Source organism: Colias croceus, chromosome 10, assembly GCF_905220415.1.
Source record: "Colias croceus chromosome 10, ilColCroc2.1".
NCBI lineage: Eukaryota > Metazoa > Arthropoda > Insecta > Lepidoptera > Pieridae > Colias > Colias croceus.
In genome coordinates this window covers 1,598,677-1,821,836 of record NC_059546.1, presented here as the reverse complement: position 1 = coordinate 1,821,836, position 223,160 = coordinate 1,598,677, and the positions used below count along the sequence as shown (strand labels likewise).

At 35.3% G+C, this 223,160-nt stretch overlaps 16 protein-coding genes and 3 long non-coding RNA genes across 33 annotated transcripts; 10 read left to right on the top strand and 9 right to left on the bottom strand.

Annotated features, from left to right (window-relative positions):
- The first annotated feature begins 484 nt into the window (after positions 1-484).
- On the top strand, positions 485-3,408 carry LOC123694947 (peroxisomal membrane protein 11C-like). Its single transcript, XM_045640594.1, has 4 exons — positions 485-767; positions 1,170-1,334; positions 1,916-2,103; positions 2,955-3,408. The coding sequence occupies exons 1-4, from the start codon at positions 708-710 to the stop codon at positions 3,229-3,231; spliced, it is 690 nt and encodes a 229-aa protein (XP_045496550.1). The 5' UTR covers positions 485-707; the 3' UTR covers positions 3,232-3,408.
- Positions 3,409-6,095: 2,687 nt separating this feature from the next.
- Positions 6,096-8,616, top strand: LOC123695181 (peroxisomal membrane protein 11C-like). The gene is made up of 4 exons (XM_045640940.1): positions 6,096-6,152; positions 7,008-7,172; positions 7,848-8,032; positions 8,257-8,616. The coding sequence occupies exons 1-4, from the start codon at positions 6,096-6,098 to the stop codon at positions 8,510-8,512; spliced, it is 663 nt and encodes a 220-aa protein (XP_045496896.1). The 3' UTR covers positions 8,513-8,616.
- Positions 8,617-9,353: 737 nt separating this feature from the next.
- Positions 9,354-46,873, bottom strand: LOC123694908. Of its 2 annotated transcripts, XM_045640528.1 has the most exons (39): positions 46,696-46,873; positions 45,274-46,034; positions 41,497-41,779; positions 40,719-40,924; positions 39,962-40,101; positions 39,542-39,687; positions 37,813-38,000; positions 36,664-36,827; positions 36,127-36,272; positions 35,328-35,463; positions 34,561-34,711; positions 33,743-33,962; positions 33,293-33,420; positions 32,810-32,938; positions 32,058-32,208; positions 31,328-31,516; positions 30,048-30,190; positions 23,215-23,553; positions 22,881-22,974; positions 22,199-22,344; positions 21,662-21,772; positions 21,097-21,241; positions 20,798-20,850; positions 19,664-19,750; positions 18,707-18,830; positions 17,639-17,833; positions 17,064-17,189; positions 16,530-16,691; positions 15,945-16,113; positions 15,363-15,524; positions 14,862-15,043; positions 14,375-14,539; positions 13,693-13,820; positions 12,757-12,935; positions 12,077-12,174; positions 11,676-11,802; positions 10,868-11,051; positions 10,197-10,487; positions 9,354-9,703 (listed from the first exon to the last, which is right to left on the bottom strand). In XM_045640528.1, exons 1-39 carry the CDS (start codon positions 46,726-46,728, stop codon positions 9,475-9,477), a joined length of 6,810 nt encoding a protein of 2,269 aa, XP_045496484.1. In that variant the 5' UTR covers positions 46,729-46,873; the 3' UTR covers positions 9,354-9,474. The 2 variants fall into 2 exon arrangements, with proteins under 2 accessions (XP_045496484.1, XP_045496485.1); XM_045640529.1 differs by lacking the exon at positions 16,530-16,691.
- Positions 46,874-46,991: 118 nt separating this feature from the next.
- LOC123694955 lies at positions 46,992-47,773 on the top strand. Its single transcript, XR_006751881.1, has 2 exons — positions 46,992-47,297; positions 47,677-47,773. It is a non-coding gene; the product is annotated as an uncharacterized LOC123694955 (long non-coding RNA).
- A 389-nt stretch (positions 47,774-48,162) lies between these two features.
- Positions 48,163-48,894, top strand: LOC123694956. Its single transcript, XR_006751882.1, has 2 exons — positions 48,163-48,472; positions 48,858-48,894. It is a non-coding gene; the product is annotated as an uncharacterized LOC123694956 (long non-coding RNA).
- Positions 48,895-49,685: 791 nt separating this feature from the next.
- On the bottom strand, positions 49,686-52,007 carry LOC123694940. The gene is made up of 2 exons (XM_045640582.1): positions 51,433-52,007; positions 49,686-50,239 (listed from the first exon to the last, which is right to left on the bottom strand). Exons 1-2 carry the CDS (start codon positions 51,886-51,888, stop codon positions 49,769-49,771), a joined length of 927 nt encoding a protein of 308 aa, XP_045496538.1. The 5' UTR covers positions 51,889-52,007; the 3' UTR covers positions 49,686-49,768.
- Positions 52,008-54,962: 2,955 nt separating this feature from the next.
- LOC123694938 (lipid storage droplets surface-binding protein 2) lies at positions 54,963-62,524 on the top strand. Of its 5 annotated transcripts, none has more exons than XM_045640573.1 (6): positions 54,963-55,133; positions 55,573-55,693; positions 57,335-57,567; positions 60,986-61,190; positions 61,537-61,717; positions 61,813-62,050. In XM_045640573.1, the coding sequence occupies exons 2-6, from the start codon at positions 55,573-55,575 to the stop codon at positions 62,018-62,020; spliced, it is 948 nt and encodes a 315-aa protein (XP_045496529.1). In that variant the 5' UTR covers positions 54,963-55,133; the 3' UTR covers positions 62,021-62,050. The 5 variants fall into 5 exon arrangements, with proteins under 5 accessions (XP_045496529.1, XP_045496532.1, XP_045496531.1 ...); XM_045640576.1 differs by lacking the exon at positions 61,813-62,050 and adding an exon at positions 62,097-62,524 and having other exon boundaries at positions 54,967-55,133; positions 61,537-61,671; XM_045640575.1 differs by having other exon boundaries at positions 54,967-55,133; positions 61,004-61,190; positions 61,813-62,035.
- Positions 62,525-62,547: 23 nt separating this feature from the next.
- On the bottom strand, positions 62,548-71,890 carry LOC123694950 (AP-1 complex subunit sigma-2). 3 transcript variants are annotated; one of them, XM_045640600.1, is made up of 5 exons: positions 71,764-71,890; positions 71,349-71,527; positions 70,679-70,787; positions 69,957-70,094; positions 62,548-63,401 (listed from the first exon to the last, which is right to left on the bottom strand). In XM_045640600.1, exons 2-5 carry the CDS (start codon positions 71,525-71,527, stop codon positions 63,357-63,359), a joined length of 471 nt encoding a protein of 156 aa, XP_045496556.1. In that variant the 5' UTR covers positions 71,764-71,890; the 3' UTR covers positions 62,548-63,356. The 3 variants fall into 3 exon arrangements, with proteins under 3 accessions (XP_045496556.1, XP_045496554.1, XP_045496555.1); XM_045640598.1 differs by having other exon boundaries at positions 71,666-71,888; XM_045640599.1 differs by lacking the exon at positions 62,548-63,401 and adding an exon at positions 64,481-64,988 and having other exon boundaries at positions 71,666-71,889.
- Positions 71,891-72,350: 460 nt separating this feature from the next.
- LOC123694933 (F-box only protein 9) lies at positions 72,351-82,175 on the top strand. Of its 3 annotated transcripts, none has more exons than XR_006751877.1 (11): positions 72,351-72,495; positions 72,572-72,712; positions 73,164-73,298; positions 74,294-74,444; positions 75,087-75,235; positions 75,890-76,053; positions 78,059-78,253; positions 78,949-79,084; positions 79,418-79,534; positions 79,872-80,112; positions 81,996-82,175. XR_006751877.1 is itself a non-coding variant. In XM_045640565.1 (11 exons), exons 1-10 carry the CDS (start codon positions 72,493-72,495, stop codon positions 80,058-80,060), a joined length of 1,380 nt encoding a protein of 459 aa, XP_045496521.1. In that variant the 5' UTR covers positions 72,351-72,492; the 3' UTR covers positions 80,061-80,082; positions 81,996-82,175. The 3 variants fall into 3 exon arrangements, 1 of the variants encoding a protein (XP_045496521.1); XR_006751878.1 differs by having other exon boundaries at positions 79,872-80,142; XM_045640565.1 differs by having other exon boundaries at positions 79,872-80,082.
- A 6,174-nt stretch (positions 82,176-88,349) lies between these two features.
- On the bottom strand, positions 88,350-127,251 carry LOC123694912 (diacylglycerol kinase theta). Of its 3 annotated transcripts, XM_045640532.1 has the most exons (18): positions 127,021-127,251; positions 107,083-107,162; positions 105,045-105,147; positions 103,835-104,046; positions 103,019-103,187; positions 101,163-101,306; positions 100,403-100,655; positions 99,608-99,807; positions 98,167-98,379; positions 97,714-97,848; positions 97,185-97,359; positions 96,280-96,428; positions 95,396-95,578; positions 93,679-93,826; positions 92,397-92,552; positions 91,232-91,388; positions 90,283-90,390; positions 88,350-88,548 (listed from the first exon to the last, which is right to left on the bottom strand). In XM_045640532.1, exons 1-18 carry the CDS (start codon positions 127,145-127,147, stop codon positions 88,489-88,491), a joined length of 2,772 nt encoding a protein of 923 aa, XP_045496488.1. In that variant the 5' UTR covers positions 127,148-127,251; the 3' UTR covers positions 88,350-88,488. The 3 variants fall into 3 exon arrangements, with proteins under 3 accessions (XP_045496488.1, XP_045496489.1, XP_045496490.1); XM_045640533.1 differs by lacking the exons at positions 88,350-88,548; positions 90,283-90,390; positions 91,232-91,388 and adding an exon at positions 91,734-91,818; XM_045640534.1 differs by lacking the exons at positions 88,350-88,548; positions 90,283-90,390; positions 91,232-91,388; positions 92,397-92,552; positions 93,679-93,826 and adding an exon at positions 94,749-95,370 and having other exon boundaries at positions 95,445-95,578.
- An 8,252-nt stretch (positions 127,252-135,503) lies between these two features.
- Positions 135,504-144,806, top strand: LOC123694923 (xylulose kinase). Of its 2 annotated transcripts, none has more exons than XM_045640553.1 (11): positions 135,504-135,658; positions 136,032-136,114; positions 136,541-136,688; positions 137,461-137,637; positions 138,395-138,628; positions 138,962-139,118; positions 140,689-140,946; positions 142,195-142,362; positions 142,623-142,720; positions 143,226-143,310; positions 144,176-144,806. In XM_045640553.1, the coding sequence occupies exons 1-11, from the start codon at positions 135,602-135,604 to the stop codon at positions 144,289-144,291; spliced, it is 1,581 nt and encodes a 526-aa protein (XP_045496509.1). In that variant the 5' UTR covers positions 135,504-135,601; the 3' UTR covers positions 144,292-144,806. The 2 variants fall into 2 exon arrangements, with proteins under 2 accessions (XP_045496509.1, XP_045496510.1); XM_045640554.1 differs by having other exon boundaries at positions 135,611-135,740.
- Positions 144,807-148,730: 3,924 nt separating this feature from the next.
- LOC123694916 (splicing factor 3A subunit 1) lies at positions 148,731-155,056 on the bottom strand. The gene is made up of 7 exons (XM_045640540.1): positions 154,800-155,056; positions 154,084-154,248; positions 151,548-152,653; positions 150,971-151,162; positions 150,375-150,776; positions 149,578-149,733; positions 148,731-148,922 (listed from the first exon to the last, which is right to left on the bottom strand). The coding sequence occupies exons 1-7, from the start codon at positions 154,912-154,914 to the stop codon at positions 148,821-148,823; spliced, it is 2,238 nt and encodes a 745-aa protein (XP_045496496.1). The 5' UTR covers positions 154,915-155,056; the 3' UTR covers positions 148,731-148,820.
- Positions 155,057-155,299: 243 nt separating this feature from the next.
- On the bottom strand, positions 155,300-155,924 carry LOC123694959. The gene is made up of 2 exons (XR_006751885.1): positions 155,861-155,924; positions 155,300-155,556 (listed from the first exon to the last, which is right to left on the bottom strand). It is a non-coding gene; the product is annotated as an uncharacterized LOC123694959 (long non-coding RNA).
- Positions 155,925-156,314: 390 nt separating this feature from the next.
- Positions 156,315-167,425, bottom strand: LOC123694934 (lipid storage droplets surface-binding protein 1). Of its 3 annotated transcripts, none has more exons than XM_045640567.1 (9): positions 165,666-165,871; positions 164,713-164,828; positions 164,175-164,360; positions 163,639-163,819; positions 159,207-159,394; positions 158,634-158,815; positions 157,361-157,427; positions 157,015-157,113; positions 156,315-156,700 (listed from the first exon to the last, which is right to left on the bottom strand). In XM_045640567.1, the coding sequence occupies exons 1-9, from the start codon at positions 165,793-165,795 to the stop codon at positions 156,593-156,595; spliced, it is 1,257 nt and encodes a 418-aa protein (XP_045496523.1). In that variant the 5' UTR covers positions 165,796-165,871; the 3' UTR covers positions 156,315-156,592. The 3 variants fall into 3 exon arrangements, with proteins under 3 accessions (XP_045496523.1, XP_045496524.1, XP_045496525.1); XM_045640568.1 differs by having other exon boundaries at positions 156,317-156,700; positions 159,207-159,382; XM_045640569.1 differs by lacking the exon at positions 165,666-165,871 and adding an exon at positions 167,329-167,425 and having other exon boundaries at positions 156,319-156,700.
- Positions 167,426-171,606: 4,181 nt separating this feature from the next.
- LOC123694953 (cadherin-23-like) lies at positions 171,607-193,997 on the top strand. Its single transcript, XM_045640603.1, has 35 exons — positions 171,607-171,682; positions 172,461-172,551; positions 172,872-172,946; positions 173,213-173,371; positions 173,712-173,820; positions 174,197-174,344; positions 174,711-174,947; positions 175,293-175,491; positions 175,804-176,096; positions 176,344-176,517; positions 177,099-177,292; positions 177,613-177,730; positions 178,093-178,194; positions 178,801-178,970; positions 179,492-179,667; positions 179,885-180,059; positions 182,580-182,772; positions 183,165-183,306; positions 184,035-184,226; positions 184,785-184,906; positions 185,342-185,572; positions 185,939-186,064; positions 186,662-186,782; positions 187,133-187,230; positions 187,514-187,646; positions 188,361-188,459; positions 188,663-188,832; positions 189,387-189,485; positions 189,854-190,046; positions 190,753-190,862; positions 191,040-191,197; positions 191,882-192,088; positions 192,634-192,798; positions 193,123-193,231; positions 193,799-193,997. Exons 1-35 carry the CDS (start codon positions 171,662-171,664, stop codon positions 193,892-193,894), a joined length of 5,205 nt encoding a protein of 1,734 aa, XP_045496559.1. The 5' UTR covers positions 171,607-171,661; the 3' UTR covers positions 193,895-193,997.
- A 285-nt stretch (positions 193,998-194,282) lies between these two features.
- On the top strand, positions 194,283-201,006 carry LOC123695180 (potassium/sodium hyperpolarization-activated cyclic nucleotide-gated channel 2-like). Its single transcript, XM_045640939.1, has 13 exons — positions 194,283-194,316; positions 194,684-194,879; positions 195,181-195,411; positions 196,187-196,361; positions 196,733-196,847; positions 197,366-197,482; positions 197,572-197,670; positions 197,788-197,861; positions 198,182-198,299; positions 198,608-198,831; positions 199,870-199,997; positions 200,244-200,496; positions 200,968-201,006. The coding sequence occupies exons 1-12, from the start codon at positions 194,283-194,285 to the stop codon at positions 200,404-200,406; spliced, it is 1,674 nt and encodes a 557-aa protein (XP_045496895.1). The 3' UTR covers positions 200,407-200,496; positions 200,968-201,006.
- A 1,368-nt stretch (positions 201,007-202,374) lies between these two features.
- On the bottom strand, positions 202,375-202,904 carry LOC123694952 (transmembrane protein 258). Its single transcript, XM_045640602.1, has 2 exons — positions 202,792-202,904; positions 202,375-202,720 (listed from the first exon to the last, which is right to left on the bottom strand). The coding sequence occupies exons 1-2, from the start codon at positions 202,795-202,797 to the stop codon at positions 202,481-202,483; spliced, it is 246 nt and encodes an 81-aa protein (XP_045496558.1). The 5' UTR covers positions 202,798-202,904; the 3' UTR covers positions 202,375-202,480.
- A 2,615-nt stretch (positions 202,905-205,519) lies between these two features.
- On the top strand, positions 205,520-210,954 carry LOC123694911. The gene is made up of 3 exons (XM_045640531.1): positions 205,520-206,758; positions 208,012-208,248; positions 208,822-210,954. Exons 1-3 carry the CDS (start codon positions 205,696-205,698, stop codon positions 210,855-210,857), a joined length of 3,336 nt encoding a protein of 1,111 aa, XP_045496487.1. The 5' UTR covers positions 205,520-205,695; the 3' UTR covers positions 210,858-210,954.
- Positions 210,955-210,982: 28 nt separating this feature from the next.
- LOC123694948 lies at positions 210,983-212,249 on the bottom strand. Its single transcript, XM_045640595.1, has 2 exons — positions 211,956-212,249; positions 210,983-211,547 (listed from the first exon to the last, which is right to left on the bottom strand). Exons 1-2 carry the CDS (start codon positions 212,185-212,187, stop codon positions 211,183-211,185), a joined length of 597 nt encoding a protein of 198 aa, XP_045496551.1. The 5' UTR covers positions 212,188-212,249; the 3' UTR covers positions 210,983-211,182.
- Between the last annotated feature and the right edge of the window lie 10,911 nt (positions 212,250-223,160).

Here is a 223,160-nt window from a genome sequence, read left to right as displayed (position 1 = left end):
TGATTTTTAATGTATTTTTCTTACTTTTTATTTACGGTAATAAATTATATGCACATTTGTAGTCTATTAAAAACGTCGTGTCAGTGCTACATCATGCTGACCTCGGTCCTCGATGCTGACACTGACTGATTTTTGATTGACGAATGTCAAAAATGTCATTACCTACGCAAAGGCTTCAGTGTGCCTAGTGCGAGTTTTCATCGAGTACGAAACGTTACTATCGCGTTTGCGTCACAGCCGAATTAGTATGGGAAATCGAACAGCGCCCCTAGCGGACGTATGGGGAAGCTTTGATTCCCCATACAAATTTCGCTGTGACGCAGACGCGATAGTAACGTTTCGTACTCGATGAAAACTCGCACTAGGCACACTGGCTTCTGGCTTATTTACATTTTTTTAATTTGTATTTGGTGAATGTTGCGGTCGGTTAGGTATATTACTTGCTCTGTGTGTGTCTCAACTCTCAACATGCTCTCAACTGACGACATCGCGTAACGTTTGATTGGTTCAATTAGAATGTCGTTCAAGTTGAACTAATAATTGAACTCGCGCACCTTTCGAATTCAAGGTCTCGCTTCCACCGTTCCACGTGGAGTATGGGAAAATGTTTTATTTATCAAACAGAAGGTCTTATCAATAGACGTGTGTGCGATTTTTCAGGCGATACGTTATCAGTGAATTGATATATCAAATCATTTGTTTTAAAAATGTCGACTGTGTTAGAAGATGTGTGCGAACTCTTAGATAGTTACAATGGAAGAGACAAGGTAAAGTATGCGGATATCTTTACTTGTTCACCCTTGATATTTGCAAATTAAACTGGAAATAGTTGTCCCATAGTTCAAACTAGTATCTGCGATATTTAAAGATAATTAAATGTATGCAACATCTTTACAATTTAAGTTATTCATGTATATTTAATAATTATATTTTGTAGCGACTACTGAATATTTTTCTGAACATATTTTTATTACACACATTAATCAAGGAAAAAAGTTGTGACCCAGTATGTAAATTAATAAGATAAAATATATAATCATTGATCACTAATTAGTAATTACCTTTGCTCATTACCTATTTAATAAGGAACTAATTACAAATTTAAAACTTAAGGTAATCTAAGCATAAAGAACTTTATATTTAAAGTTTGTATTTCTTTTAAATTTCAGGTTGTCCGTCTAGCATGTTACACATTCAAGTTATATGGGTGCATCAAAGGAGACAAGCCATGGCAAACTGCTGGCTCTCGCCTCTCCAATGCAAGGATGATGTTAAGGCTGTTTGATGATATCCCTATGATGAGACACACTTATAACTATGGCTTTGGAAAACATGTAAGTAATAAGTTAAAAAACTTAAAGTTAAAATCTAGTATTTTTTTTTTATGGTATAATTAACATAATATTATTATTTTAAATTTAAGTCTAGTATTATTTTGTTAAATGATGGAATTCCTGTATAATTATTGTAAATTTAAATTTATATTACAAAAGCAAACATTTACTATCAATAAAATAATGCTTTATCACTTAATTGTTTTAACCGTGTAACTACATATTTGCGTAAAACGTGGTAGGGTAAGTCGGCGTATTACTGTATATTCCTTCTTTGCTTCTTATTCATCATTATAAATCAAAAATTTCCCTCCATTATTTAATAAGTCTAGTCTTATTACAAGAGAGTATTTATTAAACTCCATAAAAAGAAGAGAAACAGAATCATACAGGTCCATATTACATTGACTTTCATTCATTTGCAAATCCTATAAATAACTGTCTGATATTAAAATTTTATTACTTATATTTAATATTTAAATTTTTATTTATAAATTATGTAACCTTTACCCCTAATAATGATAGCATCATGTTGCAATTACACCTTTGACATCGATAAAAATGATAAAAATTTATTACAGGAGTCATCGAAAATAGCAGCCACTCTCGGGGTGTTAGCAAATTGTGTGGACCAAATGTTCCTCCCAGTGGAGAAAGCATGTTGGTTACATGATGTGGGGATTCTGAAGCTGACTCCCGATGTAGCGAATAAATTAGAGGTGTTCAGCACGGCTCTGTGGGCTGCTAGCTTGTATATTTCACTTATACAGTAAGTAATTTAATAAGAAATTTTTAATAAGTATATTTTGAAATTTTTTTTATGGATTACTTAGGTGAGATTGTAGATGGCATGGCAGTATAAGGTGAAGGTTCGGTTGGTTTGGATCCTCCCTTCTGTACTTTAAAATTGCATTTAATGCTAAACATGAAATAATGTATATGTTTTTAGCGTGGTAGTAAAAAGAATACCTAGTGCATTACATTATGAAGTGTGTAATAAAAACGATTATGTGAATGCATGATTAAATTCAAAAATTATCTTGTATTTAAAACGATAATATCAGTATACATTCAGTTTTTTTAAGGTTACATTATCTTCTAATTAGCATTTTTGTATATGATTATTTCATAATAGTTAGATAATTTTTTTATTACTAAAAACCAATTCATAAAATTCTGCAGTTTTGCATTATATCTATTAAGTATAAACTTTATTCTAAATAAGCCAGAATGAATAACTGTGTTCATAATAATTTGTTAATATTTATAAATGCGGTTTTATAATTGACATGTAATAAACGACTACCTTCAATCATGCTCAAATTTGTCCAAAGCAAAAGTCTGCCTACCCGTGTATGAGTTTTTTAATGTGTTATAAATCCTGCAATAGACTTTGAACATTACTGCCTTGAAATAAGGTTCTAATTTCAATAAAATATGGTACCAATTTTACAATGCCATTCGGACGTTTTTTGACGACATTATATTTGGCGATTGTGAGCAGTTGTTTATAGTATATCAATAGGTTAATTGTTAGGAAACATCTGTTGTACTATCTGATACTTTTTTTATTCTTAAAAATATTATTCAATTATCTGTAAATATTAAACATTATTTCAGAAACTTCCGTTCCTTCCGACACCTCTGGTGGTCTCGGGATTGCCTCCAAAGTACGGAAGACGTCAGCGAAGCGATGCGGAAAGTTGACATTCGTCTAGCCTTACAAATAATTACAGCTGGGAAGTTATTCTTGGATATAACCCATGCGGTTAGCTGCTTACCTGCTGGATGGTTGTGGGGAGAGAAAATCGGTTCGACTAAAGTAGCAGCCATTGCTACCACCTCTTCTGTGATCGGTATCGCGATGTATTTCGCGAGGAAACGACTGCTCAAATAAATAATCAAATAAAATAGTGAAAGTGACTGTGATTTGTGAAGTGTTAATAATGGTTCTTGCCAGAAAGTGGGGGTTATGACATCTGAGATTTAATTGTTTACCAATTCATGGCAGTAACAGGGTTGAGTATTTGCGCACACAAATTTTATTTTGTAAATAGTTTGTGTTTATGTATTTGTGTCAGAGACGATAAACTGATAATAAAACTCTCTCTCTTTAAATAATTTGAAATTGTATAAATGTTTGAACTTTTTCGAAAAAAAAGGAATTAATCTGAAAAAGGTATTATGAGGTTGTAATATTTATAAATATTATATTTATTTGTATTTGTTTTACAATACTTTTAAATGTCGAAATTATTTTTATAATGGACAAATGTTATTGATTTGTATGATTATAGATTAAAAAACGCTTTTCATATAACAAACTCTAGTCTGAATCATTTTCAGCATTGAAACTATTAATAAACTAGACTCATAATCGACTATTAAAACGTCTCAATAGAGCATTAATTTAATGGAACACTTTATTATGTTGATAGTTGTACAGAGTAGTCTCCACTCATCCGCAAATTTTTAACTTTTTTTGTCAAGGTGCACAAGTTTATTAATGTTAACACTATTGAATTAGAATAAGTGAATTGTAAAATTCTTTTGAAAAATATATGTCTCTAAACCTTAACGCTTATTAAAAATGCCTGTCGTAGGCAGAGTTTCGCTTTGGACAATTTTTTTTAAGTGATTGTGAGTCTAGTTTTTTATTATTTGTCAATTTTTTAAAGAATATACATGTTGATAGTGATTCAGGTTTGGGATCGTTAGGCATAGTAATCTGCTATGCCTAACGATCTGCTGCAGGATAGGAAAAATTAGGATATTGAAAAAGTTCGAGCGGAAATCAAGTTATTATTTAGATGAAATTATCTATATATTAAAAGTCTTACTACATAATTATAATCCTTCCATTATCTTATCTTCCAGTAATATACAAAGTATAGAAAAAGGCTTTTTACAAACGCGTAATCAAATATTCGATATAAGGAAGAATGTGGCTTAAACTTAAGGTAATTGTATATTATAAATTGTAATGCGGGTTCTATATATTATATAGATGTTTTACCTTATTATATCACAATATGATGACATGCAAAATATATTATGTTCCTTATTACGTGTTGTGTATTTACCATGGTACAAAATTGTATATAATATTTATTCCTAAAAGCTTAATGTATTTAAAAGTACCTGTATGAAACTAATTTTAAATAAATTTTTATAATTATTATTTTTTGTGTTTAAATTGCTATAACTCTATGCGGTGTATGAATGTGCATTTTTCTAGAATACCTTTTTTACTTATAAATAAGTTACCCTGAATAAGATGAAAATTTAATTTTTGTTATAATTTTTTTACATTTTCACAAAATATAAATTACTAGCTTTCCGCCTGCGGCTTCGCCCGCGTTTTCAAAGAAAAACCTGCATAGTTCCCGTTCCCGTGGGATTTTCTGGATAAAACCTAGCCTATATTACTCGTGGATAATGTAGCTTTCGAATGGTGAAAGAATTTTTAAAATCGGTCCAGTAGTTTATGAGCCTATTCATTACAATCAAACAAACAAAGTTTTCCTTTTTATAATATTAGTGTAGATAATAAAATAACTATTATCTTGAATATCCAAATAAAATCCAATTGTATTTCACATCAGTTTCAATAATTAATTTGACTTTTTTCACATGTATTCAAATGTTTTTATGTATTTCATAATATTTTGACGATATCTACTATCACAGAAATGTTTAAAACCTTGGGTTAGCCGTTAAAATAAATGCAATTACCTTTTAACATTACTTTACTTTTTAACATTAACGTTAGCCAAGCTTATGGAAGTGTTTTTTTTTAAACCGGAAATAGAATTGAGAATGTGCGACCTTACTTCTAAGGAGGTGTAAGTAATATTTATTTATGGTAGATAACTTCAGGGTCACCTCTCTATAAGAGGTCAATAAAAGTCGTATATAACGTGCATTTATTTGCACATACTAGGCGGAAAATTAAACCAACATTTATTCATGAATATGTTCTTCATTATAACTTCAAATACCAATGTATCAGAACAGAGGAATTAATTTGAAAACATTAATAATTAGGCTTAGTTACTAAAATACAATCGAAATAGCAAAGGCAGTAGGTATACCTATTGGCCCTTATTTAAGTTAAGGCTTAAGGGTGCTTTTAAAAATTTAATGTGCGAGGATGTGTACCGAGGACGAGGAATGTGTTTGTAAAGAACCAATAATATCGCTTCATTTAGTTTCAGCGTTTGAACTTTGAAGCGATACTATTGGGTAGGTATTAACAAACACATTCCTTGCTACACATCCTCCCACATTATTGGTAGAAAAGCGCCCTAAACATTTCCTTGAAAATACTGAGCCGATTTTAATGGAATCTTGATGTTGCCTCAGTTGGAGAATCAAGAAAGTGTATTACAGTAAATAATAACTTCAACACGAATATGAGGAACCAACTAATAAATTTGAAAAGTTGCTTGAACGTCTAATATTCAGTACCTTTAAGAAAATAAAAATATATAATAATATAGAGATCATACAACAAAATGATATTGATTCCTTCTTTATATCACATAATACACCTAGGTACTGCAGAGTGCTCTACCGCGACCGGTGGCAAAATTTAATTAATCCCATATCATCTAACAAATAACTATACGTCGATATAATGAAATCCTAATAAAGCATATCGCGAATTATTTATGAATTTTTATCAAAAATTTCGGCTATCGGCTATTATCTAATCAATTTGGTTAGAGTTATATTCGTTCAGTGTATCGTGTTGCCGCCATGGATTTGGTCAACGAGCTATGTGATCTGCTGCAGTCACATGCGAGTCGGGATAAAGTAAGTGACTACCTAAGATAATCCATACTAATATTATAAATGCGAAAGTAACTCTGTCTGTCTGTCTGTTACTCAATCACGCCTAAACTACTGAACCAATTTTCATGAAATTTGGTATGGAGATATTTTGATACCCGAGAAAGGACATAGGCTACTTTTTATCCCGGGAAAATGACGCAATATCGGTTTTTCTTTGGCTGCGCGGGCGAAGCCGCGGGCGGAAACTAGTATCTTCATATATTAGGTTTTGATTTACAGAACGTACTGTATTGAAGTTCCGAATTTGAGTACATAACCTACTTCAATTTATCAATGAATACTTTGTTGATATATTACAAACTACAGTCTAGAGATTAGTCTAATACTGTATTAGCATAACATTTCAATCCGAGCTTAGCCGAAAGGTCAAAACTCAAAAGTAAAAGCTTTCAACCGCGGATTCGCTTGCATGTTCAAAGGAAATTCCTAACTACCTATAAGGCACAAAAATCATACCATAAAGTCGCTCCGTTACTATGTGAAAGAAAGACAAATAAACAAACATTTGTACATAAAAATTATTTGCAAACACTTGACTGCGTTAAAGTTGTTCAAATGTTATTGTTATTTTGACTTCTCATAAACGGCTTGACCGATTTGAATGAAACTTATGATGTCTTTGAGAATGGTTTATTCGAACGCGCAGTAGGCCAGTCTTATGCATAAATAAAGTAATATTTTGTGAGATTCAAAAGCATACCTAGTCTGTGTTTTGCTCGAGAAGGGAAATGTACTTAGGTACCTACTTAAGCAATATTGAGCATATTTTATATACCTATATAAATATCATTTGCAATACTAATTTATAACCATCAGGTAGTAGGCCTAACATGCTACACCCTGAAGCTATGGGGCTCCACTTCCAACAAACAGAGCCTGCTAACCGCGAGCGCTCGGCTTGCGTCCGCGCGGGCAACTCTGCGGCTCTTTGACGACCCCGCCGCTATTAAAGTTCTTCAAACTTATGGACTTGGGAGACATGTAAGTATGTATAAGTATGGATGTATGATTTGGTAAAATAATGAGCAGTTTTCATAGTGACATTTTCAGAGACTTGAAAGAATGTCGATTCGTCGCATAAATCAAAATACTACATAACCGATTCATAATAACATGGTATGAAGAATTCTAAATGTTGGTACGTAGCCTGTAGGTAAGTACCTACAGGCTACGTACCAACATTTAGAATTCTTCTTCTTCTTCATCTTTTATCCATACATTATTCAATTCTCCTAACCAAGATTAAGTTTTATAAATATTCGAATTATCTAAGATGATAATTATTTCTAGTACCTATTATTTCTAGTGGATGATAGAAATCCGGAAGTGTGACGATTCTATAGTTTGAGATCAATCGACAGCTTATCGTTCACTTATCTCAGTTATTATTTATTTTTTTAATGCTCTTGTCTTGAATCTTATCAATACAACGGTAGGAACATAATGTTCAGTGTTATTTGGTACTTCAAAAAATTTCGAATCATCTAAAGTCTAAATAAAATGTTTCAGGACATTAGCTCAGTAATCAGTTGGTCGTTTCAACTCACGTATGAAATGTATATGCTCTAATTTTAAGCTAGGTTTATATTATTTAACATAATATGTAGGTACGCAACGTAAATAGACACTAAAGGTATCTTATTTATATGATACTAGGAAGGTCCATGGTGGGGAGCTCTAGGAGTGACCAACAGCATCTTCACGTTGGCGTATCTACAAGCTGAGAAGCTAATGTGGCTGGTGGACACAGGTGTTCTGAAGATCAAAGAAGAATATGCTACGAATATTCGGACAGCGCATAAGCTGTTTTGGTCACTGTCTGCTTTTGTTGGGTTTTTAAGGTAATTTTTTTGATTTGAAATATCTATAAAGATTCTCTATTCTGGCAACGATTTTTACTCGGGTACTCAGAATAAGCTCAATAAGCTAACATAAGTTAGCTCAAAGGTTAGCTTTAAGATACAAGTAATTATTTTATAAATGCTATATTAGCGTGAATTTACCTTGCAATGAATCGAACCATAATCACTTTAAACCTTGGTTTATATATCAAAAATGTTGCCAGATCAATTCGCACTCTCCACATAGCGGCGCAAAATCTAAAGACGAAGCGAACAAAATGTGCCCCAGCGCGTTTCACACAAGCAACTCTTACGAGCACCAAGTTTGTACTGGACATCATACATATAGTTAACTGGTTACCGAAAGGCTATTTGTGGGGAAGTGCCATGAAGACGTCTCATGCTGCAGCGGTGGCCACTGCTTCTGGGGTTATGGCGTTTGTTATACATTATAATGGGAAGAGGTTGCTTCCTCGGTAGAAATTTAATGTAATTGTCTGATTAATTGTGTATTCCTATGTAAATACACCTAAATTGAGAGTAAGTAAGAAAAGTTCAAAGCGCGTCGAAATATGTGAGCTAACTTAAAGCTAATGATCGCAGAAGTTTTTCTGTTTCAGAGGTTGCGTTTATTATTACCTATTTATTTTATTAAGGTTAATTGTCTATAATAATTAATAAAAATTAAAGTTTTGATTACTTGTATATTACTTAGGCTGGTTGCAGAGCTTGACCGGCCGTCATGCGTACCGTCGGTCCTGACGATACGCATCAACAACAATTGTATGACTATGGCACTAATGCGCATGACAATACGCGTGCGTATGGTCGGTCTAGCTATGAACGGTTTTATGAATTTCCATACATATGACAAGCGCGACTGACGTACGCACTGATGGTCGGTCAAGCTCTGCAACCAGCCTTATACGTAACATAATGTAATGGTTATTGGTTATATCTAATACTATCTAATCTAATATATTCTGTTTACTTAGATATAGTTTCTTAAGATTTAAGATAAAATACTTCATGTTGTATAAACTGGTATTTATAAGATTTATTCTTTCCTTGTTGTATATAAAATCTTTATATTTATTTGTATTGCTTAACTTAGCGAACGATGTGTTCGATTCCTTATTAAGTTATTTGGAGTTTTAATAATAAGTTAGCCAAATATACCGTCATATATAATAGAATTCTAGTCATGAATTGTGTGAAATAAAACACTGAATTACAAAATATATTTTATTTATCTCAAAACCATCCTCTTAAACATATAAAAATCAGTCAACATAATATAAAATTTAACACAAACATACGATATGCCTTTTGCAATGAAAAAAAAACAATATGCTAAAAATTAACAAAAAATTTATATAAATTCGAGACGAAAACTATTATAGTAGGAATATACAATAAAAAAATTACCAGGAAAAAACAAATTAATTATATTTATCAGCCATTTCCAACTCTTCTTTGAAATAAACTTCTTTCCCTGGATACAACTTATTTGCTAAACGCACTAATTTCTTTAAATCCGGCGTTTTGGCCCACGTGATGACGTCACCGGGATTCGAACCCAGGACTGCGCTTATAGCTGTCTCATAACTACGCATTATACTTTCGGAGGGAGATAGTATACATTGTGCGAAACGGCAGAGTGCGCGATGCCTGAAAAAAATAGATGATTTAGAGTGTAAGTTACATTTTATAGATTACCTACGTATCAAACACGTACAAATTATTTTCAATCATTACATATTATTTTCCAAATCCCAACTATTATTTAAAATTCGAAAGTAATTATGTCTATCTGTTTACGCCTCAACCACTGAACTGGTTTTTATGAAATTCACAAGACACACAGTTAGTTTGAAACCTGAAAATAACATTGGATACTCGGAAATCCTACGGGAACAGGAACTATGCGGGTTTTCCTTTGAAAGAAAGGAAAGCTTACTACATAGTATAAAACAAAGTCGCTTTCTCTGTCCCTATGTCCCTTTTTATGCTTAAATCTTTAAAACTATGCAACGGATTTTGATGCGGTTTTTTTAATAGATAGATTGATTCAAGGGGAAGGTTTTAGTATATAATTTATTCGGTTTTAGTCAAAGCAGGCGTAGCCGCGGGTGGTAAGCTAGTATGAAATAAAAAGAATCACCTGTTCGTAGGCGCAGGAGTAGACGCCTGTAATGCTACTACTTGTAACAACGACCGTTTAGTGTCAGCAGCCCACTTATTGATCAACTCCCTCGCAACTCCCCCATACTCCCTTTCCTCTCCACTACTAGTCCCTTCCACTAAACCAGTCTCTCTTATCTCTTCTATGTCACTCCTTTCCACGCCTTCTAAGTCTCTTGAGTCTATCTTTTCTTTGCCTTCCCCATTTTTGTGTAATGCTAAACGACACGCTACGCATATCCATAACGCGACGATTTCTTCGTTTTCAGCACTGAAATAGATAAAACTATGAACATTAAAGTATTGTAAAAATGTTATATAATAAATTTTCTTAACACTGAGTGACTTGTTATCCATACTAATATTATAAATGTGAAAGTAACTCTGTCTGTCTGTCTATAACTCAATCACGCCTTAACTACTGAACCAATTTGCATGAAATTTGGTATAGAGATATTTTGATACCCGAGAAAGGACATAGGCTACTTTTTACCCCGGGACATAGGATAGGTTTTATTGCGGAAATCCCACGGGAACGGGAACTATGCGGGTTTTTCTTTGACTGCGCGGGCGATGCCGCGGGTGGAAAGCTAGTAGATAATAAAATTTAAGTTATAACAAATCTTTTTCATAGTATAAGAATAGACTCACAAGTGAATCTCCACATTGTTCAACGCCAGCATTGTATCCAGTAACCGCTCGGGCGTGTGCCTGCCGCGTGTCGCCCGCAGCAGGCCGTACGCGGCGTGCAAACCGCCGCGTTTTACACACACGCTCGATTCCCACCACGCGCTGGATGACCAACGTGTCTCTAGTTCTGACCAGCCTGTTGTATCTGCTTAAAGACAAGGAATATAATAAAAAAAGAATTATCGAAATCGGTTCAGCCGTTCTCGAGTTATGGAATTACAACGAAAAGTGGCATTGATTTTTATATATTAGATTGCACGAAAATATAGACGTAACACATTAAATGAAAATAAAAGAAAATCAAATACATATAAATAAATAAATAAAATAAAATATGAAGCACTTAAATGTTATCCAAGTTAATTTTTTATAATAGGAAATGTACTATCAATGTCTCGTTCGTACAATATAAACAAATGTGACGATTAAAATGAGTAGTAATTTAGAAAGCTTAGCAAAATTTGACATTAACTCGAATTCTGGAAAGTCTCGTGTAACCCAATACCGCCTCCTATGTGACCGCCTCCTTGGTACAGTGGTTGACGCGTGAGCGTAGAACCGTGGGGTCCTGGGTTCAATTCCCAGTGGAGACGAAGAAAAAAAATGTCTCGGTCTGGCAGGACACAGAAGGCTGATCACCTACTTGTCCCTAAATAAAATCGATCAGTGAAACAGATGTATAATGCATCTGTCCCTTACCCCACTAAGCGACATGGGACTTCACTTTTTTGTGTAACCCAAAGGCCAAAAAAAACAAAAAACATCTTACTAGTCTCAAGATGTGCTTTAGCCAACCGGTCAGCGAGCGGCAGAAAGTAGTCCAACGCTGTGAGTGTGGCCAGTGCGCTCAGACTGGCTTTCAGCACGTGTGGTGACGTCATCCATTCCAGGTATACCTGATGATGTACAGGTTGCACTTAGTTTTATTCCAGTTTTTTTTCTGGATTATAAGCTATGTGAAAGATATTTTTGGCGAAAAAAATTTGATATTTTTTAATTTGTTAATATTTAAAAAAATATACAAGTCACCTAGTTGGATACAGAGAACCGTTTGAAAATAACGTTTAAAAAAAGTACAATGGCTTTCTTCTAGATTCTTCTTCTTTTTAGATCTTTTTTTTTTTCTTTTTGCATTTATGTTATATTATTATTTTTAGCTAAAATACTCACAGGCAGAACTATTTTAGCAGCGGGCTCCATACACAATACTACAACAGTTCGACTCAAGATATCTTCCAATTGCCCTTCTTCATTCTCTATGTGAGGAACTGTAATAATTTAGAATGAATTAAAACACATTATTAATCAGGAGTTCGTTCTTTTAGTTAAAAATTTCGTCTTGTATTAGGGCACTGTAATATTTCTGAAAACTATAAACTAAAAAAATATGGAGTATCCTTCTCTAGTATATTTCTAGGAATTTCCGATAGCTATAGAGGTAGTAACCGCTCGAGTGTTCGGTGCGCTCCATTGGATTATTTTTATATATTTTTTATTTATTTAACTCTTTAATGTAGCATAAAGGAAATTTTGTTACAATTATAACCTATAGCCTTCCTCGATAAATGGGCTATCTAACACCGAAATATTTTTTTTAAATCGGACCAGTAGTTCCCGAGATTAGCGCGTTCAAACTTCTTTTTTTATTGCCTGATTGGAAGCGCTTGACCACGATCTCGCCTGAAGGTAAGCTGAGATGTGGCCTAAGATGGAGCGCGCTTCCCTAGAATGTACCTGTTCACTCTTTTCTTGAAGACCTCCATGTTGTACTCGTCGGGGGAAATAAACAAACAAATTCTTCAGCTTTATAATATTAGTGTAGAAGTATATAGATTAGGCTGCCTTATCACCTAGGTCCGCTACAACCCGCAGCAAGCACTGTACAAAGGGCCGCAAGTGCGCGTGTAAGGGCGGCGCCACACCGGCCCGCAGCGCGCTCGACACGCCGCTGCAGCGCGCCGAGTGTGAACCGCCCTTATTTTGTAGCGAGTTTGGGTACACGCGGAGTTGGGCCGCTGATAGTGCTATGCTGGAAGGGTACAATAGAACATTTAAATATACTATCGTTGATTTTATTTCTAAACTAGCTTCCGCCCACGACTTCGTACGTGCATCCCCGTTTTTCCCCGTTCCCGCAAGAATTTCGGGAAATCCTTTCTTAGGGGACGCCTACGTTATGACATCTGCCTGCATGCCAAATTTCAGCCCGATACGTCCAGTGGTTTGGGCTGTGCGTTGATAGATCACTATATCAGTCACCTTTGAGTTTTATATATATAGACTAGCTTACCGCCCGCGGCTTCGTCCGCTTTCTCTAAATCCTAATAAATTATATACTAAAACCTTCCTCTTGAATCACTCTATCTATTAAAAAAAAACCGCATCAAAATCCGTTGCGTAGTTTTAAAGATTTAAGCATACAAAGGAACATAAGGACATAGGGACAGAGAAAACGACTTTGTTTTATACTATGTAGTGATAAGAGTGATGTTCACTGTGGAGTTAGGAATGATGATGTCGGAAAGTTGTATATATTTGATTCAGAGCAAGGCTTCGCTATATATACGTAGAGAAAGAAGAAGTCTATTTATGGAGTTAAAAACGAGAGATTTTCTAGGACTTGTTTGACAGATTTTTCTTTTCATACCGAATATCGAAATGATTGTATACCAAATGCAAATAAACAAAAACATATCGATAAATAAATATAAAATTGTTTCAAAAAAGAAGGATGAACACAAATATAAATAATGAGTCACCATAAATTGTTATTAAAAAATTCTCACCAAAAATGCGGCAGTTCATGGTACGGCATGGCGGGGTTGAAATGCTGCTGGAAGTACTGGTCCAGCAGCTGCTCCAACCCGCTGAGGGGTAACCTCCACCATGGCAACATGCACGCTTGGGCTAGACACTAGAAGTAGACGAAAATGATCTTTATTGCTTGGATATAAAGTTTAATTTTCTTTGCTCATAATTAAAGTTATAACGAGCGAAAAGGAAATCTGTTGCTTGGTTTAATTTTCTTTGCACATAATTAATGTCATAACGAGCGAAAATGAACTCTGTTGCTTAGACGTAAGGTTTAATTTTCTTTTAATAGAGGTTACGATAAGATTAGCGAAAGTGAACTCTATTGCTTAAAAATAAGGTTCAACTTTCTTTGCGCATAATTAAGGTTATAACGAGCGAAAGTGAACTCTGTTGCTTGGATATAAGGTTTAATGTTTCTGTTGAATTGAAGTTCGATTTTGGTCATTGTTTCGTTCATAACATATTCATAGTTTATTATTTTACGGATGGGTTATGTGTTTTTATCTGTTTGTTTGTGTTGCCGCGTGGTTGATTTGGCTGTTGGATTCAATTATGATATCATTTAAAATTAATGCCACCTGTGTATCAATGATCAAAACGCGTCATTTGTAAAAAAATAATAAATATCGCTAGACTGTTCAATATATAACCTACCTCTTGCGAAAACTGCATGTTGTTAGACGTGAACAACGCGAAGAGATTGGCCAACGTTGGCGCCAAGTGTTGGTCCAACACGCCATGCAGCCAAGTGTCAGTGAGCGTGTGATTTAGTGTCACACTACACCATGATGTTATCTCTCTGTCTGATAAAGTGCTTATCTGGAAATAAACAATATTTCAATCATTTTTATGTTTGATTTTTTACAATAAAGAATGTTGAAATGCGAGTCACAAACGCAATTACATTTGTATTTAATTCACAAAATGTAAATATCAATATTTTTTAGATTCTACTGTTTATTAACGAACTTTTACAATTCGTTATTACCGCAACCGACTGAACTCTACTGTGTTCCTTTGAGCTTTCAGCGGCGCTAATGAAAGCGGATCCGCTTCACGTTCTAAGTGTTGCGGACTGGCAACGCCGCTCGCCGCAAAACCTCCTCACGTGTGCGGCGTTGCCTGTCCCATCTGTCTGTACCTGCACGGCCAGCGGCAGACAGGGCGCGCTGCACCACTGGCGCCGCCAGTGCGAGCGGGACAGAGCACACAGCAGCGCCGACATCTGTACGCGTGCCTCTTGCGAACCGGCAACGCCGCTCACCGATAGATACGTCTCTATCGACCAGCGCCATACTTCGCTGAGCAACGGTTCTGCGCTTCCTGAAGTGGGGAAAGATTGTTTTATATGAATTTATATAAATTATATAATTTGTTTGCATAAGTTATCAAAATTGGTGAGGAAATGAAAAAAATTGCATAAATTGCTGTGAGAAAATACCACGAACGATGGTCAGAAAAAACCCTGAAAATAGGTTTAGAACTTTTTTTTATATTAATAAAAAAAAAATTAAAATACACCTAAAGCAATCTTCTTGAAAATCATCTAGAAAAAAGTGAACAAAAAATTATGTAAGTATTTTTTTTTTGTTCATACCCCTTAAAATTCCATCTATATCCATACCCCGTCTTCCAAACTCACCAGGACAGTCCTCCATAACCTGTTGGATGCAGGCCACGAACCTCTCCAGCATGGTGGTGTAGACCTCGTCCTCACACGTGGAGGGCAGCAGGGGCGGGAGGGACTGGGGTAAGATCCAGGGTGACCAGGATTCCAACATGGCCGACCAGGCGTATAGAGTTACTGAAATCATAATTTTATATTGCCATCTTTTGGGAAAATCTCCTTTCCTTATTTCAACGCACACAGAAAATACTCAAAATTCTTCTCCAGGTTTAAACATACCAATTCATTGAAATCTGTTCAGCCATTCTGACGAACATACAATACACAAATAGACAAACTCTATTAATGGATGATATTTTTAACTACACTACAATTATATTTTCACACTTCTACATCGAACAACCCTAGAAACATTTTTGGTATAATTTAGAAAACTTAAAACTGTACAATTTTCCCATAGAAACAGAAGTTATCAATTGATACGATATTATTACTATTCATCTCACAAATGGAATTTACCAATATTAATTAAAACATTTTCAACAAATCATCACATCTATTTTTTTGTCTAGTCCAAGAGGTATTTGCGTAAATTACCTCTCTCAGGCGCATAGCTCATATCCACAGCGGCGGCTACAAAGGCCTGTAATAAAGCCGCCAACACATCGGCCATATGTGTAGCGTAGTGGGGGAACATGTCCCTATTGGAGGAAGTCTTTCTAGCTTCCCACCAGATAACGCCTAGCTCACGGAGGAGGTGACCGATCTGGGAATAAGAGAAATAGGTTTAAAGCAAATTTTTAATTAGTACTTGAATAACAAAGAAGTTTTTGATGAACAATCGAAATATGTTACTGAAATTTTTAAGCTTAACAAAAAATAAAATAAAAGATAACATGTTTATGGAATAACAAATTTGAAACTTGTTTCCTCATCATTCCGATAAGTTTCATCAGAATTATAAAAATAATTTTATCAAACTTTCATTTTAACCGATTTAAAAAATGGAGTTCAATTCGATTGCATTGTTTTGTATTTTGTTACTTCAGAACTTTCAATTAGAGTGAACGGATTTTGATAATTCTTTTTATTTAAAAGCTAGTACTGTCCATTTAAATTTAGTTTAGCTCTGACAATTTTAAGTTTTGCAAAAAAAATATTTCATATTAATTAACTACTCACTTGATCAAACGTCAACTCGTTCGCTCTATTCCTCACTACGCTCGCTGCGCAGGCGCAGTACACCGGCGGCAGCGTACAGTGCGCCGCGCGACGCGCAGTGCCGCACACGTGCGCGCTCACTTCGCGCGCTGTTACTAGTGCGGACGATTGTACGCCTAATAACTGAGTGTAAAGAATTTGCATGAAAATGCCTTATCCAATATATAAATAAAACAAAAAATATATATCCAATGTCAGTTTTTTAATTGGAAATTATTTCTTGGTATGTTATAAAGTTAAACAATTTTAGATCTATCCACTGGAAGAGATAAAACACGCTTCAATAAATCGGGATACTTTGCCCCAACTTAGGATATCAAACATTAAACTATTTGGAAGAAAGTTATCCCCAAAATAAAATTCTACTATTAATGATTTCAACTGACTAGAGAAAACATGTATTTTGCTAATTTTTAACAAAATATTTCTAAAATTGTTCAAAACGTTTTTTTTTTTTTTTAAATACAACATCCTATCTTAACAAAACAAACTCACTTCAATAAGAACGTGATGCTGTTCGTCGGGCTTCGCCCCCCACCTCTGCGCAGCGCCCGTTATCGCCTCCAACACTTGCAGTCGCTGGGAGGTGTCCGCGGCTTGTGACCAGCGTGACATGTCGAACTAAAAAATATATAACCATTAATACATTTCAATCCTAGAAAATTGAATCTGAGAATATAACAAAAAATTATTTATTTTTAGTTAAACAAATCTTTATAACCTAACTATTAAGAAAAATCTGAATTAAGTATTGTCACGATAGTTAAAAGGAGCCCCTAAATCAACAGCACTAAATCCTGAATCATTATCAAATTTTAAATTATTTTTATCCCAGAAACTTTCACAAGTTTTCCGAATATTTACAAATCTTACTTTCAATTTTTAAGCTATTGCATAGCTTCTATCGCGGGCCTTGAGCGCGGGAACCGAATCGAGAAATTCCGTAACGAAAAAACCTCACGCTCCCCACGGGGACGGGCGGAGGTGTGACTTGAAGGCATAGCATGCAATAGCTTTACCGCCAATAAAAGCGAAAGTCTTCCAAAAAAAAAAGTCCACCACATACTTACTTTAGACAAATAGCTGAACATCGCGTTTGAGGGTAGTTTGGTTTTACACACAGCTTCATACACATCAGCCCAGTTGTGAAGCGGCAAGCGATTGGGATAGATCAGAGCTCCACATAGCATTTGTTGAGTTGGATCACCCTTACTCCAACGGGATAGTACTTCCACTGTACGGGAACTGTCGTGGCATATCCATTTCTGGAAGTTTAGTAAAAATAGGGGTTTGTTAAAATAAATTTTAAATATACTAAGTTTCGCGGGTTTTCCTGCGTTTAAGTATTTGAAAATTATTTGTTAATCACTTGTGTGAAGCCTAGTCTTTAAGCGGCAAGCGAATGGGAGAGATCAGAGCTCCGCATAGCATTTTTTTTGGGTTGACAATTGCTCCAAAGGGATAGGAAGGCATACATCATCTTTTGTGTATATCCTACACTAGCTACTCCACGCGGTTTCACCCCCGTGGCTCCACTCCTGTTGGTCGTAGCGTGATGATATATAGCCTATAACCTTCCTCGATAAATTAGCTATATAACGCCGAAAGAATTTTTCAAGTAGTTCCTGAGATTAGCGCGTTCAAACAAACAAACAAACAAACTTTTCAGCTTTATAATATTAGCTTTAGATATTTTATTTTGCTTTTGTGGTAAAGCAAAGTGTATGTCCATAGACATTTTGGTAAATCCTAAAATGATTACAGAATACCTTGGAATTATTTAACATCTGTGCACTATTGTACTAATAATTTTCAAGAATGAACATAGCAACTTTAACTTTTTGGTTCTATTTGAAAAATAGATTCATACAAAAATGTCAATGTTAGTCAATCTTTTGTGATCGTATTAGAACATTATAATCAAATCACTACATAGTATAAAACAAAGTCGCTTTCTCTGTCCCTATTTCCCTATGTCCCTTTGTATGCGGTTTTTTTTATAGATAGAGTGATTCAAGAGGAAGGTTTTAGTATATAATTTATTAGGTTTTAGACGAAGCGGGCGAAGCCGCAGGCGGTAAGCTAGTATATTATAAAACAAATTCTGGTTTTATTTTCTTTCTAAATCTAATTCTTACCTCAGCCAGATCTGTAACAAGATTGGTCAGCAGATCTTTCGCGTGCGAACACGTGTGAACGAGAGGGATGTATCGCCACACTCTTTCGCACACGTTTACCGCTGTATCCGCGTTTCGAGTTTGTCTGTATCACACATTTACAAAATAAATAAATTAAAATTCAATTGGAAATATTCTGCCAATTGCGTAACGTGGTAAGGTTTTAAATTACATACAGGATGTCCCACTGTTGGTATACTAAGCTCAAAAGAGGTTATAGTTTTGCATACGCTGAGTACGTAAAAAATACATATAAAATTCCAGACGCATATTATTTTCAAATAGATGAATTCTTAAAACTCTATGTGTACACCCATAACAACCCGCCCAACTTTGCCACCAGCACGTGAGCTATCGTTTAAGATTGTTTTCATAGACAAAATGCTCATATTAGAGAAGTGGTATATGCTGGCTGCGCGAAGCTAGAAAAGAAAACATGGATTTTCAGGAAAAATTTAGCAAAAAATTTTTGACGTAATTTTGTTGTTTAAGTATTTTTTATGTGATCAGTGTATGCAAAACTACAAGTCCCTTTGTCAACAGTAAATTGTTTAAGTAATAGCCGAAATGCAAACTAGTAATAATCCTAGTCTTGTGCCTAGGCCTTTTTGTCATGTCGCGGAAGAATTCTAACAAATACCCGCGGCCCCCTCATTAAAGCGGCTCGACGGAACACAGTGGGGTTTTAGTCGGTAAGAATCCGACATAACCAACGGCTCCTTCCCCGGGGGCCGTGGGTATCTTTGGAAGATTTCCCCACTATAAAAAAAAAAATAATAAAAAAAGGCCTTTTTGTCATTCTATTGTTACTTACTTACTATTAAATTACGAATTGTTATGTAATATGACCCCTACGAATAATAAAATAATCTTAAAATATTAGTTTAAGTTTAAATAAACAATAAAATGTTAACTGACCTCGCACACGTGAGCAAGGCGGCCGCAGTGCGTGCGAAGTGCGGTCTGGCGCGGCACAGGCGCCGCACGCCCGCACGAGACCCACGTCTGTACACACATATATCATAGTTCAGGATACATCGCCCATTTTTGCAAGTGACTACTATCAAGCTAATTTTCCGTTTGTAGCTTTATTTTGATGAGACGCCCAATAATTTCGTGTACGAAACTCTCGATTGTGGTAGCTAACAGAGATAACAAGGATAAAATTTTTTGTTTTGATGGTTCTCAAATATTTATTACTAACTGAATTTTTTTTTGTTCAATCTCAAGATAATTACCTAAATTATTCGAAAAAATATTTGTCCTACAAAATCTATGGTTGGTTCAAAGAGTCCCCCTTTCCAAAGTGTATCGATGACGAGGTCATCATAAATGATTACTAACAAGCTGATTTTTTTGTTTTCACTTAGTTAATGTTTATATAATTCAACAGACATATTGTCCTACAAATTGCGTAATAAATATTTGAGAACCATCAAGTCAAAAATTTTTATCCTTGTTATCTCTGTTAGCTACCACAATCGAGAGTTTCGTACACGAAATTATTGGGTGTCTCATCAAAATAAAGCTACAAACGGAAAATCAGCTTAATAGTAGTCACTTGCAAAAATGGGCGATGTATCCTGAACTATCATGATTATTATGGAAAAAAGGTTCCTAGATATTATACACGTATACTAGAAATAATGTAGTGCGATCCCTACTAATATTACAAATGCAAAAGTAACTCTGTCTGTCTGTTGCGCTTTCCCGCTTAAACCTCTCAACCGATTTTTATGAAATTTGGCACAGATAATCTTTAGACCCTGAGAAAGAACATAGGCTACCTTTTATTGCGAAATATGTACCACGGGCGAAGCCGGGGCGGACAGCTAGTTGTATATAAGGTTCAGAGGTTTATGGAGGATTTTTAACGGATTTTAAACGCGATTCATTCATTATATTATTTTCCCGACGTTTAGCACACTTTGCAGAGAGCGTGGTCACGGGGAGACTAAATTTGCTTCGCGTTGAGAGGATCGATACGCGTTGTTACTTTGATAACCTTTATTTTGATGAGCTAATTTTGAGAAAAAAGTATAATATACTAACCTATTTTCTTGTATTTCACGCTCAACTCCGGTTGATATGCACCACTCGTCTTCCTGAAAAGGACATCACTTTATTATATGTGACAAATCACTTTATTATATTTGTTGTATATATGCGTTATGAAACAAATAAACTATTTTTATTTATCTATTTCTACTTATTATTTTACAAATTAATGCATGGTATTGTGTTTATCAAAGCAAGTTACAATTTGGGCCAGTTTTGTTTTAGAACAAGCAAAAAACGTGTACAATAAAAATGTATTAGAATAAATTGGTCGTTCAAGCCAGAATACTGACCGCAATCCGTATAGTGATGGGTCGACAGTTCTGCGGACATGACTTCTTGACTGGCGGCAACGGCCTGCGCACGCGCAGCTTGCTCACTAGCTCCCATAACTTACTGTCTAGTTGGGAAATACGAGAAACTTCTGATGTCCATTCCCTGGTGATATTAAAATAATTTTTTTTGGCTCAAAAACGAAAACACAAGGAATATACAGATATAATTTGCAAGTACATACATTTTTTTATAGCAATTAGTAACTAAATTTCAAGAGGATTCCCTACAATTATTTTATTAGAAATTTATAATTTAACTAAATGTCATAAATACGGAATGTTTTAAAAATACGTACAAGTCATTAACAAGAATTATAACTTTTTTAACACGTTTTTATTAGCTTTACCTGTATGTTTGTATGTAAACGACTCGTTTTTGACCCACTTTTTAAACTTATGGGAATCAAATTTTTCGAAATCGATGACACCTTATGTAACGAATTTAATTCTATCTTTATTTATTTTTTATTCAATCGATATATTATTAGAGACTAATATATAAAAATTAAGCTTCTAAACTCACCGTGCAAAATCGACAACGTCACCCAATCTCTGATCGATTGACTTCAAGACAGCGCGCGAGTCCATAAAGTTAACATCTTCAACCAGTGATTTGACAACTAACTTTTTTCTCCTGAAATAGTTACAAAAAATGTTTTAGTGAACATATTCATTGAGACAATTAAACGAAAAATTTCTTAAGCCACAGCTAAAATTAAATTCGAACTGGCATCATCAATCATGGTTTTTTAAACAGGGTTATCCTAATGTTAAATCCTTACTTTAAAATTAGATGCATGATTGTGTATAAGTAGTAGTAGTAGTTGATTTATTTTTAATAATAAGATGGAATTGATAAATGAACTACAAAGGTGGCCAATTTTTGAATGAGTTACATAGGACCTTTTGGCTTCTATTACCTGATAAGTTAACATGTATATAGAAAACCTATCTAACCTATCTATCACGATATCATATAAAAGAAGTTGGTTAAAAGTACAAGGAAACTACTTCTAAATAAAGTATAATATCCTTATTCTAAATTTAAATATAAATTCACCTGCGATGTGTCCTATCGCTTATTTCTCGTATAGCTTGCAGCGCCATCTCGTGGTGAGTTAGTGGAACTCGCACTGGACAGGGGACTGATTTTCGAGTTTTTTCTATATATTGTGGTACTGACGCTGACCACGCTGATGATAATACCTGGTTGTTTGTATAAAAGGAATCATAATATAATTAATGAATGAATAAAAGCAATGAAAAATTCTAAATTGTAAACAATATAGGAAAAAAATTAAAAAAAAACTTTATTATTTGGATATTATCATCGTAAACTAGCAAAAGGCAAAAGCGAGTATTTCTACAGCTTGTGTTATTCAAAGTATCATCAAAGTCTGTTCAGCGGTTATCCCGTGAAAGAGTAACAAACATTCATACATTCTTAAAAAAAATGTGTGTAGGTATGTACTAGTGTACACCTTATTTTTAAAAAAATAATTTACTATATGCAACTTTACAGAAATACGTCGAGTCACGCGTGGTAGGGATAAGAAAAAGATGGCGCGTAACGGAAAAATGTCACGCGTAACGAAAAAATGTTACACTAAATTTTTTTCCAACCCCGATAAAGAAACTTCACTTCAAACCAAAAAACACTTCAAAACATTTTTGAAATTAGTTTTTTATTCATACTTTGCGAATGCTCCTATCAAGAAATTACATTAAAATTAACAAATTACCTTTTCAGGTATAAACCTAGATATATCGGCATGGTGGGGCCAGGCTCGAACTTTATCACCTTCTTCCAACCAACGGGAATACTCTCGTAGCAACCTATAAAACGTAATTAATTTATTAAAAAAAAACAATATACATATGTATAACATATTGCAAAAAAGAGCGTGTGTGCCGAGCACACGTGTCAGAAGTGAAACTTATTTAGCAACATTCAATGATACCAAATCGTCGCCTTACTCCATGACGTGACGGTATTGCCATGACGCGAATTTTACTCTCAAACCGCCTAAAGAAGCTTCACTTCAAAAATATAAATAAAAAAAAAATTCATGGTACCTCTCTGCTGCAACGTGATAAGCCACTAAACCAGGATTATCATCAACAGCAACCTCATGTACTTCACCAATATTTTCTTCATCATCATTCGAATCATCACTCGATTGTTCCACCATATCGATAATCGATAATTGCGGGAACATATCAGACGTGGGACTCTTCTCGATTGTTCTAATCGATGTATCGGGTGAATCGATACTATGTTTGTGTTTCAATGCTTCTATTTCGTTGTGATGGTGTGATATTGCGTCTTGGAGGCGTTTTTTTAATTGTCCTAGTGTTCGCGATTTGATTATTCCACTGAAGAATAAAGGTCCAACTGGTGGTGTTGCTTCGTTGCTAAAACATATTTACTTTTATTAGCTATCCTATTCATTCAATTTATTAAACACGTTTTTCACGAAAAGCGGTTTTGAAAAATTAAATTTATATTGGATTAAGTTCGGTTCGAAAAAGGTTCGGTTAATTTTAGATTTTGAAGTAAATATACTAGGGTCTTTATATTTTTTGAAGTGAAACTCCTTTAGGTGCGTTGAGAGGCAATACGTTACTCTATGGAGCCAAAGAAGTTTCACTTCTTACACGTGTGCTCGGCACACACGCTCTTTTTAAACCGACTTCAAAAAAAGGAGGAGGTTCTCAATTCGTATATTTTTTTACACTTGTAACGCGCTGTACTTGACGTTCAATCGTAACCCGGGGTGGGCCCCTTCTCCGCCCCCCCCGCCTCGGCACCGCGCACCCCGCTCGCCCTAGCAGCGGCGCGGGCCGCAACAGTCGGCCATGATTCGTGCTAACGTTTACCTATGCGTCGCGCAGCAGCGCGTACGCCGTTAATTGTATTTTGATAATGTATAAGAAATGTAAGAAAATGTTATAATTTTTATGTGTTAATGTATCTTAATAACATGTGTGTTAAAGTAAATAAAGTACTTTCAACCTTCAATGTTATAAGTGGCGCTCCAACTCGCGGCCGCGAACCAGTTTAAACAAGTTTGTGCCGGTCGACCGTTAACGGTTTTCGCTTTCTTTGTTCCTGTGTTCCCGTTCTCTGGAACCTACGTAAAGAGTGAAGATGCCTCCACGTAAAGTACGAACGGACACAAAGGCAAGTGACGCTGACGCGCAGTCCAGCTCGGATGAAGATACCAACAGACCTTCGCCAGTGCTCATGTCTGGTGACCAGCTGACTTCATTTCTTACCGCCTTCGCGAAGACTCAGGCGGAAGCAAATCGGCAGCTCGTCGAATCCCTCATGGCATCGCACGCGGCAGGTGGGTTTTCCGCGCCGACGCCCTCACCGACACCGTCGTCGACTAACAAAACAGGGAACATGTCCAAGTGTACGGCACGCTTCGATGGTTCTAACCGTGACCCGGAAGTCGTAGAAGCCTTCATCGACTCCGTCGAGATGTACAAAGAGTGTGCAGTGGTTACCGATGACCTTGCGCTTCGTGGTCTCCCGATGCTGCTCCATGGTGAGGCTGCAGTATGGTGGAGAGGGATCCGGACGGAAGTGTCCTCGTGGTCCGAAGCCGTCAGACGATTACGAAGTATGTATGGTACTCCGTGTCCGGCTCATAAGCTATATCGGAAGATATTCGCTAACGAACAAAGTGAAGAACTCGCGGACTCCTTCATCATAAGCAACTAGGAATGATACTTCGTCTCGCTAAACCATTTAAACAACCGTCCACTTATAAATTATTATATTATGCTTTTGTTCGCAGTATTTTGGAATTTTCATCTACTGTATGGAGCCCTTATTACAATGTCCACATTACTCGTATAGAAAAAATTCAAAATAAATTTCTAAAAGCTTTAGAATATCGGACTGGAAATACCTTTATCAATTATGAAACTACTTCTAAAAAACATAATATAAGTTTACTGGAAAAGCGTCGTCTATTCTTGGACCAGATGTTTCTTTATAAGATCATGCATTGCATAACTGATTCAGGCTTGCTATTAGAAAAAATAAAATTAAGAGTTCCCAGAATTTCCTCACGTTGCAGATATACATTTGAGGTCACTCCCTGTAACACAAATTACGCCAAGAATGCCTTTTTAAAAAGAGCAGCCAAATTTTATAATGATGAATTATTAGACATAGATATTTTTCAATGTTCGTGTAACAGTTTTAGACATCAATTAAGAAATATAATTTTATAATGTACCTATCTAATGTATAACTTATGTATAATTTAAATTATTTAGTTTTTCTTAGTTTGTAATAAAATGTGGGCTCTATTTATTATTTTAAGATTAAGATTAGTAGTTAGTTCATTTGCGTGAGGCTCGTTTTCTTTTTTATATGTTGTCTTTCTTTTTAATAATAGAACATGTTGTGTGGTCATAGTTAATTTTAGAACTTTGTTATATTAAGTAATTCATGTATGACTGTTGTGTTCTTATAAAAATAAAAATAAAATAAAAAAAAATAAAATAAAATCATACGTATACGAGGCATGATTGCTAAGTTTCCTTACGTATTACCCGAAGAAGCTAAGATAGATATGATATACGGATTATTACATAAACGTATTCGCAAGCGATTACCTCGAGGTATGGTTAGCAGTATTGAGTCGCTAATCGACAAAGCCCGAGATATAGAAGAATCCATTACGGAAAGTTCCAGTGCAAGTACTTCATCGCAGCCGGCGCCGGCGGGAACGACGCGCGAGCGGCACGTGCGGGAGGCCGGTACGCGGCCGCCGCGCGCCGCCGCCGCCGCCGCCGCTTCGTGCGTCAATTTGGCGGGAAACGGTGTGACGTCCCCGTCGCTCAGTGGTACTCAGCAGTCGATCGCGAGTTCGCAGGTTCAATCCGTACGTAATAATATGTGTAACGAAGTGCAAAGTGTCGCTAAAAATAATACCGCGAGTGAAACAAAGTTATTCTGTGCGTATTGCAAAGGTCGAGGTCATACGCGTGATTTGTGTCCAAAGAAAGACTATAAAGTATCGTCTTCTAATAATAATAAGTCTAGCCTTGTTTGTTATGGTTGTGGTGAAAAAGGGTATGTACGAACAAATTGTCCAACATGTAAAAATAACGTATCGAGTTTAAATTGTAATGTTCACAGTTGTAATGTAAACAGTTGTTGTAATGTTAATAGTTCAAATGAACCACAACCTTTACGTAATGTATTTTATTCAATAACTACGACACAAGATTGTTTTAATGTTTGTAGTACGTCGAATAATACCATCGCGCAAGACCGCCCTATTTTAAATATTGAGATTTTAGGTTATTGTGGTTTAGCGCTTATAGATACTGCCGCCCGGCGTAGTATCGCGGGTTCATCGCTATATGCATTATTGTTACGTTTAAATGTTAAATTTAAATCACAGGCTATGTCAATTAGATTGGCTGATGGTAGTATTCGTACGAAAACTGTATTGTTAACATGTGTTAATGTGAATTGTATGTCTTTGTGTATTCCTGTTGAATTTGTTGTGTTTCCCGATGCGTCAAACAATGAAACGTTATTAGGGATAGATTTCATTAGTAAATCTAAGTTAGTTTTGAATTTTGATTCCATGACATGGTATACAGCTGATCGGCCTCAGTTCGTTCACCCCCTACTGACGGAGAGTTCTCGTGAGGTGGTGGATTGCGCCTCTCTCAACCTACTGAGGGAAGATGAGGGCGCGCTGTTGACTGAGGAGGAGCGTGGGGGTTTGCAGAATCTCTTATGTGAGTACTCAGATATTTTCGATATAGTCGGAGAGCCGACTCCATTTGCGGAACATCACATCGATACCGGCGACCATCCGCCTATTGCTTCGCCCCCGTATCGCGTTACGCCTGCCAAGAAGGAGGTCATGCGCGCCGAGTTAGACAAGATGTTGGCGGAGGACGTGATCGAGGAATGTGAATCCGCCTGGGCAGCACCATGTGTCTTGGTACCAAAACGTAATGGTACGTATAGGTTTTGTGTCGATTACCGAAAGTTGAACGCGGTCACTAAGACGGATGCATACCCCATGCCGCGTATTGACGAGCTCTTACAGTCGACCAAGAAGGGTTGTGTAATGAGTTCCCTGGATCTTCGCAGTGGTTACTGGCAGGTGAGTACCGCCGATCGTGACAAAACGGCGTTCGTCACGCCTTTCGGTATGTACCGCTTCAAACGTATGCCGTTTGGCCTTAAGAATTCGCCAGCGACGTTTCAGAGGCTTATAGATCGTTTCCGATCAGGGTCTACTCTTGGCGGTAAGACTATTTTAGGTTATTTGGATGATCTTTTGGTGATTTCGGAAGACCTGGAGTCCCACCTATCAGATCTGCGTGCTGTATTTGAGCGTCTCCGTGTGTTCAAGCTTCGAGCCAACCGAGAGAAGTGTGTGTTTGCCAGAGACCGACTCAAATACCTTGGGCACGTGATATCTCATGATGGTATATCACCAGACCAAGAGAAGGTAAGTGCTGTTATAGAAATGAAGGAACCGACAAACCTGCAGCAACTTCGCACCTTTCTCCAAACCTGCTCATGGTTCCGCAAGTTTATCCCAGAGTTCGCCAAGGTGGCTGAACCACTTACTCGCTTAACAAAAAAGTCTCAGGCGTGGGTATGGAGTTTGGAACAAGGTAAGTCTTTTGAAACTCTTAAGAAACTCCTGACCACGGCCCCTATTCCTGTTCAAGCGGATTATACGAAACCATTCGTATTGCGGACTGACGCCAGTAATTATGCACTCGGCGCAGCCTTACTCCAGGGGGAGTCACCGAATCAGGAACATCCAATTGAATATGCCAGCCGTCTGCTCACTCCGGCCGAGCAGAATTATTCCACCACGGAGAGGGAGGCTCTCGCAGTGGTGTGGGCAGTAGAACGATTCCGAGGTTACATCGATGGTCACCAGGTTAACGTGATAACAGATCACCAACCTTTGAAATGGCTCTTCACTCTCAAGTCCCCAAGTGGCAGATTAGTGCGTTGGGCCTTGAAGTTGCAATCTTTCGACCTGCGTATCGACTATGCCCCAGGTAAGGTTAATGTACTTGCCGATACGCCCAGCCGTCCCGTGACATCAGATGGTCCTGTTGTTGTTGATGTACCGCGCTGGAATGCAACCTCCACCCGTGATGCGCAGTTAGCCGATCCGGAAGTTGCAAAAATCATCCAAGACCTTGAAGGTAAGGATGAACTTAATATAAATCGCTGGTCTGAGAGAGGTTATCTCCTGAATCAAGGTGTTCTGTATCGGTATGTACCTGATACTGATTCCGAGGAGCCTCAACTCGTCGTACCGGAGAGCCTGCGGAAAGAAGTCATGATAGAATGTCATGACTCGCCTACCGCCGCTCATGGTGGTATTGATAGAACAATACACCGTATCTCGCAACGTTTCTATTTTCCTGGGATGAGACGGTTTGTAACCGAGTACCTGAAGACCTGCACCGAGTGTCAACGCTACAAGCCATCAACACTCAAACCAGCCGGTTTGCTTCAAACTCCTGTCCCGTCTCAAAGGTTTGAAACTATCGCAACTGATCTTTTTGGTCCGTTGCCTAAAGGACCCCAAGGTGAGAGATGGATCCTCATAGTGGAGGACACCGCTAGTAAGTGGGTGGAAGTCTTTGCTCTCACCGAAGCCACAGCAGAGATGTGTGCTAAAACTCTGGTCAATGAGGTATTTATGAGATTTGGTCTTCCTAGACGGATGATTTCTGATAACGGAGTGCAATTTGTGGCAGATGTTATGCAGAAGGCGATGTTTATTCTAGGTGTCAAACAAAGTCTGGTGCCACTGTATCATCCCGAGGCGAATCCCGTTGAGCGGAAAAATAGGGATCTAAAGGCTCAGCTCGCCATCTTAAAGGAAGGTCGTCATCAAACTTGGCCAGAGGTACTACCGTTTGTACGGTTTGCTTTCAATAGTTCAGTTACTAAGTCTACAGATCATACTCCAGCTTACCTGACTTTCGGTCGTGAGCTACGGTCACCCATTACGGCTCAGGCAGACCTAAGAGCAGTGGTGGAATCCGAGAACTTTGTTCCCCAAATTACGCCTTACCTGCTCAAGCTCGCAGATAGCGTCTCGGCAGCCAAGGAGACTATAGAGCGGCAACAAGATGCCCGTAAGACATATGCCGATAAGGGTCGGATGTCTATCCATGAATTCCTGGAAGGAGACTTAGTCCTAATGCGGACCCACACGCTTAGTAACGCCGCAAAGGGAGTCACTTCGAAGTTTAATCCAAAGCGAGATGGACCGTACGTCGTCTCTAAAAAGGTGAGTCCCACTACCTACCTCCTAGCTCATGATAAGACAGGAGAAATCGTCGGTAAGTATCATGTGTCAGACTTGCGTCCTTACCATGCTAGGGAGGGTGAATGTCCTGAGCCGATTATTCCTAAACGTAATAGAGGTCGTCCACGGAAGGTGACTTAACTGCAGCGCGCTTGTCCTTTTTGTTTGACCTCTCGGGAGACCCTTCCCTGGTCAAAAGGGGGAGTGTGTAACGCGCTGTACTTGACGTTCAATCGTAACCCGGGGTGGGCCCCTTCTCCGCCCCCCCCGCCTCGGCACCGCGCACCCCGCTCGCCCTAGCAGCGGCGCGGGCCGCAACAGTCGGCCATGATTCGTGCTAACGTTTACCTATGCGTCGCGCAGCAGCGCGTACGCCGTTAATTGTATTTTGATAATGTATAAGAAATGTAAGAAAATGTTATAATTTTTATGTGTTAATGTATCTTAATAACATGTGTGTTAAAGTAAATAAAGTACTTTCAACCTTCAATGTTATACACTCATATTAATTATTTGTTTAAAAAATAGATTTCTAAAAATTTATATACTTTTTCATAATACTTAAGGGCTTACTTATTAGGCGGTCGTTGCAAATAGAGATGAAAGAACAATCTCCACAAGGTGAGATGTGCTGGGTTTGTGTATGGCGCATACAGTACTGCGGCGGCTGTTTTGTGAATCACTAGATCGTCTGATGTTATTGAACTACCTGCTTGCTGAAATGGAAAAGGTTGGTGTAAAATTGAATATTTCCCGACCAGTAATATAATATAGCACTAGCTGCGCGCCGCGGTTTCACTCTGTTCTGCTCCTGTTGATCTTAGCGTGTTGATATATAGCCTTCCTCGATAAATGGGCTATCAAACACCGTAAGAAAATCGGACCAGTAGTTCCTGAGATTAGCGCGTTCAAACAAATTAATATACTCAGCTTTATAATATTATAAAATAATAGTATAGATTTGACTTTCAACGTAAGTCTAACGTATTTCAATTTTGATACTGATAATAAATACATCTGTTCTGAAATATTAGTGGCATTTATTCTGAAAGTACAATTACTATTTTTAAAATTAATACTTTAGAAAATAACACAAAAATCAACTAGAAAAAATTTGCTTTATAACAGAGTGTTAAATCAACGACTACGGAAAAAAAGTCAAAATCAAATTTTTAAGAGGCATTTTGTTAGAACTTTTTTGCGGTTTTTTATTTTGGAATGATTACTACCAACTACTTTGAAGTTACTCGTTCCCCAATGAGTTCAATATGGGGGTCTTCAAGAGGAGAGTGAACAGGTTCTAGGGAAGCACGCTCCATCTTAGGCCACATCTCAGTTTACCATTAGGCGAGATCGTGGCCAAGCGCTCCCCTATCGCAGCATTAAAAAAAAATGTGTACGTGTACTAGTATACACACGTAAGAAGTGAAACTTCTTTATAACCTTATTTTTCAAAAAATAATTTACTACATAATTATATGCAACTTTACAGAAATACGTCGAATCACGCGTGGAAGATATATGATATATTATGTATAAGTTAGATATAAGTTACATATTATGTAATATTGACATGATTTTAAAAGAGCAACTATGGAGTTTCTTGCCGATTCTTCTCCATAGATACTGCTTTCCGAATCGGTGGTAAATGTTAAAAATACTTATGTAATGACGATTCGAAAGTGCTACTAAATAGTAGTCTAATTGAATAAATGAATGTTTGAGTTTGAGTTTGAGTTTGAAGGGATAAGAAAAAGACGGCGCGTAACGAAAAAATGTTTCACTAAATTTTTTTCCAACCCCGATAAAGAAGTTCTACTTAAAAAAAAAAACTACTAACTACTACTAACTACCTTGAGGGCGTGGTCCACGTGCACCCTCCCCCCCTCCCCCCTCTGTGCGTGCAGCAAGTGCAGCAACCTCGCACTGAGCCCACTCGCCAGCTCGCCGCTCAGAGCCCGACGTAATACACTCTCGCACACTTGCGGCGCTGTGTTCGAGTTGCGCACGCATTCGTCTATGTGACGTTTGCTGTTTTTGTCCTGAATACAACAATAATCCATACTAATATTATAAATGCGAAAGTAACTCTGTCTGTCTGTCTGTTACTCAATCACGCCTAAACTACTGAACCAATTTGCATGAAATTTGGTATAGAGATATTTTGATACCCGAGAAAGGACATAAGCTACTTTTTACCCCAGGAGGCTACTCGGGAAAATGACGCAATCCCGAAAATCCCACGGGAACGGGAACTATGCGGGTTTTTCTTTGACTGCGCGGACGAAGCCGCAGGCGGAAAGCTAGTATTATATATAATTAAAAGTCATATTTTTAAAGTAAGTTTTATATTAAAAGTCTAGGAACTATTTTTGTGTAGAAAAAGTGATTATAACATGTAAATATATGTATAGTAAAGTCAAAATGGTAACACTAGGGCATCGTGTACCTAAATATTTGTAACATTTCTTTCTTTTTGTTAAAATTTTTTAATAATTCAATCCATTTGAAAATTCTTTTCAAAATTTCTATGAAGTTATAAATCATGAAATCAAAACGAAAAATATACATAATTTACCCTACCTGTAAAAGCACAGCAACATATCGGTCAAGCGTGTCCCAATCGCGCGTAGCTCGTACGGCTACATCCAAAATGGCGCGACTCGAACCCGAGACCGGCCACAGTGCGTGCATCCACGCTGTTAGTAGCGCTGAACGGTATTCTACATGTGATCTGTATGTATTTTAGGGACAATAAGTAATGGACTCGAAGGACCAACATAATTTAATTGGAAAATTTGATGTATAATTCGCGTACAGACCCGAGACAGATCAGAGTGCGTGAAAGCACGCTGTTAATAGCGCTGAACCTTAGTTTACTTGTAATTAATTCTGTATTTTAGATATAGACTCGAAGGACCAAAAACTTTAATGTATATGACTCTTTGTGTTCTTTAAACATTAATACCTAATCCATACTAATATTATAAATGCGAAAGTAACTCTGTCTGTCTGTCTGTCTGTTACTCAATCACGCCTAAACTACTGAACCAATTTTCATGAAATTTGGTATGGAGATATTTTGATACCCGAGAAAGGACATAGGCTACTTTTTATTGCGAAATATGTACCACGGGCGAAGCCGGGGCGGATCGCTAGTTTGAAGATAAAATAATGAAGAAATAGTTTGCAAATAGTCATTTATTGGTATGAATTTATGTTTTTTTCCAATGACCAACAACTTTCATATCAAAGAAGAGACTACACATCAAATATATGTTAACAAAACATCTTTTCAGCTTAAAAATTCAAAATATTCATAATTTAAAACTCACTTCATATCATCCAACTGTTGCAAGACGACCCTCTGCAATAACTCAAAACCGCTCAACCCGCCGCGACCTAACGCTCGCTGTACTAGATTCGGTCCCCAGTTAAGTATGGCTGTTATTGCTTCTGCAAACCTAAGGTGCATAAAAAATGAGTTAGTTTTGGTACATATTATTGTCAGAAATTTTATTTGGAGATTATTTTGCAAAGGTTATGGAAAAATATTTGATGTGGAACTATTGTAAGACATTTTTACGCTAGAATTACTGACGATATGTTATTGGATATGATAAAGTATTAACATCAGATCTATTTGTATCTATAGGCTATAAATCCCATTAAGGATACAGAAAAAGAAAAGAGTTTCTAAAACTTTGGAAAACGAACAGACAAAATAACCCTCGGTATGACATTTTTTAAAGGATCGAAAAACTTTTTTTTACCAAATATTTTGAAGCGTTTTATATCTAAATAAAAAAGAAACTCACCGGGGTGTGAGCGAAATGGACTCGGGCGAGCTGGCCAGCACAGTGACCAGCCGGCACAGGCAGTGCACAGCTTCCACCGGCCGCGATGCTGACAAGCGATATAGCGCATCTGCTGCTGGTCCACACGCCTAAAATAGTGACATATGTGACCACACAAAAGGTGATATTAATGGAAATTTGAACTCTATATAGTTTGAAATAAATAAAAATTTTCATTCAAAGGCAACCCGTCCGAAAATAAGGAAATACTTAACTTATAAACTTAAAAAATGACTCATCATCTGATTTGTAAGAAGTGTCATGACATACAGGGACACTTCTTAAAAATAAATAAGAATTTATGTTAGAATCACACGAATAGGCAATATTTACCTTCATAATCACTTGATAATTACACAAAAAACATATAGAATTATCCAGATATTTTAATAAAATCCTTAAATAACTCACCAACGGAACACAGTGCCCCCAATCAGTGGCCAATATAGCATACATTGCCCCTAACAAGCTCTCCGGGGGCTTATCCAACGCTGGGGCATCCAGGGGCAAGTGCCAATGTGACCGGTGCAGGTGCAGGGACTTCATTATGCCCCATGCCCACTCGGGGGCTTCGGGGACGAAGTTGTACAGCCACCAGCCGATGAAGAGCTGGCTTTCTAGTGATACGGCACTGTATCAAAGTAATTTCAGATTAAAATAAAAAAAAATGTTGTGTGGTTTTATGAAACCACGGTAAAAGTGAAACTTTTTTTCACAAACACATTTAACTAAAAATTATCGTATTTGTACGATAATTATCGTACGTATCGTGCGTCACGCGACATGCGCTACACAGACCAACAAGTTTGAGACGATGTAATAAAAGTTTCACTTTAAAAATAAATAAAATGGCAAAATATCGTGGACGATAACTTAAAGAAATCTATCTTTGACCAATTGCAATTACAAAAAATGTTTACGAATTTTATTGTTTCCATGCCAAAAACACGCAATATTTTACGCTGGATCAACAGAGACAGGTAATACCTTGTCAATAACGTAATGAACGTAATATAGTAATTAAATTCATTCAGTAGTTTTGGAGTTTATTTAAGTTTTCATTGTAAAAAGGAACTATTGTTATTCGGAAATTATTGAAGCATATGGAAATTAGCGCCGTGTTACTTCGAAAAAAAAAACAGTTTAATACTTTTTTAGTGCTGTTTGTAGCCTCCTAACGTTACTCAATAATTATTAATCACTAAAAATAATACATGGTAATATCTAACCTGTGCGGCGTATAATCCAAGTCCAATAACAGGTATTGTATCAACTGCGGACATCGTTCCATCCAATCGTCCAAAACGGATCGAATTTCGCCCGTACTTGGGCGCCATTTTGTTACGCATAAGTGTTGCACTAGTGACGCGTCTGATTCTCCTTGAAAATGGGGATTTATTATTATTTTTGTAACGATAAAAGTGCATAAATCTTTGGAAATTAAGTAAATAAAAAATAACTAACTTTAACATAAATAAAATACAAGAATAAATATTATCTTAACAGCACGTGCTTAATATTTTGAAGTGAAACTTCTTCAGGCGCGTTAAGAGTAAAATTTCAAGGTCGCGTCATGGAAATACCGTCATGTCACTGAGTAAAGCAACGATTTCGGTGTTTTTGAATCTTGCCAAAGAAGTTTCACTTCTGACACGTGAGCTCGGCACACACGCTCTTATATCTCTTGCCAATTGTACAGAATCTGGTAAGTTAGCGTTAGGCTAAATCCTAAGTATTGCGAGCTAAATCTTTAAAAAAAATGTGTGCGTGTACTAGTGTACACACGTAAGAAGTGAAACTTCTTTATGAGCTTATTTTTCAAAAAATAATTTCCTATATGCAACTTTACAGAAATACGTCGAATCACGCGTGGTAAGGATAAGAAAAAGATATCGCGTAACGAAAAAATGTTGCACTAAATTTTTTTCCGACCCCGATAAAGAAGTTTCCCCTAAAAAAAATATCATTTCTATAAATTTCATTTATTTATACATACCATGTGTAATATCAGCAAATATGTGAAAAGCAATTGTATGTAAATATGGATGTACTTCCAATAGCCTCGCTAATTCAGTGCGCGCTGACTCTATACATCCACACTTCATTGTAGAAGACTTGTGTTTTATACCACTCTGGAAACGCAAAAAAACAAATTTTATTACTAATTGTAATGGTTAAGGAAAAAAATTAAGATGACGATAAAATAATATGTACTTTCAATTATTCAAGATTAAAGACAATTAATTCCACACTCGAGACAAGCACATAATAACATTATCAATTTATTAAATAGTCACACAAAAAAAAATGTGTGCGTGTACTAGTGTACACACGTAAGAAGTGAAATTTCTTTATGACCTTATTTTTCAAAAAAATTGTTTGTCTGTAAAGTCAGTTTACTGACGATAGTTGAACGTGACAACGTCCAATTGTGCTTCTTTGTCGCTCGTTCCGCGCTCTCGCTCGCACTTCAAGCCTTACACGGAACGCCTCAGATGAGTCAGAGCGAGGTAACGCCGCATGAGTCATGTTTTTTCGTGCGTGCAGCCGGCTTTATCGAATTATAAGACGTTGTCACGTCAAAATAATTTACTATATGCAACTTTACAGAAATACGTCAAATCACACGTGGTAGGGATAAGAAAAAGATGGCGCGTAACGGAAAAATGTCACGCGTAACGAAAAAATGTTACACTAATTTTTTCCAAGCCTGATAAAGAAGTTACACTTCAAATATTTAAAGTTTAATCAATGTCATTAATATTTTTCTTTTATCCAAGCAAAATGCACCCTACCTGAAACAAAAAGTCAAGCACGTGTCTGGCGAGCTCATGATCGCACTGTCTATCTATCGCGGCTTGTGTGACGATGCGCACGCGCACATCACACGGTAGTACTGGCATTTCGATACCTAGCGCTTCTATGTGTTGGGGCGTTTTGTCTGAAAAGGTTGTTAATTTCAATAAAATATGGCAGAAGAAGCGGGTTCGAATCCCGCCTCGTGATCGAATTTTTTTTATTCCTTAAAAATTTATATCAATAAATATTCAAGGTTTGCAATTAAAAATAACTATGTAAGTTTTATACGGATTTAAAAAAATAATTTGTTTAATTAATAATATCAAAAAGGAATGCTTCGGCATAAGTTTAGGGCAGGCGAAACAAAAACTTTTTCTGTGATATCGGGTACATGTATTTTATAGGCTGTTCTAATGCATGTTTTTTTTTAAACAACTTTATTTTGTAAATCGACAATAGATATATTTTTTTTATTTTTTTCTGAAAGTACTTCCAAGAAAAGAAGATATTCTGATGCAGAATACAAAACTCACCATGCAAGTTCTGGAAGGCCAAACAATATTCTCTAGCCGTATCCTCTGTGAGCAAAGAGGCGGGCAGTCTGTGTAACTCCTCCCCCATTATGGACACACCGGCCGCGAAACACGCTTCTAGCTCTGACAGTATGCTGGCTTCCAAGTCCTTGCTGTATGTGGGACTGCAAAATAGAAAAAATAAAAGACTTGAGAGGTGTCAAGGGGCACCAGGATGGAATGAAGTTCCTCTATGAGAGAGATAGAGACAGACAGAGAAACCCGCCGCTAGCTTACAACAATAGCGAAAAGTGTATTTACAACTTTTTGTATAAATTTTTTTCGTCTAGCCCCGTTTCGCAGCGCGTGATAAGGAACTTCGTTCCAAAAAGATTTTAAAATGTTTGTATTTTTTTTTTTAAGAACACACGGATACGCAAGATCAACCCTGAGTGTTTATGTAGAGCTAATACTTAGACTGCTTATTTCAACTTATCTATAACGTGTGTGGTTATGTAGAGCGTGCTATGAACTGCACGTAGAGTACAATACTATAGAGCGTTTATGTAGAGCTTACGCAAGACACCTAGAGAATGAATGTAGAGCGTATTAAGGCCTTAATAGGGGCTAGCGACCTTGCTAGGTGATTTAAAAAAGGCGGGATCGGGGGACCGGCCGCGGCGCGAATCTACCGTAGTAAAAGTAGGTATAAAAATTATTAAAAAGATATTTGGATATGGAATCAAAATTTAAAACAACCATGCCCTGTGTTTCAATTTCATAAACACACCGTAAAAACACTACAATAATTGACGTTATATTGACTTAGCGTTTTGGTTTAAAGTCCAATAATCGACCTCAGTTCATGATTTTTTTCCAAAAAACCTGATTGTAAAATAAACAAATTAAAACAACTATGCCCTTTAAATCTTCATATTCGAAACTTTAATATACATTTTTTTTAGATATGTACATTAAGAATCTAAGAAGAAAAACGGTTATATCTAGAGTTAATTTTCGGTAACTCAGGCCCCGGAATCACAGACACAATAGAAAATCTATTGTGTCGTGGACCGATCGGGCCGCTTGGGGCTCAATGGGTTATAAGGGAATTCTACCCGATTCAGGCCTTAAAGGTAGAGTTGACATGTATAGCAGCCGCACACTCACCTGGAGCGCAGATGCAGCGCGGCGAGCGCCCGCAGCGCGCTCCCCGCCAGCCCGCGCATGCGCACTCGCAGCCGCGCGTACCGCTCCGGCGCGCAGCACACGTGCAGCAGCGCGCGCACACCGCAGCACGCTTTGCGCACACCATGCCCACCAGTAGCATCGCCCCATGAGCTACTATCGCTTAAATCCTGTGTCAAATAAAATGGGTGCGTGTACTAGTGTACACACGTAAGAAGTGAAACTTCTTTATGACCTTATTCTTCAAAAAATAATTTACTATGTATATGCCACTTTACAGAAATACGTCAAATCACGCGTGGTAGGGATAAGAAAAAGATGGCGTTACGGAAAAATGTCACGCGTAACGAAAAAATGTTACACTAATTTTTTTTCAAATCCCGATAAAAAAGTTTCACTTCAAAAAAGAAATCGCTATTAAGCGACCACTGCCGTTCGTCCAAAATGATTATCACACTGCCACGCACGACGCAGTGTAGCGCGTCAATGCGTAATAGAACATTGCTTGAAAGTGTCTCCGTTTGTATAGAAAACACGCACAGTCAAACACCAATCATAATCCACGCACGTTAATTCAAATCACACGCCTACAAGTGGAAAAACATGTGCACAGGCACGAAGGTGCGGACGAGACGCAGCTACGATACACAGAGCACCGCAGTGCCTAAGAGCTTTGAATAAAATTAGTCATGTCATGAAAACACAAACGCAACTATTCGCGTCAGTTGACAAGCAAAATGCTGCGTGATGCGTGTTAGCATGATAATCGCCTTAATATGCAGCGTGTTTACGATCTACCTTCATTTTTTAATTATTTTTTGTCCACACGAATATTTAATAATTATATATTAACAACTAGCTTTCCACCCGCGGCTTCACCCACGCAATCAAAGAAAAACCCGCATAGTTCCCGTTCCCGTGGGATTTCCGGGATAAAACCTATCCTATGTCCCGGGGTAATATGTAGCCTATGTCCTTTCTCGGGTATCAAAATATCTATATACCAAATTTCATGCAAATTGGTTCAGTAGTTAAGGCGTGATTGAGTAACAGACAGACAGACAGAGTTACTTTCGCATTTATAATATTAGTATAAAGTTAATCTCATTATCATGGTCCTTTAGCATATTATTTTTCTTTTCAGATCTCACAATTATTGATATATGTATATCAGTAGTCAGTATATAAAATAGCCTTATGATTTGTTCCATTTAGACTATCATTAATATATAGAACGAAAAGGATAGGGCCTAGAATGCTGCCCTGTGGAACGCCACATTTTGAATATTTGTAATTAGAGTTATAAGTTACAACTTTATTCATTTCACTAATGTTAGAAAATATAAATCACAACACATTGCTGTCTATTATATAGATAAGAAGCTGACCAATTAAATGCTGGACCTCTTATACCAGAATTTTCTAACTTTTTCAGTAAACATTGGTGAGATACAAAATCAAATGCTTTTGTTAAGTCAAAGAAAAGTCCTGTTATTTTATTTTTATTGATACTATGCTGCCTCAGAGCGAACTAAAATGGCGTCACCGTCGTAATATCGTAAGATCGGAAATTCTTTCGGTGCGTTCGTTCGAATTTGCAGATATTTGCGATGCAATGCGAATTCGCGGTTATGTGTGGGAGCCCTAAGCCACCGAGAAAAAAACGCATTTTCAACCTAATAAAAAAACTTTAAAAATCACCATAACTTACCGCTCTCATAAACAGCACGATCCTCGCCACCAGATCCCTGAGCGGCAAAGCGTTGATCAACATGAGCAGGTCCCTCTCCCTGAGCCTCCCCTCCCCCACCGCTCCACCATCCCCCTTAATGTCCACTTCCTCCCATGCGTCTAAATCTTGACAAAAGAATAATATACATATCTACAAGTTGTTATAGTATAAGGCAACATTAATATTTATGTCTGTTTAACAAATTAATATTATGATTTAGATTTCAAAATGCGAGCACACCGAAGGAACGTTACCAATAATTGGTAATTCTAATAAATTTTTTAGTTGTTAAAGTAATGGTAATTGTTACGAAAATGGTGGTTTCGTTGAGAGAAAGATTGATTCTTTTGAAACTGTTCATAATAATCAATTAAATGATTTCTCATAATAATGCCTTACCCTCAGTACACTCCGTGGCATTATCTAGCGAAGGTCTAGAGAGCAGAACGTCTAGTAGGGCTACAAGCGTGGCCGCAGAGCTTGTGTCACTCACGCGCATGCGTATTACTCGCCCCGCCCATTGGACCGAGCGGCTCTGTCTGAAAAAATATACTTCCATTTATTTTTTATTTCATACTAGCGGTCCGCCCCGGCTTCGCCCGTGGTACATATTAACGTTTTCTCTACATAAGAACCATCCTCGTACTTCAAGGAATATAATAAAAAAAGAATTATCGAAATCGGTTCAGCCGTTCTCGAGTTACGCGCTTACCAACACATTTTGGGATTCATTTTTATATTATAAAGATTACTCGGAGATAATTTTATCTTATAAATAAATCTTTAAATGATACTTTTAAAGTGAAAATAAATCCATAATATTTCCTAGGGCCATAGCCATAAGCCACTTATTGTCAGAAAAAAATTTATACATCACAAAGGGACAAAAAACCAATAAAAATTGCCTGGAAGAGATCACTCTTTAGTGATAAGGCCGCCCTCTGTGCTAGTTTAGCTATAAGTTTTAGTTTTATGTAATTTGTATAACTAGCATAGTAAAGTGTTATAGATAAATAAATAAATAAAATAAAAAATGGGAAATTCGTGTCTTATTTTTAATGTTATAATCCATAAGATTTTTTAATCTACAAAACAAAAAAAATCTACAAGTCAACTTTCAAAAGCAACATCTATCGAACAAATAACCCATAATCACCTAAACAGATGATGCACAACAAAAAGCAGCTGCCGCAGATCGCGCTCGTCCACCAACGCATCAGCGAGCACAGCGGCCCAGCGCTGCAGCGCTTCAGGGTACACGCTGACGCCGTCGCTGAGGCGCAGCGCTTGAAGGATCAGCGTCAGCGCTTCGCGGATCTCGCTTTTGTTGCTTTTTATCGTTTCCGATATTAGCTCTTCTATCTGGAAAATTTTAAAGTCAAGGAAGCTAGTTTTAAACGAGTTTTGCTAATGTATAAACATTATGTAAATATTACAAGATTTTGAGAAAATAACAGAATGAAATAGGAAAAAATATATTACCTACTGTAAAGAGAAATCACTACATAGTATAAAACAAATCGCTTTTTCTGTCCCAATATCCCTTTGTATGCTTAAATCTTTAAAACTACGCAACGGATGATGATGCGGTTTTTTTTAATCGATAGAGTGAGTCAAGAGGAAGGTTTTAGTATATATAATTTATTAGGTTTTCAGACAAAGCGGGCGAAGCCGCGGGTGGTAAGCTAGTAATATTATAAATTTTAATTAGGACTTCACAGAGCATTCATCAAAAGAAAATGTTGTTCTCATGTACACCAAATGAAACCATCTCCGCCTCCAAGATCTACGCCATCTAGTGAGTAAAAGATGTATTACTTTTTGTGACTGTACATAGTGAAGAGGCCGTTCATTTGTTCTTCCATACATTATGTTAACGCACTTACGCGGAAAAATTATTTGTTTTACCCTAGATAATTAAAATCTGTATATACCCGAAAATGTGCCAACAAAGCAGCATGTTGGTGATGACAATAACATTCTTGTACATTACGTAAGAGCCCTTCAAGGCGTAACTTAGCAACAGGGAGTCTGTCCTTCTGCAGCTCAGCATGATCATACACAGCACGAAGATCTACATTGGCGCCACACGGACACTTCTCTGATATTGTTATACTCTTCTTTTCTATTCTCCACAATAGTTCTCTTCTCTTCTCTTCTTCGGTGAATCCACAGTTTATTGTTATCCTCTCTCGCTCTAAAGCTGATAGCGATGATCTGTTGTATAAAGAAATGTATTGATTGTTTGTATTGTTTATTAGGAAAATTGAAATTGTTTCATAGTATTTACAATTCTTAACCCAAAATCGTCGCATTACTTCATGACGTGATGCTATTGCCATAACGCGACCTTGAAATTTTACGATCAACGTGCCTAGAGAAGTTTCACTTCAAAAATATCATATTTGATAATGGTCAAAACTGCTATTGTTATTATTCAAAGATATCTTGTTTATATTTATAAATTTAAAAACAAACTAAATTATACAATACTAGCTGTTGCCCGCGACTTCGTCCGCGATTAGGTCGTTTTTCGTCATTCGTTGTTTAAAAAAAATACGTGACACTTTATTTTAAAATTTTCTTAATTATTGTCTCTTATAAAATTTAACTACATTAAAATTGAACACTCTGATAAGAAAATCTTAAAATCTGAAGAAAACATGAATGTGGTTTAAATTCTACATTACTTAGTATCAAATAAATTAAATGTAGATTAACAGTTTGAGCACACCATTATAGAATATGTACCTAAGTATTAAATTACGTTAGTTTACATAGTAACTTTACTAAAAACACGATGACTATCTTTCGCGCTCGATACCACAAACTAAGCATGTTTGTGGTACGTGGCCCGCGTCACTTGACCCCCATCTGGATCCATGATGATGATTCCATCCTGAAGATGATTCTGAAGATGATCCAGGATGATTCCATCCTGAAGATGATTTCTTTTGCCTGGAAGAAATCACCGTCGCCTAACAAATATAATGTGTTTTCTTATAAAACCGTTACATAATTTATTTTATCTACTTAAATAATGAAAATGATATATTTATAAAATATAAAACATATTATTTAAAATGATTAAAAATAAATAAATGAAGCAACTACGATTCAAAGAAAACATCTTTTTCAGTGTGAAAATGCTCTAAGCAATCCTGGATGATGAACTGTATATCATGTACCTACTCTGATCCCAGTACGGTCGGTACGTCGATAGCCATAACGATAAATATTATAATCAGATAACCGCAAAGTCAAAATAAAAACATTACTTGTAAAGTTGTGAGTGCAAAATTTACGTTTCATTTGGCAATAACATTTTTTTCGGTACTAAAACGTAGTAGTTTGATATGTGGTTGGCTGCCCCTCCTCTCCTTCCTGAAAAATATCCTCCAAAATTTCCCGAGATACTTCCAATGATTGAACCATTGGACGTTGGACATTAACTTCAGTCAAAAATTGACGAAGCGGATGATTACTAATTTCCACTTAATCCTCGCTGCTACTGTCTTTATCATCAAATCATCAATTTTCAAGTGGTGTAGTAAAAATATCAGCAGAAATCGTCTTCCAAAGGCGATATAATTTTATTAGCATTGAATAAAAAAATCAAAAGTTAACTGTAAATCTATAAAAAAAGCTACTTACAAATAAAATTTTATCAAAAACTTCTGTTCCCAATGCACCTAAAAATAATAAAAGAATCATTCATTTCATTTCATTTCAATAAATACCTGTAAGTAACAACTTACCTTTTGTGGGAACGCATGATGGTGAAAATTCACAAAACACGAAGATTGCATTTGATATTTTTGGTTTTATGCCATTCAATTGCTTTATAAATATCACTACATAGTATAAAACAAAGTCGCTTTCTCTGTCCCTATGTCCCTTTGTATGCTTAAATCTTTAAAACTTCGCAACAGATTTTGATGCGGTTTTTTTAATAGATAGACTGATTCAAGAGGAAGGTTTTAGTATATAATTTATTAGGTTTTAGACAAAGTGGACGAAGCTTTAAAACTTCGCAACAGATTTTGATGCGGTTTTTTTAATAGATAAGACTGATTCAAGAGGAAGGTTTTAGTATATAAATTATTAGGTTTTAGACAAAGCGGACGAAGCCGCGGGCGGTAAGCTAGTAAATTTATAAAACACGAATATTTTTAAAATTGTAACTAATGAACACAACAATATATTATTATACTCTTTGGAACACAATCATTAGATTAACTGTAGATAATGGTGTCTATTTTTACTTAAAATAATAAACATCTACCCTCACTTAAAAAAAAATGTAGTTTATCATTCACACGAAATATATCTTATAGGGAACGGAAGATATGGGTTAAAGAGTTAAATAAATAAATAACATAATTATTACATTTAAATTATTAATTTTTAACATTGTGTTCAGTAGTGTTAACATGTAAATTGATTTGATTTTTACGAAATCTCATAGATGGCGGTGTTACAAAATTAACATTATACAACTTACATTCTTTAAACTATATTTCTCTTCCCAAGTTACTTAAATGGCATAATTTTTATAGTGTCAATCTAGATATTGCCAAACAACATTTATATATGCGTCATTTGATTATTAATTTCCAATAGATAACGTGTAAATTGATTTGATTTTTATAACATTTAATAGATGGCGCTGTTTCTAATTTGTCTTTATACTACTAAATTCATTAAACTGTTTCTCTGCCCAAATTACGTAAATGACATAGTTTTTATTTTGTAAAGCTAGATAATAGCATGGCTTACTCGAAACCAACATTTAAACATGAGTCTTTAGATTGTACGCTGTCGTAATACACGGAATACGTAAGAAAAATAAAGGTTCACAGCTCCTCCCCCGTAGATGATAGCTTGATAATATGTAGCCTATAGCCTCACCCGACCTGTTAGTAATATTCATGCAAAATTTGAAGTCAATCTATGCAGTACTTTTCGAGATTAGCTCGGACAAACATACAGACAAACAGACAAACAGACAAAAATTCTAAAAACTATGTTTTTGGCTTCTATATCGATTATAGATCACGGCCCAGGTATTCTTTTAAAAAAATATTCAATGTACAGTTTTGACTTTCCTACGATTTTATTATATATTATACAATTATACAATATGATAAGTGAAATAAGTGAGTCACTTTGTTATTTTGCAACAATTACCATCAATTAGCAACCTACAGTTTCAATTGTTTAGTAATTAAATTCAATATTTTAGGTATGAATATGAAATAATATGTTTATATTTTATTGTAATATATATATTGTATAATAAAATATTATGTTGATGCATTTTATATATTATGTAGTTCTGGTGGACTATATTTCAATCTCTGTAAGTATCTGGGGATTTAACACAGGACCTCTTACATATTTAATATTTTAATGCATCACACTTTATTTATTTACCCAGGGCAAATATTTATGTGATGATTATAGATGTTTGCTCTGTGTCTGGGTGTTTATCTATATTAAGTATTTATGTAAAATTATATATGTATGTTTATCAGCCATCTTGTTTCCATAACACAAGCGATAGCTTAGTATGGGATAAGTATGTGTGTGAAAATTGTCCCGAAATTTTTTTTTTTTTACAAGTATAAATTTATAAATATCGTCCATAAAGAAATACATTAAAAAAACAAATGAATAGTGATTAGTAATTGCTTATATGTTATACTCACCTAAATGTAGACAGTAGATCAACTAAAGGATGTTCTGGTCCACTCAATGGTCCAGTTTCAACATCCATTTCAGCTTTATCACTCATTGCTTTTACCTCAGCCATTTCTCTCCCTCCAAATATCCTTATTGCCTCTTCTAGAGGCATACATGCTATTTTAGCCTTTTTCACTTTAACTTGATCAACATATGATTCTGTTATTTGTGCTGTGTGTTTTATTTCTGCTATGTCAAGTAAGGGGGCAGAAGGAACTGTGTTTTCTTCAACATTTTCATTTTGAATATAATTTTTGTTAATTTCTATGGGTTGCTCTTTCACATTAAGTATTTCTTGATTTGGTATTTGTATTCTTTGCAATCTATTATTTAATTCATGATATGTATTTCCTATTTCATCAAAACCTAATTCTGTGGTAGTTTTGACATTAAAATTAGGTAAAGCTTTAGTTGTATTGCTACTGTCTTCAATGCTTATCTCTTTTTCAACTTCAATTGTATTTTCACAAATTTCTTCTTTAGCTAAATTTGAATCTATATTTTCTAACAAATTTATTTCTACACTTAATGTTTTTTCTTTATCACTTGTTTCAGGCGTAACATTGTCATCTGGTTTTGATTCAATTAAATCATCCTGTATTGTGCTTGAAATTTCTAGTAAACTAGTCTCTATATCTATATTAATTTCATCTGTAGCTTCTCTGAAACATGTGTCAATGTTTTGCTCTTGAGATGCTTTTGCATTTTTCAATTTTGATTTCTTTTTCTGAAATAATAATAAGATGTGGTTGCTTGAAAAATGAGTGATTTCTCACAACACATGGACTTTTCTCTACATGATCCCAATTTAATTTATTATTTAAATCCATACTAATATTATAAATGCGAAGTCTGTTACTCAATCACGCCTAAACTACTGAACCAATTTCATGAAATTTTGGTGAGGAGATATTTTGATACCCGAGAAAGGACATAGGCTACTTTTTAAGTTTTTATCCCGGGAAAATAACGCAATCCCGGAAATCCCACGGGAACGGGAACTATGCGGGTTTTTCTTTGACTGCGCGGGCGAAGCCGCGGGCGGAAACCTAATATGTAATATTTACATGATATCTAATCTATTTTTTTAACTCATAATTTTAAACATTTTAAAAGCAGTTAAAAGTTAATGTTGTACTAATTCTGATTATTTAGCTTATTTCTACATTACTTCGCATGAAAATAATCAATTAGTTTCATAATAACAAGTACTCACAAGCAATATTCAATAGCACTGATAGATCTCTAAATAAAGAATCTAAGTATCTCTTAAAATATTTTCTTCCTAAATTTAGTCTAAATTTGTATCTTATTATATTTCAAGTAGCGGATTCTACGCATTATAATAATAAGTGTTAATATAAAAACAAAGAACGAATTATAAATACCTCTTTTCGTTGCTCTTTTACTAAGGTCGCCATTGTATTCCACTCTATTAAAACAATAAATTGAAACAATTACAATAATAATAACTTATTGCTAACGCCAGGAAATGTTTGTTAAAATTTTCTACGTAAAACAAAACCATTTTCTCAAGTAACCACAAGTAACTTTGTTTTATTTTGATGAAACATCTGATTTTCAAACTTCAAAAATTAAATGTCAATATTATGTCAAAGTTATGTCAACAGTCAAAGTATACTTTGGGTTGCAATTAAAAATATAAAAGTAAGTCGTATGTACAGTGCGACATAAAAGAGATGAAATTAATTAATTTGGAACTAATTTTTTTTCATTATCTGGCAACCCTGAATTATCAATGCAGCTGTCAAGTTGAATAAAAATTTGTTGTTTATTTGGTGAAGTTGAGATAAAATTGTTATTTTAAACAAGAAATTTACTAAAAAAGGAGAAATCATTAAAAAGGTTAAACGTAGCGGTGTCCGTGATGCCATATATAAAGTTTTCATTCGGTGTTTCTCATAATTTCAAGCTGAAAAACGAGAAAAATATTTGGAAAACGTTTACAGACGTACAGCAGATTATACCGGTGAGATTCTATTTATTTTTGCTCAGTACTACGTAAAATAGAATATTCCATTAGTGACGAGTGTTTAATATACGTATCTATGGCGATTATTACGTTTTTGAAATTTAATTTGAGGTTATTTGTATGTAAACAAAAACTAGTTTTTATAGTGCGACCAGCACAATTTGAGTCAAGAAGTTATATCCAATCCAACCAGCCTTAAATAGTATAGTGATAACTATTTTCATACAGCTGAATCCTTACTTGCTACTTACTAGAGTGGACGCAGGGATCCAAAGTGAGTCTTGGCCTCCGACATAAAAAAAAATAGTTTTAAGCTACTAAATAAATATGTTAAATGTACTATTTGATTTTATTCATCTTAATTCGTTTGTTATAGGGGTTTCTGAAAGCACAGTACGCAGGATAGTGGAGCAAGGGAGTAAAAATGAAGGAGAATATCTACAAAAAATAAATAAAAATATGTAGTTTTCAAATCACCTTGTTTTTTTTACCTGACGGACCCAGAAGGAGCGTAATGTGCCTAAAGGTTTGAGCTGTATGTATGTATGTTGGTTTGTTCGTATGTTTGATTCTATGTGCGCCTCTGCAGTCTAAATGGCTTGACCGATTTCTATAAACTAATTCCAAATACATTTAAGTAAAATTTGACCTAGGTAGGTCATTTAAAATACTAATGTATTTTTGTCTTAAATTTACACGATGATGAATGAAACAACTTTAAATCGCGGTATTTATTACTTTTTATTTTTTTGATTTTTATTCTATAGTATCAAGATTGCTTGCGTCGCAGTATCAGTGTTGCTATATGAGCGACGGTGGCGCCCTCATTTTTTGTCATCTCTTTTGTGTCGCACTGTATGTACAGTGCGACATAAAAGAGATGAAATTAATTAATTTGGAACTAATTTTTTTTCATTATCTGGCAACCCTGAATTATCAATGCAGCTGTCAAGTTGAATAAAAATTTGTTGTTTATTTGGTGAAGTTGAGATAAAATTGTTATTTTAAACAAGAAATTTACTAAAAAAAAGGAGAAATCATGAAAAAGGTTAAACGTAGCGGTGTCCGTGATGCCATATATAAAGTTTTCATTCGGTGTTTCTCATAATTTCAAGCTGAAAAACGAGAAAAATATTTGGAAAACGTTTACAGACGTACAGCAGATTATACCGGTGAGATTCTATTTATTTTTGCTCAGTACTACGTAAAATAGAATATTCCATTAGTGACGAGTGTTTAATGTACGTATCTATGGCGATTATTACGTTTTTGAAATTTAATTTGAGGTTATTTGTATGTAAACAAAAACTAGTTTTTATAGTGCGACCAGCACAGTTTGAGTCAAGAAGTTATATCCAATCCAACCAGCCTTAAATAGTATAGTGATAACTATTTTCATACAGCTATCTATGAATCCTTACTTGCTACTTACTAGAGTGGACGCAGGGATCCAAAGTGAGTCTTGGCCTCCGACATAAAAAAAAATAGTTTTAAGCTACTAAATAAATATGTTAAATGTACTATTTGATTTTATTCATCTTAATTCGTTTGTTATAGGGGTTTCTGAAAGCACAGTACGCAGGATAGTGGAGCATGGGAGTAAAAATGAAGGAGAATATCTACAAAAAATAAATAAAATTAAGTAGTTTTCAAATCACCTTGTTTTTTTTACCTGACGGACCCAAAAGGAGCGTAATGTGTTTGAGCCTTAGGTTTGAGCTGTATGTATGTATGTTTGTTTGTTCGTATGTTTGATTCTATGTGCGCCTCTGCAGTCTAAATGGCTTGACCGATTTCTATAAACTAATTCCAAATACATTTAAGTAAAATTTGACCTAGGTAGGTCATTTAAAATACTAATGTATTTTTGTCTTAAATTTACACGATGATGAATGAAACAACTTTAAATCGCGGTATTTATTACTTTTTATTTTTTTGATTTTTATTCTATAGTATCAAGATTGCTTGCGTCGCAGTATCAGTGTTGCTATATGAGCGACGGTGGCGCCCTCATTTTTTGTCATCTCTTTTGTGTCGCACTGTACTAGCTTTCCACCTGCGGCCTCGCCCGCGTTTTCAAAGAAAAACCCGCATAGTTCCCGTTCCCGTGAGATTTCCGGGATAAAACCTAGCCTATGTTGCTCAGTGAAGATGCAGCTAATGGTGAAAGAATTTTTGAAATCGGTCCAGTAGTTTATGCGTGAAAACTATACATACATACATATTTACAAACCTTTCCTCTTTATAATATTAGTACAGTTTTATATTAATTATCAGAGAAAAAAAGTTCTTGTATCAAATTTTAATAATTATTAATTTTTGAATGAGTTCTCTCCATGGAACATGGATATGTGCTGATTAAAATGGGTTATTAAAACAAAAAAATAATCCAAAAACACTAAAACTTGTATAATATTGTGTTTATTATATACAATTTTTAACACTGTAGTGAATTAAAGTATGTACTTTCAAGTAGCATTTTGTTCCTGATACATTGAATTCTCTTCATCAAACTGGTTATTACCCGTTGGGGTAATAATGAAAACGGGAGATTTTATCTTCCTTGGGGGGCCTGGTGATATAGAATCTGAGTAATTCACATGCGATGATTCCATTTTCGCGTTAAATATTAAGTTATCTATTTCGTGCATAACAACATCTCGTTGATGCTCGTCCAGCCTTCTTAATTTTTTCGCAAGTAATTGACAATATAAATCACATTCATCTAGCTCTTGTCTATCAAAGTTATAACTTTGTTCATGTGAACTATCGTTTATTGCTTTCTTTGCGTTTCGATTTATTTGATGTTGATGCTTCAGTATTGGTTTTCTTAGTGGTGGTTTATGCTGCTTCACAGTACCCTGTCGTTCGGAAGTCGATGGGTTTGATATTGTTTGTAACGGGTCGCCCGTCTGACTCGTATTGTATGTGTCATAGAACTGAAACAAAGATACATTTGAAAAATAAATATATTTTATAATTCCGTTAGTTCATCTTAAGCATATACAAACACAAATATGTATAACTAGCTTCCGTCCGCGACTCCGACCGCGCGGAAAAATTAAGATTAAATTTTTTTCTACGTATTTTTCCGGGATAAAAAGTATCCTATTTTATGCACAGGATAATAAGGTATAATTATACCAAGTTTCATCGAAATCGAACCTTTAGTTTTCACGTGATGCCTTCACATACAGACAGACAGACAAAAAATTTTTTAATCACATATTTGGGTTTGGTATCGATCCAGTAACACCCCCTGCTATTTATTTTTTCAATATTTTCAATGTACAGAATTGACCCTTCTACAGATTTATTATATGTATAGATTTCTAATAAAGCTAGGTTTGCTTCTAGTATAAAATAATATGCTAATACTTAATAGGTATCAAAATCGTTATAGTCCCACTCTTAGGTCCCACTATACAGAATTACATGATCTAGATTCTAGACAGACTTGTACAAGACTTGTACCGAGAATGTGTGCACGCAACCGATAAGCATAATGTATCGACTCGTCGCAAATATGATCGACTTCTATTCACTCAGTTTACACATTAGTATTAGTGACAAGCACTAAGCTCTTAGTTACTACTTACTAATCCCGTGTAAACCAGGCATTACACAGGTCACTCATTTTCCTGCGAACTCCGTACAATGAAATACTAATGAAATACGAATATTGTATTAATCTGTGGTATTAATCTATACCAAGAAGCTTATATTATCATACATCATATTATTATGTCCAGACTCCAAGTAGAGTAGATCTGTGCTCCAGAGCATAATTTAAACACAGTAGACAATATTATAATGAATCATAGGAATTATAGGATTTTATTGCATTAACAATCGCGCTATTTCTTACAAAGACCAATTATTGAACTATTAATAAATAAATAACACATAACAGGTGTATATTATGATAAAGTTCTAAATCTAAAGTATAATATAATATCAAATATGGTTTAAATTGTCTATTATATTTTCCACGTTTTACCGTACCTACCCATTAAATAAAATGATATGTATTACCTTGTAAATACCTTAATTAATTAGGCTCAACATCTAAATAATAAAATAGTAGTGATTTAAACTTTTCTATAGGTATAACAATTATTTAAATACTTGCCTCTGTTTCACTTTGATGTGTGCTATCACACTCATATCTCTCGCCAAGAAAACTCTCCATTGCCGAAAACGGAAACCACGAAGTCCGGTAGTCGGGATTCTTTCTCTTTCTCTTAATATGGATCCGAAACCCCGTCATCAAAGACTCTTTTTTCTTTTTTAAGTCAACAACAGTACATTCTATACTCATGTTTTCTCGTATACGTTCCCATGCATAGGAAACTTCATTTCTGTTTTTATGTGAAGTATGTTTTGGATCCCATAAGACTTCTTCATTCTTGTAAAGTTCCACAAATTCCAAAATGTGGTCATTTGACCAAAACATTACAAAATATGTTGGACAATTAACTCTCAACGCCAATACACAACAACGAGCGGAGTGCGACCAAAGCTCTCCCTTTGTAGCGACAGCGAGACTGCCATCGCCCATCGGCAATGATCGGCATTCGGCGGCCATCGGCCTTGTCACCGCCACGTGACGTCACTGCGTGCTTTGAGCGTCGATTGTGGCGTCGACCAATGGCTTGCTCGCAATCCCAAGCCATTAGCCAACCTTTGTTTACGATTGCGTTGGCCTCGTTCACAACACAAAATATGCTAAGAGCAATAATTATTAACCTAATATGCGATTGATTCGCCAAGTCGTTTTGACAAACATTAATAATTATGCATGCACTTTCAAAACAAAATAGACAAAATTAGATAATCTCATATTATTAGTATTTACTAAATGGTATTCAATATTCGTACTTAATAATCGGCCGCTTATCGGCCGTATCACGTGTAATTAATTTAATATATGAATTCTGAAACACTAACTTTGTTTTAATTATTAAAGTGAAACTTTTATTACAATATCGTCTCAAACTTTTTGGTCTGTGTAGCGCATGTCGCGTGACGCACGATACGTAGTACGTACGATAATTATCGTACAAATACGATAATTTTTAGCTAAATGTCTATAGTGTGAAAAAAAGTTTCACTTTTACCGTGGTGTCATTAGATTAGGTACCTTGTATTATTATCGATAAATAGCGCGATGACTATAGCTATGTGTTTAAAAATATGTTATTTGGATTTTCAAAGCTGGTTACTCACGTTTAACAATACTTATGAAGTACCTATACAGGGTGTCCCACTTTTGGTATACTAAGCACGAAGGGACTTGTAGTTTTGCATACACTGATCACGTAAAAAATACTTAAACAACAAAATAACATCAAAAGTTTGCTAGTTATTAGGGCACTTACGATTCAATAATTCTGATTACAATGATTTTCTGGCGAAGATCTGCATGCGCATTATTTCATCATAATTTTGGAGTACTGTATATAGTAGGTACCTATATACCTATATTCACATACCTAAAACCATTTTGGTAAATCGTTTGAAATAGATTTAATCATCTAAGTAACTAGGTATGTATTTCTCTATAGAAAGCAAAATACCGTGGTCCATGAACTGAATTTGAACTTTTACCGCAATTTAGATATTCTCAATGATTAAGTAGGTACAATAATTACCTATTATATTATTAATAGGTACCTACTTATTGTTAAAAATTGTTGTTATAATTAGTTTTTACAAGCTTTTTGATTTGAAATTAAAAAAAGGTACAGTCTACCTAATTTTATTTTGTAAGGTCTTTTTGATGAAAAAAAAAATACTTAGATTTTTGGAAAACAGAAAAATATACTATCTATAAAGTACTGGCCACTGAGCAAAGAGCGAATACTTAACTGAAAAAGTTAAAAATGTTGTGTGGTTTTATGACAGTTAATCGTTTGATTTAGTGGGACAGAATATAGTAAGTATTTCCGTTTTAATAATTATTATTACTGTACTTTGCCCTTTACATTCTATTGCATCATTGTAACCACAAAAAGAGTGATTCTATTATTTCCTCATTAGTCATTATGTAGGTATGTTTTGAAATACTCCGTCTGTATATCCATTATCCGATACTATCAGTTGACAGTTTACACACATATTAATATTATGTAATATGAAAGTTTCCTGAAAAGGACAGAAAAATATATTAGTTATGATGGTCCATAGTTAGAACTTAGAGTAGGTAGACATAATAGCACATTTTACTAATTATTTAATTAGGTACAACATAGTTTCTTCAGTTTACGGCTCTATATTTTGAAGTGAAACGTCTAGGCTACGCGTTGAGAGCAAGGTTGAGAGAATGTCAAGGTGGCGTCATGGCAATACCGTCACGTCATGGACTAAGGCAACGATATTGGTATTTTTTAATCTTGCCAAAGAAGTTTCACTTCTGATACGTGTGCTCGGCACACGCTCTTTTTTATTATTTACAAGCTGTGCCCTCGACTTCATCTGAGCATAAATTTATAAAGAATTTTATTTTGGTGTAGATAACTATTGTGTACAATTCCATATCCATAATATGCATTTGGCAAAAGAGGGTTATTTCAATTATTATACTAAATAATCGAATCGGAGCGTCTGTTTATGCTTTTACAGTCAGTTATTTTTTTTATTTGTAACAAAAGATGATGTACCTACATTGTACATGATGTAATGTAGGTCAGAAAATAAGTACATACACACATGAACCTGTGCATGAACCACATGAACAATTAGTAGGTAGTGTACGTTGTGTAGAATGTAGATGTAGCTCACATGTAGCTATACGATAATACGGCCTTAGCGAATGATGAGTTGGTGAACGATATTATGTAGGAACTACGTGACTAAAATCTCGTTCATAATTCTGTAAATGTTGCCAAAGTAGGAATTAAAAAAGACAAGCTTTTTATTGTACTAACTACCTACTATTATTAATTCTATGTACTAGTATTCTACCTATTTAAAAATGCGATGGGTAAAAATGTTTATTACAAATACTTATATATCACAATTATTGGTAAGCGGTACCATTGGCACACAGAACTATGATTTTATTTTAATACGAAAAGTCGTAATACGACGTTCAATTTGTTGTACTAAATAAATAAATGAAGTAATTTTCATCCCGCATAATTACAATATGTTATGCACAGATTTATAAAACAAAAGGGAAAAGTCTAATAATGGCAATTCATTGCATGTATGACAGATCATTGGATAAGAATTTGCAACATTAATCCTGACTAGCACTGAGAGCTATGCTAAAAATATAAATGAGTTCAAATAGTTTAGTGTTTCAAAATTAAAATACTGTACGAATTATAATGACTGTATTTGATAATTTGTAATTTCTTTACTATCATCGGGTACTACTCAAGCTCTGTATTAATTTGTACCTTAAAATAATTTACAGTTTAAACCTATTTATATATTATGTAAATGAATTAAAATATCGGTACTTTTAAATTATTAATTTAAGTCATTCGAATGTCCAATAAATTAAAATACCTATAGCCTAGAAACAGAAATCTAGAATATACGAAAATGTATCGCTCCAGCTGGTTGATGACCTCTAGAACTCATAATCTAACCAACCAATGATGATTCAGCGTTCACAGTTCATTCACGATTCACGAACTTTCATGACTTTTCATTTCATTTCATTCAGTTTAAGTGTGTTCATTTGCGAATAAAGTTGTGTTCTTTAAAAACATTTCTGTTATTTAATTTTATTATTCCACAAAGTTTTAATATATTTGCGAGTTCTTAAACGACATCCTTAAACTATTTTATCTTTTACAACAATAATTATAATATAACGAGGTAAGTTATTTTGTTACTTCAATGTGACCCCCCTTGTACATTCTTTCTGAATCTTTCCGGTAATTTTCTAACTATTCATGGACATAACATTTTGTTGAACTTGTTTCAAATCTAATTATGTTTCGTACTGCAACAATATAATTGCATTAAAATGGACGTCGTGATCTGTATAACCGATGTGTTTTTCATAATTACCCTCGATTAAATTATTTATTATAATCGATTCAGTTCATTTCATAGTAGCATTGAACATCCACCATTTTATATAATTATTAAATTATCATCCTTTCTTTTTACTAGCAATTGTATGTTCTTTTTCAATTATTGCATACAATATCAAATACTACCATCATTTGGCATACACTATATACACATTACCTATGTGATTACCTACTTAGTAATATTCTGAATGATTCGTAAATAATTTTTAAATGTACAGATGGCGACAGAAGTAAGCACCCCTTCGCTGGGACAGTTGCAGTCAGTGCAAAAGGTCATGGCATTACCCACAGTGGGGGCAGCAGTTGGTCAAGTTGGTGCATTATATAGCAGAGTCAAAGGTAATTTAAATTTAAATATCTACACTAATATTATAAAGCTGAAGAGTTTGTTTGTTTGAATGCGCTAATCTCAAGAACTACTGGTCTGATTTGAAAAATTCTTTCAGTGTTAGATAGCCCATCTATCGAGGAAGGCTATAGGCTATATTTCACCTAGCTAAGACCAACAGGAGCGCAGCAATGCGGGTGAAACCGTGGAGCACAGCTAGTTTATACTTTATAATATAGTTTGTGCCTATGTGTGTTATAAATTAGATTATCATAATTTGTAGTTGTGCATTGGTAATTTTTGCTATCAATTTATATTTTTAACTAGGCTAATGATGCTAGAATGTTCCATTGAGATGATTCAATGTAATTTATTTTTAGACTACCTGCATTTATCTGAAGCTAATAAATAGTGTATGGTTTTAGAAATTTCTCATTGCTAATTGCTAATGAACAAAATATACTCTTGTCACACCCCGGACACTCCATACAAAATTATCGTTTTGACAGTCACACTGTAGAGACTGCAAATGTGTGTGTTAACGCTTTATGGTTGGCACATTTGTGACTAGCGTAAAAAAAAATTCGCGTTTTTCTGATGAAATACATCCGTAAACAGCACAATATCTAACCATTTTCTACAAAAAACGATAATCACAAATCCAAAATAATAAAATTACTTTAAGTCAAATTGATTAATGTTGTCAATCTTCGTTGCGGATCGTCCTTGCAGACAAATACGGACCATTTTCAGGCTGATCGTGCGGGGTGAGGTAAGTGTTTAATTTTGGTGGGAGGTGGAGACGGAGAGTGTCCGTTCTGTAGCGTTTGACTACTATTATCCAAAGAGTAGAGTAATACATACGGAAACTATTATGTATTCTGTGCTCTTGTGAAATATAGTTAACAGTTAAATAAGTATAAAGTTGTTAATAGCAAGATTTTCATTACAAACAAATGAAAGTGTTTTTAAAGTGTGAAATAAATGAATTTTATTTATTTACTAGCGGTCCGCCCCGGCTTCGCCCGTGGTACTATTTATGTTTTCTCTACATAAGAACCATCCTCGTACTTCAAGGAATATTACAAAAAAAAAATTAACAAAATTGGTTCAGCCGTTCTCGAGTTATGCGCTTACCAACATATTTTGCGATTCATTTTTATATTATAGATTATATATTATTTATTTAAAGTACTACTATTTGTGTGTGGTTTCATCCGGTTAGTCCTTTAGACTATTGGTTGTAGCATAATCTCATGTAGCCTATAAACCTTATACATAATCATTTTTAACCGACTTCAAAAAAAAGGAGGAGGTTATCAATTCGGCCGGTATGTTTTTTTTTTTTTTTTTTTTTTTTATGTATGTACACCGATTACTCCGAGGTTTCTGAACCGATTTACGTGATTCTTTTTTTGTTCGATGCGGGATGGTGTCGAATTGGTCCCATAAAAATTTTATTCGGATAGGCCCAGTAGTTTTTATTTTATGAGCATTTTTGTCTGTAGGTATTTGTAAATTTTGCAAGTGCAAGTTTGAAGTCGGTTGTTTTTAACGCAGTTATCACTTGTTCAAACCACTAGTTCCCAAAGTATGCATGTTTATCTAAACAAACTCAACAGTTTAGATTCTAACATGCAATCTGTCTCCAGGGGCACATTCGCTGCTAGACTGGGCACTATCCACCGCAGAAGCAAGTGTGACCCTCGCGGCTAACACAGCAGCTCCCTTCGTAGCTGCACCACTCGCAGCCGGTGACGCGAGAGTAGCAGCAGCTTTGGATCAGCTGGAGAAGCGAGTGCCCATCGTCACTGAGCAGCCAAAAGTTATTGTAGAGACTACAAAACAAGCAGTGCTGTCAAGGATTACTCCACAGTTGAATAAGGTTGGTATCTATATTGTGCTGTTAAATTCACACATTTATTTATGAAATAAGACTTCCAGAAGTGTTTACAAATCATTGTAACATAGATTAATGTTTACTATTTACCATCAGTTCGGAAAGTAAAATGATAATATCATCTTTATTTAGTCAAGAACTCAGACAAAGTATTATGGAAAATATGGTAAAATTTAGCTTTGCTTATGAGTTGGTGTGACATGGATAGATTTTTATGCGATAAACATGACCTTAATTAAAATAAAATGTTTATTATTGAAATACAGTAGAAGTAAACTCACAAGTCAAGTCACTTAAAATGGGTATGCTCTAATTGCAAAATTAATCATGATGATTGCATGTATAAAATATTAATGCATTATTGCTGATAGCAAAGTTAATAATTGAAAAGAAATGTAGGTAATCAACAAATGTAGTTCAAAATAAAAAAAAAAAACATTGCATCTAAAAGGAAAATTGTGCAAAAAATTTAGTTTAGATTTCCAGCCACAACTTACTTAGTTCAAATATACATTATGTGAGGCCCCTGAATATGTTATTTAGAATATGCTATTTTATCAAAATTCATCAAAATCCGTTCAACTTTACATCTAGAAAATGTCGAACACAAAGTACAAACTAACAAATTACTACCTACTTTCACCTTCTGTATTAGGAATTAGGATACATGTATGAGTAACCACATGTTCCTTACACAGCATATTTAAATTAGCTTACCTACATAATAATGTACATAATATACTATTTAATAAATTTAGATTTTACCTACAGTCCAAAGTCCACTAGGCTTCTGATGCAAGCAATAATTCAAGTTGTGCAACTTGTTTTTGGCGCATTATAATATACCTAGAAGTGTAAACAAGTTTACCATTTACCTGCCTAATATGGAAATGATATTTACCTACATTCTTTTTATTTATAATTCATACAGAATAAACAGGTATATTACTAGAACAATGGTTTTAAAATTACAAGGTAGTGCGTATATACTATATATATATATTTAGTATTTACGTCATGAGATATATAACAGAAATCGAGAAAAACGTACACTACAGTATTTTTATCATCGGACTTCGGAGATTATAACGAAATTTGAAAGTTATTTTTGTTGATTGTAACTACCTACCTACAGTTGGTGATTTTCATTTTTAGATAAAAAAAATATCTGTGTGACGATATTATATAGTCGTAAGTATGTATATTATATTGTAGACGTTTATTTCTAAAAGCAAAAACATAATAGGTAGGTAGGTAATAGGTATGTACTGAATAAGTAAAATAAACATTTTATGTATAAACTTTTTTCACCATAACAGGTCATAAGAGAGACAAAAATAGAACTCCTATATTTATATTTCAAAAGAGGAAAGTTAAAATATAATGTCCATAGAAATTAACATAGAGTCGATCAGAAGAAAATAATAAAAGTGCTTACGTATGCATCCCGATATTTTTTTTATTTGCTGTTAATATCTTTAATTCGTCAGAGCCTATTTAGATTTTACGGGACTTTCACAGCAGCTGGCGAGTCTTTAGTAGGAGTTGGTACAATTTACAAAATACATTGTAGACTTGATTCGTATTGTATAAAATTACCATAAGTTTTCATATTATGCTTTAGCATTTAGTACCTGAAGAATGGCCCATACCGTTTCGCTACATATCGTCTTGGTTGCACGACATCGTTTTTTTATATTTTTTTTAGTAGGTAGGTATTAGAGACTAGTCATACCTTGAAACAATTTTACTATGTATATTTTTGAGCAATATATGGTTTATTATTTATTTATTTATTTTATTCTTTATTGTACATAATATACCAACATAAATAAGCTAAACTATAATTAAATACAATAAAAACACACGGCAAATACGTACTAAAAGGCGGCCTTATTGCTCAAAAGCAATCTCTTCCAGGCAACCCTGATATATACTATGGTTATACTGTTAATGTTAATGAGCATTATGCAAACGAATATACCAAAAACGACCGTTTCCAGTTTAGAAGTGATTCACGTCTTATTTAAAACAAAATATCAACAACTAGCACAGATCTAATTTCCACATTCAAAGGTCACGATAAAAAAGTAAAGTCAATAGGATGCATATTATCAGTATTTTTTCAAACTGTTTTATTTGATTAGATACATAGTACAGTTATACAATGGAAGTGATAAGGGCGCACATTGACCCGGATCGGTGGAACCTTCGAAATATCAGCCCTTTGTGTCCTTTAATATTCAGGGTCTCCCCATAGAAAAATAATACCTATAGACAAATACATATATATCAAGAAACCAATGAAATCTACGCTAATATTATAGAGAGGAAATATATATATTTGCTCTTTTTTGTTTGTATTGAATAAAATGCTCCAAAAGTACCGATTTTAATGATTTTTGACACTAATAAAAAAATGAAACTACCTTATTAAGAAGTAACATAAGCTATATTTTGTTTTTTGGTTCAGCCCGGGCGGATCCTATCCGCATAGTCCAATATAAATATTGTCTATTGATACAGGCAATAAAAATCATAATTATGTATTTGAGGTACATTGTAGTTATTAAAAACGTCTGCGGTTTTATCGATTCGTAATCGTAATAATCGTGTTTTGAATAAACGCAACGTAACAATTTATCACAATGATATCAAACCTTTCTAGAACAAACATAAAAGTAAAACCACAAGTAAAACATTGAATTGTAAGTTCCATTTTATAATTATTCTTAGTATTACAATTTACTTGTACCTTAAACCTTAACTTGTTAGTTTAACATTAATTTGTTAGTTGACCTTTAATTTGAAATTGTACTCATTACATCCTGCCAAGGACAAATTCACGTTTACATTTTTTATAAAAACAACTATTTAAATTGTTTTGCGCAGTTTCTGTTCTTGGTTCGCCGATTAACATTAATTAACGCATAAATTCTACAAATTAACATTATTTACTAACACACTTATGGACACTAAATCTATAATAACGGATCTAAACAATTACATGTCTTATTAGATTTTACAAAACATTCCCTGTTCAAAATATATTTTCCGATGGTAAGAAGGCCTCTAAATTGCCGAGATTTTTTTAATAGTATTGTTGTCTTGATGCATGAGAAAAACCAGTACCAAAAATGGGCATTCTCCTTTTCTAATTAATTATACCTACATAGCTTATGAAAATCGCAAATTTATCCGAAATGACTAAAAAGTAGTTTTTAACCTTCCTTATAAATTGATCAGAGAGAACCCCAAACTAAAGAAACTAGCATCCTTACAACATTATCCCATACTATCATAACACTGACCTAACTAGTCCTTAGAACTAACACTTCTATTGACTTAACCTACCTTTCCCCTAACAAAGTATTAACAATTTACACATACCAATAATTTAAAGGTAAATGTCACCAACCAGGTGTATGGAGCGCGTGATGCGGCCGAACAGCGCGTCAAGTCACTCAAAGAGTTGACCTGGGTGAAGGCAAATGCTCTATTGTCTACGGCATATGGCCAGAAAGCAGTGCAGGGTGTGGACAGTGGAGCAGTGTATGCTATGAGACTGCTCGATCATTATTTACCACCTGCAGTTGATGAAACTCCTGGTAAGAACCTAACTTTATGTTTTTCAAGGAGTATTATCATTTTTTTTTGTAATACAAAGATTTTCTTCAATTGTTAGATTATTGTTCAAAACTAAAACACTCATTTTTAACCGACTTCATTCTCAATATACACAAAAAACATGGTATTTTTTCCGTTAATTCTCAAAATTTTTGTAAAACAACATAAGATGCTGTGTCTAAACTTATTCCATTTCCTAATTGACCAAATTAATTTCCACCATTCCAAATTTCTCGAATAGTTGACCACCATTCCAACAAAAAGGGAAATTAATAAATAAAAGCGTCTAAAAAACATCGAAGAGTGCAATCTAACGATTACTTCCAGCTGGCACCGAAGTGGTGGCCTTCGAGAACGACCCCACACTGCACACGGTGCAAACGGTGCGGCGACTCGGCGCTGTTGCAGCGCGCCGGGTGTGGGCCAACCTTGCTGCGAGAGTCACACAGCTGAGAGCTAATGGTGAGTGGGATATATTGAAAGATCTTCCTAATCTTAAGCCTTGTTTCCACTTGAGCATGCTCAGGCGAATGAGCGGCTCATTTGGCCGAGCCGCTCAAGTGGAGACGCCTGAGCATGCTCGGGCCCGCTCATTCGCCTGAGCATGCTCAAGTGGAAATCAGGCTTTAGGCATAGGACATGTCTATGTCAAAATTTGACAGTCTTATTTTTGTTAGAGCATTTTCATGTCCTTGCAAAATTTACTCTATTACTTATGTACCACTATAGGTTAGTTGCCTACATGGTGATGACTAAATTGGTATTTTATACTGTTAAATTAATAGTTTTACAGAGGTGTCACAAATGTTAGCAAAGTAAAGTCTTGTATCCCAAATATCCATTTGGACATTTTACTTACAAATTTCCAATATTCACAAACATTACAGGCATAGAACTGGACGTGCGTCGCTACATAATGGCTCTGCTAGCAGCGATACACCTCGCCAAAGTGACAGGCGAACAGCACTTCAGGGAACAACTCATGGACGAGAAGAAACAGCAAAAGTCTGCGGAACCCGCCAAAAATGTCCCCCCCACTAAAAACGAAACACCCACCGCCCCCCCTACTGCAGAAATTGTAAAATCATCCCCCGAAGCAAAATCAGAGGGAGACCAATGATTCTTATAATCTTTTCTTATTATTTAATAATTATTATTATTTAAGTGTAACCACAATGAAGATATTATACTTATCTACATTGTTTTGGTGATATTTTATTATAATGGAAAATGTATTCATATATTATGATGAGACTGATCAGTCTTTGTATGCCTTTATATGTGATCTTTGAAATATAAGCTTTCTTATTTAAAAGGTTCGTTTCAATGAAAATCCCATTTTAAAATAAGTATTTAATAATACCGATATTTCATACATTACTTATTCTATATTTGTTTCACAACAGAATTCATTTAACAATAAGATAAAATGTTGTTCGTTATTATACATAACATAATATAGTTTGGATATTTTTTTTTATTATTGGCATTTATTACTTGACACTCGTTGATAATACTTTATGAATAATAGCAGCACAAGAATATTTTATTACACAAAATATTTTAAAAGCTGCCATTTAAAACTGAATTATTATTCGATCGTAAATAACAATAAGTAAGAATTTAAATGCTTAATTTACATACGTCCAAGATTAAAACTTTATCAATATCAATAATTTTAATGTATTACCTACTAAATTTGTTAAAGTAATACTCGTTATGAATTTCATTTGATAAAAATAATCCATCAAAAGCGATTCTTAATTACCTAAAAGATAAGATTAAAAACTAACTGCGCAGTAAAAATTATATAGAAACCATCTTTTTACATTTTATGTCTGCATTATAATATTTGTAATAGATACTTAACGTTTTCTGACTCCCTTATATACATGTAAAATAACCGTGCCAAAAACAAATGAAACCGTGCCTTTAACATTTTAAGTACATTGATTTAAAAGAAACCATACGCTTAATATTGTGCTCAACAACCTACCTAAGAAATTAAGCCAATCACAAAAAGAATAAACACTAACAGCTTAAACATAATAATAGTAATAGATATATTGATTTCTAACAAATTACTGCAGGAGATAACCTAATAGTTCTTTTCGAGCTGCGGCTGCTGTTGCGTGGTCTCCGTAGATTTATCCAAGCCCGTGGTCCTCGAAGAAGCCCTGCGGAGTCTCCTCCTGGAACAAGTGTCATCACTGAGCCAGTGTCGCTCGTGGCCGTGTTAAACCGAGCCATCGCTTTTCGGCGGGAAACGCCGTTTCGTGTTCGATTTTTAAATACAATACAGATAACATATTATGACATATAGACCAATGTGAATCACTAGCTTTCTAGAAGAGTCTCAAAATGTTGGTAGGTAATTAATTTCGTCATAAGGACTTAACACTATAAATTTGATCAATTGATTGTTATAATACTAATTTATTATCTGTGATAAGTATAGCGTCACAACCAAAGTCAACTTATAATAATTGAATCAGCTTCATAATCAATATGTAAGTACCTAACTTTTAATAAGGTCATTGACATGTCCTGAGTGGGTACTTTTGTTATAATATTAAAATATTGTCCCAGACCCATCTATATGCTGATATGGAAATATTCGTACACAATGAGTACCTAACCAAGAAATTATAGATATGGGTACCTAGAATTAATAAATGATTTTCACTATTCTGAAGATTTGAGTGAGTTGCAGGTATAAAATCACATCTCTAAAATATTGAGTGGATTGAGAAGAAATGTACCTCCTTTATTGTTGAACTAATAACTATAGGCATGTACTTATAGGTATTTTATATAGAAATAAAAAATCTTTAATTTTAATATTATGAGTGTTGAAAAATTTAAAATACAAATGAATATTTCATATGTTTTTATTATTTAATGAATAAGTATAAAAGATAGAAGTACTATAATAGTTGTTACATTACAATAGTATCAGTTAATTGGAATTTCGCACTAATACTTACTTTAATTTAATACTTAACATTTTCTATGTAATAGAGAGAGAGAGACAGAGAGAAAATATAAATGAATATTAACGAACTTCATAAAAATACAAATCAATTGTCATCAAATTTTATTCAAATTCAAAATTCAAATTATATTTATTTGCAAGAATGTAGTACAAATAAGTATAATTTATGTAATAATAATTAGAAAGAAATACTATATGTAAAGAAGAAAATATAAATTCGATGCATTACATAACACAAAATACATAATTAAAACTAATAAAATAAAATCATCTTTAGAAATTAACGTTAAAAATAAATCTATGCGAATGTCAAACAAAACAATAAAACTAAAATTAAATAAATTCTTCTAAACTGTCCTCTAGAGATAAATTTTAATGGTCCGCTTTGGCTAATTAATACGTTATGAATGTGATGTTTGGAATATATTTTTATAATCAAATGACTAAAAATTTATTGCTCACTACAAAAACTTCAGAGACCTTTTGCACCAATTACACTTAAAAAGGGCAAACTTGCATGCTAACTTTCACAAAATAGATACCATGTATCTGACCTCTAAACATTAAAACCCTTCTAGATTTTGTCATACTTACGCATGTCCTTACAAAATGGTCACATTAACATTGTACCTATTTCAAACACAACCCGCACACTGTATTTCACATTTATAATTATTTTAGCGTCCTTAAACCATGAAGAGTTTCTCTAGCTGACTCCCTGAGGCGCGTAGGTCAGACCTCAGAGCAGACCGACTTCGCGGAGGGCATCGTCCACCGTCTCGTCCTATCAAATACCACCCAACCAGATTTTGCTTGTAATTTCTTATATTTCACGTTTTTAGAGCAAATTTTTAAATGTTGTTAAGGATGGAATAGATATTATTTAGTATGATTAATTAGTACTCTATTATCAATGCCAGTGGTGAAATCTATACATATATTAATAAAGGACATTGTAATTTTAATGAGTCAATAATAAAATTAATGTAGGCATTTAAACATGCTTCCTTCACCACAAGTTAGTTGAATGCAATGCATTGCACATTAATTGTATTAGCTTATAATCTGAAGCGTGAGCTTTAAAGATGTATGAAATTTATACTAGTAATATTTTTAAAGTTATTATTAAAACCCAAAAGCTCATGCTTAGTTAAGGTTAGGAGCAGGATCATGCAAGAAAAGACGTTTAGTTCTCAACAATATATTTATGACAACCCATTACAATAAATGCAACATCCATGGTTAATAGTTGGGTCATTGTTTTACCTTTACCAAGAGCCATGCATGATTATAAAAGCGAACGAATTAATGGATATATAAAAGAACTTTTATGAAAATATAATATATAAATAATAAACATACAGAAAGCTGTTATCCCTTTGGTGACATTTACCAGTTACGAAATATGCTTTAAAAAATAGAACAAAGGTATAACAATGTCCACAATACAATATGATAAAACTAAGCTACACAAAATATACCAAGCGCTCGGCCATACACTAAGAACTCGACGCTGAATCTTAACAATACTTTAACATTATATAAATACAATCAATCTAAGACAGAAAGCTCTCCCAAATACATCAGAATACAATAATTAGTATATATAAGCTCGATTATAACCTGAATGTGTTAGAATACTATATACCAAGAAGATATCGAAATGAATTAGAACGTAATAACTTAAAACTAACAATATGAGTTTATTAATAAAATTCTAGATAAATGACCAGTTCTACTATGTGTTATGTGGTATATGTATTGAAGTAGATACAAGTATTATTGAATTATATTGCATTTCTAATATTATTCGCTAAGAAAAATGTACTATAATTTATTTCTAAATAAGTGCAACATTGTAGTGTGTGAACTGCTATGAGACTAGTTTGATTATTATTTTATTCTTAAGGTACAATTCCGAGACGGGCCGCAGACCGCAAACTGCAACAGCAAACTGCAAGCGACAACACTTGTTTCTATGAACATCTATAGCTATGTCCACACTGTGCCTTTTTTCGTTCATCAAGGGCATGCGTCACAGCGCAGTCAACAGCGCACGCAACGCATGCCCTTGACGCATGCGTTTTTGACAGTTGAAAGCACAGCGCGCCCTGCTAAAGACGTTTCCCGCGTCTGGTGGATTTCTGTGCCACAAAGCGTTCAACAACAAGATGGTGTAACCAATTTCAAAAGTCTATCGAATTTTTTTTCAGACATATTGTGTAAAATTTTTAAAAAGAATATTTTTATCTTCTCGTAGTTCTCTCATAATCACATTACTTCGATTATCGTAATAGCCTCGTATCCAATACTTTCGCTTGGTTCTTTTTTTTCTGGAATTTCTTATGACCAAGTAAGCAGCACATATTCCACTAAGTAAAATGTTGTCGTCACACATGTTTCCACAAGCTGACAAACTACGAATGAACTAGGTAAATGACTATGGCGTTGCGTTCGTTAACGCTTTCAATATTGAATTCAATATTGAAAGCGACAAACGAAAGTTGAATAGAAAGATGAAGACGAAACTTGAAGATGAAAGTGCATAGTGTGGACATAGCTTATGAATCGCTGTGCGTTGCGGCTGCAGGCAGCAGTGTCGCCGCGCTTAGAATCAATTTCATAGATGTTCATAGAAACAAGTGGTGTCGCTTGCAGTTTGCTGTTGCAGTTTGCGGTCTGCGGCCCGTCTTGGACTTGTACCTTTATTGAAACTCTGTATTATGAAGGAAAGCTGAGTAAATAAGATGAAATAGATTCATGCGATTTTTAATAAGCTATGACATCTTGTGTAATTTAAGTTTTATATGTAAGATAATATTTTAAAGCCCAATGCATGCACGAGTTAAGCCAAAGCCTTTATATAAACGCTTTTTTCCAAATCATATTGAACAATGAACATATGATAAGTTGCACTGAATGACAACATTCCATGTCTAAACGGGGATTTGTTAACGATCAGATAAATGATTTTTATGTTTTTATGAACTTAAATTGTATTGGAGTAACACCAGACTAAGGCAAGGTTTTAGAACAATATGACTTTTGTAACTATACCTCTATACATGTTTTTCATTCATCGTAAATATTCGTGAACTTATTTGCCTATTCCGTATGGAGGCATTGTCTATTAATTATTATTGAATGTATTATATTTAAGTTACATGAATATTTAATAGGTAGTCTTGCTCTTATCTTAATTTTATTCCAATATAGATAGGGAGGCGAGGTAGCTAAATGGCGTAATTCAACGGCGTCGTCGAGACTTATCAAAATCGAAAGAGAAAATAATTTCGAAAAGAAAAGCTTCTATGGTAAAAACCATTTTAGCGGTGGGTTTGGCGTGTACGGATTTTCAAAAATGTAAAAAAAAACAGTTACTTGGGCATTCTCGAGCGCGTCAGATATTCATACTACGTATGCCCCAAGTGCCTCTGACAACAACGGTATACTAATCTGCCGGTTTGCGTGGTGGAGCTAGGCATATAAATTCGTCAAAAATGCACAAAAAAAAAATTTACTCGAGCGCGTCAGATTTTCGGAAGGGGTGTTAATTAGGCCCCAAGAAAGCTCCCCTTAAAAAAACTGACGATTACGGCATGACGATAAGTTACGATGAATTTTTGAAAATGCAGAAAAAAAAAGTCCTTTTGAAATACTCGGGCGCGTCAGATTTTCATAGGGGAGGTTTATCTAGGTATCCTGAAAGCATATTTTCTTAATCTGATAAAAATGTTGGTGGGTTCTCTTAATCTGACCGAAAAAGGATTGTGGGTTTCTTTTTTTTAATCATCGTTATTTCATATCAATTTTTCTTACCACCCTCAGTTTTCGAGATATACTCAAAAAACCGGGAGTTTGAGTTTTTATGATGCTTCAAGTAAAAAAAAATTAAACTTTGGACAAAAATGAAAAGAGACCTTTTTTTGTAGAATAAAATTACCTTTTTTGTTTATTTAAACTTTTTTTTTTTTGAAAAAGTAAAGTTCGCGACTTATATGCTGCAACGCGTTTTTCGGAAGACGAAATGGCTCCTCCAGACTTCCGGTCATGCGGAAACCGGCAGATTTTGTGTTTTTAGTAAGTTTTAGATTATATTCTTCAAAATAAAAAAATAAAAAATCGCGCTCGAGAATGCCGGGTCAACGTTTTTTTTTTACAAGTTCGCGACCCTATAACTCGGCGGCGTCAAGGACTTATGGTCAGATTAATTAAATTTAGTCTTAAAACACTAAAATCAACCCCCAATATCTTAATCTGACGCGCTCGAGTATTTCAGACTATCGATTTTTTTTTACTAATCTGATCGTCTATCCTAGGCGCGCGTCACTACATATAGAGCTAAATAGTGAAAAAGTTTGTTCTATTAGGTCTACGGTATCTCTCATATCTTAAACTGCCACGCTCGAGTATTGCAGAAAATTCCCCTCTTCGCCTCCCTATCTAATAGAATCATTTTAAAACATAACCATAAACTTTGATGAAGCATAAACAATCACGATTTCCAAGGCATTTATCTGAGCATTAAAACTACAGGCCTAAATTAAAAAAGCGTTTATAACCTTCACAGTTGAGTCAATATTCAGTGCCACAGTCCGTCGATTAAATCCTGACCACCATCGGAGCATGCATACACCACAGAAAATGGGGAAAAATTAGCCGAGTGCAGTGCGATAGAGAGAAACTAACTTTAGGGCTGCTTTTTATATTGTATACTTGAAATAACTCTATGTGTTGTATTTACAGATTGTTTAAGTGAAGTCAGTTGTGTTATAAAACAACTTTTAACTACAATTTTAAAGAGTTGAAGCCAAAGTGTTGTGTATTTACTGTTTTAGAGTGTTATGTGGACTATTCAATGTTTGGGTATCAAATTTCTTCTCGATTTAACATATTTTTGGAAAAACACATTATAGTGATACATTATATTATAAAACTCCTAAAGGCAGTGCTCCTACTATAATTAAACGTCTACAAGGCACTACGGAGGCCACTCATCAATCACAATGGTCCACATTTTATAAATATCAATATTATCCTAAAGCAAATTTAATAAACAAGTCGCAGATATGTATTGACTAGAGATATGATCAGAAATGTTAATGGATATACCAATTTCACATTATAGCCCTATTTCTTTATAATATTACTACTAAATCATTTATTTTTGTTCAAATTGATATGATTCACACCAAGATATGTTGAAAGTGTAAGAGAATTCGTGAAATTGTATCATATATTTACTAGTTAACTAGTCTATAGAACTAAATTTTGGTATTCCATATTATTAATTATTGTTATCAGTATCACTAATATTACAAATTAATACAAATATAAAACACTGGCTAGTTAAAGACACCTTTGGTCCTAACATCTAAAGGGCAACCTACCGATACTTAATTGTAAATTTATAAATCTTCGTTTTGATCACTAAGAGCTAGCGCGCAAGCGCAACTTTTGTCTCCGCAACTATTTTGTCTCTCCCATCAACTCTATGGGCTAATAAAAAAGTCTCCCGGGAGTTGCATCGTTACGTGCGCGCACTTTCTTACTAGCCCATAGAGTTGATGGGAGAGACAAAATAGTTGCGGAGACAAAAGTTGCTCTTGCGCGCTAGCTCTTAGTAATCAGGTTGAAGTCTGAGCAAAATATACCAAACTAATATTAATATGAACATTGAATACAATAGAAGAGTCCGGAAAGGCAGCATAAAAAAGAGATATTAGACAAGTTCATTATCCTGACTACTGACCTCCTGGAGCAGATCCTGTGCAGCGATGGCCTTCAAGACGTTCTTCTTGCTGGTCTCCTGCAATTCACCACCGAGTACCAACTCGTCCAGGATGAAGTACGCTTTTTCAAAGTTGAAAATTATATCTAATTCGCAAACCTGAAAATTTTTGGTACATTTGTTAGAAAAATATTAAACCTATGCTTATTAAAGATTTGGACCTACAATACAACTATAATTTATATAATAATAATGTATTTTATATTTTTTTTTCATAAAGGAAGTTTTTATCATAAACTTTACATGTTGGAAGCAGTATGAGTGAGATTTTATGTAGTTAAATTGAAATAGTGTTAAAACAAACTACTAATATATGTATAAATTTGTAAAGAATATAAAAAATTCGATCACGAGGCGGGACTCGAACCCGCATCCTTTCGCGCCATTCCGGGGCGGATGCCTAACCAACTCAGCCACTCGTGACCCGCCAGAGCAATCGAATTTGTTCTATTCTTTCAGTTTTATGTGTCTTAAGGGACACACCGCGCACTATCTATTGAGATGATTAACAACCATCTCAACCAATACTACTAATATATGACGCTAAGTTTCTTTCGGTTTTTAAATAGTTTTTTAAATTTAATAATTCAACTTGTTAGTATATTATTAATAGTGCTTGCACATTATGAAGATACATTTTGGACCTTTTTAAGTAATGAGCCGTAATAAATTTAATTACTTACACTGCCAAAATACTTGTCAAGTAGCTCAACATATCTATGAATGAGTTCCAAAGTGAGAAGCTCATTGTCTTCTTGTTCCATAGCACAGCAGAAGTATAATGATGCATATCTGAAATAATAAAAGAGCAGTTATACAGGGTGTCCCACCGTCGGTATTCTAAGCTCAATGGAGGTAATAGTTTTGCATACGCTGAGCACGTAAAAAATACTTTATAAAATTCCAGATGCAATAGTAGCTATAATATTATCAGAAAAACATTATTTATTGTGCCTTTTAGGTACAAGATTTATAACACTTGAAATAGTTGAGAAATTAAAGATCTAAATGTATAATACTCAAGTAAAATCAAACACTAGAAAGTACTTGAAAGTGTTAAACAAACTACTAAATAAGTATGAGGCCACGTTTCTCTCAGTTTTTAAAGTATTTTTAAATGTAATAAAAAGTAATTAAGTGATTCAGTTATTAGTTAAATTACCACTCAATAATTAAATAAAAATTATTAATGATAAAGAGCACTATGTGGCTATGACTCATTAAAATATATTTTTACTAGTGAATATGTTATTGTTTAATTGAAACATATTAAGTTGCATAGAATAATTAAAGAATACGTTCTTAAAACTAAATTAAAACAACAAATTTAAGATCATAAAATGAGTGCCACACCTTTTGTAAACAACCTTAACATCCTTCCATTCCAAGAAGGAACACATCTTTGGCTTTCTGGCTAAAACAGTGGTAATCAATTCTCTGGTGATTTTCTTCTTCAGCTTGTCTGGATGAGCCACATACCATTTCTGCAGTCGTAATTTGCCTTGTCGGCTAAATAGAAGCATAAACTGCATCTGCAAACATTAAATAAGCAATTTTTCGTAAATATTATTTAATGGCAAAGTAGAGATTAAAAGTTTAGTTATTTGAACATAAATATACGGAGGATACAGTATTTATGATTAATTATCTCCAAAAACATGATTACTTACCATTGTGGATAAGTAATAATTGTTTCAAAATATACGGAAATGTTTATACAAACTTCTTTCAATTGGCTTTCATGTTATAAAAATGTTTTGAAGTTTACCGTAGATAGTTCTTGGAGTAATTTGGTGTTTTTGCTTGTTGCCTGTTGGCAATTTTTACTTTGTAATTTCTTTTTTGACGACGGATGGACGATGGATCATTGGGCAATAGACTAAAGACGTGCCCAATTTGACGGATATCAAATGACAGCTGATGTTGTCAAATATAGATAATGTAATAAAAAAATGGTAAAGACAATAGATTTTTCTTGTTCTATTTTTATTTTCAGTTAAAAGAAAATTAAAAAAAATGAAGATAGAAAATTTGTTTTACTTCAAAAATGTGTCTCTAAGCCAATATATGAATCGAACGAGTAATTTTGTATAGTAGTTAAAATATTTAATTCTCCAGAATTCCTTACATAGTTACTATACTCTTTGCTCCAGAAGCTGGGGCAACCGGTCCTGTGAACAGGTTGGTCTTTATTTTGGCTTCGATTGATACTGTGGATTGATATATATATAGGTAATCGTAATATCGTCATTGTGATCGTCTAAATTAAAATCAGTTCATTATCTTAGATTTGTCATCAATTTGGCAAATGACAAAATATATTTGCGATTTGCGATGAGCGATCAATCTCAAACGTCAAATCTGCAATGAACTGTCAAACGTCATAAAAATATTGATATTTTCACAAAATTTTAATTAATTCTCCAAATAAAAAAGATAAACAGTTAATGATCATAAATTTAGTTTTGAAAACTACGATTTGCACAGAACAAGTAAAATGGTATGACCATAAAACCATAGGTTACGTATGTTTATAAACAAGCACCAATGTTATATTTTGTTGCCTTATGTTACAGGCTTCAGCATCAGGCTCAGGAGCAGCCGGTTCAAGTGACTGCGAGGGAGAGGAGCAGGATGACTCGTCTTCTTCTTTTTCCAATGACTTGGCGGAAGTCAACAATAGCTTGAGACAAATCAGCATTGATAATAAAACTGAGGTATGTATGTTCAAAAGGCTATAGAATATTAATGAGTTAATTTTGGCATATGGCGGTTATGTAATAATAATCTAATTTGTATGTTACATTAGAATATAAATGATTATTTTATGTAAAAAAAAATAAAAATTGTTCAGCGCTTGTGAATAAAGAATGTCCAACAAACCAACAACCTTCAAACATTAAAGTCCATTTCCATAATATTCATAACATCAGTTCTGTTAGAGGGTCCAGATAATAAATAGTATTTTTGAAAAGACCATTTTTCATTTCTTTTAAAGGAACTTGAAATGCAATTGTTATGATTAGAATATAGAAAACTAGAAAGTTTAATCAATGTTTAGAAAATTATGTAATGAAATAAAGATTTGCTTCTCACTAGTGTTAATTCTTATAAGATCACTATTTGTAAAATATAATAACACTAAAATATGAAATTAATAATTTTTAGAATAAACCTTATGAGGATGAGTTGTCTGCATTCCGACAACAGTGGCAGCGTGAGTTGGAAGCTACTCCTTCTCCGCAGCGGGAGCCAAAAAAACCAGTACAAGTTGAGGACGTTCCACAAACAGATGAAGAGAAGGTAATTATTATTTAATTTTATTTTTGACGACGCGGTTGGCGCAGTGGTAAAGTAACTGCTTACTGAGCCGACGGTCCCGGGTTCGATCCCCGGTCAAGGCAAATATTTGTGTGATGAACTCAATTATTTGCTCTTGGGTCTGGGTGTTATTATCTATATATGTATTTATTAAATATTATATTTATCGTCGCCTAGTACCCACAACACAAGCCTTAATTGAGCTTACTGTGGGACTAGGTCGATTTGTGTAATAATGTCCTATAATATTTATTTATTTATTTTCATTTAATTCTTTATTGAACACACAAAAGAAATAGAGATGCATAAAAAACAGATAAGAGAAAATATGTACAAACGGTGGCCTTATCGCTAGGTAGCAATCTTTTCAAGGCTGCCATAAGTAATGCATCTATGGTTCTTTGATATATAATTAAAAAAAACATTGTCATCAGAGAAAGGCTCAAATGAGTGCAGCATAAGCCAGCTGTTGACCTAAATAAAAAAATATTTGGATTAACATTTCTTACACACATTAGTTGTTTGTGATTTACAGTTTTGAAAAATAACTGATCAATTTACCTGATTTTGTCTATGAATATCCATTACTGCGCGTCCACACACTCGACGAGTGGTATGGGAAGTAACGAGGAAAGTAGGCAGAGACATATTGTGGACACGTTACTCGTCATGCCTCTCGTCGTGCTCATCGTCCTGCTCACTGCTCCATATTTTGTCGGTATTTGCGCGCGAGTCAAAGGACCGGCAATACGAGTGCGAAATGAGGAGCGTCGCGATTAATCGCGCGAGTAGAGCAGTGTGTGGCCAGAGGGCAATGTCGCGGCGAATAACGGCAGCACGATGAGCAGAGCGATCTTAGACTTGTTTGTTGACAAATAGTTTCCATTCATTTGATTTTTTTTTACATTATTTATATAGCTTCCATACTTTAAATTTTAAATTTGACTCATTAATAAAATTTTATTTATTCCTTCCAGGCTAAAGACCTGTTCCTGCGTGGTGTGGAGATGGAGCGCGGTGGGAAGCTATATGAAGCTATACAGCACTATAAACGAGCTATACAAATCCTGCCTGATGTGGAAAGCAGGCTTTATGATGGGAGTGACATGAGGATGGACACTCCTGTAGGTGTGTAAAATATACTAAGATCAAGTTTTTTACACAATGAGGTCTCTGAGTGTAAAGTAAAGGTTTGGACTTTGGACATACTATTTTTGTACAAACTGAATTTCTATTACTAGGTCTAATTTTAACATTTTCTCGACTTCTCTAGCCTGGGCTAGAACTAAAATTTACTATGTGTTGAGTGAAAATTAGAGTGTTACTAAATATGTTTGATTGAAGATTAACGTTTGAAATTTAAAATGTATTTTGTCTATTATCTTTTAGTATAAGTAGTTTCACTATGCACAATGTGCTCACTAATTTAGGAATTTCACTGCAAATGTTTTTTTTAGTAAATAGTTTTTAAGCCTGTTTGAGTCAATTCCAGGTTGTGAACAAAAAAAAAAATGTTCTTATTTTTAAGTTTTTTGGCTCTTATACTGACACATTTGTTTTTTCAATGTGGTGCGCTATTTAGTTGTGATTTCTTTGTATTTTATTAAAGTAAAGATTTGTTATAAGAGTTCTATCCTAATTATTAAATTTAAATCATGGAACCTGAATAAAAAGATGTCTTTGAATAGTTGTATTTGTTAGCAGAATATTGATGTATGGCAATCATGTAATTTATTTATTAATTTAATAACGAAATTATCTTAATTGCAGAGGAATCTGAAACTGAAGAAATATGCAACAATAATGAGGAGGACAGTGATGATGACTATGACGCAGTGGAGGGAGAGGATCTCCATGCTCGGCTGCAGCGAATTGTGGCAAGAAAAGGGTATTTGTGTCAGCCGCAATTTCCTACTAAGGTAAGGACTTTCGTTAATATGCAATGTGATGAATTTCTGTTTATGTGTAATGCTGTATCTTTGTTTATTTTAATTAGGTATTGTGTTTATTGCTCAAAGCAACATTTGTTTCACTTATTTGTTGTTGGACATAAATGATTATTGTTTGTATAAATTAATATTTCTGCCTGCATGAAATAAATCTTTTGTTTCAATTTGGAGTTTAAACTCAGTTTTAAATGTAAATAGAATATGTATGTAGAAACACTGCTTAGTTTTTTTTTATAAAGTTTACGGAAATGTAGACTTTGAGCAAAAGAGCATATACAGGGTGTAATATTATGATTGGACAGTTTTGGTAAGTTACATGTGTGAACTACAAAGAAATTTTATGTGTGACTAGCTTACCGCCCGCGGCTTCGCCCGTTTTCACTAAAACGATTTGAGATTGACTGCACATGGTGTGCGAATTTTATTATAATCACTACTTAGTGATAAGACCGCCAAGTTAATTGTACTCTGTTTTTAGATGTAATTAATTCCATGGTTTCCTATTTGTACAATTAATTAAGTGTAAAATAAATAATCGGTTATGTGGTTTAGGAGTCCATTGAGGACAAACATTGTGACTCGAGGATTTTATATTAAGATTAAATATTTGGTATCGTTATACAGGGTGGTCACATCTCGTGGCTGCCATACGAGGTGGTGCAGCTGATACTGCGGTGGGTGGTGAGCGCGGATCTAGACGCGGGCTCGCTGGAGCGCGTGGCGGGCGTGTGCCGCGGGCTGTACGTGTGCGCGCGCGAGCCGGACGTGTGGCGGGCCGTGTGCGTGCGGTGAGTGATACAGGGTGTTCACATAGCGCGGCTGCAGTGGGCCGTGTGCCGCGGGCTGTACGTGTGCGCGCGCGAGCCGGACGTGTGGCGGGCCGTGTGCGTGCGGTGAGTGATACAGGGTGTTCACATAGCGCGGCTGCAGTGGGCCGTGTGCCGCGGGCTGTACGTGTGCGCGCGCGAGCCGGACGTGTGGCGGGCCGTGTGCGTGCGGTGAGTGATACAGGGTGTTCACATAGCGCGGCTGCAGTGGGCCGTGTGCCGCGGGCTGTACGTGTGCGCGCGCGAGCCGGACGTGTGGCGGGCCGTGTGCGTGCGGTGAGTGATACAGGGTGTTCACATAGCGCGGCTGCAGTGGGCCGTGTGCCGCGGGCTGTACGTGTGCGCGCGCGAGCCGGACGTGTGGCGGGCCGTGTGCGTGCGGTGAGTGATACAGGGTGTTCACATAGCGCGGCTGCAGTGGGCCGTGTGCCGCGGGCTGTACGTGTGCGCGCGCGAGCCGGACGTGTGGCGGGCCGTGTGCGTGCGGTGAGTGATACAGGGTGTTCACATAGCGCGGCTGCAGTGGGCCGTGTGCCGCGGGCTGTACGTGTGCGCGCGCGAGCCGGACGTGTGGCGGGCCGTGTGCGTGCGGTGAGTGATACAGGGTGTTCACATAGCGCGGCTGCAGTGGGCCGTGTGCCGCGGGCTGTACGTGTGCGCGCGCGAGCCGGACGTGTGGCGGGCCGTGTGCGTGCGGTGAGTGATACAGGGTGTTCACATAGCGCGGCTGCAGTGGGCCGTGTGCCGCGGGCTGTACGTGTGCGCGCGCGAGCCGGACGTGTGGCGGGCCGTGTGCGTGCGGTGAGTGATACAGGGTGTTCACATAGCGCGGCTGCAGTGGGCCGTGTGCCGCGGGCTGTACGTGTGCGCGCGCGAGCCGGACGTGTGGCGGGCCGTGTGCGTGCGGTGAGTGATACAGGGTGTTCACATAGCGCGGCTGCAGTGGGCCGTGTGCCGCGGGCTGTACGTGTGCGCGCGCGAGCCGGACGTGTGGCGGGCCGTGTGCGTGCGGTGAGTGATACAGGGTGTTCACATAGCGCGGCTGCAGTGGGCCGTGTGCCGCGGGCTGTACGTGTGCGCGCGCGAGCCGGACGTGTGGCGGGCCGTGTGCGTGCGGTGAGTGATACAGGGTGTTCACATAGCGCGGCTGCAGTGGGCCGTGTGCCGCGGGCTGTACGTGTGCGCGCGCGAGCCGGACGTGTGGCGGGCCGTGTGCGTGCGGTGAGTGATACAGGGTGTTCACATAGCGCGGCTGCAGTGGGCCGTGTGCCGCGGGCTGTACGTGTGCGCGCGCGAGCCGGACGTGTGGCGGGCCGTGTGCGTGCGGTGAGTGATACAGGGTGTGCTAAATTTCGAAAAAAAAAAGTTGGTAAAAAATTTTTTTTTTACAATAAGGGCTGCAGTTTATTTTTGTTCGTTTGTCAAAATAAAGTAAAATGCATTAATTTTTTTTGCAACAAGGGCAGTTTTTTTGTTCGTTTGTCAAAATAAAGTAAAATGTATGTATTTTAAAAATGTATTTTCCTATTCTTTTAATTCTATTTTTGACACCAATTTTTGTGAAGATAAATGTCTTTTGAAATTCAAGTCACCATCTTTTGTAGATGGTTTAAAACGCAATATTATATAGTAAATGTGTAAAGTTGTTTCAAGTTTGGATCGATCCATCTAGCATCACATCACAAAATAAAGCATGAAGCTTTATTTTTTACTAGCTGTGCTCGGCGGTTTCACCCGCATTGCTCCGCTCCTGCTGGTCTTAGCGTGATGATATATAGTCTCTAGCCTGCCTCGATAAATGGGCTCTCTAACACCGAAATAATTTTTCAAATTGGACCAGTAGTTACTGAGATTAGTGCGTTCAAACAAACAAACAATTAAACTAAGAAATAAACTCTTCAGCTTTATAATACATATTAGTAAAGATTACACCCTAATTTAAAAAAAAAAAAACAAAAAATTGCAGCACCTGGGGCATAGAATGCGGCACCCCACGTACCCACGGGTTCCCAAACTGGCGGCAGATGTTCATAGACCGGCCCCGGCTCAACCTGAACGGGTGCTACATCAGCAAGACGACGTACCTGCGCCACGGGGAGAACAGCTTCCAGGACCAGTTCTATCGGCCCTGGTACCTGGTGGACTATTATCGGTACCTGAGGTGAGATTTTGACGAATAACTAATGCTTTTGGCTTTATGTAAGAGCAGTAAACAAGATAGTTTTGGTAGAATATACTTTGAATAAAAATGAAAATATAATCAGAAAGAAAAAGTGAAATAAGTATGTAGTACAGTTAAGTAGGATATATTATGTGCAATGTATTTGTTTTAAATAGAAATATTTTAAAAAATACTGAAAAAATTACCATTCATCAGTCATTGGTTAAAATATGGCACTACTAGATTTCCGCCCGCGGCTTCGCCCGCGTTTGCAAAGGAAAACCCGCATAGTTCCCGTTCCCGTGGGATTTCCGGGATAAAAACTATCCTATGTGTTAATCCAAGTTACCCTCTATATGTGTGCTAAATTTCATTGTAATCGGTTCAGGAGTTTTTACGTGAAAGAGTAACAAACATCCATACAAACTTTCGCATTTATAATATTGGTAGGATATATCTTCAAAATGAATTTAATATATGTATACAGAAAAGTTTACTGGCTAGCTTTTCTATCCTACAAATTGAATTTGCATTGTGAGATAGGTCCCCACTTGGATCAGGATAATTAAAAAAAAACCATGAACATTAAAAAGTTCTGCACGGGTGGAGCCGAGTGAAGCAGCTCGGCATACAATAATCTATTCATAAACTAATTATGAATTAAACAAAAATCTCATATTTAATATTTATTTCAGGTTTTTCCCAGAAGGTTTAGTGCTATCCTGGACTACTGCAGATGAACCGGCCCAGTGTGTTGGACACCTAAAGTACAGAACTCCTAAACATTCGCTGGGCATCGTCGCGGGGCATTATAGGCTTGTGGGTGATAAGGTAGCAAAATAAATCGATATATATGTTATGAAGCTGTTATTTCCGGGTTTCTTAATAGGGATAAAGGTAGGCCAGATGGTATCCCAAGCTGTTATTAAAATTCCATCAATTCATTACGGTTTTTCTTACTTTCTAAAAATTACCATAACCTGAATTTATTCATAATTTTAATTAATTTATTAAATTAATTTTAATTTATTAAACTCAAACATTTTCCAGCGAACTCATGTTTTTTTAAACTACCCCCAAATATTTATGATTTTTTCCATATCTTTATTCATACCATTAGAACCTTGTTCTTTTATTTTTAGTAAATCCAAAGCGATGTTCCAGGTGGTGGTAGTTATAAAGAAGACAAACAGCGGTAAGAAAGTGAATCAGCCAACTTACTCGAGGTTCAAGTCGCGACGGAAGGAGGCACCTGACGTGCACGAACAGATATTTCATATGGTAACATTTTATGTTTTAACTGATTATAATATTTTGACGGTTGCTCTTGGGAATATTGTATTTTGCATGTTTGCCCATTTCAAGATCTTAATCAATTTGTGTATATGTATAAAAATGAAACAAAAAAAAAAACTAATTAAAAATGTTTATTGTCTCCAAAACTACACACAACAATAATTAACATTTAACATTAACATCATTTCAAATGTGATTATTATTCAAATAAAACATGGACACCCAGTGCCTTGGCCACTTATAACGCGCACAAGCAAAAAAAACAATGTCTACATTTTTCCAAGCATTCTCGTTCGAAATTTAAAATAGTTCCCATGTGCAGGAGTTCGAGTTGCGCAGCGCGCGTTCCCGTCGCAACGCGGTGCTGTCGTGGCTGCACTACGCGGTGCGTGCGCGGGCGCAGTGGAGCACGCTGGAGCTGGCGGCCGGCAAGTTCCCGCCGCTGTGCTTCAGCCGCGTGCGCAACTACACCGCCGAGAGCGACGCGCCGCTGTGCTCGCGCGCCTGCTGACTGTGCTGCACTACGTTCTACAGTGAGTGTGGCCGCTGCACTACGTTCTACAGTGAGTGTGGCCGCTGCACTACGTTCTAAAGTGAGTGTGGCCGCTGCACTACGTTCTAAAGTGAGTGTGGCCGCTGCACTACGTTCTACAGTGAGTGTGGCCGCTGCACTACGTTCTACAGTGAGTGTGGCCGCTGCACTACGTTCTAAAGTGAGTGTGGCCGCTGCACTACGTTCTACAGTGAGTGTGGACGCTGCACTACGTTCTAAAGTGAGTGTGGCCGCTGCACTACGTTCTACAGTGAGTATGGCCGCTGCACTACGTTCTAAAGTGAGTGTGGCCGCTGCACTACGTTCTACAGTGAGTGTGGACGCTGCACTACGTTCTGCAGTGAGTGTGGCCGCTGCGCTACGTTCTATAGTGAGTGTGGCCGCTGCACTACGTTCTACAGTGAGTGTGGCCGCTGCACTACGTTCTATAGTGAGTGTGGCCGCTGCACTACGTTCTGCAGTGAGTGTGGCCGCTGCGCTACGTTCTACAGTGAGTGTGGCCGCTGCACTACGTTCTAAAGTGAGTGTTGTTGCTGCATTACGTTCTACAGTGAGTGTGGTTGCTGCACTACGTTCTACAGTGAGTGTGGCCGCTGCACTACGTTCTACAGTGGGTGTGGCCGCTGCACTACGTTCTATAGTGAGTGTGGCCGCTGCACTACGTTCTGCAGTGAGTGTGGCCGCTGCGCTACGTTCTACAATGAGTGTGGCCGCTGCACTACGTTCTAAAGTGAGTGTGGTTGCTGCATTACGTTCTACAGTGAGTGTGGCCGCTGCGCTACGTTCTACAATGAGTGTGGCCGCTGCACTACGTTCTAAAGTGAGTGTGGTTGCTGCACTACGTTCTACAGTGAGTGTGGCCGCTGCTTCTGCAGTGAGTGTGGCCGCTGCGCTACGTACTACAATGAGTGTGGCCGCTGCACTACGTTCTAAAGTGAGTGTGGTTGCTGCACTACGTTCTACAGTGAGTGTGGCCGCTGCACTACGTTCTAAAGTGAGTGTGGTTGCTGCATTACGTTCTACAGTGAGTGTGGCCGCTGCACTACGTTCTAAAGTGAGTGTGGCCGCTGCACTACGTTCGACAGTGAGTGTGGCCGCTGCATTACGTTCTACAGTGAGTGTGGTTGCTGCACTACGTTCTACAGTGAGTGTGGCCGCTGCACTACGTTCTACAGTGAGTGTGGACGCTGAACTACGTTCTAAAGTGAGTGTGGCCGCTGCACTACGTTCTAAAGTGAGTGTGGTTGTTGCATTACGTTCTACAGTGAGTGTGGTTGCTGCACTACGTTCTACAGTGAGTGTGGCCGCTGCACTACGTTCTACAGTGAGTGTGGCCGCTGCACTACGTTCTAAAGTGAGTGTGGTTGCTGCATTACGTTCTACAGTGAGTGTGGCCGCTGCACTACGTTCTAAAGTGAGTGTGGTTGCTGCATTACGTTCTACAGTGAGTGTGGTTGCTGCACTACGTTCTACAGTGAGTGTGGCCGCTGCACTGTGTACTACAGTGAGTGTGGCCGCTGCACTACGTTCGACAGTGAGTGTGGCCGCTGCATTACGTTCTACAGTGAGTGTGGTTGCTGCATTACGTTCTACAGTGAGTATGGCCGCTGCACTACGTTCTTAAGTGAGTGTGGTTGCTGCACTACGTTCTACAGTGAGTGTGGCCGCTGCACTACGTTCTACAGTGAGTGTGGCCGCTGCACTACGTTCTACAGTGAGTGTGGGTTACCCTTCTTTTAAAATCGAATGGTTTATACAATCCTACAGTATCATTACACCAATTTTAATTAAAAGATATGATATTTGATCGATTTCCATAAGTTATTTCGCAATTTATATGGAAATTTCTATTTTTTTACAACAAGTAAATATTGTTTTTTCTTTCTATTACAGATAACGCTTTTCTACCTGCAGCACCCATGCGAATTCCTTTATGGTTGTAATTTATAATTTAAGTGTATTTGCAATATTGTTTTGTAAAAGAAATGCTATTTTTGTGATGTGTAAATAATAAATTATAGATATGCCAGTGCAAAATAAATTTGGAAATAAAAAATAATGTTGCACAAAATATATTGTAGTTTTATTTTACACTAGATTTCCGCCCTCGACTTCGCCCGCGCAGTCAAAGAAAAACCCGCATAGTTCCCGTTCCCGTGGGATTTCCGGGATTGCGTCATTTTCCCGGGATAAAAAGTAGCCTATGTCCTTTCTCGGGTATCAAAATATCTCCATACCAAATTTCATGAAAATTGGTTCAGTAGTTTAGGCGTGATTGAGTAACAGACAGACAGACAGACAGAGTTACTTTCGCATTTATAATATTAGTATGGATTTATTTAAATGTCTCTACAACACCTATAGCCTCCAATTTCATCATTCCGAATTTATAGCATATAAAAATACTTCATAAGAAATAACATTTTGTTATCTACAGCGCGGTGATTGAAAATCATAAATTTTATAAGCCACAAACATTTCTAAATGTTTTATTTTTTTATTTAAGTCATCATGCATGCATTCCTCTATTCACTGTGCTAGAAAAGTCAACATAATATTTTTAGAAATTAGAGGAAATATAAAATATCCTTTGATTCTCTCGATGTTGCGTACTTATGTAAAAGGATCGTGTGATCATTATGGCTTCTAAGGTGTGCTACCTTGACGGGCGTTTTGCATAACAAAAGTTGATGTGGAGCTCGTTGGCACTTTACAGTGTCTACACATTAGAGTCTTACTCAATTCACTTTACAGCATAATCTATCAATATGTTAAAAAAAGAATCTGGTTTTAGTTACGCATACTCAAAAGTTTGGCAGAACAGATTTTACCGATTATTGAATTTTGCTCCTCTTGATTGAACAAGTAAATTTTTTAAATATTACAATAAAAGTACCCGGGTGTAGCCGGGGTGAGACGGAATATTACTGTTTTTGCCAATATAAAGCATCACTTATTAGTTAGTCATGACTGATGACTCTACTCATGAAGTCGAATTTATATTGTATAAAGGAAATATTAACGAAAAGTCGTTGGTGTGGATGAGGGCCCGCACCCGACCCGCGCTTCGTCTTCTTTAGCATCGTGAAAGAGTAACAAACATCCATATATACAAACTTTCGCATTTATAATATTAGTAGGATAAGTAATTAGGTAGGTACATTATATTTTCTTATTGTAAGGTAATTATTTTTATCTTTATCTTTTAGTTGAAGTATTATCTTATATCATAAACTCTTTTCGCTCGCTGACTCGCGTTGAGTACGGACGTGTTTACGTGAATCTTATAATTTAATAAAAAAGTGTCAAGCCATTTAAAATCTTAATCAAATAGAATATGGTGTAATTTCCGTCAACGAACTGTGAACAAAAATATAAGTGTAGTGAGCAAGACGGACTGCGTAAACTGCATCTTTCTTTGTCTTGCTGTCTCCGTGCGATACATCACCGCAGTAAAGCTCAGCGCATACCGCAAAGCGAAGCGATAATTAATATCGTGTGCTATATTTTGCGTTATCCTATTACTAAGTTTACTGAATTCTACGAAAATGAGTATTTTACGTTCACCAAAAAGTACCTTGAGTATCGCGGGTAGCAGCTCTCAGCCAAATTTATCTACTTTTAAAGAAGCAGAATATGAACAAAAAAATGTATCAATCCGAAAGAGAAAAATGCCTGAAGATGAATTTGCATCTCAATTTAAAGATTTTAAAATGGAAATGCTTGATATATTGAATAACTTTGGCAAATTGCAAACAGATAGTATTCAGTCAATTAAAAATGATATTTCATCTATTAAAGACCAACTTACAGATATCAAAACGACAACAGACGGACTAGCTCTTGAAAACCAATACCTGAAAATCCAAATAGAGAATTTAACGAGTAATGTGGGTGATACCCAACAGAAAGTAACTAAATTGGAAAATGACGTTCGTCTTCTACAAAATTTTCAAGCGTCATCCATAAATACAGAAGGTTCAAATTTAATGGGATCTTCGACTAACATTATAAATGAAGTACAAGATAGATTGGAACGCAGTAAAAACATAATAATTGTTGGAATTACGGAATCAAAGATGGAAGATATGCAGAAGAAGAAAGAGCTTGATAGATGCGAAGTGATGAAAATTATATCTCAAATAAATCCACAGTGTCCTGAACCAGTAAAAATCTTTCGCCTAGGAAAATTTGATGAAAATAAACTACGTCCTATAAAGGTCTGTTTTTCTTCACAAGAGATTGCAAAATCTATACTGATAAAAAAATCAATAATTAAAGATGGTAAAATTAAAATCTATTGGGACCAGACACCAATCCAGAAACAATATATGATAAATGTGCAAGAAGAACTGCGATTGCGTACAGAAAATGGAGAAAAAAATCTAATCATCAAATACATTAAAGGAATACCCACAATTTTAAAAAACTTTCCAAAAAACTAAATACGAATGAAAATCCAGTAAATTCCGAGATTAAAAATAATAACATCACATACAAACTCTGTCAAAATTACGACGACATTATAGTTCGCACCAAATCCATAAAGTTTCTTTACGCCAATGTCAGAAGTATAGTAAAAACAGGTAAAATAGATGAATTAAGATGTATTGTGGAATCTTTCCAAGCTGTTGTTCATTTGATAGTGCTGACGGAGACATGGATTAAGGATGAAGACCAGGCGAAAAGATTACAATTACCCGGATATACGCACTACTATAATTACAGAACTAAACTGAGAGGAGGAGGAGTCTCTATTTATATTCATGATAGCCTAAAACATGAATTTCTTGAGGAACAGTTTGAAGATGGTAATCATTTTCTATGGGTACATCTGAACTCACTTTCCCTAGATATTGGAGTTATATACAAACAGCCAGCAGCAAACACTCAAAAATTTCTTGAAAATTTTAGTCAACATCTAACGAAAAGAAAACGTGTAATTTTATTTGGTGATTTTAACCTAAATTTACTGAGCATCGACCAATCAATAAAAGAATACAAACTAATATTAAAAGAAAATAATATGAAAATACTAAATAAAATTAGTATTGAATACTGTACGCGAGATATGTCATCTTCAAAGTCCATCCTGGATCATGTTCTTACTAATCTACACAGTGACACCTTTCAGCTTTCTATTATTGAATCTTCACTTTCTGACCATAAACAAATATATTTGGAATTGAATAGACACAAACGAGAGGCTTTAAAACGAGTTCAATACCAATCAATCAATTACACAAGCTTATATGAAACTATCAAAAACATATTTTCGAAAGAAGAATTCCTTGATTACAAGCAATTTGAAACGGCTCTGACAGCCGCTATTAACAATAATAAAATAACAAAAACAAAAATTTTAAACCCACCAAGTAAAGACTGGATAAATAAAGATCTGATTGAGAGTATAAATCACAGAAACCAACTGTGGTACAACCTGAAACAAACTCCTGATGACGAACGACTGAAAGAAGTTTTTGTTAAACAAAGAAATCTCGTATTCAGCAAAATTCAATCGGCGAAACGTCAATTCTATATTAAAAGTTTTAGCAATTGTCAGAGTGATCCTGCAAAAATGTGGCAGTTGATTTATAAATTATGTAATAATAAGGTTAAAGACTCGGTGATTACGAAACTTTCAACGAACTCTGGGCAAATAACTAACGTCAATGAAATTTGTGAATATTTTAACAATTATTTTTCCACCGTAGGCATTCAACTAGCCAACGACATTCCTAAAGAATTTCATAGAAACATTAAAATAATACTTAAAAGCCCCTCAAATTCTGCAAATAACTTGTCTAAAATAGAACCAACAAATGAAAATGAAGTTTTAAAAATAATAAACAGACTCCGTAAAAATACTGCTATAGGTGTGGATGGAATAAGTATTCGGGTAATAAAAAATATAAAAGATTTATTAGCGAATAACTTGGTGAAAATAATAAATAAATGCCTAAGAGAAGGTTATTTTCCGGACTCCCTCAAAGTAGCCTCAGTAATTCCCATTCATAAATCTGGCTCTAAACTAGATCCCAGTAATTACCGACCAATATCAGTACTACCAGCTTTGTCAAAAATATTTGAAAAAATTTTGCACTCTCGATTAAACGGTTTTCTCACGTCTACCAAATTTTTCTTTAATAAACAATACGGATTCAGAGAAAAATCTAATACTATTGCAGCAACGGTGGATCTTATCACTAATGTCAGACTCAACATAGACCGTAGAAAGGTAGCTCTTGGAGTATTCGTCGATCTTAAGAAAGCTTTCGATACAGTAAGCCACGAAATTTTACTACTGAAATTAAGAAATGCGGGAATAACCGGAGTAGCTTATGACATATTTAGATCATACCTTAAAAATCGGTATCAAGTCGTAAAAATTAATGATCACTATAGCAAAAAAAGACCTATTAGCTGTGGCGTGCCTCAAGGCTCCCTTTTGGGCCCCCTATTTTTCCTTATCTATATTAATAACGTTCACGAAATAGGATTAACCGGAGATATTACTCTATATGCTGACGACACATGCTTGTTCTACTATGGTAATTCTATTGATATTGTAGTAAATCAAGCCCAAAAAGATCTTAACATACTAAACAGATGGTTTCAATCAAATTTACTGACGATAAACGCCTCCAAAACCAATTACATCATTTTTACCGCAAAAAATAAGAAAATAGGCTCCTACAATCCATTGTCCATAAACGGAGAAACGATAAAAAAAGTAAACGAAGAAAAATATCTCGGTCTCCTTCTCGATAAGCAACTCACGTGGAAAGCCCACATCGAAAAAGTACGTAAAAAACTTACTTCGTTGATAGGCGTGCTACGACCTATTGCTCGTTGTCTACCACAAAAAGTGCGGTATTCAATTTATAATAGCCTAGTCAAGTCGCATATTGACTATCTAATTGAGGTTTGGGGTTCAGGATCAACAACAAATTTGAAAAAATTGCAAATAACACAAAATAAAATAATAAAAACTTTATTTCAATATAAATCTCGAACACCCACGTCCCTCATATACAAAAAAACTCGGCTCATGAATCTGGCTCAAACTTATCAATTTTATATATGTATGTTAATAAAAAAAATCTTGACTAAAAATGTTCATTCTCTAATTAACTTTTCCACCAATATACAACACACAAACCGTATGACTCGGCGCGCAAACAATATAGCCCTGCCCTGTACCAGGACAAGTTACGGGAAAAAGAGTATCTTATTCGAAGGAGTTCAATTGTATAATAAATTGCCTAAAAATATTAAAGACGCCAAATCGATATCTAATTTCAAGAAATTGCTAAAGAAACATCTTTTAAACTAAATATTATAGTAAAAAATAAATAAATAATATATAAATAAATATAAATAATAAACATAAATAAAACCAATAAATTTTACTTTTACTATTAAAATACATATTATATATTTAGTAAAAACAAAGTGTTAACAAAAATGTAACTAATTTTATATCTCATGAAAATAGCATATCTTTACCTAGAACACAAGCCTTATATCTTTAGAATGTCGTTGGGGTAGTCTGAAATTATGTTTATAAAAATTACCGCCCATTTTTTTGTTATTTCTTGTTGTATTCAATTGTGTGATTCTATTTGTGTTAACAAACTACTTACTACGTACAACGATAAGCGAGCAAACATGTTTATAATTTTTATTATTATTTCTCTGTAAGTGATTCAAATGTAATCTTTTTGAGAAATAAATGTCTTAAACCGTATAAACTTGGATAAATAGCGACATAATATTATGATATAGTGGTTTACATTGGGAATCGAACCCAGTATCTATTTATTATGATCTATCATGTTTTATGTGTTAAAAATTAAAATATCCCTCAGTTATTTTGAAATTCAACTAACTCATCATATACCCAGGGGGCCCAGGCCGTAAACAAAAACACGAATCCATATTTAAATGTTTATTATACATCCGATCTAGAAATGAAACAACGTCTAATGACTATAAATTTATTTTTCAATTATAAGTTATATATTATTTGCGTATTTACATATCCAACGTCTACGGCTACTCGGGACGGGTCCCGGCGAGCGTCTCGGCGGCCTTGAGCCCGAGGCCGCTAGATGAGGCGCTCGCTGAGCCAGATTCAGGAGTCCGGGGGCTGCGGGGGCGGCGGGGGCTGCGGGGCGCGCGGGGGCTGCGCCTGCGGCGGGGGCGGGGGCTGCGGGGGCGCGGCGGGGGCTGCGGGGGGCGCGGCGCCGGGGGCGGCGGGGGGCGCGGGGGGCGCGGCGCCGGGCGCGGCGGGCAGCGCCGGCTCCGTGCTGCGGCGCCGCATCTTGGCGCGCTTCTTCAGCATGGTGGCCTGCGGGAGGCGCGCCGCTGAGCCGGGCCGGCGTCACGGGCCCGCCGCGGGGCCCGCGCCCGACCCGCGCTTCGTCTTCTTTAGCATCGTCGCCTGTCACACACACCCGCTCAGCGATGCGCACGCAGGACTTCGCGCGTCTACGCCACGCCTCCGATGCGCAAACGCACTCCACTTTAATACGTTACTTTGGGAAATTATTTATTTTTGTTATTTTTCTTGTAGTGTGAAATTAATTATTGTATATTTGACTGAGTTTAGAAAGTTTCTTTAAAGTTGAGATGCGTTTGCACAATCGGAATACCATTTGGAACGAGATGTTTAATCTATTTGACTATTTAGCCGTTGGTTCTAATTTTAAGGTAACTTATTTAAAGAGCAGTCTTCTTCAAAAATAATTTTAAAATATCTCATCCAATTAGAAGTGTAAAGTTAGACGTAGACGACGCAAAGTCCCGTGCTCGGTAATACAGCCAATCAAAGTCGAGAGTACAGTAATTTTGTAACGTATACCAATGAGCGACGACCGCGTTTTCACTGAGCATACACAAACAACGCACGATCAAAGCGAGTCCTTTGAGCAGCGCCGACACGGGGCTGTGACCAGCGACGTGAATTAAACCACATAATACATTCATCTATTTTTACTGAAACCTGATTAAAATTTCAATGCTCCACGATCTTGACTCTACTTTGATCACCTTTTTTTTCAATTTTACATGAACTGTATGTACTCGTATTATGTGCTTTAAATCAAATAAACGATACAAGTTATATTTTTATAATGAGGTGTACTAAAAAGGCCGCGTGTGTCGCGGTGCTCCAAAAATGTCGATGAAATTATGTTACTATAAGCAAATGACTTATCATAATGGGGACATTTTCACGTTTGGACAAAGATATTAAGATGGCAAAAATTGCAAGTCCCCTGTGTTACAGTAACATAAACAAATTGGGAAGCATTTCGGCGCTGCCTCGACAGTGAAAACGCGAGCGCAGCGTTGTCTCGTGCAAGCGGTTTGTCTCTGGGTAGAACATTGACCATAGACACAAAACCATCGACAAGCATACCAACAAACGTTTTAGCACGTGTCCGCTCGTGTGAAAAGACAGATTCTGATAAAGGTCAGTCAGCAGAACTATTTCAGAAAATGCCTCGATTGGTACAAGACAAGCGAGCATGCATCCGGGCGTGGCGTGTGATCAAAAGCAATAGCTTCACCATAAAAAACACTTTAACGTGCTTAAAATTAAGTGAAATTGAAATTTAAAGTTAGATCTGTATAGTCAAAGGTGTATATGGTGAAACTACTTTACGAAGAAAGACAGTGAAGACACAGTATCCTAATTAAGTGATTTTAGATCTCTATCTTGACATCAGATGATAAGAAGTGGAAATATGGACAGTATATTTTTTAGATACAAAAGTAATATTTAAAGTATTGATTTCGATAAACAGTAAATAAGTTAGTAAATACAAAAGCCTTGGGGCAAAAGGGTTAATAGTTAGTAGTAGGTGGAAGTAGTGAGTAGTTAGAAAAGACAAAATGCCTTCAGGCATATTTATTTACTATGAACACGAAATTCTAACTCTAGTTCCACATAGAACTCCGAACTAAATGATCTTACCATAGAAAGGCAGAAGTCGACCTAAATGGTCCTAATAAAATATAATGTATTTATAGTAAGACATAAGTCAGAACTAGAATGTTCTAATCCTAGTAAAAAATCAGAAGTCAGAACTAAAATGATCCTACTAAAAATGTCCTGTAAACAATTCGTGCAACACGTAAGCCAGGCGTGTTATATGTGAGGACTGTGTGTTACCTTAAGCGCGGACTTGAGCACGACAACTTCGCTGGGCGCGGCCACCCAGGGCTCGCCGTCCACTTGCACCGGGATCTCGCTCTTCAGGTTGATCTTTATGTGCCCGCCCTGGAACATACATTGGCTATCGAGCGCAGCACAATACGACTTGTTGTTTTTTTATTTTTTTTAAGCTATTGCATAGCTTCTATCGCGGGCCTTGAGCGCGGGGACCGAATCGAGAAATTCCGTAACGAAAAAACCTCACGCTCCCCACTCCGATGGGCTCGGAGGTGTGACTTGAAGGCAAAGCATGCAATAGCTTTACCGCGGCAGTCCCAGAGTGCCACACGTCTTTTTTATTTTTCTTTATTGGAAAATATACAGAGACAAAGACTCTTTATCGGGGTTGGAAAAAAATTTAGTGTAACATTTTTTCGTTACGTGTGACATGTTTCCGTTACGCGCCATCTTTTTCTTATCCCTATCACGCGTGATTCGACGTATTTCATATTGCATAATGTAATATTATATTTAAAGTTGCATATTGTAATATTATATTTGAAAAATAAGGCCATAAAGAAGTTTCACTTCTTACGTGTGTAAACTAGTACACGCACACATTTTTTTGTTATTCATTGTAACCTATTTGAAGAATATGAGTGCAGATTAAATATCGCGGATAGCATACTGTTTTCATGTTAAATTTGTAGTATGGTAATTTAGAAAACATCATCTTTAGTGTGTAGCACACAGCAGCGTAATAAAGTGGTGTGAAATAAACCACGTGTTTATCCCTAACGTAGCCTATAGATATACCTTTTTGCCTAAGATGAAACCCACGGCTCCTTCCCCGGGATCCGTGGGTTATGTCGGATTCCTACTGACTAAAACCCCACCGTGTACCAACGCGCTGCTTTAGACGGGTTGCGAGATCACCCGACCCTATAGACCCTGACCCTAAGTATACCTGTGCGATCCGCATGGCCCCGCGCAGACCGGACTGTATCTGTCCGAGATGCACGACGCCGGTGACGCCGACCACCTCCAGCATGCCGTCCCAGTGGTTGGGCTTGTTGAACTGGTCGTCCTTCTCCGGGCCCCACGGGTTCGCGCCGGAGCCCCAGCTGCAAAATGCTGCTGTTAGGGTTTGCTAACAATGATTATTGGTAAGACCCGCTCAGGGCCCCACGGGTTCGCGCCGGAGCCCCAGCTGCAAAATGCTGCTGTTAGGGTTTGCTAACAATGATTATTGGTAAGACCCGCTCAGGGCCCCACGGGCTCGCGCCGGAGCCCCAGCTGCAAAATGCTGCCGTTAGGGTTTGCTAACAATGATTATTGGTAAGACCCGCTCAGGGCCCCACGGGTTCGCGCCGGAGCCCCAGCTGCAAAATGCTGCTGTTAGGGTTTGCTAACAATGATTATTGGTAAGACCCGCTCAGGGCCCCACGGGTTCGCGCCGGAGCCCCAGCTGCAAAATGCTGCTGTTAGGGTTTGCTAACAATGATTATTGGTAAGACCCGCTCAGGGCCCCACGGGTTCGCGCCGGAGCCCCAGCTGGAATTATGCTGATTTTAGAGCTCTGCTAAAGTATAGTGTAAGTGATGTTTGAAAAGACCCGCTCAGGGTAGGGTAAGATGGAGTGTTCTTGTCAAGTAAATAATGCTATGCTACCGATTTGGTCGCGAAAATCTCGTTAGCTATTTCTTCCGGACCTAAAATTAATAAAATGATTAAATACAGCATATTATTAAGTATGGCTAAAGTTTTAAGCTATTGCATAGCTTCTATCGCGGGCCTTGAGCGCGGGGACCGAATCCAGACATTCCGTAACGAAAAACCTCACGCTCCCCCCTCCGACTGACCCGGAGGTGTGGCTTCAAGGCATAGCATGCAATAGCTTTACCGCGGCAGTCCCCGAGTGCCACACGTCTTTTTTTTAGTCTCCTGCTTGCTTGAAAATTTCGCAAATAACAGCAAAATTATTTTGATGAAATGAACTCAAATACGTCTGCAACACCAATTTTTCACATATTTGTTTGACCAACTTACGTACCACCGCCCTACAATCTACCTTTTTAATTTCTAACCAAATCACAAAAACTTGGCCTATACCTAAAAATCTTGGCTTATACCTAAGAATGTTCAGGATGATAATGCCCTCGACAGCGGGCAGGTCGACGGGCTTGCCGTCCACCTCCAGCTTGACCGCCTTGTGCAGGTCCTTGCACATCTTGCGACCCACCATCTTTCGGAGACCCATCTTCACGTACACGCCCTTGTTGCGTAACCTGATAGAATAGTTTTTATTATAGGGAAAGTTATTGTGGTGGAGCTCCACTTTTGTAGATTTTTAACAATAGATAGATACTTAAATTGGTGATTCTCTCTGAAAAATTCTGGAGAAACCAAAGAAAGGAAAGTAAGAAATGCAGATTTTTTTCCAAAAAGTGAATTGATTGATCATAAAAATAACTGCGTTAAAAACAACCGACTTCAAAAACGGAAAAGTAAGAAATAAAAAAGATTTGGTATTATTAATTACTACATATTATTTAGATGTGCTATTTACTAAAAAGGTTTGATGTCGGTGCACGGGCTTAATACTAAGTGCTTAGTGTTTGGCACCGACTTCAAACCTATTTAATAAATAGCACATAAAAATAATATGTAGTAATTAATAATATCAAATCTTTTTTATTTCTTACTTTTCCGTTTTTGAAGTCGGTTGTTTTTAACGCAGTTATTTTTATTTAATACTTTTTAGTGTATTTTTCAACACGAATCAAACGAGCCCAAACTCGATAAAGTTGAGTCAATATAATATTACTGAGTTCCTATGGTCACCTTCCGATTCCATCATCAGATCAGCTCCATGTCATGATAATGTTTCATCGCTATCCAATTTACATTCGTATACAAAATTTCAGCTCAATCGGTTACCGGGAAGTGAATCAAATTTACTTGCTACATTGAAATTAAGTCATCGAGTACAGACAAAAATGCTCATAAAATAAAAACTACTAGGCCTAGCCGAATAAAATTTTTATGGGACCAATTCGACACAATCCCGCATCGAACAAAAAAAGAATCACGTAAATCGGTTCAGAAACCTCGGAGTAATCGGTGTACATACATAAAAAAAAAAAAAATATACCGGCCGAATTGATAACCTCCTCCTTTTTTTTGAAGTCGGTTAAAAACTAGCCACATTTCTGGAAAAATTTAGAGTAACCACTCGAAGAGAAAAAAATAAAGGCAGATTTTTTTTTGGAATGTAAAATGTTTTCATCAAAATTTTTCAATTAAACCTAGTACTTACATAATTCATTGCAAATAAACAATCTGTATCATTTATAATTCTTAAAATATGTCAGAAAATAAAAGAAACAATATTAGTCATAATAGATTTCTTACCTGCTATTAAACTTATTAGGATTCTCCTCCCTCGCGTTGTGGAAGTCGAGACAGAGATCAGCGTCGATGCCAATACCGAAATAGTTGTTCATGACCAGGATCTGGGAGTTGTCCTCGCTCTGGGAGCCGAGCCCCGCGCACGTGAATACTGCGGATTTTATATCTCTATAGTGTTTTTCCAGCTGGGTTACGAAGTAAATCAATTTTTAATTCTCTTTCAAAAGAAATTTAATGCAGTTAACTGCAAACTGTAGAAACTGTAGTAAGCGCATAAGTACAGAAAAAGAGAAGAAAATAAGTTTATTGCAATGATGTCCTTTCATTATGCTTTCATATTTAATTAAGCTCAGAATAAAATATAACCTTAATTACGTCATGAACATCTATAATAATATGCAACAATATAAAATTTAGACAGTTTGATGTTGGTTTAATGTTCTAAGGATTGATGTTTATACTTTTCTTATTATTATTTCTATTGGTCAACGAGTCACGCGTGAGCGTAGAACCGAGGGCTCCTGGGTTCGATTCCCGGTGGAGACGAAAAAAAAATGTCTCAGTTTGGCAGGACACAGAAGGCTGATCACCTACTTGTCCCTAAAGAAAAATCGATCAGTGAAACAGATGTATGCATCTGCTTCTTAGCCTACTCGGGGACACAGGACTTGCAATTTTTATTTATTTCATTCATTCATTCATTCATTCTTACCCATCAACATTTATTGTCATGTTTGTTACCTCCCCCCCCCACTTACCGGGCTGCAGCTGCTTGGTGAGCTCCTTGGGCTCGTCCTGCTTGCTGTCCTCCGGGTGGAACATCCCCACTTACCGGGCTGCAGCTGCTTGGTGAGCTCCTTGGGCTCGTCCTGCTTGCTGTCCTCCGGGTGGAACATCGCCACTTACCGGGCTGCAGCTGCTTGGTGAGCTCCTTGGGCTCGTCCTGCTTGCTGTCCTCCGGGTGGAACATCCCCACTTACCGGGCTGCAGCTGCTTGGTGAGCTCCTTGGGCTCGTCTTGCTTGCTGTCCTCCGGGTGGAACATCCCCACTTACCGGGCTGCAGCTGCTTGGTGAGCTCCTTGGGCTCGTCCTGCTTGCTGTCCTCCGGGTGGAACATCCCCACTTACCGGGCTGCAGCTGCTTGGTGAGCTCCTTGGGCTCGTCCTGCTTGCTGTCCTCCGGGTGGAACATCCCCACTTACCGGGCTGCAGCTGCTTGGTGAGCTCCTTGGGCTCGTCCTGCTTGCTGTCCTCCGGGTGGAACATCCCCACTTACCGGGCTGCAGCTGCTTGGTGAGCTCCTTGGGCTCGTCCTGCTTGCTGTCCTCCGGGTGGAACATCCCCACTTACCGGGCTGCAGCTGCTTGGTGAGCTCCTTGGGCTCGTCCTGCTTGCTGTCCTCCGGGTGGAACATCCCCACTTACCGGGCTGCAGCTGCTTGGTGAGCTCCTTGGGCTCGTCCTGCTTGCTGTCCTCCGGGTGGAACATCCCCACTTACCGGGCTGCAGCTGCTTGGTGAGCTCCTTGGGCTCGTCCTGCTTGCTGTCCTCCGGGTGGAACATCCCCACTTACCGGGCTGCAGCTGCTTGGTGAGCTCCTTGGGCTCGTCCTGCTTGCTGTCCTCCGGGTGGAACATCCCCACTTACCGGGCTGCAGCTGCTTGGTGAGCTCCTTGGGCTCGTCCTGCTTGCTGTCCTCCGGGTGGAACATCCCCACTTACCGGGCTGCAGCTGCTTGGTGAGCTCCTTGGGCTCGTCCTGCTTGCTGTCCTCCGGGTGGAAGACCACGGTCCAGCGGTCGAGGCGGATCTCCTCCGCGTCGATGACGTCACGCAGCAGGGACAGCGGGTCCTCGCAGCCCGTGTAGCCCGAGCCCCAGCGCAGCACGCGGGCTAGGTCGTTGCCTGCCAACGGGAGATATTGGTTTGTTATTACATCTACCTGTCCTATGATATTGCTTACTTTTAAATCTAGATGTCTTTTGTTATGAGGTCGTGCTGTGTTTGATGTGAAAATTCTTGAACTAACTGTATTATGATATGAAATATGATATGATAAGGTGCATTAGGATAATACTGAATGACGGAGTAAATGCAATAATCTACACTAATATTATAAAGAGGAAAACTTTGTTTGTTTGTTTCTTTGATTGTAATTAATAGGCTCATAAACTACTGGACTGATTTTAAAAATTCTTTCACCATTCGAAAGCTACATTCTCCACGAGTAATATAGGTTTTATCCCGGAAATTCCACGGGAACGGCAACTATGCGAGTTTTTCTTTGAAACCGCGAGCGGAGCCACCGGCGGAAAGCTAGTGTTAAATAAATACGTAACTTAATTGATTAAACAAATATGCAAGCTATTATTATTAAACCCATTTATTTTATGTGATAGCTTCACGACACTCGCATTAAAATGACGCTCTGAAGTGGCATTCACAATTTTCCGAATTACAAGAAATGCACTATACTTATCTATTGCATATATTTATACATTTTTTTATACATTTTTATGAACATCCAACCTTGTATTTCAGTCACATTTAACTTATTCTATCAATACATTTTGTAACATATATCAATACTACAAAGCATTACTCACCAGTCCCAAGCGGAACAATAGCACACGGCGGGTTGGAGCACTGCGAGTCCTGGCCCACGTTGTCGAGGCACTGCAGCACCCAGCCGATGGTGCCGTCACCACCACACACCAGGATCTTGTAGTTGGGGATGTGACGGAATACGTATAACCTTTGAGAGAAGGAAATCGAATAAGACGGTGGAATTTTTAGGGTAGGATTGCGAAAAGTGCTGAAAATTTGTAGTATGTACGTGTGTCTTGATGAATTTTATATTTTGTAAGTTCTAAAGAGAAATAAACATTTCGAAATATCGTGTGTAGTGTTTTCTTATTATTTGTAAATTATATAATACCATTAATGTAATATAAAAATAAAATAGGCCCCAGGACACTTACTTGAGGTACACCACTCTGGTTATACATGTGTATTCAGATTTGTACGTTACTTTCTCAGTTATATTATTAGTCCGAGTAATGATTACGCTTTGTTTCATATTTATAAGTAGGTAAAATCTGAACCAATTTTACAAAAGTCATCTTTTTTTAAATAATTATTCATAGGATACTTAATCGAAGGCTTTTAACATGTCTATGTTACTTATTTAATTGAAAATTATGGATTTAAGTTGTTTGTTAAGTTAGATTAGAATAATGATTTATTATAAGATCAGATTAGAATAATGTTAAAATGCACAAGTGACTTCTTATGGAAGCTTTAATTGATTAATCGACTTAATTAAAAAAAAAATGTTATATCAACAACCAATAACTCAAATGAACAGACATTTAATGGTAGATTTATGGTCAACTTTAAATCTTAAATAATGCGAGTAATGTATTGTATTCAGATTAAACAGGCCTTTTAGCAATTTTTTACCTTTAGAAAAACACAATCAAAATCTGAATTGTTGTTCATGTCAACTCACCCAGGCAAAGGGCCGCCGTTCTCCAGATCGAACACCTGGTAGGGGTTGAGGAGCTTGCGGAAGGAGGAGATCAGCTCGAGCCCTTGGCAGCCCCCGGACTTGACGTTCACGAACACCAGCAGCGGCTTCACGTCCGAGGGCACCATCGCGGGTTCGATGCTTGGGAGTAGCATAACTGTGTAGGGAGAATTGATGTGTAAAAAGTGTTCAGGTTTTGGAAAGTGTTATTTTTTATGAAGCAACAATATTGTGGTATTAATTTCAAGGTCGAGTCATGGCAAGATCGTCACGTCATGGAGTAAGGCGACGAATTTTGGTATGTTTGAATCATTTATGACAAGTGTGCTCGGCATACACGCTCTTTTTTATTTCAATTGAAAATATTTAACGAAATGAATGTAAAAATAAAATGTCATTTTTTTAAATTAAGAATTTTTGCCAACAAACAATCTTATGACATCATCAATCATCACCTTTACCATGTTGAAAGTGATCGCATGTATTTTATGTTTTCTATCTAGTGACGTACCTAATAAATGTTTATCTTCATATTTAGCCTCTCTTAGCGCATAGAGTGCGCGCACAGCCTTACTTGCGTCTTCATACGTGATCACCATTGATCCGTACTCGTAATAGATCGGTCCGATTGATGTGAACTTGTTATCTGCAAGAAACATACATGTTATCGAACAAAGTTTTACATTTGATTATGGGCTTTCAATATTTTCCCCTGTAAAACAGTTTCTACCTTTGAGCCAAATACTAGTTTTAAAATTTTATTCTATATTATTTTCTGCTCAGTAGCTCGTAAAAAAAACAAAATATTTTTTTCCCCGCCCAAAACAAATGCCCAATAATTTTCTCCCTTAGAACCTAAAACCCCATTGCCAAACTTCTTAGCTTTGAAGTAGTTGCATGTACCATTTGCCCAGCCACTTATGGCCACTTATGCCATATAAGCCAGTTATGGTCTGGCACTCACCAGCGCCCAGGAACTCCACCAGTATCGTCTCGTAGTTCCGCTCGGACAGGCCGGCGGGCAGCGAGGCCACGAACAGCGCGAGCGTGGGCCCGTGCGGGTCGCGGCGCGGCTGCAGGTAGAAGCGGGCGAGTTCCATGCGCCGGACCGAGTCGCGGGCCAAGCGGACTAGAATGCGCCACGGACGCTCGTCCTCTTCTAACACGCGTTCTGATACTAGAGATATAGGTTAAAGTTTTGAAAGAGTCTAGAAGAGTCAGTCTAACATAAACTTTGGATAGCTTATGTTAACGATAATAGTAAAGGATAGAGGAGTCGCGAGCCAATCGGAATAAAAAGTACCAGGGTCGTTCGTCCTCTTCTAGCACGCGTTCTGATACTAGAGGGAGGAGTAGATTGTGAAACAGTCTTAAATGTTAGAACTCCTAACTATTGTCACTAACAGAAGCTAGTGACAATAGTTAGGATAGAGGAGTCGCGGGTCAAGCGGACTAATATGCGCCAGGGACGCTGCTCGTCTTCTTCTAACACGCGTTCGGACACTAGGGGGATGAGGCAATACATATTGTCAAACAATTAACTAACTTAAATGTATCGGACAGATCCTGTTAGCGACAATTTTCCAATTGGACTAAAATGCGCCAGGGACGCTCGTCTTCTTCTTGCACGCGTTCTGATATTAGAGATATGGATTAAGGTTTAGAAACGGTCTAAAATGTATCGGAAAAATTCTGTTAGCGTCAATAGTTAGCGGACTAAAAAGTAACAGGGTCTTTCATCCTCTTCTAACACGCGTTCTGATATTAGAGGGATGAGGCAGTAAAACAGTCTTCAATGTATCTGACAGTTTCTATTAGCGACAATAGCAAGAATAGGGAAGTCGCGGGCCAATCGGACTAATATGCGCCAGGGTCGTTCGTCCACTTCTAGCACGCGTTTTGATACTAGAGAGATGAGGCAAGATTGTGAAACAGTCTTAAATGTATCGAACAGATTCTGTTAGGGATGGGTGTAGGTTTAGAAACGGTCTAGAATGATTTGAACAGATTCTGTTAACGATAATAGTAAAGGATAGAGGAGTCGCGGGCTAATCGGACTAAAATGCGCCAAGGACGCTCATTCACTTCTAACACGTCTTAAATGTAACGGACAGCTCCTGTTAGCGACACTAGTTAGGGTAGAATAACTTTTGTGAATTCTGGAAAGTTATGAAAAGTATTGTAACTGGTGCAAAACATATTTTGAACTATTCTGATAAGTTTTTGAAATTTGAAGAAGTTCTGAGTTTTATTTATTTTAAGAAAACATAACATTGAAATAACCTACACCTAAAGAAAAAAACATTCATAAAGACAGAAAGTACAAAACCTCATAAATACAAATCCACTTTTGTCATTCATTATTTTAAAAGTGCGGAAAACACCGCAAGCTATCAGGAACTAACCTCCTCGATCAAGCAAGATCTCCGAGCACCGATAGTCCTGCGTGGCCCTAGCTGGATCGAGGCCGAACCGCTCCAAGGCATACGCCATGAGGTCAGCTACTGAGTCTTCTCCCGAGCAGGTGACGGTGACGAACGCATCTCCCGCACCAGCAACTCGGCCCGGGTACACGCGGACCTCACCACCACCTGTTTCTGGCTCCCTAGAGTAAGGTAAGGGGCAAGTTAGCCTATTTTTCTTACTGCTTATTATATAGGAGAAAAACCAGTAATATAACTTATTTTAGGGACGAAGAGCATTATAAAGTTGAGGCTATGAACTATAGCCAAGAACGTAAAAAGTTCGTTCGTTCGTTACAGACTTTCAGGACGTGACCTTTCAATAAAAAGTGCCAAGAACAAATTAAAGCGGATTTTTTAGAGAATAAATCTTTCCTGGAAATACCCGTTTTATTTTCTCTAAAAGCAGCATTAAGGGATCTTCAATTCTTCAGTAAATTCTATATATGCACTTTTGACCACTTGTCCTATCGCAAAAATAAAGATATTTGTTCAAATATCCTGTTAAACGATACTCACTTGAAGCGTAGTAATAAAGCTAGTTTCTTATTCGGCAAGCGGGTAACTCTTGCTAACGGTGTAGGATCTTTCAACGGCGGTTCTTCCCCTGCGGCTGCAAGTGCATCCGTTAGTTCGAACTGTTCCGGATTCCGCGCCACGTGGAAGGCACAAAGAACCACGAGCTCACTTTTGCTCTAGTCTGGTAAAAATGACGCTACCAAGCTGTTTCATACTCACTTGAAGCGTAGGAATAAAGCTGGTCTCTTATTCGGCAAGCGGGTCACTCTTGCTAACGGTGTAGGATCTTTCAACGGCGGTTCTTCCCCTGCAAGTGCATCTGTCAGCTCAAATTGTTCTGGGTCCCGTGCCACGTGGAAGGCACGAAGGGCTGCAGCAACAAGCTCATGCTCGCTCCAGTTGCGGCCCACTACTACTGGCCGGTACAAGCGACGAGACCACGCTGCTTCTCCGTCGTACACTTTTACGACCTCTGTTGATTGAAATAGTGAAAGGTCAGGACTATGGACCTGTCCTGTCCTAGTACCATTAGAGTCATTTTACGGCCTCTATCTATCAAAATAATTTCAAGATATTACTGATTTTTCATCATTTTGATGATGACTTGTTTGGGCTGCGGAATAGTTATGGACCAACTTTTGGAATTCATTAATATTTATCTAGATGCAATATTATCTATATCTATTTACAATAAAACAGTAACCTCTAACCAGACCATTTCTGTATATTAAATATATAAATAAATACTATTTTCGATACAATTTGGCAGTTGTAAAACCCCCAAAACAGTGGTTAAAAAATTATATAATAATTATTTTCAGTCTGTATCTATCAACTGAGAATTTTTTTATCGACATAGAAAGGACATAGGCAAATCTTTAAAAAATTTATGGCAAGTGAATTTTGTTACAGACATAGGAAAAATAATTAAGAAAAATTTCTCGAGTATGAATTAGTTATTCTTTTCACGTCCACATACCTTCATCTCGATCATCTGGTGTTCGATCTCTATGTTGTTTATGGTCAGGTCTATGGTCCTGGTCGGCGGGCGCCCCCGTGGAGCCGCCGCCGGAGCCCGAGCGGCCCTCGCAGCCCGAGCTGAACTCCTCGCTCACGCTTCGAGCTGCAACACCCAGAACTTTGCTTTCGCCCCCCAACACCCCGAATAAGATCGCCTAGATCAAAAAGGTGTCCCTTTTGGTCCTCAAATTAGTAAAGCGTAAGTCTGTCATATTGATTGAGGAAAACATCAATTTTGGCATGGAAAGATTGCACTAACAAACTATTATTCAAATAAAATTTGAAATATGTAAGCACATTTGTGTCGCTTCACCCTGTTTTGTGACCAATATAAGTAAACATATTGGTGGAACAGGTGCCTTCTAAAATAAACGTCCATCTAGTTTCTATAAAATCCCCTAAAAACCCATGCTTACATGCTACTCTCTTCATGTCCTTCTATGATTCTACTGAACATTAAAAGCCGAAAGACTTTTATTAACTACATTTAACTCGTGTGTTTATCAAGGCTTTAGGTTTTATTTATATAATAGTTTTATGTCGATTTAGAACACCGAAATCTAGTGTGTTATTGCTAAATTGAGTCAGTACAAAAATAGCAACACAGTTAGTCATATTGAACACATACAACACCGAAATGTTAACAGCAATGCACATGTGTGTGTGTTACCTTTGCAGTTGGGATACAGAGTACCCTGACCCGTACGCGCCGTGCCAAAATAATTCAAAAATGTAAAGTGGTTCTACTAGTTATAGAGTCTAGTGAATTGAGGATTGTCGAAACGTGATCATGGAAGTAGGAAGTGAGCTAAATAGATATATAGTTCACTATGATGTGTCAGAAGTACTAATTGTTCATTTTATTTCAATTTAAATTGCACGATCTTTACTTTATTTTTCAAATTAAGTAGAATTGTAATTCACAAGGCATGTATTGTATTGAAATGGATTATGACCATGTTATGTGTTAAGGAAAGCTCTAGCGGCATGCAGTCTAGGACAAGTATGAGGCAACAAGGAACTAAAGCTGATAGAGCAAAACATGCAGAGGCGACATCTTTAGCTGGCTCCTTGGGAAAATCCTTTTGTTCAAAACCATTACTTTTAGGTTATAGTTTACTAGAAGCCTCGTATCTATGATAAACTTTTCTTTAGCAATGAAGCTGAATCAACAGGGCGAAAAGATGCTGACTGTTGGTACCAACTCTGTGTGTTGCAGACTTGGTAAGGCAGGTTAAAATGTTCTTGCTCGAGGAGCATCAACAAATTTCAACAATTGTTTACCATGAATATGAGGCTTGCACTAACTGGTTAAGTCACACGTCACAGGTAAAACATTTGACTTTGGCTTATAAATGTCTAGTTATTTTAAGTGCATTGCCACAGAGTTTCATTCTCTACGTCCCATCATCATCAGCGTCATCAGCTATTTGAAAATGGACAACAGGACAATTTATTTGAGAAAATACCACAATATTGGCAAAAATGTCAGATATTAGTCAGTATTGTTATCACAAAGCAAAGTTAATTTACAATATTAACAATTTAGCTAGTAAAAGTTGTCGGATTCCCAAGGGCAAGAGCTCACACGGCAAGGCAAGTGGGTACCTCGTGAGTAGGGCGGCGAGGCGTTGTGGTGCGGGCTGCAGGCGGCCGGCAGCAGGCGGCGCGCCAGCCGCGCCAGCCGGCCCCGCGCCCAGCGCCGCGCTGCCCAACACAACCTCACCTCACGCTTTACCCTCATCATCATCTCGGCCTATATCTGTCACTGCTGGACATAGGCCGCTTTACCCTCGTCATTAATCAGACACTTACGGCAGCCGAAGTCGCGCTGCGAGGGCGGCGGGCGCACGTGCACGCCGATGATGGCCTCCATCGGCACCTCCGTGCGCGGGATCGACACGGCCGCCGGCGGCAGGAAGATCGGCTGCAGCGTGCCGAAGTTGCACTCCTCGGGGAGCAGCGCGCGGCATCCGGCGTGGCACTGCGCGTAATAGTGTCGGTCAAACACTTGCCAGACTTACGATGTACATACGTAATTCATTGTCTTAGTAATTAACACTTTGGTATTTATAATGTTGTAAATTCATTGTTTCCTGTGTTTGTTGTCAACTTTAATTCAAAAACCCTGACCAATAATAAGTATATACTTTTTTATGAGCAATAGGTCAGCGCTTGGCCACGATCTCGCCTGAAGTGAAGATGTGGTCTAAGATGGAACGTGCTTCCCTATATTCACCCTAGTTTTGAAGACTTAGAATACTTTAGCCGTACTATCCATATCGTCACTTTCTATCCTGCTGGTAAGTGAAGATGCGACCTAAAATGGAACGCGCTTTTTTTGAAGGCTAGGAAGGTATGTTCACCCTAGTCTTGAAGACCAGGATAACACTGACAAAATAATAAATATGCGTAACAAAAACAAGATGGAGTAACTATCTAAAGTAATTTTCCGATTTTCAAAAATTCGTAACTCAAAAACTAAAAGTTTCCTCGGTATGAAATTTCATATTTAGGATCCATAAGACAATAGCTAACCATAAAAAAATTGACGACTCTCAACTCCACGCCCTATAATGTACAGTTTAGCATCAACGTGTATGTCTGTAAGTCAACTGTGAGGGCACTCACCGTGCTGCCGCACCACTCGCAGCGGTAGCCGGTGAGGCACTCGGCGGACCAGCAGGCGCGCCGGCACGCCGCACACTTGGAGTTGGCGGGCAGGTTGCCCTCGCGCCAGTGGTGCACGTGCCGCGGCTCGCTGCCCGCGCAGTACGTCGCGTTCTCCTTGCAGTCCGCCGCCGCGAAGTCCACGCATTCTCCGTGGACGTAGTACTCGCATACTGCAGTTATATGCTTCGTGAGAGATACAGTTCGAATAGAACTTAATGGCGGTTCGCAAGTTAGGTGCAGGTGCGAGTGCGGGTACGCACAGGTCCCTTAACGTCCCGTTCCCGTCCCGGGACTAGAAGAGCTAAACGCGAGTTTTATAATGCTTTAAAGTATACAATTAACTGCAGTAATCATATACTTTAAAGCAGAACTGAACAGTAGTTCAGCTAGCTCTTGTAGTCCTCTTAATACCTAAAATTGTTTTCTGCACATCGGATCGTACGATGTTCCGAGCCGCCATTAAGTTTGAAACATACTGTAGCACAGAATACTTAACGTACATAATACTTCCAGAGCAAATACACACATGTACCATAGAGTAAGTTATATACTAAGTGATAATCACTAGCTGTATATGTTAATTAGATGTGAATGAATTTAACCATTACATGTAGATAACCATTATAATATGTATGTATAGCTTTTTGTTTTTTTAAGTAAGGATTGTTTATAGGTTTTGTAAATAATTTGGAAACTACAAATAAACAGTGCGATATATCATTAGTGAAACATGACGTATACAATAACGTTTTAAATTTAACTAATCATGGGGAATTAAAAGAATTTTCATAACTACATTCAATTATGTATTTTATAATAATATCTAAGTAGGTACTTATAGCATGAAAATAAAAATATTCAAGCAATCTAGTTAGCAATACGTGTGCGTAATCGTTAAATATTACATGATAGTTCTCCTTTTCATGCGGGCGATATGTAGAGGTCGGTTTTCTATAAAAGATATATTAAACAACGATTCGTAAAAAAGAATAATAACAAAAATATATAAAGGAAAAAATAAATAAACAATGAAAATTGTGTAGGATTATGCTAGAAAGTCAAGGGCAAAAAATATAAATCTCAAATTTTGCTAAAACTTCTAAGATATAAAATATATTAAAAAAACTAGTTTAATATATAACTATAATAAATTTAAAGCTATACTCACTCATACAATGTAGTGCTGGCAATTCATCGAGCCGTTTCCGACACACCGTACAGAACTTGCGCTTGTGGTGCGTCGGCTCTGACCAGCAGTGAGCCACCGGGTTCTGTATAAAAATTAAAAACATTATTATAACAATTAGTATAAGTGAAGAAAATATAGAAATCAATCCATACTATAATATTATAAATGCGTAAGTAACTCTGTCTGTCTGTTACTCAATCACGCCTAAACTACCAAAACAATTTTCATGAAATTTGTTATGGAGATATTTTGATACCCGAGAAAGGACATAGGCTACATTTTATCTCGGGAAAATGACGCAATCCCGGAAATGCCACGGGAACTCCTGTTCCCGTGCGTACTATGCGGGTTTTTCTTTGACTGCGCGGGCAGAAACTTAAGTTAACTAAGTATAGTATATAATTAGGATATTGTTGAGCTATTGTGAATGTAGAGTTCTCATGGGTGTCCAACCGATTCCCGCTGTCGAAAACTACGCAACGTATTTGGATGCGTATTTATAATAGAATCATGGATTGTGTGTGTTGTGCGTTCACTTATTTAAGAAATTGTGTATGTATCTTATTAAAAGATTGTTATGTAAACTATGTGTATGTGTTAATTTCAAGTTGCGAACAATTTAAAAAAGATACAATGGTTCTCGTCGAAGAATTCAAGACATAATTAATTTTGTTATGTTTTAGACAAAGTTTGAGAAAAAACTAGAGCTATATATAGAGGTCTATATTCATTAATATTACTTGCACTTTCATTGAATAAATACGACTATACTTTATAACCTACCTATGGTAACTGAAGAACTTTGTTAAAAAAGTCAGAGTATTTTGCTCTCTCATTGCGAGTGGTTTTTAAATTAATTTATACACTAATAAAAATACCTAAAAGAGTTATCTTTTCGATCAATTAGCTGAAGCATTAACCCTAATATAAATATAACATTAGCATTATTAATGTTTCCATGTCCACCAACAGTCTGCTATCCCTGGAGTGCGTGTTATTCGAAGAGCTATCAATTACATGATGGTTGGTTGAGCATGTGCGGGTATAACAAGGGAATCGTGGCACGCGAACTAATTTTTATGTCGTAAAGCTTTGTGTCTAATTATATTATACTGTTTTTAAATTATTATAAGTTATTGTGTTCTATTATCATTTATAATGTACCTAACTAGTTAATTATAGAGAATAATAAAATTAAAATATAATTTGTTAATAAAACTGAAGTAGATTATATTTTCGTAAAATTGTAATTTGTCGTAAGTACGTAAGTAAATACACAACCAAACGTGCTTAACAGTTTCTCTCCATTTTATCGAAAATATATATTTTTGTAGAAAATGGATCAAGAAATATTATATGAAATACACCTATCCTCTATTCAAAAAAGCAGAGATTTCAAAATTTAAGCTGTTTTTAACCGACTGCAGAAAAAAGGAGGAGGTTATCAATTCGGCCGGTATATTTTTTTTTTTTTATGTATGTACACCGATTACTCCGAGGTTTCTGAACCGATTTACGTGATTCTTTTTTTGTTCGATGCGGGATGGTGTCGAATTGGTCCCATAAAAATTTTATTCGGATAGGCCCAGTAGTTTTTATTTTATGAGCATTTTTGTCTGTAGGTATTTGTAAATTTTGCAAGTGCAAGTTTGAAGTCGGTTGTTTTTAACGCAGTTATCACTTGTTTCTTTTTTTTTTTGTTAGTTGTTGTACGTGTTATTCTTTGTGAACAAACAATTGTCTATATCTATAATAGTATCAAGCAAATACATTGTAAACTAGCTGTTACCCGCAGCTTCGTTTGCGTGAAAAAAATATAAATTTTCATGGTATAAGTTTTCATCCCCTATTTTACCCCTTTAGGGGATGAATTTTCTAAAATTTCCTTTCTTAGGGGACGCCTACGTTATGACATCTACCTGCATGCCAAATTTCAGTGTCCGGTGGTTTGGGCTGTTCGTTGATAGATCACTATATCAGTCACCTTTGGGTTTTATATATATAAATTAAACGTTACCTTGATGAGGCTCGGCGCCACCCCACAGCACGGCGTCACCACTTGCCCCACGCATCGCTCGTGCACTATGAAGTTGCACACTGAAACATACATTGGGGACATTAGTATGGTATTTAGAATAATGGACAATGGTGTAGGGATAATGGAGGGAATATTTTGAGTAAACATATGTTTGTACGAAGTCAAAAAACGTTTAAACGCTACTTTTATTCATTTTATAATACACTAGCTTCCGCCCGCGACTCCGTCTGCGCGGAAAAATTAAGATTTATTTTTTTCTACGTATTTTTCCGTGATAAAAAGTATCCTATTTTATGCCCAGGATAATAAGGTATAATTATACCAAGTTTCATCGAAATCGAACCGTTACTTTTCACGTGATGCCTGAACATACAGACAGACAGACAGACAAAAAATTTTTTAATCACATATTTGGGTTTGGTATCGATCCAGTAACACCCCCTGCTATTTATTTTTTCAATATTTTCAATTTACAGAATTGACCCTTCTACAGATTTATTATATGTATAGATAAGTAGATTTCAAAGGTAATCGATTGAACTGTTTACTATTAAAGATGAATAATTTAAATTAAGGAAAAATAAATTTAATTACCTAGTTACTACTAAGAGAGATTTTAAAACTTATTATAATGTTTTAAAAAAGGATGGTTCTTAAAATATAATGTTCACGTAATTAAATAATATATTATAGTTTAGTTATATTTAGAAACAGGGTTAGGTATTAAGGATGTGTCTCGTAACCGTTTCAGATTAGTAAGCGGGAGTTAGGACTTGCGTAGGTTGCTATTTCGTAGCATTTCGTAGACTCTAGGAAAGATAGAGGTTGAGTACATTTATTAGACTGTATATTATCTATACTAATATTATAAAGCTGAAGAGTTTGTTTGTTTGTTTGAACGCGCTAATCTCAGGAACTGCTGGTCCGATATCAAAAAGTCTTTCGGTGTTAGATAGCCCATTTATCGAGGAAGGATATAGGCTATATCATCACGCTAAGACCAACAGGAGCGGAGCAATGTGGGTAAAACCGCAGGGCACAGCTAGTATTAAATAAACCCTATAGAAGTTTAATTACTTAAATAAATTATTACATTTCCAGTTAATCAGATGATGGCAAAAAATGTAAACGAGTTTAAAAAAATAAAAACCTCTGTAAATACAGTACAAAACAACAAAAGCAAAACCTAATCAAGAGAAATACACACATAATTTACAGTTACATCTTAATCGAGGGCATAGACAAGATGAGCGCACAAATAAGAGGTGGGTAGTGCGCGGTCATCCCGGAGCTGAGATCAATAGCGGCGCGCATGCCCCGGCCCCAGCCAGTGATCACGCTCGCAATCATTCCATCCAACTAATCGACATTTATTAGCCCCTTGTACAAAGATAGAAGCAACTTTGGAAATTGGAATTGTCTATGGTATATTTTTTTAACTGTTTTTTAAATTAACCTTGAACTTCGAATGGGATCGAGTTATTATTGAATGTTATGTATTGTTGCATCAATAACATTATCAGAGATATTACTTGATGTGTAAGAAAAAATATATTTTTGTTCAGAGACGAATCTCGACTAATCTAGGATGTTGTTTCGACGCGACAGTTGATAAAGCTTCTCTTTTTAAGACTCGGGCTTCCAAAGGCACTGTTAAGTTTTTTATTTATTCACAAAAGCGAATTAAAAATGCAATTTTCTACATTTTTTACTTGTATTTTATATTAATTTTCTTTTCCTATAAGACGTTGAGCGATAAACACATACAGAATTGAAGCGTATTCATTTATAGCAAAAGTGCTATTATGGTCCAAAGTGGTAAGCTCATTGGGAAGCAGAAGCTGATATACAAAACATATAAGTTTGAAGACATCATATGAAAGACAACGTGGTCGGGGTGTGTACATTTTTTTCCATGTACCTGGATTAAAAAAATGTAGGTATTTAATTGTCGGAAATATGGTTATTTGTCTTTCTTCATGCTTTGTTATCGATATAGTGAAATTACCTATGTTACCACATGCAACGTTACGCGACTGTGCAAATAATAAAAGAAAAATATCTTGACAGAGCTTTTGCTTTATTTAGACAAATCAACACTATTTTGAGAGCCACTAATGTGGCGATTAGAAATTAGTCATCACTACATAGTATAAAACAAAGTCGCTTTCTCTGTCCCTATGTCCCTTAGTATGCTTAAATCTTTCAAACAACACAACGGATTTTGATGCGGTTTTTTAAAATAGATACGAGTGATTCTCTGAGTGATCTGATGAGTGAGTGAGTGATGACAAAGCGGGCGAAGCCGCGGGCGGTAAGCTAGTTAATAATATATTGGAGTTATAACTTCTTCTATCACAAAAATTATGTTACAAAATCTAAAGTTATAAACCTATTACAGATTTTATACTGTACAGATATAAAAGAGCTTTTTCACGATTTTTAACAGTACGGATCGAAGAAACTAGTCAAACAATGTACCTGCGAACTAAATATTCCTAAATTAAAATACATTAAAAACAATATATATGGTAATTATCTTATCACATCTTCAGTTGGTTGCCTGGAAGAAAACCACTTATAAGTGATAAGGCCGCCATCTGTGCTGTGTCTATTTTAGCATAAGTTTTCTTTCTGTATTTTTTTTGTTGGCAGTACAATAAAGTATTTAAATAAATAAATAATTATCAAACAATAGACGTAGGTAATTGATTCTTTAATAATTTTGTATTTTTTTTTTATGGTATAAGAAGGCAAACGAGCCGACACCTTGCCTGATGGTAAGCTAAGTGCGCCGCCCATAGACTACCGTAACTGGGTTACGGGTGTTGCCTACTGGTAAGGGATTTGGAAGGAGTTAGGTAGAAGGGGCGAGGATGGGAGGGAATGAGGATAGGGAAGGAGAGGATGGGTAGGGGATGGGAAGGGATGTGGGCCTCCGGACCCCTCACTCACCGTACGGAACGCGACAGTAAACTGTCACTATGGCGCCGATATTCTGTGAGGGTGTGGTACCTTCCCCGGTGCAAGCGTGGCCCAATTCGTGCCGAAGCATGCTCGACTCCCACTTTTAATTCACGAGTAGGAATGATGGGAATGTCCGAATTACTGAAACTCAATGAATTTTGAGGAACCATTCGCAGCCTAGATTCCGATACATTCCAAATAGTGCACCTGAATTCAATGCAACTAAAACAGTTTAATTCATTTTGTCAATACGATGTTTGATGTCTCTACTTTTTACTTACTCTATACTATGGCTCTATGACAACGAATGTCTAGGTAGATTATATTATGTTGAGTATCATTTTTACACTTTTAGGATTAGTTTCACTACTTGCTAATAGACACCCTTTTTGATATTTTTTGACAAATATTTTAATTCATTTGTTTGTATTTAAACTGAGATAGATAAGCTAAACAGAACATATTCAGAAGTTGTAAAATCGGCTCATAATCATCATAACACTTCTGAATGAAATGTTTCAAATGAGTTTGTGACATTGTATTAAAATTAAGTGATGACGTAATTTTCACACAGAGATAAAGCAGACAATAAGACATTATAAATGACGTAGCACTCACGTAGCACTAATGAAAATTTTATAAAAAATTTGAAGGTCGCACTTATTTATATTTATATCACATAGGGTAATTGCGCCAGTTCGCGTCCACTTAGTGCAGTTGGAAAGTTTGAAGGAGAAAATAAAAATGTTCCAGAACAAATTTCAACGCAAAATTTATGTAACGTGTTCATTACATAGTCTATTTTAAGATTTACTTTCAATTGTCTTGGAAATATCATGTGGTTTTTATTTATCTAGACAAATAGCAGAATTAGGCGTTTTACCCAGTTCGCGTCCAAAAATTCCAGTTTGCGTCCACCTGTGGACCAGTTCGCGTCCACCAGCTTAGAAAAGGAATTAAGAGTGTATTGGGTGATTTTTTATCAGATAAATGCAAATAAAAATTAGATTTTAATAAATTATTTATTTACGAATATAGTTATTTAATAAAAACCGGTCAAATGTGAGTGGGACTCGCACACCGAGGGTTCCGTATTAACCTGTTTTTTTTCATTTGTTTTAACTGCAAATGATTATTTTTTCAATGTTTCCCTTATTTGTGCTATAAGACGTTGCTTCGTACCAAACTTCAAGTGTCTGTGTTCATCTAAAGTACCCTGTAGGTTTTAGATTCCCTTGCGAATGTCGAAATTTGCGAAAATTTGCAGCATAAACGGCTGTATCTTTTGATTACTTTGGCTTATAAGTTTGATTTTTTCACTGCTTCAAGGGACCGTAGACTTGAGTATTCAATATAAATTTCAGCTTTATACCTCCACGCGTTACTGAGAAAAAGGGTCTTGACAGAAAGACAGACCGGCAGACGGACATACAGGATATCAAAGTGATCCTACAAGGATTCCGGTTTTTCCTTTTGAGGTTCGGAACCCTAAAATCAACATTCACTGTAAGGAAACTGGAAAAACTTATTTATATTTATCTTCTCATTATTATTAGAACTAAAAAATTAAAAATTAACAAAAAATAAAGTTACGTTATGTAAATAAATAATAATCAGTTCTGTTAAGATTACCTACCTACCCTATTTTTTAGTTTCTATTAAATTTATTTTTTGTTTATACTATTATTTTCTTAACCACAGACTTATTGACTCTCATTCTCAAAGACACTAGTCTGATTCTTAGAATACTCATTTTAAAATGAAAAAATAGCATAAAAATTATTTTATGTGAAAATTAAATTGTATGAAAATTTAAGTTATCAACTTGTAGTCTTAGTCAAAAATTTACAATCTATTTTAAATACATATTTTAACAAACAATTCATTGCTACGTAATGAAAAACAACGTGGACGCAATATGTTCTATTGTCATGCACTATAGGTATAGTTTGCGCCCACCGTGGACGCAAAATGGAAGTTGTACAAATTCGGTGTAGTAATTCGCGTCCACCTTATTTTAGCTATTAATTGTAAAAGAAATAAGCTGATTTATAATCCATACTATTCCATGTTTTGTTAGCAAAGTAAAGAAACAGTTACATATTCAAAAATTGACATTTAACAATAAGATACTTACCGTCAAACGCGACGCTGCGCACTATTTTTTTCTCAAAATCCCGCGCGTTTTAGCTCTTTCGTTTAATAGCCAAAATTAAATATTTTTTTTAAATAGGATAGGCGGTGCGCAGGCTTTTTTTGAATATGTGTGCATGTCTCTTATATATTGAGGTATTATCGGAAATTTTTCTTAGTACAATTTTACTTAAAGTATACTTATTTTCGTGAATTTTCTAAAAGATATCCGCAAAATGGACGCGAATAGGCATGTGGACGCGAACAGGCGCAATGACCCTATTTATTATTGAAACTGACCGTTTAAATATTCATCCAATATTTTGATTATGTTTCAATTCATGTTTTACATAGGTATAACAGCTGGCTAATCATTTTTATTTTCAACTGTTAATAATTCGAAAAATAAATAATAACAACTAAGTAGGTAATGAACTGCTTTGTATTGCAACAAATTAATACCTATTTATACGGTTGATACTTTATTCTTCTCTTGTTTTTCTTCAATTTAACAAAACAAAACTACGAAAACTAATCCCTACTCTAGATTCTTTAAATTAGCTGTAATATTTAATAGCCGAAATGCGATAATGTAGATTACAAGATAAACAGTAAAAATGTATGCAACTTGCAAGACCTTCGCACTATAATGTCTTAATTAACTTCGATTTTGATATGCAATTTCCTTAAATACCTACGTTACTATTCGATAATAGATGACAACTCACACTTATGTGAACACAGCACCCACCCGCCCCTCCGTAGCGCCGAACAAAATATCGTAGACACTTGAGAAACTAAACTTTCACAGGACATTGTCAATATTTGCACATATCAAACACTGCTTTATTTCCACAAAAACACGACCAAAATAGAAACGATATATAGCAACACTATGTTTATTTTTCGCGCCCTTTTACATCCGTCTCAAAACAAAACAAATGGCGCTATTTTTACCCGCTTGTCAATAAAGACGAGGTTCTTCACGCGGAAGGGCACCGGCGGACGGATCAAGGAAACGTATTAGCGGTGTTCTGACGTTCATACGTCACGAATCGCGATATATTTAAATAGCCTCGGGGCGGGGCCGAGCGGTAACAGACGCCATCGCAGTCCGCGCGGCACCACCTCCTCGATGCTGCCATTTTAAAAATAATAAAAAATCACCACACTTCTCCTTGACAAATCCATTTATCCGGTAATAGTATTACAGGTTTATGACACACGTAACGTAGCACCCCTGCCAAAGTAAACAGATGGAAATAGTCTGAGGGCATTAGCCTATTTGATGATCATCGACGCTCGATGTTTTGAAATGTTAAGTAGTGGAAAAGGTTGAGGTTGTATATTTGCGGGATCTGTGCTTTTGATGACGAGGCGTATTTATTTCAGGATGTCACAACGCGTGCACTCTAAAGCAAATACAAACGCGGACTACAGACGACTTGTCAGGCGGGCGGGGAGATGCTCACGCGCATCGTGTACGCCTCATTCTAATTTCTGTAGTTTGTTTTGATTTTTTTAGTCAGTACTCTGGCGTATCAGGTGCGATTACTATTCCAGGAAAAGCGTCCATATATTAATAAGTAATCGCTTTTTATCCTTTCTTGAAAACGTCATTAACTCAAGCAAATCTAATAAATCCTTCATTTTTAAAAACACTTAATTTTTCATCCTATGACTTTTCCGAATTATTAAATCACGACTATTGTATTTAAATAGATACCACGATAATTAATTGATATTTAATTTTTTTTTCTTACATAACATCATTTTTTTTCTTATCCTCCAATCCTTCAACTTCCCCTTATTTTAAATTGAAAACAGTCCGCTCTACAGAATGTCTATTATTACCACCAAAAGCGTAAACTCCAATGAACTTTATCTCTCTTAATAGCTCATAACCATTACCATCAGCGAAATCATTACTCATATAAAATGTACAAGCTTTGCTATATTCGTATCCACAAATTATGCCAGAATACTTTTAGGTATTTTAATTAAACAAATTAATTATTTTAATTCAAATAAAAAGCTTTAAGAAGTAGGTAATAGCGAAATAAAATGCGTAATATGGGAACTGAAAATATTTGGAGAGTCATGCATGATGAATATTGAATGTTTGAACTTTTACTTCCGAGAGTAAAAAAATAGAGTAAATTTTCTTACCAAAAAAATTACTGAGCACTGTATAGGAATAATACTCTAACTCATATTATTTATAATATTACTTAAGGCCAGCCTGACTTCAAAAATACCTTTAATTTTCTAAACTTTAAACATTGTAATCATAGATTCTCACAATCCTATAAACTCTATATCAGCGCGTCATAAACATCGTGGATTTCTTCACAAGTGTATACGGATATGAACTTGATGGTGTGTGAAAATAAGTCTAATTAAGGCAATGATTCAGCAGCTCTAAATAGAGCGGTTAAATATAGGCCGGCAACACGTGAGCCGTGCCCTTATCGAGATGTTATGAATGTCTTCGCTTTTAAGTTTACGAAATTGTTAAGGTTTTATAAGTGTTTTTGTAGATGATGGGATTTTTATAAATGTGAAAGTTTTTGGAATGGATGTGTGGTACGTCTCTGTAATAGATTGAATATTTCTTGATTGAGATTGTAGTTTCATCTTAACTAACTATTTGTTCGTTATTTACACGGTCCTGCAGCCAACTTTTTTGGAAAGAAACGTGCAGATATTTAAATCTCTGTTGATGATATGCGAATGATGGATTTGCTTAAATTAAACACTAAAGTAAATTTTACATCTTTTATTGATTTGTTCCAAATAAAATGTAGAGATAATATATTATATTGAGAAACTATTAATAAATGGTTGATGACCGCGAACCGTGAACATGAATAAAGTTTTCAATAAATTGATTCAATTTGCATTATCTACTAACAAAACAATATTGGAAATTGGGCAACCATATTGAATAGGTATATATATTAGGACATGGAAAGAAGCATAAGAGAATTTTTATTTACACAGAAGGATATTATAAGATTTTTAGAGCATCATTGCACATTGCAGCAGCACATTGCTTTTATTTTTTAATCAATAATCTAGATGAAGGTTTTCTTAAATCTTAATGTAAGAAATTTGTCGCAAATCAGCAAATATTTCCCTCCGATTTTTGTTGTAGCGCATGCATTTATACTTAATTATTAACTTTAGAAACATTATTTTAATACGCAAATATATTTCACCATTCGTCGAGAAACATACGTTGCACCTTAATTGGCACGTTTTATTTACCAAATAATTAGGTCAACATGCTAGTGTTATTTTATAAACTCAAATTTTGTTATAAAATTAATTGTATGTTAATTTTCCTGCAATATTAAACCTACGTACCTAAATAAATATATACTTTTTTCAAACATACCTCATTACCTATATCATAGGTAGGTAATTCCGTAAACTACGAAAGTTAGCTACGATAATTTATAATTATAATCTATTTATAACAACATTATCAAATGCAATATGACCATACTTATCCACATAATATCTAATTTACAATGTAATAATACAAATAATTTTTCCATCCGAAAATCCAGAATATTTTTTCGAACGTGCGGCCTTCGGAGGAGTGCGGGCGGCGGGGGGGCGGCAGAGGTCGGCATTGACGTCACGAGCTCCAGCCAATCGCGCGCTGTACGAATTTTTTGACAACCGCGCTTTTATCCCGGTGGCGTAATGGCGTTTAGGAATAGGGAATGTTTAACGTGAGGCTACACGAAATGTTAGTAGCTTGCTTATAAATTATTCTTATTAATTTTAGCTTCTTGATGATTGTGGAATTGTGGATGTCTGTAGTTATTATTATTTATTAAATTGTGTCTCAGCTAATTTGATAACCTATAAGTATGTCGACTTAATTATTCCGTAAAATTATTTTTCTATGGTATCTAGGACGAACGTAATTCTACCAAACAATCTATTAGCTTTTCTTACAAATATCAGGTAAATTTATGTTAGAAAATATAGGAACTGGAGAGCATCGTGCTATTTATTGAATGATAATATTTTTTGATTCAATGAATCTATGATAAAATGAATCAAATAAACCATAAATTAGCTTTTAACTCTACAATTGAAGACCCGCATTTATTCTTGGGGTCGATTAACGAAGAACTACTGTAAATTATCATAAAATTGATACACTTTACAGTTAACACATTAATAGTTTATCAAATTATGAATTCTGTTTAATAGAATTATATTCACATTGCCTTTTATGCAGTTCGATTGAACTTATTAATAAAATTATAGGTACCATAACTTCACATAACTTAGGTAAATATGAAATTGTCAACCATTCTTCTCGCTTCCAATGAAAAAAATTGTGTGCGTGTACTAGTGTACACTGTACACACGTAAGAAGTGAAACTTATTTATGACCTTATTTTTCAATAAATAATTTACTATATGCATTATGCAACTTTACAGAAATACGTCGAATCACGCGTGGTAGGTAATAAGAAAAAGAAAAAGATGGCGCGTAACGAAAAAATGTCACGGGTAACGAAAATTTGTTAGGTACACTAAATTTTTTTTCCAACCCCGCTAAAGAAGTTTCACTTCAAAATTAACTAAAAGTGAGTTACAGTCTTGTTGAGTAGTTTTAACAAGAGAACGTTTGTTTCAAAGAACTATAGGTAAAGTCGTAACCTAGCTCATTGTTAATATCTACAAAAAGCTCCCCAATTGGCATTAATTTGTACCTTTAAAAAAATCACTTAAAACTATTGCAATACGATCAAACGGATATAGGAAGTATACGCACTCGAAATCACGTCAATAGGTAGTTAATAAAATAAGTGGAACATTAAACTATCGAGCAACATCAAAAGTGTCGAGCCGGAACTGCTAGGACACCTGCTTGAGTACAAACTAAATATAGATAACAAAGGAGGGGCCGGCGCAGGCTGCCTTGTGTTTTTGGTGAAACACTTTAATGTTCAGTTTTTTTTTTAAGTTTTTCGTGATATTTTATAGTTTGGGTGAACTAGATGTATAGATTTTGAGCTTCACTAAAATTCGAACGTATTACAATGTACGTAAATTCTTAAGTTGTATTGTTAAATGTATTGGCATATTGCATAATTTTATAATTCCACATATTATAATAGTGATAATCCATACTAATATTATAAATGCGAAAGTAACTCTGTCTGTCTGTCTGTTACTCAATCACGCCTAAACTACTGAACCAATTTGCATGAAATTTGGTATGGAGATATTTTGATACCCGAGAAAGGACAAAGGCTACCTTTTATTGCGAAATATGTACCACGGGCGAAGCCGGGGCGGACCACTACATTTAAAATGTCTACGGGATTTCATCGAATGTTATTTGGATTAAGAGCAAATTTCCTAATGATTTACTTTTTATCATAAACTCATTATAAAAAATATATTTTATTACTAGGTATTTCAATAATTCTAGTGCTTTACAGTATAAACAGATACAAGACTAATACAAAACGCAATGTGTTTTGTCTACAATGTCTACGCAAAGTGCTACGTGGACCTTGCTACGCCGTAGCGGACTTCGAGATAAGTTGGTCGCGTGAATTGTTATTAGTTAATTTTTTCACAGAAAATAAAACATTCCATTAAAAACTATAAACACAGAGAACAGAAAACCAGAACATAAATTTCGACACACTTGAAGATTTTCAAATGCAACAAGCTTATACTGACTACTTAATAAAACGAATACCAATTGTATTTAAGCAATTGTGTCAATTTAAAATTTAATTAATCAATAGTTATAATAGTTTATTCATTATGCGACTCAATATTAAAATAAGTACAAATAATAAAAATTCTCCACATTCTTTTATAGAGAACTTTGTAAGTCTTTAAATTTGTATGTTGTAATATCATACGAAAACTATACATAAAATAACGCTCTTTTACTTATCGTAGGTAATAAGTTAAATAGGTAGGTAGTATTCCGCATATATATATATATCCTACTAATATTATAAATGCAAAAGTTTGTATGGATGTATGGATGTTTGTTACTCTTTCACGTAAAAACTACTGAACCGATTACTATGAAATTTGGCACACATATAGAGGGTAACTTGGATTAACACATAGGATAGTTTTTATCCCGGAAATCCCACGGGAACGGGAACTATGCGGGTTTTCCTTTGCAAACGCGGGCGAAGATCTAGTACTTACATATATTTTTTTTAATAGGTAATGACCTATTTGTATGAAAAATCTATAGCTATTCGTGTCTATGAAATGAAAAATAAACTTTCATACCATCACATATTTATAACTAACTAGATTTCCGCCCGCGGCTTCGCCCGAGTTTTCAAAAGAAACCCCGCATAGTTCCCGTTTCCGTGGGATTTCCGGGAAACCTATCCTATGTGTTAATCCAGGTCACCCTCTATATGTGAGCTAAATTTCATTGTAATTGGTTCAGTAGTATTTGTGTGAAAGAGTAACAAACACACACACATTTTCACAAACTTTAGCATTTATAATATTAGTAAGATAGGAGTTAGGACATTTCGCGGACTTATCCTAATTTTCCATCTCCTATCACAGCAGTTTATCTGAACATGCACAGCTGCAAAATTTCGGTGCGGCAACACTGCGCGTTAAAAGGAGAATTACGCATTTATTTCTGTCAGTGTACAGAAATACAGACTATTATTTTAGCTCTACTTGATATAAATAGAGTCATTGTAAATATGTTTTGACCTATATTTACTGCCAAATTCTAGTTCACAACGATTTTCGGTAAAACTAATAATATTCTGTATGTTTTTGTCTTGTTTGTAGAGTGGATTGTCTTGTAGACACTTTTGGTATCATAGGAAAGTTCTTAAAATGTCTTTTTCATTTAAATAAGTCAAGGCTAATTAAGAAATCTTTTAATTGTCAATATTTTCCATTTTAATGAATGTTGTATAAAATACTAGATTTCCGCCCGCAGCTTCGCCCGCGTTTGCAAAGGAAAACCCGCATAGTTCCCGTTCCCGTGGGATTTCCGGGATAAAAACTATCCTATGTGTTAAGCCAAGTTACCCCCTATATGTGTGCTAAATTTCATTGTAGGGTAAACGCAGGTATTAACGACCCCTCTAAGGCAATTTCAAAATCAACCATCTTTTTTAAGTATACTGGTTCTTCTAAAGATTTATAATTTCATTTTATATGCTAGTGTTATGTATAAAAAATGTATTTATTGAAGCAAATACATTCTAATAAAGGATTATCTTGTAAAAAATAATTTACAATGTGACTTAGTCGATTGTTGCTATTACCGACCCATAAAAACGGCTGTGAAGCTATTAACGATTTTTATGCAGCTATTCCCGATCGTATGTGAGAGGAAGCCTTTTTCCAGCAATGGAATGTATAGAAGCTAGTGATGATGATGATTACCGATCTTAATAAAATGAAATAAAAATGCAAATATATTCGTATTTTTTTATTGTAGTTATTTTTAATAAAACAAATGAGTACTTTTTAGTAATGAACTAAATAATTACAAACTTTTAAATTAATCAACATAATACTATTAATATATGTACATATATTAAATTAAGGATTTCAAACTCTAGGATATTTCGTTATGCTATTTGATTGATTGCTTCGGCGAGTTGTGTTTTACTGAATACTTTTCGCCGCTTTCGTGGCTCCATATTTCTGGAAAAAATATACCTAATTATATGTTTTATGTTAATAGAACCTAAAAAAAATATAATTTTTAATAGGCACCTATTATGTCATAAAAGTAATAAAAATATATTTGCACGCTCAATTACGAGCGGAATGTTTAAGGATCAATATTATCTGTATATACAAACATCTTTATTCTACATTCTGCAAATAAAGCAATTTGAATTTGAATTTGTAGATGAGAAACTAAACAATCTATATTCGATCGGTAATAGCTTCCTATAGTTGCTATTGCCGACCCACATGGGTCGGTATTAAAGTATGTAAGTATAAACCTAAATTGTATTACCGACCCATAAAAAAATGGTTATTTTAATTCATTTGACCATCAGACTATAAAATAGATTATAATTGATTAATGTCATACAAAATATGAACAAATGCATATTGTTTAAACAAAAAAAAACAATGATTTACTACTGTAACTATTCGATAGGGATCCTCGAAAATATCATAACTTTGTATAAATTGACAACGCTAAAAGACACAACACTAGACAAAAAAGTTTAGTCGCTAATAGATTTTTATGAAGACTCATAGCTTAGATTTAAACTGGTCCATAAGACCACTTGTGTTAGTGTGATATAATAACATAAAAGAAAATAAAACAAAAAGTTACGTTGCTGCCATTGCCGACTTACGGGTCGTTGATACCTGCCACGACTTAAACTGGTGAAGCTAACACCGTCCCATTTTAATTTTAAGTTTTATCGTTTCAAATTACTTTTTATTAATAAAATGTTGTAAGAAATGAAAAGTTGACACTTAAATGCATTGACATTTAGTAATATAAATTAAAGTATAGATGTCATTTGTTTGTAAATGTCTTAAAAAGATACTCACAGTACTTACCCGAAGGAACAACGGAACAGTACGACACGTCCTGCTTCCACGCTACCCCGCAGCAACTTACGCATTTTAACTCTTTTTTGCTCAGTTACTCACTCTAACGTTAAAGTATACGATGCTCAATTAATACATTCGTGTATAACTTTGCCTACCTATAGCTAGAATAGTTCTGGAAACGTTTAAATTTCGAATTACTTTTATAGGTCGGTAATACCTTCAGATTTTCGATGGGTCGTTGATAGCTGCGTTTACCTTAATCGGTTCTGTAGTTTTTACGTGAAAGAGTAACAAACATCCATACATCCATACTTACAAACTTTCGCCTTTATAATATATAAGATATTGGTTCATAAAGACAAAATAACGAGCTACTACAGAAAAAAAAATTAAATTTCATAAAACTAAAAGTAGAAAGAAAACCATCTGCGACTCTACAGTTCCTTATATTATTTATATTTTTAACAACAAATATTTGGCAATTTAGTTAATTGAAAGTTTCAACTAATTAACTAGTTACTACATTGATTGTTTCCTAATTCCTAATGTATCTAATTTCTATACTTGGAGGAAAGTACATTATAATTATTGTCACTTAAATAAACCAAATAATTATATACGTATAAACCGACAACAATTGCCCTTTAAATCGATAAAAGAGATTATTACCTTTGTAATGCCAATAGAAAGAAATAATTTGTAAGGTTAGTCATGTCGGGGCGTACACTGCATTTATAATGCAACGTGGAGCCAACATGCTTACGTGTCTATAAGTACTGGACTGTTGTGTGTTTACATTTACACTACTTAATAAGAGGGACCTCTAATTGGTTTGTCCAGCTTTTAAATTGACGCTTTTTAATTTGACAGATGTTTTATAATAGGTTTGTTAAGAAAACTATTAAGCTAACATTATTTAAGAACTAAATGATACCGTAACAGTTTAAAAAAGTGAATTGCAATTTCAATCATAATCGGGTAATTCCACGAAAATTAACAACAAAAACATATTCAAAGAAATATGTATCTAAACAAAATTCCAAATCTTTCCTCAAAGCATATGTTTATATGTTCACTCATTCAGTTCATTATAAATTATAATCATTTTCATTATGACAGTAGGTATCTAATTTAGCTCAGGAATATCCTCAATTTTCTATTATGACCGTACCTAATTTAGCACAGAAATATCCTATTATACAGATTCTCTAGTTTTTCCATGAAGCTTTTAAGATTTAAACTTTCCTAGCAGAAGAGTGTTTGTCGTATTATTATGTAGTTACTATTTATATTTTGACCGAAAAATTGCATTACATAATTGGAAGAAGAATGGCCTCATTTTAAGTTTTACAAACTTTCTTTTGTTAATTAACATTCAAAACACAATTGGCGCAATATTGGTTAATAACCTTTGATAGATGTCATTGCCTCTAACTGTTGATGATCATCAATACATCATTAAAATACTGTAATCAAATTGATTTTACCCCAAAGGTTTCTGATTTTCTTTTATTCATGATCAAAGTACCTACCAACACATACTCTCACTTATAATAAACGTAAATACACGACGGAATAAAACCAATCATTATCATAAATATTAAATACCCATTACCTACTCCATCTCTCAAAATTATATCTTAAAGTAGACCCCTTTGGCATTTATATTTTGGCAATTTTAAGATCTACAAAGATAACCTATGCAATTTTAAACATACAATTTTCTCTGTCATTGATCAATTATATGCTTTACGCGTTGCACGTAGCGTTATAGTTTTCATATTTTTCATGTATGGCTAATGATTCTGACCCCTCCCATAGACCAGAGGGGAGGGGTACACCATTGACGCGCGTCTGCTTTCAATGGCATAGGAAGTAGGTCACCATCGTGACGTCAGCAGTGGCCTACATAGAGACCCGGGCCCGCGCGGATTACTTGCAAGGGACTCTAAATATAGAGGAAGGATTACAGCCTGATTACAAGATTTTAAACAGTTTAAGTGACATGCTTCAGCCTGGGAAGTTGATGTTTTAAAATTGCAACAGAAATTCTAAAATAACGAATGCATAGAGAGTGCGAGTTGACGATTGGTTGTGAGAAAAAATCGACTTTGTACAGCGTTTAAAAAAAATTAATAGGTACTTATGAAAATTGTAATGTTTGCTTTGTGCGTTTGATGTTTATTTGAAAATAAGGAATAATTAATTAATTTTGATACTTCCACGAAAATGTACGGCCACGTAGTGAAGTTAAAACAACTTGACAACGTCAATAAAAATGGAAAAATATCCAATTAAATTGAATAACATTTAAAATAAAAATATATTAATCAGTACCTACCATATCTATTAATATATTAATCTAGAGCTATATATAGGTTGACAGTCCATTAGTTTAATTATCAGCTTTCCTAAGGGAAATATGATTGATATAAATAAAACAAATTACTTTTATAGAAACTTTTTTAACTAACACTCAGTTAATTGTTCCATATCGCCATTTAAATTATTCTAATCTATTCTAATGAATGACAAGTCTAGACAATTTTGTGTTTTAATTTTTTTTTTTTAACTATAGGACAGCCATTTTATTCCTTAATTTGTCCAAGATATAGATAAATAAGACTGAAGGAAATTCGCTCTTTATTAATTATTAAGTATTAATCTTGTAGTTGCATGAATGAGAATAGTTTATACAATCAAAAAAAATGTGTGCGTGTACTAGTGTACACACGTAAGAAGTGACTACTACTTTATGACCTTATTTTTCAAAAAATAATTTACTATTATATGCAACTTTACAGAAATACGTCGAATCACGCGTGATAAGAAAAAGATGGCGCGTAACGGAAAAATGTTACACGTAATTTTTTTCCAACCCCGATAAAGAAGTTTCACTTCAAAAACACTAAATTAATAACTCTGTAAAACTGCATAACTTTTCGTTGGTAGATATAATTCAAGATCTCTAATTGAAGAGCCGAAAATAGTTTAATACAAACACTCTTTAAACGGAATAAAAATCATGGTACGACGAACCTTTCTAGTTTTTATTTACCTATATTTATGATATAGGTACAGATTGAAAATTTTTATTTGTTATGATTTTAAAGTTGTTCATTAAAATCTATATTTTTGAACCATATTTGGTAGATGAAATCGTGCCGAAAATTTGGCTAATCCAATTAATATTCTTCAGCAAAATCGCCAATATTCGAAACACATCAAACGAAATTAATAATCTTTCAGTCTTAATATTAAATCCCTAAATTGAAATTCAATAATTGATTTTCGTATTTTATTTTTAAAACCTTTTATTGTTATATCTCCAAACAGGAACTGCATTATTCAAAAGTATCAATAATATCCCAATGTTTTCTATTATGTTATGAAAGGCCTACTGCTGTAAAAACAACGTAAATTTCAGCCCCTTATCTGTCGATTCAAGAAAACCGTTACATTATGTCAAATTGAATAGAACGTCACAATGCTACCCACACACGCTTATCAACCAACGCCGCTCTAGTTCGCTCTATTGTGTTCCATTGTCTATGCGCCGCTTTGTCGGCGTGACGTTGATGTAGGAAGTGGCATAATGAATATTATTGTTACCCCCAGCGAGTCTACGCCCACCTGTGTCCGATGAAAAATTCCATTGATAAATAGAAAGCATGTGTCATGCACATGAAGACAGGTTGCGCTTTGTAACGTAAAGGAAACAAACAAGTTTTCTAGATACTTTTGTGTTATAGAACTATAGAAGCTGTTTTGAGCTAAACTTGTCTATGGTCTCGTTACATATTGAATCGCAAAGTGGTGATATTTAAAAGGTACAATTCTGTAAAGCATTCTGGAAAAATTCAAACTTTTTTGGAAAAGATCATATTCAAAACAAATAATCATCTATATCAATTTGTTTAGCAATGATTCAAAAGCACATCAAACGAAATTAATAATCTCTTGAAAATTTAATCGAGAAATGCAAAATTAAGTTTAAGCTTTAAAAGCTCCGGATGTGAGGTATTTGTTGTATTTTTGTAAGTTTACGTAAAGCAGGCTAAATTTTTTATTTATTGTGATAAAAAATGTCGTAAAAACTTGGAATTAAACATTATAACATCATGTTACAAGTTACTTGTAAAAAGTAAAAATAAGGCGAGTGCTACGAAAAGTGCTACGACTTTTATTTAATCATTGATTAGTTTAACCAAATGATTAAACTGGCATATTAGATACAATGTTTTACATAGAAAGGTCACGTCTAGGATTCTGTATATATTTTTCATATTCTGTATCAAATAATAAGTTTTTACGATTCAATACAGTTTCTGCTTAAAATACGAGTGCTTGAATACTATGATAAGATCGACAATGTTAATAAAACTGAGTTAATATTATTCTTATTCCGCCATTATTATGAAATTGTTGATTGAATTGTAGAGTTTTGAGAATGTAAAGAATTCAGAAAATACATATAAAATCTATATAAAAACCCATATTTGGTTTAATGATTTTGGTTTAAATTCAACAACAAGGAAGGAAAATATGGCATATTTCAGACCAGGAAAATTGCATTGATATTTATGAATACAATTATCTTATGTCAATGGATAGTAATTGCGTATTATAAAATATTCATGAAGTTATTTTGGTTCGTTTGATTTTCTCTTATAAATTTTCCATAATTTGACGAAGAAAGATGGATGGAATAATATTATGGTTATAATAATATGACTGATACCATCGCGAAGAACACTTAAGTTTGAAATTCGGTTGTTTTTCTGAAAAGAAAATATGGAAGTAATATTCTCGAATAAACTTTTATAGATTAAAGTTATTTAACATTATAGTATATATTAATAATTAGTATATATTAATTATTTATATATTAGTACATATATGCATTGACTACGAATTTATAAAAATATCAATAAAATAAATAGACTACGTGCGTTGTACAAGATTTGGTTTTTGTAGCATCGAGCAAAATTCGTGTACCATACATTCAACAATTTCATTTCAGGACAATTTTCACACACGGCGCGATCTAATCCCATGCTAAGCTTTTCGCTAATGTTATCAATATCGTAAAAGATCTTTTAGATTTATAATTTATTCATCTACATAATATTACTTTTTATTAAACAGTCTGCTTCAATTAATATAATGTTGGTCAAATGGGATGTTACTTAGTTATTCATACTATCTCGGAATGAGAGCTGATTTAACAAATTTTGTTTTTTAAATTTCGTACATTCAGGTTATTTATTTTATTTATATACCATCATATTAAACTTGGATTCGTGGTGTTCATGAATTCGGAGGTTTAAAGTTAACTTACGATCAAAAAATCTAAACCGTAGCCGTAGCCCGTAGGTATGAACGCGCTTTTTATCTGCTATATTGATTTCTCTCCATTTCTTTAGATTATCATTTATTTGTAATTATTTTATATATGCCTAAATAGGAAATGTTACGAATTAAGATTAATTAAATACTAATCATAGTTTATGTTTGCAATATTTCGTACGTTCTAATTTCTTACATTTGGTTCTCTTCAGTGCGTCACAGGCGCCGAAGATTTTAGAATGCTTGGGCAATTTTATTTCTTGCTAACACACACAAATTACAAAAAATACAAATACAAATTACAAGTGGGTACATATTCTTTTAAAAAGGTAGAATAGTGAAATAAGTCATAGTTAGATTATCAATAAAAACAAACACATCATTATTTAGAAAAACTTCCGTGGAACAAGCAGATTAACACGATGGTCCCTTCGTAGGCAAACGTTTGAGGAAATTTCACCTGAATGGGAGATTTTCATAAATTCAATGTCAAACGTAGAAAGCATCGCAAATCTGACCTTCATCGGGTCCATGTAAAGTTAACGGTGACTTACCAAACAGAAGGCTAGCTCGCGCCGGGCGGGGTGCGCCCCCGCCCCGCGCCGCTTGGAAAAAAACCTCATACAAAACAGACCGATCGATATCTCACAAGCTTCGCCAACACCATCTTTTCTGCTCCCGGCTTGACCTAGAGGATGACGGGAGAGACCAGGAGAGAGCGTGGCTCGGCCGGCGGGGTTAAGGTCGAGCTTGTGCACTTGGAACTGGAAGATGGCGGGTTCGGGCTCGAGCTGGTGGCGGAGGGATGAAGGGGTGAGACACGCCCGGGTTGCATAACTGGTCGTGCTTCGCGCGCGGGCGTATCGACGCGCGCGGGGCGCATGCGCGTACCTTCGCAGCCGTAGCCCTGCCCGATGAGCCCCCAGAGCAGATCGGAGCAGTGGTGGCAGTAGGTCGGCTTGTGGAAGGTCTTCTTGGCGAAGGAGTGGGTGCGTTGGGGCGCGCCGGCCTGCGCCATGGCGGGCGCGCGGGCCGGGCCGGTGCGGCGCGCTACTCATGCCGCGGCGCCAAGGGGCGCGCCGCGCTCTCCGAGCGGCTGTCGCGGCCCACCATCGCGGCGCGTCTGCCGCCCGCGCCCGTCCCTCCCCGCGCACGCGCTCGCCCGCCCCGCGCCCCGCACCGCACACCCCGCGCCGCGCCCGCCGCGCCGCGCACCACTCCGCGCACGCAACACGTGTGACCTAAGGATGACGTCCTGCTGCCCACATCGATCGATGCTTGTTTGTTGGGGATACAACTTCAATTATGTTTCATTTCATCCCGTGCGAAAATATACATTTTTGTAAATTTCAAATTATTAAGTCTCTGTGATCATGGAAATTTTCAGGTATCCACAACATACTCAATCAAGCTGTAAGATTTCAGTTAGCTGTATCGCACAGCTTTACATGATTGTCCTAAAAATCTGAAACGTAAATTATCATATTTTTCCGGATTTTCGTTGCTAACACATCACTTTTATCCAATTCAAATCCAATTTTCTTGAAGAAGAATAAAACGATGAATTGATCGTTAAAAATCCTTGTCTACAACTACTGCGTACTATGTATACTGTGACTATTCTTGACTTGAGGATGATTGCTCTTATTAGAAATTGATTGTATTTGTTACAAGGAAATGAAGGAACGCACAATAAAACTGAAACATCATGTGTCTGCCTCTATGTAATATATCTTTAATGAGTACCTAATATGACCAATGAATTATAGTATTAAAATTCAACCTGAAACCCTACATAAATGGGCTACACAAAGAAGCGACAACCAAAACCATATTTCAATACTTATAACTTATAAATACTGAAAACAATCGAAACCACACGCAACAACTAGTAAAAAATAATAACCAAAGACGCCTGCACAAGATCACTTACAACCGCGCGTGCGTAGAGCGCCACCAATCGAAACACGGATTGTTTACAATATGAACCGCGCAGCATCCCAGAGGCGCGACCGACCGACGTACACCATATCTTTGTATAATAATATATTATATGAATAGTACTGGGGTGCGATTGGACTGAAAAACATCGCACTTCGTATGAATTACAGGTTTTAACGCAAGCTACTTCCTTTTTATCGTAGTACTGTTATGCGAAAGTTTGTAAGGTCGGGTGGATGTTTGCTTGTTTTTAACGCAAATAATACGATTATAGGAATAATTTGTTGAATTACATATACATTTTAATCTGAAATAGAAAATAGGCTCTTATGCAGATATTAGTGTAATTTTTACAAAAACGAGCTAAAGCTCTTAATTTATTGTTTTAATAATAATTAATCAGTATAGGTAATTAGGTACACACCGTGCATAAGTATCAACACTTTTATATGTTTCTTTATCGAAAGGCTCTGCATTCAGGCTTTAAATCGTTTATTATGTTTAGGTACTATTAACAACGTGAGTCCGTAGCTTCTGTCGCGTAGCACCTACAGAAAAGTATTTAGAATATGGTCTCTGGCAAAAAAAACATTGTCCACCCCATTTTTCTTGTACCACAAACGAAAACACATATTTTTGAATATTCTATAACATCTATTCAAATATAAATTGAAAAAGTTTGTTTGTTTGTTTATTTTTTGAGCTCAGTAATCTCTAATTTCGTTCTGAATCCTTTCTTTTATTTCGTTGATTTTTTTTTCTACTGATTACCTATCTATGATTACAATGAAAAAGTTGCAAAAATGAGATAAAATATTTAAGAACAGTTGCGTGAGTCCACTAGTTCATTAATACGTAGCTAAAATTATTATGAAGTAGTACGGCTAGGTAGCGCAACAAATTGCTGTTTGTCTGTAAGTATGTCCGACCTAAACTCAAAAAGTACAACATGGATTTACTTAAAATGGATTGCACATTAGACGTTTCCGTAAGATGACATGATTCAACCACCGCTATCGTAAGCGAATAAGAAAACAACTGAAATAAATTGTGGCTAATTAGCCTCATTTCGACTTGCCACTATATAATTAGTGACGTTTAGTGTAAATCGGTTGAATTATGACGGTAGTTGGAGAAATGTCAAAAAAGTAGCGACGCTCTTTTGAGGTACCTAATATCATAAATTGAAATATCGAATTGAATTTCGGTATACTTACCTTAAGTCTTAGCCTTAAGGTATACTGTATATACTTATTAACAAATAGAACGCATGCGTCTATATAAATTTTATGATAAACAATATTTTTAAGATAAATCGGATTTCGCAATGTAGAAATTTATACGCGCAAAAATAATTTCAAGTGATGTCACATTCTCAGATTGCCAGTACCGCAAACGCTCGCGGGGTCGCACGGTTGCCGCACGGAGCGTTTTGTATGAAAAAAGAGGATCGTCCGTGCGTCGTACGTCTCACACCGCTTCGGGGCCGCGATCGCGCTGTGAATTTATAACTATACATATTCAGGTCCTAGTTATTATTATACGCCAACCGACACGGCCGCGGCATATGCATTTACTATGTCCATGCTATAACTGATGACATTATCACAATCATAAATTAAAAAAATAACCCTATTTCTATTTTGTGTAGTTCAACCCACACTCCTGAAAAAATATTTAATGACAACTTAGTTTATGAGCATGATCAAATACAAAAAAAAATCATTAAATCGAAAATATATTAGGTACTAGCTTCCGCCCGCGACTCCGTCCGCGCGGATGTCGGTCTTCGCGTGGATGGTTAATTTCTCCATTTTGAGTACCTAACTCAAAAAGTAGCGACGCAAAAAGTAATGACATCTTATAAATATCTATTGGACCCAAATACGGCTAGGCTTATAATAATACGCAACATGTGTTCGCGGTTCTACAGAACAACGTCTATGGATAAAACTGAAAAATTAAGATAAATTTTTTCTACGTATTTTTCCAGGATAAAAAGTATCCTATTTTACGCCCAGGATAATAAGGTATAATTATACCAAGTTTCATCGAAATCGAACCGTTAGTTTTCACGTGATGCCTTCACATACAGACAGACAGACAGACAGACAGACAAAAATTTTTTTAATCACATATTTGGGTTTGGTATCGATCCAGTAACACCCCCTGGTATTTATTTTTTCAATATTTTCAATGTACAGAATTGACCCTTCTACAGATTTATTATATGTATAGATTATAAGTCTATTTTTTGAAACAATATAATACCTAAGTGAATTATTCTATTCGTAGCTACCCTCAATTCAGTGCTACGAAAGTTTTAATTCTTTAACAATCCTACTAATATTATAAATGCGAAAGTTTGTATGGATGTTTGTTACTCTTTCACGTAAAAACCATTGAACCGATTACAACGAAATTTAGCACACATATAGAGGGTAACTTGGATTAACACATAGGATAGTTTTTATCCCGGAAATCCCACGGGAACGGGAACTATGCGGGTTTTCCTTTGCAAACGCGGGCGAAGCCGCGGGCGGAAATCTAGTCTATTATAATCTTACTTACCAGATCCTTCCCGTTACAGCTTCAGCACAGTGACATTTTTACACATAACCAAGTTACAGAACGTATAAAATCTTCTCTAGCGTTAATGAGTAACAAGTTTGAAGGGAAGTTATAAATAGAGGTGTAGAGCGGGCGAGTGAGTTTCCAGCCGATTAGCCTTAGTACCCTCTGGGTTAATCGAGGTTACATGCTTGCTGGTCAGCACTTGCAGGTACCGTACGGATTTAGGACTAACCTGAGTTTAAATAAAATTATAGTACTATATTATAGGCTGTATAGCGGAATTCAAGTGAAAGGTTTAAGTATATTGATAACTAGCGGTCCGCCCCGGCTTCGCCCGAGGTACAAATTTACGTTTTCTCTACATAACAACCATCCTCGTACTTCAAGGAATATAATAAAAAAATAATTATCGAAATCCACCCGTTCACGCGTGATTACTAGCTTTCTGCCGGCGGCTTCGCCCGCGGTTTAAAAAAAAACTCGCATAGTTCCCGTTCCCGTGGAACCTACTTATCCTATATTACTCGTGAATAATGTAGCTTTCGAATGGTGAAAGAATTTTTAAAATCGGTCCAGTAGTTTATGAGCCTATATTCATTACAATCAAACAAACAAACAAAGTTTTCCTCCTCTTTATAAAATTAGTGTAGATATAGATTAATTAATTGACGGTAATAATTGTAGAAAATGTTAAAACGAAGGTAGCTCCTAGAGCTTCCTGGCTAGCTACCTTTGCTCCCGGTTATATCCGTATTTTTGGCTCCTTTAAGTTTTAACGTGATGATAGATCAAGTCTGTTAAAGCCTCGATATGAGATACTTAACACTTAACCATTATTCAAATCGGACTAGAAATTCCTGACATTAGCGCCTTCAAGCAAACAAGCTCTTCAACTTTGAATAAATAATGAGTCTTTTTTCGCTTTTTAATTAAGGCAAGAACATTAATTGTCTATAATAGTCTATAGTCTATAGGTACCATCTAGTCTTAACGGGTCACTTACAACGTACGAATGTTTGTACGTAGGTAATATAAGGATGTAAGTATTTATGTATTAATGGAATAAATGTCGTCCTACAGTTGCATATGCATGGGAATGTAGGTAAGTAACCGGCATAAAGTCTTCATCGCACCTTTTACTAAGCTTCCGCGTCGACTACTGTCAGAAATATATAAGTTTTATTCGCAATGTATTGTAAGTAGGATGTTAAACTGTATAAATATGTTAAATGAAAGTAGTCACATACCTCCTATATCCTATAATATCTTACGCTGTAATCCACCATGCTGGGCAAGCGAGTGAGGCGATGATATTGCACATGTCGTTTTACTTTGTTTCCTTAGAAATTACCTACCTACAATGTTTTCCTTAAAAAATTTCTCGTCAATAGATTCCTGCAAAAGATCATAGATTTGTAGTGTGGAAATGAATAAATGAGAATTAGAAAATATCATTTAAGAGGTATGATTTAATCTATTCTAAATCAGAGATGTAACGGAGCTTCGATTCCGGTTCCGTTAAGTCGGAACTTCCGATTATTATTACACTTTCGGTTCCGACTTCGGTTCCGATACTTTTGTATCGGATGTTAATCGGAGGTCGAACGAAACAAAGCGGGCGGCGCGCGACGGCCTGTGCCGAACAGGTTCATACATGTCGCGCGGGGAATCCCCCGACCCCCACTACGTGCACTCTAACATCAATTATTTTTTCACTTGTTATTATTTGTTACGCCCAAGACACGTTTATAGGTTATAGATAATTGTTTTTATTTTTGCGGCTTATTATCAATGAAAGTGATCTGTTTTTGTGTTACTTTTGGAGTCTATTTTGATTTAATTTGCTTTAGCTATTGTTCATTTATTGTAATGTCACCAAATGTAACACGCTACTTTGGGTTTTAATTTTAATTAAACTTTAAATTCATTAATTTTATCTTTTGTTCATTTGGAATTATGCCAATTTTTTTTCACAGTTGTTTTTTATTTTATAGAAATAAAAAATAAAAATGAAAAGAATTGACTATAAATCATGTTTTATTTGTCCTTAAACAAACTGACCCTGCCTCCGATTTCGATTCCGATTTCGATTCCGATTCCGATAAACCAAATTTGAAAACTCCGATTCCGATTTCGGTTCCGATAAAAGTACCTCCGTTACATCCCTGATTCTAATAGTATAAAGCTAAAGAGTTTTGTTTGAACGCGCTAATCTCAGGAACTATGTACTGGTCCGATTTGAAAAATTATTTCGGTGTTAGATAGCCCATTTATCGAGGAAGGCTAGGCTATAGCCTATAGATAATATATCATCACGCTAAGACCAACAGGAGCGGAGCCACGCGGGTAAAACCGCGGAGCGCAGCTAGTATTTAGGTTTTAGTTTTATATAGGTATTCTATGATTAATAAAGAATTAGGTACCTTTATTGTAGTACAAAATTTTAAATAAGGAGTTTATTGTCGACATTTAAAATTTTTGTTACGCAATTGAACTTATTTATCGGGAAGGAAGGAATGTGTAGCTCTTAAAACAAACCGAAAGCCTTAGATTAAGGATTGGTCTCCGCGCGCGCTAAGACTAGATACCGCCGGCGTACTCGAAAAATGCGGCAACTAAAAGTACGCCGAAATCGGCGTACCCGAGCCAGTCGTGTCAGTTATACATCCTTCCTCTATGGTCGTGTCACAAGCATTGTGTGGAGAGGGCGTACCGATAGTTTCTAAAGATTTTGGACAAAACCTGAAGTAAAATGCCTGTTTGTGCCATAAAACTGATTAAAAAAATTACAACAAATAATAAGAAAGACACTGGGATCACGTACCATCAGAAATAATCGTATTATTCGATATTTCACCTGTACTTTGAAAATGTTGTTTACGAAAATACGACGCCATTTAGTGTTGCCGTACTGCATATCCCAAAAACACACTTTTAATTTGAACTTATTTTATTCATAATGTTTTTTTTTCAATACTATTACTAACGCATATTATAAAAAAATGATAATAACAATAATTTATTTCTGTTTAACCTTGTTTAACTGACTCATATAATAAATGTTATTTTTTTATTACCGCTTTTTTACTTTTAAAAAACCTTTGTGATAGTATAGTGGCATCGCAAGTGGATTTGAGTCACATGTTCATGGGTTCGATTCCCGGCAAGGCCAAAATGAAATAAAAATATTTTTCAAACTTCTTTCCAAGATAGCCCATTTCCCATTTATGGGGTAAAATTTATGTAGCTGGCAGTACAATTCTTCACACACACTAGCATCCTTACAAATTGCCTTACACACACTACAGAACTGAGTTGCCGCACTCACGGAGCTATTGTTTTTAGGTGGAGCGGTATCTAGTCGCAGCGCGCGCGCGGAGACCAATCCTTAATCTAAGCCGAAAGCACACCGAAAGCTATATTAGGAGTATAAGGTCGATTTTTTATGTAACCTATTATGTATACCTTGTTCAATAAATGATTTTAATTTTAATTTTCTTGTATCCTATTTCGCAGTACCGTGGCAACCGCAGCCATCGAAAAAAAAAGTTCTCAAAATGATACAAAATATACAGAATACCTAATAGCAAAGGCAAAGGTATAGTATTTCAAGTGAATACTAACTAACTACTAATAATAATTATTGAAATATAATTTGTAATTACATAATAATAAAATAATAGTACGACATAAACTTACAATGAATCCGAGTAGGTATATTATTTTATAAATAAGTGTATGTTACTGTGTAAGTATAGTGCGTAGGTACCATTTATTTCCCAAAAAAACACTTTCCTATTTAAGATAATAATATAATATGCAATGGGGACACACATTTGATTCTCATTTCTCACATTAAATCAATATTAAAATGTAACCAAATTAAAAAAAAATCCTGCACTAACTAGGTATTCTGTTCTTATTTTAAACTTTTAGAACAGAAAAAACGTTCTCTTTTTTTCGTCTGTCTTTTGTTTTTTTTAATACCCATTGTATAGCGCCTTTGCAAAATGTACATTTTTATTATCCTAATAGGTATAACAAACTGCAAAATTTGCCTATCATGATTTCTAAGGGAAACACATTATGATTTTTTATATATTTTACATGCGTTAAATTCTTACCAACACATTTTATAACATGTCTCATGTTTAATAGATATGCGTATCCGAACAACAAAATTATGCAAAATCGTCAGATCGAAAAATGACATTATTAAAATGACTACTTTTAAATTATTATACTATTGCAAAGGTCAAGATCAACCACGCCCACATTTGATCTATAGTAAATTTTAGTGTATTAATTAGAATCTACTACTACATATTCACACTACTACTGTACTTCACACATAATAATTATTATTATTATTGTTGAGAGATTTGAATAATAATTATTATGGCTCTAGTAGCAACTAGTTTCTATAAGACTTGCAAGGTATTGTTGCGATACCTTGCAAGTCATAACGGGTGACCTATCTTAATTTAAATTCAACTTTTAATATTCAAATTGATGATTAGTTTCGTATTGCTAAATGGTAATTTTTATTAGCTACAGCTACATTGAACTTGTTTGGTGTGTTAAATACGGAGTAGACCTATCCAATCGAGGCTTTTTGAGCATATAACAGAAAATTTTGTGCTTATAAATAAATTACATTTCTCTCTATCATATATTGAGAATTAATATTTTATTTATATGAACAATAATTATGATTATCGTCATAGGTTATCGCTGTTAAAAAAAGATAAATGTGACCTTGGTACCACTTTATCAAACAACACAAAATTTATACGATTAAATGCTTATTACAGTATGTTATAAAGTTTAAGAAAGATATCGTGTAATCACGCCTACTATTGTATTTTGATGAATGGTATTCCGTCACGAAACCGCGATCGTTGTGCCGGTATTTCAGAACGTACCAGCGCAATAGCCGCGCTGTCAAAATCAAACAATGATCGAAGAAAGCCAATCTAAAACTTTTTTGGGATTTGATTTTAGTACTCAGAGGGTATGTGTAATGTGGAAAACATAATATTTCAAACGTAATTAACATGGTGCTTTGTAAATAATAGCGCAATTTTTGATACCTTGTAAGTGTTTTATTTATTTAATTAATTAATTCGTCATTCAATGGTGATCTAATTAGAAAGGTACAGTTTGCAGGCGGAAAGTGATATTCAAGTGTGATACATTTACCTTTTAAATTCTAAATCTTTTAGTGTTTTATGAACATTTCTTACTATTTATCGAATTGTTCATATAAAATTTGTTTTAAGTTTAAAAGTCGTGAGCGCATTGACGCAAAAGTTTACGACAACAACTTGAAATTGAGTGTTTTTTTGAGTGACTGTGTAAATATGATTTAAATATTGTGCTTGTAGCTAAAGGCTGTGATAATTGGTGAGGATTATGAAGTGCGACAAGAAGCAGATGTGGAATTCGATGTTGATCTCCCTGAATTCAGGTACCTACCTAAGTTTTCGGAGTTAGTACCTACTTATTTATAAATAATTATTAAATTAAATTAAACAAAAAATATTTCTTTTTTTTTTGTTGGGTTTAGAGGCAGAAAGTCAGTTCATTTTTACCCCTTTTGGATAATAATTCACTAAAATAAATATTTACTAATTCTCATCTGACCTTGTCTTGTATATCCACTATAAATCACGTCATCTGTCTTTTGTATTGTCCACCTTTATTATATAAATAAGAGTTTAACTTGCAATTAAAACAATGCATGAGATATAACAGTTACGATAAACATAGAAAATTACATTAAAATTGGTTTGTCCTCATATACTTTGACTATCACACTTATTTTTAAGAACAAAATTATGTTTGATTTGTACAATTAACAAAGAAAAAAACTAATGAAATATCTCACCCCCAGGACATCAGGGGGTGTGGTGCGAGGAGAGCGTGGTGAGGTGACAGCACCCCCGCTGCTATGGGTGAAGGCGTTGGACATGGTGATGGACAGATTGATAGTGGAGGGAGTGGATTTCTCTACTGTTGAAGCTTTGTCTGGAGCAGCACAGGTTTGAAATTGTTCTTATAATTTCTGGTAAAATTTGTGGACATGGTTAGGGTTAATTATCGTGAAAGTACAGAGATAAGGGTTTCAGTTCAATGCCCAGTGCAGACACAAAACAAATTACCACTTTTATACAAAAAATGTTGCAGATAATATTTTTTGAAAGTGTGTATATTTTTATCAGTCTTTTTAAATGAATTTATTAATTATAGACAAATATATTAATTAATATTTTATTGCTGTAAAATTTAAATTTTGTTGAGAATTTTTGAGAACACATTACCTTGACTCAATCACTACAGTTTGATTAATTGCTAATGTTTCTTCCTATTTCCTGTAGTAATTTTTTATAGGATTGGCATGATCAATTTGAACAAATTTAATCAATCTTTTATCATTTAAATATGTTTATTATTACAATAATATTGGTATTTCCTATTTAGATTTTCACTATTAGTTATAGCGACAAGAACAGTAATAATGGTAATACCTTAAAAATAATATAGTAAAGCTGATAACCTCTCTAAATTAGAGACTCCTTACCTTGACTCTACTGAGTAAACTTTAATCTCTCTTTTTTAAGCTATTGCATAGCTTCTATCGCGGGCCTTGAGCGCGGGGACCGAATCGAGAAATTCCGTAACGAAAAAACCTCAAGCTCCCCACTCCGACGGGCTTGGAGGTGTGGCTTGAAGGCACGCTATGCAATAGCTTTACCACGGCAGTCCCCGAGTGACACACGTCTTTTTATTTTATTAATAACCTACATATTCCAGCAACATGGCTCAGTATGGTGGGCAAAAGGTTCAGAAGAGCGACTACAGTCACTATCACCAGATGACTTCCTGCACACGCAGCTGGCGACTACCTTCATGGCCGATTCTCCGGTGTGGATGGATTCCAGCACTACAGTGGATTGTAGAGCACTAGAAGAGGCTGTTGGTGGACCTGAGGTATGTAACCAATAGTAATGCTTCAAATTTCAAACTAAATGAAGCAATATGATTGGTTATTTACAAACACATTCCTCGCTACACATCCGCACACATTAATCATTATTGGTAGAAAAGCACCCTAAAACTAAAAAAAACAGGCATTGGTGTCAGAATCCATACATATAAGTGAACTAAGCTACAAAAAAAAATTGCAACTCACATTTTGATTTAAATTTTGTGTAAGTATGACAAAGAAAAATAAAATATAAACCATTACTGATATGTTAAAAGCATTTTATAAGTAATTCAAAAATTTTGCATTACTAGTGTTATTAAGATTGCATTACATTTTTGTTGCTTGAAACAAACTTTGTTTTCATTTTATGAAAGTAACTTTTTCAAGAGATTTAACATTTAATAATAAATCATAGTAATTGCTTTAACAGAATTTCATTTACGAAATTACGACTTAAGATGCCACAATAATGAACACTTTCTAAATTATTTCATTATTTTCAATTTCTTGTTGCAAACAAACAATTTTAACATGCAATTCAATTAATCACAATCAGATATATGCACATAATATATGCGATAGTTCTTAAAAAAATCGCACATTAAAATACATATTATGTTACTTAAATATATCAAGGAATTTACAAAGAGAAAGCAAGTTCTCACTCTTGAACGTGAAGACCCACTTCGGGTTTGCTACACCCAGTCGTTCAGTACTATTAATCAACCAAACAATGTCTTAAATAACAAAATTTTCCAGGAATTAGCCAAAATAACAGGCTCCCGGGCATACGAGCGCTTCACGGGTGCGCAAATACGCAAAATGCACAGAACGAGACCTCGCACCTACGCGGCTACAGAGAGAATATCACTAGTTTCTTCCTTCGCTTGTTCCTTGTTCTTGGGGAAAATTGCACCCATTGACTTGTCGGATGGGTCCGGAATGAATCTCTTGGATATTCACACTATGGAGTGGTGTGAAAAGGCTTTGAAGGTATTAAATCATTTGTATGTTTCTTTAAGTAAATGATAAGTATATTTGGCCACTACTCTGCACATTTCATTATAAAATGTATGCATTTTTGAAGAAAATTCCTTTTTCAAATATTATTTTTAGAGAGATTTGGAAATATTTGCAATTTCTTTATATTAATATAATGTGAAATCTAACCAAAGCGCACTTAATAACGGAAATATCTTAAGAAACTCAAAAAATTCAGAATGACATTAAATTAGAATTGAAGAATGTCTTTGAAGAGAATCTTGTCTTGAATTGAACAGTGAAACAAAGTCTGGGTAAATCTAATATCCAATGTAAATATTTCAGGCATGTGGTGACGAAAAGCTCATCACCAAGCTCGGGTCTCCTGTACCCAGCGCCACAGTAGTGGGGAACATTTCCACATACTTTGTGAAGAGGTACGGGTTCAAACCCGACTGTAAGGTTGTTGCATTTACGGGTGATAACTGCTCAGCGCTGGCAGGTATGTTATTTAGCTTTTACTAGATTTTTTCAAATTGAACATCTATACTTATACTTAAATAGTTACTTATAATATTATAAAGAGGATAGGTTTGTAATTATGTATGTATGTATGGTTTTCACGCATAAACTACTGGACCGATTTCAAAAATTCTTTCACCATTAGAAAGCTGCATCTTCACTGAGCAACATAGGCTAGGTTTTATACCGGAAATCCCCCGGGAACGGTAACTATGGTTTTTCTTTGAAAACGCGAGCGAGGCCGCAGGCGGATAGCTAGTATTTTATAGTTTTTTTTTTTTTCAAATAAGTTAGGAAAGGTGAAAAATATTTTTTTTTAGTATAAAGAAAGTTTCTTAAATAATTACATGTGGAAGAAAGAAATAAAACCGAAACTTTACAAGCTATTTTCTTTTTTAATTATGTACTTCTGTGGCTTCTCTTATTTGTAATCTGATTTATAACATTAGAAGGATGCACCAAGTTGTTTGTGAAACTCCAGTAAGAAGCTAATTGAATTAAAAATAATCAAGTTTCATTATTAAGGCAATTATAAAACTAGCCTTGATTCAGGTAAAAATAAAAACATAGAAAATGAGTTAAATCTATACTAATATTACAAAGCTGTAGAGTTTGTTTGCTTGAACGCGCTAATCGCAGGACCCATGGGTCCAATTTGAAAAATTATCTCACTGTTAGATAGTCCATTTATCAAGGAACATATCACGCCAAGACCAAAAGGAGCGAAGCAATGCGGGTAAAACCGCGGAGCACAGCTAGTTATATTATTAGCAACGTTAAATACAAGAAGAATTAAATAATAAACTATATGATCCGCAAACAAAGCTCATTTATATCTATAACTAGCTGTTCCCCGCGGTTTCACCCGCATTGCTCCGCTCCTGTTGGTCTTAGCGTGATGATATATAGCCTATAGCCTTCCTCGATAAATGGGCTATCTAACACCAAAAGAATTTTTAAAATCGGACCAGTAGTTCCCGAGATTATAGCGCATTCAAACAAACAAACAAACTCTTCAGCTTTATAATATTAGTGTAGATGGCAGATAATCATTATCACAAAGCAATGCCGAGTCATTTTGCAATCTTAAGTTGATCACTTACTGCTTATACAAGTTAAGATAAGACGTAAGAGGATAATATGTTATCTACTTGACACTTATCTGTGTGTTATCAGTGATGTGTGAGTAATTCAAATACCGAATTGTTATTTTTTAATCCATATAATTAATGTGACTTTTTTATTAATGAGGCACCGTTTTTTTACTGATATTTTTTTTACGTTTTGTTGTAATCATATTTAATCCATTTATTAAACAACTAGCCTACCGCCCGCGGCTTCGCCCGCTTTGTCTCAATCCTAATAAATTATACACGAAAACCTTCCTATAGTATTAAAAAAAACCGCATCAAAATCCATTGCATAGTTTTAAAAATTAAAGCATCATAGGGACAGAGAAAGCGACTTTGTTTTATACTATGTAGTGATATGGCTTTTACTCATAAATGTTTCATCTGAATCCTTAATACTTATGTTTGTCACAATTGTAGGGCTCCGCCTGCGCTCCGGCTGGGTAGGACTCAGTCTCGGAACAAGTGATACCCTCCTCCTCGGGCTCCAAGAAGCCAAGGCCCCACCAGCTGGTCACATCCTCGTGGGCCCTACAGAGGCCCCGTATATGGCCCTGCTGTGCTTTGCCAACGGGTCCCTAACTAGACAAAACCATAGGGATAGACTTGTAGGCCCTAGCTGGGATGCGTTTAATGAATTATTGAGGGCCACGGTTAGGGGCAATATGGGGTATATGGGTGAGTTTATTTTGATTTATTAAGACTGATAACTAGATATATTATGTTTTTAAACAGACTTTTCAATAGGTTATCTTTTTTTTTCACAAATAATGTTGCTGATAATTTTTCTTACAAGTTTTTGGATTCATCTGTTTTCTCTAATTTTTATTTCCCCTAATGTGTGCTTTATAAAATGAGTTTAAACTAAGTACAGCTTTTTAACTGATATTTATAAAAAATAATAGATATTGAAAAGTGTGAATATGGTGTATTTGACCACCCTTAATGAACCATATCATACTTATCAACTTTCACAATTTGTTCATGAAAAACTATTTATACAATATTACATTATACTGTTTTTATACAATACTTTAATTCATAATATTTTTGTTGTGTATTATTTGACCTGTGACACAAAAATGATAAGATAGGTATTACTCAAGTGTTCATAACAAATGAAGTAGTAATCTTATAGAATTAATATTATGAAGTTTTAGATTAAAGAAGTATACAAGTTTTCTTGTATGAATAAAAAAATAAAACTAAAATTTGATATAATTATATAACCAATATACATAATAAATACAGTAGCTTAATTATATACTTACATTTCTGAAAAGGTATCCTTTTAACTCCAATTTGGTATCGATGTTTGCGAAGTCTTGCATCCATTTATACAGGGTGTCCCACTGTTGGTATACTAAGCTCAATGGAGGTTATAGTTTTGCATACGCTGAGTACGTAAAAAATACTTATAAAATTCCAGACACATTTTTTTTTTTTCAAATAGATGAAAAATTCTTAAAACTCTATGTGTAAACTGTACACCCATAACAAGCAACCCGCCCAACTTTGCCATCAGCACGTGAGCTATCGTTTAAGATTATGTTTTCATAGACAAAATGCTCACATTAGAGAAGCGGTATATGCCGGCTGCGCGAAGTTAGAGAAGAAAACATGGATTTTCAAAAATTTAGCAAAAATTTTTGACGTAATCAGTGTATGCAAAACTACAAGTCCCTTCGCGCTTAGTATACCAATAGTGGGACACCCTGTATATGTTACTAGAATCTAACTTTTAAATTATACATTTCATAATTTATAATTCCTTCTACAGGTACATTTCATAATCTGCTTCTTTACTATGTACTTCTAAAAAAAAACTAATAGTTTTCAATTAAATACAATTTCTAAACAAACATTCTGTCTAATATTTCGTATATACACACGTTACATTAACTAATTTATAACTCCCATCTACAGGTATATACTACGACACAGCAGAAATAGTGCCCCGAGCAGCGTCTGGGCAGTGGACGTGGGGGGGCAGCGCGGGGCGGGGAGCTTCGCCCCAGTTCGAGGCGAGAGCCCTGCTCGAGGGGCAAGCGCTCGCGAGACGTGCGCACGCGGAGGACATGGGGTTCGCGCTTGGTGAGATCATTTGGATGACATATCCATGAAGGAAAATTGTATTATTTCGCCATTTAACATACACACGCCATTTCATAACATGTCAAGAATTTGTAATCAGACATTTTGTTGTATTTCATTCGTATTTTTAACTACACAGAAATAGGAATTCCCAGAGACAGGAATACATAGGAAATGTAAACTGATACAAACTTATTCAGTAATGTTTCATCTAATACATATTTAATGATTATAATAAATTTCATTTTTCTACAATTTAGATAAATCTTCCCGCGTAGTGGCTACAGGCGGCGCGTCGGTGAACAAGGAACTGTTGCAGATATTTGCCGACGTGTTCAACACACCTGTATATGTGCAGGTACATATTTAAATTTAATATATTGTCACCAAGTTGCATTAAAAACCTATTTAAAAGTTAAGTGGTACGTATCTAACATCCTAGATGTTACATCAAAAGTTTCTTTAATTACTCTTGATATAAAATATGTACTTTATAACCTTACTAGCATTCCACGTGCGGCTTCGCCCGCTTTATAGAAAACTTAACAAATTATCTACTAAACCTTCAAGAACCACTTTATCTATTGTTAAAAGACTCATCAAAACGCGTTGCGTAATTTATAAGGTACACAGTTGTTTGTTTTAAGCTATTGCATAGCTTCTATCGCGGGCCTTGAGCGCGGGGACCGAATCCAGAAATTGCGTAACGAAAAACCTCACGCTCCGTACTTCGACAGGCACGGAGGTGTGGCTTGAAGGCATGCTATGCAATTGCTTTATCGCGGCAGTCCCCGAGTGCCACACGTATTTTTTTTTTATATAGTGATTATGAGAGCCATTTTTATTGATTTTTTTATTTGCAGGAACAACACGCGAACGCGGCCTTATTAGGTGCTGCCATTCGAGCGGCTGAGGTGTGGGGCAAAGTTACTGGAGTTAAACTTACTGGTGAGTTACTAATAATAAATGAAACGCTTGATTGACAGACAAGAACTAAACTTTATTTAAAAAAACGAACATACCTAAGCCTTACACACTTCTCGCTAGATGTCGCTACTAGTTCGTAATGCGTGATATTGTCGATACAAAATTGACATAAAATAACAGTTACTAATAATATACTTAACTAGCTTCCGCCCACGACTTTGTACGTGCATCCCTGTTTTTCCCCGTTCCCGTAACGTAAGAATATTGGGAAATCCTTTCTTAGGGGACGCCTACGTTATGACATCTACCTGCATGCCAAATTTCAGCCCGATACGTCCAGTGATTTGGGCTGTGCGTTGATAGATCACTATATCAGTCACCTTTGAGTTTTATATATATAGATTATATCGATTTATGTGATTTCTGATTTATTTTGAAAAGACACCAGAATTTTAGTTATATAGCGATGAAATGCAATTCAAAATCTTATAAAAGTACTAGCTTACCGCCCGCGGCTTCGCCCGCTTTCTCTAAAACGATGAGATTTAAACTATTCTATCTCTCAAGTTAGATCGAACTGCACATGGTGTGCGAATTTTATTATAATCGGGTGGTTTAGGTGTCCATTGAGGACAAACATTGTGACACGAGATTTATATATATTAAGATGATATAGCTAATAGCTATTGAACCAATCTAAATTAGAGATATTTAACATGAAAAGAAACTGTGTCATGAATATTCATCCCATATTATTTAAAAATTATTAATCAATTCATCTTTCTATCTCTCTTATTATATTGATATCTCCCTTAGTATCCACAAAATCTACAAAATATTTAACCCATGCGCATACGCATATAATTTTAAAACTTTTATTTCCCAGGATCTGAACCAACCATAGCGCCAGTGGCGACACCGTACGCGGATTCAGAAGCAATCTACACTCCAATGTTGAAGAGATATAGAGAATATATAGAAACCATTCCGAAACTACAGTAGCATTCCGATATTTGTGGTCGTGACGATATTTTGTTAACCGATACGATGTCGTGACGATCTTTAACAGCAAAACTTTGATGTTTCAGTAAAAATAATAGTTTAGTGTTTTAATGTTTTACGAAGCAAGAGAGGGGTTTTTGACAGACCATTAATATAAATTAAAGCTTTTAACGGATTTTAAACGCGATTTATTCATTATATTATTGTCCCGACGTTTCGCACACTGCAGCGAGCGAGCGAGGACACGGGGAGACTCGATAATGTTAATTAATTTCTAAATATATAATACTTGCATAAAATCAAACACTAAAAATAACAGACCATTCATATTTTATACAGGGTGTCCCACTGTTGGTATACTAAGCGCGAAGGGACTTGTAATTTTGCCTATAGTGATCACACAAAAAATACTTTGTAAAAAATAAAAAAATTTTGCTAAATTTTTCCTGAAAATCCATGTTTTCTTCTCTAGCTTCGCGCAGCCGGCATATACCAAGTGGTATATGCCGGCTAATAATGAAAAAAAACGATAGCTCACGTGCTGGTTTCAAAGTTGGGCGGGTTGCTTGTTGCTTTTTGAAAAAAAACTGCGGCTGGAATTTTTTAAGTATTTTTTACGTACTCAGTGTATGCAAAACTATAACCTCCTTTGAGCTTAGTATACCAACTGTGGGACAACCTGTATAGATAAAATATACATTTTTTTTTTATTTATCAAGAGGCAAATGTGACTTAGATCTTTGGTCTATGATAAAAAGACACAAATATTCAATTTCAATAGTTTGATCGTTTGTTTTTATATTTTGTATAGACAAAGAAACATTCCAGCTTTTAATTTTGTTATGGCCAAGCCAAACATGCAATTTTCATATTTTCTCTTTCTATCATTTATAATCTTGACTCACGAGAGCGAGACAGATATATTTCAGACAGCTTTTCCATAAGCAAAAGTGAAATTCTGTATACATGCAAAATAATATTCCTTCTCGCTCTAGTAAAAGTATTTATATGCGATAGAAAGAGAAAAAACTATGAAAATGACTTCACATTTTAAAATAATTTTAGTATTAAACGAGAAGCTAAGCTTTTTTGTTATTTTAAATAATTTTGCAAGCACTCACTCATTATTGCTGTTTTATTATATTAAGGAAAATTGAATCATTCCTATATTTATTTTTTTGTTTTTATATACTATTGTTACTAATATATTCTCATTGTAACGAATGTGATCCTTTTGAATAAGATATTACCACAATTATACATCAAAGTATGTTTTTATTGGCTTTTTTACACATTTTGTTAATATTTTTTAATAAAATTTACATTTATCAAGCAATAAGGTGCCTTAGTTTGTAGAAAATTCGAAAGAAATTCCTAAAGATGTTCAATTTTAGATATTTTTAATAGTAAATTCCGTGTGAGCACATATCATAGATTTAACATTTGTCCACATTGTAATGCATTCCGTATTCATATTCCATGCTTGTTGTTTTATATGTTAATAAAAAATTCATACAATTTGGTGTTTTATTTCTTTATTTCCTCCTTTACTAGTACTAGTATTGAATTATATTATCTGTTTTAAAACTTCTAATAGTATATTATTTCTTTGGAAAAAAGTATTACAATGAATTAGTGAGTCGGTTTTAGTTTAGAACATGTTTAGAACTACAAAATCTAAATCTAAGTATAACAATAAAAAATTGGAGTGTCTGTTTTTTAATATCAAAATAACCGCTTCTTATTAAAAGCGTATGGATGTAAACACGGTACATATATCAAAATAGTCATTTTTACAATTTTTGTTTGTCTGCCTGTTCCGGCTTCCGGCGGGTTCCTAATCTCTGGAACGGCTGGACCGGGACGGGACTTTCACTGAGAGATAGCTGAGGTTATAAGGAGTAATTTAGGTTATTTTGAATTCTGATATTCCCATGGGATAAATAGGAAAATAAATGTTTTGTGGTTTTATGAAACCACGGTAAAAGTGAAACTTTTTTTCACACTACTTATAGACATTTAACTAAAAATTATCGTATTTGTACGATAATAAATAATAATTATCGTACGTTTCGTGCGTCACGCGACATGCGCTACACAGACCAAAAAGTTTGAGACGATGTAATAAAAGTTTCACTTTAAAAACTCAATTACGCGGGTGAAATTACATACAGACGCAGCGCAGCTAGAATTATCTATACATATAATAAATCTGTAGAAGGGTCAATTCTGTACATTGAAAATATTGAAAAAATAAATAACAGGGGGTGTTACTGGATCGATACCAAACCCAAATATGTGTTTAAAAAAATTTTTGTCTGTCTGTCTGTATGTGAAGACATCACGTGAAAACTACCCGTTCGATTTCGATGAAACTTGGTATAATTATACCTTATTATCCTGGGCGTAAAATAGGATACTTTTTATCCTGGAAAAATACGTAGAAAAAAATTTATCTTAATTTTTCAGTTATCCATAGACGTTGTTCTATAGAACCGCGAACACACGTTGCGTCTTAGATTATGGATTGGTCTCCGCGCGCGCGCTTCGACTAGATACCGCTCCACCTAAAAACAATAGCTCCGTGAGTGCGGCAACTCAGTTCTGTAGTGTGTGTAAGGCGATTTGTAAGGACGCTAGTGTGTGTGTGAAGAATTGTACTGCCAGCTACATAAATTTTACCCCATAAATGGGAAATGGGCTATCTTGGAAAGAAGTTTGAAAAATATTTTTATTTCATTTTGGCCTTGCCGGGAATCGAACCCATGAACATGTGACTCAAATCCACTTGCGATGCCACTATACTATCACAAAGGTTTTTTAAAAGTAAAAAAGCGGTAATAAAAAAAAAACATATATATGAGTCAGTTAAACAAGGTTAAACAGAAATAAATTATTGTTATTATCATTTTTTTTATAATATGCGTTAGTAATAGTATTGAAAAAAAAACATTATGAATAAAAGAAGTTCAAATTAAAAGTGTGTTTTTGGGATATGCAGTACGGCAACACTAAATGGCGTCGTATTTTCGTAAACAACATTTTCAAAGTACAGGTGAAATATTGAATAATTTGATTATTCCTGAGGGTACGTAATCCCAGTGTCTTTCTTATTATTTGTTGTATTTTTTCGCGGGCCGGAGTCGCGGGCGGAAGCTAGTAATACATATTATAATGCATCATGCATGACAAAAATAAATCAATAATTTCTCATTTCTCATTAATTCGATAATTTATCTCGTCCACATCAATCTTTTGTTGCAACTCACAGTCACACAGTATCTACTATATTAAATAACATTAACATGTAGGTAAACTTCGACTATGGAAATTGTATTTTTTTTCATTCATGATACAGTATAAAACTAAAAAATGGATTAGAAAAATGACACACGGATTTCGTCCCAGGTTGGGGGGAAATCCGTGCGTCATGTGGTCTTGGAACAAGCAAACAATTCGCGCGATGAGAGAAGTTTTTGAAATTTTTTCATCGCGTATTTGCCTTCTAGGATCAAACTAACATTTCTTCACAGTTCACTTTTGTTATTTTTTAGATTTGAACCTTTTGCAATAGAGTTTTTAAAGAAGACTGCGACATGTCGTCTACGTTCGCATTTGCTCGGTAATTCGCTCGTTGATTTTGAAATTAGGATGTTAAAAACGGCGATTACTCGATGTTGTTACAAATGAATGCTCTAGTTTCTAGTGTTTGAGCATGCTAAAATTTTGAAACGTCGAATGCTCGATGTTCTATATGGTGTTAATGTTCAACTATATTAGACATGTTTATCAAAATCGGTTCTGCCTTAGGGGCCAGGGTTCTGCTATGAAATTGTGTTTGAATTTAGATTGGGTATGGGCACAGCAGGGCACAGTATGGGTGTTGAATTTTGAAATAAATCTACACGAATATTTTGAAGTAATTATTGTGATTTAAAGATAGACAAGGGAAAGGAGAGTTTCTTAGTTTTTAGCACTTTTTTGAGCATTTTCAAAGTGGAAACATTAGAACACATATTATTTAAACTGAAGTAGAAGCGGTATGTGCAAACCATGTGCAAACAAACTAGCAGTAAAGCCGTTCCGCGTTATACAAAGATGGAATCATTAGCCGAAAAGAGTTAGCAACGTGATCGAGTGTTTTTACGCGTATGTCGCATCTACCTCAGTTTATATAATACTAGCGGTCCGCCCCGGCTTCGCGCATGTTACATATTTCGCAATAAAAAGTAGCCTATGTCCTTTCTCGGGTATTAAAATGTCTCCACACCAAATTTAATGCAAATTGGTTCAGTAGTTTAGGCGTGATTGAGTAACAGACAGACAAGAGTTACTTTCGCATTTATAATATTAGTATGGATGTATTCTAAGGGGTTTTTTTAACATCCTGTCTTAAAAAATCATGCCTTACGAACGGTACGCTTTAAAATAAAACACCATTAATTATCTATCATTTATTGTTTATAATCGTCACAATATAACACCACTAGCGTCAATTAATACCACTTGTCCAAGTGGTAAATTTAATGTTATTTCTTCCTTCCGCCTCTCTCCTTGACCTGCAGCTGTATGACGGCGCCGGGCGGCACGTTGTAGTACGCCAGTGAATTCGTGTCTTTGAAGAATAAGCCCTGGAAGACATTTTTAATGTTAATGCGTGAAAAATACACAATAATAAGTAATACACAGTAATTAGTACTAGAGCAGAATATCAATAACAAGCAGTGTCAGTGGAAATCTTTTCAAAAATAAAAATAAAATATTTTTTATACGTGTAACGTGGCCTTAAATCAGATATAAGAATATTTCTGTATGTTCAACATAAAAAAACCAAATTGCTATGCAATACGAGTGCTTTAAAGACCCCAAAAAATTGGTAGTAATTTTTTTTATTCGTTCGTCTGTTTGTATACACGTCAATCGCGTAAAGATAAGGGTAATTTTTATAAAAATTTTATATGGGATACACCACTATTACGTTGAACTAAAAGGTTAAACAAAAATGAGCAACTATTAAAATGTTTATGAACATGAGGTGTTGTTGTATAGCTTTTTTATAATGAAGTAGTGATTTCTAAATCGATTTTTTAAGTGAAACTTCTTTAGACGCGTCAAGTAAAATTTCTGACACGTGTGTGTATACACGCTCTTTTTTAACAATGAAATAGTGTGTTTTTGTTCTAAAATAAATGATGAGATATACTGAAATACAAAATTTTGTTGCTCACAGCAATGCCGCGTAATAATATTCTATCTATGCGCATATTACGTCATATTATATATCACCTCGTAGTGCAGCTTCTGCTTAGCGGTGGGCATGTTGGTAGCGCGCTGCAGGCTCAGCTTGAGGTCTGAAGCTGGTGCGGCCAGAGACACGCTCAGCGCCACGCAGCGCCCGTCCAGCCGCCACTCGTTGCGCTCGGGGAGCTGTGGTAGCGACACCTGGGGGAAAAAAAATAGAGAATTCCAAATTTGAAATGAGAATGTTGTTCGAAATTCGATTTTGAAATGGGAATGGTTTGTTCGAATTTCGTATGCTTGTTAATGATGTTGAAAACGTGTTCACATTTGGAATGCTTGTTGGTAGTAATGCACCGAGTTTTGTGATGTTGAAATAGTGAAATTACCGATATATAGATTAATAGCTTTCCACCCGCGGCTTCGCCCGCGCAGTCAAAGAAAAACCCACATAGTTCCCGTTCCCGTGGGATTTCCGGGATAAAATGTCTCGGGGTAAAAAATAGCCTATGTCCTTTCTCAGGTATCAAAATATCTCTATACCAAATTTCATGCAAATTGGTTCAGTAGTTAAGGCGTGATTGAGTAACAGACAGACAGACTGAGTTACTTTCGCATTTATAATATTAGTATGGATTTTTAATATAACGGGCGGAAACAAATATGAACAGCTGGTATGGCGACGGTGACGCCACAAAACTGCATATAAGTTAACGTAATATCGTAAAATATAGTTTACAGTGAATATATTGAATTAAATCTTTTTTTTTAACTCATAAAAGTTACATCAACCTAAAAATCCTCATATTAACTTCCTATTCACGTAAGCCAAATAAAACACCAACCTGCACAGTCACCGTGCCGGGATGCTTAGCGAGCCAGCTGCTCTCGGGCTCCAGCGCGTCCTCCGTGCGCGCCCGCTTGGCCGCCGGCTCGTCCTCCTCCGGCAGCGCCACGGCGCCGACTGGCACTGCCCCCACCACTCCCCCTACACCCCCCACGCCCCCCACCGGCACGCTCGGCACGAACCCGTACGGCGCGCCCACCGGGGTGGGGATGAGGGGCGCGCGGGGGGGCATCGGCGGCAACACCATCAGGGGGGGGATCGGTTGGAGCAGCACTGGGGCGGGGGCGGGCGCGGGGGGACGCTGCGCGGGGGGAGGGGGAGGGCGGCCGCCGCTGCGGGACGCGGGGACAGGTTTGGGGCCGATCTTCTCTTTCTCTTCGTCGGGGAGGAGGCCTTTGACCTGTTGGATGTTTAAGATTATGTTTGTTGATTGTGAAGTTATGATGTTAATATTGCATAGCTTGATTTTACATGTATATTAATGTTTCCATTAAATTAGATCTTGGAAAAATAAACGAAAATGCAGTTTAACATAGTACGTAATTAGTTTTAGTAGCGTCTGTGCTGCACACGCTCATATAAAACCAATTATACCTTATGTATCTGCTGAATTTGATCCTCAAGGGTGATATGGGCCCTCGCAGCCCTGGTAGCAGCCTCCACACTGGACGTGTGTCCGTCCCACGTCACCCGCTCGTCCCTCTTCTTCTCCTCCTCGCCTATCTTCTTACCGATGGCCGTTTCCTCGTCGCCCACACCGAAGATATCCGTACGACGTTCAGCGAGCTGGAGTGGAAGATGGGATTTTATTTAGTACATTATATTTAATTGAAAAGTTGGTATTTAAGATTGCATTGTATGTAAAAATAATTATTTATGTTGAATTATTGTTTGAACAGAAATATATACAATAAAAGTTGAAAAAAATTATATAAGAAAGATATTAGTAAATAGTTCAAGTAATGTTTCAATTTTGTGTAATGTGTGGTGCTAAAAAGAAAAAATATGTTGCTAAACTTGTATGGTCAATTTTACAAATTTATCGGTTGTTTCCAATGTTGCATTCTGTTATTTCAGTTATTTATCATGAACAATAAATTCATATATTTATTAATTTATCTAAATTAAATTCTTCGCATAAATCAAACTAAACTAGCAACAAAAAACTTACATGTTTAAGCGACTCTTCAATAGCAGCTCCAGGAGCGAGCGCTTCATCTCTATCCGTGCGCTCGGCCGCCGCTCTGTCTCTCTGCTCCAACCAGCGCGGGTCCAACAATCCGATCCTCACGTGATCAGCCACCTTGTTAGCTGGAATCTTCTCACCGGTGATCGGAGACACCAGCCATTCCTCGTTCGCTGGTGTTGGCTGCGGACGAGCACGCTTCGGATCGTACTTCTTAACCACCACGCGATCTGGTCTCGGAGGCAACGGCGCTTCGTCTCCTCCCTGCCTGGGAGGCTCTGGAGGACCCTCATCTTCAGAGGACGAGCTCTCCTCCTCCATATCTTGTACTCTGTTATCATCCGGACGTTGCTGCTGTTGCGTCCGATCCTCCATTTCAGCAAGATCCTCATCAGACTCAGATTCTGATTCGGATTCGAGCTGCATCTCAGTATCATCTTCATCATGATGCGCGATGTCCTCCCCGCGCTCTTGAGCGAGTACTCTCGCTCCCACTTCCAGCGGAGTAGTTGGCGGAGGGAAATCTCCCGGTTCACCAGCTGGATAATCGACAGTTTCCACAACAACAAAATCGTGCCAATCTATGGATGCATAGGCCAATCTCTCTTTCTCAATACGAGCCTCGTCGGCAGCCTTACGTTTAGCTTGATGCGAATGCCACGCAGCTCGCGTACGCGCCTGCTCTAGCACTCCCGATCTTATCTCAGAGCTCAACTTGGCAACCAGTTCTTTTGGTGGCAGAAGCACTTTGGTATACTGCTCTAAAAGGCGTGTAAAATACTGGAATAGTGAATGTTGCGGGCGCAAGAAATCAAATTGATGATTTCGCTCTTCTTTTTTCATCAAGTCTGTAAGGAATTGTCTACCATTTCTTGCTACAAACTGTGCAGTTAGTTTTACAATATCAAGTTCGAGCGCCGATATGGATGGAGGATCGGCGATAAATTCGAAGTCTGGTGGCGGGTCACGTGGCGGTGGGGGCTCGCTTGGAGCGGCTGCCTTGAGCAGCTCTTGTTGCCGTGCAGCAGTAGCAGGAGCGAGTCCTGGTCTTTGAATTGGCGGAGCCAATAGTGCAGGGGCTGTGTCTTGTCCTATTCATAAAATAATTATAAATTTTAGACAACACTGTTGTGACTGATCAAAACTATGACATCAATGTTTCAATCAATTGATAATGTTTGATCAATTGTATCAATTGATAATGTTTTAAAAGATACTCTTTTTTTTTTGTTAAATTGACAAACTGAAATTGGTGCTCAAAATAAAATGAGAATTTTGGTTATGAAATAAATTTTTACTACTTACTAAAGACCTCAAAGCATGCTGTAATTCTAGATACAGTGTGAGATTTCATGAAATATAAAATAGACCTAGATTTAGTTGATGTTTGTATCGAGTATTCCAAAAATTTAATTAATGGAAGAAAATTATATTTAACGCACAAAATTAATTTGTTATATATATAAAAATTATGTCTGTATAATGTTGTAGTAGATATATACCTGTACCTGAGGTGGCCTGGAAGAAATCGCTTTTAAGTGATAAGGTCACCTTTTGTACTTTACCTCGCATCCATATATATTATACTGTACATTGTAATATTAAATGGTGTGGTATACAGGGTGTAATCGTTAAGTGTGCACAAGCGATTATTCCGTAACTATTGCAGATACCAAAAAACTTTAAACGGATATGGAAAGTACTTAACCTAATGAGTAAAATGGCCATAATAAATTTTTAAAAATAAAACGAGAAATATCCAAAAATGTGCACACTTAACGATTACACCCTGTATATGATTAAATCTATACTAATATCACAGAATACATAATAGTAGCTAAACGCTACAGAACGGACACTCTCCGCCTCCCGCCAAAATTAAACACTTACCTCACCCCGCACGATCAGACATAAAATGGTCCATATTTTTCTACAGGGACGATACGCAACGAAGATTGACAACATTAATCAAATTGACTTAAAGTAATTTTATTATTTTGGATTTGTGATTATCGTTTTTCGTAGAAAATGGTTAGATATTGAGCCCTCTTACGGATGTATATCATCAGAAAAACGCGAATTTTTTTTTACGCTAGTCAAAAATGTGCCAACCATAAAGCGTTAACACACACATTTGCAGTCTCTACAGTGTGACTGTCAAAACGATAATTTTGTATGGAGTGTCCGGGGTGTGCTAATATTATAAATGCGAAAGTAACTCTGTCTGTCTGTCTGTTACTCAATCACGTCTAAATTACTGAACCAATTTTCATGAAATTTGGTATGGAGATAATATTTTGATACCCGAGAAAGGTCATAGGCTATTTTATGCCAGGAAAATGATGCAATCCCGGAAATCCCGCGGGTACGGGAACTATGCGGGTTTTTCTTTGACTGTGCGGGCGAAGCCGCGGAAACCTAGTAAATAAATAAATAGTTGCATAATTCCTGTGATTTTATGAGAGATTTTTAAACATGCCATGCCATAACTATAGATATATTTAAATTAAATATTACTAACCTCTTCCTTCTCTGATTTCCTTCACTTTGTGCTGATAGTACGCATGATAAGGATCGCCAGAGTTGAGAAAGTTGAACTTAGGGTTGCCAAGTTCATTCTGTCTGATCCGGGCTTCAAACTCCGGACCATTACGAGCCACGAAACTTGCAGTCTTATCCACAATATCTATGTAACTTGGCTAAAGAAATTTATTTTCAACTTTTGCGATTTTTAAAAGCAATATATTTTAGCATTTTGTTAAAAAATAAATATATGTATACTTAGTAATTGTGCAAATAAGTAATAACAATGTGATTCTTTGCTGCATGTGATGTTTTTATTGAAAATTTTCAAGTCTTCAGTCTTCATTTCATACAGATACTCTAATGATGATATTATGCTGTTGAATAAAATTAAAATGGAAATTTATTAAATGTTACTAATCATGAAAAAATAAATATTCACAACCAGGCAGTATGTACCTATTTCATCCTTATGAATCCCTCATATTTCACTATGAATGTTTAGTGTTATGCTGAAAAAAATATTTAATCTATTTATGAAGAATATTAATAGCAAAAATCTCGAAATGAAATATACCATTAATTAATATAATAAATTATTAAATGCTGAAGATTGATAAAAACATCTAATATAGGTTATAAGCAATATTGTGTCATATTTAAAATATAAGTCCATGATCGTGAATTATACGTTTATTGATTTAAAAAGGATACTCCTTACTTCCGGAGGAGGATATATAATGCCGATAACAGGCGGCGGAGGAGCTGTAGGTTCCTCTGGTGCATCGTTGACCTGCCCAGGAGGCATCATCACATCGATTGACGGCATTTTTGCCGATATACACTAACTTTTCAACTATTTGATAATTTGATTGACCTTAAACACTGATATTATGAAGCGCTTTTTTTATTATTTTTCCAATAATTTTAATTGCTTGTGCTTGGCTTGCAAAATAATGCCACAAAAATGTCAATTGTCAATACTGGTCAATACTTGACAAGATAAAATCACCACAGACTATATAGGAAATATAGTATGTAATTTTGACAGATAACAGAAACAACGCCATAGTTTAAAAACACAGCAAGGAAACGTGGTTTAAATTAATTTTGACTTAACCAAATGTAATACTTGTGGTAATACTATATGTATAGTTGATATTTCTTATGCTAACTTCATGCTTGTGATTAGGAAATTTACATAAAAATCCAAATAAATAGAACACTTTATAATTTATTCGCTAGTATCTTTACACATTTGTACTTGTGAACACATCACAATAGAGTTAATTAGTTGTTATAGAGAAGACAGGCTACAACTCAAAATCGCCATTGCTGCTACAGCAAAAATATAACTAAAAATCCATAATAGAATTGCTACCGCTGTAAGCCACAGTGTATTTTGTATTCGCCATTTTATTTCATTCACATTTTCGTTCTTGTCTAATTCCACCAAGCAATCTTTGGGAGTCTAAAATCATCAAAATCCATGAAAATATTTAGATAAAATAATAACATTACAATTTACAACAGCCATGCCATGCCATGATATCATTATTATTACCTAAATATATGCCCGTGATATTTTATTTATATGTTATATTTTAGAGTCGTCCCTTTTCAAGTATTAATCAACGGGTGGGTACAAAATATTTTTTTTAAATAATGAAATATTTAGGTAATGTCATTTTAGTATATATTCGTAATAGACTAGCTAAAATAATAACTGAAATAAATTAAGGTGGTTATTTAATTAAAGCTACATAGATACTTACATAAAATGGTCTACTTGTAATTTCCTCCGATACATTTATCTGACAATCCATTTAATTTTCTATATAGTACATTTTTTGATGCTGGGAAAGAAATTTACTTACGAAAATTTAAATTATCGAATACTATTATGAATTAGTTAGTACCCACTATTTTGAATAATTATTATAAATAATGTTATGCTTTACATCATCATGATTAACATTGTGATTAACATGAAAGCAATGTCATTTTTAATATTTAGATTTACCTTGGTATTTACTATGGTTTTACTTTAATCGGTCCAATTAAGGTCCAATATGGGCTACATCCCAAACAGTATTTTAATCTTTATTACCTACATTAATACAACATGAATACAACAAATAGTTACGTAAACATAAAAATTTAATAAAAATGTCAAAACATAAATGAAACAACTTTTCGTATTTAAAATCCCTTTTATTATTCAAATAAAATAATCACATAAATTGCAATTTATTTTCTATAGTTTATTAATATTAATTAAAGAAATATTTTATTTTAATTTGACCAATCCATTATAATAACACGAATAACACCTTTTTTAAAATTATATTCTTGAAATGAATCAATATATCAGGGGATATTAAAACATATATTTTTAAAGTTATATAATATAATATTATCGTGAAATAATGCATGAGTATTAAAAGAAAATAAAACAATATATTCGATATGTCCTTAATTTAAAAAGTAAAACTAATTTTCTAAATTTAGTTGTATCCGTTAATGGCCGCCAAGTCATCGCGTTGCTCGTACACTGAACGCGGCGTTATTTTTTCGCGCTCTTCATTTCCCGCCACAAACATCGCTAGTTGTTCCTGTGACGAAAATTTATAAATGAATTCTACAATACCTATTAGTGATATTCTCAGGTGATATTAATGTGATTAATCATTGAAGTTGAGTTTAGAAGATAAAACCATAATTCGAGGATATTAAGTACACGGATGAATAAATAATATGAATTTTCGGTAAAGGTAATTAAGTAATTTGAAATTTTGGTCGTTTTTTGACAAGCCAATTATTTCGGATATATTCTTAGATCATTTCTTTAGGTGATTATAACGAAGTTTACAAGGTCAACTTTAAAAAGTACTATTTATCTTTATAGGTATTTTTTGTGTAAACTTACTAGGTAAGTTTTTGATGTATCCTGTAGGTGCTGCAGAAGCGCCTTGAGCTTTCCGCGCCAACTCCTCACTTCTGATAGAGCCGTTTCCACCGGTACTGTCTGATTATGTACAAAGAAAAATATTACTTAATAGCCATACTTTTAAATCCGGAAAATGTCATATAGGTAGGTACCCATAGGTACCTAACTAATAAGTAAAAACTTAAAATATATTTTTTGTACGTTATAAAAGTTATTATTAAAGTAAATGATTTTTTCTCCGTATTTTTAAAACATTCTTTACAAGGAAAAATACTACTTTTAGCAATAAATTATGTAAAAAATAGAGGGGATCTCCCGCCAATACCTTGAGCAACGTCTCGGCGGCGGTTGACAGATGGCTGGTGACAACTGTCAAACCTTGTCGGACATTTCTGAAAGTGAGTTACACCAGAGTTCGTTCACATGGTTACACTATAATTATCCCAAGGAAACAAACAAACAAAATATGTTTTTAGTTCAAATCATTAATCACAAATTACATAAAACATATCTAATTACATTATTGCATGTGAACAAAAATAGATAAAATAATCGACAACCATTGAGATAATATTACTACGTATGGAGGAGACACCGCGAACAAAATCTGTGCGCCATTTTTTTCCTCTAACTAAGTTTTAAAAATTATTATCTAGTTAGGTAGTTATCAATGAAAAGTTATGTTAGTCACTTTTCCGTATTATTTGTGCAATATCGTAACACACACAAAGGCATATTTGATGCGTTTCACTTTAAAACAAATAAAAAATGAGCGTGTAGTTACGCCATATGGCGTATGTTGAGCGGAACATAGGTGATGTAGGCGGTGTCGTCTCCATATTATGTATATCTCAATGTCGACAACAGACAAAACGCTGTAATTTAGTTATTTCCATTTTGTGTTGCTTATTTTGTTTGTTTCATGCATTATTGTAAACGATAAACCATTCCATAGAATAGATATTATTTATCCTCTAAAAATCGACAAAAAGTTCTTGATTTTAAAATTAATTTCAAACATTTTGCAATCATAATCAAGTTAGAATATTAACCAGAAAATAATATTATGTCCACATCACCACTTGCTTTTCTGTTAGTGTTATTAGTAGGAATAAATGCTACATAATAATTATATAAGTACATAAAATTATTATAAAGTGACTTACATAAAAATATTAAATAAAAACATCCTCTTATCCGTTTCTATAACTAATCTAAAATATCCAAATATCCGTTTCTCGATAGATTTAAACGTAGCATCAAGTCCTGCAAGAAACTACTTCGGCTATGGATAACATCTTATTTTCAAGTAAAAAAATCGTATTTTCTAATTTTGGGATTTTAAGGTTAATATTAATAATACTGATAGGAATAAATCGAGGTAAGTGTGATTCTCTGATTGCTGTCTGTTTTTAAAATTTTTGTTGCACCTATTTGTAACCACGTAACTAACTAATTTATAGAGAACATTTGACAGTAACATAACATCGTTATTTTAAAATGTCTCACGTGAGGGTAACGATAATAAAATAATTTTTAGTTGAAATTTTTTTAAACATTGAATCCCACCGTAGTTAACCAACGCTCAAAATACTCACTTTGGCAAATCAGAGTGCGTATAGTTAATCAGATGGACGACTTTCCGTGCGGTTTCCCTGGACAGTAACACAACGAGTTCCTCTAGCGTGGCGGGACGCGCTTGGTTCTCTGGTTCGGGCTTGGAGAGGGACGCATATAGTTCCTTGGCTTTTTGCCAGGCTAGGACTGGGTCTGTTGCGATCTGGTGAAGATTTTGATGTCAAATTTTTGTATTAAAGCAGAAAGAAAGAAATAAAAAAGTTAATACAACACAAAAAAAAAATACCTAAAAAAAATTCTGCAATTAATGCTGCAGTTATATAATTCTTTATTCTTGATGGATTGAATAATAAATTTGTTATTTATGAATGTAGGTTACCACTACTTATTTTGCATGTTTCACACATTTACGTTAATTAGCCATCCTTAACAAATACCACATCATCAAATCGTCCTGTTATTTTGTGAAGAATACAAAGAAACAAGCAAACAGATACACTTCTACATTTAAAATCGAGTGAAGAAGAGACAAATAGAGTTACTTTCGCATTTATAATATTAGGATTGCGTACTAAAGCAAGGATCACACTCACCAATTCAGCGACATACACGAGCACGTGTATCTGCTCCTTTATCGCCTTCGCTTCCGCCAGCGCTTGTCTTGTAAGCCGTCGCTGCAGTTTGCGGCCAAGACGTTGGCCATGCTGTATGGCCAGTTCCGCGCGGGCCCGGCCTGAGTCCCCACCGGTGGTGGTGTCTGCGCTCGTCACTATGATCACCACTATGGTGCAATTAGTTGCTAGCTAGTTTGCTAAACGGCTAGCTAGGTGGCTTGGCTAGCTAAGCGGCTTGGCTAGCTAAGCGGCTTGGCTAGTTTAGTGGCTTGACGGAGATGTCGTAAATTGATCGGTCCGATGTAGATGTACTTAAGAAGTAGGTAGGTGACATGATAATAAGTAAACAAAATACATTCACATCCTACAATTTATTTGCGACCACTAAAACATATTCTACTAGAAAAAAGAATGTGCTACCGGCTACGCTTTTAATATAAGGGAAATAGATAAGGAAAAGAAACAACACGATAAGATTTGATAAACGATCACACATCGCACGACAATTCTTTCCATCATTAACTAATTATAAATCAATGCATGCATAGTCTATTGTCGCATGATAATAATGTCTACACGCCCGGGTGCATAGTCCATGAGTAAGATCCCGATCTATCTAGTAACAAACAGAGATAACCTCGCTATACCCACCGATATCTATAGTGACATTAATGGGACAACAAAATATGACTTCACGGCTAATTATAAAATCGGTAACTTTCTATAATATAGAGGAAAAAAGTTTGGAAAATCCAAAAGTGCACGCCTCATAATCTCATCCTTTACAATAAAATTGATTATTTATAAAGGTGTATATAATATAAGTATGTAGATACACTTGTTCTCATGTGCCAATGCTCTTGTACTGTCTCAAAACAGTTGGAAAAGTAAAGAAAGCGGTACCGTAATAATTGAGCTATTTTTCTTGTGGCCCCACCTAGATGTGAAACTGCGCAGGTTTAAGGGACTGACTACCAACTTATTTTTTTAAACCTTGGCTTATAATATAAAGAATCGAGTTTATAATGGTGAATTTTGAGTACACTATAAATATATATATAAAAAAAAAAAGTCGATTTTTTTTTGTTTATTTAATAACAATTAAACCACATCGAATCAGACCCTGAAAAATGAAAGGGTTCTATTCCTGAGCATACTCAAGCGTAAGAGAAAAAAAAGACTCGATTAGTAAAGTATTTCGGTCGCTATCGTGTTAACAAGAAAATCCTCCGCACATACAGACACACGGACGTCCAAGACAGAACTTTTTTAAACTGTTTTTTAACTAGTTTAAATAACAAAAATTACATCAAAAATATCATGAATGTTAAAAATAGTGTTTTTTCTTAATATGTGTGTGTATGTATTATCTTACAAGTGCAATGTATGATTCATAAAGACATTTTAAGTTTGAAAAATCAGATGTTTTGCGCGAAGTGACAGTAGTACCCACCTCAACGCTTCGCTTATGAGGCGTGCAATATACGTAGTACTTAGTACAATTAATTTGTAACATTGTTCTCTTTTGAGTCTGGAATTTTTCAATTTATAATATTAGGTTCCGATTTTTATCACTCCTTATCAGAGTGATTACAAAGTAACTTCCATATAGATAGGGAGGCGAGGTAGCTAAATGGCGTAATTCAACGGCGTCGTCGAGACTTATCAAAATCGAAAGAAAAAATAATTTCGAAAAGAAAAGCTTCTATAGTAAAAACCATTTTAGCGGTGGGTTTGGCGTGTACGGATTTTCAAAAATGTAAAAGAAAACAGTTACTTGGGCATTCTCGAGCGCGTCAGATATTCATACTACGTATGCCCCAAGTGCCTCTGATAACAACGGTACACTAATCTGCCGGTTTGCGTGGTGGGGCTAAGCATATAAATTCGTCAAAAATGCACAAAAAAAAAATTTACTCGAGCGCGTCAGATTTTCGGAAGGGGTGTTAAGTAGGCCCCAAGAAAGCTCCCCTTAAAAAAACTGACGATTACGGCGTGACGATAAGTTACGATGAATTTTTGAAAATGCAGAAAAAAAAAGTCCTTTTGAAATACTCGAGCGCGTCAGATTTTCATAGGGGAGGTTTATCTCGGTATCCTGAAAGCATATTTTCTTAATCTGACAAAAATGTTGGTGGGTTCTCTTAATCTGACCGAAAAAGGTTTGTGGGTTTCCTTTTTTTTAATCATCGTTATTTCATATCAATCTTTCTTGACACCCTCAGTTTTCGAGATATACTCAAAAAACCGGGAGTTTGAGTTTTTATAATGCTTCAAGTAAAAAAAGTTTTAACTTTCGACAAAAATGAAAAGAGACCTTTTTTTGTAAAATAAAATTACCTTTTTTGTTTATTTAAACTTTTTTTTTTGAAAAAGTAAAATTCGCGACTTATATGCTGCAACGCGTTTTTCGGAAGACGAAATGGCTCCTCCAGACTTCCGGTCATGCGGAAACCGGCAGATTTTGTATTTTTAGTAAGTTTTAGATTATATTCTTCAAAATAAAAATAAAAACAATCGCGCTCGAGAATGCCGGATTAACGTTTTTTTTTTTTTTACAAGTTCGCGACCCTATAACTCGGCGGCGTCAAGGACTAATGGTCAGATTAGTTAAATTTAGTCTTAAAACACTAAAATCAACCCCCAATATCTTAATCTGACGCGCTCGAGTATTTCAGACTATCGATTTTTTTTTACTAATCTGATCGTCTATCCTAGGCGCGCGTCACTACATATAGAGCTAAATAGTTAACAAGGTTGTTCTATTAGGTCTAAGGTATCTCTCATATCTTAAACTGCCACGCTCGAGTATTACAGAAAATTCCCCTCTTCGCCTCCCTATCTAAATATAATATCGAAACGTATTCAAAACAATTGGCATCATACAAACAAAATATTGTCATGCAGCATGTATAGTTACACTAGCAAAAAAGAAAACGAGGTATCCCAACTTCTGTAAATATCATGTTAGTTACCTATTTATTTATAAGCTTACTGCCCGCGGCTTCGCCCGCTTTGTCTAAAACCTAAAAAATGATATACTAAAACCTTCCTCTTGAATCACTCTATCTATTAAAAAAACCGCGATAAGACCGCCAATTGTACTTAGTGTAAGTTATATTTAAGGGTTTGTATTTCTTGTTTTGTTATCTTTAAGTGCAATAAAGTATTTATAAATAAATAAATAAATAAATAAATAAACCGCATAAAAAACCGTTGCGTAGTTTTAAAGATTTAAGTTTTAAGGGACATAGGGACAGAGAAAGCGACTTTGTTTTGTACTAAGTATGTAGTCATTAGATATTATTTGAATGATAATCTATAATAATTCATATTCATATGAAAATATAACTGTATAGAATTTAGAATCTCGTAATCATTTAAATAACTTTAAAAGTGTTTATGAATAAGTATATGTACTACATGGGCTACTATGAAAAGATCTGATTTAGTATATTGAGTTATAACAGGTATATTGTTTGTGTTAACGACAAGACATAATATCAGAAATAGGTATATCTTTAGGAAATTTTATTTCTGCACTTATCATGAATTCAATGAATAATAAACCTAAATAAGACATTAGACGTCGTCTAGACGAAAGATCAAATGTTAGTTAGATCACAATACGTCTATCAATTTGACACTTGCTAATTGCAAGTACTTTATCGTCCTTAATGAAGAAAACAAATACAAGTACCTACTTATGTACTATGTATTTTTGTTCATAATTTAATTGAACAGCTGATTTCATACATTTAACCTCTAACAAACTAAGTAAGTAACTCAAAATAATCCAAAGTATTGCTTCGGGATTCAATTCAAATGATAACGTAAAAGGAAAGTTGTTTACGTATTTATATAATTAGTGTTAATTAGTACCTATTTATAATTTTATAATTACATAATTAAGGCAGCTTAGGGGTTATCCTCTATACGAAAGCTATGTGATAATCAAATGAGATTTATTAAAAGAAAACAATTTTTTATTTTGTGTTGAATGCAAGTTCAAAATATCTAAATTTGTCAATAAGTAATTTGAATTTATAAAGATATTCCGTAGTATAATAACTGAACGCATATAATACTGTAATGTCAAAACATATGCGTGAAATGTCATGTCATACATGTAGCTTTGTAACAAACTCTTTTTGAACTTTTGTAACATTATGGGTATGCGTGAACGTAATTGGAAATATTCTTAAATTATCCCAACACCAAAATACTACTAAACAAGTACCTACAAAATATAGGGGCTTTTCAGTGGATATTTTAGTTTTTGCCAACCCCTACCTACCTACTTATGCTGTGGCCGTAACCGAAGATACACGCGAGTCTATAGTAAAGTTCTACGCAGCACGAATTGCCAAGTTTCATCTACATATAAGTGAACCCTCCCGACTCCACTCACCGTCAGCAGCATCCTGGTAGTCCGGCGGCAGGTATCTGTCCACGTACTTGTCCGCGGTAGTGAGCGCGCGGTCCAGCGCCGTGGCCGTCACCGCGGTAACGCGCGAGTCCAGCACAGCTGTACCGAGCTGCTTCACTGATTCCGTTCTACGCAGCACGAATTGACGGGTTTCGGTGTACATCTGGGGAGATTTTATCGTTTAAATTGGAGAATCGACTCTCAAATTATAATTTTTCTTTTTAATGGAAAATTATTAAATTGCCATGTTTTCAACCAACTCCAGAAACAGATTTAAAGCGATTTTTTTTTTGTTTTCGGTTGGTCTGGTCGTAAACTTTTACCTATGCTGCTGAAAAGCTTTTCTATGCTATACTGGCAGAACGTCGTTTGTCGGGACTCGGTCAACTAGAAATTCTATAGTGGCAAGGAAGAACTAAGTAACTTAGTAAAATGAAATTATTAGTAGTACACAATGTGGTTTTTAAACAGTAATGTAATGTAAGCCCTGAAACCAAATAAGGTCATCTTATACTCACAGCCTGCGGCGGCAGATATATTGATGGGACCCGTTTCTCGACCACATCCAGCGACTTGCAGAGGAACCTATCGAGCTGGTGTATGGGCGTCTCAAGCAAGTGGACCGCTGGTAGCGCGAGTTGCACTCCGATATCGAAGGATTTCTCGCCCAGGGTGAGGTACCAGCGGATTAGAGGGTTTGATTCCTGTTAAAAAGGTATAATGCTGGGCGTTCGAAGAAAGAAGCAGGAAGTTCGAGCACGAAAACTATTGTAAAAGTATTCGAATCGTCATCGAGACGCTTTGACGATTGTTTTCGTGCTCGTGCTTTCATAAATCATAGTTCCGGACATCAAGTTAAATTCAAGGAATCTGTGAAAATAAATGTAAGACCCGTATGACCCAATGATACTTATTGCAAAGCATCAGGTTCGTTCTATAAGATGCTGAATAATGACAACAATACTAGTATTCCTGTTTCTAAATATGGAAGCTTCCTATTTCTAGAAAAAGGAAGCTTCCATATTTAGAAACAGGCTTCATGCATTGAGCACTTACCCTTATCCTTGAATAGATTTTTTCAGTGACGCCAATCCCAGACTCGACTATAGGTATGTGTGCGACCCTTTGTAAGGACTCCAATCGGGGAAGCCCCGTTTTTTGAACTGTAGGCACTGAAAACAGTTTTCCGATAAGATATTGCCATACAAATTGTTTTTATTTATGGTATTAGAAGTATGGTATTAGTAAGGTTAGTATCATCCTTTTATCATCTTTTGTTCAACGATAAGGATAACTCAAAATAATTATTTCGGCGGCATCGGCAATACATCATTATTCATTTGTGAAAATTTCAGCTTTCTTGCCATCACGTTTTATGAGATACAGCCTGGAGATAGACAGACAGACAACAAAGTCTCAGTATAATAGGGTCCCGTTTTACCCTTTCGGTACGGAACCACAACGGAACCCTAAAAAATATCGTCAATGGAATGAGTAATTAATTTGTTGAGATAGGTTCAATGTCTACAGATACAAAGAATAAATAACAATTTTTTTTTCTATAAGGCATATTCCAGAGCATGAGAAGCTGACGCATGTATATACCTATAATCAATAATAATTACACTTATCAAAACAATTCCAAGTAAGTAAATATTATTTATAGTAAAGTTATCTGCCCACACATGTGCAGCGAGTGCAATTCTTATCTTTATTTTTATATAAATCTACCTATATTTTATAATTATTTTTTCTTTACGATACCATTTAGAAATGAATGAATTGCATGTGACCATATTTTTTATTGCTAAGTGATATTTCAAAGTATTCGTAAATGTATAAAATGCAATTAAATAAATATTATCATATTATTGACCTAAGTCTTTCCACAGTGTTGCATATTATGACCGCAACGTGATTAACCGAAACCCGGAACGACATACAATATTATCCGTATCATTTTACTTGTGTTAAATAGTGAATAGATATTTATTTTGCACAATACATACCCTGACATTGACTCTTTTCAACTGCACGTAAATATGCTTTTGCTCTCTTTGCTATTAGCCCTTGCGCTCTTTTATTTACTTCCATAGAAAATGACGAGTCATTTCCATGAGATTTTCCGTTAGCTGTCATTTTTCCCGCCAATTGTAAATTTAACTTTTTTAAATTTGCAACAAAGCAGACCAACGATGTTCGTATCCGGTCAGAAAACAACTGACTGACACATGTTTAATTGGCTTTTATAATTATTGCAAAGGTTATCACAATGGAAACGAAGGAAATATGTATGTAATTGTTTTATTTTTGTACAAATTATGTAAATGATACGTTTGTTAATGACATCATTATGTGTGTCAGTATAAAAATATCAAAACTTGAATTCGCTTCCATCCGCTTTTCCTGACAAAAGACTAAAAGAGGTCATAAAGAAAAATTTATATTTTATGCTCTTCGAAGAAATAGAAAAACAAACTGGCCAGTTAAATAAAGAGGTACGCGCGCTTTATCGTTAAAAGTTCGATAGTTTTTAATCCATGGAACGTCTTTTATATTTTATGTTTTTTCTAGGATAAAACACGTGTTCCTTTCTTAAATAGGTACCTAAGTATTATCTACATAGTTATGAGTTACTTATTATTTATTATCATCATCTTTATAAAGTTTGTCTCAACTCTCATCTTGTATTTTGACATCGTTTTCAGTTATGCACAAAATTAGAAGAGCATGTTATGGACCTACACAACAAATTATACAATTCGTCATTGATGTATTTGAATTTGAAAAGAAGAAAACGGATGCATTCAATACCTATCTATAAAAATGAGACAAATCCTACCTACGTATAATTAGCTAGCTACTAGTTAGTTTTCTGTGGTATAATTAAAAACGGTAAGAGGGTAGTCAGTCATTAATACTTTATTTTAACTAGTTTATCGCCCGCGGCTTCGCCCGCTTTGTCTAAAACCTATTAAATTATATATTAAAACCTTCCTCTTGAATCATTCTATCTATTTTAAAAAACCGCATCCAAATCCGTTGCGTAGTTTTAAAGATAAGGGACATAGGGACAGAGACTTTGTTTTATACTATGTAGTGATAGTGATTCTAGCTGGTAAATGCGTTTATAATCTAAGTATTCCCACACTAAACACACACTTCTATAAGAAATACATAAAAAATAAGGAAATCGGTTGGATAATATAACCCAAATTTTATAATAGGTATCGTATGTATATCTAACATTTTAAGCTTAAAATAGCTGTACACCTCATACAAATAACTGTTTTTAATATTTTTATATAAGTAGGTATATTTTGATAATCACATAGGTCAGTCACCGTGAACTTGATAGTGTTGGAGAATCTCTCTATACTTAGGTATATGTTATACATATTTAGAATTTGTCTATTGATTTTTACTATTGAGTCGAATAATACATTTATTTTACGAATACATATTATAAATAATTTACGTACTGTCCAATTTTGAAAGAAAGAAAGAGTAGGTAGTTACTTCTTCGTTTCTACTATACAATTTTAAAAATATTCTAGAAAAAACTGACCAAGTGAACTAATCCAGTACCTAGTAACTAACCGAATAAATTAACATTTTAAGTAACTTAGGTACAATATTAAAAATATACACATGCGTAAATAAAAAGCTTACTTGTAAAACTTTCCCTGTCTCGATATGAATCACACAAACTCCGCTGACTGACTAATGCACGAGGACTAGCAAAGCGAGAGACACTCGTGGACTCGTGTTTGTGTTGCTATCACTTACTATAATCACTGTTTACAAGTAAATTAGATGTGAACTATGGACTTACGTAGCAACTAATACTTAATCTGTGCTATGGACGTTTGATACGTGCACTTTGAGGGCAATGTTTGAAAGTTTGCATTTTTGAAGTGAAACTTCTTTATCGGGGATGGAAAAAAATTTAGTGTAACATTTTTACGTTACGCGTGACATTTTTCCGTTACGCGCCATCTTTTTATTATCCCTACCACGCCTGATTCGACGTATTTCTGTAATTTTGCATATAGTAAATTATTTTTTGAAAAATAAGGTCATAAAGAAGTTTCACTTCTTACGTGTGTACACTAGTACACGCACACATTTTTTTATTGATAATAATTTTTATTTCAATGTAAAACTTTTAGTCAATTTTAGGTTAAGTATAAAATTATGATATTTATTATTTAAGCATTTCTTTTTATATTTTTGTACTACTCACCTACATACTTAATTTGCCCTTTGGACGATGGGATAAATTTTTTATTTTATCTATAACTAGCGGTCCGCCCCGGCATCGCCCGTGGTACATATTTACGTTTGCTCTACATAAGAACCATCCTCGTACTTCAAGGAATATAATAAAAAAAGAATTAACGAAATCGGTTCAGCCGTTCTCAAGTTACCTATGCGCTTACCAACACATTTTGGGATTCATTTTTATATTATAGATATTCCCATTTAAAATATATTAGCAATGTTAAGCTAAATCATGAAATATAAAATAACCAATGAATGAAAATCCGCCATAAGTAGGTACATATAAATTATTTTAACATAATTATATTGTAAATGTTAGAAAGAAGTCACGTTTTACAGTACTTAATTGTTTACAATTAGATCGTCCTAAGATCAAAGTTCAATGTAAATTTTCCCAGCCATTTCTTCCAAGTTCATAAAAAGTTTAAATTAATGAAACTGATGCATATTGATTTTAAATCAAATAAAATAATTTCAAACTTTTATCTATCGATAATCTTATCCATATATTATTTTGTCACCAAACCAATTTCAATTAATTCGCACTACCTTCTAATTATCTGGATGCCACATATTAAAAGTAACAGGTGGGTATAATCTATACTAATATTATAAAGCTGAAGAGTTTGTTTGTTTGTTTGTTTGAACGCACTAATCTCGGGAACTACTTCTACTTCTCGGTGTTAGATAGCCCATTTATCGAGGAAGGTTATAGGCTATATTTCATCACGTTACGGGCAACAGGAGGGGAGCCACGGGGGTGAAACCGCGCGGAGCAGCTAGTCTAATATATAAAAATCAATGCCACTTTTCGTTGTAATTCCATAACTCGAGAACGGCTGAACCGATTTCGATAATTCTTTTTTTATTATATTCCTTGAAGTACGAGGATGGTTCTTATGTAGAGAAAACGTTAATATGTACCACGGGCGAAGCCGGGGCGGACCGCTAGTTTTCTATATAATCAAGAATCGGTAGTCTATAGGTACTAGTCGGCTTTGGAATGAAATAAAAGATAACATACATAAGCTGTTTGTTTTCTCATTTAGCTGATAATAATTATTTATAATCGCTATTAGAAGTAATTATAATGACCATGTTTGCCCTGTAGATGTGGTGACGTCACATTCTGAATTATTAATCACTACTTAAAGTTGTCTGTCTGCATGTATGTATGCTTAGATCTTTAAAACTACCCAACGGATTGAATGATTTAAGTGGAAGATTTTAGTACGAATATCTATAATTTATTAGGTTTTAGATAAAGCGGGCGAAGCCGCGGACAGATGGAAACGAAATACCTATCCCACCAAAAACATTTTCATGTAAAATGTTGCCAAGACGAGCCCATATGACTCGCACTGTCAAAAAGTTATCAGATCTCATGTAGAGCGAAGCTTCTAACACTACACGCCCTAACTCTACAAGGCCTAACTTCACAAACTCTACACCTTAGTCAAAATATGTGGCTTGGCCATTTCGCTACATTCACATCGGCGTAAGGTGAAAAATTAATTCACTGTGCATTACTTTTGTGTTATACAATAGTTCTTGTAGTAACGAACGGCCAAGCCACATATTTTGACTAAGGTGTAGAGTTTGTGAAGTTAGGCCTTGTAGAGTTAGGGCGTGTAGTGTTAGAAGCTTCGCTCTACATGAGATCTGATAACTTTTTGACAGTGCGAGTCATATGGGCTCGTCTTGGCAACATTTTACATGAAAATGTTTTTGGTGGGATTTCATTTCTTTTTGTAAGTTGTTTGTAACAAAATTTTATAAGTATGTCGATTAAAGTTTTAATTTTTTTTTAACAAGGAGTACCTATACATATATATATCTAGGGGAACCAAGTTTTAGATTATTAGATTAGGCCTCAAAATTTAATTTAAAATTACAGGTCTCATACAAACTCCCATCCCCTAGTTTAAGGGGTTGGGGGATGAAAGTTACAAGTTTTATAATTTTTTTGTTGTTTGTGTGCTAATACTAGCTTACATACAAAATTTCAGCTTTCTAGGACATTAGGAAATACCTTAAGAATTTTGATGATCATCAGTGAGTCAGTGACGAAATTAGCGTTTTTTAGATATAAATAAAATCTGAAGTATAAAAGCTTATGTAATTAAAACTTAATATGTTCAATAAGTCCGCTATTGACAATATATCCCGAAAATTTTGTTGATCTAGCATAATCCAAACCCAAGTTATGAGGGTTCAAAAAAACGTCGAAGCGCTTCGAGAAAAGGTAGGTAGTGCCCGTGCTTTTTCGCTTGGCTCGTCTTGGCGGGAGCACTACCGTGCCCCCAGATAGCTATGTGAGTGTGACTCAGGAAAAATGAAGCTTTCAGCTAGTAAAAAAAATTGAAATCGGTCCAGTACCTACTTTTTGTGTGAAAACATTACAAACATATAGGTAGGTTTACAAAAACACAAATGTATGTCATTAAATAACAATAAGTGATATTTTGTAGACTAAAAAAATACGGTGTGAATATGTTTCATTCTTAATAAAGTAGGTACTAAAATAAATATAAAGGTATGTCCTTATGGAAATTGGAACTTTATAATTATTATATTTATTTTATATATTTACTCTTATAGTTAACTAGCTTTCTACCCGCGGCATCGCCCGCGCAGTCAAAGAAAAACCCGCATAGTTCCCGTTCCCGTGGGATTTCCGGGATAAAACCTATCCTATGTCCTTTCTCGGGTATCAAAATATCTCTATACCAAATTTCATGCAAATTGGTTCAGTAGTTAAGGCGTATGGATGATGTCGGAAAGTTGTATATATAGCTCTGTAACGAAAAAATTTCTTTTGCGCGATTCAGAGCGAGGTGTCGCTACAAAGGCATAACATGCAATAGCTTTACCGCGGCAGTCCCCGAGTGCCACATGTCGTTTTTTTTTTATTGATGCACAATAAAGTATTTTTGTTTTTTGTTGTATATGGAATATCGTTTATTGACTAGAAATTAATTTTTAATGCTATCAATGACGTTGCAATTGATTAGATAAACCTAAACTACGCAATTGTATCAAACAAATACTTACAATTTTTTTATGTCGTTATAATAATATGTATTAACAAAACGCTCAGAGTTGTAATGCCTGAATATCCTTTCAACATGACCAAATAAGAAAATCGAATAAATATAGTTAAAAACCGCGTACCTAATATTGCTAACTTTTCATAAAATCATTTACCTAATCAAAAAAAAAAAAAAAAAAAAAAACAGATTTACATGAAAGCTCCAGTCAGAAAACTTTTCTGGTTAACAATATCTCGTCCAAATTTAGCTAATTATTTAAGTGAAAAAAATCGTAGACACAACTAGCATTTAATTTCCGGATATTGATGTGGACCACTTCAGAATATAATTACTTATATGATGAAACCAAGCTTCCTTTTGTAAATATGTATTACTTAGAATGCTCTCATAGTGGGAATTTCTTACAAGCTAAGGAAACCATTAAGTCTGATTTGAATACGAATTCTTATCAAATCATAATATACTTCATATTAACTGATAATCACCTTTGTTCCTGTAGTTAATCGATGAAAATAAATAATTTATCATTATCAAGGAATCTTATCGATAATGTGTCATTACAATCTATCGTTATTCAGTCTGAATTTGACCATTGTGAAATAAGTTTTTTATTTACTGGGTTTTGTGGTATTTGTGAAATCATTTCTAAATATTTTGGATATATTTTTATGCGCGCTGTTTTCTTTCTGGTAAGCAGAGTTTCTTTTCACGAGGCGTGTGATAGAGATAACGCTTTTTCATAGATTCGAAGACTTTAATTTTTTATTTGTACTTATATTAGATATTATGTAGTGTTGATTCCAAATTCTAGAAAATTATTTATACTGATAATTATTTAAAATTCTGATTGTTGTTACATGGATAATTAATATTCAGAATAATTAGATGATATTCCATGGACGTGTAGTTATCATACCTATATTATGTTCTTCTCTTTCCTAACAAAATTTTAAATACAATACATTGAAGGCAACTTGTTAAAGTTATTATTCTTACGATTATCAGAAAAGTACATATAGCTATTAAATTGTATGCTTATTGTATTTAAATTGTATGCTTATTGCCAATCACCAAACATACATATACAAATGAAACCCGTTTTCCTTGGTCACGGCATCACGCGTGAACGGGTGGACCGATTTCGATAAATCTTTTTTTATTATATTCCTTGAAGTACGAGGATGGTTCTTATGTAGAGAAAACGTAAATATGTACCACGGGCGAAGCCGGGGCGGACCGCTTGTATAGATATACACATTTGTTTATTATAATATTTAGGCTCGCCTTGATAAAATGTATAATCACAAAAGATAAAAATATATCGCAAATTAAAATTCCATATTCGAGGATAAATATCTAAATACTTGGAATTCATTCTTGAAAAAATCAATCTAATTTAATTAATAAAAAAAAAACTTTTTTTTACATTTTGATATTTTTAATAATAACAAGTGATGTTTATTTCAGAAAAGTTGTATAACATGCAAGATGGAGACATTAATATGGTTACTATTAATGGTTATGATACTTCAAACTGACCACTTGGTCAATGGCCAAGGTAAATTAATTAAATTATAAAAAGCAAAATTTATTACTTTTCACACACAATATGCAATTATATGGTAGGTATTATAATTTATTTTAATATTTAGCATCAGTACCTATCTTGTGACGTAGGAATTAAGACGCTTTTTTATAAATTATCATTTGGTGTAAATATATTTTTTTTACATTGCGGCAAACCGTAGTTTTAATGTACTTTATTGGCATGAAAAAAGCTTGAAGACGTTGATAGAATATGTTCAAATTATTTAATTGTTCCGGGTCCGTTTTGTAAAAAATCTTGTTTCGTTTTCATATGTTTTTTAAAACTTTTAGAACCAGAACGATGTGGGTATATGATACATATACCGCGTCTGCCGAGACCAGACCTGCCAGAATTAGATTTTGAGGGTAAGTTACAATTACAATGTTCACATTTTTAGTGAAATCGGATCTGTTTTTGTAAAGCTTTTGTGTTTTATTTAAATTTTCCCTCAACGAATTAGAAATGACACATTATTTAAACCCATATTAGTCGATAAATATTAGAATTTAGTTGTGGATTAATAATCTTATTATTTTTTTAATATCTACCGATGTAATTTTATGTTTTTACTGCTTCCGTAAATAAAGTACTACGATTTAGAAAAATATGCTACATATTATCTATTTTATAGGTATACCATGGAGTGAACGTCCCTTGGTCCCTGCTCCTGACAGAGAAGATGTATGTATGGACGCATATTACCCCAGAACGGCTATATCTGGTACACAAATTATTTATATGGAAGAAGAGATAGTTGGCGATGTAGCTATTGCCACTTTGAATTATAAAGGTGAGAATAGAGGATTTTAGATTGTATAAAATTCTAACCACTTATCCCAGCTCCACCCGGGCTGACCCAGCATAAAACCGAAATAAAATAATATAGGCTATGTTCCTCCCTATAGAATGAAACGTAAATAAATTTACATCCATCATCAAAAGTTTAAAATTAATATGGATTAAACTTTTTTCGAGGTGATAAATGGCCATCGATAGTTACCCATCGAATAGAACACTTATTGTTTTCAAAATAAATTAGGGTTGTTTGGTTTCATTATTTACATATTTCAATTTACATATTTAATCATTTATCACTAATATGGAAAAATGCCTACTATTAATAATTACAGGTACTGCAACACCGAGAATTCTTCAGCCTCTGCTATCAGGGTCGTTCGCAATGTTAGGGCCTGTTGTACGAAATGTTGATGGTAACTGGAAACTAATTATAACTCAAAGGTTTGTATTGCTATTGTTAACAATTTTTATAATAAAATAGTAATAAAATGTTTTATTCAGACTTTATTCCATATTGGGTTCCATATATTTTAAGTTATATTTATAGATTTCCCTACATTTATACTGTTAATCTTTGTTGCCTCCTTTAATAAAATATTCAAAGTTTTATATAATAACGCCTAGCCTTACTTGTTTTAGAACATTATTTCTTTAAACTACCTATTCATTTCACTAAAAACCTGTATCCATCCATACTTATTCATTATCATCATCATTACCATCATCAACATCATCATCATCTTCTTCCATGTCATTAGCATCTATTAGAAAATCTTAGTCTCTCTAGCAACAAGCAATATATTTATCGTCATCACAGACAGGACTACGAGACAGAGGTGATGCGCAGCTACATGCTGGAGGTGGAGGTGCCGGGCGAGGCTCTGGTGGTCACTGTCACCTTACAGATAGTCAATATCGATGATAATGCGCCAATCATACATATATTGGACCCGTGTGTTGTGCCTGTAAGTATGTTTGTAGTTATGTAGAGTAGAGAAATTTACCCTCTTGGGTTTTTGTTTGACTAAAATTTGTTTTTAAAATCGTTACATTTACCATTTACAGGTTCACATTTTACTGGTGATAATCACTAGGTTATTACTTTGGTATTTGCTAAGCCAATGAAAGTTTCTCTAAGGAAAAGGCATTTTGTGTGATTTTATTCATTTTGCTTCAAATGCTATTAATTAAATCTACAAAAATACTTAGATGTTTGTAAATGAAGATCCCATTTACAAACATTCCTAAAAAATTAAAACTTCAACACAACAGCAACATAAACTACCCTCTCTATTATAATTTAGTATAATAACATAAATCACAATTCCCAGGAACTAAACGACCCAGGTCTCACAAGCTGTGTATACGAGGTCTCTGACGAAGATGGTCAGATCAGCACCAGCGCGATGACCTTCGAGATCAGTAGTGATAGGAATGACGATAAAATATTCTACATGGTCGGGGGAAATATATCACCAGACTGGAAACGGATGACCATGACCGTAGGGGTCAATGCGACCCTCAATTTTGAGATGAACGCTTTGCATATATTTAGGGTTACTGCGCTGGTAAGTAGGTGAAAGTTGCAAGCTAATATTGTTGCTCTTTGTTATGTAAATTTGTTACAAAAACGTTAGTTATATTTACACATTTTAATTTCTTAATGTTTCTTGATCGATAGTCAATTTAAACTTAACACCATTTTGAAATCACGCCTACGCTTAGAAAATTTCTTATAACAGGTTTTTAACTAAGGCCGACCAGAAATAAACTAAAATATTCTTTAGCTTTTTACTCCTCTTAATAATTTCAAAATGATTAACCTGAAAGATCTATAGTCTATACATATACATGATTTAATATTAAAAATTGTTGCTTCATTCACGAATTTTCTGAACCAAAATCTTTTCCAGGATTCTCTCCCAAACACCCACACAGTAACCCTCATGGTACAAGTAGACAATGTAGAACACCGTCCTCCACGATGGATTGAGATCTTCGCAGTGCAACAGTTTGACGAGAAGACCGCGAAGAACTTCAGCATCCTGGCCATAGATGGGGATACTGGGATCATGAGACCGATATACTATAAGATTGAGACTCAGCCGGAAGGTACGCGTGGAAAATTTTATAGTGTTGGTCAGAATTTGTTGATTGCGGATTTAGTATTAAATTATTTCTGAAAGACCAACCAAATCGTTAAAATGATTGACATTTTTTAAACTGTTCAATAATTAATTTGCTAAGTTTTTGTTAATATATCTTGGCTAATAGTTGTTGCTTTTCTATGTAAATATCTAATAGCCTTGATCTAACAAGTGTTAAAAATTGCTTATATAAAGTCAAAGTTTTGTCTTATTTTATAGCAGACAAAGCTCAATGCATCAGCTAGTTAAAAAATCATAAATACATATTCACTTTCAGACGCAGAATACTTTGACATCGAAACAATAGGCGATGGGGACAGTGGAGGCATCCTCATAGTAAAACCTATCAATCGAGATTTGCTACAACGGGAACTGTTCCCAATATCAATCACAGCATACAAAAGCAATAACGAATCACTTTACACTACCAATAATGTAGTTATTATCATTGATGATGTTAATGATAATAAACCTGAACCGATACATGAAGAATACACTATTGATATTTTGGAAGAAACGGCACTGACACTAAATTTCGATAAGGAATTTGGTTTCCATGATATAGATCTGGTTGGTTTTATCTGGTTTTTTTTCAATTCTAACAGTTGATTTATTATTGCAAGATGTTTTGCCATCGTTAATTGTAAAATATTAGCTTTCTCCACTTGCCTCTTTTTATTTCTAGTCTTAGCGAATAGTCTACCATTAAAAAAAAAACTAAAATCCACACAATTATCTAATTTGCGAGACAAATTCAAACTTCAGTAATAAAAGATAACCCAACACTAAAATGTATATAATATTAAAATCTATCCAGGGAGAAAACGCTCAATACACAGTGCGTCTAGAAAGTGACTACCCGCCTGGAGCGGCTAGTGCTTTCTTTATAGCTCCAGAGGTTGGTTACCAGAGACAAACCTTCATCATGGGCACACAGAACCATAGCATGCTGGACTTTGAAGTACCGGAATTCCAGAAGATACGGTTAAAGGTTAGTAAATAATAATTACTACGCTACGTCGATATTCTTCATATTAAAAATCTTGTTTTTTTTTAATATGTCAAAATATATTTTCATAACGTGATTCAGCTCGAAGAACCATGTTCCTATCTAAAACACTTTCAAAAATTAACCGTTTAACTACGACTATTATTATAGTCATATCTTGATGATTTTCTATAAATACGTCGTTAAGATATGGAAATGTTCTCGCATATATCATAATTTTTTGCTTTACTACATGTGATCATTAGATTTCTACTAATCATGTACCAGTCGAACGACAGTCTAATAAATTTAAATCTTCTGTAGAATTTGAAGACACATAGACTTCATTTTTCTAGTACACATGTAGAATACATGTATTTTTATTTGACAATATTCTGTTTGTCAATCCATTACCTGTTCTTGTAGTATATTACTTGTATTAAGTTTATGAAAGTGCTATTTCATCATAAGTCTTATATAAATTCCTAATGACGTAATACTTTTATTTTGTATTTTTATGAGCAATTAGCTATACTCACTGCGCGCATAAAAACAATATTATTTATTTATTTTTTTAATTAAAGGTAATAGCAACAGACATGAACAGACCAGACTTCGTAGGAGTAGCAATAGTGAATATAAATCTTATAAACTGGAATGATGAATCTCCCATCTTCGAACAATCGAGCCTTGAGGTGTCGTTCGATGAGACGGAGGGAGAGGGTTATTTTGTGGGCAATTTGAGGGCGAATGATCGGGATATTGATGATACTGTTGTGTGAGTATTTGTTTTATAATCTTAACTTTACTTTATTTGTCTTTACTAATATCCATGGTAATTTAGATACTTATGTCAAAAGTGTAGAAAGTAAGTACTGTGTCGACAATGTAATACTTCTGATCTGCTACAAACTTTTATATCATGCTACACTTGCATATAATATATTTTTCATGCAATATGTTTCAGTCCCTTTGAAAGAATTCCTGTTTATTATTGTAGCGTGATTTTGCACTACAGGACTAACTAAAAGTGGTTTTATTATTTCCATGTAAAACATAGCTAAAGCTATAAATTTTTATTTTTATTTTATTTTTCAGCCATTCTCTTTTGGGAAACGCACAAAATTACCTCCGCATAGATCAGGATACCGGCGATATTTTTGTGTCTATGGACGAAGCTTTTGATTATCATCGACAAAATGAAATATTTGTTCAGGTATTGTATTGTTATTTTAACCGTTTTACAAGTTTTAAGATATTGCATAGCTTCTATCGCGGGCCTTGAGCGCGGGGACCGAATCGAGAAATTCCGTAACGAAAAAACCTCACGCTCCCCACTCCGACGGGCGGAGGTGTGGCTTGAAGGCATAGCATGCAATAGCTTTACCCCGGCAGTCCCCGAGTGACACACGTCTTTTATGTTTTAATTTATTACATTGTTATAAAATAATATGATAAAGCACTCTTTGTATTGAATAACTTAAACGCTGTCAACATATTGTTATCAATTTTGAATAATGCCACAAAGCGGTTTAGTTTTTTTGGAAAAATAATGGTTCTTATAATGTTCTTGTACAGGTCCACGCTATAGACACATTGGGTGAGCCCTACAACACAGACACTTCGCAGCTCATCATTAAACTAAACGATATTAACAACACGCCACCTAGCCTCACTTTGGTAAGATTTTTTCGTAGTGGAGATTAATTTTTTTTACACGTTTTAAATATCGATATGTTAGAAATATCTTTTACAATATTTGTATCTACCACGATGAAACAAGGTTTTCTGTAATTATTTCTATCCCTCTTATTTTCATAACATCCAATTGCCATAATAAGGTTCATTTTAGATCAAAACTTAATTTTGAACACGTATATTTTTGTAATTTCGTCCATTTCTACAATATTGCTTTGTTTTCATTGTTTTGTAGATGTTTCACCATCACAAGGTTTATACTTGTGGTTTGCACATGAAGTATGATAAATATATTTAGAACTAGCTTTCCGCCCGCGGCTTCGCCCGCGCAGTCAAAGAAAAACCCGCATAGTTCCCGTTCCCGTGGGATTTCCATGAGAAAACCTATCCTATGTCCCGGGGTAAAAAGTAGCCTATGTCCTTTCTCGGGTATCAAAATATCTCTATACCAAATTTCATGCAAATTGGTTCAGTAGTTAAGGAGTGATTGAGTAACAGACAGACTTACAGACATAGAGTTAGTTTTATAATATTAAAGTATGGATTATTAATTAATTTTCCTATAATGAATTTAATTACTCTATCTAGCCTCGTAGAAGTCCAGAGGTACAAGAGAACGTGCCACAAGGTTACGTGATCACAGATAACATACTAGCCACAGACCCGGACACAACCGCAGACTTGAAGTTTGAGATAGTGTGGGATACTTCGTATGCCACTAAGCAAGGGAGGGATGCGGATCCGAGGGAGTATCATAAGTATGGATTATTTGTTTCTTTTTAACATTTTTGTAAAAAATATGAAAAATAGCTTAAGAATGACAAAGTCTTGACAAAGTTATAATTTTGAAATTTACATGTCAAAAATATGATATGGTGGATTTTACAGTTTCGGTTGTCGGGTAAAACAAGGAAGTATAAACGATAGTAAAAAGATTATAAATTACTAATATGAGCGAAAAAATGTTCACAATCCCTTTTATTAAGACCCCTTTATAAAATCTTGGATACTTATATCTAGATTGCTTAATTCATTTCGTTAAAGTTCCATATTTATAAAAGAACCCTTACATAAAAATAACTAAACTACCTGCAATTTTTTGAAGTGAAACTTGCGCGTTGAGAGTCAAATTTCAAAGTCGCATCATGGCAATACCAGCTTAACTTCACATAGTAAAGCGATGATTTTAGTATCTTTGAATCTTGCCAAAGAAGTTTCACTTCTGACACATGTACTTGACACACTCGCTCTTTTTTTACATACGCGTCCTTTTTTGCAGTTGCGTTGAAATAGAAACTCTATACCCTTACAACCACACGAGATCTGCCATTGGAAGAGTAGTCGTTAAAGAAATTAGAGACAATGTGACCATAGATTATGAAATGTTTGAGATGCTGTACCTCACTGTGAGGGTGGTGGATAGGAACACAGAAATTGGCCATGATTATGATGAGTGTAAGTTTATTTTTATATTAATTAAACTAGGTTTCCGCCCGCGTCTTCGCCCGCGCAGTCAAAGAAAAACCCGCATAGTTCCCGTTACCGTGGGATTTCCGGGATTGCATCATTTTCCCGGGATAAAAAGTAGCCTATGTCCTTTCTCGGGTATCAATACTCTCTTCTCTTCTCTAGTACTGATTTTATAATTTATTTATTTTTTTATTTATTTCAGTAACATTTACGGTAATAATAATAGATATGAACGACAATCCGCCAATATGGGCAGAAAATACTTTAACCCAAGCGTTCACAGTGAGAGAGAATTCTAGAAGCAACGTGGTGATTGGCTCCGTTCTAGCCACGGATATAGATGGCCCGTTGTACAACCAAGTACGGTATTTTATACGGTAAGTAATATAAAAAATAATATTCACAGGTGCGCCTATTTTCTGTGTGCAAAATATAGATGAAACATAAGGGAAACAATATTTAGGGTAAACGCAGCTATCAACGACCCATCGAAAATCTGAAGGTATTACCGACCTATAAAAGTAATTCGAAATTTAAACGTTTCCAGAACTATTCTAGCTATAGGTAGGCAAAGTTATACACGAATGTATTACTTGAGCATCGTATACTTTAACGTTAGAGTGAGTAACTGAGCAAAAAAGAGTTAAAATGCGTAAGTTGCTGCGGGGTAGCGTGGAAGCAGGACGTGTCGTACTGTTCCGTTGTTCCTTCGGGTAAGTACTGTGAGTATCTTTTTAAGACATTTACAAACAAATGACATCTATACTTTAATTTATATTACTAAATGTCAATGCATTTAAGTGTCAACTTTTCATTTCTTACAACATTTTATTAATAAAAAGTAATTTGAAACGATAAAACTTAAAATTAAAATGGGACGGTGTTAGCTTCACCAGTTTAAGCCGCGGCAGGTATCAACGACCCGTAAGTCGGCAATGGCAGCAACGTAACTTTTTGTTTTATTTTCTTTTATGTTATTATATCACACTAACACAAGTGGTTTTATGGACCAGTTTAAATCTAAGCTATGAGTCTTCATAAAAATCTATTAGCGACTAAACTTTTTTGTCTAGTGTTGTGTCTTTTAGCGTTGTCAATTTATACAAAGTTATGATATTTTCGAGGATCCCTATCGAATAGTTACAGAAGTAAGTCATTGTTTTTTTTTTGTTTAAACAATATGCATTTGTTCATATTTTGTATGACATTAATCAATTATAATCTATTTTATAGTCTGATGATCAAATGAATTAAAATAACCATTTTTTTATGGGTCGGTAATACAATTTAGGTTTATACTTACATACTTTAATACCGACCCATGTGGGTCGGCAATAGCAACTATAGGAAGCTATTCATCATCATCATCATCATCATCAGCCCATATTATACGTTCCCACTGCTGGGACACGAGCCTCCTATGAGGGTACAGGCCATAATCCACCACGCTGGCCAAGTGCGTGTTGGCGGATGACACATGTCGTCGAACTTTTTAATTCTTCGACATGTCGGTTTCCTCACGATGTTTTCCTTCACCGTTCGAGCAGTGGTGAAGTTACAACATGCGCAGATAAATTGAAAAATCAATTTAATTCCTGCGCGCTCGCCTGGTCTCGAACCTCGGACTTATCGATTCCAAGTCCGAGGTCTCACCACTGAGCCACCACTGCTCCTCAATAGGAAGCTATTACCGATCGAATATAGATTGTTTAGTTTCTCATCTACAAATTCAAATTCAAATTGCTTTATTTGCAGAATGTAGAATAAAGATGTTTGTATATACAGATAATATTGATCCTTAAACATTCTGCTCGTAATTGAGCGTGCAAATATATTTTTATTACTTTTATGACATAATAGGTGCCTATTAAAAATTATATTTTTAAGTTAAATTTAAAAAATTAAAAAAAATTATATTTTTAGGTTTTTAGGTTAAATTAACATAAAACATATAATTAGGTATATTTTTTCCAGAAATATGGAGCCACGAAAGCGGCGAAAAGTATTCAGTAAAACACAACTCGCCGAAGCAATCAATCAAATAGCATAACGAAATATCCTAGAGTTTGAAATCCTTAATTTAATATATGTACATATATTAATAGTATTATGTTGATTAATTTAAAAGTTTATAATTATTTAGTTCATTACTAAAAAGTACTCATTTGTTTTATTAAAAATAACTACAATTAAAAAATACGAATATATTTGCATTTATATTTCATTTTATTAAGATCGGTAATCATCATCATCACTAGCTTCTATACATTCCATTGCTGGAAAAAGGCTTCCTCTCACATACGATCGGGAATAGCTGCATAAAAATCGTTAATAGCTTCACAGCCGTTTTTATGGGTCGGTAATAGCAACAATCGACTAAGTCACATTGTAAATTATTTTTTACAAGATAATCCTTCATTAGAATGTATTTGCTTCAATAAATACATTTTTTATACATAACACTAGCATATAAAATGAAATTATAAATCTTTAGAAGAACCAGTATACTTAAAAAATATGGTTGATTTTGAAATTGCCTTAGAGGGGTCGTTAATACCTGCGTTTACCTTACAACGGTTCAAAAAAGACGTGGTCAATTATCCAAAATCTAAAAATTTTTTTTTATTAAATGACGATCTGGAGAATCCTACCAGAATTATAACGGAATGAATATTTTTTATCACTGCCAATTCTAATTCCACCTCGACAAACTTGAAGAGATATCACTCTTGTCAAGAGGTATTTTCCGCGCTTTGTTAGGTTAGGTTAAGGTTAGGTTAAAACAACTCTCAGTTTATGAAATAACATATCTGGATATTGTTTCAGACAAAGCAAAGCTTTATAACAAACAAATTTCTGTTTTTTAATGTATTTTAAATAAAAATATTGCATTTCAGCACTCGAGAAGACACACCAGAAAACCTAGTCAAGATTAACTTAATGACGGGCCAAATAACGGTCGACAAAGATAGTGCAATCGACGCAGATACGCCACCGCGGTTTAACCTGCTGTATACAGTAGTGGCTACTGACCGCTGCCTCACTGAGGAATGCCCTCCAGACCCGAATTACCATGAAACGGAAGGAGATGTGAGTGATAGTGATTATATTAGTGACTTTTTTCGAACAAATTGACGGTATTTGTAAATTTTTGAAGTGAAACTTCTTTGAGCGCGTTAAGAGTAAAATTTCAAGTTCACGTCACGGCAATTCCGTCACATCATGGAGTAAGGGGACACTTTTCAGAAGTGAAACTTCTGTGGCAAGATTCAAAAATACCAAAATTGCCGCCTTACTCCATGACGTGACGTTATTGCCATGACGCAACCTTGAAATTTTACTCTCAACTTTTATCTTGACGATGTTTTTAGGATTAAGTTTTACATGCGATCTTATATTTTGTCATAACTACTTTATAAGTTCCATTTTAGTTCTAAAATCTGAACAAAATTAACAAAACAAAAACAAAAATCTCTTTCCAGATAACAATAGCGATACAGGACACAAACAACAAAGTGCCATATCCAAACACTCAGGAGTTTCCTGAAGTGGTGTATATTTACGAGAACGCTACTAGTGGTGATGAAGTGGTCAAACTAATGTCCAAAGATTATGATAGAGATGGTAAGTTGTTAACCGACTTCAAAAAGGAGGATGTTCTCAATTCGGCCGGTATATTTTTTTTTGTTGGATTTTAAGCAAGAATTTCACATACAAAAAAAAACACTCACATTTTATTAACTGCATTAAAGTTTTCCCTGTCATGAGGCACTAAGGCTTTTGTATCAAAGTGTATTTTATTCAAGCAGTGGCTTATATTAAATTATGTTTTACAAATAGTGTCTTATTGGCCATCTGTATCACAGTTTTGTTTGGTTAATACATATATACCGTTGATTTACGTACAAACAGTGGCTTAGTTACAGTTGTGGTTACAGTGAATAATTTCAGATTCCCAAACTTTAATTCTGTTTTTTTTTTTTGAAGTGAAACTTCTTTATCGGGGTTGGAAAAAATTTAGTGTAACATTTTTTCGTTACGCGTGACATTTTTCCGTTACGCGTGACAATTTTTCCGTTACGCGTGACAATTTTTCCGTTACGCGCCATATTTTTCTTATACCTACCACCGTGATTCGACGTATTTCTTGTAAAGTTGCATACAGTAAATTATTTTTTGAAAAATAAGGTCATAAAGAAGTTTCACTTCTTACGTGTGTACACTAGTACACGCACACATTTTTTTCATTATCCAGATTATTTTCTCCACCTTTAAAATGAAAAATAAATTAAATACTCTACGGCCTATAGTAATTTATTTTCATGCTTAACCATAAAATTTTCCGTCACCAGAAATGTACCATACAGTACGGTACCAGATCAACTACGCAGTGAACCCTCGGTTACGAGATTTCTTCTCAGTAGAACTGGATACTGGGCTGGTGCTGGTGGACTATACTGGGGATGAAGTACTGGATAGAGATGGGGATGAACCTACGCATAGGATATTCTTTAACCTGATTGATAACTTCTATTCGGAGGGAGGTTAGTATATTTTGGGGTTGCGAGATTCCTTCTCAGTGGAATTGGACACTGGGCTAGTTCTGGTGGACTATACTGGGGATGAAGTACTCGATGAGGATGGGGATGAACCTACGCATAGGATATTCTTTAACCTGATTGATAATTTCTATTCGGAAGGAGGTAAGTGTAATTAATATTTCTTAATGTTAGTTGCTCATTTGTTTAAATATTTAAAAAATGTATCTAAATGTGACCATATACAATATACATATTCAAGACATATTTCATAAGAATAGAGAACATTATCACATTAATTCTTAATACAATTGTATATTGCCATGCTCTTAAGTCTTATAGAAGTTTAACCGGTGCCTTGTGTTATCCTTTCAAAAGTCATAAAATAATAAATAGATAACCTTAATAAAACAGATACATATTGTGTTGAGAAAATGCTCTTGCTAATTTCTCAATAGAAGGACGCCTGACTCCTTTGCCATGTCATCTTTGAGGTTCACCAAAAACAAACAGACATAGAAACAAATTTTATCACCCATATTGATCATATTACTCTAAATACAGATGGCAACAGAAACCAGAACACGACCGAAGTGTTGGTCGTGCTTCTGGACGTAAATGACAATGCTCCAGAACTGCCCGACCCGAGCGAACTGTCTTGGACCATTAGTGAAGGCCTGCAAAAGGTGAGCTATATTTCGGAAACGAAACAAGAAATAATATATATTTCGTGGGTTCAATATCTTTCCCGCAAACTTTTATTTTATACTTTTATTTTTCTAGTTCGGCCTTGCGAAGTAACATTATTTTTCGGGCACCACTAATAAATCTTTATTCAAAATAAGTTCAAAATATACTCGCATTAGTCGCCTGCTCGGATTATTTTTTTATATTTTTTTTTCCAAAATCAAAGATGCTCTAAGAAACTTATTGGCACATTTTTTTCGTACAGGAATATATATTAATCATACACAGAGTTTTCAAAATCTGTATTATTATTTAGCAATTTTACTATAATTTCCTTTAAATTTTTTAAACATTTTCCTATATACACAAACTACTATTATTATTGCTTATTATTATACTATCAACCACACTATCAACTATCAAACCTACACCAGGGTGAAAGACTTTCTCCCTTCATCCACGCGCCAGACCGTGACGAGCCCAACACTAACAACTCTCTCGTGGGCTACGAGATTCTCAACCTCACCACCACCAGGGATGTACAGCACCCGATGCTCTTCAGCATCATCACGATCAGAAATCAGGAGCTGGAAGACAATGTGGGGGAGCTGGAGACAGCTGTAGATCTCAAGGGATATTGGGGGACCTATGAGATTGGGATAAGGGTGAGCTTTCTGATATTTAACTTGAAATTTAGGGTTCCATCTTGTTTAGCTATCCAAGAATTTATTAAGGATGTTCTAGTTTTCATTTAGAGGAGATTTTGCAAGCTATCTAAAGTCTCTTTACTTTAAGAGTATTATTTCAGTCTGTTAATGAAAACATTTCTCGTCATTATTTTGTATCAACTATTCAGAATCTACTAAAATGGACAATAATAAAATATTTAGACAAAAATAATTTGAATCCTGAATTACACCATATTTTACGACAATATCACCTCAAACATTATTCTTTACAAAAATTATCGTATAAATCATCTTTAAAAATCGAGTAAATTCTCATAAACCCCTAACTCTAATTCTCATCAGGCGTACGACCATGGCATCCCGCAACAATGTTCCGAAGAAATATACTCAATAGTAGTAGAACCATACAATTTCCACGATCCAGTCTTCGTGTTCCCGATAGAAGAAACTGTACTGCGATTTGCTACGGTAGGTAGGTTTTATGTTATTTTGTATGAAACGAAATGAACATTTGTGTTGATTTCGTAGATTCAATTTTATATAAATGGCAACAGGAAATGGTTGTTTATGAATTGGTTCAATAAACATGCCATAAATAAATAAATTAATGTGTGCGTGTACTTGTGTACACACGTGGGAAGTGAAACTTCTTTATGAACTTATTTTTCCAAAAATAATTTACTATATGCAACTTTACAGAAATACGTCGAATCACGCGTGGTAGCGATAAGAAAAAGATGGCACGTAACGGAAAAATGTCACGCGTAACGATAAAATGTTACATTAAATTTTTTTCCAACCCCGATAAAGAAGTTTCACTTCAATGATAAAGATTTTAAAGAAATGCAAAGAACTTGTGCAGGTTTGCTCTTGACTTTTGGGAAGTATGTATTTATGAAGTGTAGCAATTTAGCACTTGATCAGCACTAAATAGTAAGGTCTCATCAGGGTAAGGAGACCTTACAAAAATTATAATTTAACAGAAATTGGAAAAGTTCAGAATACGAAATAAAACGCACGATTCTTTCACAGAATTTTATTAATATTTTAAAATACTATTATTAGGAAAGAGCCGAGTTAAATAGTCTTCTGGTGAAGGTGAACGGACAATTCCTGGATCGTATCACAGCAACAGATGAAGATGGTCTGGAAGCTGGAATTGTTACATTCGAAGTTATTGGAGATGGTTTGTGAAATCTTATTTATATGAATCCTCTATATATTATATCGTCATTAAGATGTTTCTATTTCTATTTTTTACGTTGGATAAAATTGCACGACGTGTGCAAAATTGTATTTAAAACAGTTTAGAGTCATAGCGGACAATCAACGTGACATTTATCTTAATCGAGATTAACTATCCCATCATTAAGTTTGATAAAATTGCACGAAGTGTGCAAAATATTATTGAAATTGGTTCAGTAATTTAGGAGTCCATAGCGGACAAACGTGAACCGTAATTTCTATATATACTAAGATTATTTGTATGAACATAACTGACACAATTTTCTAACATGAAAATTATTAAAATTACAGATGACGCCGTGGAACATCTATACATATTGAATGACAGAGAAAATCAAGGGATACTGATGCTGAAAAAGTCTTTCAGTGAGAATACCAAACAATTCCTAGTGAGTTTCAAATTTTATCACAAGTTAGTCATAATTATTGAGATCATACATTTGTACTTGATGGGGCGTAAATATTGCCAACTTTGTTGTGATCATGCCCTTGTAGCCAACGTTGATATGTTATGGAAAAAACAAAACTGAAAATCGTTCGTTCCCAAATTAAAAATTCCCATAAAAATCTACATTTATCAAAAAACTCAGTTTCAAATTCCATCTCACGACCAAATTATCAAAATTACCATAAAATCTACATAACAATTTATTTCCCAATCCCCAAAAATAGGTAACAATCCGCGGTACAGACGGTGGCAAAACGCCCGGTCCGCGTCACACGGACATCACCGTACGCGTCGTGTTCGTGCCCACTCAGGTCGACCCTGTATTCCCGGTTGATACAACCACTGTGGCTTTTGTTGGTGAGTCAATTAAGCCATTAATAGAAACAAGAAATAATATTGTTATGAAAATTTTTTAGGGGAATGTAATGATAAGGCATAAGTAATTAGGGTAATGTAACAATAAGTTTAAATATTTATGGTAATGTAACAAGAAGTAGCTAATATTTGAGGTAATGTAACAATAAGTCACAAATATTTGGGGTAATAAATAAAAATAAATAAATAAAGCTTTATTTGTTCCATAAGATACAATTTTAGTTAATTACAGTTTATGTACATAATCAAGTTAATACAATTTAATAAAGTAAAGTACTCGTTAGGTTTCTATATGGACCCCGTACGGGTGAAAGAATGCCACTTCCCTGTCTTGGGTTAAGTTCAGCCAATTTCCGCCAGCAACTGCTACTATTTCGTCAGCCCATCTGGCCCTTGCTCGACCCCTTGACATTTGGGGTAATCTTTAATATATATAAATCTCGTGTCACATTGTTTGTCCTCAATGGACTCCTAAACCACTTAACCGATTATAATAAAATTCGCACACCATGTGCAGTTCGATCCAACTTGAGAGATAGGATAGTTTAAATCTCAAATCGTTTGAGAAAGCGGGCGAAGCCGCGGGCGGTAAGCTAGTATAACTATAAAATTAGTCACAAATATTTGAACAAATTGAACATAACCAAGTTCTTTGTACTTTGAGAAATAGAAATAGCCACAGATTATGTTTAACAGAAAGAGAAGTAGGCCTCAGTGAAAAGCTCGTCCTGGCAGAAGATCCGAAGGATTTCTGGTGTAACGACGACTGTCATGACATTTTCTATAGAATACTTGGTGAGTTTACTAATGCAATTTTCATTTATTATTACATCAAATTTTGTTTTAAATATCACAGATTATAAATAAAGTAAATTTGATCAATAAAAACATGATGTATTTAATGCTACTAAATAAAATATACCCTACCAAATAACGTTTTCAAAATTAAGTTTGATTAATTTTCCACATTGTTTCCTAAATAAATAAAAACATTCAAGACGGCAACGATGAGGGCCACTTCGAACTGGACAGCGTGCTGAACACACTGCGAGTGGTCCGCGAGCTGAACCGCGCTGTATCTCAGCAGCACACGCTGCGAATCGCAGCCAGCAACTCAGCCACTGCGAACATCCCGCTGCAATCCTCTATACTCACTGTGATCGTCAATGTGAGTATATCATAATTTGACCTTAACCTGATATACATATTGCGTATAGAATTTAAAGATCACGTATATATTCCAATGGTGAAAGAATTTTTAAAATCCGTCAAGTAGAATAGCGCGACCATGATATTTAAAACCAACAAACAAACTTTATGTTATTAATGTACATATAATGGTTGTAGTAAGTATCAACTCAAAAGATAACATGAAATCAATTGAACGAAGATATTTTGTGACTTAAGCAAAGCGTTTGACTGTGTAGAACATTCCACTTTATTGTATATAAACTTTAATTACTACGCAATAAAACATTTAGCTCAGTTTCGCATCGTTTCATATTTTCAAAATAGGATATACAATTGGCCTTAATGTTGAAAGATTTTGCGGTGCGTCAGTTAATTTGGGTGTTTCACAGGGAACGGTTTTAGGTCCCTTTTTGTTTTCAGTATATATTAATGATTGAATGGTAATGTGAATATACATGATACAAGTGTAAATGAAAAAAAAATCTTTTTTAAGTATATCAAGGTCAATTAAGAAAATTTCATTACTTACAGGTTCGAGAGGCAAACCCTCAACCATACTTCGACAGGAAACTGTACACTGGAGGCATTTCGACAATGGACTCCATCAACAGGGTGTTACTCACTGTTTCGGTAAGTACTCATTATTAGTCAATTATGAAATGTTATGTTTTACAGGATTATCTTTTTTGGCTTCTTATTTTCTATTTTTGTAATTTGTGTTTGTGGAATATCCTTGATGCGTCGGTTTTACATGACTGATGACTTTTGCATATTATGCGGTTTCGTAAACTAACTTATGTTGTGTTCATTTAATTTTTCAACAAATGTGGTGCAGTTTTTGTTAATTTTTTGAATAGAATATTTGATATAAAATAAAAGGTTTTATTATACTTTAAAATTTAATATTCTTGAATGTAACGTTAGGAGTTTTTAACCTACAAGATAATAATGGACAAAAAAGTTTTGACATAACATTCAATAAACCTGCAACCCTACAGGCGCAGCACTCAGAGAACGCGCCAATCACATACTCCATAGACTGGGACTCCATGGTAGCAGACCCGAGTCTTGCAGCTGTGCAGCAGTCAGCATTCAATCTGCAGTCAGGCTCCGGCGTGCTGACGCTGAACATGCAGCCCACCGCCAGCATGCATGGAACATTCCAGTTTGATGTACGGGCTACGGACCCGGGTGAGTAGTTACAGGTGTTTCTGCAGCTGGAGCTCATGCAGCTGAACTGAGTCTTGCAGCTGTGCAGCAGTCAGCATCAATCTGCAGCCGGGCTCCGGCGTGCTGACCCTGAACATGCAGCCCACCGCCAGCATGCATGGAACATTCCAGTTTGATGTACGGGCTACGGACCCTGGTGAGTGGCTGCAGGTGTTTCTGCAGCTGGAGCTCGTGCAGCTGAACCAGAGTATTCCAGCTGTGCAGCAGTCAACATACAATCTGCAGCCGGGCATTAGTGTTCTGACGCTGAACATGCAGCCCACCGCCAGCATGCACGGAACATTCCAGTTTGATGTACGGGCTACGGACCCTGGTGAGTGGCTGCAGGTGTTTATACAGCTGCAGGTCATATAGCTTAATCAAAATCTGTCGGTGGTGCAGTTATCTGCGTTCCAGCTACAGCCGGATGCATCTGAAATATATTGCGCGGCATATTTCTTAGCTTTAGTTGAAGCTGCTGCTTTAAAATCTCATGCACTTAATCTGGACGATGCAAGATTGACATAACTTACGTAATTCGTTTTGCACCTGAATCAGGAGCATCGGAAATATACGGTGCGTTTTCACGCCTGTAGCTACACTCAATTAATTTTGAAATAAATAACAAATAGAGCGGCTACTTATTTTATTGAAATGCAAAATTAATATGAAACATTTTTTTTAACAGCGGGTGCGTACGACACCGCGGAGGTGAAGATCTACCTGATATCATCACAGAACCGCGTGTTCTTCATCTTCTTAAATACGCTTGAACAGATTGAAGGCAAAGTAGACTTTGTAAGTTGGACTTTTCACATTTGTTTTAGCTACTAATTTAATCAAGATATTTTTTTTTTAGTTTTATAGCATTTAATTTTTTTTAGATGAGAACAAATTAAAAAAAAATGAAAATTACTTGATGAACATTTTTAGGTCAAGAAAAATTTTGAATTTTTTTTATATTTCCAATGCCAGATAGCGAGCACATTCAGCGTGGGCTTCCAAATGACGTGCCACATCGACCAAGTGTTGCCAGCCACTGACGAGGACAACATAGCGCGCCCCGACCGCACTGAGGTGCGCGCGCACTTCCTGCGGGACCAGGAGCCCGTCAGCACGGACGTTATCGACACGTGAGTAGTTATATAGTACACAGTGAACAAATGACGTGCCACATCGACCAAGTGTTGCCAGCCGCTGACGAGGACAACATAGCGCGCCCCGACCGCACTGAGGTGCGCGCGCACTTCCTGCGGGACCAGGAGCCCGTCAGCACGGACGTTATCGACACGTGAGTAGTTATATAGTACACAGTGAACAAATGACGTGCCACATCGACCAAGTGTTGCCAGCCGCTGACGAGGCATAGCTATTATGCCTCCTCCACACTACTCGCGAAGTTCCTCGGCGAAGTACTCGGCCGAAGTTGACTGAAGTCCGCGGTGCTACACTACACACTCGTTCAACTTCGCGAGGAGCGCATACGTTCATATTCAGAACGAACTTCAGGTAACTACGTGCCCTTTGACTCGGGCGCAAAAACCGACAACAAACGGAAGTCGGCCGAGGCGAGGTAAAGTTGGACGAAGTAAGCCGAAGTGCCTCTCTACATTATTCTATTCGTCTAACCTCCTTCAACTTCGCGAGTGGTGTGGAGGAGGCATTACAGTTTAAAACTGTAACGGTTGCTTATAACAACAATGGTGCTATACGCACGACACTATAATATAAAAAAACCTTTTAAAAATTGCTTTAAAAATCAACTATCAGTATCATGATATTACATTACTCTTAAGACTCATTATCATCGTATCCAGGCTGCGAAGTGACAGCCAATTGCTGACCAGCATCCAGCGCACGCTGAGCACGGAACTGCTGGTGCTGCAGGACCTGGTGACGGGGGACAGTCCCGCGATCAGTGCTGACTCCAGCGCGCTGATGGTGCTGGTGCTGGGCGCGTTGGCAGCAGCTCTGGCACTGCTGTGCTTGCTGCTGCTGGCCGGCTTCGTCTATAGGACCAGGAAGTGAGTGCTTATAAAAATAATAATTATTATTTTTTATTCTATTTGTTTAAGCGTTTTAAGTACGTAGTAGTAGTAAGTAGTTTGTAAGCACAATATAATCAAACAAGAATAACAAAAAAAAAATGGGCGATAATTTCATCGTCTGTTCTAAATACCAAAATACTAACACTACAACTAGTTACTGAAAAGGTCCGCGTGCTATTCAAATTTAAAAAATTCAAAATTATGTCTTTCTTTCATTTACAGGCTTATTTACAGGTCTTAAACTGTATATTATGTAGATATGTGTAGTTGGAAAATATATAATTTGCATCCTTATTTTTAAACATCACGCGTGTAAAATTTTTCCAATATTTTTTAAGCTATTGCATAGCTTCTATCGCAGGCCTTGAGCGCGGGGACCGAATCCAGAAATTGCGTAACAAAAAAATCTCACGCTCCCCACTCGGACGGGCGGAGGTGTGGCTTGAAGGCATAGCATGCAATAGCTTTACCGCGGCAGTCCCCGAGTGACACACGTATTTTTTAAATATATTTATACACAGGTTAAACCGCCAACTGCTCGCGCTGTCCATGACGAAGTACGGCTCAGCTGACTCCGGGCTGAACAGGCTGGGGCTGGCGGCGCCCGGCACCAACAAGCACGCGGAAGCCGGCTCTAACCCCGTGTGGAACGAGGCGCTGAAAGCACCCGACTTTGATGCACTCAGGTGAGTGTGTTGGGTGTGAGTGGGAGTTGGGTGTGAGTGTGAGTTGGTTTTGTGAGTGTAATTGAGTTGAACATGTAGTGGAATGTTCTCAGGCGAGAGGGTGTAATTGAGTTAGGTGTTACGGTCGTTTTCGTGCTGAGGTAAGTTAATTTGGTAAGACTGGAGTTTTGATTTTTAAAAGAATTCAAGATCACGTGACACGGGAGCGCAATGATACGACTAAGTGAAATGCTTTATTTTTTTATTCAAAGCAAATTAATACTCCTTAAAAATACTCCCAATAAAAGAATATTAATAATTTAATATTACTTCAATAAATTGCAGCGAGGATTCGGACGACTCGGACCTGATCGGCATCGAGGATCTGCCGCAGTTCAGCGCTGACTTCTTGCCACCCGAAGCGGCGAACTCACAGCAGTTTGGAAAACACCAGGTACTAAAAGTTATCATCATTTCAAACTCGCACACACATGTTTAACATTTACTCACACTAACATACACACATTTATACATTCATATATTTACACACATACAAACTCACTCATACCTATACTCGCAAACAAACTCAGTCATACCTACACTCGCAAACTCACTCATATCTATACTCGCAAACTCAGTCATACCTACAATCGCAAACTCACTCATATCTATACTTGTAAACAAACTCAGTCATACCCACACTCGCAAACTCACTCATATCTATACTCGCAAACTCAGTCATACCTACACTCGCAAACTCACTCATATCTATGCTCGCAAACTCAGTCATACCTACACTCGCAAACTCACTCATATCTATACTCGCAAACTCATCAGTCATACCTACACTCACAAACTCACTCATGCCTACACTCACAAACAAACTCACTCATACTTACACTGACAAACAAACTTGCTCATACTTTAATTACAAATATAAAATAGATTTTTTGAATAATATGAATAATTAAAAATATCAAGGATAATAATTAATTATTAATGATATGTATTTTATTTGCAGCCGGGAGACGACATTATCGCGACACACAAAAACAACTTCGGTTTGAACTCGCCTCCCTTCAGCCAACAATTCCCAGACAACTCGTTTAGACGATAAGAAAAAATATACAATAAAAATATACAAATACAACTAACAAGTAATATATTAAATATTGACCACTAAACATGCCAAAAAAGTAGATACCTACCTAGTACAAAAAATTTTATTATACATATTGTAATAATTGTAAAGATTATTGCATTTTACATCTATAAACATAATAATATGTAAATAATATTTCAGTGTTAATGATATTATTTTTATATCATATCGTGAATAAATATATTTTTAATATAAATTGTTGTTTTATTTGAAACCTACCTTGAATATAGTACCTATTAGAACTATGAACTATCCAGACCATCATCTGTAATTTTTGATTATCATTTATATTGTCACTACATCGCATTTATGTTATTTACAAAAATTTGTCAGATAAGGCGAAATGTTAGCGAATCATAAATGTACATTGGGTCTCGGTAAGTACGGTATTTTTCCCTTTTATTCCTCAATCTATATAGTCCCTACTAAAGCTTAGAACCTATTTAACCAATACAGATTCGATCATATATTTTTTAATTACAATTTATAATACCGTATATTGTCTGTAGGTACTCTGTACTGTTTTCGAAGTAACTAAATATAAAAAAAGAGTAATTAAGAGTAACATAGTTATCAATGGCTTTTACGCACACTTTCGTAACCTATTTGAACACGTCCGAACTCCGAAACCTACAAAACATACGAACTAGGTATTTCATAATTTGTAGTTTGTACAATGCATACAGCACTCTTGTTCACTTAAAACATGTACATCCATTTAAATCGAATAAACATCCGCCATAGACACGAATAGCGCGGTTCTTAAGAAGCGCGGACATTGGTACAACGTTACCAAATGCCTCCGCAAAGTCAGCCAGGTGTCCCTGCGGCACCCCAACACTTTCGACCACTATAGAAGCTATTCCACGGTTATAGCTGAACAGCAGAGACAGATATTTGAGGGTGGGAACTATGTGATACACCCGTTGAGTCTAATTAGGTTGGTACCTATAAAGTACATGTAATTTGAATGAAATAATGAAACTAGAAACTATAAACTGTATTAAAAATCAAATCATATGATTTTAAGACTGTGGTATTACTTTAAAACAATGTTTAGCTGGTGCGTTACTTTGTTAAAATCGAGTTGATACTAGATGTTTCCCAATTCCCACGCCTTCGCTCACTTACTTAGTCATATGAAATTAACAGTAGCACAATCTATATTTTTTGTTAATTCGGAGTGATTCAAATGTGCATTCAAATTAAATTTTATAAATATTCAATTATTGACATTCCAGTCTATATTGGAACAGTGTATCATCAATACTGAACATCTTACACATGTGTGTGTCTACATTTCGGCTCAGTCATGTCATTGACCACCCCCAACCCCCTCGACTGCACGAAGTGGACATTTTGCTGCTGATTCTACACGCAACATCTCTATTGGATATCATTATGAAATTCAATACTAGCTTCCCTGAGGATTACCCAGTAAATGTAGTTATGGATAGACGGAGAATTGCTTGGTAAGACACATGAACAACATCTATACATAATATAATAAATCTGTAGAAGGGTCAATTCTGTACATTGAAAATATTAAAAAAATAAATAACAGGGGGTGTTACTGGATCGATACCAAACCCAAATATGTGATTAAAAAAATTTTTGTCTGTCTGTCTGTCTGTCTGTCTGTCTGTCTGTCTGTCTGTCTGTATGTGAAGGCATCACGTGAAAACTAACGGTTCGATTTCGATGAAACTTGGTATAATTAAACCTTATTATCCTGGGCGTAAAATAGGATACTTTTTATCCTGGAAAAATACGTAGAAAAAAATTAATCTTTTATAGACGTTGTTCTGTAGAACCGCGAACACACGTTGCGTATTATTATAGGCCTAGCCGTATTTGGGTCCAATAGATATTAATAAGATGTTTAATTGTCAGAGTTACTCAAAATGGAGAAATAAACCATCCACGCGAAGACCGACATCCGCGCGGACGGAGTCGCGGGCGGAAGCTAGTAATAAATATAATTATACCTATCCTATTTTTATAGGAAATAAATACATCAGTGACTTCTAAAAACTTAATATTATATCCTGTAAATAGACATCTGTGCAAAGATGTTTTACATGTGTACAGTAAAACGGTCAGTTAAGAAAATATGTATTTATCAAAAATCGCAATACTTTAAAGTAGAAAAAGCTCAGTTTCATTGTATATTTAGGAGAGAAAAGACTTTTCCATTTGTTTCTAGAATGTTTCATTGACCTTAACACGCCATTAATTTCATTTCAGTCGTTACATCCATTTCTGGTTTTGGGTGGATTTTGTGTCAAGTATCCCATTCTCCTTTGTACTCTTGCACAATAACTTCATCGAAAAACGATGGCTCTTTCTTGCCCACATGCTACCTCTACTCAAAACGTTACGACTAAGATCGTCGCTAACGAATATACACACATTATTAAAGGTAAAATAAATTATTGGGTTCAAATTGTATAACAAAGTTATTTTTAATGCTGTTAATTAAAATGAATACATGAATTCTAAAAATAGGTACTTCTTTCTCAGTTTAATGTTGCAGAGAAAAAATATTCTTTGTGTACATCTTCTTTCCATCTCTATCAATACGAAATCTGCAATCCCATATCAGAAACCTGACGAGTTTAAAACATCAGAAAATGAAGAACGAATATAACTACAGTCATGTACTTACTCTACAACCTCGTGATGTTTTTCTCTCATCATCATTGTTATGTTATGTTTGTGTTCATTAGTCTATACCTAATTCATTTTCATATTATTGGTTTAATTATTATTGATTTGTTTTAAATGTTTTAGATATTTACACGGTCCTTCATTTGGCACCGTTCATGCCACTATCTTGTTCTATTCGCCGTGACGATGCACTGGGCGACGTGTTTTATCTATACCCCGGTTGTTGTAAAGTATTACTGTAAGTTTTCTTATATACTGACATCTTCTAGGGTATAAGTAGCAAAGTAACCTTTACCTTTTGTAGTTTGCTCTATGATCAGTTAAATTAAGAAAAGAAATATAGGATAGTTGCAGAATGCAGTGCAGAATGCAGATGCCAGGGTCACAGGGTGAAGTGTTTTGATACAATAATACATATATAGTTCTTTTCTGAATTCTGATCCTGTGTTTAACACAGAGGAGCTTTCAACAACATAATATTATAGTATAATATGAATTGAATGTTCTAAATAGTTCATAGGTAGAAAAAATATAAAACAATAGCAAAACGTTTACCTACCATATCCACAAAATTGTTAGAATTTGGGAATTTGGGGCAGAAATGGTATCATATCGTTTCTTAATATACCTACGATTTACCTTCAGCTTTTCATTGTATTAAAAGCTTTCCATTATACTAAATAATATGATACCTTAAATTAACTATAGGTACCCAGTTTATAATATAAGTATATTTTTTGCTTTAATATATTCCAGGGTCCGGATATGTTCCAAGCGGATATAATACATTTCTTTCTTCCAGAGACATTACAAAATGTTGTCCGAGCGATAAATATTTTAAAGCCCTGTTTGTATGTCTGTCTACGTTTTTTGGTATAAATCTTTTAATTTTTTTAAAGTTTTATAATCGTCATGATAGGTATCGTGCATAAGTATATTCATGAATAATATTTTTACGACAGGTACCGGTTTTTCAACGTACAAGGTTAATAATCCCGATGAATTTATAATATATTCAACCATTATTTTATATACTTCGATGTTCATGGTTTATACAATAGGTAGGAGAATCAAAATTAATATTTTCTTGACTCTTGATTTCATTTAATAAATGGAGTTGGTATTTTCTCCATATTTATATAAGTTTGTATTAATCTGAAGTACATAATACATTTCAGTGTTCCTACTGAAAATTTATATGACAAAATATAATTCAACGATGCGATATCATGGCCTTATCAACCAAGTGGAGGTAAAACTTGCTTTTAATTTTATTGTAAGAACATATTAATTTAAATAATGTTTTCACTTTTCACAGTTAGTTAGATTACGTATATCTAATCACTAACTACATAGTATAAAACAAAGTCGCTTTCTCTGTCCCTTTGTATACTAAAATCTTTAAAATACGCAACGGTTTTTGATGCGGTTTTTTTAATAGATAGAGTGATTCAAGAGGAAGGTTTTAGTATATAATTTATTAGGTTTTAGACAAAGCGGCCGAAGCCGCGGGCGGTAAGCTAGTAGTTAAATATAAAGTAATCTCTTACTTTGGATGCTATTTATTGACAGGCGTATATGCAACAAAAGCAATTTCCAACATTATTGAAAAAACGCGTGTTCACATTTTACACGTATAAATATGAAGGAAAATATTATAAAGAAGACGCTGCTTTGGACTGTCTTTCCGGTATAAAATAATCGACATTAATCTCAATTCTTTTTTGCACCCAGCGTTATAACAAATAATGTAGAAAACTCTTGATTATCGTAGAATAGAATAGAAAACACTTAATTGCACACAAAAACAAAATTTACAGAAACGATATTACTTATATAATAAATGTACAATTTGGCGGCCTTATCGCTTATCGTAACTTCATGAGACTTACTTACCTTCAGTAAAATTTACCTACACATGTGTACCTAATAAACAAAAGTAGGTAGCTATTGTTACTATCTAGTAACTATTGTTCTATTGATAAATATCACCATCAGATCAACTTCGCCATGAGATTATAATGCATACATGCAATAAATTCATCCACGAAGTCAAGCTACTCAAGGACCTGCCGGCCAATCAGATGGGCGAGCTGATGAGCTACCTCAAGCCGGAGACGTACCTCGCGAATGACTTGATACTCAGAGCTGGTGATATCGGCGACTGTATGTACTTCATCGCTTACGGGACTGTTGCGATTTACTCTTTAAAAGGAGCTGAGGTAAACCATGGTACATGAGAATAGGATATTTGAAACATTTTAATGAATAAAAATAATGTGGCAGGATTCGAACCTTTTTTTTTTTAACGTGAGGAAATTCTTCATAAATACCGGCTGCTTCGGGGGCAGCAGCACGGTTAGGATTCGAACCTGCGTCTTCTGCGGCCGAGTCGACAGACGTACCGTAGCTAGGTACGTCGACATGGCCACCATGACCCCACAATGTTCGAATAACACATTTTTTAAAGTGGAACTTCTTTAGGCGCGTTCAGAGTAAAATTTCAAGATCGCGTCATGGTAATGCTGTCACGTCATGGAGTAAGGCGACGATTTTGGTCTCTTTGAATCTTGCCAAAGTAGTTTCACTTCTGACACGTGTGAGCACACGCTCTTTTTATTAAGCAGCAGATTTGTTATATTTAGTAAGTACCATGTAGTTACTTACGTATAGGTACACCAACACACGCCTTGTTTACATTCTGTCTGGTTCCTTCTATATCTATTCTTACTTCCATAGATGATAGTACCTAATCTATATCTATACATATAATAAATCTGTAGAAGGGTCAATTCTGTACATTGAAAATATTGAAAAAATAAATAGTAGGGGGTGTTACTGGATCGATACCAAACCCAAATATGTGATTAAAAAAATTTTTGTCTGTCTGTCTGTCTGTCTGTCTGTCTGTATGTGAAGGCATCACGTGAAAACTAGCGGTTCGATTTCGATGAAACTTGGTATAATTATACCTTATTATCCTGGGCGTAAAATAGGATACTTTTTATCCTGGAAAAATACGTAGAAAAAAATTAATCTTAATTTTTCAGTTTTATCCATAGACGTTGTTCCGTGTTCCGTTTACGTTGCGTATTATTATAGGCCTAGCCGTATTTGGGAATTGGGTCCAATAGATATTTATAAGATGTTATTGACAGAGGTACTCAAAATGGAGAAATAACCATCCACGCGAAGACCGACATCCGCGCGGACGGAGTCGCGGGCGGAAGCTAGTCTTTACTAAAAATGTTTTTATTCAGATCGCACATTTAGAGGACGGTGATTACTTTGGCACTGTAGCGCTGCTGATGAAGGACTCAAAACGCATAACTACAGTAGTATCCGTAGAGATAACTCATCTGTATCGACTGGATGCTCCTTATTTTAGGTAAATCGAAATTATAATTAAGTCCGAAAGTATGTTTCTTCTGTTCTCATGCGAGAAAGATGAACCGATTTTGATAAATTTTAAGGTACACTAAAAGTAACTTTAACAGATTTGTTACGAGTTATGATTTAATAAAAACATGAACACAAAAGAATGACGGTTTTTTTTAATATTTAAATAAGTAAGTACTTAGTTCTCTGTTCAACATTTTGTCATATTATGTAAATTATAAGTCTATTATTTTAGACAGTATCTCATGTCCAATAAAACAATCAGAGAGAGAATTGAAACACTCTCGTCTAAAAGGATGCATGAGAGTGTGGTGCAGGATGAGGAGTTCCGACACCGGCAAGAGAAGAAACGAGAAGAAAATATCTTCTCACATCACGAATTTAATAATAGTCAATAAATATTAAATAAGAAAAATTCATTTAAGTAATTTTTTTCCAGCATTCCGTAAATTCAGAGCACATGGATAATTATATTGAGAACATATAGGGGCTGTCCATTAATCACGTGAGGCTCGAAAGGGGGGGAGGGGTCCATCAAAACATCACGAAATATTACAAGGGGGAGGGGGGTAAAGTAATATATCACGTGTATTTATTTTATCGGCAAACGCGCGATACTCAACCGAAAAGCGGCGTTACATCTATTTATTTTAAGTCAAACGCGTTCAACTTTTTCGCATTTCTTTCATTATTTTTATGTCATTCAAAAACAAACTGCAATCTTTCTGTCAACCTCTGTACGTTTATTATAGTAGTCTTAAAAATAAAATTAGATGATACTTATACCAGTATTTTTTTAATAAATAAAAAATTGATTCTTTGCAGGTACGAAAAAATAGACGTGATATAGGGGGGAGGGGGGAGGGGTAGTCTTAAACCTCACCACGTATCACCAAGGGAGAGGGGGGGTCAAAAAATACCAAAAAAAACATCACGTGATTAATGGATGGCCCCATAAGGGTTTTTTTGTATTCTAAGGGCCGATTTTTCAATCCTTGGTTAAAATGTATTTGTCTTAGGGCCGATTTTTCAATCCTTGGTTAAAATTTATCCGTCCAATAAAGTATTACACGATCATATTAAAATATCACCTGTAAACTGTCAAATACGGACAATTACAATCCATTTTTGAAATGGTAGTTTAATACGTTATTCGATGAATAAGTTTCCAACGATTAAAAAATCATAATCTAAGAGCCCACGACGGCCAGACTTTCCTTTCTTTAGGAAACTTGAAAGTTTCTCTGTATATGTCTCCGATACAGATAAGAACGACTAGCGCTGACTAGCGATTATCAAGTCTGGGTTGTGGTTACTTTGGCAGGAAACACGTAGTAAAGGTGTATAAAATTGTACCTAACTTTCATTATAGTTTAAAAGCTAAATTTTATATATGTTACTTGGAGACGTATAAAAAGATGTTACTTCAAGATCCGGACAGTTTTCATGGTTCTTACATCTTACCAGACACATTTAAAAAATAACTAACATATCATCAAATTAACGTTACTACCTAAAAGTGTATCAAATGTGAAATAACCCACTAAAACATTAGTTTACTATAATTAATGACTAAAAAATAATAGTATAATATAAGTAATAAAGTTATTACTTATCTTTTACGGGGACTTATGTCGATGGAATTCCACGTATCTCGATGACTTTTGTTATTGTGTCATCGAGATACGTGAAATTCCATCAACATAAGTCCCCGTAAAAATATGTAATAACTAATAACTTATTATACTATTATTTTTTTAACATCTTTTTATACGTCCCCAAGTAACATATATAAAATTTAGCTTTTAAAGTATAATGAAAGTTAGGTACAATTTTATACACCTTTACTACCCGTTTCCTGCCAAAGTAAGCACAACTCAGACTTGATAATCGCTAGTCGTTCTTATCTGTATTGGAGACATATACAGAGAAATTTTCAACTTTCCTAAAGAAAGGAAAGTCTGGCCGTCATGGGCTCTTGATCTATCAGCCCTTAGTATTACACAAACATTAAAATGTCACTTGTAAATTACTGTCAAATACAGACAATTAGAATACATTTTTGAAATGGTAGTTTAATATGTTATTCGATGAATAAGTTTTAACCAAGGATTGTAAAATCAGCCCTGTGCAATGGATGAAGTGTAATTTTGTTTTGTCATTTGTATATTTAAGAAATAAATGCAATGGATATTAAAAGTTTTCATTTTTTATTTTGATGGTTATGAAACAAATCAATTGAGAAATGCTGAAATGGTTGCATTTATGTTGTTATAATAACGAATATACAGTTAGATATCCCTTGGAGTGATTTTTATATTTGCTACATGATTTACTATCATAGGAGTATACAAACAAACAACATCTTGGATAGTAATTTTTAATTAAACTTACAAAAATAACATAGATTTACACACAAATCATTGGAAAATTGTATCATTAATAAATGCATGTATCCTATTGACTAAACGGCTAAACATATATGCCCACCCAAAGTAGTAGAAACAGTATGCCAAAACCGGAGAAAAGAGACGCGACCAGTGATAAAAGAAGCTCCTTGAAGAGATCTCTTGAGTTCTTTGTGCTTGTGACTTCATACACGAAGAACCACGCAGTGAAGAATATACCAATACTCAACAGCAAAAGTGTAAGGTGAGGAAACACTGCCGGGTTGATTGGGGATACATGGCGAACCATTGACTCGATTTCCAACTAAAATATATAAAACAAATTAAGTCTCATGAACATAAATAAAAATTTCATTGAGTTTTCATAAAACTTACACTCATTTTGCTAAATTATCACAATAAATCACCGGTCTGTAACCAAAAAAATTCCAAGAAAACGTAGCTTTATTAATGTCAAAGTCATGAAACAAAACAGAACACGTCAGTCAACCACAGCAGTCAACAATAATGATTGACGTTCGGGAACCGTATGGCCCTTGGTATGGCCATATAAAAATATTTTATAATAATAAAAGTTAAATAGAATATTATGATTTGCTATCCGTACGTATAGTTAAATATCATACTTTTAAGCTCTATTAAATGCACGGTAATATCGTGGTTGAAATCTAGATAATCATTACCAACGCAAACTTAGCACCCCATCATTGGAATTTTGGGTCGAAAATGACCTTGATCGATAGGTCTCCGTTAGGTCCTTTAAGGTCCCACAATTTTTTCGTTAGGTCCCGTTTAGTTTTTTTTTAAATAATTTTTTAAATTTTGGGTATTAAAAAAATACACTTTAGCACCCCATCAATGGAATTTTGGGTTGAAAATGCCCTTGATCGATAGGTCTCCGTTAGGTCCTTTAAGGTCCCATAATTTTTTCGTTAGGTCCCCTTTAGTTTTTTTTTAATTTTGGGTTTAAAAAAAATTACACTTTAGCACCTCATCCATAACTAAATTGGCGAATTTTATCAAAATCGTATTTTTTATCGTTAGGTCCATCATTGAATTTGTTAAATTATTTATTTTATTAAAATTATAAAATAATTAAAACCTGCGCATGCGCCTTAGAGCATTAAGGCATGCGCACATCATACATAAACAGCGCGAAATTTAAATTGGTATCGTTCATTTATTAAATAAATCAATTGTTCTGAGAGTGCTTATTTATTAAAAACCTACTTTTCAACCTTAGATCATTAAGTAATGGATGGAGTACGCTGGCAAATGTTCTAACTAAACTTTCTGCCGATTTTGGTGCGGAGAGGGTAACTCACACTATGAAACACAATCACACATTCACAGAAATAATTTGTGTCTTTACAAACTCAAGCATTACAAAATTGACACAATAGCATATTTTTGCACACATTGCAACACACAGAAAAATCTCTGTACATATACGTAATAATACAATCGCTCGAAAAGGATGTAACCATATCGATATTACAAAAATAATAATTTTGTTGAAATTAGAAATAACATTAATATTATATTCATAAAAACTACTGCACAGGTCATTTGTAAAGTTTTCAATTTTCATCATTATTATATGCATATGAAAAAACAATAAAAAGCCATTTTATTTGTATTTGAATATGTATTCATTCATCACAGCACATTTAAATAAAATAAATAAATAAATATTATAGGACATTATTACACAAATCGACCTAGTCCCACAGTAAGCTCAATTAAGGCTTGTGTTGTGGGTACTAGGTGACGATAAATATAATATTTAATAAATACATATATAGATAATAACACCCAGACCCAAGAACAAATAATTGAGTTCATCACACAAATATTTGCCCTGACCGGGGATCGAACCCGGGACCGTCGGCTCAGTTGGCAGTTACTTTACCACTGCGCCAACCACGTCGTCGAAAAAATAAATATGTCTCTAAGAACTTTATCAAAAGTAGTACTAAAAGTTTATGACAGTCTGAACGAAATGACATAAATATATAATCTGAAACATACGTAATATTAATACATACATATAAACAAATTACATAAATAGAAAGGTTACAAGATTAAACATTACAAAAAAAACGGCTAAATGCGAGTCGGACTCACGCACGAAGGGTTCCGTACCATTAAAATGTTCTGCCAGTTAAAAGTAACGGAACGAAAATTTTAATAAATATATACTTACAAAATAAACATTATACTCCTTTTTGTGCAGTTGTGTAAAATTTTAATATAATAAAGATTATTTCTCATCTCATTTCAAATTATAGCTAGAAGTAGTCCGTCGTTTAAATTCAACTCTATCATTAAGTTCATAAAGATTAAATTTGTATTTCTTTCCAAAATAGTCTCGTGGGGAGTGCGGTTCAATATGGCGTTCTAAATTCAACTTTATCGCTTAGTTCAAAAAGATTAAATTTGAGTTAGTATATTTTTTTCCAGTCTCTTGAGGCCACATAAATGATCGAGTATACATGACTCGATTATTTGTCTTGATCATATCGCTAAACGATATGCGCAGGTTTTAATTATTTTATAATTTTAATAAAACAAATAATTTAACAATTTCAATGATGGACCTATACGGACCTAACGGTAAAGAATACGATTTTGTTAAAATTTGCCAATTTTGCTATGGATGAGGTGCTAAAGTGTAATTTTTTTTTATACCCAGAATTAAAAAAAAAATATTTATAAAAAAACTAAAGGGGACCTAACGAAAAAATTGTGGGACCTAAAAGGACCTAACGGAGACCTATCGATTAAGGTCATTTTTGACCCAAAATTCTATGGATGGGGTGCTAAAGTGTAATTTTTTATACCCAAAATTTAAAAAATTATTTAAAAAAAAACTAAAGGGGACCTAACGAAAAAATTGTTGGACCTTAAAGGACCTAACGGAGACCTATCGATCAAGGTCATTTTCGACCCAAAATTCCATTGATGGGGTGCTAAGTTTGCGTTGGTATAATCATTAGTTATTACTTGATAGTTGGTTATAATCATAAATTCATATTTTTCTTGCCTTACTTAAAAAAATAAATTGGCATATTTTGACAATACAACTTTAGACATATGTCAAAACGTCAATATCTCAAGAAGAACGAAAATAAAAAATTATAATTTTTGTTTTTATTTAAAATTGTATGCCTTTTCTTGTTTAGAGTGATATGGTATGCTTTAATGATAAGAGTTGTTTAGGGGAAATTTTTATAATTTTCATTTATTTTATCATATGTTTAACATTGAACCTATAAAATGGAATCCAAACCTAAAGAAAAAGTGATGTCCTATGAAGAGAAATCTGTAGGGTCCACTCCATTTTTTAAGTGTGAAGCATGCCCATACATGGCCCTAGCTGAAGACGACATTAAATTTCATTTATTCACCGTCCATCCCGATTTAGCGAAAAGCAATGGTCTCGCAGATAATATTCAAATTCATTGCCCTGGTTGCACTAATGTGTTCGATGCAGAAGAGACCTTGAGAACGCACTTACGAAATCATCATAAAATGGGTATTAAAGATGTCAAAAAGATGATAAAAAGCCTCGTTCAAATAGCATTAAAGAATGCAAAATTGAGAAAAGAAGCCCCACAGAGCGTACCTCCGACCAGGCAAGACATAGCCGATGTAAGAATCCCACAGGTGATAGAAATTGTTCCTGATATATCAAACACAAACAGTGAACAATTACCCAAAGGTGTTGCGTTTATATCTGTAGATGAGCTAAACAAAATGAGCGCTCCTAATTTCGAAACGATAGACCCTAAAGAAGTTATACAAGAGGCCAGTATAAATATTGTATACACAAATGATATATCAACACAATATGTTAATGTTTCAAAATCAAATATATCAAATTCTCCTTGTAATGTGATTCAAGTATCGAGTGTGACTCCCGATTTGATATCATCGATACAACCACGTGTAAATATGTCAGAAAGCTTATCGCCATCCAAAAAGGATGAACAAACTCAGATCACAGATGAAACAATGCCTTATAAATATAAGGGAAGGACTGTGACCATGAATCCAGAGGAAAATGGTACATTATGTTCAGTAAATAAATGTTATATACGTTTGAAAGATCCAAACAACTTGTCTTATCATAAGAAATGTCACCAGAATGGTAAGCTACAATGTCCTGAGTGTGGGAAAGTCTTTCTAACTGTGGACCAGTGTCACACACACTTGTGGAAAATACATGATATTGATGTAGAATTGCCCACCTGTGTGGTGTGTGGTTATAAAACATTCCAGAGGCACAGACTACTGAATATTCATATGAAATGCCATGAGAAGTTGAAGGGACATACATGTAAGTATGTTTTTATTCTAGCTTCCGCCCGCGACTCTGTCCGCGCGGATGTCCGTCTTCGCGTGGATGGTTTATTTCTCCATTTTGAGTAACTCTGACATCTTGTAAAAAAAAGAATCCACTGCGGGTAATGCAACATGTGTTCACGGTTCTACAGAACGTCTATGGATAAAACTGAAAAATTAAGATTTATTTTTTTTCCATGTATTTATCCAGGATAAAAAGTATCCTATTTTTTGCCCAAGATAATAAGGTATAATTATACTAAGTTTTATCAAAATCGAACCGTTAGTTTTCACATGATGTCAGCATATACAGACAGACAGGCAGACAGACAAAAAAATTTTTAATCACATTTTTTGGTTTGGTATCGATCCAGTAACACCCCCTGCTATTTATTTTTTCAATATTTTCAATGTACAGAATTGACCCTTTTACACATTTATTATATGTATAGATATGATTCAAAGATTCACTAATGTGACAAATTGTTATGATGCATGTTTACTTATAATTAAATAAATGTCTCATGCACTTAGGCCCAGATTCACAGTCGTGACTTTACTTTAGAGCAAAAGAGTCTTCACAAAGTAAACTTTGTATGACCGAAGTTTACTTTCAACATATTTAATTTCAGAGAGAATTGCTTGACTTTCCTTAGAAAAGTACGGTCCCAAAGTAAAGTACAGGGTAAGACGTGTAACTGTTACTTTATACGCATAATTTATGTTTTTATTATTATTAAATTAAGTTATATTTCCATAAAAAAAAACATATTATATAATAATAACATTATTATTTTATATGAAAAATGAAATGTTTACAAAAAAAACCATTATGTAGGAAGATTATAGTAGAAATATCAAAAACCGGTAGACACCGCAAAATTCGTCAGAAAAATATTATAATAATGTTAAAAGACAAACGAAACAATGCAACGATCAACACATCAACAAAAAAATGTTACTCGACATGACGTTTCGATCTATAACCCAACCATATTAAAATGTGTTTCTGTTCTAGGAAATTGGTTTAAAATGAAGGCCTACATAATTTATACGCATAGTCATGTAAAGTTTACTTTGAGACCAAAGTCATGATTATCGGCTCCTTAGCCTTTACTAAGTAAAGTATAGTTTCTGGAAAGTAAAGATGAGCTTGACACGACTAAGAAATATATTTTTGGTTGAAAGTAGATCTTTCCATCAAAGTAAAGTTAAAGTGCGATCTATGAATCTCGGCCTTAATTCCAGGTTCATTATGTTCCAAATCATTTAAAAACATGAACCAACTGACGAAACATCGGCAGCTCCACAAAGCAGACAATACATATGAATGTCACATTTGTAAGAGACAGTTCCACAGCCAGCCTCGACTGAAGTCACATATAGCAGCCGTTCATGACAAATTGAAGCCCTTTAAGTGCTGCCATTGTGACTACACCGCAGCTAGAAAAGAGGAACTGAAATTGCATCTACGATCACATACAGGTACAAGTTGGAGCTTTATTCAATACTAGCTTTCCACCCGCAGCTTCGCCCGCGCAGTCAAAGAAAAACCCGCATAGTTCCCGTTCCCGTGGGATTCCCGGGATAAAACCCATCCTATGTCCCGGGGTAAAAAGTAGCCTATGTCCTTTCTCGGGTATCAAAATATCTCTATACCAAATTTCATGCAAATTAGTTCAGTAGTTAAGGCGTGATTGAGTAACAGACAGACAGAGTTACTTTCGCATTTATAATATTAGTATGGATTAATAATAATACTGATATCTTTTGCAGTTATGATATGTTTTTATTCCTCATATACATAAAATCAAATGTTTATTTTGCAACAAAACTTCTTTTAGATACACTTTCTTTTGAATACTAATATTACCTACATAGGAATTTGTTTAGATAGTCCATTACAATCTCTTTGTTTTAGATTTCACACCGCTAGAAAACGAATCCAATAAATTACGTTTACACATTGTTGCATTCTACACAAGGCAATTTCATTCAAAGTGATTTGAAGTACCTATGAATTATCAAATTTTTATTATAAAATATATTTTTTTACAGGCGATAAACCGTACGGATGTGATCAATGCAGTTACCGTTCCGCGGATCACAACTCCATGCGCAGACACAAGAAGGTCCACTCAAAAGATGCTGTATATAAATGTAAATACTGCCCATACAGTTCCATTCAATCCAGTGTATTCACTTCTCACATGATATCCAAACACCCCAATATAACCTCCAATGATATCCACTACTGCTCATATTGTTCATTCAAATCTATCAATGAAGAAAAATATTTAATGCATCTCACAACACATAGAGATAAAGAAGATATTCAAATGCTATGCAATGTCGAATTAACGAAAACTAAAAACAAACCCTCTTGGACGATACCTACGGATGGTTCGGAAAAAATTGATAAAGAAGACGTAGATAAAGATATAAGTATAGATAAAAACAAAGAGTCTAGTCCCAAAACTGTTAATGAAATACCAATAGAAGTGTTTGATTGTGATAGCCTACCCGAAACACTGCCACAGGAATATCCCAAAAATTATTGTACCACATCATCAAATTCGGATCAGTCGTCGAATTTCAACAGCCAGGACATGGTCACAGATCTTAGCAAAGACGACAATAATTCAGATTGTCTATTATCAGAAAGCTCGAACGATACTATGTTAGATCGACACCAATATAATCCACAACATTCATTGCAAATAACGTATGACACGACCCAGTCAAACTTACACTATCTCAATACTTCAGCGACAATGGAACAAACGTTACTTCAAACGGCCAACGTGGATACGCTCACTACAAGTCACTCTCCAATCGTCAAAAGCATAAGCAATAATATTATGGCCAACTTCCCAATAAGATTACCTCCTGCACCAATATCTATGCGAAATAATATAACTTTGAAACCTGTTGACAAATTATCGCTTCCGATGTCAAAAGTTACGGGACCAATCATAAAACCTACTCAAATTCTACCAGTGCCCTCATCTAGTCATTCACCAATAAATATCACACACGACAACGATGGTGTTCCCAGAAAGAAAGCGAAGATATCGGTTAAGAGCAATCTTATTCTTAAGGGACCAGATCAAGTGAATATGTTCCATTCCCAACAAAAAATGGCATTTAAACAGTTAGAGGACAACGAGAGATATGGCTTAGGTGGTCCTGTAACATTCAACAATTTAATAACGACACAATTCATGCAACTTCCCCCAGAACCCGTTTTAAGCGAATCTCCAAATACTATAATGACGTATGCACAAGAGAACATGCTCGGTGAATCGGCTACGACACCGGTTGACTCTGAAATGACAGACGACCCACAAATATTTTCATTTAACCAACAAATGAATGTCAGCTCCATGACAATGCTCCCACCACCACAGAAAATCCAAACAAATGATCCTAGTTATATCAAATTAGAAGCGACGATCAAACAAAACACTCAGTCGCCAAGTCTAGAAAGAATGTGCAATGCCAACTTACTAAACAACCAAGCTCTAAGTAGAGAATATAAAGCATCCCCTCCGTTAGAAGACATTCATAAAAATATGAGCGAAATAAAGAACGAAGTAAAATCCGATGCATTTTACACGATACCTCTTACTAACTCAACATCTAATCCGCCTTTAATCGATCAGTACTTAATAGACAATATAATTCCGGAACAATATCCAGGACATATGGATTTGTCTACAGTAGTCATGCCCGAATTATCCGACCACCAGAATGACGTCATAGAAATTGACGATAATTCAGACGACAACAAGCTGTTACCTCGTTTCGACATGAATTTCCCCTTAGAATCTCTATACTTGATGCAAAATGACTTTCACTTCTTAGAAAATGATATTCAAATGAACAACAGTTCAGAAATAGTAAATGAAATGAATAGAATGGTAGCAGAAGTGCCTATTATTAACCAAAAGGAAAACTTAGATATGACGTCTAATGAGCTTAGTAGTGATTTTCCCAATTATATCCAGGGAAAGAAGGATCCCATGATGAACACGTCGGTTAGACCGACGAATAAAATAAATGTAAAAAATATAGAACTAATGAAAAATTAACTTGTACATAAGTGTTATGTTTATAAATTAAAGAAATCAAAATGTACCTATATAGAGTGAAGTCTATTCTGTTGTAGAATGAATTAAAAAATGAATGAAATAAATGAATTAATTAATTAGTATTTAAAAATAAGTTGAACAATAAAAGACTGCTGTTTTGTTTATATAATATGGTGTTTCTATTAATTATTTAGTAAGGACCTAGACCAGCATAAATGTATGGTAATTTCAATAGTTTGATAGGTCTGAAACCTGTGTAGTGTGTAGTCTACTTTAAACTAAGAACGATTTTCTATAACAAAAAAGACATTCTATATTTTGTATTTTATATTTTCGTTTTACAATAAATAGCGATGAAATCTTTACTATCACGAACCTCCTGTGCTGCAAATAATTTCCATTCTTCACTTATATCTTCAAATGGTCTCGGATTTGTATGCACGCCATCTTTATCCGGGCCGATAATAATCAGAACATTACCGGAGAAATATTCCAAGTAATTCCTAAACGCATTTCCATCATTAAAATAACAAAATAATAAGGCGGTGTCCACACAATTTTTCAGAACTTGAATTGTATTGCTGTCTTTCTCTAACACAGGCGATGTGATAAGGAGATCGAGAAAAGTGGGCGGGGCGTATTTACATTTCCACCATGTGCCATCTACTTCTATTCCGGAAACTTGGATTCCTGAAAATAAAAACAATACCAAAAAATTGGAAACTTACTTTATACACTGAGCAATCATGAAATATACCCAACAAGGCTGAACCAAACCTACATATTTTAAAATACAAAACAAATTCTCTACATCTAATCTTCAAATTATAAATTACTAGCTTTCCGCCCGCGGCTTCGCCAGCGTAAAACCCGCATAGTTCCCGATCCCGTGGAAAATCCGGGATAAAACCTATCCTATGTGTTAATCCAAGTTACCCTCCATATGTGTGCTAAATTTCATTACAATCTGTTCAGTTGTATTCGCGTGAAAGAGTAACAAACACACACATACACATCCTCACAAACTTTCGCATTTATAATATTATTAGGATAATTCCTTTTAATAAGGTAGTATTATAGTATGTTTAAAAACCTTACCAGTAGCCCGATCAATCATCCACTCCAACAGGCCACTTCCACAACCAACACTCAATATGTTTCTACACTTGAGCTCCGTTAAGTTACATTTTATAAATTCAAAGTTTTCTTCACTTGGATACACCCATAATAATTTATTTCTCTCTGGATAATTGTGATACTTTAGCGATATAGTCTTCCAATCTCCTCTTTTATGTAAGTCCAGAACTTCATTCACAAAATTTTCTTCCATTTTCTTTTTTCCTTAAAAATGGTAAGGTTGAAGACGTCTTTATCGTTTTTAGATTAAAAGATAAGAATATAATAATTAAATGCAAAAAGAATCACGTGTTCTTAGCATTGACACTGAACGGTGTACACTACACCTTGACGAAACGCGGGCGTCCGACTACCGATAGTGATAAATAGCTATACAGGTATGGATTAGTTATAAATTCGTGTATTGCAATACACTAGATAAAGCGAAAAATAATAAGAGGACACAATTATTGACTGGTATTAGTATCCTTATCCTTGCATAGTGGTAAGTGAGGAGAAGGTCTTTTTCAAACGCTTGCACCAATAATTCATTAATAATGTATCAGTCACTCAATAAATCAATCACTTTCAGTGAACAAATTTTTGCAAGTATCGTTCTAGAACATTTTCACGAACGTTAATGCGAACAAAAATTTCTAGTAGTGTCTATTAAAAACATAGAAAGTAAGTGATTATATAAAAAAAACACTCCGGCCCTGTATTTCCCTATTGTAGCTTTAAAGTTTGGCCACTCGCCAACATTGTTTTGCCGGCTGTTACTTGAAATATATTTTAAACTAGCTGTGCCCGCGACTTCGTCCGCGTGGAATAATGACTGCATAGTAGTTACTACTTATCTTAAATTATTGAGTAAACACAGACTACCATAAATAATTAAAAGAACTGTAAGTAAAATTTATTACTAAACTGAGCTAAACAATACAAAAAAAATGCCTTATTAATTTTCTACGTAAAATTTCTTTTAAATTGTGTCATATTATTTTTAGGCACCAGGGGGGAGGGGAGCAAATTTCTTTTCCTTCCTTCCTTGTATGGATGTTTTTAAATATGTATCGTGCAGCAACTGATCAGCTTAATCGATACTCAGTTTTTATCAAATCCAGCACAAAATCCAAATCAGATCTTTCCTGAATCCTGTCTCACGCCTGTAGGTAGTAACTAAACCGTTTAGACCGTGCAATAAAAATTAAATAATAAAAAAACAGCGCTACGAAGAAAAGTGCATACATAGAAAAAGGAATAGGTAAATAATTTCACAAACTTCCCGAAGATTTTTAAAAATAAATACCATTTTAAATGTTTATAAAAAAAAAAACAAAGTCATCGGGGCTGCCATGCCAACATCATCATAATATACCTCATTATCAGTACTTAATTTTAAAGATCGTCGGGAAGTTTGTAAAATAATTATTTATTCCTTTCGGTTTCTTGTTTTCATGTAATATTTTCAAGTGAGCGAGACCTACCTCTACCTCCATATTACATTCCTACATCATATTGATATCTATAAGTTTGTTGCTCCTTGACATCTTTTAAGTTGGGCCGTAACCGTGCACAAATTGTAATGGACCACAGTGGCAAAAGAAGTGGTATACTTAGGAAAAAATATTGCCAAGGGCCAGGCCTATGTAGCTTTGAGTAGAGTTCAAAATTTCCAGGGTGTGGCTATCCTCTCGCTCCCATATCTTCTTTCACAGACTTTCAACCCTTCCCTTTCCATCCCTAGTCAATGGCAGAACCGATTTTGATGTAAACCATATCTAATTGTACCTATATGTACACGTCATATCCTGTAGTTTGATGCTCCATTTGGTTTATTTATCCCCACTGTCACCCCTAAAAAGCCCTAAATGTAATAAACGGATGAACCGATTTCGATAAAATATGACTAATTGTAATTCACACGTTGCCCTTTCATACATTTTAATTTGGTTAGTCGAAAGGATTCGGGCAGATAAAATATATGAGTGTGCGGGGATTGCTAATCCTGAAACCGATCCAGACCGACATGACGTTGATATCATGGACCGTGTGAAACAATCAACCACCAAACACCATGCATGGTTGACAGCGAGTGTACCAAAAGGTATCCACGAAAATTGATGGCAGAGACCATCACAGCCAACGATGGATACCCACTGTATCAGCGTCGATCGCCCAATGATAATGGTATAATTACCACAACTAAAGTGAAACGAAACGTTGGCGTGGTCGATAACCGTTTAATAATGAAAAGAGTTAATCCATGCTGCACAACTTATTAAAATTCAATCATTTTTCTCTGAGACGTGTTTGAAGTAATCAAATAAAATACTATTACCTATCAACCCATATAAATATTTATTTTGTATCATTGTATTACGTTCATCAAAGCCTTAATTAGTTCAGCTAAAAGGTAACACAACATTCATTGACAGGGCGGTACAAAGTTCGCCGGGACAGCTAGTATTAAATAAATGGATGAACCGATTTGATACTGATAGGTCGTTCACTTTCATTTAATATATCACTTAGGTACTTATATTTGACAACTTTCGTTTTTTTCATTCCCACATTTACCCCTATAATAATATACCTAGGTATAATAAATGGATGAAAAAAACCGCATCTAATTCGGATTACCTGTTAGCGAGCTACGGTGGCACAAACAGACACACACACACAGACACACATAGCGGTCAAACACTTATCACCCATCTTTTTGCGTCGGGGGTTAAAAATATATATAACATATAATACGACATAATTTAAAGGACATTTTATGTATAAAATTTACCTAGAAGTAAGAATAATTCTAATTTGACCAACCCCCCCCCCCCCCCCACCCTTGGGCACTTTCGATGTGATCACTTGGACATTTACAGGAATAATAATTGTAACAGATAACTTACGTTTTATCGTACAGTGTATAGAATGCCTTAGCAAATGTTCGCCGTGAATACTTAAATGGTCATAACTTTTTTATTTACGAACCGATTGACATGAAATAAACACTAAATGTTAAATGAAGATTACCACAATATATTAGTGAAAACCGCATCTTAATCGGATAAGCCGTTTCTGAGATTAGCGTGCACGAACATACAGACAAACAGACAAACAGACAAACCGACAAACAGACAAACAGACAAAAAATTTTTTAACTACAGTTTTGGGTTTGGGATCGATTTAATAATAGCACCTGCTAATCTATATTATATAAAAGAAAGTCTGTATGTTCCAACACTTATAACTCGAGATCTGCTGAACCAATTTTCATGGTTTTGGATTCGTTGGATTTGTCACCGCCCAGAATAGAAGAATAAATCATAAAAACATCAAAAACTAGACGAATAAATATTTTCCCAAAATTTTGATTTTCGTACCTATATGTCACAATCATTAGTTGTCAATCCTGTCAAATACGGAAAATAATGTTTGACATTCATGCGTTCAAAAATGTGTAAAATAATTAAAAAGTAAAAAGGGTGAATAAATATTGTTTGTATTTATTTTCAATTATTAAAAAGTGCAATAAAAGCAGGTACATAAAAATTCCTTAAATGTTTGTGTTTACGCGTGTTTTCAGAAATTAATAAGGTATTTTTGGTGGGGAAACTAACCAAGAAGGTTAGTTCGATTAATTATTGAAAAAATTCTATAAAAATGTAAAAATTCTGACAATTATTTGTTGCGATTTCGTCGACTGCGTCAACAATATAAACAAGCTAAATTGCGTTTTGAAGATTGCAACCATTTATGCGATGCAATTAGCACAGAAGAAGATGCAGAAAATGTTGGTCTATTGATTATTTTACCGACGACATACACAGGTAGCCCAAGTGAATATGCACAAGATGCAATGACATAATAATATGTTCGTCAGCCAGATTTATTCATTACATTTATATGTGGATTACATGAAATGGATGGAAATTGTTCAACTGTTGCTTCCCGGACAAATATCAAGTGATCGGCACGACATCACCACACGTGTTTTCAAGCAAAAAATCTGATCACTGATGAGTTACATTAATGGAACACATCTTTGGGATTATTCAATGATGGATGTTTTCAATCGAATGACAACAATCTGGCTTGCAGCATGCACACATTTTAATTTGGTTAGTCGAAAGGATTCGGGCAGATAAAATATATGAGTGTGCGGGGATTGCTAATCCTGAAACCGATCCAGACCGACATGACGTTGATATCATGGACCGTGTGAAACAATCAACCACCAAACACCATGCATGGTTGACAGCGAGTGTACCAAAAGGTATCCACGAAAATTGATGGCAGAGACCATCACAGCCAACGATGGATACCCACTGTATCAGCGTCGATCGCCCAATGATAATGGTATAATTACCACAACTAAAGTGAAACGAAACGTTGGCGTGGTCGATAACCGTTTAATAATGAAAAGAGTTAATCCATGCTGCACAACTTATTAAAATTCAATCATTTTTCTCTGAGACGTGTTTGAAGTAATCAAATAAAATACTATTACCTATCAACCCATATAAATATTTATTTTGTATCATTGTATTACGTTCATCAAAGCCTTAATTAGTTCAGCTAAAAGGTAACACAACATTCATTGACAGGGCGGTACAAAGTTCGCCGGGACAGCTAGTTTTTTTTTATATATTTTGATTGTACAGACACGACTTTTCTAGAATTTTATTATATGTATTGATGATTGATGATTGATGATGATGATAAAATACAATTATTCTATTATATTATTCTACTAGCCGCTCCGCGCGGTTTCACCCTCGTGGCTCCTCTCCTGTTGGTCGTAGCGTGATGATATTATATAGCCTATAGCCTTCCTCGATAAATGAGCTATCTAACACCGAAATAATTTTTCAAATCGGACCAGTAGTTCTCGAGATTAGCGCTTTCAAACAATCAAACACTCTTCAGCTTTATAATATTAGTATAGATAGTACGCGGTGTATTTGGATAGTTAATAAAATATATCTAAAGTCTACTTTTTATAAGAAACTAGCTGTCCCGGCGAACTTTGTACCGCCCTGTCAATGAATGTTGTGTTACCTTTTAGCTGAACTAATTAAGGCTTTGATGAACGTAATACAATGATACAAAATAAATATTTATATGGGTTGATAGGTAATAGTATTTTATTTGATTACTTCAAACACGTCTCAGAGAAAAATGATTGAATTTTAATAAGTTGTGCAGCATGGATTAACTCTTTTCATTATTAAACGGTTATCGACCACGCCAACGTTTCGTTTCACTTTAGTTGTGGTAATTATACCATTATCATTGGGCGATCGACGCTGATACAGTGGGTATCCATCGTTGGCTGTGATGGTCTCTGCCATCAATTTTCGTGGATACCTTTTGGTACACTCGCTGTCAACCATGCATGGTGTTTGGTGGTTGATTGTTTCACACGGTCCATGATATCAACGTCATGTCGGTCTGGATCGGTTTCAGGATTAGCAATCCCCGCACACTCATATATTTTATCTGCCCGAATCCTTTCGACTAACCAAATTAAAATGTGTGCATGCTGCAAGCCAGATTGTTGTCATTCGATTGAAAACATCCATCATTGAATAATCCCAAAGATGTGTTCCATTAATGTAACTCATCAGTGATCAGATTTTTTGCTTGAAAACACGTGTGGTGATGTCGTGCCGATCACTTGATATTTGTCCGGGAAGCAACAGTTGAACAATTTCCATCCATTTCATGTAATCCACATATAAATGTAATGAATAAATCTGGCTGACGAACATATTATTATGTCATTGCATCTTGTGCATATTCACTTGGGCTACCTGTGTATGTCGTCGGTAAAATAATCAATAGACCAACATTTTCTGCATCTTCTTCTGTGCTAATTGCATCGCATAAATGGTTGCAATCTTCAAAACGCAATTTAGCTTGTTTATATTGTTGACGCAGTCGACGAAATCGCAACAAATAATTGTCAGAATTTTTACATTTTTATAGAATTTTTTCAATAATTAATCGAACTAACCTTCTTGGTTAGTTTCCCCACCAAAAATACCTTATTAATTTCTGAAAACACGCGTAAACACAAACATTTAAGGAATTTTTATGTACCTGCTTTTATTGCACTTTTTAATAATTGAAAATAAATACAAACAATATTTATTCACCCTTTTTACTTTTTAATTATTTTACACATTTTTGAACGCATGAATGTCAAACATTATTTTCCGTATTTGACAGGATTGACAACTAATGATTGTGACATATAGGTACGAAAATCAAAATTTTGGGAAAATATTTATTCGTCTAGTTTTTGATGTTTTTATGATTTATTCTTCTATTCTGGGCGGTGACAAATCCAACGAATCCAAAACCATGAAAATTGGTTCAGCAGATCTCGAGTTATAAGTGTTGGAACATACAGACTTTCTTTTATATAATATAGATGTGTATTCAGAATTATTTCCCTACGGAATCAAATATAAATAAATTTCTATTTGGATTATTGGTACCTGAACTCACACTCCCCATAAAACATTACTGTGGTACTAGATAAATTAATAAACTACATCGTGACTGAACTTAAACAACTTTTACATACCCATATGCCATCATTAACAACTACCTTTGAATAGGACACTTCAATTAAAATACAAAAGTAACTTAAACATGTTGCTTTATTTGTTTGACTTCATTACAATTGTATAGGTACGTTAATCCATAACAACAAATGAAATATAGTACAATAGTAACATATTGCTTTTGTGTGCGTAACACATATGCCTACACTGGACACACACAGCTATAAAACTTCGTTTAAACAACAGTTACAACTACTTCAATAAAGTGAACAGGTATGTTATACATTAGCTCACTTGGATATAATTTATACAAAAATAAAAATTAAATACTTAGTTAAATTTCATATCAAATTTTCGTTATCAAGTTTATACAAATCAAAAATATATTTCGTTATGCTTTCGTCACGTGAGCGTTAGTCTTTATTCTGATAATCGACAATCAATTTTGAAATGAACTTAAATTAACCTTGAGATCATTACGTGTAAGAGATCACGATCTTCAGTCATGCATGGTGTAGTTCATGCTACAATCGAGCCCACTGCCGCACGAGGCGACCGAAAATAAGTTACGTAGGTAGACTACCAATAGATAATCAGCATTTTAAAAGCAATTGACAGATAATCCTCTGAGTTTGTAATCTAAAATGTAAATTCATTTGAAAAAATATTGCTTTCAATCATTGAGATAATATTAATATGGAGCAGACACCACGAACAAAATCTGTGCGCCAAGCGCGGCGGCGCGGGGCGCGCGAATGACGGCTAGACAGTCATAGATTATGCGATGTCACTGACTCACCGCTATAGAGGCGACACTTTGTTTTATTCTGTCTATTTTATTGGGTGCCACTCCTTACATGCACGTTGACTTGAAATTTTCTTTGTACTTACTTAATATTTATTTTAGGTATAAACTGACTTTACTACGCGGGGCTAACAATATCTGGCATATAATATAGGATGATGTAAATAGTGACGTTTTAGGTTCAGTCAGGGCTATGGGAAGTTTTATTCCTTACAAATTGAGCCTTTTTTAGAAAAAAAATAATTTTTCCCTTTCTTCACGGCCCAGACATGGAAACCTTGAATAGAAAAAATATTAATTACTTATCTCTGAACTAGCGGTCCGCCCCGGCTTCGCCCGTGGCACATATTTCGCAATAAAAAGTAGCCTATGTTCTTTCTCAGGGTCTTAAGATTGTCTGTGCCAAAGAAGAATGCCCATGAAAGTATGGACCACAGTACAGTGTTGCGTCAATGCCAGAGTGGTCTTGGAGGGTTCTTCGATATTCAAAAGATTTTTACCAATTGATTTTTTTGTGATAAAAACAGGGGTTTTCAAGATATTGAGAAAAATGTGAAATAACCTCAAAACTTAAATAACCCCGATTTAGTTAGGTTTATGTGTGATTTAGGTAACATTTTATCGTCCAAAGGTTATTTTTCGATTAACATATATTTTAATCTATGCGTAGAGCTTATGCTTTCAGACAAAGTCTATCTGTTCATCGGCTAGTGTAGGTAGGCACCAGAAATCTTCCGGGACGGATTTTAAGAAAACCTAAATATATACTTAAAAAATGCCAATTGAGTTTTTATTCGGTTTACATGTTGTTGTTGTTGTTTGAATCATTTTTTCACTACATATTCGAAGAAAGAAACAAATAAGAAATAACTGGTTACCTACCAAGCTATGTCATAATAATATTTTTTTTTATATATACATATTTATATTATTTTACTTCACTATCTTTGTTAAAACAACCTACAGTGTATAAACAATACCTTAAAGAGTGATTTTATGTTAATTGATTTTTTTTGTAATTCAATGAAAACAATAATCGATATTAATACATTTAGCTATTTACCATAGTAAATGTAATAAGTTACCGCTTGGTTACCGTGGTAACCAGTAATGGACACTAAATCTATAATAACGGATCTAAACAATTACATGTCTTATTAGATTTTACAAAACATTCCCTGTTCAAAATATATTTTCCGGTGGTAAGAAGGCCTCTAAATTGCCGAGATTTTTTTTAATAGTATTGTTGTCTTGATGCATGAGAAAAACCAGTACCAAAAATGGGCATTCTCCTTTCATCAAAATCGGTCCAGTAGTTTATGAGCCTATTAATTACAATGAAACAAACAAACAAAGTTTTCCTCTTTATAATATTAGTGCAGATAAATAAATAATAATTCAATTATACGTTCAAGTCAGTAGCTTATACAATATCAATTAAAAACTTGATTAAAATCAATTAACAAAAAAATTTAGATAGATTGAGTAATTGATTTTCATATTTCATGATTTCACCTTTTTTCAATTAACAACCAGTCTATGCTTTTCTAAATATGTAAAATTATTATTTTATACTATAAAAATATACGCCAGCAATTACTAACAACACTTATTTCATGCCCAATGTCATATCTTAAATTTTTAATCTATGACAAAATGTCGCCCGCCAAAAATTTTGCTCTAACTAAGTTTTAAAAATTATTATCTAGTTACTAAACTGATGAAAAGTTATTCCTTTGCACTTTTCCGTATTCTTTGTATTATTTGTGCAATATCGTAACACACACGTAGGCATATTTGATGCGTTTCACTTTAAAACAAATAAAAAATGAGCGTGACGTTCGCGCCAATGAGCGAGCAAGCGACTGAGTGCAGTTACGCCACATGACGTATGTTGAGTGGAACATAAGTGATGTAGGCGGTATCGTCTCCATATTAATATTATCTCAATGCTTTCAATTGCAATTTTCTGGAATAAGTACATGAAATAACTATACTATACTTATTGGAATCACCTCGTATGACAACAGGCTTATTTCATCCAAATTTAAAAGATAATCTTTTATAAATAAAATTGTGACTATTTCGTTAAATAAGCCGTATAATATTATGTAACTTGGACTCCTACATGCCAATACATGGTAACATTCAATTGGTAAAAATTGCAACATTTACCTAGATAAGAATTTATATCCAAATTTGCCGAAGAGATCAAATAATTTGGCTCATTTTTTTTAAATCTCACTCATTACGTATACATAGACAACAGATCAAGGCATAGTTTACAGAATCATAGACAAAATTGACATAAAGTTTCACTTCTTTATCTACTCGGATATATTCATGCTGATTGCTGGGTCACTCTTGATCCACAGACCAAAAATATCAAGATGTATTTTACTTATCTACCAGACATTGTGATGCCTCTAGAAAAACATAGAATATCCAGATGCATTTATTGGACACCGCAGGATGATCCAGAATTTATGAGTCTACCAATCTAGTGTTCTATTATATAATGCACCATAGGAAAATTATAATATATTCCCTGAATTATTATCCTACATTTAACGCTTATATTAAAAGGATCATACTATGTTGTATGCAATAATATGGCGACATTAAAACTTCATTGACTAATCACAAAGTTGTCTATGTATATCAATTAGCCAATGATATGAATCACATTGCCCCCCTGACGCAGTCGGGTTATAGTGACAACTTACACCTACAAAGCGTCTTTGACGCACTTACAAACTAAACAATATATATTTATAAAATTGTTGACTTGATCCATCAAAACGCCACATACAAAATTATATAAAAACTGTCCTTACATATCTTCACGCGTAGAGAATATTTAGCTAAATATATAACATTCTCTTATTTTATCAACATACAATGCCTCTTAAAACATAACAGTTATGTAAAGAGTCAAATTAAATACGTCAACTAGACCGAAATATTAATATCTTTGAGATAGCATTTAAGTTACCATAAACAAAAAATAAATACTTTAAAAAAGTTTCGATGTGTTTAAAATGGGCCTGTGTGCCTAGTGCGAGTTTTCATCGAGTACGAAACGTTACTATCGCGTCTGCGTCACAGCGAAATTTGTATGGGGAATCAAAGCTTCCCCATACGTCCGCTAGGGGCGCTGTTCGATTTCCCATACTAATTCGGCTGTGATGCAAACGCGATAGTAACGTTTCGTACTCGATGAAAACTCGCACTAGGCACACTGTATAGTTTAGCAAAATATTCTCTACTCCCTCACACCAAAACCAGTCTTACCACACATAGGCACCGATAGAGCAAACAACTGGCGTTTAACATAATATAAGATCTACATAGCATATTGAAACTTGAAATTAAAACTATAAAAATTATCTTGATTATCTTGAAGTTTCAACTGCAGCATTATACAGTTACTATCTGCTCCGCGCGGTTTCACCCCTGTGGCTCCACCCCTGTTGGTCGTAGCGTGATGATATATAGCCTATAACCTTCCTCGATAAATAGGCTATCTAACACCGAAAGAATTTTTCAAATCGGACCAGTGTGCCTAGTGCGAGTTTTCATCGAGTACGAAACGTTACTATCGCGTCTGCGTCACAGCGAAATTTGTATGGGGAATCAAAGCTTCCCCATACGTCCGCTAGGGGCGCTGTTCGATTTCCCATACTAATTCGGCTGTGACGCAAACGCGATAGTAACGTTTCGTACTCGATGAAAACTCGCACTAGGCACACTGTAGTTGCCGAGAATAGCGCGTTGAAACAAACAAACTCTTCAGCTTAATAG

Bases quoted from the DNA above. Each gene is read 5' to 3' on its own strand.
- LOC123694947 (XM_045640594.1), top strand. From the start codon at position 708: ATGTCGACTGTGTTAGAAGATGTGTGCGAACTCTTAGATAGTTACAAT. The intron at 768-1,169 runs GTAAAGTATGCG...TTTAAATTTCAG, and splicing joins GTTACAATGGAAGAGACAAG to GTTGTCCGTCTAGCATGTTA. The intron at 2,104-2,954 runs GTAAGTAATTTA...ACATTATTTCAG, and splicing joins TTGTATATTTCACTTATACA to AAACTTCCGTTCCTTCCGAC.
- LOC123695181 (XM_045640940.1), top strand. From the start codon at position 6,096: ATGGATTTGGTCAACGAGCTATGTGATCTGCTGCAGTCACATGCGAGT. The intron at 7,173-7,847 runs GTAAGTATGTAT...ATATGATACTAG, and splicing joins CTTATGGACTTGGGAGACAT to GAAGGTCCATGGTGGGGAGC. The intron at 8,033-8,256 runs GTAATTTTTTTG...AAATGTTGCCAG, and splicing joins GCTTTTGTTGGGTTTTTAAG to ATCAATTCGCACTCTCCACA.
- LOC123694908 (XM_045640528.1), bottom strand. From the start codon at position 46,728: ATGGCGACCTTAGTAAAAGAGCAACGAAAAGAG. The intron at 22,345-22,880 runs GTAATTTGTTAA...ACAAACAACCAG, and splicing joins CTAGGTTTATACCTGAAAAG to GTATTATCATCAGCGTGGTC. The intron at 18,831-19,663 runs GTCAGTTAACAT...TGTGTGATACAG, and splicing joins GCCTTGCTCACGTGTGCGAG to ACAAACTCGAAACGCGGATA.
- LOC123694940 (XM_045640582.1), bottom strand. From the start codon at position 51,888: ATGGCCGCCGAATGCCGATCATTGCCGATGGGCGATGGCAGTCTCGCT. The intron at 50,240-51,432 runs GCAAGTATTTAA...TCTTTGTTTCAG, and splicing joins CACATCAAAGTGAAACAGAG to TTCTATGACACATACAATAC.
- LOC123694938 (XM_045640574.1), top strand. From the start codon at position 55,573: ATGGCGACAGAAGTAAGCACCCCTTCGCTGGGACAGTTGCAGTCAGTG. The intron at 57,568-60,985 runs GTTGGTATCTAT...AATAATTTAAAG, and splicing joins TTACTCCACAGTTGAATAAG to GTAAATGTCACCAACCAGGT. The intron at 61,718-61,812 runs CCACTTGAGCAT...CATTCGCCTGAG, and splicing joins CCTAATCTTAAGCCTTGTTT to CATGCTCAAGTGGAAATCAG.
- LOC123694950 (XM_045640599.1), bottom strand. The intron at 70,095-70,678 runs GTAAGTAATTAA...AAAAATTTTCAG, and splicing joins TTGACAAGTATTTTGGCAGT to GTTTGCGAATTAGATATAAT. The intron at 64,989-69,956 runs GTCAGTAGTCAG...GGTATTTGATAG, and splicing joins CACAGGATCTGCTCCAGGAG to GACGAGACGGTGGACGATGC.
- LOC123694933 (XM_045640565.1), top strand. The intron at 74,445-75,086 runs GTGTGTAAAATA...TCTTAATTGCAG, and splicing joins GAGGATGGACACTCCTGTAG to AGGAATCTGAAACTGAAGAA. The intron at 79,535-79,871 runs GTAACATTTTAT...TCCCATGTGCAG, and splicing joins ACGAACAGATATTTCATATG to GAGTTCGAGTTGCGCAGCGC.
- LOC123694912 (XM_045640532.1), bottom strand. From the start codon at position 127,147: ATGGCGCAGGCCGGCGCGCCCCAACGCACCCACTCCTTCGCCAAGAAG. The intron at 96,429-97,184 runs GTGAGTTGACAT...CTTCTCTCAAAG, and splicing joins AACGGCGGCCCTTTGCCTGG to GTTATACGTATTCCGTCACA. The intron at 91,389-92,396 runs GTATAAGCCAAG...AGCATTTTGCAG, and splicing joins ATCATCCTGAACATTCTTAG to CTGGGGCTCCGGCGCGAACC.
- LOC123694923 (XM_045640553.1), top strand. From the start codon at position 135,602: ATGATCGAAGAAAGCCAATCTAAAACTTTTTTGGGATTTGATTTTAGT. The intron at 136,115-136,540 runs GTACCTACCTAA...TCTCACCCCCAG, and splicing joins GTTGATCTCCCTGAATTCAG to GACATCAGGGGGTGTGGTGC. The intron at 142,721-143,225 runs GTACATATTTAA...TTTTATTTGCAG, and splicing joins ACACACCTGTATATGTGCAG to GAACAACACGCGAACGCGGC.
- LOC123694916 (XM_045640540.1), bottom strand. From the start codon at position 154,914: ATGCCGTCAATCGATGTGATGATGCCTCCTGGGCAGGTCAACGATGCA. The intron at 150,777-150,970 runs GTATAATTGGTT...AACATCCAACAG, and splicing joins AAATTCAGCAGATACATAAG to GTCAAAGGCCTCCTCCCCGA. The intron at 148,923-149,577 runs GTGATATATAAT...AATGTCTTCCAG, and splicing joins AGCAGAAGCTGCACTACGAG to GGCTTATTCTTCAAAGACAC.
- LOC123694934 (XM_045640567.1), bottom strand. From the start codon at position 165,795: ATGACAGCTAACGGAAAATCTCATGGAAATGACTCGTCATTTTCTATG. The intron at 164,829-165,665 runs GTATGTATTGTG...AACTGTTTTCAG, and splicing joins TGAAAAGAGTCAATGTCAGG to TGCCTACAGTTCAAAAAACG. The intron at 158,816-159,206 runs GTGAGTGTGATC...AATCTTCACCAG, and splicing joins TCGTGTATGTCGCTGAATTG to ATCGCAACAGACCCAGTCCT.
- LOC123694953 (XM_045640603.1), top strand. From the start codon at position 171,662: ATGCGCGCTGTTTTCTTTCTG. The intron at 172,947-173,212 runs GTAAGTTACAAT...TCTATTTTATAG, and splicing joins GCCAGAATTAGATTTTGAGG to GTATACCATGGAGTGAACGT. The intron at 173,821-174,196 runs GTTTGTATTGCT...TCGTCATCACAG, and splicing joins AAACTAATTATAACTCAAAG to ACAGGACTACGAGACAGAGG.
- LOC123695180 (XM_045640939.1), top strand. From the start codon at position 194,283: ATGTTAGCGAATCATAAATGTACATTGGGTCTCG. The intron at 197,862-198,181 runs GTAAAACTTGCT...ATTTATTGACAG, and splicing joins GCCTTATCAACCAAGTGGAG to GCGTATATGCAACAAAAGCA. The intron at 198,832-199,869 runs GTAAACCATGGT...GTTTTTATTCAG, and splicing joins ACTCTTTAAAAGGAGCTGAG to ATCGCACATTTAGAGGACGG.
- LOC123694911 (XM_045640531.1), top strand. From the start codon at position 205,696: ATGGAATCCAAACCTAAAGAAAAAGTGATGTCCTATGAAGAGAAATCT. The intron at 206,759-208,011 runs GTAAGTATGTTT...CCTTAATTCCAG, and splicing joins GAAGTTGAAGGGACATACAT to GTTCATTATGTTCCAAATCA. The intron at 208,249-208,821 runs GTACAAGTTGGA...ATTTTTTTACAG, and splicing joins GCATCTACGATCACATACAG to GCGATAAACCGTACGGATGT.
- LOC123694948 (XM_045640595.1), bottom strand. From the start codon at position 212,187: ATGGAAGAAAATTTTGTGAATGAAGTTCTGGACTTACATAAAAGAGGA. The intron at 211,548-211,955 runs GTAAGGTTTTTA...TTTTATTTTCAG, and splicing joins GATGATTGATCGGGCTACTG to GAATCCAAGTTTCCGGAATA.